The sequence below is a fragment of the Balaenoptera musculus genome, chromosome 3, assembly GCF_009873245.2.
Source record: "Balaenoptera musculus isolate JJ_BM4_2016_0621 chromosome 3, mBalMus1.pri.v3, whole genome shotgun sequence".
Classification (NCBI taxonomy): Eukaryota; Metazoa; Chordata; class Mammalia; order Artiodactyla; family Balaenopteridae; genus Balaenoptera; species Balaenoptera musculus.
Window position 1 is genome coordinate 111322928 of NC_045787.1, and position 285016 is coordinate 111607943.

The following is a 285016-nucleotide window of genomic DNA, read 5'->3' on the forward strand; positions in this document are numbered from 1 at the left end:
AATGTAGTGATCAAGAATGTGGGCTCTTCCACCCATGTTGTCCACTGTGTCAGATCCTCCTGGGACCACTAGAAAATTTACTATAGCAAAACTACCGCAGCCTAGCCTCGGTCGGTCTCTTATAGTAAAAATTATTCGTTGTTTATGTGAAATTCAAATTTAACTGGGCATCCTGTGTTTTATCTGGCAACCTGGTAAGGATAATATGGGTGAGGAAAGGGATCTGACCCTGGATGGGGCACTCCAGGAGGACGCTTCCAGGCCTTTCTGGCCCGGGAACGAAGCGCTGGGCGGGCGCAGGGTGTGCTGCCGGCCGCCCGGCCCCGATTGCAGGGTGAAGAAAGACAGCAACGGGCCTCTGCCGGAACCCCGCCCAGGACCTGAGGGTCAGGAAACTTCGAAAAGACCTGAGATGGCGGGCGCTTGGCTCCCAAACAGCCCCGAGCCCCACGGCACAGGCCACAGACCAGAGGCGGCCGCCCGGCACCAAGATGGCGCCCGCGGCAGCTGCCAGCTGCTAAGATGGCGGCGCGGGGCCGCGCCCGCGCTCCCGGGCTCTCCTCCCCAAGCCTTCCGCCGGCAAGGAGCGCGACTCGCGTCGCTGTGCGCCGGTTGCCCTTCGGCCTGGGTGGTGGAGCCGCTGCCTGCCGTGCACCATGCGGCTCCTTGGCTGGTGGCAGGTACTGCTGTGGGTGCTGGGGCCTCCCGCCCGCGGCCAGGAGGGTGAGTGCGGGCTGGGGCCGTGGGCGGCGGCGCGGGCGGCTGTGCGTGAAATGACCGGCGAGGTGGCTGTCTCCCCGGGCGACGCTCTTCTACCTGCGCGAAGGCCCGCGTTGCGCGCCTCGCCTCTTCCTGGCGCCCCCTAGAGCGCCTCTCCCCGGGTTATCCCGACCTCCTTCCCCCAGTGGTCCCCGCTCGCGGTCCGGGGTAGGGGACGGCGGGGCGGGATGCCCGGGCCATGTTCAGGCCCCTGAGCAGGTGACTCAGTCGGGAGGAACCGTGTATTAGCGCTTACTGAGGCGTACCCCCATGTGCTGAGCACTTTATTATTAATGATAATCATCATAATCAATAGCCGACCTCTATGGTGCCCTTATTAGGAGCCAGGAACTGTGTATAGTGCTTTCTATCATTATCTTATTTAGCTCTCCCACCGATCCTATGAGATAGATTCCATGAGTATCCGTGTTTTACAGATGAAGATGCTGAGCTCAGAGAGACTGAGTAATCTGCCTACGTTTGCGATTCTGGTAATTGGCAGAGCCTGTATCTCTGACTGCAAAGCCCATGCTTTACTTTGCAGCCTGCTGGACCACTTTCTTAAGAAGGTCACTCTTGCTCAGGTGCCTGTGAAGGACAGATGAGAAAAACACAGCAGACTCCCAGGGTAACTTGCTGCTTGCCAGAGCATGCTCTCAGGGTCCCTCCGTGGGGAAGGCAGCCACCTGGAGGCATGGCTGGGCCCAGGAGTGGAGGCCTTACTCCCATTGCTTCTTTGCGCCACTCTGCAGAGCCCTATTAAAGTCCAGACCCTTTGGCCTTTCTTGTCATTCAAAACTTAACAGGAATACACAGATCTTTCCTTTCCCTGCCGTGTCCTGGAAAGAGGCAGGGGAGCCGGCTTGCTGAGTAATGAAAAGTAATGAAAACACTCATTATGTGCCAGGCAGTGTGCTTAGTGCTTTTTGAGCATCATCTTATTTAGTCTTTAAATGCTTATGAAATGTATGTTGTTATTGTCCCCATTTGATGGATGAGTAAACTGAGACTCAGCATCCCCTAAGTCTTTTACCAAGGTCCAACAGCAGAAGTTGAGAAGCTACAATTCAAGCCTCTGTCTGCCTGACCTCACAGTCAAACCTCTGTACTACATTTCTCTGTCGCTACACTTAACCACCAGCCTCAGAGAGGGGACAGCATGTGCTGGATATCTTCTGTTTGTCTCTCAGATCATTCTTCAGCCTTCTCCACCCTGCTCTGTGCCCTGAGTAGCTGTCCGGTGTGGAATAAACAACTGGCTCTTCTGTCTTCTGGCTTCTGTTGTGTTGGCATGAAGGGAGAGTGAGGTCAGGGTATTGATTCTCTCAGCTCCCTCCCTTGGGGATATCACAGGTTGGCTGTGTCCCTCCACTGAAAGTTAGGGCTTCTAGAAGGCTGTCCTCTCTGTTTCAAGGCTTCTGCCTCTGGACTCTTAAGGTCTATGAGTGGTAACTGGCTCCCCCTCTGCTGTTAATGACCTTGGGATTCCTTACCATTGCTTTTGGTTTCTCTACACCCAGCTCACATGTTGGAGGTACCTTTATTAAGTTCTCCTCCAATTGTCCAAGTTGCGTGTGTTGTTTCCTGGCAGAACCCTGGCTGATTCGGCAGTCAGTGAGCCTACCTGGCAGGGAGGGTCACGTCATACAGACCTGAGGATAACACCAGCCATGGGGTGGGTCACTGGTCATCATGGCCAGGCCATGAATGGAGTGAGGACTGAGAAAGCTTCACCAGCTGGTTCCTTTTGGGGGTGGCTGAAAATCCAAGGCTTTTTTTCTGCAGAGGATACCACTGGCAAATTAGCAACTGGAGGTGGCAGTGCTGTCCAGGTGTCAAGGAACGGGTGCCAACCCCGGACTTCAACACCCCACACCTATCTTCACTAGACAGTCAACTAGCAGATTCTGACTGAGCACCCGTCATATGCCATATGCTCTGTTAGGCACTCTGGGTGCAGTGGAGAGCAAGCAGAGAAATACGTCCACCCTCCTGTCTGATGGGGAAGGCAGGCATTAAATGACCACAAATAATTAAGTAAATTTTCCACAAGAGTGGAAAATGCTTCAAGGAGAGCCCCAGGGCATTATGGAATGCTGTAATGGGAGACCCTTCTGGTATGAGGGTCTAGGAGGGTGAAGTTCACAGAAGTGAAGTTTAGGGTGAGATCTGAAGGATGTGTCAGATTAGCCAGAAGAAGAGAGGGAGTGGAGGGAGGGCTCCTGGGAGAGAAACAGCCCTCAGGACAGTTCTGAGGTATGGGGAGGAGGGTGTGAGTGATCAGGGACCAGAAATGTCTAGTGGCACCTGTTGGGAGTATGGACAGAGGCTTTATCACCTGGGGCCTGGTAGTCATGCTACAGAGCATGGATTCATTCACAGCGTAGGGGGAAGCCACTGAAAGTGTTTTAGCAGGGGAGTGACATGATCACATTTGCCTTTAACTTTCAGTTTCACTTGGATGCTGTGAGGAGAAGGGTTTGGAGAGGGGGTAGAGGGCCAACCAGGAAGACCATTTTGGGGGTTGCAGCAGTTGTCCAAGTGAGAGATGACTGTGGCCTAGGCTGAGGGATGTGAATGGGCTGGGAGAAGTGGATGGATCCAGAGTGTATTTAGCAGAGGAATTAATAGGACCTGGTTGTGGTTCCCGTCCATCTCTTTGAATTGTAAACATCAGTCATAACCATTATCATCATCATCATCATCACCATCACTGTAGCCATTTATGGAGTGCTTACCATGTGCCAGGGACCATATACGTCTTTTCTCATTTAATTTGCATGGTAGCCCTATGAATGTCTGCCTTTCAGTGGTAGTTTCTCCATTTGTTAGATGCACACACTGAAAATTTCCTATGGAAAGTACGGGTTGCTGCCCCTCTAACCCCCAGCTGATTTTGGTCCTCCCCAGTCGGCTCCCCTGCCGCAGAAGCCATTCTGGAAAAAAACCTGTGGCTGGTAGAGAGTCTTTTGAGAACAACTGGAAGGGTACGAAGGAGCTGACCCAGGCTAGGGCTCCTTGGCAGAGTTGGGGTGGTGCCCTCGCCCCTGTTCTCCAAACATATTCCTTGCTGCCAGGAGTGCAATAATTTCCACTTTATGCATGGCTCAAACTATAATCAGATTATTGACATTGCGAAGCAATCTCTTTTAAAAGGTGCATTACCATGGGAGGGTTCAATGGCTCTCACACGGTAGGTCATTTCTTAGAGTGGAATAATTCAATGTTTCCTTTCTTCCCAATGCTTAAATGAAAAAAATGGTACCTGAGGGTGTGAGAATTTTTTTTTTGTTCCTAATTTGTCCTCTCTACTTAAATATCTTCACAGGAGGGAAAAACCAACACTCCTGACTCAAAATTCTAGCTCTCTGCATCACTCAGACTTCCTTTTGATTTTCTGTAAGGGACATCTATCCAGTTTTACATGAAGGGGATCAGAAGGACCAGATTCTATTTTGTGCCCTCATTTTTTTCTCTTGAGATTCTTTTAGGATATTGGCATTCTCCATTTACTTTAGAGGACCTAGAATGTTGATTAGGTTCAGAGAGAGAAGATCTCTGCAGAGCTGGTGCATTTGGGAGTAGAGTTGGTTCCCAAATCTGGCACCCTTTGTTCTTCTCCAGACTTTTAGCCTCTCTGGCTTCATTTCCTGCTCTGACTTAAGGACGATCTAGTAAACATGTTTGTTTGTTTTTACTTATGATTATACAAGCAGTACATGTTTATCAACCAAAGGCTACAGAAAGACTGCCATCCGCACCCCATTGACAGAGCTCCTTGCCCAGGCACCCAGCCCCTTCTCTAGGTCATAGGCAAAGAAGTGCTTGACCCTCTTCTGTCAAGGACCTACCTTGCTTCTCAAGCCCTGTACTCTGCCCTCTCTAACCTGTATTGTCACCTCTCCCTGCTTACTCACTTTCCCATGAGCTTTATATATCCTTAAATTTCTCCTGTGTCCTAAAAACCAAAACGAAAATTTCCCTTAGTCCCCTGCCTGCCCATAACAACTACTGGATCTTTCTTTTCCCCTTCAGAGCTAGACTTTCAGAAAGAATTGTGTATATTTATTTATGTAGTTACCATTTCTGATGCTATTCATTCTTTTGTGTGGATCCACATTTCCATCTGGTATCATTTTTCTATTGCCTGAATAAGTTCATTTCAGATTCTTGTCATGTAGGTCTGCTGGTTATGAATTGTTTCAGCTTTTGTATGTCTGAAAACGTATTTATTTTGCCTTTGTTTTTGAAAGATATTTTTGCTGGGTATAGAATTCTAGGTTTATAGTTTTTTTCCTTTCAGTACTTTAAAGATGCTGCTCTTCTTGCTTGCAGTTTCCAATGAGAAATCTGCTGTCATCCTTGTCTTTGTTCCTCTATACATAGCATGTCTTTTTTCTCTGGCTGCTTTTAAGATTTTTTCTTTGTCACTGGTTTTGATCAGTTTGATTATGATGTATCTTGGTGTAGTTTGTTGAGTTTCTTGGATCTATGGATTTATAGTTTTCATCAGGTTTGTAAAGGTTTTGGTTATTGTTTCTTCAATTACTTTTTCTGTTTTCCCCCATTTACTTCTCTCTTTTGGGTACTCCAATTATCTGTACATGAGACCACTTGAAATTGTCCCACAGCTCACTGTCACTCTTAATTTGGGGGGAGATTCTTTTTTTCATTGTGTGTTTCATTTTGTATTGGTTCTATTGCTATGCCTTAAGTTAACTACTCTTTTCTTCTGTAATGTCTAATCTGCTATGAATCCCATCCAGTGCAGTTTTCATCTCAGACCTTGTAATTTTCATTGCTAGAAGTATAATTTGGGTCTTTTAAAAAATTATTATTGAGATATAGTTGATATATAACATTATAGTAGTTTCAGTTGTACAACATAATCATTCGATATATATATATATTGTAAAATGATCACCACAATAAGTCTGGTTAAAATCCACCATCACACACAGTTATACAATTTTTTTCTTTGGATGAGACCTTTTAAGGTTTACTACTCTCTTAGCAACTTTCAAATATACAGTATAGTATAATTAACTATAGTTACCATGCTGTGCATTCTATCCCCATGACTTACTTATTTTATAACTGGAAGTTTGTACTTTTTGACCATCTTCACCCATTTTGCCTACCCCCTACCCACCACCTCTGTCAATCAACCACCAAACTGTTTTCTGTATGAGCTTGTGGGTTTTTTGTTGTTGTTTGTTTGTTTTTAGATTCTACATTTAAGTGAGATAATACAGTATTTGTCTTTCTCTGATTTATTTCACTTAGCATAATGCCCTCAAGGTCTGTACATCTTGTCGCAAATGGCAAGATTTCTTGTTTTTTTTTTTTTTTTTTTTTTTTTTAAGGAGAAGTTAATCAGAGAGGAGGGAGGAAACAGGTGGAGAGTCTGGTGAAGATTTTGAAGATTCCTAGGTTCTTTCTGGTTTTATTTCCCTCTCTGTGGAATGGCACTGGCTTTTTCTTTTTTTTTTTTAAATGATTTTTTTGTTTTGTTTTGTTTTGTTTTTAATTTTTATTTATTTATGGCTGTGTTGGGTCTTCGTTTCTGTGTGAGGGCTTTCTCTAGTTGTGGCAAGTGGGGGCCACTCTTCATCGCGGTGCGCAGGCCTCTCACTATCGCGGCCTCTCTTGTTGCGGAGCACAGGCTCCAGACGCGCAGGCTCAGTAATTGTGGCTCACGGGCCCAGTTGCTCCGCGGCACGTGGGATCCTCCCAGACCAGGGCCCGAACCCGTGTCCCCTGCATCGGCAGGCAGATTCTCAACCACTGCGCCACCAGGGAAGCCCAGATTTCTTGTTTTTAAATGGCTGAATAATATTCTTTTTATATATACATATACATATATATACACATAATACATATACATATATATATACACACACATATACATATACAAATATATGTATATATATCTCACATTTTCTTTATCTATGCATCTATCAATTGCTTCCATGTCTTGGGTTTTGTAAATAATGCTGCAGTGAACATGGGGGTGCATGTACCTTTTCAGGTGAGTGTTTTCATTTTCTTTGGATAAATGCCCAGAAGTGGAATTGCTGGATCATATGGTAGTTCTGTTTTTTATTTTTTTGAGGAACTTCCATACTGTTTTCCTTAGTGGCTGCACCAATTTACGTTCTCACTGATAGTGCACAAGGGTTCCCCTTTGTCCGCATGCATACCAACATTTGTCATTTCTTGTCTTTTTGATAATAGCCATTCTAACATGTGTGAGGTGATATCTCATTGTGGTTTTGATTTGCATTTTGATTTGGGTCTTTTTTTATATGTTATGTTCTCTATATCTACTTAACTTTTTAAACATATGTAATGCAGTTATTGCTGTTTTGATAGCCTCATCTAATAATTCTGACATCTGTACAAGTTCTGGGTCAGGTTTGGTTGATTATTCTCATTATGGATAATGAGAATTTCCCTGCTTCTTTGCATGCCTGGTAATCTTTGATTGGATGCCAGAAGTAAATTTTACCTGGTTGAGTGCTAGATATTTTAGTATTCCTATAAATATTCTTGAGCTTTGTTCTGGGATACAGTTAAGTTACTTGAACACAGTTTGATTCTCACTTTTAAGGTTTGCTAGATGGAAGCAGAGCTGTATTTACTTTAGGGTTAATTGGGCCCCACTGCTGAGGCAAGTCCCTTTCGTGTACTCTCCCCAGTGCCCTGTGACTTAGGAGGTTTCCCAGGCTAGTGGGTGGGGACAGGTACTATTCCCAGCTTTCTGTGGCTGTTGGGTACTGTTACCTCTAATCCCTTTGAGTGGTTCTTTCCCTGGCTTGGGGTAGTTCACTTACAGGCATGTGTGGACCAGTATACTCAAGGCGGGGCCCCCTCCACGGATCTCCAGAGTCCTCTTTCTGCAGCTCTCCCATCTCCAGTATTCTGTCCTGCAAACTCTAGCTTCTTGGTCTTTCTGGACCCTCAGTTCCATCTCAACTCGAGAAGTCAGCTGGGCCCTCCCTGAGACAGGGCAGGAACTCTCAGGCAGTAAGCTAGAGCATTTGTAGGGCTCTTCTCATTTGCTTCCTGTTCACTGTCCTTCCTTGTCTCATTGCTAGTCTCCTGAAACTGTTGTTTCACATATTTGGCTGTTTTTTGGGTCGTTTCAGGAGGGAGAGTAAATCTGGTTCCTGTTATTCCACTTAGCCTGAAGCAAATTCCCAGAGAATGTTTTTGAATTGCTGAATGAACCTGCAAACATCTATGGAGATATTCTTTGAGATGTTATACAAATGTGCATACCTTAGGAAGTTCCCAGATCCCTCCCCAGCTTTGAAGCCAGTTGGTCATTCACACTCTGCTAGACATGCTGTTTGCAGGCAGAGCTCATTATACAGCTGGTGGCTCCCCAGCCATATGGTGGGCTTGTCTGAGTGCAGCTGGGCTCATTCGTTTCCCCTGGTCAGTGCCTGGTTTGGAGTCTGGCGGCTGTCATTGAGATCATGAGAGGTGGAGGGCAGGAGTCATTGTACAGAGGTGAGTGGAGCTTGCTGGATGGATGTATGAGACTGCCCAGGACTCTCCCCTTACCTGAACCTTTGGCCCAAGCCGCATCTAGTGGCTCCAAAGTGAGAGGAAAATCCTCCTCCTCTTCTCCCTGCTGCTGCCCCTGCTCTGCTTGGTGCACCTTTAGCACTCCTGAGGGCAGTAGCCCAAGGGCAGCAGGCAGGAGAGCAGAGGTCAGCTGTAGAGGCCACCTCGGGAAGGAGCTGGCTCTAGTAGCATTCTTTGGGCAGTGTGGCCCAGCAGCCCTCCGAGGTATCATGTGGGGAGGGTAAGGCCCGCTCTGGAGTAGCAGTCAGAAAACTTCGCTCTTAGACCTGGCTCTGCTGCTTACTGGCTGTGTGCCGTTGGGCATTACACTGAACCTCTCTGTACCTCATCTGTTAAGTCGGGATGATAACCCTTGTGCTGCCCATCTCACAGAGCTGTTATAATGGGTGCAAAGATGCTTTACCATGGTAGAGTCTTCCATAAAGCCATCATTATTTTCTTGGATAGTCTCATCAAAGAAACTAAATTGTTAAAGTGTTTGTATTATATTTTCCTAATTGGATGTCTGCAGTGGAATGTTTTTGCTTGTAATCCGCATGGCAAGCAGCAGGTTTTGCATGAAGCTATGTGTTTGTCCACTTCTTTGCATTCATTAATCTAGTATCTCCTTGTGATCTTCTTCATGACCTGGAGAATGATGGGTGGCTCTGTGATAGTTTAATGGGAAGGTAACTTTTTACTCTGGAGGGGAAAATTTCATATTTGAGAACTGTAATTCTTTGGGATTCATTTACTTTGAAGTTAGATGTGACTGTGAACATAGTGGCATGTTTTAGTTGCAGAGAAAAGAGGTCACTTATGGTCAGAGGAGCAGCCTGCTTACCCATTCCAGGTGGGGGCTGGGTACACGAGTGAGGAGGTGCCTTCCCGTGACCCAGTGGGCCAGGACCTGTCTGCAGAAGAGGCCGAGGCAGTGCTGGGGCTGGACGCTGATGGTGAACACATGGTAATGTTGTCTGTGATTCCTGGGGAAGCCGAGGACAAACTGAGCCCAGAGCCCGGCGGCGGCACCTGCAGGGCTGGAGGGGAGGAGGACTCGAGGTGCAACCCCCGGGAGAGCCTCTTCTCTCTGGACAGCGCTGGAGCCAGCTTCCCGGAGAGAGAAGAGGAGTACTACGCAGAGCCCGAAGTGGTGGAATCTGACCCGCCCCCGACAGAGGACGCCAACACCACCGAAAGTCTGAAATCCCCGAAGGTGAACTGCGAGGAGAGGAATGTGACGGGATTAGAAAATTTCACTCTGAAAATTTTAAATATGTCACAGGTAAGACAAAAGTATTTAGTGCTTTCCTCCTTCTCTGCACATTGATTTTACGATTTAATACTCTATCAGCTTTCAAATGGGGAGTCAGAATCTTTATCACATTGTAAGTGGGATAGCATTTAATGGCTGCATCAGTGAAAATTCACCTGGCTTTCTGTGACGTTTGTAGGAAAAGGAGGAGATATAACTAGTGTCGAATATGCTTTTCAGGCGGCCTAAACCTAGTCAGCCTTGGGTTAATCTCACCACCAAGTCTCATGATAAAAATCCCAGTGGACAGATAGGTGCTTGGTATCAGAATCATAACATTCTTCTTCTTCTAAATGAGGTATTTGTTATGGAGGCGTAAAAATAAAATATCTGAATTACTAAAATTGTAATTTAGTATTGTTTAGACTAGTCATCTCCCTGAGAAGTATGTTTTATACATATATATATATATATATATATATATATATATATTTTTTAACATCTTTACTGGAGTATAATTGCTTTACAATGTTGTATTAGTTTCTGCTGTATAACAAAGTGAATCAGCTATACATATACATATATCCCCATGTCCCCTCCCTCTTGTGTCTCCCTCCCTCCCTCTTTCCCTATCCCACCCCTCTAGGTGGTCACAAAGCACCGAGCTGATCTCCCTGTGCTATGCGGCTGCTTCCCACTAGCTATCTGTTATACATTTGGTAGTGTATATATGTCAGTGTTACTCTCTCACTTCGTCCCAGCTTACCCTTCCCCCTCCCGTGTCCTCAAGTCCATTCTCTATGTCTGCATCTTTATTCCTGTCCTGCCCCTAGATTCTTCAGAACCATTTTTTTTTTTTTAGATTCCATATATATGAGTTAGCATATGGTATTTGTTTTTCTCTTTCTGACTTACTTCACTCTGTATGACAGACTCTAGGTCCATCCACCTCACTACAAATAACTCACTTTCATTTCTTTTTATGGCTGAGTAATATTCCATTGTATATATGTGCCACATCTTCTTTATACATTCATCTGTCGATGGACACTTAGGTTGCGAAGTATGGTTTTTTTTTGTTTTATTTTTTTAATTTTTTTTTATACAGCAGGTTCTTATTAGTCATCAGTTTTATACACATCAGTGTATACATGTCAATCCCAATCGCCCAATTCATCACACCACCACCACCACCCCCGGCCCCCGCCACTTCCCCCCTTGGTGTCCATGCGTTTGTTCTCTACATCTGTGTCTCAATTTCTGCCCTGCAAACTGGTTCATCTGTACCATTTTTCTAGGTTCCACATATATGTGTTAATATACAATATTTGTTTTTCTCTTTGTGACTCACTTCACTCTGTATGACAGTCTCTAGAGCCATCCTCGTCGCAACAAATGACCCAATTTCATTCCTTTTTATGGCTGAGTAATATTCCATTGTATATATGTACCACATCTTCTTTATCCATTCATCTGTCGATGGGCATTTAGGTTGCTTCCATGACCTGGCTATTGTAAATAGTGCTGCAGTGAACATTGGGGTGCATGTGCCTTTTTGAATTATGGTTTTCTCTGGGTATATGCCCAGTAGTGGGATTGCTGGATCATATGGTAATTCTATCTTTAGTTTTTTAAGGAACCTCCATACTGTTCTCCATAGTGGCTGTATCAATTTACATTCCCACCAATAGTGCAAGAGGGTTTCCTTTTCTCCACACCCTCTCCAGCATTTGTTGTTTGTAGATTTTTCTGATGGTGCCCATTCTAACTGGTGTGAAGTGATACTTCACTGTAGTTTTGATTTGCATTTCTCTAATAATTAGTGATGTTGAGCAGCTTTTCATGTGCTTGTTGGCCAGCTGTCTCTCTTCTTTGGAGAAATGTCTATTTAGGTCTTCTGCCCATTTTTGGATTCGGTTGTTTGTTTTTTTAATATTGAGCTGCATGAGCTGTTTATATATTTTGGAGATTAATCCTTTGTCCGTTGATTCGTTTGCAAATATTTTCCCCCATTCTGAGGGTTGTCTTTTCATCTTGTTTATGGTTTCCTTTGCTGTGCAAAAGCTTTGAAGTTTCATTAGGTCCCATTTGTTTATTTTTGTTTTTATTTCCATTACTCTAGGAGGTGGATCAAAACAGATCTTGCTGTGATTTATGTCAAAGAGTGTTCTTCCTATGTTTTCCTCTAAGAGTTTTATAGTGTCCGGTCTTACATTTAGGGCTCGAATCCATTTTGAGTTTATTTTTGTGTATGGTGTTAGGGAGTGTTCTAATTTCATTCTTTTACATGTAACTGTCCAGTTTTCCCAGCACCACTTATTGAAGAGACCGTCTTTTCTCCATTGTATATCCTTGCCTCCTTTGTCATAGATTAGTTGCCCATAGGTGTGTGGGTTTATCTCTGTGCTTTCTATCTTGTTCCATTGATCTATGTTTCTGTTTTTGTGCCAGTACCATATTGTCTTGATTACCGTAGCTTTGTAGTATAGTCTGAAGTCAGGGAGTCTGATTCCTCCAGCTTGGTTTTTTTCCCTCAAGACTGCTTTGGCTATTCGGGGTCTTTTGTGTCTCCATACAAATTTTAAGATTTTTTGTTCTAGCTCCATAAAAAATGCCATTGGTAATTTGATAGGGATTGCATTGAATCTGTAGATTGCTTTGGGTAGTAGAGTCATTTTCACAATATTGATTCTTCCAATCCAAGAACATGGTATATCTCTCCATCTGTAGGTATCATTAATTTCTTTCATTAGTGTCTTGTAGTTTTCTGCATACAGGTCTTTTGTCTCCCTAGGTAGGTTTATTCCTAGGTATTTTATTCTCTTTGTTGCAGTGGTAAATGGGAGTGTTTCCTTAATTTCTCTTTCAGATTTTTCATCATTAGTGTATAGGAATGCAAGAGATTTCTGTGCATTAATTTTGTATCCTGCAACTTTACCAAATTCACTGATTAGCCCTAGTAGTTTTCTGGTGGCATCTTTAGGATTCCCTATGTATAGTATCATGTCATCTGCAAACAGTGACAGTTTTACTTCTTCTTTTCCAATTTGTATTCCTTTTACTTCTTTTTCTTCTCTGATTGCCGTGGCTAGGACTTCCAAAACTATGTTGAATAATAGTGGCGAGAGTGGACATCCTTGTCTTGTTCCTGATCTTAGAGGAAATGCTTTCAGTTTTTCACCACTGAGAATGATGTTTGCTGTGGGTTTGTCATATATGGCCTTTATTATGTTGAGGTAGGTTCCCTCTGTGCCCACTTTCTGGAGAGTTTTTATCATAAATGGGTGTTGAATTTTGTCAAAAGCTTTTTCTGCATCTATTGAGATGATCATATGGTTTTTCTTCAATTTGTTAAGATGGTGTATCACATTGATTGATTTGTGTATATTGAAGAATCCTTGCATCCCTGGGATAAATCCCACTTGATCATGGTGTATGATCCTTTTAATGTGTTGTTGGATTCTGTTTGCTAGTATCTTGTTGAGGATTTTTGCATCTATATTCATCAGTGATATTGGTCTGTAATTTTCTTTTTTTGTAGTATCTTTGTCTGGTTTTGGTGTCAGGGTGATGGTGGCCTCATAGAATGAGTTTGGGAGTGTTCCTTCCTCTGCAATTTTTTGGAAGAGTTTGAGAAGGATAGGTGTTAGCTTTTCTCTAAATGTTTGATAGAATTCACCTGTGAAGTCCTGGACTTTTGTTTGTTGGAAGATTTTTAATCAGTTTCAATTTCATTACTTGTGATTGGTCTCTTCATATTTTCTATTTCTTCCTAGTTCAGTCTTGGAAGGTTATACCTTTCTAAGAATTTGTCCATTTCTTCCAGGTTGTCCATTTTATTGGCATAGAGTTGCTTGTAGTAATCTCTTAGGATGCTTTGTATTTCTGCGGTGTCTGTTGTAACGTCTCCTTTTTCATTTCTAATTTTATTGATTTGACTTCTCTCCCTCTTTTTCTTGATGAGTCTGGCTAATGGTTTATCAATTTTGTTTATCTTCTCAAAGAACCAGCTTTTAGTTTTATTGATCTTTGCTATTGTTTTCTTTGTTTCTATTTCATTTATTTTTGCTCTGATCTTTATGATTTCTTTCCTTTTGCTAACTTTGGGTTTTGTTTGTTCTTCTGTCTCTAGTTCCTTTAGGTGTAAGGTTAGATTGTTTATTTGAGATTTTTCTTGTTTCTTGTGGTAGGCTTGTATAGCTATAAACTTCACTCTTAGAACTGCTTTTGCTGCATCCCATAGGTTTTGGATCGTCATGTTTTCATTGTCATTTGTCGCTAGGTATTTTTTGATTTCCTCTTTGATTTCTTCAGTGATCTCTTGGTTATTTAGTAATGTATTGTTTAGCCTCCATGTGTTTGTGTTTTTTACTTTTTTTTCCATGTAATTCATTTCTAATCTCATAGCATTGTGGTCAGAAAAGATGCTTGATATGATTTCAATTTTCTTAAATTTACTGAGGCTTGATTTGTGACCCAAGATGTGATCTATCCTGGAGAATGTTCCATGCGCACTTGAGAAGAAAGTGTAATCTGCTGTTTTTGGATGGAATGTCCTATAAATATCAATTAAATCTATCTGGTCTATTGTGTCATTTAAAGCTTCTGTTTCCTTATTTATTTTCATTTTGTATGATTTGTCCATTGGTGTAAGTGAGGTGTTAATGTCCCCCACTATTATTGTGTTACTGTCGATTTTCTCTTTTATAGCTGTTAGCAGTTGCCTTATGTATTGAGGTGCTCCTATGTTGGGTGCATATATATTTATAATTGTTATATCTTCTTCTTGGATTGATCCCTTGAACATTATGTAGTGTCCCTCCTTGTCTCTTGTAGCATTCTTTAAAGTCTATTTTATCTGATATGCGTATTGCTGCTCCAGCTTTCTTTTGATTTACATTTGCATGGAAGTATCTTTTTCCATCCCCTCACTTTCGGTCTGTATGTGTCCCTAGGTCTGAAGTGGGTCTCTTGTAGACAGCATATATATGGGTCTTGTTTTTGTATCCATTCAGCAAGCCTTTGTCTTTTGGTTGGAGCATTTAATCCATTCACGTTTAAGGTAATTATCGATATGTATGTTCCTATGACCATTTTCTTAATTGTTTTGGGTTTGTTTTTGTAGGTCCTTTTCTTCTCTTGTGTTTCCCACTTAGAGAAGTTCCTTTAGCATTTGTTGTAGAGCTGGTTTGGTGGTGCTGAATTCTCTTAGCTTTTGCTTGTCTGTAAAGCTTTTGATTTCTCCATTGAATCTGAATGAGATCCTTGCTGGGTAGAGTAATCTTGGTTGTAGTTTCTTCCCTTTCATCACTTTGAGTATATCAGGCCACTCCCTTCTGGCTTGTAGAGTTTCTGCTGAGAAATCAGCTGTTAACCTTATGGGAGTTCCCTTGTATGTTATTTGTCATTTTTCCCTTGCTGCTTTCAGTAATTTTTCTTTGTCTTTAATTTTTGCCAATTTGATTACTATGTGTCTCGGCATGTTTCTCCTTGGGTTTATCCTGTATGGGAGTCTCTGCGCTTCCTGGACTTGGGTGGCTATTTCCTTTCCCATGTTAGGGAAGTTTTCAACTATAATCTCTTCAAATATTTTCTCGGGTCCTTTCTCTCTCTCTTCTCCTTCTAGGACCCATGTAATGCGAATGTTGTTGCATTTAATGTTGTCCCAGAGGTCTCTTAGGCTGTCTTCATTTCTTTTCATTCTTTTTTCTTTATTCTGTTCCACAGCAGTGAATTCCACCATTCTGTCTTCCAGGTCACTTATCCGTTCTTCTGTCTCAGTTATTCTGCTATTGATTCCTTCTAGTGTAGTTTTCATTTCAGTTATTGTATTGTTCATCTCTGTTTGTTTGTTCTTTAATTCTTCTAGGTCTTTGCTAAACATTTCTTGCATCTTCTCGATCTTTGCTTCCATTCATTTTCCGAGGTCCTGGATCACCTTCACTATCATTATTCTGAATTCTTTTTCTGAAAGGTTGCCTATCTCCACTTCATTTAGTTGTTTTTCTGGGGTTTTATCTTGTTCGTTCATCTGGTACATAGCCCTCTGCCTTTTCATCTTGTCTGTCTTTCTGTGAATGTGGTTTTTGTTCCACAAGGTGCAGGATTGTAGTTCTTCTTGCTTCTGCTGTCTGCCCTCTGGTGGATGAGGCTGAGAGGCTTGAGCAAGTTTCCTGATGGGAGGGACTGGTGGTGGGTAGAGCTGGGTGTTGCTCTGGTGGGCACAGCTCAGTAAAACTTTAATCTGCTTGTCTGCTTATGTGTGGGGCTGGGTTCCCTTCCTGTTGGTTGTTTGGCCTGAGGCAACCCAACACTGGAGCCTACCCTGCTCTTTGGTGGGGCTAATGGCAGATTCTGGGAAGGCTCACGCCAAGAAGTACTTCCCAGAACTTCTGCTGCCAGTGTCCTTGTCCCCACGGTGAGCCACAGCCACCCCCCGCCTCTGCCTGAGACCCTCCAACACTAGCAGGTAGGTCTGGTTCACTGGGTCACTGCTCCTTCCCCTGGGTCCCGATGTGCACACTACTTTGTGTGTGCCCTCCAAGAGTGGAGTTTCTGTTTCCCCCAGTCCTGTCAGAGTCCTGTAGTCAAATCCCGCTAGGCTTCAAAGCCTGATTCTCTAGGAATTCCTCCTCCCACTGCTGGACCCCCAGGTTGGGAAGCCTGACGTGGGGCTCAGAGCCTTCACTCCAGGGGGTGGACTTCTGTGGTATAAGTGTTCTCCAGTTTGTGAGTCACCCACCCAGCAGTTATGGGATTTGATTTTACTGTGATTGCACCCCTCCTACCGTCTCATTGTGGTTTCTCCTTTGTCTTTGGATGTGGGGTATCTTTTTTGGTGAGTTCCAGTGTCTTCCTGTCGATGATTGTTCAGCAGTTAGTTGTGATTCTGGTGTTCTCACAAGAAGGAGTGAGATCACGTCCTTGTACTCCACCATCTTGGTTCTATACCTCCGTGAAGTATGTTATATTGGTGAAAAGTTTTTTTTCCTCCAGAGAGTGTGACTCTAGTGTTTACTCTGGACTGAGAGCTGACCAATTTGTCCAGCCCAGCCATGCTTTTCCAGCTAGTTGGCTAAATGGTGAGTCTAAAGAGAATACTGGGATACTGACTGACATTTTCTGTAAGATTGTTAAAGCCAGAGAGCAGAATGAATTCAGGCTGCTTATGTAAGAGAAGAATCCTAGCTCTGAGAGGTGTGATTCTTTATTTTAAATGAGGGTACATATGGTATGTTGAGTGCCCCTCCGAGGCAGGTGTCAGCACTGGCCTTGCACCCTCCCCTCAGTGCCTGGTGAATGCTGTGCCTCAGCTCTGTGGCCTTTTAATGGGTGTCACACACATGACCAGGAGAAAGCAGTTTGAGCAGTCTGAGTTTTGGTGGTGGCATGGATGGTGCACCCTCAAACTGAACTAACCTTTGCTCAAATACATGGATCTGACTGCTTAGTACAGACTTGGAGCTGCTGAGATGATAGTTTGGGCCTGAGACCACAGTGCTTTAATAATGTTGTTAGATTGTATGAGATGCAGAATTCCAAAGTTGGGACCGTGGCCTGTACCCTGTGAGTACTTAGTATATGAGTTGATGAATTATGAAAAATATTAAAATTGCTCTATAGTAATATTAAGAAAGCCTAGAGGAAGACCCCTCCTACACTCTTGGTGGGAATGTACATTGGTGCAGCCACTATGGAGACAGTATGGAGGTTCCTCAGAAAACTAAAAATAGAACTACCATATGATCCAGCAATCCCACTACTGGGCATATATCCAGACAAAACTATAATTCAAAAAAATACATGCTGGGACTTCCCTGGCAGTCCAGTGGTTAAGACTCTGTGCTTCCACTGCAGGGGGTGCAGGTTCAATTCATGGTCGGGGAACTAAGATCCTGCATGCCGCACAGTGCAGCCAAAAAAAAAAAAGAACATACATGCACCCCAATGTTCATAGCAGCACTATTCACAATAGCCAAGACATGCAAACAGCCTAAATGTCCACTGACAGAGGAATGGATAAAGAAGATGTGGTACATATATACAATGGAATATTACTCAGTCATAAAAAAGAATGAAATAATGCCATTTGCAGCAATATAGATGGACCTAGAGATTATTAGACTAAGTGAAGTAAGTCAGAAAGAGAAAGACAAATATCATATGCTATCACTTATATGTGGAATCTAAAATACAACATAAATGAACCTATCCACAAAACAGAAACAGACTCACAGACATAGAGGACAGACTTGTGGTTGCCAAGGAAGAAGGGGGTGGGGGAGGGATAGACTGGGAGTTTGTGATTAGTAGACGCAAACTATCACATAGAGAGTGGATAAACAACAACGTCCTGCTGTATAGCACAGAAAACTGTATTTAATATCCTCTGATAAACCATAATGGAAAAGAAATTAACACAACATTGTAAATCAACTATATACTTCAATAAAAAAAAAAAAGAAACCTTGGAGGAAAGTTTATAACATGTCATTTGATAGTACTTTTCTGCTGACCCATGGATCCCTATGGTTCCAATCCAGAAGGTTCTTCGAGGGCTGCACTACTGTCTCCCTCCCGTCCCTGCCCCTACCTCCTCTCCCTTGACGGCAGCAGTGGTTCCTGTTTCTTGCGTATCCTTCCAGAAAAAGTGCACATCCTGTACTGCTGACTTTAACACTTTGTTTCTTTTGCCACAGGACCTTATGGATTTTCTCAACCCAAACGGTAGTGACTGCACGCTAGTCCTGTTTTACACCCCTTGGTGCCGATTTTCTGCCAGTTTGGCTCCTCATTTTAACTCTCTGCCCCGGGCGTTTCCAGCTCTTCACTTTTTGGCACTGGATGCGTCTCAGCACAGCAGGTATCTTCTCTTAGTGGGGTTTCTGCCTCATCCTGTAGGATGATGGTTGCAGTTACTTGGAGGTCGTAATCAGTTAAGTTAGGAGCAGAGGAGGTAGGTTTGAGCTTGAGCTTTGAAATGGAACCGAGGGAGGGAGAAACAAGTGTGACTAGTGAGGATTGTCACATTCCCGAGGGAGACTTTCTGGAGACCCCTTGAGAAGAAAGACTGTTCTCTGCATGGTGGAATTCAGTGATGGCTCTGCCTGATGGCAGGGGTTGGGGCAGAGGACGTTTTAGGGTCTGGGCCAGACTGAATTAGCAAAAATAGCATCCTAAGTAGGGTCTTCCTTTGTGACTTTCATCTGCAGCTTAGGTTCCCACCCTGGCAGCCTAACTCTCGGCACCCGTTTTATGTCTACTAAGGATTTCTTTCTTTCCTTTTTATTTTTTTCTTTCCTTCTTTCCCTCCTTCCTTTTCTTTCTTCATGCTTACATTTATTCTTGCATGCGTGTTCTTAGTAGACATTCAATAAATTTGACGAATTATTTTAGGCCTTTGAAATACATTTACCCTTGCTTTATATTCTTTCATATTGTTCAGTGGGGTTTTGTCTTTTCTGAATGTTCAGTAAGGTAAGTTACAAAGAACTTTGTGCAGATGTTGTATATTTCCCTTGTGACTGTGCCTGGGGTTATAAACTGTGTACTCCCCTCCTCCTCTAAGTCAGATGCTGCTTATTAGCAGGTCACAAGGAGGTTGTGTGTGAATAAATTTGGAAAGTCTGGAAGATAGTCAAGTTGGTGGTGAAAATGAGGCACTGATTTTCAGGGTAGGTAATGGAACTGCCAGTGTTTACCTGAAATTGTTTATGAAGAAAGAAATTGCCCAACAAATTAGTAATTCCCACAAAGCCTTCAGGGAAAGATCTCAGTGGCCAGGCCGAAGGTTACAGACTGATTGGAAGGACATTCAAGGTCATTGTCCAGCTTTGACTGGGCTCTCCACTGCCCCCAAGCCAGCAGGGCTGGCTCCAAGCACCTGCTCAGTACTGTTTGGTTATGGGTCTGATACTAACCCCCATGTCCCCCAATCCCTGCAGGCTTTTATCATCTCCTCTGTTCCTTCTTCATCTCCATGCATCCTTCTCAGTGCCTGGTATGGTGCCTCAATTATGGAGAATAGAGGATACTCGCTCTTACTGTATGGCATGGGACATGTGTTTGCCTCATATGTTAATATTTATGTTACAGCATGTTTACAAAAGAAAAAATCCTGATCATACGATATTACCATTTTACTTCTGGGGGTAACTGAGGCTTAAAAAGGTTAAATAATCTGCCCAAAGGTCACACAGCTGGTTCAGTGGCAGAACTGAGGCTTGAACCCTGAGCGTTTTGACTCTGGAGCTTATACCACTACTCTGTATTCTGTAAAAGTGAAACAGTACTGCTCAGGTCCTATTACTTCTGAATTGTCCTGCCTTAATTGTGAACTTCCTGGTGTGTTTGTTAGGTTGTAGATTCCTTTGCACCAACTCACTAACCTAAATGCTTAAGTTGAATCTTTTATGAGGGTTGGAGATGGGCATTCTGCAGAGTCTGAAATTTCTTCTGTTAGGTAAATTGACATAGTGTGCTTTGTTCATAAATTAGAATTTTCTGGTCTGATCTATTTTGGCTGTTAAAAACAGAACTAGTGGAATAATTGTGTCATGGGCAGCTCCATGTTGTAATAGAAAGCAACTCAGAACAGAACACGAATGCCCCCAACCATGACCCACGAGGAAGGCTGTCAAGGAGAAACTACAAGCCTATTGTCTCATTATCAGAAGCCTCCATAGGCCACAGGAAACCGATCCTTTCTCATTTATTTCCATCCATTCTGATATGGTAATTGTGTGAGGAAGCCCACTGTCAATTCAGGTTTTCTGACTGACTTCTCTCTCTTGTAGCCTTTCTACGAGGTTTGGCACTGTAGCTGTTCCTAACATCTTGTTATTTCAAGGGGCTAAACCAATGGCTAGATTTAATCATACAGACCGAACACTGGAAACGCTGAAAATCTTCATTTTTAACCAGACAGGTATGTAGAACACTGTAGAAGAAGACATTTTATTGCTGGAGGAATGTGCCTTCTGTGGGTTCGGATCTGCTACAGTATTATCCTTAAGTGAAGGATTCAAGATTGGCTTTGGGATGTAAAACTTCTTTTCTAATGAAATGTTAAGATCCTGTTAAATGTCTCCCAGTCAGTGGCAAGCTTAACATGAATAGGTAATACTAATATGATTACAGATACCTTTAAAAAATATAACAGCTTTATTGAGATAAAATTCACATACTATATACCTCTAGATACTGTTTTACATACATTATTCATTTAAGTATAATATTTACACAAAAATATGCGTCAATCACTAGTGTACGTGGCATTGAATTTTCAGAGTGAACACCCTGAGTAACCAGTACTCAGAAAGAGAACATCACCAGTCCCCTTTCAGCACTGTCACTCCTGTCCTCCCCAAGGATAACGACCATCTTCACTCCTAACACCACAGTGTAGTGGTCCTTGTTTTTGACCTTTATATTAATGGAGACCTACAGTATGGATCCTTCCACGTCTGGCTGATTCCACTGACCATTATGTTTATGGGATTCATCTGCATTGTTGTGTATGGTTGTGTTTTATTCATGTTTATTGCTGTATAGAGTTCTATTTATTAATTCATTTGTAGATGCTGTTTTAATTCCTTAATATTTGCCAAAACATAGGGCCTTATCTTTATCCTGTAAAACTTTGAGCACTGTACATTGATGAAATTTCCTTTGTTGGAAAATTCATTCCTCAAAAGCTTTAATGCCTCAGTTATGAGCACCCCTCTACTTCCTGAAATATATTCACTGGAAGTAAATAAAAATTATAACATACCTTCCATATATTCTTAGCTGCATGTAATGACTTATATCTAACACAGAAGAACAAAGAACTGAGTTACCTCATAGGAATAAAAGGCTTCTTACCAGGTAGTTAGTTATTCCAAGTCTTGTCCTGGACCCCTGGTTGTCGTTTAGATTGATATGGACAGGGGGAGCCATTTTGCTCAGTGCTCTCAGAAAACTTAGAACCAAATGAAATCTAGGAGTCACAGCATCTTTGGTAATCACTGATCCCAGTGGTGGTTAGTTGTTCTAACAATTCTTCTTCTTTTTTTTTTTTTTTAAATGAGCTCAGCTTAACTCTTTTTTTTTTTTTTTTTTTTTTTGGCCGTGCCGCATGGCATGCGGGATCTTAGTTCCCCGACCAGGGAATGAACCCGCATCCTGCAGTGGAAGCGTGGTGTCTTAAGCACTGGACTGCCAGGGAAGTCCCCTAACAATTCTTTCAGTAAATTATTTAAAAGCATTTTGAATTTAGCATTACTTACCCTGTGAAAACATTCTGTAGACTCCTGAGAATAGCTTTACTAGTTGTTGAACATTGGTCTTGAAAGAGAACAAAAGACAACTCATACAGTGCACTAAGACCTTTCTGGTGAGTTCACTGAAATTCTAGTGTTTTAGCTTTGAACAGCTGAATGGATTCCTGCTTCTTTGATGTGGTGGGGTGAAGGGCACTGACAGGCAAGTGAAACCCATCCCAGATATACTAGCTGTGGTGTTTATTTTAAGACTGCATATCATTTTGCATACCATGCAGAATACTGAAGAAAATTCTGTAGCGGGTATGTTTTCTATCTCATTTGAAACAACTGATTTCTCTTCCAGGTATAGAAGCCAAGAAGAATGTGGTGGTAACTCAAGCGGACCAAATAGGTCCTCTTCCCAGCACTTTGATAAAAAATGTAGACTGGTTGCTTGTATTTTCCTTATTCTTTTTAATTAGTTTTATTATGTATGCTACCGTTCGAACTGAGAGTATCCGATGGCTAATTCCAGGACAAGAGCAGGAACATGCGGAGTAGCGATAGACTCAAAGGAGAGTTGGAAAGAAGAATTTCAATCCTTCATTTCAGAAATTAACGCTGCAATTTCAGACATTTTCTCCAGTGAAGCACTGACTTACAACTCCAGTCAGATTGAAAGAATCATGTGTTTGTTGAACTGTTGAATGTGTAAAAAAATTATAAACTGGTGTTTCTAACTAGTATTATAATAAGCAAATGCAAAAATATTCCATAACATTCAGTAAAAATTCTTGTTTTTACTACTTGAACTTTACCCAGTACTTAAGTGAGTAATCCAGTGTGACATGTGAAGATGTATTCTGGTGGAATAGTGAGTAGAATGACAGTATGCTTACTATATAGAGGCAGAAATAGGACTTTCAGATTATAGTTTTAGAAGACTTGATTTCTTGTATTATGTCTAAGAAAGTTGGTTTTCTGTTCGTTTGCCATTTCTCTCCCAGAGTCAGTAAGCAGGAAAGTGTTCTTTTATGGGAAGAATAATTAGGATCGGTAAGTGTGCCCTTACAAGTAGCAACCAATGGGAAAATAAAGAGTCAAATACCTTGGTGTTCATGATCTCTGATTTCACTGAAAGCATTTGAAGTGGTTTAAGAAGTTGTTTCTGGGTAAGGCAGATATTAATCAGCATGCACTAATTAAACCTAAAAATGTTCTTGGAATCGTGCTAGGTTTAGTGAGAGTCAAAAGAAATATAAAGTACTGTTGTTGCCCACAAGTTGATTCTAGTCTAGTTTAGGATACATGTAGAAAAGAGATAACATGTAATTTACATAAACTTTTTGAAAAGCTGTTTCTAAAAGATCCCTTAAATTCAGATATGACAGCTGACTACATAATGGTAAACTACTTTTATACTGATCATTTCCAGAGCTTTAGATAGAATAGTTCATAAGGCGTCCTAAATTCTATAAAAACAGAACCTTAAATGAGTCTCCTTCTCAGAGTGTAACATTGGTTGAGAGTTTACAATGTTATGTGTCATGCTGTCGACAGCTCTGGCTGGGGTAGTCACTGGCAGGAGGGGACCATAGCTCAGAACAGTACCATTATTACTGCCATTTTACAAATGAGCAAACAGGCATATTGAGGTTAAATAACTTATCTAGGTTACATACACAGTACATTGATGAAGCTGGGATTTGAACCTTCACGTGTATGTTTATCTGTACGTATAAGAAAAGAAACCTCTAGTTATTCCATCTCTTATAATAATAACCAACATTTGAATATTACTGTGTGTGCCAGCTACTGTTTGAGGTGCTTGACATACACCGTTTCATTTATCTGTACAATAGCCCTCTGAGATTGACACCACTCTAAAATGAGTAAATGAGGCCCTAAATAACTTGCTCTTGGTTATACAGCTTCCAGTGGTGGAACCCAGCTTCAAACCTAAGCTTTCTGACTCCAGAGCCTCTATGTGGGTTGGTACCCAGTCCTGCCTCTCTGCCATGGCTCAGGCAACCATCGTATGCCTATCACTCCAGTCTTTCTCTTATGTGTGTTTCCCATACTTGTAGTCATGATATAGCATCTGTTTTTTTCTTCTTTTGCTTAACAGATGATAAATATTTCACTGTTGGTAATAGTTTTCCTAACCGTGGCTACATAATAGGCCTTTGAATAGATTCAGCATTACTTATCTAACCTGTCCTCTTTTGCTGGATTTATGGTTGTGTATATAGTCTTATTTCCTCGGGGGCAAATTCCAAGAGTGGGAGTTATCCTATCAAGGATACAGGAATTTCCATATTGTTTGATATGTAATGGGGCCCTGTTCCAGTCTGGAGGGTGAGGAAAGGCTCCCAGGATGACCAGCAGATCCATGGCTTTGCTTCTGACACTTAGCTCAGACAAGCTACAGAGTTTCCCCTGGAGGGAAATGTGGAGCAGGGCTGCTCCCTGGAGGGGGGGGGTTCAAGTGTAGAGGGTCAGCCGGGAAGCACTGGTGTTGAGGGAAAGGGAAGTAGACGGGGGAAGGAAGTGGTCCAAGACCAGCTAAACCACCCCAAGCCAAACATGTCTGTCGAGAACACCGTGTCCCAGGAACCAATGCCAGGAGGGGACTGCAACTACGTGGAGGGCAGCAAGGATCACCACAATGCCAGCCACCAGGGATATAAGTCCAAACACTTCTGTCCATGACTTCTTGGTATCAGAGTTGCCAAGGAAAACCACATGGTCAAGCACTGGGTGGAAGTGTTTTTATTCACTTAGAGACAGCAAGATCAGTCACAGTAGTGTGCAGAGTGGCTCATGGGTGTCCCTCACCCCCAGCCTATGTCTAAAGAGCACCCCTCTAGTGCCATAGCATTGTGTGCCCCAAGGTCATTGACATCCATGCTTAAGCAGAACAAAGGAGCACACATTCAGTCTGAAACAGGGAAGGATACCTTCACAGGCTGATAAGCCTGGCACAGTCTGTGTGGGCTCTTTTTTGGTGAGGAAGTGTTCCAGGTCCAAGGCCTATTCTTACGTGAAAGACTGTGGGCAGGAGACTGCTTTTCTCAACAGTGTCCATTACAGAGGATGTGGCCAGTAAATCTTTGCTAAGGGACTTAAATCCTGCTGAGAGACCTACATGTGAGGGCAGGGCATTCACAGCCCCTACTGGTGGGCATCACTTCCCCTGGGCCCTAACTAGCATCCTGCTGCTGCTTTCATGACGAGCTGACATGCCACAGTCTCGTACAGTGGTGTTAGGGAAGGAGAATGATGAAAGCAAACTACTGAAAATGATGAGGGGTCTCCAACTTGTTACCTCACAACTACCAGTTCGTTTCTCAGTTCTCACTTTAATGAGCAAGTTTCTATAGCATTTTTCATGATCCTAAAAACCCAAAGTAAATATTGGAAGTACAATTTCTAATTCCAACCCTTGTCTCTGTCCACCTAAGGCATCAGGCAAAGGAAACTAGAATGTCTTAGATAAATGCCTTGAGACCAGTGACATCTGATGAAGGTCTACAGCAAGATTGCTCTGCTGAGTTTTCATCAAGTGGGCAAAAGCGAAGAAGATGGGTTGGGCCGTAAGTCTGAATTTTAGACTATTTTGGGTAAAAAGGCTTTATTTTTTCCAAGTCCACATGAGAAATAAAACCAAATGCTAGCAACTGCTAAGTTGAACTTAAATGGACTCGTTTTAAAAAAATATTCTTGAGTGTATTGCTATGTCCTCTGCAAAACTGCTTGTATTATTAATTTGCTTAAACTATTTAGTAAAAAAAGATACAAGTGAATATACTAAAAAGCACTGAATTGTACACTTTAAAGGGTGAATTTTATGGTATGTGAATTACACCTCAAAAAGAAAAAAAGGCAAAAAAAGGAATGATGATAAGAGAATGAAATACTAATACAAATATAAAAAAGAAAGAATACTACTTTTGCCGAAAAATAAATATATAAAAAAAATTTATCTAAATCTGTCCACATGTATCTCCGAGGTGCCTGTGTACCGTGCGTGTGCTACCTTTTAGAGAGCACTATGAGCTAGGTTTTCCAAATTATTTTATCTAGGCAAAGACAGATGAGCCAGTTTGCCCAGGGCAAATAACAGAGCAGAGCTCACTTTCCAACCGGCGGCTCCCTGCCTTATAAGGCCCTTATGTGGATCACTATGGTTCACTCAACCGCGAGCAGAGGGGAGTGGTCCCCAATCACCCCCCGCCCCTCTGCAGCTCATCTGTTCCTGCCCCTGCCTGCGCAGACTGTTCGCCCCACCGCCCAGAAGGGAGCCCAGCGCGGTCAGACGGTCGGCGACAACCCGAGGCCCGGACACTGGAGAGCGAAGCGGAGGTCCATCCTCATCGCCTCGCCAGGCCGCCTACCGCTCTCGCACAGGCGGGATAGCCGGCACCGGGCGGGGATGACGGGGATGGGCCGCAGAGCCGGGGCTGACAGCATCTGGGCCTGCGGAGGCCTGCCGGGGGCCTGCCGCGCGTCCGCCTAGATGCCAGCAGCGTCGCCGGCCATTGAAGCACCTGGGGGCCTTCCGGGGCAGGTCCGCGTCTGGGCCTGCGCGGCGCGGGGCCGGGTTGTGCGGGAAGTCCTGGGCCGTGGCTGGGAGCTGCCCGCTCGGCCCCTGACTCCGGGCAGGGGCGGGCAGGCAGCGCGCCGGGCAGCCCTCGGCCAGAGATTATGGCTGCGGCGCTGGGGGCGCGAGGGGCGACGCGGCGTTGGTTCGCGGCGGTGCGGGGCAGGAGCCAGAGCCTCGCGGCCATGGTGAGTGCCGAGGGCTCGCGGTGCGGGAGGAGGGCGAGGCCCCGGCGTGCCGGCCGAGGGGCGGAGGGACCGGGGCAGGCCCCGAAGTGGGCCGGGCCTTCGGGCTCGGACTTTGGGTAGCCACGTTTGGGCACCTGGCACCTGCCCGACGCGCTGGTCTGAGACAAGGGTAGCCGCAGCATCTGACAGTTTTCCCTTGGCCTAGAATTTCGTCGTAGCCTACGAAATTGCCAACCGGAAAACAAACCAGGACGACTTTCGTTAAAAAAAAAAAGTGAATACGAAAAGTAGTTGTGAAAATATTTCACGGTTAGGGACTCTTTATGTGATTAAGGTGGCGTTGGGTCCTCTAGATTGTGCGCTCGGTGAGAGCAGGCACCGTCTCCGTCTCGGCTCGCTTGCTGTGAACGGGGCACTGAATGTTGAATTGACTCATTTGCCTTGGTGTTAATTTTTTTGAGGAATTACCAATAAATTATTTTTTTGGTTTCACATTGATTCTTTCCTCTTCCGAGGGGCGTCCTGTCCGTTTCCCCGCTTTAGAAGTTAACATATTGGGGGGTAAGTTAACTTGAGGGAAAGTTTTAACTTGCAGCACCACCTAGTGGGAAAATACTGCATTAAACTCACCATTTAATTTTTTAGATTGCTTGCCAGAGCCCATTTGGCAGTTTACGGTGAGAACGCAAGATGAGTGCTTACTGTCACCTAGGCGTGTCCCAAGACATACCTGTGTCTAGGGAGCTGGTGATCAAGTAAAATTATGGGGTTTGGGTAGGGATGAATGAGCAGCCGCGATTGGAGTGGCTGCCACGTGCCAGGCTCCCTGCTGGGTGCCTTCACACTTAAGATCTCTTTAAGCCTTTAAAAAATCTGGGCAGGTGGATATTGTAACATCCCCACTATAGAACGCTGCTACTCAGTGAGAGGCTAAGTGATTAATTCAGCACCCACAGCTGAAAGTAACAAAGCTAGGCTTCGAATCAAGGTTGCTCTCCAAATCCTATGCTTTCCCCTGTCTCTCCCCACACCTCCCACAGGAAAAAAAAAAAGTCCACCACAAAGGGTTCTGCAGAGGGTATGTCCCCAAGGGGACCATTTGTGTTATGTAGGTGAAGTGCCTCCATTTCACAGTCCTGAACACGGTCCCTGTTCCTAGGCAGACATCTGTGGTGAGCACACATTGACCTCACTGGGGATGTGGATGGTGGAGAGGGCGGAGGAAAACAGCTCAGCGTGTGCTCCACAGACTCCGGGTGACTGCGGCATTGCCCACAACATGGTTCATAGTTTTCTTTGCAGCTACTCAGTGATTCCAAAATAGTTTGAGTTGAGTTAAAATATTTACTTGATAAAAATGTTAGCTTATTTCCTGTAGCAGGTCTTTATGTGAAATTTTTCAGAGCTGTCATTGTAAAGCTAATCGATACATTGGTTCTTAATAGTAAATGGTTTTTGATAACAAGCCTTTAAATGTTTTTCTTTAATTAAGAGGTATTCTCACTTTCTCTTTTGTTAGTTGTAGGGAAGGGTAGCTGGCCTAGCAAGGAAGAGAAACTAGAAAATTGGCTCATTAGCATCCTTTCGTCCTCCTTGTAGAATAAGTTGTCTTTAAGGTTACTTACTTTGCCTTCTTAATTGCATTGATGTCCGTGATAAAGGGTTGTAGGATTTCTGAAGTGGGAATGAGTTGAAGTTTCATGGCAGAGGATACAGCTCAGCCCCCGGTTGCCCTTTGATAAGGAGCCCTCACATTAGTTCAGTCTTTCTGGGTGCCAGTCCCTCCCTCATCTGAGATGATAGTAACCCTGCATATAGGGAAGGCAGGAGGTACTGGTGGGCACTTAATGCCAGGGCGAGAGCATAGCTCTTCTGACTTCTCCTGGAATGTCCTTATCTTCTGTCTGACATGCTGCTTAGAGTTCTTTCAGTTAAAAAACAAATAGCATGGAAAGTGTGGGCCTGTTAACCAATAGAATTCCGGATTTGGGAATATCATCACCAGGATGAGTAGGAACAAGGTGGACAGTTGCGCACAAGTGCTTCCGACTGGGCAGTGCTCTGGCCAGACAGTTGAGGGAGTTTGTCTTACCGGTGTTTCTGAGAAAACTCACTCCACTAAAGCAGGGGCTTTTTACCTGTAGTCCGGAGGGTCTGTGGACACCCAGAAGTTATTATACAAAATCCCCTGTAAATGTGCATTTGTTTTTTCCTCTTTGAGGGTTGGTTTTCATTACAATTGAAAGGGGATGGTGAACCCAGATAGTTGAGACTCATGTGAGTAAGGACTGAAGGCTACTAAGGTGCTGTGGGACCATCCAAAGAGCAGCAGACCAGGAGTTTAGAGCCCTGGGTTCCAATCCTGGTTCTGCCGATGGACTTGCAGGGTTTCCTCGGGTGGGTGTGTTGGCCGCAGTTTCCCAAGTCCTGGAGTGCTGGCCATTGGTGATGATCTTTGGTAAGATGGACAAATGGTTGATCTCAGCTGTGTCTGTAATAAACCAGAGAAGCTGAATTGTACAGTTTGAGGCATATGTAAGGGGTGATAAACCCACATACAATGGAGACAGCTAATTCTGTACAGCGCTAGCCTTGTTTTTGTCTGTTTTTTGAGAATTTTGTATTTTGAGAACAAAGGAATCAAAGATGGTTAGAAGTTGTTGCCCTTAAGACTTTTTTCCACATCTCTACATAAGGTAAAGAGCAGTAAATTTATTTGAATTTAACCAAACCTCTACATTTCAGGTATTAAATGTGTTCTTTTCATAGTCAGCAGATGCTCACTGGTTGACAGCAGAGGAGAGGAACCGAGTTATACTTGACCTTAAAGCAGCAGGATGGTCGGAATTAAGTGAGAGAGATGCCATCTACAAAGAGTTCTCTTTCAAAAATTTTAATCAGGTAATTATTACATATTCCTGCTTGTGCCATGGTCTATTTTTGTCACCTTAGACTGTAACTCTTTCTAATACTACTGGTTGTCTGGTGCCCTGTGGATCCAAGATCCAAATCCTTTCTTCCTTAAGAATTCAGTGATAGTTACTCCTTCCTTGTTGACAGTTGCTACCACCCAACTGGGTGATTCTCAGCTCTAGGGGAAGAGGGTGATTTGTGTGATTTGGAAAATCATATTCTGAAACCACTATTGCTCTGATTTGGTGTTGGTTAGGATATTTAATTTCCTTTCAAATTTTGAATAACATTAACAGAGAGTGTGAGCTTTTTATACTGATCAGAAGGGGACATGAGTAGAAACGGTTGAGAAACATACACCTGCTTGACTGATTTCCCCTACTTTTCTTGGATGGTTGTCAAGTTTTCTTTCTCCTTATAGTTGCATTTCTGTCTCTAAATCATCTCCCAAGCTGCACCCTCTTCTCAGATTGGCTCATTTTCTCCAAGCCCAATAGCCAGCCCTTGAAGCTTTTCTTTCTTTCTTTTTTCTTTTTAATAAATTTATTTATTTATTTATTTATTTATTTGTGGCTGCGTTGGGTCTTCGTTGCTGCGCGTGGGCTTTCTCTAGTTGTGGTGAGCGGGGGCTACTCTTCGTTGCGGTGTGCGGGCTGCTCATTGCAGTGGCTTCTCTTGTTGCAGAGCATGGGCTCTAGGCACGTGGGCTTAAGTAGTTGTGGCTCGCAGGCTCTAGAGCGCAGGCTCAGTAGCTGTGGCGCACGGGCTTAGTTACTCCGCGGCCTATGGGATCTTTCCGGACCAGGGCTCGAACCCGTGTCCCCTGCATTGGCAGGCGGATTCTTAACCACTGCGCCACCAGGGAAGTCCTGAAGCTTTTCTTAAAAGCTGGTCCCTGCCTTGGATATTCAGCCTTAACAGGGGAACTGTTCCATTAGGGCCCCACCCTGTTTAGAGAGTCATCTCCCATCAGTTCTTACTCCATTGCATTTATATAAGGTCAGTGCTTTAGACTATTCCATGATTGTTCAGTTAGTTTGATAATCCTCTGGACAGATTTATTGTTTTTATTTATATTAGGTGTCAGCATCTAGAAGGCAGAGATCCTGTTGGCTTAAATAACTGTCTGTTGTACATAACACAGTTCTGGGTACAAACAAGCATTTGATAAATGCAGACATTGATTACAGTGTTTGCTCGTTTCTGGAAGGGTGTGTGAGGACCAGATTTCCACCAAAGAAACCTTGACATGTTTTCCTAGTAAATGCCGTTGGCTCCACTGTGCTGCATGCCCTATTCTGGTCTCCATCCATCTGGCTACCAGCCTTCTGCTGTGTCTCCAGCTCCTGAGGAAACCTGGACCAAGCCGACTCCTTGTCCCTGCTGCCCCACATGCTCAATGGCTCTTGTCAGGGGCTTAGCACTCTGTGGCTGGTGGCAGGGAATCCCATTGGTACAGTAAGCTTGTGCATAAGCTCTAGGTAGCATTTTCCAAGCTTATTAAAATTCTTTAAGCCTGGGCTAATTTATTGGGCTTGAACATGTGGCTTAAAGTACTTGAGTAGTGTTGCCTTAGACTCTGCCCATGAGTCAGTCATCCAGCCCCACTCTAACCTTGTGTTCAGGGTACTTTCGGAAATGGTGGGGGGAAGGGAAGCTGTGCAGGGTATCCTTGATTAATTGTAACGTTATTCACCAGGACATTTAATTTTCTTGGCTTCCCCCCCCCCCCACCCAACTCACCTTTTAGGAGAAAGAGGCAGACAACAAGAAAATCAGCTGATGTCAGGGAATGTATTCAGAGAACCAGCACTGATATTATATCCTGGGGTTGGTTTTCTAGCCAGGCTCCTATGACTTCTGCATGTAATGGCCTGTAGTGGCAACTGATGTCATGACAAGTGTCAGTGCCCACCAGCCAAAGACCACCAGGAACATACCAATAGTTGAACAAGTTAGGCTTATTGCTTGTTGTGGTGAGGAAGGGTGCACACCATAGGGAACTGTGGGGCATCTCAGGAAGACGGTGTTGGAAAGACTTACTACCGGGTTTGGGCTGGTGTTGGTGATTTTGGAGTCTTTAAGGATCAGAGCTTTGCTCTGGGTTGGGTGCTGTCTGCACATGGGCTCTTCTATGATTCACTATTTTAATAAATCTTACCTAGAGGGAGAATGGACTAAAGTGGGGCCAAAGCTGAAACTGGTAAAGAAGCAACAGTCACTTATTAGCCAGGAGAGGCGGGTGTTTGGTATTTTGTGATTTGGACAATGTTCGTGTTTTGTTTGTGTTGAGATATCATTGCAGAGTGATATCTGTGATACTCCGCATTACATTATTGTCATGATTACAATAATCATTACAAGAGTGGTTTTATTTTTGTCCTAATCCTTCATGGTCACAGAGTGGCCTTGTCTGATGTTGCTGTTGCTGTTCAGCACCGAGGCCTAGGTTTGAGTACCCGGCTGGCTCCTAGCAACTTGGAGGCCTAGGTGGTAGTCCAGGCCAGCGCCTAGGTGGTAGTCCAGGCCAGCTCCCAGGTGTCAGGGCTGCTTTTCCCTTTTGCGCAACTAATGTTTAGAGTGATGACCCTCTGGCACTGATGGATCCTCACTTATCTTTCATTTATTTTTCAATACAGAAAAGGTATTTTTTAAAATTATAAAGCAATGATATAAAACATTAAAATAGGATGGTGTAAATAAAAATTTTCCCATTGCAACTACTTCCATCTTTTTACCTATTCTCTTCTAGTCTTTCTCCATATGTATAGTTTATTCACAATGTGGCAATTGTACAAGCAGTTAAATTTTTTTAAAGTAGTTTAATTTTTATTGTAAAAGTAATATTCATTAACAGATATTTATTAAGCACCTTCTCTGTGCCAGGCACTATTCTAAGCTCATGTAGCTCCCTTTCTATCAGAGAAGATAGACAATAAACAAATGAACAAATAATATAACTTCACATAGTGATTAAGTCATGAGGGAGAATAAAGTAGAATATTGGGATGGAGAGTGACAGAGGGGTGAGCACACTATTTAAGATGGGGGGGGGCTGGAAAGGCCTCTCTGGGGAGGGAACATCTGAGACCTGTGTAATGTGAGGGAGCTGAGCATGTGAAGACCGAAGGAAGAGCATTTCTGGTGGAGAGACAGCAAGTACCAAATTCCTGGAGCAGGAGTGATCTTGGTGTGATTGAGGAAGAGCCAGGGGGCCAGTTTCTGGAGCGGACAGAAAGGAGAAGAGGCCGAAGAGAGGGAGGGGCCAGAGCACTGGAGCCTTGTGCAAGGAGTTGGATTTTATTCTGTGAAGGAAAGCTCTTGGAGGATTTCAGGCAGGGAAGTGCCATTATTCAGTTTTTGTTCTAAAAAGATCACCCTGGCTGTTCTGCTGTGAACAGATGGTAGAAGGGCACGAGTGGCAGCAGGCAGAATGTATAGGTTGCCATGTGATAGGCTAGGCAAGAGATGGTGAGAGACTATGGGGGAAGCAGTGAAATGTGGAGAGAAACGCAGGATTTCTCATTTATTTTAAAGATAGAACAGTCCAGACTTGCTGTTAGATTGGATGTGGGGGAAGGAGAGGGTCAAGAATGATCCCAAGGTTTTGGTTCAAGCTGTAGGGTAAAGGGTGGTGCCACTGGTACCATTTACTTGGCTGGGGAAAGTGGAGTGGAGAGCAGGGTAGGGAATTAAGAATTCCGTTTTGGACATGTCAGGTTTGAGATACTTACCAGTCACCCAAGTGGCAATATTGGATCGGCAGTTGGTGATATGAGGTCAGAGTTCAGGCTGGGGATAACAGTTTGAGAGCCGTCAGAGGGGATAATTGTCCTGGATCGGCAAAAGAGGGCAGGTGGAGGTGCAGGCACGGTACATCCGTTGTGATAGGAAAGAGGCTGAGTGTATGTGTACAGATGCAGGTAGGTTGCCACGTTTGTCTTGGGAAGAAGAGGTAGTTTTCTCTTCTGATTGCTTCTATTTTTTTTAGTGAAGTCATCAGTTGAGAATGAGTCGGGGTGGGAGGGAGGAGTGTTGGAGATCTGGGAAAATAGGAAAAGGCATGAAATAGTCCTCTTAGAGACTAAGACAGTGAAGGAACTGTGAAATGTGGTCGGTTGCTGGGCAGTTCTCAGTGTCACTGGAGATTTATGGGCAAACATTTAAGGTGAAGATCTTGTGTGTTTTGTCCAGCCATGTTCAGCTGCTTGGGCACAGGCTTGGAGTAGGTGCAGGGTTGGGCTTAACAAGGGCTGAACTTTTTTTTTTTTTTTAATTTATTTTATTGAGGTATAGTTGATTTACAATGTTGTGTTAATTTCTGCTGTATGGTGATTCAGCTGTATACACGCGTGCACGCGCACACACACACATACATATTCTTTTTCAAATTCTTTTCTATTATGGTTTATCACAGGATATCCCTGTGCTGTACAGTAGGACCTTGTTGTTTATCCACTCTCTATGTAATAGTTTGCGTCTATTAAACACAAACTCCCAGTCTATCCCTCCCCCACCCCCTTCTTCCTTGGCAACCACAAGTCTGTCCTCTATGTCTCTGAGTCTTTCTGTTTCGTGGATAGGTTCATTTATGTTGTATTTTAGATTCCACATATAAGTGATAGCATATGATATTTGTCTTTCTCTTTCTGACTTACTTCACTTAGTATAATAATCTCTAGGTCCATCCACGTTGTTGCAAATGGCATTATTTCATTCTTTTTTATGGCTGAGTAATATTCCATTGTAGATATGTACCACATCTTCTTTATCCATTCATCTGTCAGGGGACATTTACGTTGTTTCCATGTCTTGACTGTTGTAAATAGTGCTGCAATGAACATCGGGGGATGCATGTATCCTTCTGAATTATAGTTTTGTCCTGATATATGCTCAGGAGTGGGATTGCTGGATCATATGGCAACTCTATTTTTAGTTTTTTTGAGCAACCTCCAAACTGTTTTCCATAGTGGCTGCACCAATTTACATTCCCACTAACAGTGTAGGAAGGTTTCGTTTTCTCCACACCCTCTCCAGCATTTGTTATTTGTAGACTTTTTCATGGTGGCCATTCTTACTGGTGTGAGGTGGTACCTCATTGTAGTTTTGATTTGCATTTCTCTAATAAGTAATGATGTTGAGCATCTTTTCATGTGCCTGTTGGCCATCTGTATGTCTTCTTTGGAGAAACGTCTATTTAGGTCTTCAGCCCATTTTTCGAATGGGTTGTTTGTTTTCTTTGTTATTGAGTTGTATGAGCTGTTAACAAGGGCTGAACTTTGCCAGATGAGTACAGTGGAGGAACGGGGGCAAGGAAACTAAGGATGTGTGCAAGGGAGGGTCAAAACATTGGACTTTGGAGTCTAAGCTGGTGAGGAGGGAAGTGCAGTCGTGATGTGGGAGATGGAGAGTGAAGAGGTCAGAGTGTCAAGTAATATAACCTTTTTGGAGAGCAATTGGGTGATGTCTATCAACTTTTAAAATACCCATTGTCGGGGCTTCCCTGGTGACGCAGTGGTTGAGAATCTGCCTGCCAATGCAGGGGTCACGGGTTCGAGCCCTGGTCTGGGAAGATCCCACATGCCGTGGAGAAACTGGGCCCGTGAGCTACAATTACTGAGCCTGCGCGTCTGGAGCCTGTGCTCCGCAACAAGAGAGGCCGCGATAATGAGAGGCCCGCGCACCGCGATGAAGAGTGGCCCCCACTTACCACGGCTAGAGAAAGCCCTCGCACAGAAACGAAGACCCAGCACAGCCATAAGTAAATAAATAAATAAATAAAAGAGTAACTGTAGTGCCATGTACACACACACAAAAAAAGTTTATTAAAAAAAAAAAATACCCATTGTCCAACAATACCCATTGTACGAATCTAGAAATTTATCTTCTAGGTACCGTCCCCTGTGTATGCCAGATGGGTGTGAGAAGATGTCCACTGTAGCCTGTGAACCTGTAACTTTTTATTGTGAGCAGGCATTTCCACATGCGTGTGTATGCCTTGCTAAGACCATGTCTCCCTCACTGCAGCCCTGCCCTTAGCAGGAGTTAGGGGAGGCCCACTGTGCTGCATGTGACAGCACCTCTCCTGGCCTCAGCTTTACACGCTGGAGGGAGCTGTGGTCAGAGCTGATGACCTCCATCTCCCCTATGAGACTTCACACTGGGTATTAGCATGTATTTTTTTTAGTCTTTGCTGAATATATAGGTAAAAAATGTTCTGTTTTGTTTGCTCAATAGGGTAAGAACATTTTCCAGTTCTTTACATAGTCTTGTCTTTTTACTTACAGTAAATCTTCAGGAGTAAGATTACACTTGTTGGGTGTTACTGTTTTTTTTTTTTTGGCCGTGCCTCGCAGCGTGTGGGATGTTAGTTCCCCGACCAGGGATGGAACCCGCGCCCCCTGCAGTGGAAGCGCGGAATCTCAACCATTGGACCACCTGGGAAGTCCGGGGTGTTACAGTTTTTAAGTGGTTTGCTTATGTAGCGTGTGTGAAATAGTATTATAAGTTTGCTTTAGAATCCATTTCTTTTATTACTATAGAAATTGAACCATACATTTTAGAAACCTTTTCATTGACCCTGGATGGAAAAGCTACTTCTCAAAGCTTTGGGTTATTCTAGGTTTTACCATAAGAAGTAGCTAGTAAAATATATTTGGACTTTTTTCCTCTTAGAGGTTTTATTCCAAGATATGGTTAGTTCCAAAGAGTCCACATGCATTTGATAGCTCAGATCGGCGCAAATACTTAGCGAATATAAATGTGAAAATTCCCGAGGGATCCTAATGGCGTAGGTGGATGAAGTGGCCGTGGGTTTTGGTTGCTGTTAGCCCACTGTCTTTCCTCAGTGGCGGTGCAAAGGTAATGGTGAGACTCCGTGAGTATTCCGAGCATGGCAGTGCCAGGGCCGAGGCAGGAAGTTGCGACACTCGGAGTACTTGGACTTAGGGTGGGGTTGGCATTTGTAAAGGAGTTTTGCTTTTCTTCTGTTCATGTAGACATAAGGAGGGAGAGGTCTCTGAGTGACATGTAAACGTATTCTTAGGTGTTTGGCAACTGCAGGGTGATAGTGTTGAAAGAACAAAATGTCAGTTAGAAATGTGGGTGTGAGCCTTTCATAAAGATACATTTTGTTAGGCATTGTCATGTGGGGACAAGTGGGAAGCTTACAAAATCAGAGGAAATGGGTTTCCCTGGTGACGCAGTGGTTAAGAATCCGCCTGCCAATGCAGGGGACACGGGTTCGAGCCCTGGTCTGGGAAGATCCCACATGCCGTGGAGCAACTAAGCCCTTGTGCCACGACTGCTGAGCCTGCACTCTAGAGCCCGCGAGCCACAACTACTGAGCCTGCAAGCCACAACTACTGAAGCCCACGTGCCTAGAGCCCGTGATCTGCAACAAGAGAAGCCACTGCAGTGAGAAGCCCGCGCACCGCAACAAAGAGTAGCCCCCACTCGCCGCAACTAGAGAAAGCCTGTGGGCAGCAACGAAGACCCAAAGCAGCCAAAAATTAAAAAAAAAAAAAAAAAAATCAGAGGAAATTTTATGCTTTGGAAGCAGGTTTAGAAGATGAGGGTTTGAACCCAGGCAACAGCTACTCCAGATGCCAGCAGGTGGAGCCCTCCAGGGCAGGAGCCCAGGTGGGCCAGGCGGCATCACAGCCCCCTGGGAAGGCTGTCCCCAGTCTCTCATTCTTGGATACTGGACCACCCCTGTTCAGCGCAGAAACAAACTTAGTATCAGGAATAGGTAAGAGTGGGGGTGGGGCAGCTGACCTAGTTTGGTACCTTCTGGGTGAATGAAGAGTTCTGGGTGGAGGAGATAAGGAGTTTCCACTTGGTAATGGAGAGCAGGTTTGATTCATGAGAGAGGGACTGAGCTTTGTGAGAAAGAACTGTAATTCTCTGCATTCCAGGAGGAGCTCCTGTACCTTGTCTGTGCTTTATTAGGGGGGCCTGCCTGCAGGGTATTCGATTTTGTTAGATGGAATCTTATGAACTGGCTGATATTCAGCCAGATTTGACCTACAAAAATGGCTCTTTTACATGGTTCAGTCTAATAGCTTGTCCAAGTTGAGTATCTCTCACAGGGCAGGGTCCAAGCTCTATTTGTGCTATGTCTTGTTCAGCACATTTTGGTTAATGTAACTGCTGCTGTTAAAAGATTTCTGGCGCTGGAGTAGGGAGAGGGCTTCTGAATGGCCTCGGCGGTGGTGACGACGGTGGAGGAGTGGGGTTCTGTGTGTCTAGCAGCAGTAACACCCACCATATGTGAGTTTGGGGTTTGTAAAATGGTTTCTATTCCTGTGCCTGGAGCTCCTGCTGTAGAGCAGTTGAAAGTTACTGTTGCTGACTTACTTTGTAAAGATGTTTTATTGAGGAATTTGATAATAGGCTTATGGTTAACATTCTGAAACACTTCGTGAAGTCAAAGGCTTGTTGATACCAGAAGACAGACAACTGTTAATGAAAATCTTAACGATCCTTGCAGGACATGGGTGGAGGTCTCAGGTACTCTCCTTGTGAACGAATTAGTTCAGTTTTTATTGTTCATTAAGTTATGAGTCAGTAATTCAGTAATATAAATGTCACATCTGAGCGCTCTTGAAAGTGGATATTCACTGCCTGGTGAGGGTAAAGAAACACTCTCAGTGAGGGTGTTCCTAAGGCTTTGGCATCATATAGGTTAGAAAGTGTCATTTTGCTTTTAAAGTTTAGGCTATTATCTGTGTGTCTGGGAGCCAGGGAAAGTGAAAACTTGTCTGATTATCACACCAGTTGCTTGCTCTTAACATGTGCCCACTGATGGGCTTTTTTAGCCAACTAGAAACCTGAGAAAGTGTTCACAGTTGTCATTGGTGTAGAGAGTAGAGACGCTACCTTTTAGTAAACTTTACCTGAAATTTGGGAAGCTAGTAAGAATATCTGCGTGGTGTATTCATGTTGGTTTTCACTCTGAAGTTATTCCTGGAGTACCGGGGAGCCCCGGGCAGGACATGCTGATGTTGTCAGGTGGTGGCTGGGACGTTGGTTTGGTATCCACCAGGGTAGGGAAATTAGAGCCTAAAATGTTATCATTTGGAGTCTTGCTTCTGCTGTTTATGTCATAGAAGAGGTTTAGAGCTGATGTGTATTTGTAAAAACACATGTGATAGATAGATGAGGGGAAATGTAAAACAGGTGTAAAAAATGCAAATATGACACCACACTGCAATGTGAAAATGCTGTGGTCATTACACCATCCTTTAATAAAAATGGACTTTTAACTGCATCGTTTTTTCTTAGTAGTATAGTAAACCTTCTGTTTACACAACTTCGCCTGAGTATTTTGTAAAAGTCAAACAGCCAAGAAATATAATTTCCTCAAAAGTCTTTGTCTTGCCCTTTTACAGATGGCGTAAAATCAGGTGTGTAAAAAATAAAAAGCAGTTTGAGCTGACGTGAAAGGTATTTCAGATTTATGCTTTGCAGATGATATTGGTATGATTAATGCATTCATTACTTTTTTTTATTGCTTTTCACAGATAATGTACATGATGCATGGAAAATGTTGTGGATTTAAATCTTTGCCAGGTTTAGACTGTGACTATCAACAGATGTTATCATATAAGTACTATAATTATTATAAAATAAAAAATTTGTCATGAAATGCATTGACATAAATTTCATTTATGTAAATTGCTTTCATTAGTATAAAACCTTAGTGTAGCTGTTAGGGTTTGTGAAGCACTTTAGATGAGATTAACTTGGTATAATGTGGTCACAAATGGGCTGCTTTAAATTTAACTGACAAGAAAATAACACTCAAAAGTTAGGAAATTACTGAGGCATTTGTTTTCAGCCTGCGTTGCTGGTACCGCTTAAATAGGCTGAATATGAATTAATAACAATGGACTGCTGGCTCGATAATTACGGAAAATAATTTAAGGAGACCTTAAGTAATCACTTAAAAGTATTTTGGTCTTGTTTTCTGTTCTGTTTCTGTTTTTCTTTGGTATGCCACTCCATTGTTTCAGTACAGCCATTATCAATAGTGTTTAGGTTTGCACAGCAAGAGTTTTGTCAATAGAGTTTTGGTGCATTAGGGCCATGACATAGAAACTTGCATTCAGCTGTTTTGAAATACGGACCTTGGTTGCCTGATGAAGAGGCTTTATCAACTCTTTATCAGCTCTTCCGAGCAGCAGCTACAACGCTGCACTCACGTTTCTGTGGCCAGGTGGTGACCAGTGGCTTTCTCACCTCAGGAGGCACGTGGCCTACCAGAGTTCACCCTGGCTCTGAGCTCTCTGTGTGTTGCTCTTTTCTCTACATCCTTTTAAACAAAACGAAGCAATGCATCCTCTTCCCTGTTTTGCAGATAATTTACCATCATATTGCCCTTCTGATCCAGGCTGGAATGGGCCATTCTAACTAATTCACTAAAATTAGTCCTCTGAATTTTACAGAAGGACACTGAACCAGACTGTGATCATGGACTTGCTGTGGTCACACGGGGTCATGTCACAGTTAGTAGGCGCCAGACTCATCTCTGATTCCCACAGCAACATTTTTAGATCCTACTGTGATATAGAAAGGTGTTTTTGTTTATTTTTTGATTTCTTCTGGGAGATATCTTGTTTTCCAAGGACTGCTTGTTGGATTTCTTTTCTGCCTTAGATGGGTTTGACAATACTTCCCTGAGAAAGGGGCTGTTCACCAGCTAGGACAAACAAAGCTGTGCTTGTGCGGGAGCAACCTGGGTATCACTGTTGATCAGATGTCATTTAATTGTATCGTTAAAATCAGTCTTATCAAAACAGCAAATGCCACTAATGAATCAGTTTGCTCCTGTGCTCTCAGCCAGTAAGGCAGGATTGTGGCCTTCTACCATATCATTCATCAAACTGACTTCAAATGCCCTGTCCTCGCCACTGCAGCACTGGCCATGGACATGCACCAGGTGCCTGGAGCAGACCCAGTAGGGGCTGGGCTGGGAGCCACGTGGTCTCCCCACTGAGAGCCAGAGGGCCTGGCTCTGTCAGGATCAGAGAGCGTAGTGAGGTTCTTGAGCCAGCAACCACTGAGGGGCTGGCACTGCTCTGGGCCCAAGGCGTGGAAGGAGGAAGACGCAAAAGAAGCAACTGATTCCGTTCCCGCCCAGAAGAATTCCCAGTTTTGTTGGGGAGGTGGAGCATCTGCCTTGTATAAGATATTGATAGTTGATTTTTAAAAATATTTATCTATTTATTTATTTATTTCGGTTGTGCTGGGTCTTAGTTGCGGCATGCGGGATCTTTACTTGTGGCATGCGGACTTCTTAGTTGTGGCATGCATGCGGGATCTAGTTCCCTGACCAGGGATCAAACCCGGGCCCCCTGAATTGAGAGCACAGAGTCTTACCCGCTGGACCACCAGGGAAGTCCTGATAGTTGATTTTTAAAATTGTCATGCTAACTGGGCACTAAAATCTGAGATACTAAGAAGCTGAAAGGTGCAATCCAGGAAGTCTGCCTGGAGAGGGGGAGTTTTGATAGGTCTGATAGGTTTTTTTGAAGGAAGGAGCTACAGGGGAGGGGTCAGCAGGTGGTCAGGGACAGGGAGAAAGAGGGCACATCTTATTTGTAATGTGTGGGGGAAGTGAGGGCCCTAAGATTGGTTCAGTGAGCTGGGCTAAAGATTGTCATGGAGGGTCCTTGTGGTGCTCTCTCCCTCGTTCAGCATTGCCTCAGCTTTAAGGTATCTGAAAGCAAACTCTTGTCTTTCTGTCTTTCCTACAAGAAAGTTTCCTAAAAGAAACTTGTTTGTTTGTCTCAGCAGGACCACCATTCTCTCAAGCACCCAGACGTGAAACTGAAGAATTATCTTGGTGATCAGTCACCAGGAACTGGTCAGGGACTGTGCTTGGTCTGGGTGCACCGCTCCTCCCCCTAGCGCTCCGGCAGGAGCTTCCTCATGGCTTTTTACTTCTAGGCCCTCTCTGCCTTCGTTGGCCTGCATGCTGTTTTATTGTGACCAAGTTGGTCTCTGCTCAGAAAATCCCAGTTCCTTTCTATTATGTCTTACAAGACATCATCTTCTCAGAGGTTTTCAAAGCTGCCCACAGTCTCTAACCTTACCTCTCATTACTTCTCTGTAAGAGGCCTCTTTAGTCTGTTAGAGATTAGAACTGTAAGGTACCTGAGAGGTCAGCTAGTCGTCCCTTTCACTGAAGAAGTGGGGAAGCCAAGGACAGGGGGGCAAAAACATTAGTGGCCATACTGGAACTGGAGCCAACACTTATAGTATAGTAGGGGAGGGAGAGCGTAAGCAAAGAAAATAATGCATATATAATTGCCAGTTACGGTAAGTGCCATGAAGAAACATCCTAATAGCTAATGCTTAATGAACACTCCAACTTTGAGCCAGGCACTATGTTGTAAGGACTTTACATGTATTTATTCATTTAATCCTCACAAAACCGTGTCTTGAAGAGGATATTTACCTCATTTTACAGATAAGGGTACCGAAGTTTAGATTAAGTGACTTGCCCAGGGCCCCACAGTGGAGCTGGGATTTGATCCAGGCAACCCCTTCCACTTGCCAGTGTGGATACTGCCTCTGCAGCAGAAGAGACAGCTGAGAGAGAGAACGTGGGAAAACCGAGTGCAGCTGGAGGAGAGCTGTCAGGGAAGGCCTCTCTAAGGAACTGATCAGCTGATGCATTTTCTTTTTCTTTTATTTCCTTTGTCCATTGAGGCATTTCATTTGCACGTGTGTACTACATCCCTAGGAAAAGAATCCTGGGATTTTCTTTCCTGTGTTTTGTTTTGCTGCTTCTCTGTCCATGATGCCAGCTGAGGTTGTCAGTATAATGAAACCAAATGGGCAATCTGCCATTTTTTTAGATCTTTGAGTTGCCCATCAAATCTGGGACTGATCACTCCACACTTGTTTAACCTGCCCATGAGGTTCACAACAGTTTTCCCAGCTCTGTGGTCATCAGTGATTTCAAATTCGCCAGTGTAACCATTCTTCGTTATTACTGTTAGAAACTGGACGATGACTTTGGAGCACAGTCTAGTAAGAAGCTGGTGTTTGCATCTCTTTGGCCTCATTGATGTTCTTGAGAGCATCAGCCAGGACATTCACATGCACCAATATGGCGGCCCAGAAAGGTGACAGGAAGAGGACAGGAGGGGTGAGGCCATGGTGTTATGGGAAGTGGGCAGGCTGTTTGAGGACTTAGAGGATGAAGTGGAGGTGGGAGGGGGCAAAAAATCACATGAGGAGAATAGTAAGGAGGCTGTTGCATTCATCCAGGTGAGACATCATCACTAGGTGGACACAGCAGGAGATTCTGGACTGGATAGTGACAGAGGGGAAGCAGAGAGGTATAGAGGTTGGAGCTGCTTTTAGTAGTTTATATGAGCAGGAACCAATGATGCCACACATAACACTTACAGGGAATAAAAATATCAAGAGAAAACCCAAGTTTCTCTACAAGGGAGGAGTGGTGATGGGTGGTGAGGAAGAAGAGCAGGGAGTGTTAAGTATGACTTCCAGGTTTAGGACCTGAGGAACTGGGTGGTTGGAAGGGACATTTACTGAGCTGGGGAGGTGTGGGAAAGGAACAGGATTGGTGTGCAGGGATCAAGGTTTCTGGTATGGATATTGTTACGTGTGCGTTGCTATGAGACATCCCAGTGTCAACCCTAAGAAGGTAGTTTTGTGTCTGGGTTGTAGATAATTGGGGAGACATAGGTGTGTATGGAACCAAGCCAATGTAATAGATGAGGTTACCCAGGCAGAAATTATAGTGTGAGAAGAGAAGAGGGCTCAGAACTCAGTCCATTTAGGGGTTGGATAGACGAGGAAGTGTTGGCAGAAGACTGAGAAAGACTTTATAGTGAAATAGGAAGAAAATCAGGCCAGTGTTGTACACAGAATCCAGAAGAAGATGATGTTTTAAAAGGGAGAGAGGGGGCTTCCCTGGTGGCGCGGTGGTTAAGAATCTGCCTCCCAATGCAGGGGACACGGGTTCGAGCCCTGGTCTGGGAAGATCCCACATGCCACGGAACAACTAAGCCCATGCGCCACAACTACTTAGCCTGTGCTCTAGAGCCCATGAGCCACAACTACTGAGCCCGCGTGCCACAACTACTGAAGCCTGCGAGCCTAGAGCCTGTGCTCTGCAACAAGAGAAGCCACTGCAATGAGAAGCCTGCACTCTGCAACGAAAGGGTAGCCCCCGCTCGCTGCAACTAGAGAAAGCCCGTGCACAGCAATGAAAATCCAGTGCAGCCAAAAATAAACAAATTAAATAAATAAATTTTTTCAAAAAAGGGAGAGAGGAATCAGTTCTGCTGACACTCCAAGTAAGATGAGTACCAAAAGGTGATCACGCATTAAGCAACATGGAGGTCATCAGTGGCCATAGGAAGGATGGTTTGTGTGGGATGGGGGTGCAGGGCGGACTGGAGAGGAAGTGGAGCTCATGTGCCTTACATAGATCTTTGTAGCCACAGACATTAGTCTCTTGTCTGTTCTTTCTGTTTGTAATTCAGCCCTTGCATTATCCTATTTGTTTGTGGTTTTCTTTCAGCCTTGTTTTGATATTAAACCTGTGAACATTAGCGCTAGGACGGATGAGGCTATTGAGGCCCAGTGGTGAAGTTGACAGTGAACCAGTGGCGGAATTAGGATGTAAGTGCAGCTTAAATCATGCAACAGAGGAATGTGACTACTTACTTTTGTCTCTCTGCATCTAACATATAAGTGCCTTGAGGGCGAAGACTTGGGTTGTGCTTGTGTACCTCTCCTACAGTGCCCTCCCAGTGTTACCTAGGTAATTTGAATACACGAAGCCCCTTGATTGGGCTCACATAGGTGATCCTAGTCAGCGCCCTTAGCCCCAGGGGAGCATAGCGCTTTTGTCTCCTACAGGTCACTACCTAAAACCCTTTCTCACCAGGGACTTCTCCTCTCTCTTGTTTCCTTACTCCTTAAACACAGATGTTTCCTAACAGTGACCAACTTACTTGGCTGCTAAGTTGTTATGTATGATGGGATGATCTTTAGGGCCGTGGCACCCTTCCCAGAAGAACAGCATTGATTGTGCCTCTGTTCTGCAGGCAGTTTTGAAGTGTCGGAGAAAGAAATGGGCCACTTGTGGCATCGCTAGTAAATCACCTCCAACAAGGAGAGGCTGAGGTTGGCACTTACTCGGTATTGTGGCTCCACAGCTTCGACCACCCACACCCAGTCTTTTGTAAATCTCGGTGTCCTGAGGGACCGCGGCGGGTTCTGCCAGGACTCCACAGAGCATCACGCTGCTGCAGGCCTTCTACCTGTTACCCATTAGGCACTCATTTTGTTTCACGACAGTTCTTTTAATGTCAGATTCCTTTCCTTTTCTGGGACCACTGGTCCAGCCCTCTTGGCTGATTTTCTTTTCTTTTTCTTTTCTTTTCTTTCTTTTTTTTTAAATGATAACTTGGTGGCGTTCCAGATAGAAAAGTTTTAAAAGTTTATTTGATACATTTTTTAAGGAATTATTTAAAAAGTTTTTGATGTAAAAATGTTGCCTTAAGGTCACTCTGTAATACAGGTTTTTAAGGTCATACCTGTAATACAGGTAACTCTTTAATGTTGCATTATTTACCAGAAATGCAGCCAAGTCAGTTTTCTTTCTGACAGTTTGGAGAGTCACAAAGTATTTTATGAACTAATGAGTGTTTTCCAGGCGTTAGTAGCTCATTGTTGGGTGACCTGGGAAATAATGTAGGTGGTTTCATTGAAGCTTTCCAGCAGCCTTGCAGGGTTGGGTATTAGGAAGCCCAGGTTACTAATGGTAAGAAGGAACCTGCTCAAACGTACAGATGAAGCAGTGAGGCGCCGTCCTTCCAAGGCCAGGCTTCCCACTTACTCTAAGGCCACAGCCCTTCTCTAACCCAAGTCTCTATTTTGAAGGGTTGTGGGGTAATTCAGGATATGGATTGCTGTTCTATTTAGGAATGTCCTAGACCTTTGAATGAACAACTCTGCTGTTCAAAATTGAGTCTGTTTCTTTGTTCTATTTAGGAAACAGTGTTTATTTTGGAGGGCTTAAAAGAGGCAATGTGTTCTTTGCATATTTTGAAGAAAAGGATAGCCAGCTACTGATAGGAACTTGACCTGTAAATTGCTACATGGTTCCCATGCCCTGCCCTGAAAGCATTAGTTTATAATACTTGATTGATCAGTTATTTGTCCTAAGTCAGTTACAGATTGGAGGTCAACTTCTACCTGGAGGGGGAAGTCTCTTCCAGATAAAAGGTCTGCAAAGAGCAGCTAAAAACTTAACTTGGCAAATTAGAACTCGGTGTAGAGAAGATGAACTTCTGCACTGAGAGACCCCAGCTTTCTGAGCCACTGACCATACAGTTGTGGATACAGGTGTGTAGAAGAGAGGGCCATTGTAATTCTAAATGTCTTAAACTGTGATTCTGTTGTGTAAGCTTGAGAATGAGTCTCTTCCATCTTCCTATTTGTTTAAAACTGCAAGCTTTAAATAGAAGGGTTTAACGTTTATGGATTACTCATACCCCACAGAGATCAGCCAGGCCTCTCTCTCTTACGGGAATGATAGCACCCTGTTTCGTTTGTGTGGTCTGTTTAGCTTGTTAATAAATACATTTTTTTTTTCTGACTGCATAGTATGTTTTATAATTAGGAAGACACAGAAAAGTACAAAGAAGAAAAATATACCTTCTGCCCACTTAAAAAGCAGTATGTGTGAATGTGTATTTTGTGAGTATGTATGTATGTACATATGTTTGTATATATATTTGGAGTCATATTGTAGATGCTTTTTTGCTCAGTTGCTTTTTCTCACTTTATGTATGGTGACCATTTTTCCCTGTCAGTAAAGTATTTTACTTCATGATTTTTAATGGTGGGATGTATAGAGTATTCCACTGAAAGGAAAGGCCATATTTAATTTAACCAGTGCCTTTCTATCATAACTAACCACAGATGAGACTCTGTGAGCCTACCTTTTCTAAATGCTCCATATAAATGCCGTCCATTGATCACAAAAGTATCAGGGAATCATACCAGGTTCTTCTTGCTAAAGACACTCAGGATCTTGATGCCCATTGAGATCAGGCATAGATCCAATTACTTGTTAAAGTAAATAGAAATCATCATCTAGATTGAATTGATCTGTTGAAGCTAAAAAATCAAGCCCTTCAAGTTACTTGAGAAGGTCAGAAGGAAAATGTTATGTTATAGGGCTTTGTAGCTACCATTCTCACAGCTTAGGGCAATGGTGTAGGGAATATTTTCATAGAAATATTTCTCTTTTAGAGATTTTTTTCAGATAATGAAGGCTTGTTTAATTTGGGAAGAGTTATTTCATAGGAAATTCAATCTTTGTAAATCCTCTATCACATTTCCACACTTGCCAGTTCTCTAGCAAATGATGGGTTTTGAGTGGTTCAGAAAGGGTTTCTTAAAAGGAAACAATCGTATATTTTATACATATTCTTCTTTTTATTTTTGAATTGGGTAGGTAAGAGAAACTTGTGTTTTTCTCTTTGTATTTGTCTGTGGTGATATTGCTGGTTCTCAGACTTAGAATGGTGACTACTTGTAATGACTTTTTAAAAATTTCACCTCATGAGAATGTTTTCTTGGGCGTGATGAATGGCTCCAAAGAACTTTAAAAACCCAACCAGTGATGTTGGCCAGGCGCTGGAGAGTTGCTGCTTAGAGATCAGTAATTGTTACATCTTGGTTTGGTATGCTTGGTGGTATCTAATCATGTTTTGTGCTTGGGAACCATGAAAGAATTTTCTTTTCAAGTCTTAGTGCATCATTTTTCCCGACATTGATCAAAGGATGGAAAACTAGTATTATATACGTAGCCAGGGTATTCATAACTGACTTACATTCTTAATCTTTTGGCTGTTTGGTTGAAGTATATCTACGCCTCTTAAATATTGAAAGCATAATATCTTTTAACCTACAACTGCAGAGTTAAAATGAATTTTATGTGAAATATTTAGTTGTGGACCACATCTTCAGCTTTTTATATGCCACAGTGGTCTTGATTTTTCCCTTCCATTGTCTGATAGTGAGGTCATTTTCAGTCCTCTGAGAAATTCTATTCCCAGCCAGATGCGGCTCATATATTAAAAGTAGCACCTGTGGCTAATATCACAGCAGCTTACCATAAATTTACATGGTAACTAGGATTATATCTGTCAAGACTGTTAAAAAAATCTAGATTTAATTTGATTTCCAGTATTGTAGAAGCTATCCAACATTTTGCTTCATAACTATATTTTAAAAGTTAAAAATCACTCCATTGTTAAGTTTTATAGCACTCCTAGTGCCCATTAAGTTGATTTGTTCAATAGAGGTCAGAGTAAAGCAACTTGGCTACATTAAGATCGGAAACCAACCCATTTGTGACAAATTTAGTCCTTTCGTGTGAATCTTCTCAACGTCTCTGCACTGATTGGATTCAGGTGTAGCTTATGTCAGTAGCATTTAACCTCAAAAGAATGAGCAGTGTGATTGGGTTGTTGTAAATTATGGAGCATTTTGCCTTTGCTTGTTTAAACGTAACTGTTGACTCTGCTGCCCATGCCTGACTGCTCCACTGCCTCTGCCTCTAAACGAGTAGTTTGGTTTTAAAGACATCTTGGAAAGTTGCGGTACGTGCCCTCGCTCCTTTCCCTTCTTTATGTGACCCTTCCTAAACTGTTTTATTCCCCATTATCCTTTGAGTCATCTCCCACATGTTATGATTTGCACACCTGCAGTTATAAAATTATTTTGGGGTGTCATTATATCATGTTGTTCACCAGCTCTTCAGCATTTATGAATACAATAAGGATTCACCGTAAATCAAAATAATTTACAGGTTACAGAGAATCTGCTCCTACAAATAAGAATTCAATGATGAATTTCTTCAGTGTCCTCCCATTAGAACATGGGTCCTTAAAAAGAAACCGGTAACAACATATTTCTTTGTATTTGTGAAAACTTAGCTCACAGTCCAGAACTGAATTAAAGTATAAGTTTAACCTTCTGGACATCTGTTTTTAAGACATGTAAACAAATATAAACCAATTAAGAAATAGCAGCATCTCTTTCGTGATCAGTAGTTGTAATTGCCTTAGCAATAATCTTGCTCCTGAGTGAGAGAATCCTAAGTGTTGGCACTGAGGGTGGGGCACATGCACCTCAGCACAGGGTCCCTAACCCTGAGTGGGCATGCCCATTTTAAGTTGGAGCTCAGTGTGGGGCACTTCCCACTCTGTCGGTAATCTTTCTGGAGGGAAGTTCGTAAGCTTCTTTGAGCCTGAGCCTCACGAAGGAAGTGGAATGGTGGCCAAGAATTATTATGCTGAAAAGGTTGTGGTGATGGAAAAAGCGATTAGGAGTGAAGCTAAAATTATATACACTTAGTGTTACCAGGTGTAATCAGTCACTTAACAGTATAAGAAAATACCTTACTGACCAATTTGGAACCTTCTAAAATATGTTTTTGGTGAATTACACATCTCTTCTTTATTCGTGTACCTAGGATAAATTTAGCTCCTGTGGGAAATTAGGTGCTCTACTGGTGAATCTGGCTTGCTATTGCATCTGTGGAAAAGAGGGGTGAAAATAGAAGATGGATATGCCCAGCACCACTTGCTCACACAGCCTCTCTTGCTTGTTTCCTCTCTACCTCCTTTACTTCTTGCCAGGTCTTCATGGCTGATTATCTGCCCTCTCCTACCGCGCTGTAAGCTCCTTAAAGGTCAGGGGGTGTGTCCCAGGGCTTAGAGACCAGGAAGGTGGTTGGTAAATGTGTACATTCCATACTTTCAGAAGCAGACTGTTAGGGAGATTCTGAGTCTTCCAAATATGCTGAAGGTTTTGTTTTCAGATCCTGTATGGAAAGCAGAAACATAAGAAATTGGTAACTTGTTTTGCCGACCTTGATTCTTTTTTCTCCTCAGCCTTCCATTGCAGTCAGTAGCACATGTGATTTTGTTTCTAAAGGTGTCAGTGGACATTCTGAAGGGGATAGGAATCATGAGATTGCTGGCAATGAGGCTACCCTTGCCATGTAGCCACCTTCAAGATTTCTGTATTTAGTCTGCAAAGGGCCCAGGAGCTGCATCTGTCCAGTGGCCAGAGACACAACCTTAGAAGGCTGATATTGAGAATAGAAGTAAAACTTATTGTAGAAGATCTGCTTATTTTCAGAGAGAAGTATTATTTCCCCTCAACTCAGAAATGAGTTAAATCCTGAAATAATAATGGAAGTGCACAGTGCCAGCTTTTATCACTCGTTAATGCCATATTACCTCAAGTGGTTTAGATATGGGAGAAATGACTTATTTAAAGCCAAATGAACCAATTTTATAGCACTAAATTTGTATAAAGCACTTTTGCATGCATTGGCTTATAAGGCAGTATTTAGCTTGGTTCTTTCATAAGTTTCATTGAAAAATGAAAGCTGTATTAACTGCATTTTTATTTAGAATTTTGTTTTAAGCCATGCAAAATAGTATTGTGTAATTAGTTTTTCATATTATAATATGTGAGTAAATTATACATTTCTTGTAAGGAAATTCTCATTTGGCAAATTTTGGCTTTTATAATACAGTTGCTATTGGTGAACAAATGTATTCATTTTACATGAAAAATTTTTTCATTCATTATATCAACAAACGTTTTAAAAATACATGTAACTTTTCCTTCACTAAATTATTAAAAATAAGTTTTATTTCAAAAACAAGGACTTTCTTATAATGAGGCCGTGTTATAAGCCTAACATTGTAATATTCTGGAACTCTAATTAAGAATGGGTTCTGCTGGTAAATGTTGGGAAGAGGCAAGGAAGAAAGTTACAATACATTGCCTATTTACAAATTAACCATTACCTGCCAAAAGCACATCAGACCCACACAGCGGACATCCGCTAATCCAGTGGTTAGCCGTTCCGGGCTCTAATGCACACTGTTTTACACGTTAACGGTTTTGAAGTTCCAGGCCAAAGCTGACCTTTCACATGTGCTCCGTTCACAGTAGGAATCTCCACTCACTGCTTCCTGTCAAAATGGATTATGGTGACACAACCCAGGGCTCACTTTGGCTGCAATTAAGTTTTTGATCAGAATTATTTCGTTCACAAACAATCACATTTGTTAAAATGTTACATCTGCCCTGAAAACCACTGGCAGCCTCTCAGTTTATCAGTGTGATGTGAGTGTAATTCTTCATTTGTTTTTCATAAAATGGCAAGCCATCTTATATATGTTATTTAATTTTTTTTTTTTTTTCGTTTGCTGGTTTCTGCCTTTCATTTCATTGGGTTTGGAAGGAAACTATGTCTTGAAATTAGTACGAATCTGCTCATAGACTTTGGGAATTTGAATGGAATTGGTTTTGGTGCAGAACAAAATTATCCAGTTGAGCCAAGATTCAAATATTATTTCCAAAAATTGTTAGTGGTAGTTCTCTTCCTCACATGAGGAAACGTTTTAGCTCTGTGAGTGTGGGGTTCGAGGTTTTCATTCTGGTCTGCAGTTCCTGGAGTCTTCATGCCTACGATGTTGCTACCTTTCAGCGTTGATCGTCACGCATGTTTCGGGATCCATCACTGCTGCCATAGACTCTGGGTGCCAGAAGTGAAACCAGCAGTGGCTCTGTTAGCCTTACCTCTCATGGTTCTTTGACTAGCTTTTAAAAGTCATTTCCTCACAAAGAAATGGCAGTAGAGATATACTGAAGTAGTTTTTTCGCTGACTAACCATTTTATGTCTATAGTATGGTGTGGGTATCTGTGGAATTTTTGAGTTTTATAGCTGATTTTCACTATTTGTCGAGTGTTGTCACCCTTTTACGAACTTCCCACTTTGGAGAAGACTGCATGATAGTTTTGTGTATTGGGTGGGGTACTTTGGGAGCACAGGATTAGAGTTTGGATTAGAGTTTGACTTAGAATGGAAATTAACCTTTGACTTGCTTCTGTGTGAGAGTGGAGGCTGGGAAGTGGTGCTGAGCTGAGGTAGTGTGGGGCGGAGAGGGGGAAGGAATAGAGTTAGGAGGCTGTCAAGTTAGGAATACTTGAATTCTGTCTGAAATTCAAACATTATGTTTGGAAATTTTAATTACTTTAAAAAATATATATTTAGAGTGCTGTAAAGGAACTTATTACGAGCTTTTAAAAAATTGCATCAAAACCCAAACCATTTCCCATTTGTTTTGATGTAACCAAAGTCATTTATTACTAACTCATAAAATTATAAGTGGCAAAAGAAAGGTGTTGCACCAAAAAGAAAAAAAACCTCTTTATTTAGCGTTAATTTTTGAAATTTTTAAAATAAAATAGAGCCTACCTCTACTTCTAAAATCAAAAAACTTTATTTAAATGGAATGATATAAATGCTGGCTATAATAATTTAACCTTCATTTTCTCTATTGTCGGATTTGTGAGCAGATTTTTCTTAAATCCATTATTATAAGTATCCTTTTAGTCTTTAAAAAAAAATCTTATTTGGAATATACCTGACCATATTTGATGTTTAAAGGAAATATATTGGAAGAAAATACTGAATAGTATTGAATTTTGAGAGAAAACACCAACCTTGAACCTTCTAAAAAAGGCATATGTGTGTCTTTTAGTTGTCATTATTCAGTATGGCCCTGCCTTCTTAGAAAGTGGTACACAATAAGAAGGTGGCCAGATAGAATTTCTAACTTTATTACATGCTTATATTAATGTAGTCATGATTTTCTTATATTCAGGTTTTGGATTTTGTTTCTGTTTGTTTTTTGAGATTCTGGAATTTTTAGAACCTTGTATCCATAACCTGTTAAGGCCTGTGTAATATGTAAGGGGCATCTTCTGGGTCGTAGGAACCTTCATCATTTTTGACGGGGGTTTTACCAAAATCTGAGGCAGTCAGGAGAAAGGGTGATGCAGAGCGCCCCAGTCTGTGCCAAAACGCAGAGACCACTTAAATCCTGTGCAGCATCTATCATGTGAAGACACGATCTCTAGGCCTAAAACCTCTGATGCATCTAAAGAAGGAAACAAACACATAAGAAAAACACATAAGGTGGTTCAAAAGTGCTCTCTGTGAAAGGCTGAGACAGACATTTGTGACTTGGGGTCTGCTCTCACAATATATGAAACTGAAAGATAAATTGGACACTTAACTACCTTAAAGTTCTACTGGAGCTTGTAAAAACACTTCTGAGGTCCCAAATAGTCATTTATGCCAGACAGAGAACTCTAGGTTCTTTCCTAACTACCATGAAGAAACAAACTCTCACTTCCTAAACAATATGGTTGCTGGCTTAGGAAAACCCCAGTCCGTGCAATGAGAAGAATCCTTTTTGTTTTTTTTTAATCACCAGGGAACACAGCACTTATCTCCTTATGCTGGTCGTCGTCACACAGTGGGAGGAGCCCTGCCATCACTGGTCTACCCCCTTCCTCCCACGTGAGGAGGCCAGGGCTGAGAGGGAGGAGTAACTATCCAAGGTGGGAGTTCTCACTTTCCCTTCTGGGTCTTTCTGTATCACAGGACTTTTCGGGCACTTTTCCATATCATACTGCATGAGTCCAGAGAGATTTAAAGTTAAAGCAGCACACCTTTTTCTGTAAAGAAAACAAATTCAAACTAAAAATTGTAAGGCATGTTTTTCTGAGCCTTGGGGATTTGGGCTACAGTCCCTGCCAGTTCCGACCCTGTTGGTCTCGTGAAACATGGCTCTCTGGATTGTGCCTTTCTTTCAGAACCACCCCCTGTTTACTTCTGACCTCATGCCCACTCCCCATATTTACAGATCAGCATATTTTTTGTTTTATTATAACCCGGGATTTGCAACTGGCCATAACTCTCAAGGTTTCCATGAAGAATACATCTCAGAAACCAGAGTAGGCATGGCCCCAAGTTTTCACTGGGTGCTTGAGGGAGATTAGGCAAACCAAGAGGGTAATGGAGACTTTGACTTCATTATGAAACTCTACCAATATCATAATTTTGAAAACTTAAGATGCAGGTCATTTCAGAGCAGTACTCTGTTCTCTAGGCACTAAAGACGAAAACAGAGCTCTTTTGTATCCTGACTCCTGGGCCTTCTCTCTGCCCCTCAGTGAGTAGTCTTCTCCTGGGCAAATTGGGGAGCTCAGTGTGAAAGTTGGGTGGTGGGAATTTCCCACCAGCAGGTAGTGCTCCGTGCTCTCACTGCCGGGGGCCCGGGTTCGATCCCTGGTTGGGAAACTAAGATCTCATAAGCTGCGTTGCGCGGCCAAAAAAAAAAAAAAAAGGGAAAAGAAGAAAGTTGGGTGGTGTGCCCACAGTCACATGTGGCTGGGAGAAATATTTGAGGATAAGAACTCGGGTCCCAGAGAAGGCTACTCTGGGGATCTTTCCACAGGGCACACTGCCTGCACACTGGAGGATTTGATGACCCTGCCGTTTCCAGTTTGGTGGGTGGAGTATTTGTTCTAACAGTTTCAGTTGTCATGGTTTTGGCACAGCAGACAGTTAATACCTGAACTAATCGGTTGCCTTAATAAGCGCTCAGTTAAAGAAGACTTTATTATGCAGTCTACTGTTCTCACTGGACTTTGAAAAAAAGGATTTAAAAAAAGGCTTCTCATTTGTTCCATAAACCCCCAGTTATACAGTTGTTCCTCAGTTTTACCTCTGAAATTCCACAATGTGCATTGTTAGAGAATTCAAAGAATCTTTTCAATATCTTGTAATAACCTATAATGGAAAAGAATCTGAAAAAGAATATATATATATACACACAACTGAATCACTTTGCTGTACACGTGAAACATAAATAAACTGTACTTCAGTTAAAAAAAAGAATCTATGTTCAGAAGGCTTGGCTTAAAAAGACGTATTTGTATACGTGTCTCTCTTCTACATGATTGAACTATTTACGTGAAATAGTTTCTATAAGAGAAAGTTATCCATTCTATGCAGCTTCTAAAAATAAGTAAAGAAGACCATGGAGCCACATGGAAAATGGGTAGGATGTTTTAATGTAATAAGATGGTTCAGGATCCACAGTATAAAAGAATATTATCATGACAGTTGTGGGGAAAAGGGCACAGGGAAAAAATAAAAACAAAATATATAATAGTTTTTTACTTCTTTCTCTAAACCTTCTATAATGCTTTATTTTTCTCTTGTAATTAAGTTTTTAGAATAAAAATTACAGGAAACTTAGTTTTGCTATAATTAGCTTTTAGGTAAAAGGAAGAAATGGAAAAAGTATAATCTGACATGAGAGATTTGTCCTGAACCCACACGGAGGCTTTGGAGTTGGGCATGCTTGAATTCGAATCCCAGCCTCACTTTTTGTTAGGTGGTTGACTCATCTTGGAGCCTCAGTTCTCTCCTCTGCAAAACAGGAAGGGTCAGCCTGTTTGCGGGGTTGTGTGAATGCCTGGCCTGGAGTGGTTGTTTTTTTAAATGCCCTTTGGGTTTTCCCCTTTCCTTCTTTATCCAGAATGGAACAGTGAGAATCAGTGGTATTTCAGCCCCTGCGATAGACTATGATCCATACATAGTCAGCAAGAATTAATTATGTTCAGAGGGTGCTACTTAATCAGAAAGGAGTCTACTCAGGTGTATCCAAGTAAATGATAAAACAATTTATGGTTAATGCTGAAATAATCAGGAAGTAATCAGAGGTAAATTGTTCCTTGTGGCTATTAGGTGGTGCTATTATTATTATTATTGTTATCATTTAAAAATTTATTGAAGTATAGTTGTTTACATTGTTGTGTTAATTTTGGCTATACAGCAAAGTGATTCAGTTATACATATATGTGTACTCTTTTTCATATTCTTTTCCATTATGGTTTATCACAGGATATTGAATATGGTTCCCTGTGCTATACAGTAGGACCTTGTCGTGTATCCATCCTCTATATAATAGTTTGCATCTGCTCACCCCAAACTCCCATTCCATCCTTCCCCCACCCCCCTTCCTCCTTGGTGAGCACAAGTCTGTTCTTTATGTCTGTGACTCCGTTTCTGTTTCGTAGATAAGTTCCTTTGTGACATATTTTATTTTATTATTATTTGTGTCATATTTTAGATTCCACATATAAGTGATAGCATACGGTATTTGTTTTTCTCTTTCTGACTTACTTCACTTAGTATGATAATCTCTAGGTCCATCCATGTTGTTGCTGCACATGGCATTATTTCATTATTTTTTATGGCTGTGTAGTTATTCCATTGTATGCTGCTGCTATTCTTATTAGCTGATATTCTTTTTCATTGAACTTGACTGTGTGTGTGAGGGCACTGTGCTATGCAGTTGGTACACATCATCTCCCTATGTCCAGATGGGAATCTCAACCTAGCCAAGACATGTAGCTTGCTCAAGGTCTGGGTCTAGAACCCAGGTTTTGGATTCTTGGACTGATAGTCTTTACATCTCATTGTACGCTTCTGTTACAGTAGATGTGTTTTGTTTTTTTTAGTTTTTTAAATTTTTTAAATTTTTTTTAAGTGTGTTTTTAAAATGTTCTTTTCCTCTGCAAATCAATTTAAAAATTAAATAAGTTACCCACAGTTGATCTATTTCCCTATTGATGGGTATTTGTTCTTTCTGATGTTCATTACTACAGTAAGTTTTGTAACATGCATCCTTATATTTCCTTGTGGACAGGTGTGAGAGTGTCCTTAAGGTATAGATCTAAAAATGGAATTGCTGGGATAACCTTCTGGTATACAGATTAATAAAAAATTAAGGTTCAGGATTGTGCAGAGGTCAGGGCTTGGGGACAGTCACATAGTAGCCCAGTGACAAGGCTCTTTGTCCTTAGAGAACCCCCGTCCATGCATGAAGCCAGTGACATGGTGACCTAAGCCCTTGTGACTTCAGAGCAGCATGAGCTGATTTTGAAGTGGTTCTGGAAATCTGCGAGGGTGTACATAAGGTGCAAAGATGGAGTGCAAGTGGGGCCTCAGTCCAGGTAGTGAGTACTTTAGGGCAGAAAAGATCTACTTTTTACCACAATTCACTGTTGATAGCACTTACTTGGAATGTCACCCATGATACTGCAGATTTGTAATTTATTACCTTAAATTTTTATAAATGTTCAATAGTGTTCAAACCTAAGTTATTTTATGTCTATTGCCTGAAAAAGGATATTCCAAAATGGTATTTTCCCTTTAATTTCGCAAATCAAAAAAGCTCCAGATTGTGATGGAAATGTAACTACTTGCTGTCTCCTTTCCTCTGCAGATACGGGTGAGACTGAAAAATGGTGCTAGTCAAGTTGGCTTAGCTTCTGCGCATTCAGGGACTGGTGGACTTGAGTTAGGATGTTGTAGTGTGGACTTCAGTGGAGCTGGGGTTGGGATGCAGTTGCCTAGTATCTGCTAGTTCTGTCTCATCCACTTGTGTTTAAGTAATCTCATTGCTTTCAGTGGAGGAATCCTATTTTACACTGGTCTTCATGGGCAAAGATAATTAAATATATTTGCCTGGGTAAGCAAATCGATAAACTTATAATAAAGTGTATCAGACGATTTCTTTGGCTGGATCAACCAGAACAGCTTGTGAAGCAGAGCTGTTTCCAATGGAGCATGTAAAGCTTTGAAAATTCTCAGTAATAGCAGAAAGCAATATTTGAAACCACCCTTATACAATTGTTTGTTTTCCTCTTCCCCAACCAAGTTTATAAAAATTTGGTCAGACAGGCGTTTTGTTTTGATTTAAAATATTTTCAGTGAATTGTTATCTGCTGAATGCACATGTGTTCCTGCACTTTTTCTTTCACGATTGAAACTTTAAACCTTCCCTTAAGTCCCCCTGAAAACCTCCCTCTGCCCAGTAAGGTTTGCATATGGGAGGAGGGTGAAGGGATTTGGACCCTGGAGAAACCTCACAATTTGAAATCTGCCTGTGCAGTTGTGTACCAGAAATGGCCATGGTTAGTGCCATATATGGGTTCTTTGTCTTTCTCTTCTATCAAGATTCCTCCTCCCCAAAATATGTTGGTTAATTTGGGCATTTCAGTTTGGTTAATCAGATCATGAGTGCCTGTGAGCATGGCAAGAGGCATGATTGAAGCATTTATAAAAATTTGGCTCATAGTAAGCCCCATAATTTGTTTTAAAAAATTACCTCTTCAGTGACATTATAAAAAAAAAAAAGCCCAAAGATTGTGGTTTATAACACCACACCTGGTCCAGATTGTACTGGATGAATCCATATTTGCTTCACTGTAAATGATTTTGAGGGTGGAATTCTTGGATTGTTTTCTGTCTTGTAAGCCCTTGACATTGTACTGGTACCTGTGTGCGCACAAACCTCCTGACATGGGAAAGGCCAGCTCAGCCTCCCACTGAAATGCAGGTTGGCTGCATTTATTCTGCATGTTCCTAGAATGAGGAAATGATATGACAATAAACAGAAATGCCCTTGCTGAAGAGAGAAGGGAAGCTGGTGTTTATCTGGTCAGGTGGTTTAGATTAGCCATGATGCGGCTCTGTATTATGTTACTTTAAATCATTGTGTCCCAACAGGACATAAATTATGAAGATTGTTACAGTATGTTTCATCCTATGTAAGATCAACAAATTGGAATAATTTTTTTATAGGAAAATCACAGTGCTTTTGGCAAGGCTATTGAAGCCTTTAATTTGACTTGAGTATTTCTCAAATATTATTGCCTAATATATAAAGTATGATTTGCATAGGTATGAAATAATAAACTTATAAAAGCAAAAGGGAAGAATTTCTCTTTCGCAGTTGCATCAAATGGCAAAGCACTCTCACTCCATCAGGATCTGTATGCTTTCTTTGTCCTAGTGTTTTAGAGCTAGTTGTGTTCTTTTCCTCTGATGGGATTGTAAGTGAGCTGTGCAGGTCTTGGTGCGGAGATGGAGCTTTGCTGTGTGCTGCCTGCCCGTCAACCCTCACCTGCACAGAGAAGGCAACTGCTCTGTGGTGGAACCGTATGGGAGCCTGCTCTAAGGAGGAGAAAAACTTTCCCATTTACATACGCCAAGGAAAACAAACCGTTTTTTTTTCTTTCAGGATTTTGTGAGTTATTTTAAAAAAAGCAAAAAAACAACCCAAACCCCAAAACCCTACTTGATCAACAGCTGAAGTTAAGGTAATTTATGTAAGAATATTACAAAAAGAATTGATTTAAGTAACCATTTATTCTTTTAAATGTTTCCTCTATTCATTACTGTCTTCTCAGTTATTAGAGTTATTTGTGAATTTTAAACACAGAGAGTTTTTCATTTGTATTCAGGATGCATCTAAATTTATTTGGCTACACAGAGCAAATTTTCTAGATTAAAAAAATGGAGTAAAATTACTTTGTGTAGGATTCAAGCAAATTGGAACCTTTTCAGTGTTCCACAGTAGCACATTTTTTGTGCAAAGCACTCTGCGTGTTCTTATGAGACCTCCGTACACTTACAGTGAACTTAAGAAGTAGTAGAGCCTCCGATTTACAAAGGCTGGGAGAAGTGAGACAGATTTAGGATTTGCTTAAGGCCATAGAATGAGGCAGAGCTGGGATTAGAACTTTTCGGGATACGATGACACCCCCCAGCAGACCTTGTGATCTTTTGGTACCAAAAATAGGGTAAGTGCTAAGCTTTTTTTACTCTCTTTGTGCCTCAAGCCCTGATATTTTCCTTTTAATTCTTTAGTAATACTGTTTAGAACACAAAACCAAAAAAGTACCTAGTTTCAATCAGTAAGGGTAGGAAGAGAGCTCTCCTTAAGCCTCATCATAACAGATTGAGGATAAATTCGGAATATATTTGTGGTTTGCTTCAGCTCAGTGTCTGAAGACTGACAGGTTCAGGGACCTTTCCAAGTTCATAGCCTGTGTGTGCACTTTGAAACAAATAAATACAGACGACTTATGGGATGGTGTGTTTCCACAGCGGGCTTCTTCTGCATTGGCATCGTTTTCCGAGAAGCGGGTCTGGCAGGCTGTTTTCTTCCAGTGATGCATTGCAGCCGTCTATCACTGGATGTCCTCTGTGGAATGATCAGGATGTCTGATGGGGCTTGAATATTTGGGTGATGTATTTTTCCTACAGAAAATATTGGCAAATGTTGCTAAAACTGTACCTAAAAACTCTTACAAGGAGACTTGATTCTTGTTTAAAAATAAGTAAAAGAAAGGATAAGTATGAATTCACCAATGTGCAGACCTTTTTATACCATCGGATATTTTGTGACGTGGAATGAGACTGTTCTACAAAATGTGTACCGCTTGTAGAAAATGTATTTACTGTACCATTAAGCCAGATCAGATACTGCTTTGTTTCTTTAAAATGCTTTTTGAGTGTCCCCACGCCCAGATGGTAAGGGAGTGGGTGTTCTTTTTGCCCTGAGCCCTTGTTTTCTTCCTCCACCCTTTTGGTTATTGTTACCGGATCTTGACTTTCAGTTTAATATAACACATCCCAGTTTGGGCAGAAAGAAACCATTTTGTCTTTTCTCTCTTTCTCTTTTTAAAATTAGGTGCATATACAACCTTATATATATAATAAGGCAAGGCAGTTTCCCGTCAGATATAAACTGGAATTATATAGTGTAAGTACTAGTTGCATCTCTTAAAAGGAACCAGTTGATTATAAAGAAGAAAAGATAGGGAGTAGACTGCCATTTTGCATATTATTCCATTTTTTTATTCCATTAAAAAAATGTATTTGGCCAGATACTCCATATATCGTAGTGGTTTGGATGCATGAAGTTGAAGCCTAGGGATATTTTTCTATATAAATTTGAATTTTTATAAATTTTATAATGATCACAATATGAAGGAGTGTAAATTGTAATTCTTACAGGGTTGCTAAAACAAAACAAACAAAAAACCTTGGTAGTCTTTGCCATACCTCTCCCCCGTAAGACTCCTGAAAGCTAATAAATATGGATTATCAGCAGATTAGGAAAGAAAACCTCCAACAGGACTTTTCTGAGGCAACTGATTGGCAATAATGAATAGCAGCAGTGAACAGTGAGGCATCAGAAGTTATTTTGACATTAGGGAAATCAGTGTTAATGGCTTCTCTGGTGGATTCCTCTCGGGTGATTTTGAAACCATTGTTTTGGTCTGCTTTAGGGGGAAAGGATGGATAGAAAGCTGGTGAAATGTGCTGATTCCAAGAGAGCAAAACTAAAGGATTGTGAGAAATTCTAGAAAGAGCTAATCAGATTTAGCTGTTGGTCTGCCCAGTAGTAGCTGATGATGATATGGGGAAATGTAATTTAAATATATGCGCAGAGGAATTCGGAAATGAGTGGTGTCTTTTCAGGGAAGAGGTATTCTCAGCTTGTGGTCATCTTGGTCAGAACGTCTTTTTGGCACAGAAAGCTGTGTGAAACTTATCTAGTTAGAGAAGTTTCACTGAAAATGGAACAAAAACGAAGGACTCTTAGGTAAAATTGTGTGTACAGGTGTTTATGTTGCTTAACTCTGCTGCCTTGAGAAGAGTGGATTCATAGTAGTAGACCTTTATCAAACAGTAGTCTCCCTAGGAATTCAGGAGGAGTTTACTAATGTAATTATAAATCCTGATTCTGCAAAGAAAACTGTTTTGCACCTTGCTTTTTCATTTAACAGTATACATTGAGGGTAGTACCATGTAATTAGCTAAAAGAGCTGCCTTATTTTTCAAAGTGGCCTAATTAGGATATTATGATTATTGCAAAAAAAAAAATGGTGACTTAGGAACTTATTTTAACGGCTCTAAAATATTATGGTTCTGTGAGTACAGCTTTTGAAAGTAATGTTTAGAAGTGAGTGTGCTATCTCACAGGTGGTGTACTTATTGCCACAACTGAGGGGGCACTAATTCAGCCTAAGGCACAGAAGAGCGGGCTGCTCTTTCAGTAGCTTGTGGACATTGTCTCAAGTGCCTGGGGAAGCCAGTTTTAGCTTCAGAGTTGGGTATTCTTGGCCTGAGTTGTTGGAAATGTTGGGCTCTGCAGTAGAGCGCGTAGAAGGCAGGTAGCCTAGGGGCCCTGGACCGGCGGGGGTTGTCTGCCCAGACACACACACACACCGGATTGCCTAGGGGATGGTCTGCAGGCAAGGCCTTTAGTTTGGCTTCTCAAGGAGATGTGAGTCACCTGTTTGGCTAAGAAGCTCACTGACAGATTGCCAGTTCCACTGGAAATCTTCTGAGGATACATCGAGAAACCGTTCTAAATATGTTTCTGGTTTTCTCAGCCTTGCAAAGGTGGATTTCTTTGGCCTTCCTATTGTTCTTGTACTGGGTTTGGAAAGGAATTCTTCCTTTCCAGGCCATAGACACTATAATGTTAAAGTGTTGTTGATGATAATAAACACTAGCATTAACTGAGTGCCTAATAGAATGCCTGTCATACTGTAAAGTTTGTTACATGAATTATCCCCTTTAAACATATGAGGAAACTGAGACTCATTTCAAATGTTAAGCAATGTCTCTGAGGTCACATAGCTAGTGAATAGCAGAGCCAGGACTTGAACCTAGGTCTCTGACCCTAAAGCCTCTGCAATTGACCACTGTGTCAAAATACCAGTGACAGTTTGGAGAAAAAAAGCATGATCAAACACATCTTTGGTTGGATCTGCTCCTCACATTTCTCGTGTTGCAAGTTGAGAATATTCGTCTGTTGCCTGCAGATTAAGATCTGATGTTCCCTTTGCAGTGGCTAGAACAGTTGAGTGTTTTTCAGAGAAAGTCATCGTGAGACATGTAATCATATTCTGGGGGCAAAGAATGCCTTTCCTTGGTGCACCAAGCAGTGTTTATGTGATTGATCAGTCACCAACACCAAGGGAAGGTCCTGTCCTGTGACATGTGCGTGCTTGGCAATGATCTTGCTGTGCATTTTGCTTAATAATTTTCATTATTTTTAATTAAAGTTGAAGAAGTGCAGACTCTAGCTGAAATTAAGGTAGGTTGTGTTGCCGGAATTTGGTAATTACTTTAATTGATCACAAGATAGTTTCCTTGATCACCAATTAGACTAAATTGCCGATCATGTTTCAAGACGTGAAGAAATGCCCAAACTGATTTATGTAATAGTGTTTTCATTTCTAATCAGACATAAATATCGTTTCCTTCCATAGCAATTGTATTTTATAAAAGAAGGGTTATAGGCCTACAAACATAAAGGTGATTCATAAACAATAGAGTTCTAATTCATTGAATTAGTAAAGGAAGTATTTAGAGGCTTAATGGAGATTGTACTGGGGAAATTACTTTGGACTTGCTGGTGCTCATTTTCTTAGTGGGAGATATGTTCTTTTTTAGTGCATAATTAAAATAGTCTATAATCAAAATATAAAAGGCAGCTGATTTAAAGAACATATCAAAGAGAATTGCTCTGAGTAATGACAGATACATATTGTAAATATGTGCTAGAAGTTAAGTCTTAGAACTTTAATAAATCATGTTATTTGGACTGAAGCTGCGTTTTAAATTCAGGGTGCTGTTAAACATTTCACAGATCAATACAGGATTTTTGTTTCGGTTTTGTGCATCTGATAGTCTTTCATATTTTCATGGAATAAACTGAAACAAAAGGAACTTTAAGAAAAATTAAACTTCCCAAAGAATACTTGATTTGGGGTTCATGGAAAAATCTTTTAATTGCTGATGGTTTGGAGATTTCCAAATGACAAACTTCATTGGCCCAATTTACTGTGATTGTAATGCTTACATTCCATAAAATGGCAGAGTGACTTAAAAAGTCATACTTCATCATGCATTCATGGACTTGTTCATAAAACGTTTGTAATTTGCAATAGAGGAAAGACTGAAACCATTATCAGCCATTATATGCTATTTGTTGGACATATGTTTGTTTGAAATGGCCGTGGCTCAACAGAACATGGCTCATAGACAAACTATGCTATAAATTGGCACTAAAAACCCACCTAAACAGGTAGGCATATGTTAAGAAGTTAATGTGAGCCAAAATATTTTAATATGAACCAGGTTACCTACATACATCGCAGGATCCCAGCTCCCTTTACAGTGAGACCTTCATTTGCATGGCTTCTTCATTTTTTCCCAAGCTGACTAACTTTTAAAGTAGATCATATATATATTGGTTCAAAAGTCAAAAGGTACCAAGGAGTATAGTAAGCCTCTTCCTGTTCCTGATTCTCAACCACCCAGTTCTCCCTCTCCACCCCCCATCATTCACTATTCCCAGATCCTTATATATCATTCCAGAGATATTAATGCAGATACTTTCTTTTCTTTTTTTATACAATTTATAGACTATTGTTATGCATTTTTTCCCATTTAGTAATATATCTCGGAGGTATTTCTAGTCAGAGGATAAAGAGTTTTCTCTTTCTTCTTAATGGCTACATAGTATTCCAGTGAATAAATGTACCATAATACATTTTAATCAGCTCTCTATTGATGGACATTTGGCTCTTTCGAGACTGTTGCTGTACAGGCTGTGCTGCAGTGACCATTCTTGTAATTTATGTGTGAGTATGTCTGCAGGACAAATTCCTAGAAGTGGAATTGCTTGGCCGAAAGACGTAATCATATTTATTCCTAAGGGCATAGGCATTTTTAATTTTGATAAATGTTGTTGTATTCTATTCCATAGTGATTATTATATCAATTTATTTTCACCAAAAATATGAGAGTGCCTTTTCTCCTGTATCTTCACTAACAGAATATTATCAAACTTTTTGATCTTTGCCAAACTGATAGGTTTAACTTAGTTCCCTCCACCCCGATTTATTGAGATAAAATTGACATATAACTTATTTTAATTTGTACTCCTCTTACGTATGAGATGGAGCAGTTTTTATGTTTAAGAACCATTTGATTTCTTTTCTCTGTTATCTATTATGTCCTTTGCCCACTTAGAAAAAATTGGGTGTTTGGTCTTTTTCTTATTAATTTGTATAAGATCTCTTGATATGCTAAGGAAATGTATACTGCAAATACAGTTTGTTGTCTTTTAATTTGTTGACTTTTATTGTCACACGAAAAAAATTTAGTGTAGTAAGATTTATCTATTTTTAAAAAATTTATTTATTTATTTTTATTTATTTTTGGCTGCGTTAGGTCTTCGTTGCTGCGCACGGGCTTTCTCTAGTTGTGGTGAGCGGGGGCTACCCTTCGTTGCGGTGCGCGGGCTTCTCATTGTGGTGGCTTCTTTTGTTGTGGAGCACGGGCTCCAGGCGCACGGGCTTCAGTAGTTGTGGCACGTGGGCTCAGTAGTTGTGGCTCACGGGCTCTAGAGCGCAGGCTCTAGTTGTGGCGCGCAGGCTCTATTTGTGGCGCACAGGCTCAGTTGCTCCGTGGCATGTGGGATCTTCCCAGACCAGGGCTCAAACCCGTGTCCCCCGCAATGGCAGGCGGATTCTTAACCACCGCGCCACCGCCTATTTTTTAGTAGTGGTTTAAAGTTTTTTGCATGTAGAATTTATGCATTTCTTATTAAGGTTACTCCTAGATAATTTTTGGTGCCATTTTAGATGGGAACTTTTCTTCCAGTGTATTTTCTAATTCATTGTGTTTATAAGAAGGCTATTGACATTTTTTTGGCTTCTTTTATTCTTGACTTCAATGGGAATTCTTCCAGTGTTTCCCCATTAAGAAAGATGTTGCCTTTTGAACTGTCATTTAAGGAGGGGCCCATATATTCTTATTTCATTAAGAACTTTAATACATAATAAATACTGAATTTATCAAATATCTTCTCAGAATTTATGGAAGTCATATATGATTTTTCGCTTTTGATTTATTAATATGGTAAATTATATTAATAATTCCCTAATACTGAACCATCCTTGCATTCTTAAAATATATCCTATTTGGTCATTGTGTTTGTTCTTTCAGTGTACTGCAAAGTTCTGTTTATTAGGATTTCAATTAATATGGGATCAATCTGTAGTTTCATTACTATATGCCATCTCTGTGAGAATTTGGAGACAATGTTATGATAGTTTATAAAAATAATTTGGAAATATCCTTCATTTTCTTTGCTCTGGAACAGTTTAATCAGTATTAGAGTTAACTGTTCCATATAGGTTTGGTAGAATTCCTCTGTGAAATGATTGGGAACTGTTACTTTTTGGTGTCACTCTTAGACACATTTCTCTTTTACAGTTATTTAATTATTTAGATTTATTTCTCTTCTAGGGTCAGTTTTGATAATTTTTATTTCTCAGAGAACTATCTTACCTATGTTTTAAAATTTATTTGTATACACTTTGTATTTGTTCAAAATTCATTATTGTATGTTTTAAAATTTCTCTTGTAACTGTAGTTTCTTCCCCATTCTCATTTCCTGTTTTGTTTATCTGTACTTTCTCTCCCTATCTTTCTGTTTGTTTGTTTTTATAGGAAGCAACCAATTTTCTATTATATAATTCTTCCAGATACAGCTTCTGGATTCAGTAGTTATACCATTTTTTTCTCTTTCCTAATTAATTTACATTTGCTTTTCCCTTTATTTATATTCATTCCTGCTCTCCTCCCTAAATTTATTTTCTTGTTATTTATCTACTTTCTTGATTGGATATTTAATTAATTTATTTTAATTCTTTAAAGTTCATTAATTTAAGATAATTTAAGTATTTAAAGAAGTTTACTCTGATTATTGCTTTAGATGTATCCATATGTAATGCTTATGTTACTAATTTCTATTAAATAATAGAAATAATAATTAATAATAATTATTTTCTATTTAGTATTGATTTCTTTTTTGACCCGAGTTTTTCTTTTTTTTGTTTTGTTTTGTTTTGTTTTTCTGATTTTTTTCAGCTACTTTAATTAAAAAAAATTTTTTTTTAATAGATCTTTATTGGAGTATCATTGCTTCACAATACTGTGTTAGTTTCTGTAGCACAACAAAGCGAATCAGCCATATGCATACACATGCCCCATATCCCCTCCCTCTTGAGCCTCCCTCCCATCCTCCCTATCCCACCCCTCTAGGTGGTCACAAAGCACGGAGCCGATCTCCCTGTGCTATGCGGCTGCTTCCCATCAGCCAACTATTTCACATTCGGTAGTGTATATACATCGACGCTACTCTCACTTCGCCCCAGCTTCGCCCTCCCACCCCATGTCTTCAAGTCCATTCTCTATGTCTGCCTCTTTATTCCTGCCCTGCAACTAGGTTCATCAGTACCATTTTTTTTTTTTTTAAGATTCCATATGTATACATTAGCATACGGTATATGTTTTTCTCTTTCTGACTTACTTCACTTTGTATGACAGACTCTAGGTCCATCCACCTCACTACAAATAAGTCAGTTTTGCTTCTTTTTATGGCTGAGTAATATTCCATTGTATATGTATGTCACATCTTCTTTATCCATTCACCTGTCGATGGATGTTTAGGTTGGTTCCATGTCCTGGCTATTGTAAATAGTGCTGCAATGAACATTGACCCAAGAGTTTTAAAAGAAGGATTTAAAATTTCTTCAGGTAGTACTTTTTGCTACATCAGTGTCCTAGTTTTGTTTTTAATTTTATTGGAGAATGTTATCAGTACTATTTCTACTTTTTGATTATTAAGATTTTCTCTGTGGGTAACATATATTCGGTTTCTGTGCATGTTCGAAATATATTTTAAAAGCTATAGTCTCAAGTTTTAGAGTTTAAAATACATCAATTACATCTACCTTTTAAATTATGTTTTTAAGTAGTCCGTATCCTTACTTTTATTCACTTAATCTGCCGTGGCTTAAGAGATGTGAATTAAAGTCTCCATCTACAAATATTTCTCTTTGGCCCATGAGCCCTGTCATTTATGTCTCATTGATTCTGATGCTATGTTATTGCAATATAGATATTCACAGTTATTCAGTCTTCATCCTCATTGTGGATATACTTTATAATTTAAATTACCCTTATGATTTCTTAAAAGAAATTACATTTGCCTATGTCCTTTTATTTCTAGTGGTTGAGTTTTGCTTTGTGATCCATTGTAACGTTCTCTCTTCTTTTAACTGGTTGGATTTAGGCTCTTTACATTTATTGATTGGAAAGATGTTTGGTCTTATAAAACATGACAGAACCAATATACTCTTTTCTCCCTTATCTTAAATCATTATATGGATTGTGGGGGTTTTTTTTGTTGCATTTTAATTGTGTTTTCCTTTACTTAATTGTGAATTAAGTTGTTTTGTGCTTGTTTTCTTCTAAATTTTGTTCTTCTTGTGGATACTATTAAACGTGTAGTTTTACCTAGCAAATGTAATCGTCCATTTCTTTTTTTTCTTTAAATGTTATTTTATTTATTTATTTATTCATTTGGCCTTACTGCACAGCATGTGGGATCTTAGTTCCCTGACCAGGGATCAAACCTACGCCCCTTGCATTGCAAGTGCGGAGCCTTAACCACTGGACCACCAGGGAAGGCCCCCTCCATTTCTTTAGATAGCATTTAGCTAGCATTTCTTTAGATAGTGGTCTCCCCGCTAAGCAATATCAAAATTACACTTCTACTTTTTCCTACTTTCCGTTTAGGAACTAAAATTTTAGTTCGTATTGTTTTTTAGTTCTAGTGCTTATGTTTTATACTTTTAAATATAAGTATATCTTTAACACTTGATCTTTCAGCTTTTAAAGATTTTTTTTTAACTTTCATCTACCTTCCCTATTTCTATTATCTTTAACCCTTTTAATAGTTTATAACATTTACATTTTATTCTGTAACTATAATCCCCACAGTTGTTTAAAATGCATTTCTAGAGCTGAGTGAATTTATTACTCACTGTCAATACCTTTGGTATAGTTTCCGCATTCATCTCAGTTACTTATATTTCATCCTTTAATAAAAATTTCCTCAAGAAGGGTGAATGGAAATTATTCCCTGAGTTACTGCATTTAAAAAACATATGTCTCTTGCATTAATTTTGAACAACAGTTTAGCTGGGTGTAAAATTCTTTTTAAAAAAAATTATTTATTTATTTATTTTTGGCTGCATTGGGTCTTCATTGCTATGCGTGGGCTTTCTCTAGTTGCGGCAAGCGGGGGCTACTCTTTGTTGCGGTGCGCAGGCTTCTCACTGCAGTGGCTTCTCTTGTTGCAGAGCATTGGCTCTAGGCATGCGGGCTTCAGTAGTTGTGGCACGCAGGCTCAGTAGTTGTGGCTCGTGGGCTCTAGAGCGCAGGCTCAGTAGTTGTGGTGCACGGGCTTAGTTGCTCCGCTGCATGTGGGATCTTCCCGGACCAGGGCTCGAACCTGTGTCCCCTGCATTGGCAGGCGGATTCTTAACCACTGAACCACCAGGGAAGTCTATGGGTATAAAATTCTTCACACTTTCATTTTCTAAAGTCTTTATAGGCATTGCTCCTCTAACTTGTATGTTGAATGTTGATATGTGGAAGTTTGAAGTCAGCCAGATTCTTTTCAACATTATAGGTGAGTTGATTTTATTTGACTAGATGCCAAAAGAATTTTTTTATCTTCATAGTTCACTGACTTCACTAGAATGTGTAGACATGGCTGAATTCTTACAATCTATAGACTTAAATCTTTTGTTTCTGGAAATTTTTCTTGAGTTACATGTCCAGTTTTTTTCTTTCTTCTTCTGTTTTTTTTTTTTTTAAAGTTGTTCTCTTATTGACAACAATTATCTGTATGTTAGATGTATTTCGTTTTCTGTATTTATTATTTTCTAATTATTTTAAACTCGTGTTGATTTCTACTTCATTTGTCCATTTTCTCAGTCCTGTTCTCTAAGCTTCTTACTGGGTTGCTGGTATCTATTTTGCCTTGGGCTGTTAGCAGATTTCTTTGATGGAATGGTTTAGAAAGCCTGTACTTTTAGCTAGCTCAAGGCTTTTAGATTCCAACTGGCATCCTGGTAACAAGTAGCTAGGGCTATAAAAATAAATCTTTGAAAGAAGGGACAGATGCTTTTCACTGTCTGCCAAGTTTGCTGTTTAGTCATATTCCTTCTTTATTGTAGTCCATATAATCAAAATTCCCCTTTGAGGTTTTGCTTTTTTCCTCTCCTACCTACTCATCTAACTGCCTTGCAGAAATTCTTTTACTTTAATTTGAATGTGTACTGTTATGGATGTTGTTAATTTGTGGATTTAGAAATAAATGTTTGGGGCTTCCCTGGTGGTGCAGTGGTTAAGAATTCGCCTGCCAATGCAGGGGACACAGGTTCGAGCCCTGGTCCGGGAAGATCCCACATGCTGCGGAGCAACTAAGCCCGTGCGCCACAACTACTGAACCTGTGCTCTAGAGCATGCGAGACACAATTCCCGAGCCTGTGTGCCACAACTACTGAAGCCTGCGCACCTAGCCAACTACTGAGCGCGCATGCCATAACTACTGAAGCCTGCGCACCTAGAGCCTGTGCTCTGCAACAAGAGAGCCACCTCAATGAGAAGCCCGCGCACAACAACAAAAGGTAGCCCCCGCTCGCCACAACTAGGGAAAGCCTGCGTGCAGCAACGAAGACACAACACAGCCAAAAAATAATAATAATAAAATAAATTAAATAAATAAATTTATTTAAAAAATTAAATGTTTGGAGGATTAATTTGTTCTGTTATATGGAAGAAGGATTTGGAATTATCTTTTTGCTCCCATAACAGATAGAGTATTCTTTCCCTAAGGAAGAATTAGGATCCTGTGTAAATGGTTTATCAGGCTTTTTGATATTTTATTAAATGTAAATATTAGGTGACAGTTGAAGGGAAATATGCAAAACTGAGGAAAATACAAACTTGGAGGGTGTTTGGATGTACTTTTTATGTTTTAACATTGTATGTAGATAGGGTAGATGCTTTTTCTTTGATCAATGTACCTCTTAGGATATGGATGTTCTCTTTTAAGTCATATTTGTGATGGAATAGATTTTACTACTACACTGATAGCATGCTGGTGGTCAGAGATTTGAGGAGCACTTCTGATCATGTTCAGATCATCCACTCAGTAGATCCATTTGGCTCTTGGGCAATGTTAAAGGATTCTAAGCATCACTTTGGACCTTTTAGGATAGCTTGGTTCAAAGAAATTGTGGCTACAGGGCTTAAGAACTTAGACAGTGCACCTGATTTCTTGTTATTCAGCTGTTTTCCCCAATCAGTCTGCATCAAGGTGTTATTCCACAGTATATTATCTCTTTGTCTAGTATATGTGTGTCAGTCTCTGTTTATGGCACATGGGAAAAGGAGAGAGCCATTCTTCTGAGAGAAAGCAACTGGAATCTTAGATTCTCAAGTCTGTGGGAGGGCTTTTCATTTACCATTGTTTTATGAGGTTTACGGTATGTAGTTTGGCCAGAAGCAGTAGTGGTAGCAGTATGTGCATTCTGTGCCAGGTGCTGTGCTAAGTGTTCTTATATCCCCATCTCTCTCTTTTTTTTTAATAAAAATAATTACATGACCTTTTTATTATTATCACCATTTTATTGATAAGAAAATTGAGGCTCAGAGTTAAATCACATGACAGTTGAGTAGTAGAATTGGGATTTGAATCCCTGGCTCAGAAATCCATGTCCTTGGGACTTCCCTGGTGGTCCAGTGGTTAAAACTCCGCATTCCCAATGCAGGGAGCCTGGGTTCAATCTGTGGTCAGGGAACTAGATCCTGCATGCTGCAACTAAGAGCCCGCATGCCGCAACTAAAGATTCCACATGCTGCAACTAAAAGATCCCGCGTGCTGCAACTAAAGATACTGCATGCCACAACTAAAAGATCCTGTGTGCCGCAACTAAAGATCCCGCATGCCACAACTAAAAGATCCCACGTGCCACAGCTAAAGACCCTGTGCAGCCAAATAAATAAATATTTTTTTAAAAAAAGAAAGAAATCCATGTCTTTAATGTCTCTCAGTGTGGTGATGAAATTGTAAATCTTCTAAAACTAAACGAGAATAAGGCATTATAGGCAAACAGGGTAAAAATTCTCAAATAATTTAATACAGGTTAACTCTGTGTTTGAATAATTAAAACAAACTTTCTCATTTGACTTGTTCCTTCCCCTCACATAGAGAATCAAATTATGAAATGAGAAGGGGTGGGAGAGTGAATATTGTTTTCCTACTGATAATTCCATACATAGTTAAATGGATTTTTCTTGAACTTCCTTCCTTTTCCTAATAGGGAAGACCTTCAGGCATTAAGTGTCAAAATGGAAATCTTTATCCTGAATAAAATCGATTCTGAGATAGGAACCATTATGAATGACAGAATTGTTTGAAAATGGCATCTTCCATATTTCTGTTAACTTGGAAATGCACTCTTATGTCATTTGGTGATCCAAAAAACATAGCCCAACTAACATCAGATTGGTTTTTCTGGATAGGGGTAAAGAAGTTAAATATTTATTTATGTGGCTGTAATGGGTAATGCCTGTGAATTCCACTGTAACTTTGTAATTAATGTACCACTTCCTTAGAGTCTTACCAAGTATTTCTGCCTTCTGGACACGAAAGAGACAAACTCTCCTACTGTTTGCAATTACCCTCATAAAAATTTGAAAGCAAGCAAAAAAAATGTTTTTTTTCCTCTCAGGACAAGTTTGCCTTCTGCTTAACAAAATTAGGTTTGCACTTTCCCTGTGGTATGAAGACAGTGCCCTACAGGCCCCCACTTATGCCTGTGGCTGGCTCTGCAGCCCTCTGCCCCGAGGCGGAGTGCTTTCTCCTCGAAATGGCAGTGCTGGGCAGTAGCAAGAAGACCCTGAGTGGGCAAGCCCATCTTTTCTGTTACACTCTGGATGTCAATGAAAACAGTCTCTCGTCCCCTTCTGTCCTGCCTGGGGGATGGGATGGTTGTTCATTTCTACCGGAGCTTTGACTTAAGACACACTCACAAGACATTTTCCCATAGTCTTTGTGGTCGATGCCTTAGTTAGCAACCCAGTCACTAAAAACAAAAGGAGCAGTGCTGCAAGAAAAGTGACTTCTAAGATTTGGGGCCAGGTAGTGAGATCCAGGACACTGAATTAAAGGGAAATTATTCCTTCTTTTGGAGAGTCTCGTCCTGAGGAAAATTAAACAGCCCAGACAGGTCACTGGGTGAGACCAATTTCCCGGTTTGTTTATTTGAGCCTGATTGTTTTTCACCATCCAGCAGCAGGTCACAGTCTTGCTACACTGCTTCCCCAGCTCTGTGGAGAGCATTCGCTTTCATATTTGATTCTCCAGGCTTCCCTAAGGATTCTAGCCATGTCTTTTCTGGTCGGGTTGCTCTGGTATCTCTCTCAGGTCCAGGGCAGGGGGCACTGTCAGTCATCACTTTCGACTTCGTCTTATGCAGGCTTTTGGCTTTATGTCCCGAGTTGCCCTACAAGCAGAGAAGATGAATCATCACCCGGAGTGGTTCAATGTGTACAACAAGGTAACTGAATTGCCTGATTTTGGGATCACCATAATTCTGGAGTTTAAGAAACTTCTTTCTTCCTTTCTTGCTTGTCATCCTGTGCAGCTAAGTGTCATTGTGCTTAGGAAAATATTCTCTTATTCTTTCTCTCAGAATCCCTGTGTATTACTGCAAATTAGTAAAAAAATGTTCAGATCTACTCAAGACAACAGTGACTAAGTTCTTTATTTTCATGCTTACCTTCTACAGACACTAGTATGGAAAAGTTGGGTCAAATTAGACTCTTGAATTAAACTTGAATATCTGTCATGTAGATAAATTTTTAAACCCTCTTAAGGTAAATTATTGAAAGAGATGGTAGCAAATAAGAAAGATATGGCCTTATTTAATAAATTTGCTCAAGAACTATTTATTAAATTCTCTATTCTCAGTGGGAACTGACCTTCTTAAGAGAAAGAGCAGACTGAAAAGACTTCATCAAGTAGTTTTAAGGGGGCACAGTGAGAAGAATCACATTTGCCCAAAAAGTGTCCTTGTCTTGGTGATCATGCCATGTGGAATTTCTTATCATCTAGATTTCTGTGAGGTTTCTATTATCTCTTTGAAAGTCCTCTTTGAAAAAAGAAAATTTCACATTTTTGTGATTTAATTGGAATAATTCAGAGCATACAGGTACCAGCATAAACTTTTATTTCCTAGTTGCCTCTCTTTGCCCATAATTTTGTTTTTGCTTTTTAATTGATTTGTCAAGAGGCAAGTCTGTTCCTCCACCCCACCCCCCTTCCCTAATTTGGAAATGGGCTTTTTTTTAACATGGTTGCTAAGATATTACATTTGATAGCTTAGTTTTTCTCAGTGGCCTGAAAATAGCTGGTGTAATTAAAGTAATGGGAGTTAAAGTGGTACCTCAGTATCTCTCTCTCTCTCTTTTTTTTTTTTCCCCAAGAGTCAAGATTTGAGATTCTGATAGCTCATTTGCCCTTCTTGTGAGAGAAGCTTTTTATCCCTAGGAGGCTGCTGGAGTTCACTGGGTTTTGGAAATGCATTGCTTATTCATAATGTAGTATTTTCTAAATCATTTAATCTCCTCAATTCTCAAAGATAAATATTGAGTAATAGATTGATTTCTGAACTACCAAAGGAGAGCATCATGAATTGCAACTCAGGATTTTTCAAAGCTGCTTCTCTCTTTCTTAGGTTCAGATAACTCTCACATCGCATGACTGCGGAGGACTGACCAAAAGAGATGTGAAACTGGCGAAGTTTATTGAAAAAGCAGCTGCTTCTGTGTGATTTCTTCCAAAACGCATGTAAAATCTTATATACACATCTAGCTCCAGTGTATTTTGAAGGCAATTTATCAACTCATGAACAAATTAAGCTGTAAATTTAGTTCACCTTTTGAACGATCACATTTTGTAAAATCAGTGCTTAAATAAAAATGATTTAAACTTGAGCCTGAGGTACTTTTCATTATATCTAATCACATATATAAGGTAAATCAACCCGGGTAATTCTATTAATAATATTAAAAAAGAGAAATAACATTTTTAAAGACCAGAAATGGGTATGGGGGAGCATTCACACATTTTTATAACCCAGAAATTCAAGTGATTATGGTGACTTTAGAAATGCATTGTGTTGGAGAGCAGTTGTAAGGTAGAAAAAGAATGATGAACTCTATAGGTGAAGGGTTTAACTGTATGTAACGATTCTTATGATGCTAAAGTTGATTTGGATTTTAGCTGTTGTTACTACTTAAGTAGTTACTTAATTTACAGAGATCTCAAAAATTGGGTGAGCTGTCTAGTGTTTTATCCTTCCTTTTCAGACAGGGAGAAAGAAGAAGACAAGTGTCTTGTCCAAGGCTTCCAGTAAGGTGAGACAATAAAAGGATTCACTGTCACAGTGACCAACTTGCCAGGTCATTATTTGACATACTGAGGGAAGGAGGAACCAAGGGTCATTTTTTCCCATCATTTGCATGTTGTGACCCCTGAACTGAGGGTATGTAGCCACTGAGCTAGAAGCTACTTGGGTATTATCCAGTAATGAGCTCTGTTTACTCCATGTGTCACTGACATGAGTAAAATAGAATATAAAGTAAGATATTATTTAAAAATTGCAGTAACTGTTCTTTGAAGGAACTCAGGAAGGTAGTTATTAATGAGATTAAAATGTAGATTAAAAGAATGTGTATGTATCTATCCAAGGAACATGCCTTATAGTAGTAGGATTTAACAAGGATCATCTTTATACCCTGCCTTACATCAGAGGCCAGAAAAATCACTCTGTGTTACAACAAGCAAAGCTTCTCATCCTCCCCACTCCCCACCAACCCTGACCCCTAGTCTGAGAAGCCATATGGGAATATGATAAGGAGGCTGAGCTCTCTGAAGCCAGTTTTTGGCTGGTTCTGTTGGCCTGGCAGGTATAGTCATTTTGCCCTGCGGGTGTGGAGTGTACACGGGGGGTGGGGGAAAGAGAGAGAAGAGTCACCCCAGACTCTGTGGCTGCTGGGAGATCCAGAGCCTGGACACTAGAACTTGTACTTCTTTGAAATTTTTAAGAGGAAAAGGCAGGGACTTTCCCTGGTGGCGCAGTGGTTAAGAATCTACCTGCCAATGCAGGGGACACGGGTTCGATCCCTGGTCCTGGAAGATCCCACATGCCACGGAGCAACTAAGCCCGTGCACCACAACTACTGAGCCTGTGCTCTAGAGCCCGCGTGCTGCAACTACTGAGCCCACACACTGCAACTACTGAAGCCCATGCGACTAGAGCCTGTGCTCTGCAACGGGAAGGCCACCGCAATGAGAAGCCCTTGCATTGCAACGAAGAGTCGCCCCCGCTCACTACAACTAGAGAAAGCCCGCACACAGCAATGAAGACCCGATGCAGCCAAAAGTAAATAAGTAAGTAAGTAAATAAATAAATAAATTAAATAACATTTTTTAAAAAAAGAGGAAAAAGCAAAGCCATGTGTTTTTATAAACTTCTTCCCATATTATAGATTAGGGAGCTTTTATACATTTTATTACCAAAGATTTCTAGCTCAGTGCTTCAAATTTTTCTACATGAATTTTTAAACATGAAAAAAATGTAGACATATTTTAAAATAGAGTAAATAGGGCATTCAACCCTTATGTACTGATCACCCAGATTTAACAGTTACCAAGATCTTGCCAGTTACATCATATAATCTCCCATTTCCTTTTTCTTTTTTTTTTTTTTTAACAGCTAACATTATTTATTTATTTATTTATTTATGGCTGTCTTGGGTCTTCGTTTCTGTGCGAGGGCTTTCTCTAGTTGTGGCAAGCGGGGGCCACTCTTCATCGCGGTGCGCAGGCCTCTCTTGCTGCAGAGCACAGGCTCCAGACGCGCAAGCTCAGCAATTGTGGCTCACGGGCCCAGCCGCTCTGCGGCATGTGGGATCTTCCCAGACCAGGGCTCGAACCCGTGTGCCCTGCATTGGCAGGCAGATTCTCAACCACTGCGCCACCAGGGAAGCCCCCATTTCCTTTTTCTTTGCTAAAGTATTTAAAAGCAAATCCCAGATAGCATGTCATTTTACCCCTACATCCTCCAGTAAACATCTCTAGAAAATATGGTCATTTTCTTATAGAAACCAGAATGCCATTATCACACCAAACAAAATAAACTATGATTTCTTGGTATCACCTAATACCAAATCAAATTGTTCTGAAGGTCAAGAATGTCTTTGGACAGTAATTTTGTTCTAATCAGTGATCCACATGAAGTCCACCCATCACATCTGGTTGTTGTGTCTCTTTAAGCTTTCAATCTAGAGCGAGCAAGCCTCCTGCCCTCAATTCCCTCTTTCTCTCCATATCATTGACTTACTGTAAAAACCGAGTCCTGTAGAATATTCCACCTTCTGGATTTGTTTGTTTGCTCCCTTGTGGTGTCACTTAAATTGTTTCACTGTACCTTGAATGGAAACCTTTCCCCCTATTTTGAATGTAAGTCTGAGAGGCTTAGAAACTATTAACCTGTACTGTGTATGGCACAGTGGAGAGAGCAGGGTACAGCTAATAATTGCAGTTGTCAGGACCTGAGAATGTAGCTACTAATTAGCATCTATGTGAGGATTTGACATAAGGTCCATGTTAAGGGGTGTTGCATCTGCTGGAACTCATGAACTTTAGAGAATCAAAGATCCCATATCAGAAGTCTGTGGTAATACTCCTTGTGGTAAATTCCAACAGGATAAATCCCCAGACTTGCTCTGAGTACCTGACATTTCAACTTAAAAGAGACATTGCCAAAGTTGGAGGCCCCAACTTTTCTTCTGTTCCAAATCTTTGTGATGACAGTGGTTTCTCTGATGTGGCAAGCTTTGGGTTCCCTCCATTTTCCTTTTAAATGATCACTGGAGTAGAGGAGGTTTAAATAGATATGACCTATGACCCTTTGCATGACCTCCATAGATAATAAATCAGGGCAGCACATTTGACAGTGTCCTTTTCTAAAATGAAGTTAGTGAAAGTTCTGAAAATTGTGGTTACTCTCTGACGTTGATAGAATTTAGGAAATCTTCAGATAAATAGAATAAGCATGATTCTTTATGTTTTTGCTTGAGACAAAAAGCAGCAACATGTATGTTGCATATGGACACACACCTGACCTTTGGTAGTGTGCTGAGGTATTGGACTACTAGTGTTAATGTGGAGCAGTCTGTGTACGTTCTAATCCAGAGTTTAAAAATATACTAGTTGAACTCTATAACTTTCAGTTTTGTAAAATTTCTGCAAAACAGCAAGAGCTGTAATAGGGTTTGGATATAATATGTGAGCTTTGTGTTTCAATTCTAGTTACATGTAACTAGGAATGACTCTTGGTCAGAAGACTTGAGTCACCAAGCTGCCGTGCCTACTGACTGTGTGCGGCTGAGGTGGTGCTGCCCAAGTCAGGGAGAGTGTGAGTTGCTGCTAAAAGGGCAGAGGTGGCCCTTTAGCTTCTCATCCAGGGTGCCTGTCCCGCCCACCTATCCACGAGAAGATACGGGTGATTTCAGTAGGCCTGGATAAGCTGGTTACCTCTGAGTCCACTCATCAGCTGAAGTTCCAGTCTCAGACTAGATTTCTTCATCAGTGACTTCAGAAAACACATTCAGAGGCTCCCCTGGTGGCGCAGTGGTTAAGAATCTCCCTGCCAATGCAGGGGACACGGGTTCGAGCCCTGGTCTGGGAAGATCCCACATGCCACAGAGCAGCTAAGCCCGTGCACCACAACTACTGAGCCTGTGCTCTAGAGCCTGCGAGCCACAACTACTGAGCCCATGAGCTACAACTACTGAGCCCACGTGCCACAACTACTGAACACCTAGAGCCCGTGCTCCGCAACAAGAGAAGCCACCGCAATGAGAAGCCTGCGCATTGCAACGAAGAGTAGCCCCCGCTCACCACAACTAGAGAAAGCCCGCATGCACCAATGAAGACCCAACACAGCCAAAAATAAATACATAAATTAATTAATTAAAAAAAAAAGAAAACATTCAGCTGTGGTTGGCTGTGCTGATACTGTACACCAAGAACAACTGGTCTCTTCTTGACTGCTTCCAGCTAGCCATCTTTCCTCACCCCTCCAAGCATCGTGAAATAATTTTTTACATTCTTAATCTCTTCTTCATTTCTCCCCAGAAGTGTGCTTTGGAGCTTAAGGAGCAGAAGCATAGTAGTGTATCCTTGGGATTCCTGGAAATAGAATCCCACTAGGCTCAGCTACTTGAGTGAGCATAAGGATCCCTGAGGTATATTCACACAGCACACATTTACCGAGGGCCTCCTATATGGCCCGGCGGGATTAGGCACACTGATGAATTGGGGCGGGTGGAAACAGAGATGGAGAACTGATTCAGGCTCTCTCTGAGCAGCTGCTCCAGGAGGCCACTGTCAGGGTGTGGGCAGGAGCCCAGAAGGCATCAGGGGGCATATGACCAAAGGAGGCAGTAGGAGGAGCTTGATCCCTGAGGGAGAGAATATAGAATAAGACGGTGAGGCCAAGGTTTGAAGCCTGGGGACATTAATCAAAGTGTTTCTTAAAGCTTTGCTGTTGATGATTTTAAGTGGAGAGGTTGATAAGATGTTATTTCCCAGTTCAGTATACCGCTTGCCTACAAGAGTATTTTTCTGTGTGAGATGGTCATATACACTTGTTTCAGAACACCTTGGGGCAGTGGAGGTGGTGAGGTGGTTACCTCCTTTTATTATGGCCCAAGGGATTAAGTTTCCAGGAATTTGACCAATTTGGCCAACTAAACATTTAATTCAACACAGGGCTACCCAGAAGCCTCTGTCTTGATTTGCCTTGGAAGTCAAAGGGGCTAGGAGAAGGAGAACGAGAGAATATATTAATCCCAAGAATTGAGCAGAGCAAAAATCCCTATTGCTCTTGTACCTAAAACATCTCTACCCCAAGGCTCGTCCCTTACACTCTCTTTAGGTGGTTCATATGTGCACATTCTGTGTCCCCAATTAGCCAGTGCTGGGCATGGATAACCTCTGCTCCTCCTGTTTCTTGTGTTCTAGCCCCAAAACCATCAAAATCTTTCCTCGTCCTTCCAGGTGTCTCCAGTGCTGTGCCCTGGCTGTGTGCTCTTGCTCTTAGAAGCCCAGAGAATTTTGCTTTCCCCTCTTCCATGACCCTTAACCTGTTCTAACACATTATTAATGGCCTCTGTCTGTCAGTTGGGAGCACTTCCTGAAGGAGGGGCTTTTGTCTGGCCTGTCTCTCAGCTTTAGCCCGGAGCGTCACAGTTGCAGGGTGCTCGTGACTCTTTTGCTGAACAGAGGTGCTCGGTCTCCTTGGCAAGAGAAGATCTGTGGGATCCTCCAATGGGGAGCTCTCCCCTCCAGGGGCCTGCTGGCTAGTAACATACCAGAATGTCCAAGAGTGACTTCATAAAGCAACGATGCCCTCTGTGGACCCTTCTCTGAGGCCTCTTGGAATCTAGATGCTGAGGAGATTCCTAAGCAGAGATTTTCTGTTGGATGGTAAAAGCAAGGAATAAAAATTGAAAATTTGGAAAATGTCTCAACACTTTTATCACCAGAACCACACAAGAGTCATTTCTAGCTCACTGTTAGAGAACGTGTTGCTGCTGTTCTATGAGACGTTATGGAAATTTCAGTAAATACTCTTTATTTCTCTTGCTTGTTAAGTGTGCAAATGGCAGTGTTGGGTCTCGTAGCCTCTTCCCACAGGCACTCATCCACTTGCCAGACTGAGGGGCTCGTCCTGGATAATCTGATTTCTCCAACTGCTGAGGCTGGTGAAGTCTCAGCCAAACAGTTGTTTCCTCGGCTTTCATATCACAATTGGCTGGTTAATCAAACATTCAGTCACACTCTTATTTGACCTGTAGACTGAATGACTAGTTTGACTCCATTTTGTCCTTTTTTATTCGCTACTATGTTAGATAATTTGAAGCCTTATTTTGGGGTAATAGACCTGATTTCAAATCAGATAATGAAAATTATATATCTTGTTTTTAATAGGTTATAAAAGTATATAAATCTGTATTTTTTTTACTGCGTGAGACTGGGTTCATTTGTTACATATAATGGGGAAAAAGTAATACATACTCTCTGAGAAAAATTGGAAAGCACAGATAAATATAAATAAACAGGAAAAAGAATTACCTATATAACCTCACTATCCGTAGGCAGACACTATCAACATTTTGGCATACTTCATGCTGAATTTTTTTCTACCTATTTTGCACAGTTGAGATAATTTTGAGTAGAGAATTTTTATCTTGCTTTGTTTCTGTTTTGCTATCCAGTGGATCATAAACATTTTTCTAAATCATGAAAAATGCATAGACATGTTGTAGTGTCTGTATAATATTCCATGAAATGGATATGCCATGATGTACTTAACCTGTCTTTTTTTGGTTAGACTTTTAAATTGTTTCCAAATTCTCACAGCAAATATTGCTGGGATAAACATGTTTGGCTAAAGTCACTGTTTGCATTTCAGATTGTATTCTCTTGGGGTAGATTCCTTGGGTGTGAGGGTACAAACAGAACTAAGGCTTTTCAGAAAAATTGGTCAATTTACATTCCCCTGGCAGTTTATGAGACTGCTCCGTCGCACTACACTCTTGCCAGCACTAAATGTTATCACATTTAAGCCTTTGCTAATTTTATAAGCAAAATTACTGGTTTTACTTAATTTGTACCTCCCCGATTAGTAGTGCTACTGAACATTTTGGAGGGAACTTCATGCCATTATATTTCTTTAATGAGTTGACTGTGTGTTTGCCCATTTTTTCTTAGGGTGGTCAGTTTTTTATAATTGATTTGTAAGCACTTGTATGGCTGATTATTTGATTAGCAGCTTTCCCTACTAGACTGACAATATTTAATTTTGCTTACCTGTATCCCAAGTGCCTACTGTATTGCCTGGCATGTATTAGTCATTCAATAAAAACCTGTTGAATGAATAAATGAGTGAGTTGAACAGTAGTCACTTAATAAAAATTTGTTGAATGAGTAAATGAAGATGGTGCTTTGTTTTGCTTGAGATGGAGTGGTAACCATTCTTTTTCACAGGTCTAGAGAGGAGGAACTGAGTAACTGAGTGGGGACAGACCCACCCAGTAATCGTCATACATATTTCAGTGGTTATTTAGTCAGCATTGCATTGCAATTTTAAAGTATATGTAGACTTATATTCACAGAAGGGGGAAAGCAGACCCTAGTCCCTAAAAAAAGTGTGCATTGTGCATTACCTTACAACAGAGCTATAAGATAATCATACCTCTTATTCAAATTTTTGACAGGAGGAAAGATACTCAGTGTCAGGCATTTGTGAAGAGAGTTATAATGAGTCGTCTCTTTAAGATAATTATGATTAGCACCGTCTCAACGAATGCCTTTTTTATGGTCTTGTGGACTGATTATAAAACAAGATACAACTTGTTCAGACTTTTTGAGGTAAGCAGACAAAATGGGTCCATTTTCTTCTGTTTTACCTGTTTTATTTCTGAAAATGTTATAAGATTTTTAAGGTATTTTGTTCAAAAGCTTTTTCTTTAGAAAGATCCTAAGGACTATTAAAATATACTCTAATATCTGGGAAGATGGTGGCAGCAGTAGTAGCAGTGACATGGTTTTTTAATCTCCCTGAATCCCCTCTTAAAAAAACAGAGCAACTAGATAGCAAAACTAAAAACCCATGGACAGGATTTATGTCAAAACTAGTTAACAAGAGATCCTTACCAAGAGCCACACTGCATAGTATTAGCATCTGTAGGAGAGGAAGCAGAGGGAAGTCAGTAAGTATTCATTGGAAAGTATGATGGGCTGATGTGAGAACAGCAGTTGATGTTAGGAAGGGTGTTGCCTAATCAAATGCTGGAATAGCACAAGAGGTTCCTGAAATTTATGAAGTGGCTAGAACAGTCCAGACCCTATAAACTTTTAAAACTGACTCTCCACAGCTCTTTTCAAGGACAGTGCTCCACACTTAGGAGAAGTATTGGGAGTGGAATGAAAATTGAACAGGTTAGAGACCCAAAGATGGAGGAAGAGAGGTTCAGATAAAATTGGAAGAGGGGAACAGCACCAGGAAACCTTAAAAATCAAGCTACCACATTTTAAATCAAGGGGGAATATTTGAAGTTAGAATCACATTTTCTCCTAAAAGTCCAAGAAAATTAATTTAACATAAAAAAGTGCAATAGGAAAAGATTGAGGTAAAATCCCATACAAAATTATTATAAGGAAAAAGAGAGTAAAGTGGAAAATAATATCATTGTAGATAATGAAAACCCACCACAAAGACATGTTCACAAAACAGATAAAAACTGTACCGTATTATTTCAGAACAAGGTAAATGTTTAAGAAAATGATGTTAGATAGGAAAGAAAAGAGTGAGGTGACAAATCTCAGGAAAGAATTAGAAATAAAAGAAACTCATTTCAAAAATGAAGACTGAATTAGACTAAGAACAATTAGATACAGCAGATAATAGCTTAAGAGAAATATAAGATTAAGTGGGGGAAATTCTTAAAAATCAGTAAGAAATGAAGAGATAAAAAGGATTCAAGAGAAAATGATGAAAATTGAAGATTGGGGAAAAGTGATCCAACTTAAGGATAATAGGAGTCCCTGAATTTGAAACAGAAACAGAAACAAAGTAAAGGAACAGAATAAACACTAAAATCTAGGGACTTCCCTGGTGGTCCAGTGGTAAAGAATCCACCTTCCAATGCAGTGGACGTGGGTTTTATCCCTGGTCAGGGAACTAAGATCCCACATGCCACAGCGCAACTAAGCCTGTGCACCACAACTACTGAGCTCGTGCACCTCAACGAGAGAGCCTGTATGCTGCAAACTACAGAACCTGTGTGCCCTGGAGCCCGCATGCCACAACTAGAGAGAAGCCCGCATGCCGCAACTAAGACCAACATAGCCAAAAAAAAAAAATCTAAAATCTAAGAAAAGTTACCTGAAATGAAAGAATTGAAACTATATTTTGAAAGTTGCATATTGAGAATATGGACTTATACAACAAACACCAGAACATATTCTAATAAAATTATTGGACTTCAAAGGAAAGAGGTGTGGAGGAAATTGTAAGCATCTAGTCAAAGTGGCTTATAAGGAAAAGAAAATTAATTATTATCACACTTTGCTATAGTAATGCTTTATGCTAAAAGAAAATGGAGTAAAACATTTAAGATACTTCAGGAAACAAAATGTGAACCAAGAATTCTAGATCCAGCAAAACTGACTTTCAAGTATAAAGGGCATAGACAACCTATCATCAATGTTAAAAAGCTTGGCTAATATTGTTCCCATGAGCCCTTCCTTAGGAATCTAGTAGAGAATAATTTCAGCCAACCAAAATGACTAAAGAAGTATCAACATTAGGACTGGCAATGGACATTAAAAAATATGATTATTTATAGAACTAATCATAATTATGGGTGAACAAGGAGATAATGTAGCACCTAATGAATATATCCTCTGACAATGAAGATATAGTATTGATTAAAAATGGGTAAGAATGGGGAGAGTCAATGCCAAAAAAATTTTTAACCATTTTCGGAAATCAGCTTTGTGGTGATGCTATTAGTAGTATTATTCTGAGACTGTTGTGTGTGTAACACAAGGATAAAGCAGATGGGTAATTATGGGACAGTTTAATTCTGTTATCCTCTGTGTTATTGAGAACCAGGTTACTCATGGAAAAAAGGAGATATGGATGTAATATAGACAAAGTTAAGTGAAAGCACTGTAGTTCTGCATTTAAATTGGAAGTATCAATATAAACTACTAAAGTATTTTACCTTTATCCATTGAAAAACCTAGAACAATGACCAACTTAACAATTGTGCATCCTTAGTGCCCATAATGTGATTGTTTTTAAAATTAATTAATTAATTAATTTTTGGCTGCTTTGGGTCTTCGTTGCTGCTTGCGGGCTTTCTGTAGTTGTGTCGAGTGGGGGCTACACTTCTTTGAGGTACGCGGGCTTCTCATTGCAGTGGCTTCTCTTACTGCAGAGCATGGGCTCTAGGCGCGTGGGCTTCAGTAGTTGCAGAGCATGGGCTCAGTAGTGGCACACGGGCTTAGTTGCTCCGTGGCATGTGGGATCTTTCCGGACCAGGGATCGAACCCGTGTCCCCTGCATTGGCAGACGGATTCTTAACCACTGCACCACCAGGGAAGTCCCATAATGTGATGTTGAAATACCATTTCTCACTAAAAGAAACTAGGGATTCTTAGAGAAATGGCTGATTGCAGGTCTAGGGCAGAAAATATACCAGATGAGCTAGGAATATCTTGTCGTACACATAGCAAGGAAGCTATCAAAGATTACTGGGGTCATGTCAAAAGGGCTCAGGGGACAACTTGAAGAGGCTCCTACTGGCCAAAGATGGGACACTTTGAGCTCAATAAGGATAATAATTACATTGGATTTTGAAATTCATCAAATAATCCTTAAGTTTATAATTATACTAAAAAAGCTAACAGGTCACTTTTGGATGGTGACAAGGACCTAATACTTTATCTCAAAAACTGTTAAATTAAGGGAAAAAAATCAAGTATTACTGACCTTTCTTATATGAACTGTATTACTGAGTAACCACATAGTAGGTAAGGGGAAACATGTCTTTATAGAAATATCCCAGTTAGTAAATGAAAAAGAAATGATAGAATATCACAATTTTTCAAGCCCCAGTGAATTATAGGACTTAGGCATTTTGACCATTAGTGACTGCTTCCCTCATAAAAAGAGACAACCAGACATTATATGCCTCCTATGAAAGAACAGAACCTATAATCTTTTTTCTTTTAATTTATTTTATTTTTGGCTGCGTTGGGTCTTCATTGGTGCACATGGGCTTTCTCTAGTTGCGGCGAGCAGGGGCTACTCTTCGTTGCGGTGCATGGGCTTCTCATTGTGGTGGCTTCTCTTGTTGCGGAGCACAGGCTCTAGGCATGCAGGCTTCAATTGTTGCAGCACGTGGGCTCAGTAGTTGTGGCCTGCGGGCTCTAGAGCGCAGGCTCAGTAGTTGGCGCATGGGCTTAGTTACTCTGCGGCATGTGGGATCTTCCCAGACCAGGGCTCAAACCCATGTCCCCTGCATTGGCAGGCGGATTCTTAACCACTGTGCCACCAGGGAAGTCCCAGAACCTATAATCTTGCCAAAAAGATCAAACCTGAATCTGATCAAGGCTTTTCATCCAGCTGCCTATTTTCAGGAAATAGAGGACAGAAGAACATGAGTGTGCAGTCAGCACGATCCAGACTGGGAAATTCTGCAAGTCAAGAGAAGTTTCTATTGATAGCTTCTTTTCTTGTGTAAAGACCATACATTCTTGTTTCTCTGCATGTCTCATGATTTCTTTTTTTGGGGGTTGAAAATTGGACACTTTAAATCATATAAGACTGGAAACTCTGGAAACCAGATACTCCCCCCTCCCTAGGGTTTTATCGTTGTTGCCATTCCATTTTTTTAAAAAAATTAATTTATTTATTTTTGGTTGTGTTGGGTCTTCGTTTCTGTGCGAGGGCTTTCTCTAGTTGTGGCAAGCGGGGGCCACTCTTCATCGCGGTGCGCGGGCCTCTCACTATTGCAGCCTCTCTTGTTGTGGAGCACAGGCTTCAGACGTGCAGGCTAAGTAGTTGTGGCTCACGGGCTCAGTTGCTCCACGGCACGTGGGATCTTCCCAGACCAGGGCTTGAACCTGTGTCCCCTGCATTAGCAGGCAGATTCTCAACCACTGCGCCACCAGGGAAGCCCCTTTTTTTTCTTTTTTAAAGTGACTTTCCTGAACTAATTTGATAAAGTGTATATTCTTTGTCATGTGTGGCCACCAAAGTCTCTGCTCAGTTAGCTTGATGGTCTGCTAATGATTGAACAGAGTATTCCTTAAATGCCTGGAATGAATAAGTCTCCCAGCCTTTGCCAAGGCATGTATTTAATGCCTCAGCAGTTTACAAGTCTGCCTTAGCCTTCATTTGCTGCTTGCAAAGAATCTTAAGATTAGTTAGAGGTGACAGATCAGGGCCTTCTCAGTACTTTCCTGGTACCTTCATTGGGATCCCTAAGAGTCTTAATAACTTCTCAGTTTTATAGTTAGCCAGGGGCTTTCATACATGTTATTTTCAATGATCTCAACAGCCACCCTGGAAGGTGTGTATTAATAACACTATTTTACAAATGTTGTAAGGAAGCCCATCTGTTGGACTTAGGATTTTTCAAACCAGCTGTTATAAATATGTTCAAAGAACTGAAAAAAAAACCCCAAATCTAAAGAACTAAAGGAAAGTATGAGAGCAGTGTCTACCAAATAGAGAATATGAGTAAAGAGAAATTACTAAAAAGAGCCAAACAAAAATCCTGTAGTTGAAAAGTACAATAATTGAAATGAAGAATTCACGAGAGGACTTCAACAGCAGATTTGAGCTAGTGGTAGAAAGAATTAAAGAACAGAAAGATAGGTCAATTGAGATTTCCAGTGTGAGGAACAGAAAGTAAAATGAATAAATAAAAATGAGCAGAGAACCATGAAACACCATCAAGCATACAAACATGCATGCAATAGGTGTCACAGAAGGAGAGGAGAGAAAGGGTAGAAAGAATATGTGAAGAAATAATGGCCAAAAACTCCCCAGGTTTTATGAAAAATATTAATCTGCACATGCAAGAAGATCAACAAACTCCTAGTAGGATAAACTCAGAGATCCACCTAGACACACTATAAACAATTTGTTGAAAGACAAAGACAAAGGGAGAATTTGAGACCATCAATAGAGAAGTGATTCATTACATAAAAGGGATCCTCAATAAAAGGAATAGCTGATTTCTCATCCGAAACCACAGGGGCCAGAAGGCAAGGGATGTCATATTCAAAGTGCTGAAAGAAAGACTGTCAAACAAGAATTCAATACCTAGAAAAAACTGTCCTTCAAAAATGGAGTGGAAAAAAAGAAAAACTGGAGAGGAGTGATGTCAGTGAAAATGCACAGTAGGTAGCTCCAAGAGGCCATCTGTCCACAGAAACACCTAAAAAGGGGGCAAAACTGTCAGAACTCTGGAAAATAGCCAAAGGTTTATAGTAACTGAGTGAACACTGAATCAAGAAAGGTGCAACTTAAAAAAGGTAGGAAAACTTTGTAGCATTTTTACTTGTCTTTGGCCCACACCCCTCCTCAGCATGGTGATGGTACTGAAGATGGCAGCCTGTGTTCCCCATGTGGGACCAGAAACAACAGAGCAGATATTGTTCTTAAACAATTGTTTGTCTGTTTTGACCTATCTGAGGGCTGACTGAAGGACTGATCCAAAGCTTTTGTTTTGTCTTTGTTTTGGATAATCTGGAACTTTCTCAGGACAGAAAGGTGGCTATGCAGAGGGTATTTCTCAAAACCACTGAAAGACAAATGAATGACCCACTGCCACCTGGAGCAAAAAAATAACACTCGAGGCAAAAAATAGATATGCTGAAAGCCTGAGAGGAAAATCCAGGGAGAGAGATTCTTTGGAAAAAGAGGACATTGAAAAACTCCCATGTATGCCATACATTCACAGGACAAGACACATGCTTAGGAAATAACTGAGAACATCCCAAGCTTTCACCGTGACTGATCTTTAGGCTCAGCACAAGGCCAAAGTGAATGCTAATGTACAGTTGTAAGTGGCCTGGCTTAGCACTAAAGGAATTCCTCAACACAGAGCCCATCTGCAAAGACCAGGAGACTTTTTCTTCTCCCTCCCTTCCTCTCTCCTTTTCTCTTCCTTCCTTCTTTCCTTCCTTACTTTCTTTCTCTCTTTCTTCTTTCTCCTTCCCTCCCTTCCCTCTTTTTGCCTGAGGCATTTAAGAAAATCTCTGTTTACTAGCTGACCAGAAACTACAGAAGAAGAGACTTCAGAGACCATGCATTACAAAGAATACAGTCTTTACAAAAATTGTTTAGACAAGTCACTAAACAAACAGCTACTATCCACAAAAAGCAACAAAAACAAACCCTGAGGAGAGGGAAGAATTTGATTTCCAGAGTTACCACATTGTACAATTTAAAATGTACAGTTTTCAAAAAAATATTATGAAGCATGCAAAGAAACAAGAAAGGATGGCTTTTACACAGGAGAAATGAACAGAAACTGTCCTTGAGGAACCACAGACATTGGAATTACTAGACAGAGACTTAAAGTCAACTATGTAAAATATGCTCAGAGACCTAAAGGAAACCACAGGCAAAGAGCAAAAGGTAACCAGGAGAACAGTGTTTCAGGAAATAGAGTATGTCAGTAAATAGAAATTATAAAAAGGAATGAAACAAATTCTGGAGCTGAAAATATAATAATTAAAAAATTCACTAGAGGGTTCAAGAGCAGATTTGAGCAGCCAGAAGAAATAATCAGTGAAATAATCAGGGAACTTGAAGACAAATCAATTGGACTTACTCAGCCTGAGAAGCAGAAAGAAAAAAGAATGATGAAAAACGAACAGAGTCTAAGAAACTTGAGGGACGCCATCAAGCATATCAACATACACACGCATTCCAGAAGGAGAGGAGAGAGAGAAAGAGGAAGAACGAATATTTGATGAAATAATGGCCCAAAACCTTGCAAATTTGATAAAGAATATATACATCCAAGAATCTCAGTGAATTCCAAGAAGGAGAAACAAAGAGATCCACACTGAGACACATTATAATCAAGCTGTCAAAAGTCAAAGACAGGGCTTCGCTGGTGGCGCAGTGGTTGAGAGTCTGCCTGCCAATGCAGGGGACACGGGTTCGAGCCCTGGTCTGGGAAGATCCCACATGCCACGGAGCGACTGGGTCCGTGAGCCACAATTACTGAGCCTGCGCGTCTGGAGTCTGTGCTCCGCAACAAGAGAGGCCGTGATAGTGAGGGGCCCGCGCACCGCGATGAAGAGTGGCCCCCGCTTGCCGCAACTAGAGAAAGCCCTCGCACAGAAACGAAGATCCAACACAGCCATAAATAAATAAATTAAAAAAAAAAAAAAAGTCAAAGACAAAGACAGAATCCTGAAAGCAGCAAGAGAGAAGCAACTTGTTACATACAAGGAATCCTCCATAAGATTAACAGCTGATTTCTCCTCAGAAACTGTGAGGACAGTGGCAGTGAAATGACATATTTAAAGTACTGAAAGAAAAATATTGTCAACCAAGAATTCTATATCCAGCAAAACTATCCTTCAAAAAATGATGAAGAAATTAAGATATTTCCAGATAAACAAAAGCTGAGGGAGTTTGCTTCTGGTAGACCTGTGCTACAAGAAATGCTAAAGATAGTCCTTTAGGTGGAAATGAAACTAGATAGTAACTTAAGCCCTATGACAAAATAAAGAACACTGATAAATGTAACTACATAGGTGAATATAAAAGCCAGTATTGTATTTTGGGTTCGTAACTCCTTTCTTTGTATGGTTTAAAATATGAATGCATAAAACAATAATTATAGATAGTTAATGGGCACTCAGTGTATTCAGATGTATTTTGTGACAACAGAAACATGAAGAGGGGGATGGAGCTGTGTAGGAACAGAATTGTTAGTATACTATTGAAGCTAAGGTTGTATTAGTTAAAAATGGATTATTGTACATTTAGGAGATTGAATGTAATCTCAAAGATAACCACCAAGAAAATCACTTAAAAATGCAGAAATAGAAATGAGAAAAGAATCAAAGTGGTACACTACAAAAAAAAAAAAACAACCCCAAAACACCAAAGAAAGCAGTAATGGAGGAGCTGAGGAACAAAAAAGATGTGACATATATTAAATAAATAGCAAAATGGCAGAAGTAGTTTCTTCCTTATCAGTAATTACTTTAAATGTAAATGAATTAAACTGTCCAATTAAGACAGAATTGATTCTTAAAAAAATCCAAATATATTCTGTCTACAAGAGATTCACTTGAGATCCAGATACAAATAGGTTGAAAGTGAAAACTATAAGAAGGTATTCCATGCAAATAGAAACCAAAAGAGAGCTGGGTTGGGTATACTCATATCAGACAAAATAGACATTAAAGTAAAATGTTACAAGAGACAAAGAAGGACATTATGTATTGACAATAGGGTCAGTTCATCAATAAGATATAATAGTTTTTCTCAAGTACCTATGGAGCATTCTACAGGATAGACCATATGTTAGGCAACAAAACAAGTCTCAGTAAATTAAAAAATATTGAAATCATACAGAGTATTTTTTCTGACAACTATGGAGTAAAACTAAAAATCAGCAACAGCAGGAAAACTGGAAAATTTCCAAATATATGGAATTTAAACAACACATTCTTAAATAACCAATAGGTCAAAGAAGAAATCACAAAGGAATTTAGAAAATACTTTAAGACAAATGAACATGAAAATACAACATAATGAAACTTACAGGTTGCAACAGAAGCAGTGCTCAGAGTGATATTTATACCTGTAAATGCCTGCATTAGAAAAGAAGAAAGATCTCAAATTAATAACCTAATTTTACACCTTAAGGAACTAGAAAAAGAGGAGCAAACTATACCCAAAACTAGCAGAAGAAAGGAAACGAAAAAGATTAGAGTGAGAAACAAAATAGAGAAATAATAGAGGAAAGTCAATAAAATAAAAATTCAGTTCTTTGAAAAGATCAACAAAATTCATAAGCCTTTAGCTAGATTGACTAAGAAAAAGAAGACTTAAATTACTAATAACAGAAATGAAAGTTGGGACATTACAAATGACCTTATAGAAAAGAAAAGTTTTATAGCAGAATACTATGAACACTTTGTACACCAACAAATTAGATAACCTAGATGAAATGGACAAAATCCTGGAAACATACCAACTACCAAACTGACTCAAGAAGAAACAGAAAACAGACATACTGAAACAGACCTATAAATAAAGAGATAGAATCACTAATCAAAAAAACCTCCCAACAAAGCAATGCACAGGACCAGACGTCTTCACTAGTTAATTTTACTCTGCATTTAAAAAAGAATGAACGCCAATCCTTCTCAAACTCTTCCAAAAATAGAAAAGGAGGGAATATTTCTGAATTCATTCCGTGAGGCCAACATTACCCTGAGACCAAAGCCAAAGACATCACAAGAAAACTAGAGACCAACATCCCTTATGAATATAGGTGCAATAATACTTGAGATACTTACATCTGAACCCAGCAGCATGCTTAAAAAGATTATACACCATGACCAAGTGGGATTTATCCCAGGAATGCAAGGGTGGTTCAACATAGAAAAAGTCAATGAATGTAATACATCAATAGGATGAAGGAAACAATTGATATAATTATCTCAGTAGATGCTGAAAAAGCATTTGGCAAAATCCAACACCCTTTCATGATTAAAAAACCAACCAAACAATTTGAACTAGAAATAGAAGGAAAATTTCTTGACTTGATAATGGGTAATTATGAAGAAATCCATAACTAATATCATACTCAATGGTGGAAGACTGAAAATCTTTCCCCTAAGATCAGGAACAAGACAGATGCCTGCTTTCATCATTATTCAACATTGTACTGGAAGTTCTAGCCAGAGCATTTAGGCAAGAAAAAGAGCTAAAAGTTATCCAAATTGGAAAAGAAGAACTGAAATTATCTTTATTTGTAGATGACTTGATCTTATATATAGAAAATCCTAAAGAATGCACACATATACAAACTCAACTATTAGAGCTATTAAATGAATTCAGCACAGTTGCAGGATACAAGATTAACAACAAAAATTAGTTGTATTTCTATACACTAATATGAACAATCTGAAAAGGAAATTAAGAAAATTCCATTTATAATAGCATTCAAAATAATAAAATACCTAGGAATAAATTTAGCCAAGGAGATGAGAGATGTATATACTGAAAATTATACAACTTTGCTGAAAGAAATTAAATAAGACCTAAATAAATGGAAAGACATCCTATATTCATGGATTACAAAACTTGTTAAGAGGACTATCCAAAGTGATCTACAAATTCAATTCAATCCCTATCAAAATTTCAACAGCCTTTACAAAAAGAAATTGAAAAGCATATCCTTAAATTCATATGAATGTGAATAGCCAAGACAACATTGAAAATGAAGAACAAAATTGGAGGACTTGCACTTTCTGACTTCAAAACTTACTACAAAGATACAATAATGAAAAGAGTGTGGTACTCACATAAGGACAGACATAGACCTATGGAATAGAATTGAGATTCTAGAAATAAATCCAAATATCTATGGCCAATTGACTTTTGACAAGGGTGCCAAGACTTTTCAGGGGGAGAAAAATAATCTTTTCATCAAATGGTGGTAGGACAGGGGGCTTCCCTGGTGGCGCAGTGGTTGAGAATCTGCCTGCTAATGCAGGGGACATGGGTTTGAGCCCTGGTCTGGGAAGATCCCACATGCCATGGAGTAGCTGGGCCCGTGAGCCACAACTACTGAGCCTGCGCGTCTGGAGCCTGTGCCCCGCAACAGGAGGGGCCGCGATAGTGAAAGGCCCGCGCACCGCGATGAAGAGCGGTCCCCGCACCGCGATGAAGAGTGGCCCCCGCTTGCCGCAACTGGAGAAAGCCCTCGCACGAACCGAAGACCCAACACAGCCAAAAATAAATAAATAAATAAAGTAGCTATAAAAAAAAAAAAAAAAGGGTTTGGAGATTTCTAAAAAAAAAAAAAAAAAAAAAAAATGGTGGTAGGACAACTTGATATCCACATGCAAAAGAGTAAAGTTAGACCCCTGCCTCACACCATATATAAAAATTAACTTGGGGCTTCCCTGGTGGTGCAGTGGTTAAGAATCTGCCTGCCAATGCAGGGGACACAGGTTTGATCCCTGGTCCAGGAAGATCCCACATGTTGTGGAGCAAGTAAGCCCTTGCACCACAACTACAGAGCCTGCTCTCTAGAGCCTGCAAGCCACAACTACTGAGCCCACATGCCACATCTACTGAAGCCTGCATGCCTGGAGCCCGTGCTCCACAACAAGAGAAGCCACTGCAATGAGAAGCCCTCACACTGCAACAAAGAGTAGCCCCCACTTGCTGCAACTAGAGAAAGCCCACGTGCAGCAACGAAGACCCAATGCAGCCACACACACAAAAAAATTAACTGAAAATGGATCAAAATCCAAAATATATAAGCTAGAAGAAACTCTTAGAAGAAAACATAGGGGTAAATCTTTATGACCTTGGATTTGGCAATGGATTCTTAGATATGACATTAAAAGCACAGGAAACAAAAGAAAAAATAGATAAATTGGACTTCATCAAAATTAAAAACATTTGTGAATCTAAGGATACAATCAAGAGAGTAAACATATGACCCACAGAATAGGAGAAAATATTTGCAAATTATATATCTGGTAAGGGATTAATATCTAGAATATATAAAGAATTTCCACAACTCAACAACAACAACAACAAAAACCCAATTCAAAAACAGGCAAAGGACTTGAATAGGCATTTCTCCAAAGCAGATATACAAATGACCAGTAAGCGCATGAAAAGACGTTCAACATCACTAGTCATTAGAATTGGAAATGCAAATCAAAACCACAATGAGATACAACTTCACACCCATTAGGACAGCTAGTATAAAAACAAACAAAACCCCTCCCCCCATAAAATGGAAAATAACAGGTGTTGATGAGGATGTGGAGAAATTAGAACCCTTGTGCATTGCTGATTGGAATGTGATATCATGCAGCCACTATAGAAACTAGTTTGGTATTTCCTCAAAAAGTTAATCATAGAATTACCATATGATCCAGCAATTCCACTTCCAGGTGTATACCCCCAAAAATTGAAAACAGGGACTCATACAGATAGTTGCACACCAATGTTCATAGCAGCGTTATTCTCAATAGCCAAAAGGTGGGAGCAACCCACGTATCCATCAACCAGTGAATGGATAAAGAAGATGTGGTATATTCATAAAATGGAATATTATTCAGCCCTAAAAAGGAATGCAATTGTGATACATGCTACAATGTGGGTGAACCTTGAAAGCATCATGCTGAGTGATATATAAACTGGACACACAAAGGGCAAAAATTATATGGTTGCACTTATATGAAGTACCTAGAATAGGCAAATTCATACAGAAAGAATAGAGTTTACTATGAGAATAGAGTTTACTATGAAAGTAGAGTAGAGTTTACTATGAGAATAGGCTAGAGAGGAGAATGGGAATTATTGTTTATTAGATACAGAGTTTTTGTTTAGGATGGTGAAATAGTTCTTGGAGTGGATAGTGGGGATAATTGCATAATAATGTGAATGTACTTAATACCACTGAATTAGTTGTATACCTAAAAATGCTTTAAAATTATCAATTTCATGGTATGTATATTTTACCACAATCAAAACCTAAAGATAATAAATACTCAAAATGAACCCCCTCCCCACTGAATTCTACACTTTAAAATGATGAATTTTATGGTACATGAATTATATCTCAATTTTAAAAATTATTGAGCTGACCTGTTGGAAAAGAGCAACAGAATAAAATCCAAAGGGAGAAAAAGGAAGGAAAAGTATTGGAAAAAAAAAGGAAAGTAGAAAAAAGGAAATAGGTAAGAGCAAAAATTAATGAAATGGAAAACAAAGATTCAACACAAACAGATCAACGAAGCCAAAAGTTAGATCATAGAAAATAATTATAAAATAACTTTATTGATGAGACAATCATGATAAGTTGTCAGTCAAGCCCTGAATCATGTTAGGGATTAAAAAGAGAAATTGCATTTACCACTATTTACAATAGGTGTCAGAAATCTAATAATTTTATGGCAATAAATTTGAAAACCTAGCTGAAATAAGATAATTTTATAGAAAAAAATGACAAAACTCTCAATAAAAAAGGAAATACTTGAAAAAATATGTGTTCATATATGTCCTTTAGTGTTTATAAAGCATTGGATTAGTAGTGAAAATTTTCCATCTCCTAAAACAAAAATAAACTAACTTGAACCAGATGGTTTTACGTTCATGGAAGATATAATTCCAAACATATAAAATGCTTTTAGTGATTAGATAAATGAGCATATCTGCCCCGCCCACAGACAGTTCATTTCGTTAAGCCAGTACTGTTGGCCCTATGTATCGTGGTTTCCAAATCCGTGGATTCAACCAACCAGGGATCAAAAGTATTCTAAGAAAAAAAGTTACAGAAAATTTCAAAAAGCAAAATTTGAATTTGCCGCTTGCCTGGCAACTATTTACATAGAATTTACATTGTATTTACCACTATTTAGATAGCATTTATGTTGTATTAGTATTAGATTACTATATGTAATCTAGATCGCTTCTCGGCCTTTTGGCTAAGGTCAAGTATAGTACTATAAGTAATCTAGAGATGTTTTAAAGTACGTGGGGAGGATGTGCATAGGTTATATACAAATACTGTGCCTTTTTCTTTTTTTTTTTAGAGCTTTCTCTCTTTTTATTTTTTTAATTTTATTTATTTATTTTTTTATTTTAATTGATTAATCTATTTATTCACGGCTGTGTTGGGTCCTCGCCTCCCCGCGAGGGCCCTCTCCAGCCGCGGCAAGCGGGGGCCACTCCCCATCGCGGCCCGCGGGCCCCTCACCACCGCGGCCCCTCCTGCCGCGGAGCACAGGCTCCAGACGCGCAGGCTCAGCAGCCGTGGTCCACGGGCCCAGCCGCTCCGCGGCACGCGGGATCCTCCCGGACCAGGGCCCGAACCCGCGCCCCCCACACCGGCAGGCAGACCCCCAACCACTGCGCCACCAGGGAAGCCCTACTGTGCCTTTTTATATAAGGGACTTGAGCATCCTTGGATTTTGGTATCCATGGGAGGGGGGGTCCTGGAACCAATCCTCTGGGAATACCAAGGGACAACTGTATATCCATCATGCCAAAACAAAACTAGACAATGACCATATGAAAAAGGAAAATTACACCAAGTGTCAGGGGCTTGGGCATAAAAATCCCAAACAGAATATTAGGAAACTGAATTTAAAAAAATATATGAGGAAAGTAATATAGCATTGCCAAGTTGGGGTTTTCCAGGAATGTGAATATTAGAAAAATCTAGAAATTTTATTAACCAGCTTAAAATATTAAAGGAGTAAAAACCCCAATAAAATCACTTTAAGAGATGTAGAAAAAAGTTTATCATGAATATCTTTCATGATAAAAATTTAGCAAACTAGGAGTAGAAAGGATTTGTTTTAAGTGATTAAGAGTACCTATGAAAAACCTACATCAAAATTCACACTCAGTGGTGAAAATGTAACAGTATTCCCTTTAAAGGTGTAGTCCAGTTATTACTGACAAGATTTGTATTAGCGTCTTAGCCAATGTGTAATACAAGGAAAAGGAATAAAAAACATTAAGGATTAGAAACAAAGTTTTAAAAGACTGTCATTATTCACAGGTGTTATGATTTCTGTATAGAAATCCCAAAAGAATCTGGAAGAATTATTAATAAAGTTAATACAATTAATAAAGTTAATAAATAATTAATAAAGTCCAGCAAACTTGGTGGATATGTGATTAATAAATAAAATATATTTAATATGTCAGCAACAAAAATGATAGCACTTCTAATAAAATACAGAAAGTAGGGCTTCCCTGGTGGCGCAGTGGTTGAGAATCTGCCTGCCAATGCAGGGGACACAGGTTCGAGCCCTGGTCTGGGAAGATCCCACATGCCGTGGAGCAACTAAGCCTGTGAGCCACAACTACTGAGCCTGCACGTCTGGAGCCTGTGCTCCGCAACAAGAGAGGCCGTGACAGTGAGAGACCCGCGCACTGCGATGAAGAGTGGCCCCCGCTCACCGCAACTGGAGAAAGCCCTTGCACAGAAACGAAGACCCAACACAGCCAAAAATAAATAAATAAATAAATAAATTTATAAAAAAAAAAATACAGAAAGGACTTAGAGGCAAAGCTAATTAAAGTTTTGTGTGATTTTTAAGGAGGAAAAAAATCTATAAAGGTCATTAAAGAAGACAAAGAAATGGAAGGGTATATCAGATCATGCATAGAAAGGCTTAGTTTCTTCAAGATGCAATCTTCCCTAATTAAGCTATTATATCAATAAAATTCCAATAAGAAGTCTGGCAGGATTTTTTTATGGGTCGCCAAAAGCTGATGCTAAAATTTAGATAAAAGAATGAAATATAAAAAACCAAGATGGTTTTGAAAGTGAAAAGGGGAGAAGTCTTGAGTTACCAGGTAATAAGACTTCCTATAATGCTGCAGTAATTAAAGCAGGGTGATGATGCGTGGATAGACAAATAGACCAATGGAACAGGATAGAGTGCTCAGAAACAGACCTGGCTTGTATGAAAACCTGACCCCTGTCAGATGGCACTGAAAATGAGTGGTGGAAGATAAATTCTTCATTAAACAGTACATGTGGAGAGAAAAAACACAATTGGATATTTACCTTCCAGCATACACAGCTAAAAGACCTAACTTGAAAAGTGAAACTTTAAAATTTTTAGAAGAAAATATAGATTTATATGATCTCAGGAGGGAAAGGTATCTTAAGGTACGAAATACATAAGCCATGGAGAAAAAGTTTGGTTAATTTGATTCCATTAAAACTTTGAATTTCTATTCATCAAAAGATCATTAAAGAGGTGAAAAGATAAGTCAGTGTAGGAGATGCTATTTGAAACACATATAACAGGTAAAGGATTAGGATTCAAAGTATGTGATATATTGTCTTCCAAATCAATAAGAAAAAAACAAAACAATCTAGCAGAAAATTTGGCAACAGATTAGGAACAGGCAATTTACAATTTAAACATATAAAAAGATGCCCAACTTCATTAATAATTAGAGAAATGACAAAATGAAAAATAAGATACCATTTCATATTCATCAGATTGACAAAAATTAAGAAGTCCAACTGTAGGAAGTATTGGTAAGGATGTTAAAAAAAAATAAAGCATTGTTCAGAAGTAAGTCAGAAAGAGAAAAACAAATATCGTATAATATCGCTTACATGTGGAATCTAGAAAAATGGTACAGATGAACTTATTTGCAAAGCAGAAATAGAGACACAGATGTAGAGAACAAACTTATGGATACCAAGGCGGGGAGGGGTGGGGGTGGGATGAATTGGGAGATTGGGATAGACATATATATATATACTACTATGTATAAAATAGATAACTAAGGAGAACCTAATGTATAGCACAGGGAACTCTACTCAGTGCTCTGTGGTGACCTAAATGGGAAGGAAATCTAAAAAAGAGGGGATATACGTATACGTATAACTGATTCACTTTGCTGTACAGCAGAAACTAACATAACACTGGGAAACAACTATACTCCAATAGAAATAAAAAAAAAAAAAGGAGGGGCTTCCCTGGTGGCGCAGCGGTTGAGAATCTGCCTGCCAATGCAGGGGACACGGGTTTGAGCCATGGCCTGGGAAGATCCCACATGCCACAGAGCAACTAAGCTCGTGAGCCACAACTACTGAGCCTGTGCATCTGGAGCTTGTGCTCCGCAACAAGAGAGGCCGAGATAGTGAGAGGCCCGTGCACCGCGATGAAGAGTGGCCCCCGCTTGCCGCAACTAGAGAAAACCCTCACACAGAAACGAAGACCCAACACAGCCAAAAATAAAATAAATATTTTTTAAAAAATGCTAAAAAAAAAAAAAGGAGCATTGTTGATATTAAAGTAAGTTAGTACAACAGCTTCAGAAAACAATTTGGCAATATCCAGTGAAGGTGAAGATGCTCATATTCTACAATCAGATAATTCCACTCCTAGGTATGTAACAGAGAAAAACTACACATGTGTACAGTAAAACATGGGGCTGCGAGTTGGTTGGGAGTGTTGTAAGGGCAGGGGGTTATTTCGATGGAGGTGTTATTTGCAGGTTTCAGAGAGAAATGAAGGGAGTTCAACTACAGCTGGCAATCTGCAGGGTTAGTGGGGCAGCTGTGTCTGCTGCCTCAAGGGGAAGGTAACGTGGGCATCATGGCCACGTAGGCACCCAGCGATTAGACGCAGTACTCCTGTGATGATTTTGGAGTGGTTTCTTCTCTCAACAAGGACAACGATTGAGGTGATCAGGTAGAGGATGACCACTATGTGGGTTTGGAAGAAATCACTCCAAGGCCAGCTGATAGCCTATGTCTCGGTGTGCAGGTAACACACATAGATGATAAAGAATATAGCAGCAAAGATCATCTCAATCAGCAATCGAGGCAGATCAGAATCACCAGGCACAATAGAATCTTAGCAAACAGGAGAATTCCATTTTGGGTGCTCCAGAAGTTGGCGCTGGCGGCCCAGCACCTGGGAGCCCAAGGGGCGCTCAGAATCTGCTGTGGCAGGGGCTGGAGTCCCTAGGGGCACAGAAGATCTGCTCATGGGTTCGAGGATGCTGCACACCCAGCCATCTTGCCCACGATCTGGCTGGGAAGAGGGCCCAGGGGCAAAGGACCTTAAGTCCGCTTTTCAAATGGCCCTGCAGCCTGACTCAAACTTTGTGTGCAGTACTCTTTGCAGTAGTAAAAAATTACAAAGAAGCGAAATATCACTCAGTGGGTAACTGGATAAAGAAATTATAGTATTTTCATAAGTGGAATTGCTAAATAGTGGTGAAACACTAAACTAGGTTTACATATATCAACATGGATGAATCTTATAATTTTAAATGAAAAAAAATCGCCCAAAGAAAACTGTAATGTATATGCAATTTATGTAGTGTATAAAAAATGCAAAACCATACTGTGTACTTTTAGGGATACGTATGTGGTAAAAGTATAAAATACACTAGCAAGACATACTGAAGATTTAAAATAGGATTACTTTTGTGGGAAGGGAAGGGGATCTGATCAATGCGAGGCTCTGCCTGTAATGGTAATATTTTATTTCTTAAGCTGGGTGGTAGTCTATGGTTGTTCATTATATTATTCTTTATACCTTTTTGTGTATATTAAATGTTTCATTGTAGTTAACAAACATAAAAGTGTATGTAAATGGTTGCCATGTGGAGACCACAAATATAAGTATACAGGACAAATAACACCACCAGCTGCCCTAATGTTTTCCAAATGGACAGTTGTGGCTTTGAGTTACAATTTCCAGTGACAGCATCTGACATATTTAAAAGGTGGTATATCTCAAAAACTTTTCTATTTCCCTCTAGAAATGGAAATAGAAACTCTCTCTAGCCCCCCTTCACCCCACCCCAAACTCATCTCAGTTAAAGGTATCGGCGTTTACCCAGTTGCTCTGTGTGAAGCACTAGAGTCTTCCTTGCCTTCTCTCTACCCTGTGCATCCCTGAGTCCATCAGCAAGTCCTGTCATTACTGCCCACAGAATACTTCCGGAATCTGTCCTCTTCTCTTCAGCTCCACACTGTCCCCCACTCCAATACAATCTAACCTCGTCTCTTGCCTGGATGATGATTCTTCTACTATCTATCACCTCCTCCCTAACTTGCCTCCCAGTTGCTATTCCTGCCAGTTCCCCCACGGTCTCTTTTCCACGGAGATCTCTTAAAAATGTAAATCAGTTCACATCACTCCCTTGCTCAAACTCCTCCAAGGCTGAGGTTAAAGTTCACAGCCCTCACCAGGCCTACAAGGCCCTCCCTACATGGCCCGCCCCTCCAACTGCATCTCCTGCTCTGCTCACCCCTTTCTGTTCTGCCACGCTGGCTTTGCTGTTCCTTTCTCCCCTTAGGGTCCTTGTACTCGCCATTGAGGAGTAGTCTCCCAGTTTTTATTATGGCTCCATCCCTGGCTTTAGCAAGGCCTCCACTCAGCACCTTTTCTAAAGTAGCTGCCATGCCTGCCCCTCCGCACCCTGGCCAGCCCCTCTCTCCCCTTTGGCTGTTTCACTTTCCTTCCTGTCTGATGTTATGTATGTATTTGTCTAAACATTCATTTCCGTCTCCCCTACTAGACTGTCAGCTTCCTGGGCGTGCTGTGGTGATCTATCCTGCAGACCCTCATTCTCATAGCCATTGGCGTCGGGCAGATGCGACACCCCAAGAGCTTCTTGGAAGCCAGGAAGCTGGTGTGGCCGTCCCAGGCTTCCCAGGCCATCCTTCCTCCCTGGCTGGGGAAGCAAGGGCCTCCTGGACTCATTTCTCTCTGGCAGGACGCCTGGTCCCCAGCCGTGGGTGTCTGCAGGGGAGAGGGGCCACAGCACAAGCTGAGGGCAGCAGCTTGGCTGGCTAACACTGAACAGGTGGCAGGGTAAATGCCTGCCCCCTCCCCTGGGCCCTTTGCAGTAATCTGGTGAAGCCACTGGGAGCCCTACTGACACCTCAGAGTCGCAGTGTTACCAGTCAGGGATGTGACCCTGTTGTCTGGGGGCACTGGGGGGAGGGAGTGGGTGGGCAAGCCAGTCTTCCTTCTGTCTTCCTTTCCTAACTTGGGGTTTTGAGCAGGTTGGGGCGTGATTCCCTGCCACCCAGAAAACCTCACTATTCCCTCCTTGGGCCTAGACCCAGCCTGCTGATCCGGGGTGTGTGTGTCAGTTGAGGGTCGGGTAGAGGGAGTTGCAGTGTGTGCCCTGAGGTTGACCCCGGGTTCTTCACATGGTTGTTCTTTTGGGGACTAGAGAAACTGGGGTTAGGCCAAATAGATGCCTTGGTGCTGGTTGGGGATGGGGCCTGCAGAGTCTTAGTTACTGATTTCATTTTCAATAAGTTTAGGTTTGTTACATTGGTTTCCCAATAAAAAAAAAGTAACTTCTAAAAAAAAAAAAATGAGACTGTCTCATTGACTGTCTCATTTCCCTGTGCCTGAAACAGTGCTTGCTTGGCATGTGGTAGATGCTTAATCAAAGCTTCCTCACTGAATGAATTCACTGGTGATAAGGAAAAACTTAGATGACTCAAAAAGTACCTTTTGGTAAAATCGAAGCCACTGGAGTTGTGGATGCATGAGAAGAATTTGAATAAGATTGTTTCATAAAGTATAAAAGTGGAAAAAAAAAGCAGAATGTTCTTCAGAAGCAGATTAATTAACTGATTTTAAGTATGTGTGATAATAGAGTAAATAAAGTAGATGTGTGAGTAGTTCATCTCCTTTCCCAAAAGTCTGGGTATTCAGGTTGGCCAGAAGGCTCTTGGGACCTTCTCTTTGGAAATCCAGGTTGCCTGACATGCACCTCCCACTGGGCCTCAATAGTCATTCTGTCCATCTGTCAGTCAGTCATTCCCAAGCTATCTGAGTCAAACCCAGCCCTAAGCTCAGGACCACAGGATAGGCAAGACACAGAAAGAGAAGGGAATCAGGCACATTGTGTCCACTGTGTGCCAGGGACTCTGCCTGGGTTTCTCTGTCTTGTGGCTGACTTAGGAGCACCCGCTCCCACCCTCGCCCCGCCAACACACACACCTGATTGGGTGGCCCAGGTAGGGGGAAGGTCTACAGCTTGGTCTGACCCTCTCACCCTTACCACCCCTATAGGTCTCAGAGCTCATCTTTGTGTCCATCTATAGCTCCGAGTTCTGCATGAAGCTCTACGTGGACCCCATCAACTACTGGAAGGATGGCTACAACCTGCTAGATGTGATCATTATCATCATCATCTTCATCCCCTACAGTCTCCGCAAGATCAAGGGCAAGCACTACCCCTACCTCAACATTGCCGATGGCGTACAGTCCCTGCGCATTCTCAAGCTTGTCACCTATAGCCGCGGCATCCGGGTGAGTGACATGGGATGCAGTGGTTCTGGGAGTGCAGGTGAGAGGGCCCGTCTGCCCATCAGCCCCTGATGGAATGATAATTCTGCTACTCTCATGCAGTGACTGAGTCCTCTTGTGTGTCAGGTTGATGTTTACCTGTGTTATCTCATTTAATCTTAAAACGATTCTAGGAAAGGTACTAGCTCCATTTTACAGATGAAGAAATTGAGACCCAAGGTCACTCAGCAGTTAGATGCTGGAGCTGAGCTTCGAAAGGTGTGTCTGACTCAAGACCATCTGATCTTTTCCTCTCTCCCATGTTGCAAAGTGACTGATTTTCTTATGGTCCAGACCCTTTGGACTACATGCCCAGGAGTCTCCAGCTTTTTGGTGGCTTCGGCCACTCACTGCTTTCCCCGAACGATTGAAAAATCTGCTGCTTCTCTTGATGGGAATGGTCTCATGACTTGTTCAGGCAGCTCTGGAAGTGCTGCTCCTGCTGAGAGGGCAGAGGGTGGCCAGTCTTTACTTGGCTCAGAGGTTTCAGAACAAACCTCAGAGGTGCCCCAAACATGCCCTCAGGTATTCATCCTGGACATGGTATGTTTGCCCTGGCTCTGGTCAGTACCCGTGCTTCTCCAGGAAGGGGCTGGTTTGGACCTATTCAACAAGTTAGGGTGTGTCAGCCTGTTCTGCTGAGAGGTTGCCCCTAGCCCAGCCTGGTGTCTGTCTGTCTAGGGCTTAGGTCCGACACTCAGGGAGCCCATGGGAGCCCAAGGGAGCACCAGGCCTGAGTGGAGAATAGGCGCATGTTAAAGAGCTCCCCCTCCTGCAGACCCCGTCCATTCAGGTCTTGCTCTCACGTGGTCACGTACCTGTGTGTGTCCCCTCCCAAGCAGCATGGTCCCATCCTCCTGCTCCTCTTCACGGCAAGGCTCCTGGAAGGGGTGTCTGTTCTCCCAGTCCCTCTTCCTTACCTGTCATTTGTGTCCGGGCTTCCTCCCTCCTCTCCCCAGTAACTAGCCCCTCTGAGGTTGCCAGCAACCTCCTGTCACCGCTTTCTCTTGGTTTCCCTCCAGCCTCTTAGGCATAACTTCTCAGGTGCGTGTTTTCTTTGCCTTGCCCATGAGTGTGGTTTTCTCAGGACTGTGTCCTGAGTTCTCTTCTCTTCTCACTCTATATTCTCTTTGGGTGACCGTTTGCACTTTTCAGGGGTCTTCACCTGCCCACGCCTCTTTCTTTGAACTTCAGACCTAACTGCTTCTTGGATAGCTCACATACTCCTCAGACTCAACGTGTCTAAGCCGGAAGTCTTCACTCTCCTCCCACCCCCACCCTCAAATCCCAAGACCTGGCTCCTCCTCCTGTATTTTGTCTGTTGGTGATGGGTGCCTCCTGTCAAGTCAACTGCCAAGTCATAAATTTGAGTGTCGGCTTTGAGCTCTCTCTCTCTCAAAGTCCTATAGCTTGGCCTCCTAGATAGTTCTTGGCTTGTTCACATCTTTTCACTCCAACAGCCATCATTGTTTCTCCATCACCATTCACCTTTCCATGGGTTCCTGCTATGGCTTCCCACACGGCTGAGAGCCCTGGAGCAGAAATGCCTCAGCAGCTGGAGGAATCTCTAAAGTGCACCTGGAATCGTGGCACCACTCCTTTTACACTTGAGAGTGACTCCCCTTGTTCGTGGGCTAGAGGCAGACCCTATAATGTGTCCTAGAAGTGGGGAAGGGAGTGTTTGAGGTGCTGGGCTATGGAGTCTATGTCAGGGAGGGATGAGAGTAAAGCAGGTGGACAGGAAAGAAGACTGGAGCTCTCTGGGAGGTGAATGCCAGGTGGCGGACACCGCGGAGTGAGGGAGTAATCAGACAGTGGGGGCTGTAGCCATTTTTTCGGGTATGGGGCACCAAGGGAGCAGGGGCCTAAAGTGATTCAAGGGTTGCTGGAGATGAGGAAGTCAAGGGACCAAGAGGCCTGGGGGTTGGTGGGTGTCCACAGAGATGCTGAAGGCCCCCAGGATGACAGCAGGGTAGGGTGGAGCCATTCCGAGATGCAACAGGGCGTGGGAAGGTGGAAGGTTGGCCCTGCCCAGAGGCAGGGCCTTTGCCCATGGAGGCTGGGGCTCCGAGGATAAAGTAGGGGATGACCTCCTGATTCAGGTGAGTGGGGGATGGGCAGCCTCCCTCTAGAGGGCTGCTGCGGAGCAATGTCCTCAGGCAAGAGACGCTTTACGGGAAGGCCAGGAGAGAGATCACTGTGGAATGAAGGTGCCGGAGACCTGCGGGAGTCATGAGAGGAAGGTGGTGATGGTGGTGGGCTGAGGGAAAGGAAGTCCAGGGCTATACAGGGAGGAGGAAGCAGAAAGGACTGGTGGCAGGAGGGGCTTCCATCTTGGGGAGTGGGGGGAGGGGCAGTGACCCAGATTGTCCCTTGTGAGGCTGAGGGCACGAGCCGCCTGCTGAGTGCATTGTGTGGTGGCAGCCTGGTCAGAGGGGAAGGCCTGGAGGTGCCTGGGTCTTGGCGCCCGGCAGGGACAGCCCAGGGATCCAGTGAAGGGCACACAGCCCTCCCCACTGGCCAAGGCCTATCCCAGAGCTCAGCCTGGCTTGCTTGGTGACCGAAGGCCTCTGCTTGGCCTTTGGCCCATGTGGTCATGCAGACACCCATGGGCACGCAGACACAGCATGTTCATACACATACAGTCCATGTTTGACCTCAAGGTCTTTCTGTCATTAAGCAGAGCCTTGTATCCAAAAGTTGTTCCCTGGGGAACCATCAGACCCACGGGTTGTAGCTCTTCTATGGGTTTTGGGATGTCACTGGACCCCAAAAGTGACTCTGGATTACATGCCCTCTGTACACCAGCCTGGCCAGCTGGCCAGGGGAGCTGGAGGTGCCAACGGTGGGGCCTTGCACCTCTGTGCTGATTTATATTCATTGAGGTCTAGATGAGGCTCTAACAGAGCTGCAGCTCAGTGCCCAGAGCTGGCACTCTGGCACATTCTTTTTTTTTTTTTTAAACACCTTTATTGGAGTATAATTGCTTTACAATGGTGTGTTAGTTTCTGCTTTATAACAAAGTGAATCAGTTATACGTATACATATGTTCCCATATCTCTTCCCTCTTGCGTCTCCCTCCCTCCCACCCTCCCTATCCCACCCCTCTAGGTGGTCACAAAGCACCGAGCTGATCTCCCTGTCTGGCACATTCTTGACTCCTGTTCCCTGATGAATTAAAATGACATTCTGCCTTCCACCTCATGGCAATAAACCTGCACCATGAGGAAATAGTTCTTTGCTGTTTTGCACACAGAGAAGCTCTGTTAGCTGGGCAACCAAGGGCCACACTGTCCTTGTTCATCTGCATTTCAGCCTGAAGAACCACCTTCAGACACTGGGCTGCAGTGAGAACATCAGCCTCGCCTCCCTCCCTGCCTGCTGCTCTTTGGGGTGCATCACTTGCCACCCATCAGAGCGGCAGGGCCCAAGTACCTGCCCTGACAAGAGGTCCTCTCCATGCCCAGAATGCCCCAAGGCCAGGAGGGCAGCTCTAGCTTGATTCAGAGCCCAGGACAGCTGAACTGGGGGCTAGGAGTTGCTTCCCCAAAGAATTTGGGAATTCAGAATCAGGCACCTATAGGGGGCCAGGCTGTAGGCCTAGAAAGTGCAGAACTTGCTCAGGGAAGGAGCTACCAGCCTATGGGGATCTGGGTAAACATCCATGGGACTAGATTTCTTTTTTTTTTAATACATCTTTATTAGAGTATAACTGCTTTACAATATTGTGTTAGTTTCTGCTGTACAACAAAGCGAATCAGCTATATGAATAAATATATCCCCATATCCCCTCCCTCCTGAGCCTCCCTCCCACCCTCCCTATCCCACCCCTCTAGGTGGTCACAAAGCACTGAGCTGATCTCCCTATGCTATGCAGCTGCTTCCCACTAGCTATCTATTATACATTTGGTAGTGTATATATGTCCATGCTACTCTCTCACTACATCCCAGCCTCCCTTTCCCCCACTGTGTCCTCAAGTCCATTCTCTACATCTCCGTCTTTATTCCTGCCCTGCCACTAGGTTCATCAGTACCATTTTTCTAGATTCCAAATATATGCTTTAGCATACAGTATTTGTTCTACTCTTTCTGAGTTACTTCACTCTGTATGACAGTCTCTAAGTCCATCCACCTCACTACAAATAACTCAATTTCATTCCTTTTTATGGCTGAGTAATATTCCATTGTATATATGTGCCACATCTTCTTTATCCATTCATCTGTTGATGGACATTTAGGTTGGTTCCATGTCCTGGCTATTGTAAATAGTGCTGCAATGAACATTGGGGTGCATGTGTCTTTTTGAATTATGGTTTTCTTAGGGTATATGCCCAGTAGTGGGATTGCTGGGTCATATGGTAATTCTATTTTTAGTTTTTAAAGGAACATCCATACTGTTCTCCATAGTGGCTGTATCAATTTACATTCCCACCAACAGTGCAGGAGGGTTCCCTTTTCTCCACACCCTCTCCAGCATTTATTGTTCCTAGATTTTTTGATGATGGCCATTCTGACTGGTGTGAGGTGATACCTCATTGTAGTTTTGATTTGCATTTCTCTAATGATTAATGATGTTGAGCATCTTTTCATGTGTTTGTTGGCCACCTGTATGTCTTCTTTGGAGAAATGTCTATTTAGGTCTTCTGCCCATTTTTGCATTGGGTTGTTTGTTTTTTTGATATTGAGCTGCATGAACTGCTTGTATATTTTGGAGATTAATCCTTTGTCAGTTGCTTCGTTTCCAAATATTTTCTCCCATTCTGAGGGTTGTCTTTTTGTCTTATTTATGGTTTCCTTTGATGTGCAAAAACTTTTAAGTTTCATTAGGTCCCATTTGTTTATTTTTGTTTTTATTTCCATTACTCTAGGAGGTGGGTCACAAAGGATCTTGCTGTGATTTATGTAATAGAGTGTTCTGCCAATGTTTTCCCCTAAGAGTTTTATAGTGTCTGGCCTTACATTTAGGTCCTTAATTCATTTTGACTTTACTTTTGTGTATGGTGTTAGGAAGTGTTCTAATTTCATTCTTTTACATGTAGCTGTCCAGTTTTCCCGCACCACTTATTGAAGAGGCAGTCTTTTCTCCACTGTATATTCTTGCCTCCTTTGTCAAAGATAAGGTGACCATATGTGCGTGAGTTTATCTCTGGGCTTTCTTTTTTTTTAATAGTAACTTTATTTATTTATGTATTTTTATATCTTTAATGGAGTATAATTACTTTACACTGTTGTGTTAGTTTCTGCTGCACAACAAAGTGAATCACCTATATGTATACATATACCCCCATATCCCCTCCTTCTTGAGTCTCCCTCCCACCCTCCCTATCCCACCTCTCTAGGTGGTCACAAAGCACCGAGCTGATCTCCCTGTGCTATGCGGCTGCTTCCCACTAGCCATCCACTTTACATTTGGTAGTGTATATATGTCACTGCTACTCTCTCACTTCATCCCAGCTTCGCTTTCCCCCGCTGTGTCCTCAGGTCCATTCTCTACATCTGTGTCTTTATTCCTGCCCTGCCACTAGGTTCATCAATACCGTTTTTTAGTTCCATGTATGTGCGTTAGCATACGGTATTTGTTTTTCTCTTTCTGACTTACTTCACTCTGTATGACAGACTCTAGGCCCATCCACCTCACTACAAATAACTCAATTTCGTTTCTTTTTATGGCTGAGTAATATTCCATTGTATATATGTGCCACATCTTTTTTATCCATTCATCTGTCGATGGACACTTAGGTTGCTTCCATGTCCTGGTTATTGTAAATAGAGCTGCAATGAACATTGTGGTACATGACTCTGTTTGAAATATGGTTTTCTCAGGGTATATGCCCAGTAGTGGGATTGCTGGGTCATATGGTAGTTCTATTTTTAGTTTTTTAAAAAATTTTGCTTTATTTATTTTTTTTTATACAGCAGGTTCTTATTAGTTATGTTTTATATATATTAGTTTATATATGTCAATCTCAATCTCCCAATTCATCCCACCACCACCGCCCCCCCATTTTCCCCCCTTGGTGTCCATACATTTGTTCTCTACATCTGTGTCTCTATCTGCCTTGCAAACTGGTGCATCTATACCATTTTTCTAGATTCCACATATATGCATTAATATACAATATTTGTTTTTCTCTTTGTGACTTACTTCACTCTGTATGACAGTCTCTAGGTCCATCCACATCTCTACAAATGACCCAGTTTTGCTCCTTTCTATGACTGAGTAATATTCCATTGTATATACGTACCACATCTTCTTTATCCATTCGTCTGTCGATGGGCATTTAGGTGGCTTCCATGACCTGGCTATTGTAAATAGTGCTGCAATGAACATTGGGGTGCATGTGACTTTTTGAATTATGGTTTTCTTAGGGTATATGCCCAGTAGTGGGATTGCTGGGTCATATGGTAGTTCTATTTTTAGTTTTTAAAGGAACCTCCATACTATTCTCCATAGTGGCTGTACCAATTTACATTCCCACCAACAGTGCAAGAGGGTTCCCTTTTCTCCACACCCTCTCCAGCATTTGTTGTTTGTAGATTTTATGATGATGCCCATTCTGACTGGTGTGAGATGATACCTCATTGTAGTTTTGATTTGCATTTCTCTAATAAGTAGTGATGTTGAGCGGCTTTTCATGTGCCTCTTGGCCATCTGTATGTCTTCTTTGGAGAGATGTCTATTTAGGTCTTCTGCCCACTTTTTGATTGGGTTGGTTTTTTTTTTTAATATTGAGCTGCATGAGCTGTTTATATATTTTAGAGATTAATCTTTTGTCCGTTGATTCATTTGCAAATATTTTCTCCCATTCTGAGGGCTGTCTTTTCGTCTTGTTTATAGTTTCCTTTGCTGTGCAAAAGCTTTTAAGTTTCATTAGGTCCCATTTGTTTACTTTTGTTTTTATTTCCATTGCTCTAGAGGTGGGTCAAAAAAAGATCTTGCTGTGATTTATGTCAAAGAGTGTTCTTCCTATGTTTTCCTCTAAGAGTTTTATAATGCCCAGTCTTACATTTATGTCTTTAATCCATTTGAGTTTATTTTTGTGCATGGTGTTAGGGAGTGTTCTAATTTCACTCTTTTACATGTAGCTGTCCAGTTTTCCCAGCACCACTTATTGAAGAGAGTGTCTTTTCTCCATTGTATATCCTTTCCTCCTTGTCATAGATTAGTTGACCATAGGTATGTGGGTTTATCTCTGGGCTTTCTATCTTGTTCCATTGATCTATGTTTCTGTTTTTGTGCCAGTACCATATTGTCTTGATTACTGTAGCTTTGTAGTATAGTCTGAAATCAGGGAGTCTGATTCTTCCAGTTCCGTTTTTTTTTCCCCTCAAGATTGCTTTGGCTGTTCGGGATGTTTTGTGTCTCCATACAAATTTTAAGATTGTTTTTCTGGTTCTGTAAAAAATGCCATGGGTGATTTGATAGGGATTGCATTAAATCTGTAGATTGGGTATTATAGTCATTTGCACAATATTGATTCTTCCAGTCTAAGAACATGGTATATCTCTCCATCTGTTTGTGTCATTTTTGATTTCTTTCATCAGTGTCTTATAGGTTTCTGAGTACAGGTCTTTTACCTCCTTAGGTAGGTTTTTTCCTAGATATTTTATTCTTTTTGTTGCAATGGTGAATGGGTTGTTTCCTTAATTTCTCTTTCTGATCTTTCGTTGTCAGTGTATAGGAATGCAAGAGATTTCTGTGCATTAATTTTGTATCCTGCAACTTTACCAAATTCATTGATTAGCTCTAGTAGTTTTCTGGTGTCTTTGTTAGGATTCTCTATGTATAGTATCATGTCATGTGCAAACAGTGACAGTTTTACTTCTTCTTTTCCAATTTGTATTCCTTTTACTTCTTTTTCTTCTCTGATTGCCGTGGCTAGGACTTCCAAACTATGTTGAATAATAGTGGTGAGAGTGGACATCCTTCTCTTTTCCTGATCTTAGAGGAAATGCTTTCAGTTTTTCACCATTGAGAATGATATTTGCTGTGGGTTTGTCGTATATGGCCTTTCTTATGTTGAGATAGGTTCCCTCTATGCCCACTTTTTGGAGAGTTTTTATCATAAATGGGTGTTGAATTTTGTCAAAAGCTTTTTCTGCATCTATTGAGATGATCATATGATTTTTATTCTTCAATTTGTTAATATGGTGTATCACATTGATTGACTTGCATATATTGAAGAATCCTTGCATCTCTGGGATAAATCCCACTTGATCATGGTGTATGATCGTTTTAATGTATTGTTGGATTCTGTTTGCTAGTATTTTATTGAGGATTTTTGCATCTATATTCATCAGTGATATTGGTCTTTAATTTTCTTTTTTTGTAGTGTCTCTGTCTGGTTTTGGTATCAGGGTGATGGTGACCTCATAGAATGAGTTTGGGAGTGTTCCTCCCTCTGCTATGTTTTGGAAGAGTTTTAGAAGGATATGTGTTAGCTCGTCTCTAAATGCTTGATAGAATTCACCTGTGAAGCCATCTGGCCCTGGGCTTTTGTCTGTTGGAGGATTTTTAATCACAGTTTCAATTTCAGTGCTCATGATTGGTCTGTTCATATTTTCTATTTCTTCCTGATTCAGTCTTGGAAGGTTGTACTTTTCTAAGAATTTGTCCATTTCTTCCAGGTTGTCCATTTTACTGGCATATAGTTGCTTATAGTAGTCTCTCATGTTCCTTTGTTTTTCTGCAGTGTCAGTTGTTACTTCTTTTTCATTTCTAATTCTTTTGACTTGAGTCTTCTCTCTTTTTTTCCTGATGAGTCTGGCTAATGGTTTATCCATTTTGTTTATCTTCCAAAGAACCAGCTTTTAGTTTTATTAATCTTTACTATTGTTTCCTTCATTTCTTTTTCATTTATTTCTGATCTGATCTCTATGATTTCTTTCCTTCTGCTAGCTTTGGGTTTTTTTTTTTGTTCTTCTTTCTCTAATTGCTTTAGGTGTAAGGTTATGTTGTTTATTTGAGATTTTTCTTGTTTCTTTTTCTTTCCTTTTTTTTTTGGCTCCGTTGGGTCTTCGTTGCTGCATGTGGGCTTTCTCTAGTTGCGGTGAGCAGGGGCTACTCTTCATTGCCGTGCACGGGCTTCTCATGGCAGTGGCTTCTCTTGTTGTGGAGCATGGGCTGTATCTAGGTACACGGGCTTCAGTAGTTGTGGCACGAGGGCTTAGTAGTTGTGGCTTCCGTGGCACAGGGACTTAGTTACTCTGTGGCATGTGGGATCTTCCCGGACCAGGGATTGAACTCGTGTCCCCTGCATTGGCAGGCACATTCTTAACCACTGTGCCACCAGGGAAGTCCCTCTTGTTTCTTGAGGTAGGATTGTATTGCTGTCAGCTTCCCTCTTAGAACTGCTTTTGCTGCATCCCATAGGTTTTGCGTCATTGTGTTTTCATTGTCATTTGTTTCTAGGTAGTTTTTGATTTCCTGTTTGATTTCTTCAGTGATCTCTTGGTTATTTAGTAGCGTGCTGTTTAACCTCCATGTGTTTGTATTTTTTACAGTTTTTTTCCCTGTAATTGATATCTAGTCTCATAGAGTTGTGGTTGGAAAAGATGCTTGATACAATTTCAATTTTCTTAAATTTACTGAGGCTTGATTTGTGACCCAAGATGTGATCTATCCTGGAGAACGTTCCATGTGCACTTGAGAAGAAAGTGTATTCTATTGTTTCTGGATGGAATGTCCTATAAATATCAATTAAGTCCATCTGATCTAATGTGTCATTTAAAGCTTTTGTTTCCTTATTTATTTTCTGTTTGGATGATCTGTCTATTGGTGTAAGTGGGGTGTTGAAGTCCCCTGCTATTATTGTGTTACTGTTGATTTCCACTTTTATGGCTCTTAGCATTTGCCTTATGTATTGAGGTGCTCCTATGTTGGGTGCATAAAGATTTACAATTGTTATATCTTCTTCTTGGATTGATCCCTTGATCATTATGTAGTGTCCTTCCTTGTCTCTTGTAAGAGTGTTTTTTTTAAAGTCTATTTTGTCTGATATGAGTATTGCTACTCCAGCTTTCTTTTGATTTCCATTTGTATGGAATATCTTTTTCCATCCCCTCACTTTCAGCCTGTATGTGTCCCTTGGTCTGAAGTGGGTCTTTTGTAGACAGCATATAAACGGGTCTTGTTTTTGTATCCATTCAGCCAGTCTGTGTGTTTTGGTTGGAGCATTTAGTCCATTCACATTTAAGGTAATTATCGATATGTATGTTCCTATTACCATTTTCTTAACTGTTTCAAGTTTGTTTTTGTAGGTCCTTTTCTTCTCTTGTGTTTCCTGCTTAGAGAAGTTCCTTTAGCGTTTGCTGTAGAGCTGGTTTGGTGGTGCTGAATTCTCTTAGCTTTTGCTTGTCTGTAAAGGTTTTAATTTCTCCGTCGAATCTGAATGAGATCCTTGCTGGGTAGAGTAATTTTGGTTGTAGGTTTCTCCCCTTCATCATTTTAAATATATCCTGCCATTCCCTTCTGGCCTGCAGAGTTTCTGCTGAAAAATCATCTGATAACCTTATGGGGATTCCCTTGTATGTTATCTGCTGCTTTTCCCTTGCTGCTTTAATATTTTTTCTTTGTATTTAATTTTTGACAGTTTGATTAATATGTGTCTCAGCGTGTTTCTCCTTGGGTTTGTCCTGTAAGGGACTCTCTGCGCTTCCTGGATTTGATTGACTCTTTCCTTTCCCATGTTAGGGAAGTTTTCAACTATAATCACTTCAAATATTTTCTCAGACCCTTTCTTTTTCTCTCCTTCTTCTTGGACCCCTATACTTCGAATGTTGGTGCATTTAATGTTGTCCCAGAGGTCTCTGAGACTGTCCTCAATTCTTTTCATTCTTTTTTCTTTATTCTGCCCCATGGCAGTTATTTCCACCATTTTATCTTCCAGCTCACTTATCCGTTCTTCTGTCTCAGTTATTCTGCTATTGATTCCTTCTAGAGTATTTTAAATTTCTGTTATTGTGTTGTTCATCACTGTTTGTTTGCTCTTTAGTTCTTCTAGCTCCTTGTTAAACATTTATTGTATTTTCTCCATTCTATTTCCAAGACTTTGGATCATCTTTACTATCATTACTCTGAATTCTTTTTCAGATAGACTGCCTGTCTCCTCTTCATTTGTTTGGTCTTGTGGGTTTTTACCTTGCTCTTCATCTGCTGCATATTTCTCTGTCTTCTCATTTTGTTTAACTTACTGTGTTTGGAGTATCCTTTATGCAGGCTGCAGGATCATAGTTCCTCTTACTTCTGTTGTCTGCCCCCAGTGGGTGAGGTTGGTCCAGTGACTTGTGTAGGCTTCCTGGTGGGGGCGACTGGTGCCTGTGTTCTGGTGGGTGGGGCTGTATCTTGTCCCTCTGATGGGCAGTGCTGCACCTGGTGGTGTGTTTTGGGGTGTCTCTGAGCTTAGTATGACTTTAGGCTGCCTGACTGCTAATGGGTGGGGTTGTGTTCCTGTCTTGCCAGTTGTTTGGCATGAGGCATCCAGCACTGGAGCTTGCTGGCCCTTGGATGGAGTCGGGTCTTAGTGTTGGGGTGGAGACCTCTTGGAGAGTTCTCACCAATTAATATTCCACGGGGCTGGGAGTTCTCTGGTGGTCCAACATCCTGGACTCAGCTCTCCCACCTTGGAGGCTCATTCCTGGGACTAGATTTCTGAACCTTCTAGACTGCAGAATAATGGGGCCTGTCTGGATGTTGCTTGAAGAACGTGGCCAAGACCAACAGTCAGGAGTCAGTCCCACACAGGCTTCTGGAGAGCGTGACTTTTTCTGCACAGCTGTTTCCGAGGCTGCTTGGCTTTGACCTCAGGTGGCACTGGGCCTGTGCACTAGCCTGGAAGTGGGAGACCCAGCCGGGGCCTCTCCCTCATCCTTCCAAGGTACCTCAGGTTCTTCCACGTGGCCCTGCCCCTCCCCATCCTGAAGACCTCACCTGCAGACTGCGTCCCATTGCTGCATTTTTCATGAGTTCTTACCTCTTCAGTCTTAGCAGTCTTGGGAAAGAAGTTCTGTCTCTCTTGCAGGATTGGAGGCAATTTTTTACAGCTCAGTTCTTTTGGAATTAATCCCTAAACACTGATTTTTCTTCCCCCAAGGAGGGGAGGGGGGGCGTCGGGTGTGCATTCACCCCTGCAGGCAGCTGCCAAAGTGGTCCACATACAGGGCAGCCCCAGTGCTCCTGGGTTGTCTCTCTGTTTTGCACTTTACCCCAGACTGTCAAAACTTCACTGTCCTGTGTCCCAGCTCCACCAGTACCTCCTTTCCTACTGCTAAGTCAATAAATAGTATCTTGGCTTTGAAAGAGGGGCTTTTGTGGTTGACTGTGGTGGCACAAGGCAAGGGGCTAGAGAATGTGTTCCAGCTCTGTCGTTCTATCGGAGTGTGACTGTGACCAAGGCATTTTGCTTCTTTGAGCCTCTGATCCTGCATCTTGAAATGGGAACATCTTCCTACCTTGACATGGTATCTGTGACAGTATCAAGGTAGCTGAACATGTATATGCAAGACTCCAGGGCATGGAGAATGAACGATGAGGCATGGGAGATAAGGCAAACACCCATCTCATGGGGGAAGACTGAGGTCACAAGATGGAGACCTGCCTGTGAAATAGGGCCCAGAAAAATTGAGAAGTCCTATTTCTCTCAGCCTTCTTCATTCCCACTCCCAGGGTAGTTCCCGTACTCCTCCTCGGCCTGGAAGAGCATTCAGGGCTGGCCCTCAGCTGAGGAGCAGGACAGGACACCTTAGGATGACCACAAAGGCAGGCTGGGGTTCAAGTGGAGTGCTTAGTGGTGCTGATGGGGAGACTACACGAGACCTGGGGCACCATGGGCGCTCCACCCATGGGTAACTGAGCGTGGAGGCCAAGCATTGGTGAACCACTGTTAGGTTCGTCCAGCCCTCAGTCTGGGCACAGTACCCATTCATTCACTCATTGATTCATCCAACCATTTATGGAGCATCTGCCATGTGCCAGGCAAGGCACTGGATGCTGGGGCAGCTGGTGTTGGGACAGGCTGGACTTCTGTCCTCTGAGTCCAACCCAGCCTTGCAGCCTGGCCTAGCCCCAGTGCCTCTGCCTTGCAGACGCTCATCACCGCTGTGGGGCAGACAGCCTACACCGTGGCCTCTGTGCTCATCCTGCTCTTCGTCCTGATGTACATCTTCGCTGTCCTGGGCTTCTGCCTATTTGGAGTTCCAGAGAGGGCTGACCTGAATAACTGGGGGAACCTGGCTCTGGCCTTCTTTACCCTCTTCAGCTTGGCCACGGTACCGTGTTTGGGAACAGTGGTAGGGGCAGGGGACTTGAGAAGGGACTGGCAGCTGGTGTGAGCGTGTGGACATGCTGGGCCTCCCTTGGAGCCTTTCCCACGTTCAGACACTTAGCTGGGCTGAGGAAGCTGGGGGCTGGCCTCCTAGGACTAAGGATAGGCCAGTGCCCTGGCCAGGAGTTCATCACTTTCTCTAATCTTGTGACTCCCTAGAGCATTCTTATTTGTCCCACGGGGGTGTAAAACTTTCAAAAAGTTTTCAAAAGATAATTCATTCAGATTAAGTTTAATTTAGAAGGGAAACCCATGTCACATAGCCTTTTTGGGAACAGGCTGTCACAAATCCACCCAGAAGAAGCCTGCAAAGCCCAAGTCTCAAAGTCTAGATTCTGCTGGACTCTGGAAAGATTGGGGTCTTTCCAAAGGAGGGCCTGGCAGAGAAGCATTGTCTTTTGGGGAAGGATGGAAGGCCTTTTGGAGGAGAGCCCTTAGGGTACCTTGATCAGAAGTGCCCCCACCCAGTGGAGCCATGCAGCTCCAGGCCAGCATGTATGCCCTGCAGTCAGAGGATTAGGGGGTGTTGCAGGGCTGATGTGGAAGGAAGCCGGCCTGCTCCTCGGTGGGGCTGGGGCTCCCCACGGTAGGTGAGAGGAGGCCTGCCGCTCTGGGCCTAGGCGCTCAGCATACTCTGCCTTGCCTGAGCAGGTCGATGGCTGGACAGACCTGCAGCAGCAGCTGGATGCCCGGAATTTTATTCTGAGCCGTTCGTTCACCATCATCTTCATCTTGCTTGCCTCCTTCGTCTTCCTTAGCATGTTCGTGGGTGTGATGATCATTCACACTGAGGTGAGGTGGTGCTTGTCAGGATGGGGGAGTGGTAAGTGTGGCAGGTGGATGGGCCAAGTCTCAAGGGAGGACACTGAACTATCTCCCTCCCGAAGTGGAGGGGGGGTGACCAGGTGCGTGCCTCTCTACCCAACCCTGACTCTTTTCCCTGAGCCCTGCATTTTCCCTCGCTCATGATGGTGGCCTGCAGGATAGGTGCTTGGGAAGTCACTGCAGCTGCAGTTGGCAGCTTGAGCTGGGGGCTGGCCTGTGAGGGGATCCTCCTGCTGAGGGGCCTGAGCAGCAGCGGGAGACTGGGGAAGAAGGGAGTGGTGCGCACTGAGAGCCCACATCTTACCTCCATCCTCCCACCCTCTAGGACTCTGTCAAAAAGTTTGAGCGGGAGCTGATGCTAGAGAGACACATGACACTCATGGAAGAGAAGCATGTGATTTTGAAGCGGCAACAGGAGGAGGTCAGCAAGCTGATGCAGACACAGGTAGGTGGTCTCCACGGGCCGGCGGACAAGCAGAGGGACAGTCAGGGCTGAAGCAATGGTCAGGAAGATGGGCCTTGGGGCCTGCGTGGAGGGCGGGTGGCCTTAGGCATCTGTGGCATTTGGTAAGTCAGCTACTCACCCCCCCTGTACTTTTCAGAGTCAGATGTTATTCTCTGCATTTTTGTATTTCTCTGGACCTCTTCAAGTGTTGAGTGTTGTGATTATAATATTTCCCTCCTTCATGGGCAAAACTCTATTGTTGGGCCTTTTGCCTGGAGCTCTCTTGTTCCTGAGGACTCGCTGGGTGCCAGGCAGGCTTGGTCCCCGTCCGCTGAGTGGGCGAAGCCACGGAGGCCCTGACAGGTGTTACTAACCTCAGTTTTTCTAAACTGGAACAAGAATGAGCACGGTGGGCTGGAGATTTTCTGTCAAGCATGATGCAACTGTGAGGGGCTGCAGGAGAGTCCTCTCTTTTCAGCCGAAGTGCTCTGAGCTGCCGGGGTGCTCGGCCGGGTCCTGAACAGCATGCTGCCCCTTTCTCCCCCAAGTGGCCGGTGCCTCCCTCCTCAGCCTCCTCTCTGAGGTGGAGACGTCCGCCTGTCTTGGTGTGCCCCAGGTTTGTCCAGAACAGGGTGAAATGCTGAGCCACGCTCCGGCTCTCACCGATTCCGTCCCGTGTCACCTGTCCTCACGTCAGGGATGGTGGCTCACCAGGTGACCTCAGTCGGGGGGCCCAGGCCCAGAAGGGGTTGGGGTGAACTGTGATTGGACTCAGGCCTCTGCCTGGGCCCCACATGGAGGGTCCCCAGGTCCCTGTGCAGCCCGGTCACCACCTCCTCATCCTTGCTCTCTTTATGCTTCCCTCTCCAGAAGAACGTTGACCACAAAAGTTTCACTGAGCTGGTGGAGAAGTTCAAGAAGACCCTGCGGCACACTGACCCCATGGTCTTGGATGATTTTGGCACGAGCCTACCCTTCATTGATGTCTACTTGTCCACTCTGGACAACCAGGATGCTACCATCTACAAGTCAGTCCCAGCCCCGCTGACCCCGGCCCCAGGCCCAGGGGGGCAATGGCTGATGTGCAGGGTGGGTAGGGCAAGGCCCTTCCTGGCGGTGCGCAGGGGCTGGGCTGCTGTGCGGACGGGCCTGTGGCTGGGGGAGGCTCTGCCCACTGGCCCTCCCCAGCCCACCCTGACCTGTTTTTAAATAGTGGCTCCTCTGACTCTCCAAGACCCTCCTCACCAAGCACTTTTCGGAGGGCCGAGAGAACACCGCTGGCTGGCAAGTCAGAAGCTGCAGCTCCTGGCTTGGTGCTGTGTGACTCTGGCAAAATCTTTGTCCCTTTCCTACCTGGCACAGGAGGGGCTGACTCTATGGAAGCAATGTGTGTGAAGCTCTGAGCTTGGCCTGGCCCTGGGCTGTGCTCAGTGTGAGTTAGCTGGGGTCATTCTGGCCATTACTTGCAGGAAGGGGAGGAGCACGATTAGCCTGGTTTCTCAACAAAAGCTGCCTTGAGGGCTTCGTAGACAGGAGGAACTAAAAGGAGGGCATCTAGGAATGCCCAGTGTTGGCCCAAGCGTGGATCAGGCAGCGTCTGGGCACCTCCACGTGCTCACCTCACTCCGAGCCCAGGAGTCTGTTGCCTCCCACCTGACACATGTGGTGAAATGACTTTACTCCTGGGGCCACAGGTAGGGGGGCACAGCCGGGCTTCCAGCCCAGCCCTATGTGGCTCCGAAGTCCTTGCTCTTCCCTGACCCCACACCTACCAGGAGTGGTGAACGTGCAGGTGCGAGAGTGCCGTGGGCAGGGCCAGGGTGGCATGGACCCCCTTCGTGAGCTCAGGCCTCCTCTCCGCCTCCATTTCCAGGCTTCAGGAGCTGTACTACGAGATCGTGCACGTGCTGAGCCTGATGCTTGAAGACTTGCCCCAGAAGAAGCAGTCCCAGTCCTTGGAGAAGGTCGAGGAGAAGTAGCTGGATGTGGGCACCCAGGCACCGAGGGCCTCGCAGGCTGTGACACCCTGTCCCGCCAATTAAACACAGGTTTTCTGAGTTGGCCTCTTCACGGCTGCTGTGACCATGGCATTTCTCCACCTTTGGGAACTGGGCCTGAGTAGATGCCCATGAAGTCTGATTACCCCCTCACATGACACAGCCAGACCTTGGAAGTAGGGAGTGGGGAGAGGGAGGCTCAAGGCCCACCCTGACCAGAAGACACACCTAGGGTCCACACTGGCTCTCTCCTCCTTTGACCTCAGCATCAAGGACCCACCGGGTTCCTGGGAAGGCCACCTGAGGACCCCGGACCGAGAAGGGCTTCCAGCGGCCCCATAAGAGTGCATGGCTCCTTTGAGCTGGTGTGGCCCTGTGATCCTGGAAGCTCTGCTGCGCTCATCTTTGTGGGCGTGCCCACACCTGGCAGAGCTACAGCTCTCTCTGTGCACCCAGAGCCCTGGAGGCCCCTCTTTGGAGTTCTACTCTGCTTCTCCCAGGCTCGCAGTGATGGTGGTGCCCCAGGGGTGCAGCCGTGACTGGAAGGATACTATTGTGTGGCATGCAGCTCAGGGGGGCACCTCATGCAGGGGCCACAGGAGTGGCAGCATTGGGCGCTTTGGGCTGCTCCCTCCCCTTAAGTTAGTTAGAACTCTTTACTCGAAAGGTGCCATTTTCTGTGTCATCCCTGGCCAAATGACTGCCACAGTTGGCAAGGTCCTGGCACCACCCCAGTCCAGCCATCATGGAGCCATCTGAAGGCCCAGGTGGGGCAGGGTGGCTGGCACCCCTTGCTCCCGACTGGCCAGACCAGAGGCCCGGCAGTGCCCCCTCTGCTCCCATTTCTGGGGAGTGTTCTTGAGGCCTGTCACCTTGGTGGTGCCCTATTCTTAGAGGAGAAATGAGTTCTGGGGTGGGACTCCAGCTGGGGTGGGAAACCAGCATCTGTAGCTGGGTGCCCAGGCCCACCCTGGGGAGTCAGTTGAGTAGAAAACACGTAGAATTGAGAATGGCTGGTCAAGGGTCCCATGGGGGGCCCGTGGTCTCCAGGCCTGGATGATGGCACCCCTGAAGCCAGAGGACAAGGGCTGGTGGAAGCTGTTACTCATGGTTTCATTCACCCGACTACTATTTCCTGAGCTGTGCAGGGTGCTGGGGGTTCTGTGACGAGAAAGCCACAGTCTCGTCCTGGCCCTCTTGGTGCCCACGGTTATCTAGGGGAGACAGTCATCCGGCCAGAACAGAGGAGAGAAAATTTCCCTGAGGAAGTGACAATAATTGTTTGAATGCAGAGAGCATGTGTCTTGTAAGATACTCAGATCATTTCCATTTGCAGATGATCACACTCAGGACCAAACTGAGAACTGTGTGAAACGGTGCCCAGAAGGATTGCTCTGGAGCGTGAGACCCATCGCCATGCAGTGGGGGAGCCCTCTGAGGGCAGGGCGTCAGGCCTCGCTCCTTCCTCGGGTGGAGAGAACTTTGTGCCAGTGCCCTGGGAGATGGCCCTGAAGTAAGCGGGGTGTACACCCAGTACCTAACTGTGAAGGGGGTGACTCTTGGCTGGGGGCTTCCGGGGGGACTCTGATGGGTGCAGCCCAGTCAGCCCAGGATGCAGGCCTCAGGCAGTGGCTCCGATTCAGGGCTGGGATAAAGCAGACGTTGCCAACTGCCCACACTGGATGTGCCAGTGTTGCATGGGGGAATGCGGAAACACCTCCACCTCCGCCTGCTGTCACTAGGAATCGTGGTAATTGCCCTAGGCCTCTGGGAGTGAACAAAAGATTTAAAAATTTCTGCAGGGAGGCAAGTTAGTGAGTACCATGGTTTTAGAGTCAGGAGACTTGGATTCCTTAATCAGGTGACCTCGGGCAAGGTGTCTGGTCTTTTGAAACCTCAGCTATTTCGTCTGAGAAATGGGCTGATAAAACTGATAAAACTGTTCAGCTATAAAGATCAAATAAAATACATGTGACAGTGTAAAAAAAAGAAAGACATAGTCAACTATGGTTCGTGCTTTCTGGCTGTCAGCTCTGCCTCTGCTGTGAGGCCAGCTGCAGTGGGCTGTCCTGATCAGGGGCTGAGAGGGTCTAGGCCAGTGACAAGATGGCCGGGGCTGGGGGGCGGAGAGGTGCAAGCATGGAGCTGAGAGCAGGAAGCAGAGGTCAGGAACCTGGGGGTGGGGGGAATGCATGTCCAGGTGGAGCTGGTACGGGATGGCCGGTTGCACCTGCAGGGCCTGGTCCCAGCAGGGAAGCCCAGGCACGGGCTGTGGGGCTGTGGTGTGGGAGGGCAAGCTTCCTTTAAGGGCACAAGCAGAGGCTTTCACAGAGCAGGGAGCTGGGAGAGGGTGATGTGCAGAGGGCTGGCTCAGCGCTGCTGGCAGAACAAGCCACTGGATATTTGGTGTAAAGTCCCAGAGCAGCATTTCTGTTTGGCTCTCTTTGCCTGCAGAGCAAACACTGGCAGATTGGAATTCCCACTTGGGCTCTCACCAACTCAAACAGGCTTGGCCAAGGCTTTCAATTGATTTGCTTGGGGCAGAAGTGGCTCTGCTTGCCCAGGCCTGGCTGTGGAAAGCAGGACCCTCCTCCTCCTCCCCCCAGCGCCGGGATCCAGCAGAGCTGTCCCCAAGTGGCTCGCCCATCTCTGTCCTGCCAGCTGGGTGGTTTGGGGCGGCAGTGGGATACCCAGGACCTGGGTCTGAGTCTTCTGGTCACACCCAGCCTCTCCCCCAGCTCTTGTAAGAAGGATATGGAATCCAAGGCTAGGGGTGTTTGGAAGGTGGCTGGATTTTTTTTTTTTTTTTAAACTGCTTGTTGATTCCATCAGCAGGAAGCAGTCTCTATAATATGGAAATCCAGGCAGGACTGAGAATATAAGTGCTCCTCTTCAGTCCAACAGTCCCTAAAAATCCAATACTGAGACGCTGGAAACTGCACATCTTGATGTTTTCCCCAAATGTGGGTGAGACAGGACACCTTGTAAAACGAACCGCCCTTCACCAGGTCAGGAGAAGACGGGTCTGAATTCCTAACTAGGCTACTCAGAAAGGAGAGGGAATTGTTGCTGATTCTAGTCACAGGGGTTGGGAAATTAGGAGAAAGGAGCTCAGTGTGATGGGGTGAGAGTTACCAACACACGAGCACCCCACTCTTCCCCACGCTCTGCACCAAGAATTTCGTCTGTGCTTGGTCAGCCACATGCCTGCCGCACCTTCCCCGAGTTCTAGCTCTGATTTCACTTGAGGCTTGGTGTGATGCAGCCCTAGGGGGATGGGGGAGGCAGGGCTGGAGAGCTGGAAGGAAAGGGGAGCATCTGTGCTTTCTCGGTTGGCTCCTGGCTCCTCCTTCACTGTGGAGAAGCAGGGTAATGGGCAAGGCTCATTGGACCTACACGATAGGAGCCGGGACATGGAGGAGGAAGGAAGTAAAAGCCAAGGCTGGGAGTCAGAGACTTTGGACAGAGGCTCCGACCCAGCTGGAGGGTGAGAATGGAAAGGGGACAAATGGAGACAGCAAGTATCCTTGTAAGGTGACAACTGGATATTCCTTGAGAGAGGCAAATAATGATGGGAATTATTTAGGGATGATTTTTGGTTGCTGAACTGTGTCTTTTATTTATTTGTTTTTATTTTTAAAAATTAATTAATTTATTTATTTTTGGCTGTGTTGGGTCTTTGTTGCTGCGCAAGGGCTCTCTCTAGTTGCAGTGAGCGGGGGCTAATCTTCATTGCGGTGTGCGGGCTTCTCATTGCGGTGGCTTCTCTTGTTGCGGTGGCTTCTCTTGTTGCGAGGCACAGGCTCTAGGCACGCGGGCTTCAGTTGTTGTGGCACACGGGCTCAGTAGTTGTGGCACACGGGCTTAGTTGCTCCGCGGCATGTGGGATCTTCCCGGACCAGGTCTCGAACCCGTGTCCCCTGCATTGGCAGACGGATTCTTAACCACTGCGCCACCAGGGAAGGCCTGAACTGTGTCTTTTAAAAATGGAGCCCTATGAAGAGATTCAACCATGTGGGGTCTGCATCATGTTTGGGTGACGTAAAGATGGCTGTGTGTAATAAGGACCTCTTAGGCTAAAATTGGGATATGTTTAGAGGGCTTTACGAACCACTGACTGAGCCTCCAGCTGTGATCTGAGGCATCTAGGTGAAGTACCCCTGAGGGTGGTGGCACCAAATGTGACTGGCATTTTACAAAATGAAACTGAGGTCTCAAAAGGAAGTGTGGAAGAGGCCAGAAGGGGATGAAGAGTCTGCTCTAAAACTCTGAGGAAACTGGAGGTTGACCCCAACTTTTGTAAACTGGTGATGGGGCAATGACCTTTCACAGCAGAGGCACCCCACTGCCCAGAGCTCAGTGTCCTGAGAGCACAGCTGCCCCTTGACTCCCTCCTTACCCACTGGGGTCTTGATGCCTGGGATTGGGGCATGAGATGAAAAGACTCTTCAAAACATGCTGCTGGGCCAGCGAAGGAGGAGTCCAAGCAGAGGTCAGGCTGAGGCTCCAAAGGTATGGCCTGTTCTCTTTGGCTGTGGAAAATACCACCTTCTGTTTTATCAGTAGTTCTGTTTAAGACACTTTGACATATATGATTTGAATCTCATAACAACACTTAGGTACTTTCATTATCCCCATTAAACAGGTGGCAAAACTGAGGTTCGAAGAGGCAATGTAACCTACCCAAGGCTGTATAACTAAGGGGGAAGAACCAAGCGTGTCTGGCTCTAACTGCCCTGCTATAATACGGTGCAACGTCCTCTAGGGAATTGTTATCCTCATCTTATAGGTGGGCAAGTGGCGCTCAGAGAGATTGTTACTTGGCAAGATCATCACTGGAGGGCAGTTAGTATTTGAACGCAGACCACACGTGTCCCCCTCTGCTCTACTGTCTCACAGCAACCTTGTTCCTTCTTATCAAAGCTATTTTTTGAACCTTAAAAATCAAGCCCTAATTCCCTCCTGAGCAGGGCCTGCCTCTGGGAGGAGGGAAGGTGGTCCCTCAAACGGGTCTCATTTAGCCAGTTTCCTGGCACTTTCTTGCTACCTGGTGGAAGCTCTGAAGTCTGCTGGTCCAGCGGCTCCTGGCTCAGGAGCCCTGGGAGCCCCAGAGATGGAAAGGGCAGCAGGAAGCAATCAGTGTGTGGCACTTAATCAGGAAATTATAGCCTGGGCAGAAGAGGGGTTTGGCTTAGAAGTCACCCTTCCCTGGGTTTCAGTCAAGCAGGCCCACAGGGAGGCTTGGCCGGCCGATGGGATGTGCTGAGCAGGCGTGAGCTCAGCAGGCAGGATAAGCCAGCCTCGTCATTGCTGCCCAGGAGGCTGGCTTCCTAGGTGGGGATGCTGTATTCCATCCTTTCTGGCCCCCTGCCTGCTCCTGTACCCACTGATACCTCAGCAGCAAGAGGAGAAGCTGTGGGCATCAGAGGGGGTACTTTGGGAGGTTCTTGACCTGAGTCGGTGACTTTTTACCTGATTCTTGAATAAGCAAGTGGAAAAGGTGTGAAAGAAGTGTCAGGTGGAAAAAGCCAGGTGCAGAACTGTACATACGTGACACCATTTGTATTTTAAAAAAAAGAAAGTGAGAAATAAATAAAACCACACACACAGTGGCAGTGAGATATTCTCTTTCAGGTGGCAAGGACGATAGACGAAACCTAGTACTGGCCAGGGTAAGGAGATGGCACCACCGTTCACTTTGGCAGTGCAAATAGGTGTGGCTTTTTCAGAAAGCAATATGGATTAGATTTTATGCATGTGTTCCTATGGCCCAACAGTTCTGCTTATGAAATTATCCTGAAGAGCCAAATGACAAATGCACAGAGATGCAGGGATAAGGATGTTTACTGTGGCCTGTTGTGATAGAAACACAGCAAAAGAAATCAAGGAATTACCTAATGCCCACTGGTGAGGCGACTGGTTGAATTAGTATGAGTCCATACATGTGGCCCCTAAAATAGTGATTTGTTGATAAGAATAGATGTTCTTGATATTATATGATTGAAAAAGTGGCTTCTAAAGCAACATGTGATCTGACGTCCTTTATGTAACACTGAGTGAGTGTATGTAGCATATGTGTACATGCACGTGTGTGTGCTGAGCGATGTCTGGAAGGATAATCATATTAGTAGTGGTTTGGTGGTCTTGACTTTGTCCTCACACTTTTCTGAACTTTTTGAATTTTAAGAATCAATATGTATTTTATAATCAGGAGAAACAACACAATTTTCATCTTGAAAAAAATGCTGGGAATTCCCTGGCGGGTCAGTGGTTAGGACTCCGCACTTTCACTACCGGGGCCCGCATTCGATCCCTGGTCAGGAACTAAGATCCTGCATGCTGCACGGTGTGGCCAAAAAAAAAAAAAAAAAAAAGTTAAGCAGTGTGCGTGGGTGTGTGCACGTGTGCGTGCGTGTGCATGCATGTGCATGCACAGCTGTGCCAGTGGTAGGTGGAAGGGCATTCCAGGCAGAAGGAACCACAGGCACAAAAGAAAGAGGGTGGGAGCTGCGAAGCTGGTGTGGCCACAGCCTGCAGTATGGGCGAGGTGGGGGGGAGATTGGGGAAGTACATTGAGCATGATGCTGAGTACCGCAGCTTGGCAATTTTGAAGCAGGGCAGTGACCTGGCCAGATTTGATTCTTGCTTCCTCTCTGAGAATGGCCTGCTCCCCCTCACCTGGCATTTAAGGCTTCTCTATTCTGTCTCCCCCTCCCTCTCCCCATGTCTTCCAGGGCCCCCCTTTGCCCAGCTCATTCTCACCTCCACTCCTGCACACCCATTCCCATCTACCTGTCCTTCAAGACTCAGCATTAGGCTCCCTCTAACAGGAAGCCTTCCCAGATTGCTCTGGTTAGCCTTGATATCTCCTTTTTCATACTCTCACCCTTGAACTTTCATACCTGACCTTAAATCAGATCATAATTCCTCTAGAACCAGGAGGAGGGCCGTGGACTGAGAGGTTATGCTGTAACACCTGGATGCCAGTGATGGATGGGCTGACATCTGCCAGCATTAGAGTCCTGATGGGGGAGGAAGAAAGCAGGCAGCAGAGACCCAGGAGTTATTTTGAGCCTATCATGTCACAGGCACAGTGCCAAACATTGCACATAGCTTTTCACATTTATCCCCATTGTACAGATGAGGAAACTGAGGCTTAGAGAGGTTATGTGGCAGTAAGTGGTACGGCTCTGAGTAGAACCCAGGCTCTGTCTAACTCCAAAGCCCACACTCTTAACCTCTGTGACCTACTTGTCTCTGGTTCTCATCCCCCCAGAGGTTGGCAGGGCTGGGCCTGTCGTGGGGCCTTCTTGTGCCTTGCTGCCCCAGACCCAGTGGAAGTGGATTTCAGGGTGGGAGGGTGATGCCATCTCACTCAAGTGGTAGCTCCTGACCCAGTGGAGGATCTGGGGCAGTGCAGCATCCCTGCTGAGGCCTTGGGAGTGCCACTGTCCCCAGTGACATAAAGCGAGATATTTCCCTGTGGGCCAGCTGGCAGGGGCACTGTGGGGGAATCTGGAGGGGAGGAGGCTGGGCATGTTGACCAAGGAAGAGCTTTCCCACTCAGAGATTCTCTAGCAGCAGGAGGTCAGTGAGATGATAAAGGACAATTTTGTGCCTCTGAAGCAACAGCACACCTGAAAGCCTTACATACTGTTCGCGTCCATGGTCTCTTCAAAGCCTGACAGCAAACCCCAAGAGGCAAGCAGGCAGACCCAGTGCCCACTGACAGAAGAGGAAACTCGGGCTCCGGGAAGGGACAGCCAGACCCCAGGGAGGAGCCCAGCCCAGGGGCTAGAATCCAGAGGGGCCCTGGCCTCTCCCGGGCACCTCCCCCAGCCTAGGCTCAGTGGGTATCCTTGCCTTGATGGGCTGGGCCAGTCTCTGTGAGCCTGGGGGGCTGCCCGGGGGTGGCCTCAGCAGAGACTGAGGAGGAAGCAAGAAGCTTTAGAGGCGTGGGCACCAAGCTCAGGAGAAGCCATGAACTGTGTGTGCCTGTACTCAGGACCAGCTTCCGAGACTCAGCAGGAGTGCTAGTTTGGGAGATGGAGGGGGGGGTCCTTGGCCACACTGTCTTGTGTGTGTGTGTGTGTGTGTGTGTGTTTTGTCCAAATATAGCCTTTATTAGATCATGTCTACCCAGAGGAAGAGAGAGGTGTGTGCATGAAAAGGCTGCAGTAAGGGTGGGGATCAGCATCCATTCTAGTGTGTCCTGGAAAGTTCCCAGCGAGGCCACAGCGGGAACGGTTTGGGGAAACCCTTGCTGGCCCCGCCACCGCCTGGCAAGCGGCAAAGTGGCCGGCTGCTTTGTGGCTGCAGTGTCTTGGAGGGTTTTCCAAGCACTTTCCGTGAAGTCACTGGGGCGTTAAGCTCTTTGTTCAATTAAATGGGTTAATGTGCTTTGTCTGATTCTGACGAATACTAATAATATAATGTGATAATGGCGGTAATGGTGCTCTCAGCTCTGATTATCACATGTGCCGCACTGTCCCAGGCACAGAGGGAGGTGAAGCTCACATTCCCGCACACTCAGGCCTCATTTTCCACTCATAAAACCCCATTCTTCAAAGCTTTTCCAGCCCAACTCCCTATATCCATTTTCGGGACAAATTACCAACACTTAAAAAAATTGGTCCATTTTGCGTAAAAGCCAAGTCCAAATTACTGTTACTTTCCCCTCTATGTTTTGAAATTTCAAAAAGAGAAGGGTGGGGAGCTGAGGGGGACACAGGGGATGGAGAGAGGAGGCAGAAGGGGAAAGAGGGAGAAGAGTGTATGAACAGGGAAGGAAAAATCAAGCTTTCTTGTTTCAGTAAAAACGTATTTCTGGAATGATGTTTCAGTTTACTCAGGCAGAAAAATCAGAAATGGTGTGCTTATTAAACAGGCTAAGTAAGCATGACTATTTTTAGTAGTGCAGTAAAACCTTGGTAATTCGGACCTCTTTAATAAAGATTCCATGATCATGCTGGCTGGCAGGCACACACAGTGTGTGCGTGCATGCGTGTGGGTGCACGTGTGTGTGTGAAAGCAAGGTAAGAGTGTAAATAGGTTTGAGTTGGAGGATTAGGAGGGCGGGGCTGGGGGATGCAGCGAGGGGACAAATGGGACAGGGATGGGCACCCTTACGGCTTAGGAGAGCCGTTTTTAAACTGAGTTCTCTCTGCTTTGCAATATACAAGATCATTACAAATTCTTCTTCTCTCTGAACACTCCTCTTGGCACCTACTAATTTGGCATCTGTTTAAAGAAGAAAGTATTTGAAAACAAAAATTTCACTTCTATAAAAATCTGTAAAGGTTTACTTGACACCACCTGTCACACTGGCCTGCCCCCAGCGTGAGGCTGAATCCTGGGGGTTGACACATTATCCCAGGGAGGTGATGACTGACCCCTCTGGGGTGAGGACAGGGACCTGTAGGCAGAAGGCCACTCCCTGTCCTACAGATCACAGTTCTTTGCATTTTTAAAATAATATTTGATGTTTCATTCCATCATGACAAAAGTAATACATGCTTAGTGCAAAAAACATGGAAAGGAAAAATGAAAAAAAAAAAATCCCTTATTTCCCACCACCCAAAGGTAGCTGGTGTTAACACTTTGTTAACACATCCAGTAATTTCTCTGTACATGTGTAAAAATAAAAATGGTACCGTGCTTATATAATGTTCTGTAGCTTGCCTTGTTTAGTGTTTTGACAAAGAAGCTCAGTTTTTAAAAAAAGGCAATGGCAAACCTATTATTTAATTTTATGCTAAGCTTATAGAGAAGTCATCGGCCCCATTTACTTTCTCTTGGCCATATAGTAGACACTTAGTAGGGGACGTGTCCTTAATGGGGTCCCACTGCTATGCTGCACAGAGGGATGGAGGATGGGTGAGGGCCACAAGGGGGTTCAGCTGTAACTGGGGCCTCAAAGGGTACCAGTTGAAGAGGGCGGCAAGGAAAGGTTTTCCAGCAAGCACCACACCAGCTCTGGTAAGTGGGTTCAGCCCCCAGGAGTCCTGGGCACCAGTCTCTGAATGCCTCTCTGGATAAGGTAGAGGCATAGACACAGATATACTTTTTTTTTTTTTAAAGTGTGATAAAATGCACATAACATGAAATTTACCATTTTAACCTTTTTTAAAGTGCACAGTTCAGTGACATTAAGCACATTCATATTGTTGTGCAACCATCACCACCATCCATCTCCAGAACCTTTTCGTCATCCCAAAATGAAGCTCTATACCCATTAAACACTAACTCCCCATTCCCCTCTCCTCCCTGCCCCTGGCAACCACCATCCTACTTTCTGTCTGTATGAGTTTGCCTATTCCAGGTACCTCATATAAGTGCAATCATACAATGTTTGTCCTTTTGTGTCTGGCCTATTTCACTTAGCATAATGTCTTCAAGGTTCATCCATGTAGTAGGGTCTGTCAGAATTTCCTTCTGTTTCAAGGCTGAATAGTACTCCATTGTATGTACATGCCACATTTTGTTTATTCATCTGTTGATGAGCATGGGTTGCTCCTACCTTTAGGCTATTGTCAATAATTCTGCTATGAACATGGGTGTACAAATATGTGTTTGAGTCCCTGCTTTTGTTTCTTTTCGGTATGTACCCAGAAGTGGAATTTCTGGATCATATAGTAATTCTATGTTTATTTTTTTTAGGGAATCACCATACTGTTTTCCACAGTGGCACCATTTTGCATTCCTACCAGCAATGCACAAAGGTTCTAATTTCTCCACATCCTTACCAACACTTGTTATTTTCTGCTTTTTTGGTAAGAGCCGTCGTAATGGATGTGTAGTGGTATCTCATTGTGGTTTTGATTTGCATTTCCCTAACGACTAGTGATGTTGAGCATCTTTTCGTGTGTTTACTGGCCATTTGTCTTCTTTGGGGAAATGTCTGTTCAAAGTCCTTTGCCCATTTTTGAATTGTTGTTGTTGTTCAGATACACTTTTAAAAGCAGCGCCAGGAGCTGCCTGTGCTGAGAGGGGGGGAGGGAGGGAGTGAGAGGAGGAGGGAAAGAAGCAAGAGAAGAGAGAAAGGAGTGGGGAGAGGGAGGAAGGCCAGGATATGTCTTGTGGAGTGAGGTATCAGGGAAGGCAGCCCTTCACTTCTTTTATTCAGCAGATCGTTACTGAGCACCGACTATGTGCAGACACTCTCCACACATTGCTGTCCACACCTGTTTGCCGCTACATCCTGGCTCTCGGGGGCTGCAGCAACCCTGCCTGCGGGAGGCCGTGCCCACAGAAGTTAAGCCACAGGCTCTGCCTGCAGTCAGACAGGCTGAGATCCAAGGCTCTAAAGCTGCGTGCCTTTGGACAGGTCACATGACACCCCGAGCCTTAGCTTCCTCATCTAGAAAACGAGGCTCACAAGATAAATAAAACAGGTACAGCGCACAGCAGGGGACGGCGCATAGTGAGGTGTGCGACCACGTGACCGATCACCCAGAGAAGCTTTCATGTGCCACGAAGGCCATCCTGCCCTCTGCCTCCACCCTGCTCCAAATGCAGCTTCCTGCACCCTGACCTGCTCCTCGGCAGCGTCCTGATTCACGGGATCGCAGGCTCCCCAACCTGGCTGAGCGCTGGCACTGTGTCTCCTGGGTGCCCTGCAGCCTCTCGATCGGTGGGCACCGGCTCTGGGTTACACAGCCAGTTGGGAGGCAAGGCCCAGGGCCCTGCGAAGGCAACACAGGAGTGTGAAGACTGGGGTTCCTGTGGGGAGAGGGGCAAGGAGGCAGACCGTCAAGGGCTGAGAGGAAGCCTGGGAGGCAGACTGGAAGCGCCCATCTAGGAAACGAGAAGCTCGTAACACTGAACGAGACAGGAGTTTGGATTTCATGGTTGATATTCCAGGGCCCTGCCTTCACCAGGAAGCTTCTCTGTGTCCCCGCCTGCCCACCTCATTCTGCTGCCCACACCGAGGGCTTCCTCAGTCCCAGCTGTCACCTGTGTCCTCCGTTCCTCTCCCACCTAGCCGAATGAGCTTGGCAAAGGCAAATCCTGGGGCCTGGGGCCCTTTTTCTCTCTCCCAGAGCACAGCTGAGTCCAGCCTGGACACGAATTATAATTTTCTCCCTCGCCACCCCCACTCCCTAGCCCAACACCAATGTGATTCCCATCAGGAGAGTTACAGAGGGCCCAAGGCTGGGTTACTGGGGGCCCAAGTCTAGGATGGTTCCAGGGGTGGAATGAAGTGGGGAAAGTAAGGCAGGTGGGGAAATCAGCAGGACTGTCAATCATGACTCACATTCATGGCACCCAGCAAAGCTGGAGGGAAATCCAAGTTGGGCCCCAAATGACATTTTCAGAAATGACCTGTTGAGAATCTTAAGAGATGCCCTATTAATGTGGAAAGTGGGGGACAGGGCCCTCAGGAGGAGAGGCAAGACATATCACTTTAATAATAATAACATCAACAATAACAATTCCAACATCAATAACAATTTACTGAGCACTTACTATATGCCAGCACTTTATGTGCATTATCTCATTTAATCCTTTAGACAGCTGTGTGAAGTGATTGTCGTTATTCCCTTTTACTGAAGAGGAAACAGGCTCAGAGACCTTAATTAAGCCTCTTGTCCAGGGCAACTCAGAGGTAGCGCCAGAACTCAAACTCTCGCTCTCAAAGACCACAGCAAAAGTTCCTGTGGATGCCCGAGCCAAGTAACTGGCCCAGGAAATGGGGAGGTCCCTGGGCAGAAAACCACCCTCACTCTCATTTCCCAGACTGGCCCTCTTGGCGACTGAGGTCCCACTGCTATTTCATGGGGCAGCAGCAGGCTGAGGCATGTGGAGCTGAAGGGCCACCCAGAGCCACCTCTAGGGCTTGGACTCCCCAGGCAATGCCCCTCTGCAAGGCAGCTTTTCCAGCTGTGATTTCCCCCTCCCCCTCCAGGTGACTCTGGTGGCCCAGAGGGAGGGCCATAAAGCTAGGGGAGGTGACTCGGCTCCTCTCCCTCAATGACCAGGCACTACAGGGGTTGCACACAGTGGCTCACCCCATTCTCCTTTGGTGCCCACAGTGCCTTCAAACCCGTGCTGGGCACCAGCCTCTTGCCCTCTTGTCCCTAATTCATGGCCCCTCTAAATCTGCAGCAGCCCTTTAGGGGTCACTTTGTCAGTACCAAGTAAGAACAAATCTGCTTTTCTATTTCCTGCGGGCCAGTCCTGTGTGGCCAGCAGAAATTATGATCTCTTCAAGGTCAGACACCCTCCCCTGCCATGTTGCCCATGGTGCTTGGCATGGGGCAGCCCAGTGCGGAAGGTAGAGAGTGGGGAGTGACTGGGTTTGAATCCATTCCATCACTTCCTGCTGTGTGGCTTCTTTAAGCCTCAGGGGCCTCATCAGGGAAAGGGGATAATGAGGATCGTTCTCATGGGGCTGCGGTGCAGGTAAAAGGGGCTCATCTATGAGAAGCGTGCCCTTAGCAGAGGGCCCTGGACCCCGAATGGGCTCAGTATATGATACCGCTTGCCACTGAAGACGGAGATGGCGCCATCTCCTCCTGAACAGCCTTGCCTGACTATCCTGTTTGAAGCAGGACTTTCATTTTTTCTTACTCACAACACCATGTTCTTTTTCTTCAAAAGCACTCAGCCCAGTTTGTAATTATACGTGTTTGTTTACTTGTCCATGAGAGCAGGGACTGTGTCTGTTTCCCACTTCTCCATCCCCAGCACCAAGGGCAGGAGCACAGTATATGAAGCCTCCCCAGTCTTCTTTGGGCAGAGCAGGACTAGGACTTTCTGCCTTTTCTCAGAGGACGTGACTTTCAGAACCCCGTGTGTTCCTCATTCCCCCCTCCAGAGATGACCCTGCAGTTGGTGTAGCTAGGGAGGGCTGGGTACTATCTGCAGGCACAGAATAGATGGGGGGGCCCAAGGCTGGGTCCTACACTCACCTTGTTGGCCGTGGTCCTTGATGGATGATGGGGTCATTCTGCACTGCTTCTGCCTTTCCTCCTGGCTGCAGCTGTTTGGCCTGTGGCCCCACCTCCACACTAAGTCTCTACCAGAGCTCCTCTTCGGCCCTCCTCTCACCTGAGACCGGGCCTGACTTTCAGAGAGGCCTCTCTGCCTCCCACTTCTCTCCAGTCCCACCTCCTTCTAGGTCTCCCCTGCCTCCTGCTCTCAGCTGAGACCAGGGCCCCCTGGCCTTGGCAGATGTGTGAGGCTGGGGGAGGCACTCTGAGTCCAGATGTGATTGTGTTTATGTTTCCAGAGAGTGAGGGGTCGGAGCTCTGGACTGCAGCCGTTGGGGGAGGGGTGGTCTGGCTCCAGCCCCCTGCCCCAACCTTCCCTCCCCCCTCCTCCCTCCTCCAGCCTGTGTATCTGGCCCTGTCCTTCTCAGAACCCTTCACTCCAAGTCCTACAGCATCAGGCTGAGCCATCCTCCAGCAAGGACCCCTCACTCCTCATCTGAAGGTGAGAAGACCAGTGGAAAGATGCCTGGCTTTGGAATCCGTGTGACCTTGGCCCAGTGCATGGTGTGATGGAGCCTTGGTTCCATCATCTGTATAATAGGGACAACACTCCTGACCTCAGAGGCAGTGTTGACCCAGTTTAGGAATGTGTGCATAGGGTTCTCCAGCTATTAGCTCATGACTAAGCCCATGGCTGTGCCCCACTCCCATCTAGGGCTTGCCTGGGTCCAGCTCCGGGGCAGTGACAATCACAAGGTGATTCTAAAGCAGAATACCAACCCCTCCTTCCTCCCCCGCTACAGCTGCAGACATTTTGTTTTGCCATTAGAAGTGACTTACTTAAGAGAAGCAGAATTTACAGGCAGTTTACAGGCTGGTCTTGTTCAGTAGTTTCCAAAAGTCGGGGGAGGGTGGCGGCGGCGGCGGAAGCAACCGATAAGTTGGCATGGAAAGTAAGTGAGAAGTGAGTTCTGTGTGATGGACACTTCCACCGGAACAGTCATATGCCCCTGGGTGGGATTTCGATGTGGAGGCCCTGGCTCGACTCTGGCGGATCCAGCACCCTTAGTCCTCCTGGAACAGCCAGAGCAGGGCTCAAGGTGGGGGCACTGGGCCTATAGGAGAACAGGCAACCCCAGGTCTAAAGAGGCTCTCAGCGGCTCCCACCGCCAAGCTCCCAGCAGACAAAGGCCGCGAAGCACCCTAAAAGCCTGGAGGGTCACTGCAGACCCAGTCTGGGAAGAGCCTGCAGAATCCGGCGGTCGGGTAGGGCGGGTGGTCCAGGCTAGAGCGGCCCGCGCGCGGCGCCGGGGGGCTGAGCCGCACCGCCGATGCGTATCGGGCGCGCGCCTGCGCGCGCGCGCGCGCAAAGGGAGCTCGGAGCGCCGGGCTGCGCCCTCAAGGGAGCCGGGTTGAACTGGTCTGGAATGGTGGTGGGCAAGTGGGGGTAGGGTCCTCTGGCGGGGTCGGCCTCGGCTCTTCTCTCCTACTTGCAGGGCCCACGGGGGTGCAGTTCCCTTTCTACCCGCCTTCCCTCCAAGACCGAATGAAGCAGTCAGGGCTCGGCAGTGGTTAGCACGCTCGTACTATGGTTTTAATAGATGTACATGGACAAGTCGATATAGACAGATTTATAATTCTATACAGTCAGTCCGACATACACAAGGACGCTGTAAACAGGGGCGCGGGCCGGAGAGCGGGTGTGCAAAGTGGGCACAGCGTGGGGCCCTGGCCGCTCCCCGAGCTCTCCCGGCTCGACTCTTGCACGGCGGGCGGTGAGGAGGCGGCTCCTCGCCGGACAGGCGGGCCACCTTCTAGCCGGGAGCTGAGGAGAGGGCCTGGGCTTGCGGCGAAGCTTGGGGGCTGGGATGCTCCGAGACGAGCACTCCGCATGCTCCCGCCTCGTCTGCACCGCCAGCTGCGGCTCCTTGGCCTTAAAGTAAGCCTCCGGGGCGCGGGGCAGGCAAGGGCTCTTCGAGGCGCGCCGGGGCCATTAGTACGGCTCCACGGCGAGATCCCGACCCTGGACTGGGTACCGTCATCCCTGGCCCAACGCCCGCTCCAACTTGGATCCGAATCGAGCTAAGGTATGCTCGGCCGGGCCCAGCTCGGAGGGGGCGTCTTGGTTCGCACCTGGCCGGGGCCCAGGCTTGCCGGGGTTCCGCGCTCCAGTTCGCAGGCGGGAACGCGGGCTACGGGGCGTCTCCTCCGGGCCGCCGGCCTCGGCGCTCGCCTCCCGCGCCGCGTCCCCTCCGGAGAGTGGCCCACCGGGCCCCGAGCGAGCGGGCGAGCGAGCACGCACCACCCGCGCCATCCCGAGGAAAATTGCAACTCATCCGTTTTTTCGCGGCACTTTTCTCCGACGTCTTTTTGCTTTGTCTCGTTTTGGAGGGCAGAGTGGGGTCCAGGAAAGCAAACACAAAACCAAGCCGGAGGTGGGGAGGTGGGGAGCAGGGGGCCGCGCAGGCGCCAGGTCCTCCGCGCCCGCACCCGACCCGGTCCCGGCCCCGGCGCTGTGCCGGCCGCCGGCCCGCGTGGCCCGGCTGGGCGGTCAGCTGTTGTACTGGCACGCATTGAGGCCCGAGGCCGGGCCCTGCAGGCCGCCGTAGCCGAACGACGAGTGCTGCTTTGACTTGAGCCGCAGGCTGGCTAGGCTCGAGTTGCACGTGTCCCGGTAGACGCTGTAGGGCGAGGCGGGTGTGCCGTACGGGCAGGCGCCCGGTGACATGGCCGAGTTAAGCGAGGAGCCGGTGAGGTTGTTGATGTTGTTGAGGCCCGAGTTGGGCATGCCGGGCACAGCGCCCGGGCCCATGCTCGACGGCATGGTCATGGAGGAGATGGAGCTGGGGGCCGAGAACATGGACTGCGACGACAGCGGGCTCATGGAGTTGAAGAAGGTGAAGCTCTTGGTGGAGAGCGGCGCTGGTGCCAGGCTCTTAGCGGCCCAGTTGTTGTAGGAGTAGCCAGCGGCGTACACGTCCTCGTAGGGCTGCACCAAGCCGCTGAACTGCGGCACGTAGCCGCCCTTGCACAGGTCCAGCTGCTGGTTACGCTCGCGCTTCCGCCACTTGGCTCTCCGGTTCTTGAACCAGACCTAGGGGAGGGGGACAGGAGAAGGGTCAGGGCTGCCGAGGGCGGGAAGACGCCTCCACCTCCCCCGCCCCACCCCGAGGCCTCCGCCCGCTTCCTTCTCTTCGAATACCGTTTCTTTTCTTCGATATTTCCACCCCTGCCTTCTCTCCATAATGGTTCCGTTCCTGTCTCCAGAAAATATTAGTCCTTTCCTTTTTCTGATCTTTATCCTCTTCCCCCAATTAAATCCGGTTTCTTCTCCTAATACGGATCCTCTTTTTTATTTTTTTAACAAATATTTGTTTTCTTTCTTCCTCTCTCAACCAGTTCATCTTCTGCCTTCTCCCGCAAACGGTTCCCCATCTATCTCCTAAATACTCCATCCATTTTCTTCTTCCTCGAATACAAAAGGTAGTTTTCTTTCCTGAAAAATAGGACCTTGCGACTCCTCTCATTCTTCAGTCTATTTTTCATTCCTCAGATAGTCTGTTTCCATCTTTATTGGTAATATTTAATATTATCATTTCTGCCTCAAATGTTTATTTTCGTTCCGTCCACCCCACTATCTGAACCACTTTCTTCTCCCTCAAACAGTCCATTTTTCTTCATTATCCCCCCTTTTTGATCCTTTTGATTCTTCTGCAAATATTTAGTTTTTTTTCTTCTTTCCAGATATCTGACCTTCACTGTTTCTCTTAAATGGTTGATTCTTTAGTTTTCTCAAATACTTGATCCTTTTGCTTCTCCCTTAAATATTTAATTTCTTTCCTGCTACCTAAATATATGCCAAATATGTTTTTCTGCAAATATTTAATTTCCTTTCACTTCTTACTAGTCTCTCTCTACTCCCCTCCTTCACTTTTCCTCACAAAATTCAGTGAGAACCTCTTCTTTCCCAACTCCCAGTGCTCGCTGATCCTCATCTAGTCCCAGTCCTTTGCCCTCTGCAGCCCTCCACCAGCCCCGGGCTGTATCCCGACCTCTCTTGCTGGACCCCTGCATCTCAGCCTTCTCCATCCCCAGCACTAACATTGCCTGATTCCACCCCCACCCCACCCGTACCACCGTAAACCCCAGGCAGGATTAGTGAGTTCAGGATTACTGAGTGCTGTCTTCACTCTCTATCCCACTGGGCTGGCCAGCCTGACTGGGGAGGGGTGAGAGCTGGGGTTATAGCAGGGAGTCTGTGGCCCAGGTGGGACTTTGGTTTAGCTTGGAACGTGCTCCCAATATCTGATTAAATATTTGCAGTACCCAGAGAAGAAGTGATTCTCTTGCTGCTCTGGCAGGAAAGCCATATTTTCACTGGGAACCAAGGGGTGAGAAGAGGGAGGGTGCAGTCCTGTCTTGAGTTGGAGACCTTACATCTCCAAAGGGATTCGGCCTGAGGCTCACTCATCCACCAGAGCTGCCCCCCTCCTCACCTGAACCCAGCCCTACGGGAAAGGGCATTAGGGAAAGGGTTCAGCTACAGACCGGCCGAATGGCTGAGAAAGAGTCAGGTGGAGAATATCCTGAGATTTTGGAGAAGCAGCGTACGGATGGGACCACTGCCCTAGGAAGTTTTGAGACCCCCCCCCCAAGCCTACGCTCTTAAAAGGCCTCTCTCAGGCTGCCAGGCAGGATCTGCCTTTCCCTTTCGTTTTCGCGGGAAGGCGCCAGCCGCTCGGAGGTCCCCAGCGGCGGGGAATCCTCTGCTCAGTTTAGGGGGTAACAGCGGAGCGGGTTCTGGGCTCTGCAGGGCAGGGGAACGTCCCTTGGGGACACAGGTCTTTGGGCGGGGGCTGCGGTAGAGCCCGAGGGTCAGGTAGGATGCGGGTCAGAGGCATCCGAGGCGGCAGCAGCCGAGGGGTGCTAGCACCGAAAGGCTCTGCAGCAGCTGGGTAGACCGAGGCCTAAGGTGGAATCGCCTCCGGTGGAGGGAGGGAGCAGGTCTGAGTGTGGGAAAGAGTGATAGTCTGAGCGCAGGTCTAAGCTTTCAAGGGCTGCGCTGGGCCGGCTGGCAGCCTTCTGCGCGGGTCCCCTTAGGCGCGCACCCCGCGCTCACCCTCACGCGTGGCTCGGTGAGGTTGGTCCACACGGCGATCTCCTCCCGCATGCTCATGTCCGGGTAGCGGTTCCTCTGGAACGTGGCCTCCAGCTCTTGCAGTTGCTGGCTTGTGAAGTGCGTGCGTTGCCGCCGCTGCTTCTTCTTCTTGGCGGGGTCCTCAACACCGCCGCAGCCTGCGCCGCCCGCACTGCTGTCCTCGGGCCCCTTGGGTTCCCCGCTGCGCTCCTTCTCTGAAGCAGGCAGGACGGGGCGCCGGTCACCTCGGGCTTATGCCCTTTTGCACCCCATCCCGGCTCCACCGAAGCGCCCGTGGTCAGCCCTGGTGGGGCCCGTCCTCCCGCCAGGGGCCCTGGAATTGTACCCATTGGAAAAAGCCCGCCTGTGCCGGGTAGGGTAGGCAGTAGTCACCTCTGAACAGGCTCGTCTGGGAGAAGAGCCCAGGAGTCGGAGACGTGGGCCTAGGTTCCTAGCTGCACAGGGCCTGCTCTCACAGCTCGGCTCATGCTGGAGCTCTGCTGTTGATGTCACCCGAAAATGTACATTTTTTAGGGCTCTTGGGGTTCTAAATCAGAGGGGATCTCTGCTTTTCTGAACTAGGATCAAATCTTTCTACCCTGAAGCTGGGGGGTGGGTGGAGCAAGAGCCAGGCAGTGGCCTGCAGCCCCTCCAATTTCTTCTCCCCAGGGCCGTGTGGGAGCCCCACCGGGCAGGCATAACACAGCCGGGTTCTCGGCCTTAGCTCCAGGCCTCAAGTCCCAAGGCACAGAAAATCCCTCTGGCGGCAGCCAGGCAGCCCAGACCCACAGACTCTGTCTAGGTGACCTGGGGGCTCTAGCCTCTCTCTCTTTGAAGCTACACAAACAACATGCAGTTATAGAAACATTGAAACATAAAGAAAAAGAATTTAAAAACAAAACACAGAAGCCCAGAAAAGCTCACAGCTCTATGCCTAAAAACATAGAAAGGGTCACAAATTCTTAAAAATAGGCAGGTAGAAACACAGCAAATGCAAATTAAGAAGCCAGAAACCTCCGTGCAAACACACCCCTAACTAAATACAGTGCTGTTAAGTGTATAAACTCCAGGCAGACACAGGCATTTATTTATCTGGGATTTAAAAAAAATCAATATACTGTTGTAGATAGATTTTTTTTAACCCCTTCCCGATAATGCCCTTCTAGAGATAATTTTTAAATCCCAGGGAAATACAACACTATAGTTAGATAACTTAAATTCCCCAAATAACATCACTGTAAATGGATTTTGAGAAAATCCCGGAGAAAAGCGCCATTTTGGATTGACTTTTTAAAATCTCCCGAAGAATAATGTTGCATGTAGATATTTTAAATTAGAGAGAAATATATCTAGTATAGCAATTCTTTCTATAACGAAAAATACAGTTAATTTAAAAAATTTATTCTCATAGACTTGGGTTTTTAAAGCAATCTATGACTATGTATTTCTCTGGGTTTAAAAAATAAAAAACAACCAAAGGCCACGGTTAAAACTTTTGAAAACAGAAGTACCGTCCAGCGTTGATTGTTTTTTTTTAACCAAGCAAACAGAACCTCTCAGAGAAAGTCACTTAGGGATGCAAAACAGAAATAAATAGAGATTAAAAACTCGTAGAGAAACACTCAGCGGTGGATTAAGAAATGAACGCAGAAGAGGCGCCCACGGCCGTGGGAGTGGGGAGCTCGGCGGCGGCGCCTAACTAGGACCGCGAGCGCGGGAGCCGTTCGGAGACCCCGGACCCCGGGCAGGGCCGGGTACTGGCCTCATCACTGCCCGCGCCGCCCACCCGCCGGCCCAGTAGCTGGCGCAGGGAAAAAAGCTTGAGCTCGGGCAAAAAGGCAGCGCGGAAGGAGACTTGGCCGAGCAGAGTCGGAGCCCTGGACCCGCGGCCTGGCGGCTCCGGGCTCCGGCGGAGCACGTGGGGCAGGGATCCTTCTTTTAGGGGGTCCTAACCGGAGCCGGGTCGCCCCTCTTGGCCCACTCGCCCTCGCTGTCCTCTCTTTTCCCTTTACTTAAGGTTGTTTTTCTTCCCCCCCAGTTTGCTTTTCCGACTTTTCCCGCCACCTTCTCTTAGGTCTCTCCCTCTCAGTCAGTCGCCCACAGTCTGTCAGGGTGTCTGTACTCCCTCTCTCTGGGCACTTTCTCTCGCCCGCCGCCCATTCCTTTCTGATCTGCTCCTCTCCTTCGGTCCAAGCGGCCCTTCGACAACCATTTGCCCAAGCCTAACTTTTCTCCCCGTTCTATTTGCTCCCGATCAAGAGGGGCTGTCATTCCGACCCTCCGGTTGTAGGTTCGTGCATCTGCAGGTCACTTGGCGCGTGGGCACCGCGTGGAAGTGCCTTCGAAAAGCACTAAATTTCCGCTTCATAAAGCGCCTACTTGTCCACGTTCAACGTCAGGTGGAGAATGGGAAAAGGAAAGGTCCTGAGGCTTCCTGGGGCGTAGAGCGAGCGTGACTGTGCGGCGCGGGCGCCAGGCCCTGCTCCCGGCTCCCCGCGCCCTGCACCCGGGTAGGCTCCGTGCGCGCCTCGCGGGGAGCCGCGCTTACCTGGCAGCTCCGTGTCGGACGACTCGCTGGCGGAGTTCTCGAGCGGCTCGCGGGGGTCGGCGGCGCGGGCTAGGTGGAAGGCGGGCCCCATGTCGTGCGGCGGCGGCGGCGGCGGCCGGAGCCCCTCCGGCAGCCGCTCCAGGCTCATGCCCCCCTTGAAGGCGTCCATGGAGGCGGGGACCGCGGCGGGCGCTCCGGCGGCCGGAGCTGGGCGCGCCCGGCTGCCCTGGCTGCGACCTGCGAGGACAAGAGCGCAGCGCCTAAGCGGCCGCCCCCCAGGGCTGCCCGCGCCCGCAACGACGCCGCGCCCGCCCCATGGACCGCCCGGGGCTGCGGGGCCAGGCGGGCGGCAGCGGCAGCGGTTTCCCGCGACCGGGAGCCCGGCTTCGCGCTCCGCGCTGCCCTCCCGCCGCTCGGGCCTCAGCCGCCCGCCCGGCCCCGGTTCCGGCTCCCGATCCGGGGCCGGTTTCTAAGGCTCCGGACGGCGCCGGCAGAGTCTGTCTTAAAGCGACAGCGCGCACGCCAGGTTCCAGCAGTCCCTGCGCCAGGGGTGGTGGGTGGGGTGGGCCTGGGTGGGAGGGGGCTGGGAGGGAGGGAGGGGGCTGGGAGGGAAGGAGGGAGCGAACGAGCGAGCGAGGGAGCGCGGGCGGAATCCAGCCCCGAGCCGCCCGCGCCGCCGCGCCCTCTCTGCCGCCCTCCCTCCCTCCCTCCCTCACTGCCTCGCCCGCGCCCTCCCCCTCTGCAGCCACCTTCCCGCCGCCTCCCCCCTCCCGCGGCCTCGCCGCGCCTCACCCTCCTTCCCCGGTGACACACTGAGTTCTCCCGTGGCCGCACAAAAGAAACGCATCTGGCCTGCAAGTCCCGCGCGGCTCATGCCCACCTCAAGCCCCAAATGACTTGTTTCGCTCAGAATCAACTCCTGTCTGGGCCGCCTCGAAGTCCCGAGCCCCCGGCGAGAACAGCCCAGGATGAGTGAATGTTCACCAAGGAGGATCGCACCGACCGGGCGCCTGCGAGCCAGCGCCAGGGTGGGGGCAGAGCCCGGGGCTCGTTCTGGCAGCTCCCAGCAGCGTCCTCGTCGAGGGGCCGTGGCCCCTCCTTACCCGGCCTCTTCTCCCGGGACCTGAGCCAGGCTGAGTGACAGCAGCCTGCGCTCTAATGGGCCCCCGGATGCTGCCTCCTAATTAGCTTGGACCCTCTCCCCCAAGGCTGCTTCTCAGGCCTCCCCCTCTGCACCGCAGTCAATTTTCTGGGATTGGGATAGAACTGATGGCTTCTAATCAGATGAAGCGTTTCTGTTGGCTCCAGGCCGCTGGCGAGTGCAGCAGGAGACCCCAAGAGCCCTGCCAGGCCCCAGAGCCTCTTCAGTAGGGCTGTCTCCCCTTGTTTTGCACCTTCAATGGTCTGGCCAAATCCGCCAGGCCCGGCCTTGGCTGCCACAGGATGGGGCTCTGCCCCCTTCAGGACACGTTCGCAGGGCCTGGGGCCTCACTTTGGCTTCCCAGAGCTTCAGGCACAGGCCTGGCAGGCCAGGTGACTGCAGTTTTCAAGCCTAGGCCAGCAGCCCAGGAAGCCTAGGATGGTCTTTGAGCTTCTCTCCTACACAGTGGTAGCTAAGCTGCGGCACCAGTGGGCACTCTATGAGCACAGGCAAAGACATTCCCCTTCCCACCCGTAAGAATGAGTCCCTCGTTGAATCCTCCTACTTCAGTAAAGTTTGCTGAAGGATTTTGCTTAACAATTGTTAACTGGTCTTGAGACATCAGAGTCTTGAGCAAATAGGTGACAGCTCGGGTGGTAGGGTGCGACCCTGACCTGTTCCTCTAGCCACAGCTGGACCCCAGGCTGCCCTCTGCCCCTCATCTGTCTGCTCCACCAGACAGAAGCAACACTGGGCAGGACAGCGGCCTGGGGGTGAAGCACTGTAGTAATCTCCAGGCCCAGTACCTCACCCTAGGGCCTAGTGCATTCTCATGTCTTCCTGGGGTCTCTGTTTGGGACTGACTGTGCAGGCTGTCAGGGTCTGGGACCCTCTTCAGTCCCTGCCCTCACCTGGCTCCCTATCAGAGGAAGGCACCCCCGCCCCAGGCTGAGCTCCTTGGTAAGGATTATGAGGGCAGGGGCGTGGGCAGGGTGGAACCAGGCCTGCCTCTTGCTCCCTTGGCCTCAGCCCAAGGCCCCCAGCTCTGGACCCTGGGGAAAAAGCACAGTTCCTTAGGGTTGGCCCACTCTCACTGGGTGCCTGAGGCCACAGGGGCCAAGGTCTGAGGCTGGGGCCAGAGGGAGGATGCATCCCAGGAGTTTGGGTTGGGGGAGGGCCTCAGTAACTCCAGCCTTTTCCTCCGAAAGGGAAGTTTCTCCAAGTTGAGACCCCCAGGGTGAAAACAGACTTGGTGTGTAGGGGGATGGTGGGAGGGGTACATGGGGGGTATGGTTGCCTAGCATTTGCCCTCAGCCCCATCTTTTACCACATTTTTTAGCTGAATCTCCTGAAGCAGCAGATACCTCCTTTCAAGGAGGTATTCAGGTGCTGCAGCGTGCCAGGGAGTGCCCCTTCACACTCCGTCTTCCGTTTAGCCACCTTACCCCGACTGGACAGTGTGCCCCCCAGGCTGCCTGGATATAGACAGGTCACAAAAGCATGCATGTACTCATACGTACTGCATACCCATACAGGTGTGCTGTGCACACACAGACACACACATACTGCGCCCACACAGGGGACTGCCGAGCACAGTCACATATGTGTACACACAGCCAGGCCTCTGGGTCCCAGAACACTGATGCTATTTGGCGCAAAATCTGGCTGACAGGGGTGTGTTCTAAGCCCACCAAGTGTCGGGCCAAGGTGGGAAACACAGTGCCCCTCTGGAGGGGGACATGGAATGAATGGTCTGCCTACGGGCATCCAGAGGCTGAGGGTCACAGGCCCCCACTCCCCAAAGGGGCTAAAGAGGCCTTCCATGGATGGGGACTGTTTTGTGACTCTGCAGCTCTAGCTCTTCAGTCTGAGGGGCTTGTATCTCACTGTTAATGCATTTAATGCAGTGATTGAGCACCTGCTGTGTGCCCCTCTGGATCCAAGCCTCTGGCAGTGCTCCAGGCAGTCACAATAATCCCTATGTTTGGAAATCTTAATGCCTGCTGTGTGGATGGAAAGGTGCTCAGACTATTGCCGGTGAAGCTCAATATCCCAGGGGCCCTGAGCCCTAGAGAGGGGCTGAGACTAGTGGGGGCTGCCCAGGGGAGTCTTTTCTGCTAGACCTGGGCAGTGCTGAATGAGCAGGGGTGAGGAAGTGATTGATCTAGAGGAGGCCCTGGCCTGATTCTGGGTGTTGGCTGGAGAAGGGACCTGGGCTCTCTCTTTTCTTCCTCAGCCACTCGCTCCGCTGGCTGCTATCCCAGGCGGAGTAGGGGCTTCTTGCACACTCATATCACACGCCACACACACACACACACACACACACACACACACACACACACGAGACAGGAGGCAGCTGTCTTTCAGGAATAAGAGCAGGGGTTCAATGTTCCCCTGGCTTTGCTGTCTGACCTTCGACAAGGCTTGACCTGCACTGTGTGCCAGTTCCCATGTCTGACATGGGACACAGCGATCCCTGACTGCTGCTTCAGCCTCCACCTCACCTGATGATGTGACATGAGGAGAGAAGGGAAGGGGGCTTACTGGAGCTGGAGCCATGTGCCCCATCCCTCCAGGCCACACAGAGCTAGCAATGATTCTGTGACTTTCAGGAAATTTGGGGCTTAGAGTCCTGGCTGGGCTCAGCAGAGAAGCCTGGGCTGTTGTCGGGTTGAAATAATCACCATAGGGACTCTTCCTGAGACTGGGCTTACAGAAAACAGACTCTGTGCCCAAGAATGGCTTAGTAATTTTATTTGGGAAGGGTGGTTGGAGGGTCCTCATGGAGGGCATCCTTCCACCCACTCACAGGGGTACCTTGTCCTAATCTTTGCACCAGAGTCAAGGGATTTTAGAAGGAAAGGAATGTGCCATGGCTTGCCCCAGGGGCCATCCATGACTCTCTGGGACATTCCAGCCCTAAGCCTCTTAGGCTGTGGAGAAGTTCAAACTAGAAAACCCAGTTTTGGGAGTGCAGCCCGGACCACCTACCTCCTCTGCCAGATCTAACACCCCCTCCCCAATAAAAACTCTTGTTTCTTTGACTGCAAGCAATCTCTGAGTGATGGGAAAAGGGGTGCTCAGGTAGGGGCTGGGAATGATCTCACTGGATCCTTTAGGCTTTTAGGTCCCCAGCCTGTGACTTCCTTTCAGTCGGGGTTCCCCAGCCTGTCCTGGTGGGAAGAGCTGAGATGTATTCAGGCAGTATGGCTGAGTGGGGTGCTGATGGGAGCATGAAACTCAGAACTCTCCGTAAGCAGCTGGTAGGGCCCATCGCTCTCCAGGCTCATGGCTCACCGGAGCCCACTGGTCGCTGTATAGTTCCTGAGAATGGCTGAGCCAGGGGAAGAGAAGGCTAGGAAAGTGGCAATGGCTGGTCACACAACTGGGAAGCAGAGGGTCAGCTTCTGCTGTACACAGCCTCCTCTTTCCAGCAGCTGCTTTCCTGATAGAAGGGCACCCTGAACCTGGCCTGAAGGTCAACAAAAGCCACCTCTACATCCTAGCGTCCAGGCAGCCGGGTCTGTATGCCCCCGTCCACTTCTTTTCCTTTTCTGAGCAAAGGTGAGGAGTTCCAAAGCAGTCTGAGGAAAAGGCAGGAGGCCAGCAAGACCCCTCCTGTGCTGCCCCTGCTGCCTGTAGCTTTTGTCATTACCCTAGACCTGTAGCCTCTGCCGAGTGGACAGCAACCTGCGGTTGCCTCCCTCTGGCCCTGGTGGCTGTCAGAGGCCACTGGGCTGCCAAGAGAATGCCTGAGCCTTAGTTTCTCAGAAAAGTGGATTCAAATATTTTGATTAAGGGAATTCCTAAATCGGAAAACCTTGGAACCAGGATTCCGGCCTGGGGTTCCCATTTCTGCGATCCCGGCTACCAGGCCCTCGCTTAACCACGGTGGAATCGGCTGAGATTTAGGAGGCTGGTCAATTTCAGAATTCCGAGACCCGGTTCTAGAGAAGCGGCTGTGTGCTCCGGAACCCAGAGTCAACAACCAAACCCTGGAGAAGCTGCGGGAATGTCTTTATTGGATTTTGCAAAGAGCATTTGGGGTTTCTCTCAGGGTAAGGAAAAGCCTGACCGGTGACGGCTCCGGCAGGCCGCTTTGGGCTGGGGGCGCCTCCAAGCACTGCGGCGGGACGTCGGGGTGCGCGGCGAAGACAGCCGGGGCTCCGGCCGACGTCTGTTGCTTTGCTGCGGCACAGCTGCCCGAATGAACGAACGAACGAACGAATGAAGCGGTTTCGTTTAGGAAAAATACCCTCTTGACGCGAAGCTAAGGCCGAAGTCCCCGCGCGTGCAGAGGGGCCAGCGCTTCCGCTCGTTCTGGGGCCCCCATTCCTGGGTGCTGCGGGGAGCGGCGGGCGGCCCTCTCGCTTGCCCTTTCTCCCAGAGGTCCCCAGCGGTCCGCGCCACCACGAGGGGCTGCGAAGGGCGTCCAGGGCTGTGCCCTTCGCAGGGCTGGGGCCCGCACCCCCGAAACTCTTGCCCTCTTAGGGTGCCCAGGGCTAAAGCGTGGCGTGGGTCCACCGGTTAGGTGAGGTAGCGCCCGACGATGGCAGTTGTGATTGTGCGCTGGGCGCAGGAACGAACTCCTGGAGCTGCCTTGATGGCGCCTGGCCTTCGCGATGTGCTCAGTCCCGCGCCACCGGCTGGACCCCACCTACTCCCGGAGCAAGCAGCGCGCAACTCGACCACCACCTCCTTGCGCCCCAACACTGCGGGGACCCAGCGCCCCTAGCCCAAAGACTCTTACCTGACCCGGGCTGCGCGGCGCGTGCGGCTCCTCGGCTCCGGGCTCGCTCGCCACGGACTCTGGCTTAGGTTTCGACTCTGGCTAGGGCCCCGGATCCAGCTGCGTCTCCGGCTCTGCGCGCAGCTTCGGCCCCTTCTGGTTCGCTACATCCCAGCGTGCAAGGACGCGGCTGCCGCTGCTCGGCCCGCTCCTCCCGCTGCCCAGCCGCCGCCGCCCGTCGCCCGCGGGGAAGGCGGGGACACTAGCTGGGGAGGCGGGAAGGGGGGAGGGGAAGCGAGGCTCTCGCCGGGACCAGCGCGGAGGGGACGGCGAGCAGTCACGCCGGCTAGGGGTCCCGGCCTCCCTCGGGGCGCACGCAGGGGTCTGCGCGGCTCGTGGCCCGGGCCCTAGGCCGTTGAGCGCGCCCCGGGACTGCGCACGCCGAGGCGGGGCCTGGCCGCTTGCGGACGAAGTCTCTCCGAGTCCCGGCCTGGCCCCCGTAGGCTTTCTCTCCCCGGGCTCAGTTTCCCACCTGACACGTGAGGGGCTGAGCCCGATCTCGGTTTAGTCGGGGTCTGGTCGGAGTTTCCCCACGTCCCGCTAGGTGACGGTTGAGCCGGGGTTGTGAGAGTCGACCTTTCCTCCTTTCTGCTCAGCCTGCGGGAGGGAGCTGCTCTTGCATATTGACAGGGGGAGTCCGCTGCGCAGAGCTTGGCAGCCAAGGGAGGTTGAGGACAGACTCTAGAGTTTCTCTGTGTATGGGGGGGGGGGTTACTAGGGAGGGACAACCTCCCGATCTACTCTGCTTGGAGGATTCTCCCCCCACCCCTTCCTCCTCAGGGGTTGGGCTGTTGAGGAAAGGAGAGACCGACCCCACGAGGACAGACTTCTGAGGCCCCTTGTCCAGCCCCTTGCCTGCACACCCTCCAGCAGTCGTCCTGCTTGGCCTTTCCACAGGGGAGGACTCAACCTATGTGGCCTGGTTGGTGGCTATCCCTGGCTGGTGGCTACTGGGAGATGGGCCGGACTGAGGGGAGCTGGGTTCCATCCGCAGACGACTGGGTTCTTCACCCATGGCCAGATATCCCGCGTGAAGCCTTGTGCCGGAAACCAATTGGACAAACAGGCTCCTGCTTCCCCCAAGTGCCCAGTCTGAGCCTGCTGCTGCTGGGGCCATGGGATGGGACACAGGGTCTGGCGGGCAGTCAGTCTGGGACTACCCCCGGGGACAGGAGCACCTGAGCCTGCCCCCGACGGCCAAGGGACTCAGGGCTGCCGCTTTGGCTCAAGGTGCCGGGAGATGGCAGTGCAGCGGCCGGGCATCGATGTTTCATGAGGTGCCGTCACCGGCGGTGCCTCCCTGCCTGGTTCTCTCCGACAGCTGCTGCGGGAGAGGCCACGGCCCCCTGCGCCCGCCCTGGCACCCTCTGGTCCTCGCTTCCAAGGCTACCCGGCCGGCAACGCGGAGACCCCGGACGCCCTCCTAACACCCAAAGCTGGAAGCCTGCCGGACCAAGGCTCGCAGAGGCCGCGGCACTCGGGCCCTCAAGGCGGCCCCTGCACCCTGTCCTGCTGTTGCGGGAATCCACAGCCTCCCCTCAACCCTCAACAGCGGGAACACCTCTTTGGTGGGTGTGTGGGGCTTGGTGCACACAGGATCGTAAGGGTGAAGAGCTGAGTTCCTGACACCCCCGATTTCAGACTTGGAACGCAATCTCGCGGCTTGGACCCTGCCCTTCAGGAATTCTAACCTCTGCTTCTCCCGCTGCCACGAGTTTGGCTGTTTTATGTGTGAAACTGGTTTGTTGGCCAGTCTGGGCCCGTGGGGTGCTAACCTGAGATGCTACCAACCTTGTCTCAGGCAGCCTCCTCCCACACCCTGGGCGCCTGGGCATCTTTGGGCATAAATGTAACCGCTGGGCCCTTACTACGTATGGAGGGCCAGACGTTTGTCTAGCTGCGGTGGCATTCACTCTGGTGCTTGCGCTGGGAAATCAAACCTTTCTCCTCCTGCACAACAGCGATTTTCTGCGTTTTGTTCTCAGTGGTGATTGGGCCCATGAATGTGATTCTCTGTAAGTCCTTGTTCCCAGGCGGAGCCTGTGGTGTCAAAAAGCTGCCTCTGAGACCCGATGGTCAGAGTTGGAGTCTTGTCTGTCTTTTACTAACTGTGTGGCCTTGGGCAAATCACGTAACATCTCCCAGCTTCAGCTTCCCTACCTGTGAAATGGGAGAATAATAAGAGTTTTCACTTCATTGATAAATCTAGGAGATGGTGGAGGTGAGGGGTGTGGCCTGGTGTAGGGGTGGGCAGCAGGCTCAAAGTGGTGATACCTGCCGGGTAGCTTTGCTCTTTAAAAGAGTTTGCTCTCATTTTTGTTTCCTTCTTTCCCCAGGGTGGTCACGTTGGTTGAATCAGGCAAGAGGAGGCTCATTCTCTGATTTAGTAGACCTGCTACTCATCCCCTGCTTAGCTGCTTGGAAGTTTTGGATCAGGGAAGCTGAGCAGGCAGGTCGGGTGGGGTGGTGTGGGATCAGGGCCTGAAAGCCTAGAAGTTCTTGGTGAACTGGAGTAGGTCAAAAATGCTTTTTATGATCATATTTTCACTTCTTCCAAAAAGAATTTTTCACATTTTCCCTTTAGATTTTGACATCTTGGGGGCATACACATTTCTACTTTAAAGGCAGAGGAATCAGGCATCAGAGAGAGGAAGGTTAGAGTTGGATCTACCAGGAACAGAAGTGACACAGTCCTTGTACCTTAGTATCAGTTTAGCTTTGAGCTTCCGGGCACCTGACCAAAAAAGGTCAGCAGAATTGTCTGATGCATTTGCTTTGTCTTTCCTTCCAAACTGACATGCTTCTTCTAGTCCGGAGTTTTTCTCCGTAGTACAAAACTCTGAGCTGAATTTGTCACATGAATTCATACTAAACATAATGGGCAAATGTCTTCTGCCACAGTTATGCAGAAAGGCATATCGATTCTTCAAGTGGTATTTCTTATTTCAATATCTAGTAAAAGCAGGGAGCATGTCCTTTCCCTTCATAGCTCTTATTTCAATAGTATTGAAATCAGTATTTATGTAATGATTGATTAAAACCTATTGCCCCTACCACCTGTAAGCTCCTTGAGAGCAGGGCTGAGCCTCTCTTGCCAACCACAGGACCCTCCCTGGGTGGGGGGGCAAAGGAATTTGGCTATGCTGATTGGCTGGGTGCAGCTTGCATGCTCACTGCTGAACCAATCAATTTGTGGGGAAGAGTGGCTCAGGGCTGTGGCGGCCAGGCTAGGGTCACAGGCTCCACCCCAGAAGGATGGGACAGGGAGCACCACCATGTTAGGGACTCCTCATCGTACTCCCTCCAAAATACTGGCTGCTGTCCTGCAACAAGTCCTCTGAGGTGCAAGTGGAGGGGAATGGGTTAGTTCCCAAAGAAGTCCCTGCCCTGTGAAGGTTCTCAGAGGGCTGCTGATGGTGTTGGTAAGAAGTTCACTCCAATGTAGTGGGGAGGCACTGGCTTTGTTGAGAGTCTGAAGTCCATCAGGATTGTTCCTGCATTCATCTATGGGGAGAGGTAGAGGACTACCAGAAAGTCTGAGGGCAGGCTCAGAGTCTACTGACTCACATATAGGGATGGATCATTAGATCAAGGAAGGGCATCTATTTGTACTCCCTTTTTCATCTGTGAGGAGGGAATTAGAGGCTCTAAAGGTAGAGAGGAACTCCTAGGATCAGGTAAGATATTAATTACTTTGAGCATTATTATATTGCACTTTGAGCTTCCTGGCAGCCAGAGCAAAAATAGAAACCATTTGGGCATCTCAAGTATTTTTTTCATTGCAGACCTATCAGCATTTATATGGAATAATGGAAAGAGCCCTGGTCTGGAAACTTCCTGGACAGGCCTCTGTCAAGTCAGCAGAAGTTTAGAGATCACATATTCTGTACCTGTGATTGCAGACACACAAAGGCTGATATCTCCTGCTCATTTGGGTTGAGCCAAGGAGGCAGATACAGCCACCCATAACCATATTTGGAGCACAGTGCTGGAGAGGAAATTTGCCTGGTGTTGAAGGGCCCTGGATGACATACAGGCTTTGAGTTTGCCTGGAACAGTTCTCCCCCTCTCCCCTCCCACTGTGGAATAGCACTGGAACAGGTGGTAAGGCATAGAATGGGGGAAGAGGAAGTTGGAGAATTAAGTGGGAAGCAGATACCACAGGGCTTCACAGTCCTTGTTAGGAGGATGGGATGTTCTCCTGAAGGCAAACAGGAGCAGGTGAAGGGTTTAAACAGTGAGAGATCTGGTCAGATTTATATTAGAAAGATCACTCCCTCTGGGTAGTGGAGGATGGATCTGAGGAGGTGATATAGGAGCAGAATACTGCAATAGCATTCACTCGGCCACTTCATCCGTCTCTTTCTTGGTCCATCAGTCTATCCATCTGCCTGGAGCACAGGAGGCTACAGCTTGGCTTGGGAAATATGAAGGTGAGAAGTTGAGGCCCCTGCTTTCTGGAGCTGCCCTTTAGAGGGCCTCCGTTTACCCTTCTGTAGGCCTGGTCTGTGTCTCTCATCCTCACAGGCTCTGTGGCTTGTGCTTCAGGAGCCTTCCAGGTGTCTGCTGCTGCTGGGGAGACAGGGCATTCAGGGCCCGAAGGGGCACAGCCACTGCCGCAAACAGACAATCTGGGGAACCAGCGCAGTGAGCAGCCCTGTTGGAAGCTTTTAAAATAATTACCCCTGCCTCCTCTGGCTGACTGGCTGAGGGCAACCTATTAGCCCTGAGTTGGAAATTCTGAATTGTTTCATGACAATTGAAAACACGATTGGAGGCCAGGAGGGAGCTGCCCATGAAATATTGATGCTTCCTCAGTGTTGCGGGGCTGCCCCCCTCAGATGGGAACCTTGGATGCATAGAGCTGGTGGCTGCAAAGTGACTGCCGTTTCCCCCGGGCTCCTCAGGCTGACTGCCCTGCGGGGAGATGGGAGTGTGTTTTGGTGCAGAGTTGTGATGGTTGTTTGGGGACCTGCACCTCTAATTCTTCTCTCTAAGCTATGCCCCCCAGCACTCCAGCCCCACTTCCAGGGCTGAGTGGGTTAGAACCTGGGGACTTGAGATATTCTGTGTGCTCACTTTTGGCCCAGGTCCTCCTCGGCACTCAAGGCTCATCTGGAGGCAGAGTGGGTGGGAATCGCAGTTCTGGCCCCTTATCATTGTGAGCCTCACTTTCTCAGCCGTTCAATGGGAGATGCCATGAGTTACTGCCTAGCAGGGCTGGGATGCGTAGGGATGGCCACATGTGCAGGGCCTGGCCTCAGCCACAGGCTCATGAGCTCATCAGGAGCAGCCCTTGGTAGGTCCTGGAGTCAGCTCAGGGCTGGCTACAGGGACCCCTGCTGGATCCCCAGGGCTTTGTGGTCCCTTCTCCCCTGTGGAGTGCTTTGAAGCATTTTGTGTTTCCCCCCTCTGCAAATCCTATGTAAATATTAGTGCTGAGAAGGTGCGTGCTGGCCTGGCAGGCACCTCTGATGGGTGAGGTGCCCTGAGGTCTTGGTAAGGGACCCAGCATGGCCAGCCCAGGCCTCTGCTCATTGAGATGAACCTCTGCCATGGCAGAGGAACCTGGTGATAATGCCTGGCTGCCTGCCCTCAGAACCGCCCAGGGCAGCAGGAGAAAGACTTCTGCTGTTTGAGACCTTGACTTGCCGGTCATTATTCTCATTGTGGGAGGTGGTATTCACCCATTTTACAGATTAGGACAGTGGAGGTTGTACACCATTCCGTTTGTGAACAGGCAATTCATCAGGCAATTTCAATAGCACCCACTCCATGTGCTGGCACTGTTTGGGGTGCTGGGGACTCAGGGGTCACAGACATAGACAATCTTGGTGCAATCCTTCATGAGGGATTCGATCTAAAGATGAATGCATCTTTAGAAGTGGGGCAGGTTAGGGGCTGTGGGAGATAGAACAGGGGCAGCAAACCTAACCTAGGGGTCAGGGCAGGCTTCCTGGAGAAAGTGAACTTCCCACTGAGGTGTGGGTGTAGCAGGAGTTTGCCCTGGAGCTGGGGTAGGGGCAGGGCCATGACAAAGCTAGCGAAGGGCAGGCTCAGCCTGGATGTTCTTATCCACCTGAGGAAGGGGCACAGCCCCCTATATCCCTCTTGCCCCATCTGCCACGAGGAGCAGCATAAAGAGCTACCAAAAAGGGCCTCCACAGCTGCAGGGTGCTGGGTTCCTGGCCCCTTGGGACTCTCTGGGCTTTATTTTCTTCATGTGAAAAACAAGAAGTTGAATTACTTCTAGCAGAAGGGTACATTTTTCAGATGAAACTTTACCAGGACTCCTAAATAGATGAATGCAGTGCTGCTCTGATTGAGGGTAGGTGTAGAAGTGGGCTCATCTGCCCTCCCCCCACATTCCTTTCTGGCCCTACAGGCACCCCGAGGAGCCCCAGGGCTCCCTGGGCCACAGTTTGCAAGCTGCAGAGTAAGGAGCCTCTCCACGAGGCTGTCCAGCCCGTCTCCAAGGGTCCTGGACCCTGGGGGTGCCGAGGTGTGGCCTTCCATCCTGATGGAAGAACCTCCATGGGTCAGCTGTTCCTCGCTCCTTTAAAATTTCCTGTTCGCTGTTTGTGATTCAAGTCAGCAAGCACCAATTAAATACCTACTGGATTCGCGTAGAGGGCCTGCTGCTTTTTTAACACCAGCTGGATGCTAGGCCTGTGTGTGGCTCTTTGTATCAGGGCGTTTCCTCATCACAACCAGCTGTCAGCCCGCTTTATAGATGAGGGAGAGGAGAACTTGGAAGAGGCTCAGCGACTTGCCCAAGATGGCGAGTGATAGTAACAATAACACCAGCTCCTGTGGATTAAGGCCCAGGTGTGTGCCGGGCCTTTGCCAACATCTTTCTGTGCATGAGCTCCTTTTGTTCTCAGAGCAAATCTGTAAAGCAGGCACTGTTTCCATCCCCAGGAATCAAACAAGTGCAGGCCTAGAGAGGTGAAGGATGTGGGCCTGGGCCCTGGACTCTCTGTCCCCCGGGCCTCCCCCCTCTGTCCTGCCCTGCGCTGTGGGGTCTGAGGCAGCTTCCTGTGTGGCTCCAGGCTGATGAACTCTCTCCCTCGGGGTTCGCACTGTGCGTATAGGGAAACTGAGGCCTAGAGACTCAGTCCGCTCAGAACATCTCTGCCCTCTGGGCCCTCCATCCGGCACAGGCCTCCATCTGTCTGCTCCCTGGCATTGACTATGAAATCTGAGGCTGGCATCTCTGCAGAGTACCTGCCTTTTTGGAGGCTGCCTGCCCAGCTGGCGGCTTTGATCAGGGCACACTGACCTCGGCTGGCTGGGTGGCACCATCCTGAGTTCAGGACACGTGGAGGTGGTAAGCCAGTGGCAGCAGCTGCTGCCTCTCCTTCCCTCTCCTTGTGTTGGGTTCTGGCTCACACTCAGCCCCCTCAACACAAACCTTGAGTCCGCACAGGCTCCCCCTCCTCCCCTCTCCCAGACACCTCAAACTCACTGCCACTAGGTGTGACTGTCTGACTGACAGGGCCCGCATGGGGTTCGTGCCCTGGGGGGCACGCATGAGACTGAGGATGGGGTGACATTTCAGGCAGGGTGGCACGAGGCTGGACTTCCGGTGGATGGAGAGACTCCATCCCGCTATGCCTGCGGCTGGGGCCTCGGGGCTGCAGAACGTGGGGACCCCCGCCGAGCCCCAGGGGTGACGCTTGTCTGCGCACAGAGCCCAGATCCCTGCCGCGGAGACAAACACAAAGTGAGGGACGAGTCTTGACAAATGTTTGCCAAGTCCCTGGCTGACTTGGAAGTCAGGAGTGAGCTTGTTTGGCAGAACAAAGGGGAAAGCAGCCTCCAGGGGGCCATAAATAGTGAGGAAGGAGGAGCAGGCCAGCCTGGAGGCTCCACGGGACCTTGTCCCGGCTGTGCTCTCTGCCGAAGGAGACCTCCATTCTCTCACGCTTTGGACCGGTTGGCCAGGGCCTGGACCATGCTGGTGGCAGCCTTCTTGCCCCATGAGCTGCATCTCCCTGGGAACCCCTAGGTGCTGGGTCATCTGAGAGGGCCTGGGTAGGCTGGGAGGTCAGTGTGACTGGCACATCTCAAGGTCCCTCTTCCTCTAGGAACCAGGAAGTTTGGCTGTAGTCAACAGTGGTAGGGCTTCCAAGGAGGCAGAGCTGGTCTGGCACTAGACTCTGGGAGCTTGTGATACTTGGATATACCCAGGCTGGAGGGGGTCCAGCCCCCTCCCCCCTTCCAGGAGCGTGCAAGGTGACCTCCCTCTCTCTGCTCACAGTCTTCAAAGGAGGAGGGCAGAAGCAAAGAGGTACAGGGCGGCCAGGCAAGACACTTCCCCTACTTGGGCCTCAGCTTCCTCACCTCACTATGGGATCTTTATACTTGGCCAGCCCCGCACCCCTGGGTCACTGTGGCCGACAGGTGAAGTAGAGCGGGCCTGCAGATCGGAGAAGGCTCTCTAGAGGAGCTAATTTTTGTACTGGCTCTTGAGACATGGGCAAGATTTCCTCCAGAGCAGATGGGGAAGCTGTATGGGCAAGTGGACAGGATAGGTGAACACACGCAGGCAGGGGATGTGGGGAGTATTTGGGAAGCTGTTAAGTTCAGTTTAGTTGAGGGTGGCCGAGCCTGAGTGCTTACGGGGCTGTGATGGGAACTGGGCTGCAGAGGCCAGCTGGGCTCTGAATGTCAGCACAGGGGATCCCCCAGGGGAAGGGGGAGCCCCTGAGGGTGACTGAGCTGGGAAGAGGCCAGAGCAGGGCTCTGCTCTAGGATGGTGGGCAGGGGGCAAGAGACAGTTGAGGCAGGTCTGGGTGAGGGGTGGGAGGTGGACTACAGAGGGCCCTGGCTTTCTCCTCTGGGCTGGGGAAGGAGGTGCTGGAATTGTGGTGGGGGGAGGCCAAATCCCTGCCTTCATTCCAGTGATCTGGCTGACTTCGCAGGGCTGAGCTCCTTTCTGAGTGGATGCAGCTCTGGATCCCTGGGCTCTGGATCCCTGGGCTCTGGATCCCCAGGCCCTTGATCCCCAGGCCTTGGATCCCTGGGCTCTGGATCCCCGGGCCCTGGATCCCTGGACCCTGGATCCCTGGGCCCTCGATCCCTGCACCCTGTATCCCTGGGATCTGGATCCCTGGGCCCTGGATCCCTGGGATCTGGATCCCTGGGCCCCGGATCCCTGGGCCCCACACCAGAGGGCTGGCCTGAGCTCCCAGTGCCTCCCTCTGTCTCTCCACGCCCATTGAGTCTGTAGCCCCTGTACCCAACATTCTCCAAGGAGCCCGCTCCAGGGGCCCTCAGGAAGGGGGGAGGTGGCCGGGAGGCCTGGTGGATGAAATTTAGACGCTGACCCCCTTCCTGGGTCCTTTCACAGGCCCACCCAGAGTTATCATCCAAACTTCCCTGGCTGTGCTTCTACCTTACTTTGGGGTTGGGGCCGGGGACCTCAGGGCCTAAGAGGGGAAGGGACTCACCAGGGTCATATATGCTCCTTCATTCAGCAACCTGTGGGGCCCCCACCTGGCCAGGGGTCCCTCTGTGGCAATGGTGAGGCAATGGAGAAGCCCCTTTCAGCCTTCAAGGAGGGGAAGAAGGGACTTGGGTGGTAGCTGGGCTGCAGGTGGTAGGGGAGCTGCCTTGGTTCACTGAAGGCTGGTGGCTCACCCTGTTGGGGGCATGGAGAAATGCAGGGCCCTGGCCTTTCTGGAGCGGGGTTCTGGGTCCATGTGTCTGGGTTCCTCACTGCCCTTTCACGCTTCTGTTTCTCCCTCCACTCTCTGGCGACCCTGGGTGTGGCAGGAAAGTGGGAAGAGGGAAACAAGGTTCGTTTTACCCCACCTGCCTCTTTGCTCCAGTGTGGACTGTTTGACTAGTGCGTCTGATGCTAAATCTCTTGACTTCAGTCTCCATTCCCCACCCTGATTTGGTTTTTTAAAAAAGTTTTATCGTATGTACTTTAAATTAAAAAAAAAAGCCGTCTCAAAGATTGGGCTGATGGAACTGTTCAGTATCTTGATTTGGTGGTGATTTCATGAATCTACACATGTGAGAAAATGAGAACTACACATGCTTTATAGCAGTGTTAGTTTCCTAGTGTTGGTGTTGTACTATAGTAATGTAAGATGCAACCATGGGGGAAACGGGGAGGGGCTCACAGGCCTGTCTGTATTATCTGGGCAACTTCCTGTGAATCTGTTTTATTCCAAAATATAATGTTTTAAAAACAGAAGCCAGGTTGGGGTTCTGCTTGGGGGTGGATGGAGGGTATGTCCCCGCAGAGCACATAGCTGTTGGGGGACCCTTGGAAAGGATGGAGGGCGAGGGTCCAGGGCGTTGGACGGGGAGATGAGTTGCTGGGCCAGGGAACTAGGAGTGCGCTCTGAACCATGCTGGAGCCCAGCCAGGGCTGTGGCTGATGGACCCACAGGCCTCCGGTAGCTGCATGCACAGTCTTAGGGGAGCCTGGTGCGGCTGGGCTGAGCTGGGAGCAGGGAGGAAAAAGCATGTAGTTTTGCCTCCAAAGTACCTCGGAAGCGAGGGCCTGGGTGTCATCTGAGAAGAGGAGAGGCACATGTGGGGTGTCTGTGCCGTGAGGTGCCTGGGTTGCCCAGCAGCGGGTGACTGCCTCCAGGCCTGGGGTGGCTGTGGCACCAGCGGGGCTCTGGAGATGCCAGGGCTGCATTCGGGCACCTGGCTCTGATCTCTTGGACGCCTTTGAGAAGCCGGTCTGCGGTGGGCGCAATGGTCAGGCCACGTGGCTCTACAGGAGGGCAGGCTCTCTGGTTCCACGGGGGCAGCTCTGAGTGAGCCAGATTCCTGGGCATTCCCCCTGCTGTGCCCTCATCACCTGCTTTCTTGTTCATTCTCCGCCAAGACCCTATTCTCCCTGTCGTCCTCGGCTGTGGCCCAAGAGTGGTTCCCCCAAAGCAGTCTAAACTGATGTTGTTACCTGGCCCACACCCTTTACCTGCCCTGGGCCGCAGCTTTGGCACCTTTAGCACTAGGCTGGGGCTGCCCAGCCGCCATTCAAGGCTCTTCTAAGTGGAGGCTGGTCCACTGTTTCCTCTTACCCTCTGCTGCCTGGGCCTGTTGCCTCCCCTCCATGGGGCTCACCTGCTACGAATTACCAGCCATTAATTGACTAGGGAATGGTTTCCTTCTCCTTTTCTTTCTCTTGGCAAACTCCTACTCACTCCTTCAGGCCCAGCCCAGAGACCCATCTTCTGAGTAGCTCCTCCAGGCCCCCTCCCCGACCATGCTTGTTATCTACTGTCCTGCTCCCTTGGCACCATCTCCGAGTTTTGCACTTCGCATATCCTGAATCTGTAGGCTTATTTTTGGCCACAGACTGTGGACTCCCTGGGCGTCAGGACTATATCTTTCTCCATTTCTGTAACACTGTCCCCTACCCCCAAGCACAGTGGCTCATGTTAGGAGCCCAGTAAGGTTTGCCATATGTGTGGGGCCGGGGCTTGGGCCACCATCATTCAGGTGAGGCTGACAGGAAGGTTTCAGGCTTCCAGAGCATGGCCAGTCTAGGAAGATGAGCCGTGAACACTGGCATCTTGACTACTTTTGCTGCTGGGACGTCCAGGCACCCAATTTGAAGACTGTTCCTATCTGCTGAGCCCCTTCTGTGTGTCCCGTTCTGCAAGGTTAGGGACTGATTGCACCGACCATTTAACAGATGAGAAAACCAAGGCCCAGAGGGAGTTACCGCCCCAGGTAGCAAGGGGAGGAGCTGGGATTCAGAACTGGTTGCTTGACGGAAGAGTCCTTCTCTACCCCATATTGTTAACCATTACATAATGCTGGAAAGTTCAGGGGGGGTGAGAATGGTAGATCCCCAGCCTCAACCTGGGTGTGAGTCTGGGAAGCTGTCCTAGCCCCAGGCCCAGCAGGAAGCACCAGGTTATGCTGGGGGAGGAACCCCAAGACACCCCTCCTGATGTCAGTGGGTTTTGGGATAAGGGATCCAGAGCGTCCTGATGGGGCTACCGAGTGGTCTCAGGAGGACCCCAGTCCCAGCACTGTTGTCGTGTGGCTGCAGCACAGTCGGGGCTGCCCAAGGGCCTGGCTCTGCAAATGTACTGCCGTGCTCAGGAATTCCTTGTCCACCCCAGATCTGGGTGCCTGGACTGGGAGGCACACTGGGGTTATCTTGATCTCCAGAGGAGGTGGGATCTGCTCGTGGAGTTGCCAGGGAAGGCTTTTTGTCTTGGATCTTGCTCGCTCTCTCCTTCCGGCCCCTGATAAAGGGTCCCAAACACAGGGCCGTAAAGGTAGCCATAAAAGCAGAAGAAACGCTGGCGCAGCTGGCTTATCAAAGCTCATCTCAGACACCAACCAGGTTTCCCTACTTCAAGTTTATTTCTCCTCCTCTGCTTTCTCTCAGAAGGTGTCTCGTAAACATCTAAGAGGGTCATTTATAAATGTCTCCTGCCTTGCCCGCTCCGCACAGACGCTGCCGCTTTGCTCTTTCTATTCCTCCAGGTGGTAAAGGGATGGTCCCGGCACTCCCTTCTCCCAGGGGCCGGCAGAGATGAGACGTGGAAGCCCGAGGGGTCCCCGCATCCCCGGATAGGGGTGAGGCTCCCAAAGGTGAGTGACGGTGACGTCTTTGACCCTGGTTCTGCCAACACCTCCTCTGTGACTCCCATCAAATTGATGGGGGAGGGGTCGAGCTGACCTCTGGGAAGGGGCACCTTGCCTTGGGCTGGCCTCGGTAGTCGACCCCCATCACAGAATCCGTCCTATGGCATCAGAGCTGAAGGGACTTTAGAGACTGCCTTGTATAAGTCCCTCCCGATTCCAGTGAGGCCCAGGGAGGGGTGGCACTTCCCTGGGGTCTCAGAGCAGTTGGAGGTGGAGCCAGGAGCGGGATGTGGGTCTCTGCCTCCTCGTCGATGTAGGGGAAGCACAGCCTTCTAACCACAGCAGCCGTCATCCCTTCTGCTTATGGACGTGTTTCAAGACGCGGAAGGCTTCGATGGCCCCCACTTTGTCTGATCTTGGCAGTGACTCTTTGGGCAGAGAGCATAATTCCCATTTTACAGATCGGTGCTGGGTGACTGGCTTGCCTGGAGCTCTGTTAACCACAACACAGCTGTGTTCTCTCTTTGCCCCTTCCATTTCGCACAGGGGTTTCCTTGTTGAGTTTCTTCTCATTCATTTTCCAGAGAGGTTCATGGTCATTAAAACAGAGCCCTTAACACTCCAGTCCTCCCGTCCTAACCTCCTGTCAAGCCCCCAGCTTCATAGCCCTGAGACGAAGCAGAGGTAGTCTCCTAAGCCTTTTCCCCTTCCTCACTGGGGGTGTTTGGGTTCCTGCCGCTGGGGGGCTTGCGAGTGGGCTTGGGTGAAGCCCCCCAGATGGTGAAAGGCAGTGAAGACCCTGGGTCATGGCTGAGAGGCCCCCAGCTGTTGAAGGTAGGTAGGTGGGTGGGTGGGTAGGTAGGTGGGGGTGGTCCGAGGGGGTGTGAGGAGAGCCTTGGCGGTGGGAGCACGAATCTCGTCTGAGTTCCTGTCTCCCTGGCGGCAGCCCAGGGCTTGGCATGCAGCAGGCTAATTGCACAAATTAGCCCAGCCTCAGGTGGCCAGGGTAACTGCCCCCGCCTTGGCCAGAGCTGGGCTGTCTCTGTGCTGTATCCCTTTTTGTGAAAAGGTAGCTGTGTATTATGTCATATCTGTTTGGAACCCACGCCCGCCCCAGTCAGGTCAGGGTGTCTCCACGTTGTTGCTCCTCAACACAGCAGCACTTGGAGGGTTTTGCTCTCTGCTCGTCCATCTCTTGTACGGCACTGGGAGCTGAGTCTGCATCTCTGCTCTTCCTGGGTTATCACTGTCCAGAGCTGATTCCCTCATGTGGCCTGATTTGATACATGAGCAGTCCTCTGAAAATAGGGACTCCATGTTTCAGGAGACTAGGTACTCCCCTCGTTCAGGAGAAAACAGAGGCTTCCCGTGCTTGGGTCACTTTGCTGGGGTGGCACAGAGGGCTGGCGGCAGTGCCAGGGTTCTAATCCTGGCCTCAGTGTCTCTTCTTTCCCCTTGTTTCTTGTTCTTTCCTGGTAAGACTTGCTGAGTGTTTAGGGGAATGGGCAGCATGTAGGCTGCCGCGGTGGAGACCCTTGTGAGGCCTGGGGGAGGTCCGGGAGCAGGGGTAGGGGCCCTTGTGTCTGCCTGGTGCCTGTAATATATTTGAATTACCTCCACAGATGAGCCTGATTTAGCAAACAGTCTAGAGTAAACCTCAGCTGGAAGACAAATACAATTGACACTGGGCTTGAGTGGTTCAAAGGTTATTGACACAAAACTGTCGGCTTTGTTTAACCAAGGGACTGTATTTATGACGGGTGATACGGCAGTGCCATCCATAACTTGCCAGCAGTGAGGCTGACGTCGGACCAGAGACAGCCTATTTACACTGAGCCTGGAGTTTAGTTTCTCTGCTGGGAAATGCAAAGGCAATTTGATTCTTGGCCAAGTTGCTTTATGGGTTGCTGTCTTAGGTCTGGTGTCATAATTTGGGTCATCAGTTAAACTTGTTGGGGATGGACAGCATCACTGAAGAGAATTGTTTCCTGGGTGTGTGCAGCGGGGTGAGCTGGGGTAGGAGAGGTCGCTGGGGCTGTTTGGAAGGACCAGATCAACGGGTTTCACTTTGACCCCTAATTTAAGGCCCACATACACAGGAGTAGCTACTCTGAGTCCCTGGGTCCTTGATTACTTCCTGTGTCTCCTGGATGCTGTGGTTAGTTTAGGAAAAAGGAACTGCCGCTAAGTGTTGCACTGAACAGACGCTTTTGTCTGCAGTGTTAGACAAGCAAGCGTTACAGACACAAACTTCCTTGGAGAGGAATGATCCCAGGAATGAGCAAACTGTGGATGGAAGGAGCTGTGGCCAGAGCTGGCAGAGGAATGTGTGGGGAGGCGTTTTGGAAAGGAGCAGGCAGTCTGTATCAAGAGCCTGAACATATGCTTCTCTTGTGACCCATTCATTCCACTGCTGGCAATCCACCCTGAGGAGATCAACATAGATGTGGACAAAGATTCATGTGCCTAGGTGTTTACTGCAGTGTTTTTTTTATAATAGCGCAAAAGGGGAAATAACTTCAACGATAGGGGATTTCTTTGGCATATTAATAAAATGGAATACTGTACATTGATTCAAATTGATGCATGTGAAGAATTTTTAATGATTTGTCAGAATGATTCTAGGTAGAGGAAGGGAACATTTTATAAGCTGTAAAGTGTGTTTTCTGTTGTGTAAAACAGTCTGCAAAGAAGGAGGGAGATATATTAGAATAAGTGGAAGTTAGCTCAGGTGATGGGATTGTGGTTTTCAAATTCTCATCTCTTCATGGAATATATTTTAAATTTCTACTAGGGGTATGTATTACTTTTCATCCTCAAGGACAATTCCTAAAGGAATAAACAAAAATCCAAGTTCTCACCCCTTCAGTGATTCCTGCTCTTCTCCAGGCCTCAGTTTCTCTGGGTGTAAAAGGACACTGGGCTGCCCTTGTTCTGCCCTGCCTCGGGTCCTGGGCTGGGAGGAGTGACCCTCTGGGCAGCTTTGGCAGCCTGCCCGTGATCACCATGTCCTGGGTCTGATGGGTCACCTAATTTTAGTGCCTGCTGGGGCAGCTGCCTAAGTGTGGCCCAGCCTCCGGGCAGATGGTCAGGATGGTGTTGGCAGTGCTGGCAGCACCTCTGCCAGGCTGGTGAGGTAGGAGCACAGCTTGATCCGTGGAGGGTTCTCAAGTGTCCGTGACGCAGAACATCACAACCTGCATTTAGGAAGAAATGTACTAGCCAGGATAAGCTGGGCTGAGTGGAAAGGAAGGGGGCACCTAGGAGGGGGGAGGGAGAAGTAAGAGCCACAGGCCCTAAGTGCTGAAAAGTCAGTTCTCTGGAATTCCAGAAGCCAGCCTGCCATAGGTTTTTCCAATGTATGGCTAAAACTCGTCTCTCAGCCAGTTCCATCTGTCAGCTGGGGACTTGCATGGAGACGTGAACATTTCCCCAAAAGGTCTTGGCTGAGGGCCCCTTCTGATATCAGGCAGCTGTGGGCGCAGTGTCCTTAACCAGAATAGCTGGGAGTGTGGGGTCTCTGGGGGTGTGAACTTGAGAACATCTCTACCAGGAAGAAAGTTCAAGGGCAAATGGAGAGCAGGGCTCAGTTGATGAGTGAAGACAGGGCTTCCATGACCTCCTCCCTGGTCTGCTGTCTTCAGTCTTGTGTCACCTGCTTTGCAAATCAAGCCATTTTTCTAAACCCAGCTCTGATTTGTCACTTCTCCTCTGACATGGCCCTGTAGAGCCTGGAATAAAGCCAAGACCCCTGAGTATGGCATTCAAGACCTTTCCCCAACTTAGCCTCAACTTATTTTTCTGCTTGTAAACTTCCTGCTCTGGCTAAACTATGTCCTGTCACTTCTCTATCCTTGAACACACTGTAAATCCTCAGTTCCCTTGGGCTGGAATGCCCAATGCCTACTCTGCCTCATTTAAGCACTAGCTATTTATGGAACACCTGCTTCGGACAGGGTAAGATTCAACTGATAAACTCCTATTCAACCCTCAAAGCCCAAACGTCTTATCGTCTGATATACCTGTACCAGCATGATTTCCCAGGTCACTCTTTCTCCACTGATGATGATGTCTTGTGTTTCATTTTCTTAGAGTGTTGTATCTGCTTTTCCCACTGGGCCTTGGTAACTTTCCTTTGTATTCCTGGCACAAGGCTTAATTCTCTGTAAATAGCTGTTGAGTATTGTCATACAGAGAAAAGCCATTAGTGAATGCCAACAAAGCAAGTGGGAGGATCTATTCCCTGGAGTTGTAAGGATATGGAATAATGAAAGCAAATAGTGTCAGCTTATACTTACCAAGCATGTACCATGTACCAGGCACTGTACTGAGTGCTTACCATGTATTAGCCCATTGAATCCTCCCACAGTCTAAGAGATAGGTGTGGTTACCCCTTCATCTTACAGATGAGGAAACTGAGGCATGGGAAAGGTAAATCACTCGTTCAGGGTCATACAGCCGGTAAGCAGCCAAGCTAGGATTTGAACCTATGCAGACAGGCTCTCAAGCTCTACATGCTTGCTTCCTGCGTGGCCTCACAACCCTGAGAAGGCCTTGGGAGAGGCAATATGATCAAAGATGACTGAGGGGGTGGGAAGCTTTTCCTCTTAGAATTGTAAATGGCATCTGTGGAGGAATCCTTTTAAGGGATGAAAGCAGTTTTTAAAAAGACATTAATCTCCTCACTCACTTCCTTCTGATGGCTGGAGATGAGTGACAAGCCTCGTAATTGAAGATGGTGGTGCTGATAATTCAGCGGTAGCCTGGGGAGGGATGTCTCCGGCTGTGAATCACTGCACACTACACAGATCCGAGTGTCTCTCTGATGGTATCTCCCAGGACCTTGGAGCCTCTTGCTGCCGCATAAAGACACACATGCATGTGAAGGCTTGAGTTGAGCTGGTTGTCAGGATGCCCAGATGCAGCTTCCTGGCCCAGGGAAGTTTTCTTGGGAGCAACTGCTGCAGCAGGCAGTAGAATTGAGTGCCTACTGTGCATGGGCACTGTGCCAGGGGCTGGACAGAGAATGCCTGGTGCATAGTAGGTGTTTGATAGATGTCTGTTGAATGGGAGCGTGGAAAGATGAGGGTAGGAGCCTCGGACACTTAGACCAAACCCACATGAGCCCCCCACCTCTGCCCAGTGCTTTCCTCAGTGCCCCTCACAGTGGCTTAGAGGGTGCAAGCAGCTCTGAGCTCATGGGGGATCCTTTGCCCAGGATGGTGCTGGGTGGGTGTGGGGACCTAGGGGAGACCTTTCTGTTGTAAATGCCTGTGGCCCCATGCTTGTGCTACTGTATTTGGATCCCTTACCCTGAGCTGAACCTGTGGGCTGAAAGAGAATGCTTTGACAGCAGTCAGATAGGCAGGCAGCAGAGAACAGAGAGGAAGCTGAGGAAGGGCTTACAGACACACAGACACTGGGGAGCCCCTGACCTGCACGCCACCCCATTCATTGGCTTTGGTGGCCGATGGCTGGTAGGTGTTGCTAGCACCTCGGACAGGTCCAGCCCTGAGCTGGGCAGGATCTGAGGAGAGGAGATGAGTGAGAGCCTCTTCACTCCACTCCTGCCCCCAAACACTTCCAGTGTGGGTGTCGAGGGGCCCTAGAAAGTGTGGATCTCAGAGGTGTGCTATGGGCAGTGTGCTGAGAGGCTAATGAGGTGATCTGGGGCTACTGTGTGTGTGTGTGTGTTCGTGTGTGTGTGTGTGTGTGTGTGTGTGTGTGTAGGTAGGTAGGAAGTATTCAGTCATTCAATTATCCATTCAAAAGTGCCGGTCACCATGTTTGATTCTGGGGTTCTGAGGTGGGAACAAAACTGACCTGGTCCCCGCTGTCATGGAGCTCACAGTCTATAGAGGGGGACAGATGTGATTCCCACAATCACACCTATAGATGCAAAAGTACTGATGCTGCTGGGGGAGGTGAGGTGTGAGGGGAGGGGACTCTGTGCTGAGTTTTGTCACTGGTTTGTGACTTTCTCCTGCATGCCACCATATTTACACTTCTTCTCTATATGAAGACCCCTTTGTTAAAGTGAACTCTTGCTTGTACGCGACTGTAGAACAGCTGGGGGCATTTCTGATCCCCATTCACCTGCCCTTCAGGCCGTCCCCATCCCCCTTCCCAGGGACCTCAGGGTTCTGGGAAACACAGTTTGTATGTCACTGCTCTAGGCCTCGGGGAGGTAGGGAAAGTCTTGCAGCAGGGCAGTGAGGTGTTGAAATTGCTGTTTCAGGAAGATGCACGTGGCAGGCTGATGTGAGATTAACTGTGCCCACGATGAGAGGCTGGGTGGTCCAGACCCCTGTGGAAGGATGACTGGGCCCGGGCCCATGCCAGATACGAGGAGACTGAGCTGGCTGATGGGAGAAGGTTCTGCTGTGGAGCACGGGCCTGTCGGGGCCCCTGGGGAAGGGGTGGGAGGCCGGGGCTACCTGTGGGCTTGGACTGCTCTAAGCGTAGACTTAGGTGCTTACTCAGAGAGCAGAGGCTGCAGCAGCCACAGAGCTGAGCTCTTTCAGCAGCTTCCCATGGGGAGGCCCTTCTGTCGAGAAGCATGAGGAGGCGGAAGGGCAGGGCGGCCGAGGGCTCTGGGGCAGTATTAGTTTTCTATTGTTGCTGTAATACATTACAAGAGATTCAGGGGCTTAAAGCAACACAAATATATCATCTTACAGTTCTGTAAGTCAGAGGCTGACAGGGTCTCACTGTGTTAAGATCAAGGTGCTGGCAGGGCTGTGCTCCATCTGGAGGCTCTAGGGGACAGTCTGTTTTCCCGCCTTTTCCAGCTTCCAGAGGCTGCTTGCATTTCTTGGCTCATGGCCCCTTCCTCCACCTTCAAAGCCAGCAACATTGCATTTCTCTGACAGTCCTTTCATCATCACTCTTCTCTCTCACCACAGCAGGGAGATGCTCCCCACTTTTAAGGACTGGTGTCATTAGATTGGGTCCCACCAGGCAATCCAGGCTAATTTCCCCATTTCAAGACTGTTGAACTTAATCACATTTGCAGAAACCCCCCTTTGCCATGTAACTTACATAATGGAAAGTTCTGGGGATTAGGATATGGGCACCTTTGGGGCAGGTGGCGGGGTGGGAGGGGTTCATCACTGTGCCCATCACAGAGTCCCAGGGATTTCCATAGCCAGAAACAAAGGAGCGTGGGTTTCTCTTTGGCTTCCAAGGTGGAGGTCCCCACAAGACTTGCAACCATGGAAACTCTGCTAACCAGAAACGGGTGTGGAGAAGCCTCTTCTCAGGTGGCCACCTTACTATGCCTCACCTGCCTCCCCCATGCCTGGACCCTGGTACCTGCAGTTCCCTAAACGTGCCAGGCTCCCTCTTGCTTCTGGAACCCCCTCTCCCTTCCATCCTACCCTCACCCCAAACTGGTGAAAACCTGCTTGTCCCCGGTTAGCCTCCTGGAGGGCCTCCCTGCCCCCTTGCCTGCCCTCCGCTGCTTCTGGCTGGGTTAGGTGGCTCCCATGCCCCCCTCGCTGTGGCCTCAAGGCCTGAGCTTGTCTTCCCCTCCTGCATCTGACTGTGAGCTTCTGAAGGTGGAGCAGGACTGCTTCATCTCTGAGGCCAGCCTGGGGTCTGGCCCTGAGACCGTGAACATGACCCTTGTGAAAGAAATGAGTAAAAGAATGATTCAGCTGAGGGGAAAGAAAGGCCTGGAATGAGGCCAGGGTGTCCGGAATAACGATGGGGGAATGTGGGTGGGTCCCCCCAGCCGCCCAGGGCAGGGCCAATGGCTGGTTCACGCATGGTCCTTCCAGATGCATGAGGCTGGGCACCCATATCTGAGTGGGAGAGAAGCATAGGTGCTCCAAGGTACATCTTCTCCTTATCCCACCTCTAGATACCGATAGGCTGCATTGACCTCTGAGTACTTCTTTCTCCAGGAAGGCCCTCAGGGATGGACGATGACCTTCTCTGTGAGTCCTCACTCGGGGAGACATTGCTAAGGGGTGACGGAGATTCCTCCAGTGCAGAGGATGGGCTGGGGGAGCCACCTCCCACCCCCCCGACAACCCCAGTCCAAGTGGCCTTCTTAGCAATGCCATGTTGAGCCATATTGGAACCTAAGGCAAAGGAAAAATCAGCAGTACTGATCTTGTATTTACTTAGAATATTGGTATTCTATTCATCATGGATTTTGGCCTTAATTATTTTTTTCTTGACCTTAATTTTGATTTTTAAAAACATTGCATGGAGGAGATTGGTTCAAGATGGTGGAGTAGAAGGACGTGTGCTCACTCCCTCTTGTGAGAGCACCGGAATCACAACTAACTGAACAATCATTGACAGGAAGACACTGGAACTCACCAAAAAAGATACCCCACATCCAAAGACAAAGGAGAAGCCACAGTGAGACGGTAGGATGGGCGCAATCACAATGAAATCAAATCCCATAACTGCTGGGTGGGTGACTCACAAACTGGAGAACACTTACACCACAGAATTCCATCCACTGGAGTGAAGGTTCTGAGCCCCACGTCAGGCTTCCCAACCTGGGGGTCCAGCAATGAAAGGAGGAATTCCCAGAGAATCAGACTTTGAAGACTAGCAGGATTTGATTGCAGGACTTTGACAAGACTGGGGGAAACAGAGACTCCACTCTTGGAGGGCACACACAAAGTAGTGTACACATCAGGACCCAGGGGGAAGGAGCAGTGACTCTATAGGAGACTGAACCAGACCTTCCTGCTAGTGTTGGCAGGTCTCCTGCAGAGGCAGGGGGGCAGCTGTGGCTCACCGGGAGGACAAGGACACTGGCAGCAGAAGTTCTGGGGAGTACTCCTTGGTGTGAGCCCTCCCGGAATCCGCCATTAGCCCCACCAAAGACCCAGGTAGGCTCCAGTGCTGGGTCGCCTCAGGCCAAACAACCAACAGGGAGGGAACCCAGCCCCACCCATTATCAGACAAGTGGTTTAAAGTGTTACCGAGCTCTGCCCACCAGCAACACCCAGCTCTACCCACCACCAGTCCCTCCCATCAGGAAGCTTGCACAAGCCTCTTAGATAGCCTCATCCACCAGAGGGCAGACAGCAGAAGCAAGAACTACAGTTCTGCAGCCTGTGGAACGAAGACCACGTTCACAGAAAGATAGACAAAATGAAAAGGCAGAGGACTATGTACCAGATGAAGGAACAAGATAAAAACCCCAGAAAAACAACTAAATGAAAAATATTGCATGGAAACATTGTTAATCTTGATTGCTGAGTTTTTTGGGACCCGCTTACATTTTGTGCCCCTAAAAGTTTGGGCCTCACTCACCTCCTCCTAGTCCTGGCCCTGCTTCTAGGACAGGACCCTGGGGTTCTCCCTGTCCCCGGGAGCTCACTCTGGCCTCTAGTCCTCTCTTCTGAGGAAGAAGGTGAGAGTGAGCTGGGCGCTCAGGAGAGAAGGGGCTGGTGCCATGGCCATCTTGCGTTTTTAGAATCTGCCGCAGCTACCAGCAGGCGTGAGTACGGGCTGAGCCCAGGAGGCCCTGCCGGCAGGGCTTTCTCCTGGGTCTGCCCCAGCCCAGCCCTGAGCAAATCCTCCCCCAACCTCGTGGGGTTGGAGGCCCAGCCCCTGGAATGTCTGGCTGCCCAGACTAAAGATGTCGTCCTCCTGGGATGTGTGAGAGGCCCAGGGGCATGGGCTGCTGCGGCTGAGGACAGGAGAGGAGGGTCTCGGAGGCTGGGTCCCCAGCAGCCAGCCCCGGCAGCTGGGTGTGTATCTTGGTGGCCGAGGAACCGTGTCATGCAGGCTGTCTGACTGTAAGCCGTGTTGGCAGGGCCTGGGCTCCCGGGCCTGATGCTCAGCACGCTGTCAGCACTCAGCAAATAATAAATAATAATAATATCTCCAGCATGTGGGGAGAGCCCAAGGAGAGAAGGAACACAGGAAACATGTGTTCTCTCTCATGGCGGGGCTGGGAAGCCAAAGTGTGTTCAGTGCCTCTCTTTGAGCGGGATGTGGGGGGAGCCATCCTCACGCCCCCCACGGCTTAGCACGGGAGGAGGGTGAGCAAGCAGCTGGGGCCTGCACTGGGACCTGGGAGCTCAGGGAGACTTCTCCGGGGGGTCTCCCTGAATTGCCCTTTGTAAAGAGCCCAGACTGCCTTCAGATGTCCTCTGGGATTTAGAGATGATCAGACTTGGGTTTAAATCCTGGATCTACCACTTCAGACAAGTCACTTAACCTCTCAGGGCCTCCTTGGTTTTCTCACTTGTAAAATGGGACGGTTACAGCAACTGTTAGGTGGGGATCACGAGAGCGAGAGTGGCTACAAAGTGCTTACATGGGGACGGCAACGGATCAGTGGGGAGCGTTGTCGGTGTTCTAGCTCAGTCGGCCGTGTCTCTGGTCCTCAGTGTGAGGCCTGAGTTTGGTCCCATGGGGGGAGACCTGGGGACCATGGGAATTGCGGGGCTGAGTGGCTGGTGGGGAGAACGCTGCAGACCCTGTGTCTGTGGCAGGGTGCTCCAGTGCGCGAGCGCAACAAATTACTGTTTGTTGGCAGATTGTGAGCTTTCGCGGGGCAGGGGCTGGAGGTCGAGTGCTTGGTGTTGAAGCCTGCTGGGGACTGGGCGGCAGGGATGAAGTCCCCGCGGCAGTCCCTGCACGTGGGGCTCAATGCCGACGTCTTGAGTTGCAGCTCCCCGGGGTCTGGGAAAGCTGAGTTGGGCTGAGACGGTGGGGCTGGAGAAGGCCCTGGGCACAGACCCCCACGACCCCCATTGTCTCCGTGGCCTGCTGCCTCAGGAGGGGGGGAGGCGCTGGAGGCTCACCGTAGGAGCGGGGGGAAGCGGGTTGCTGCGTTTCTCCACCTGCTCAGGCCTCTCCCAGAGGGTGCCTCGCTGCGCCCTGCATCTGCCGTCCGGCTGCTGCACCGGATGAGGGAGTCTCAGGGAGCAGACATCCAATGGCCTGCCCAGCCTCCCCCCGTCCAGGGCCCTTGTGGGACCTCTTCTCGCAAACAGGTCGTTGTCCTCCTTACCGCAGACTCCTGCCTCCTGCCCTGAGTGAAGGCTCCTTCCAGGTGGCCCCGCGAGGCCCAGCCACGTCCCCCTTGGCCTGGCTCAGTGTGGTGCCGCAGGGGACGGGCCACTCGTCAAATGCTCTTGTTTAATTTTTCTCGCTCAGAGTCTGCTTGTTCCAACACCCTGCAATGACACGGGTGTTAACCGAACACCAGGGACTATAATTATAGGGGTTGAGAGACAAGAATCTCCTGTTGGTATAGCCGCTGCAGACGGGAGCACCGCCTGACCTGTCCCCGGGGAGGAGCCGCTGCAACCTGACTTGTGTCTGAGGAGCTACTGGGTGTGTGCCCTTCGCCCTCCAGCTTGTCTGTCGGTGGCCCCGCGGGGATTCCTCCCCCGTAGGTCCCCACGGCCTCGCGGTGGGGCCGACGCGTGGATGTTATTGGGTCGAGTGTGGCTGGGAGTGTCTGAGCGGGGCCGGGCAGCTTGTGTGGCCTTGTTGATGGGCCGGTGAGGCTGCCGGGCTGGGAAGGGGCAGCGCTCGACCACATGGGTGCTGAGGAGGCCGGGTGGGCACCCTGGGGCCACAGCTAGCGAGCAGGACTTTACCTGGGAGAAGTGTGAAGTGCTGTGTTTAGGTTCAGGAGATCAGTTTTTGAATTCTGTCCACCGTGGGACAGAGTAGACTCAGCAGCAGAGATTCTGGCTACAAAGCTGGTGTCAACTTGTGTCACATTTTATGGTTGCTTAATCAACATCTCTGAAGGCCACCTCTAAACGCATGGATAGACGTTCAGTGTCCTGATTGGTTGAGGGGACGGCGGGTCCTCCTGGGGGTGGTGCCTCATTGTAAGAGGCCTGGGCAGCCTGGTGCCGTGAGGAGATGGGCACCTCGCCATATGGGAATGCTCTGGGATCTGGGGAAAGGATGCTTACCTGTGTTCAGGTGTGTGAAGGGCACACGTGAGGAGGAAGCAGCAGGTCGCGGGGCTTGGTTCTGGAGAGGAAGGTTTGGGCTCAGCATTCATTGTGGTGACCCAGGATGGAGAGGGTTGGGTTGTCAGGGCTGGAGTCCCCATTCATCGGGGTCCCTGGTAGGCAGAGGTAGGGTGGCTGCTGTTGACGTGTGGAGAGAACAGCTCCTGCCTGGGGAGGGCAGAGCCTCAGGCTGAGTCTCATTCCCTGACCATGGGGTCTCTAGCCCCGAGGCTAAGCTTGGCTCTGCCACTAACTGGTAGCCACTCTCTGGGTTTGTTTCTTCCCTTCTCTGTGCCTCTGTGCTCCTGCCTGGGACAGAAGTAAGGTCCTGCTTCCCCTTGGCTTTGTCCTGTGCATGGTGTCAGGGGGATGTGGGCAGTGGGGTGCTGACAGGGGCACTGGGAGCTTTCGTGGGCACACTGGGCCAGGGTGCCGCAGAGCCATGGGGGTCAGGGTTTGTGGATGGAACACTTTCTCCTAAGACTTGTGGCTCCCCAGTGAGACCTCGGGATGCTGTGGCCTTGGGAACACGATGGTCCATCATGAGTCTGTACCGTCGGGGCTGGCGTCGGGACCCAGGACTGGGAGCGCTGTCAGAGGCCGCGGGGTGGGGGAGGGGGAGCCCTCATCAAGTCTTCTCTTGGCCGAGATCCCGTGAGCGCTGGCGTTGGCCGAGTGCATAGTAGGCCCTTTCTCGCTTAGCATGTTCAGTGGGTTCTACCAGTGGCATAGCCCTCCCCGCTGACAGGTGAGCCTAACTTCTGGGAGCCAAAGATGGGCTTGCGGAGCGTCCCCGGGCTTCTGGGCTTGCTCCGGAGCCAGAGGATGGGGTCTGGGGAGGAAGGAGAAACTGGAGCTCCCAGGGAGCATCAAAGGGCTGTTGCGAGGTTTATTGGGACCTTTACTGTCCTAGTTTTCATTATTTACACCCCGTTGATTCTAGGAGTTCCCATTAAACATGTAATAAATATAAAAATATTTTACAGGCCAGTGAAAATTCCACAGCAAAAATAACTCTATAAAGGGGGATTTTGCCCTGCTCTGCCCACTGCCGAATTCTGTGTGGCATTCCTCTGAGCCTGTTGGCTGGCAGCAGGGCGATGAGGTGGCTGGGTTTCCTGGTCCTGGGGGCTGGGGGCGTGGGCCGGGTGTTTAATTACCCCCTTTACCAGCCTGTGAATGAAGTCGCTCCTCCCTGGGCTAAGCCTGCCAACTCTCCCAGGTGGTGGTGGGTGAGAGTGGGCTGGAGTGGAGCCTGGGTCCTAGGTTGGGCTGTGGCAGTCTGGGCAGCTGAGAGGAGGAAGAAGGGAGCCAGTTAAAGCTGTTCTCCTGGCACCTCCCTGCCCTCCTGGACAGTTTGAGATGTAGCCAAAGGGATAGGTGGAAAGGGTGGGGCTGAGAAGGCAGTGTAGAGCAGCGATTAGGAGCAAGGGCTCTGGGTTCAGACTGCCTGGGTTCCAATCCCATTTCTACCACCTAGTAGCTGTGTGAGCTTGGGCAGATGACTTGCCCTCTCTGTGCCTCAGTTTTCTCCTTTGTAAAATCCTATCTCACATGATTATTGTGAGGCATTTGCCTGGTCATAGGAAGGACCCAATAAAAGACCATAATTAGTATCCTTATGCTCGATAATTATAATTATTTTTAATAGAGAGCAAGGCATTCACAGTTTTAAACTTGGAAAATTAGGTGTAAGGAGGAGGATGCCTGCTGCTTCTGTCAGGCCAGCACTATCCAGTTCAGTAGCCACTAGCCACATGATGGCCACTGAGCACTTGAGATGTAGCTGGTCCAGGTTGAGATGTACAGTGAGACATACCCAGACTTCCAAATACTTGGTGTGAAAAAAATGCTCTAAAATATCTCATTAATAATTTAAAAATATTGATTATATGTTGACTTGGTATGCTCTGTATCTTGGGTTAAATGAGATATATTATTAAATTTAATTTCACATGTTTCTTTTTACTTTTTTTTTAAAACGTGGCTAGTAGGAAATGTAAAATTACATATGTGGCTTGTACTGGTGGCCTGTGTTGTATTTCAGTTGGACAGCTCTGCCTTTCTCTGCGCTGGACAGGCCTGAAGCCCTTGGACTCTCATGTCCTATCCCAGCCCAGCCACCGTTGTTCTAGAAAGGGAGCCACAAGCTACAGAGGGCAGTGACGTCCCTGAAGTCACCACTGTTTGGGGTCAAAGCTGCTCCACAACTCAAGACGCTTTGGAAGGCAGCTATGCTCGGAGCTATGCTCGCCGCTGTGCTACCAACGCGCACAAGTCAAGACACCTTGGATCTCGGAGAGATGGTGATTGTTTGCCTTGCTCCTTCCCTCTTCTGGTTATTGGGAAAATTAGATCCAGGGAGTTCTGACAAATGTGTGTTTGCAGCTTTGTTAAATGACGTCTGTGGTGTTTGGTGAATTCCGGGCATGTTTAGGGGCACACAGCTGCACGATGGGGACTGAGAGAAAGACAGGTGGCTCATTGGCCTGATGGAGCACAGATGGACTGGTGCTGCCTCTCGGAGGTGCCCCGCCTCCCTGAGAGCCCACTGCTGCTTGGGTACGAGGCAGGGTAGTCGGAGAGAGGTTTCTGAGTAGTGGTGAGACCCCGCATTTACTGCACACTGACACATGCTAGGCCTGTAAGCTGTTCTAAACCTCACAACAGCCCCACAAGAGCTTGGGACGAGAGCATCTCCACTTTAGAGAGGAGGAAATGGAGAGCTAGTAGGTGGCGGACTTAAAATATAGATCTCAATCTGTTTCGTTTTAAGGCTTGTGCTTGGATCTCAGCTCATGCTAACCTACCGTCTGTCTCGCCCACTCACCTGCTGAGGGCCCCTTGCCCTTCTGGTCCTCATGGCTACAGTGAGGGAAGGGCTGGCCTAGGTGGTCCAGGTGGCCTTGGTGGCCTTGGTACAGACTCTGGAGTCAGGGCGTTGCCACTTCTTGGCTGTGTGACTCAGGGTAATTCACTTCACCTCTCTGAGCCTTGTCTTCTTTCTTTGTAAAATGAGGGTAATACTAATACCTGCCTTCTAGTGCTAGCTAAATGAAATGATGTGCTCCTGGCACATAGCGAGCACTCAATAAATAGTTGTGGCACAGTGAAGATGCTCATGTCAGCAATTTGGTGAGGACCATATAGCATGGACGTCCTCTTAAAAAATGGTCTTCAGAGTGGAAACAGATTAGAATTTTCTTTGAATTCACTTTAGAAGTGTGTCTCATGTTTGCTCTTGTCCCATCAGGTGGAGGGACCACGTGGTCCAGGGTCATCCTCAAGAGGCTGGCCAGTGGGGCCTGAGGGTTGTTTCTGAGCACGGCTGTGGCCTCACCATCACTCCCAGTGCCTGCTGAGCCTTGGCTCTGAATGCTCTGGGTGGCTGGTCACTCTCCTTCTCTCCCCAGTTTCTCTGCTGGGCTCCTGCGTCCATTCTGCGCTACTTGAAGAGCTGGGGCAGGACTGGAGCCTTCACTCCTGCAGCTCTGCTCAGGGGCCCTGGCCTCAGTTGGTGCCCAGGCCACCAGTGGCTGCAGAGAAATGGCCCTGTAGTCGGGATGCTGACTGGGTGGGTCTCAAGGTCTTTGCTACTTGTCACCCCCTTTGATGTGATCTACTGCCCTGGGGGAGGGGATAAAGAGTGGCTGTTGCCCCATTTTGTAGATGAGGAAACTGAGGCCTGGGGTATGACTGTTTCTGGGGTCTGTTTAGGGTAGAGTCTTCTGCTGGGAAACTGAGGACCTTTCCTTTAGGACAGCTGCTTCCTGGCTGGGCAGAGGGACTCAGGGACGTGCTTGGATGCTGCTCTAACTCAGAACAACCCCACCTTGGGACTGTGGATTCTTTTCCCACCGGCCTTGGCCCCTTCTGTTGAGGTCCCCCAGAACCCTGGACCTGCTACCATTTGGACAGGGACAATTCTAGGACTCTCACTTGTGACTGGGTTTCGTCCCTGTTTTCCCTGACTTCCCTGTCTCTGCCTGTCCTAACCCTCAAAAGAGCCCTGTGCGGGGATTGGTTAGGATTGGGAGTGGGGTAGTGAAGAGTGGAGACAGCACCTTCAACCCCACCTGACAGTGGGGCTACGCCCCTAGGCCCAGGGGTGGGGTGGAAAGAGGACTGCAGAGCGCCAGCCTCCCTGTGGCCGCCCCGTGAAGGCTGGCTGTCCCAGCACAGGCCCTTCTGTGGGTAGATTGGCGATGGTGGGATGGGGAGGCTTTGTGACAGCCAGCATGCACTGGGCTGGGCATGAGCCAGGCTCTATGCCACAGCCTTTACACACTCTCCCTTTACACACATGCAACTCGGAGAGGCAGGTGCTGTTGTGATTCCCATTTTAGAGATGTGAACACTGAGGCAGGGAGGTTTGGTAACTTGTAGCAGGGAAGGCCGTGGGACTGAAATTTGAAGCCAGGTGCTCTGAGCCTAGACCAGACTCCTTATCACAGGGCTGCTTGCCTGTTTGCCGGTGAGGTGGAGGCTGCCCCACTCCAGGAAGTGCAGCTTCAGGGCTATTTTCCCCGGTGCTCCGCCCTTCCCAGGCGTGGCCAAGCCTCCCACCATCCCTACTCCTTTGATGCTCTACCTTTTCCTTGCCACCCAGGAAAGCAAATTGGAAAGCCAGTGATGAAAGGGATGTTATAGGAACTTCCTTAACTCTGCTCTAAATCTACAGAAACAGTAAGTTGTTCCCAAATTTGGGTACTTAATCTTAGCCACAGGCTGGACACACATCCATGAGAATCAGAGCCTACTAATAAGAAGGAGCCCCAGAGGGAGAGCCGCACGTGTATTCTGAGCGGTGTGCTGTCACTCCCCCGCACTGTCTCTTCCTTTACCTTTGAGGTGGGGCTTACAGCTGTGACCATTTCACAGGTGAGGAAACTGAGGCCCTGAGGACGTTATTTTATTGCTGTTGTTACAACAGGTGGAATGATGCTTTGCCATGCTCTCCAACGGATGGAGCTAGTTTGGTGTTTCCGGTGTTTCCTTGGCTCTCAGCGTGGCCTGGACCCCAGGCAACAGGTTGCCAGCCCAGAGCTCCCCTCCCTGCTGTGGTGTCCACCAGCAGGGCTAGCTGTGTAGACACTGGGGCAGTGAGAAGTGCTGGCTGTGTAGTCCTGGCGAGTCTCTGCCCCTTGGGCTTGGTGTGCCCATCACAGCCTGAGGGGGTCTGGCTGGGGGCACCCACCAGGCACTGACCACCGGGACAGATGGTACAGGTGCAGTGCTGGGACCTCAGCAGGGCCAGGAATGCAGAGGGTCTCAGGGCTGCTGGGTTGGCGGGCACATCAAAGGCGGCATGGCGAGGGCCTTGAGTAGGGCTGAGGGGCTGAGGGGTCTGGGTCTCCTCCACATGGGGGTGCTCCCCTGCCACTGGTCCAGAGGCCCCTTGCTCAGGTCTGCAGTCCAGGTTGTGCTGCTGTCCATCCTTGAGGCCGGTGGGTGTGCAGGCCCCCAGGTTTGTAGGGGCTGCAGGACAGGGTGGATGGGACGTGTGTCAGACCCTGCATCTTCCCGGCCTAATCTGCTTCTTCATGGCAGGGCAGGGGCAAAGCTGGGAGACCCTTCCCCTTGGCAGACCCTTCCTTGACTCGTCTGTCCTGTTTTGCTCCCTCCCCTCTGCTAGCCCACGCCTTTGGAACCACCCATTTCAGTCGGAGAAATTGTGCTTCTAGTACTGTGAGTCTTGGCCATGAATCTTAACTCCCAAACTAGGCCAGATCCTGGGAAGCTGGGATCCCTGTCTTTCCCTCTACGCACGTGGGATGGGATTGGGGGGCATTCTAGAGCATTGGGGTGAAATTGCCCAAACAGAATACCTGGTCCATAGTAACAATAGCCTTTGCCAGCTGCCCTTCCCCGGGGCCGGCGCACACCTTAGCAGAAGCAGTGCTGGGGCTTGCCCTGGGATTCTCTGAGGCTCGCTGCCCGGTATCTTTAGGAGGTGATCATGGGTTTTTCCAGTTGTGGTTTGGGAGGGCCATGACAGGGGCGGGGGTGGGGATGATTGGCTTTAGGGTGAGAGGCACCCCCATCAGGTTGTGGTCTCAGGCAGAGGCCCAGATGAGACCCCTTTGGTTCACCACGCCTGGCTCTGCCTCCGCCATCTCAGCCAGGTGGCTCACTCTGCCCAGGTGAGCGGGCCTTTGCTGCAGAGAAGGTGGTAACGTGAGGTGTGTGACTGCCTTCTGGGACGGTGGCCACCGTGTAAGAAGGCTTGAGTAGGCAAGAGGATGGCAGGTGCTGGGACCGTCTGGAGGCCCGGCTTCTTCTTGGTACTAGACGGCCTTCCTCGTTGCGAGGCGTTGTGCAGTAGACTCAGACTTTCTCGCAGGTCCTGGCTGCCGCGTGCCTGGCCACCTCTTCTCGTGGGGGCCTCTGGAGGGGCGCTCCTCCCGGCCCTGGGTGTGGCTTGTGGCGGCCTCCACTTTCAGGACGCAGACTTGGCCTCGCTGACCTGTGTCAGGCAGTCTTTAATCCTTCTTTTGTGTCGTCACAGGCTGACATGAGCGTTCACAGGAGAAGAGAGTACCTGGGCTATGTAATTAAGTCGCACACTTGGCACGGAGAGCCAGTTTTAGCGCACGTATCCCATTTGCTGGCTTTGCCAGTCCTTTGTCCCCGGCCCAGGCCCACGGACTAATTACAAGGTGTGGGCTCTGGGGCGGTTCAGTGGCCTGGCCGGCCGCGCTGAGTCGTGCCTGCTCCCGGGGGCTGCGCTGGCTGTGCTGGGAGGGGCCGTGGCCCACCTGCTGGGGGCGACCTCCGTGATGGACGTGTGGATCTGCCCTGGGGAGGGGGGTGTGGGAGCCCAGGTTGGGGGGTCATCGCTGGGGGAGATGTATGAATTCTCCCATGCACGAGCAGGTTGGGCTGGCCTGTGGGGTGGGCTGCAGCGGTCCAAGGGGAAGAAGGAAGGCAGAGCAGGGGCAGAACAGGGGCAGAGCTCCTGCCAGGGCACTGGGGATGTGAGGAAGTGCATCTTCACTGGATGCTCCCGCCTGGGGAGGCGGGCTCTCTGGTGACCATGGGGTGGTTCCCAGAAGTGACCCTGCCCTGGCTGAGCCTCTCTGTTTGGGGCTTTGTGGAGGGGACTCCTTTCTTCCCAGAGGCAGGCGCAGAGGGAGTAGAGCATTGGACTCACGATCACAGCATATCACGGGGGAAGAGCCCATCAAGCCCCTGTCATGGTGAATCCCAGGGGTCGATCGTACACAGGGAGCCTGGGTACTGTGCGTGTGCACGGGGCACCAAGAACAGCTCCCCCGGCTCCTGGACTTGGTTCTGGATGAATATCAGTTGTCACGTGCATTACACTCCACATTCCCTACTGTCTTACTTGCCTTAGATTTTAGAATAGACTTGAGGGATGGTCTGCCTGGCTCAAGTCTCTTAAATAAAGTGTCCATAAAATTTGAATGAAATGTTTTCCTCCCGGAGCTATCCCACCAATAAGCGAGACACGTTCATGGTTGTTTCTATTGGTTCCTGAGTGTGCCTGGAGTGGGGGCAGATAAGCAGTGCTGCTTGGGGGGCCCATGACATTCTCCACTGGCATTTCACCCCCTGAGGAGTACTGGAGTAGTAACAGCTAACATTACTGAGAGCCAGACTGTGCCAGGACCTCCTGGGCTCTCGATGTTCCTTATTTTAATCCTCAGACAACATCTTGAGGTAGGGGCTATCAGGCGAGGCGGCTGAGGCACAGAGAGGGGAAGTGACATGCCTCAGATCACATAGTAAGGAAACAGTGGTCCAGGATTGGGAGGTGGGCTGTCAGTTGCCAGATGGTCTCCACAAGGCAGGGCTGAGCAACATCCTTACCTGGCTTATCCTGGTTCCCCGAGCCCCGTGGAGCCGAGCTCCAGGATGGCTGTCGGCGGCCCCACTGACAAAGGCCCAAGCAGAGACCCTTGCACGGTCTCTACACCTCTGTGCCCTGAGATCCTCGAGTAACCAGGCCCAGCTCTCCTGTCCTGTCCCCTGGCTGCCTGCCTCTTACAAAACCAGGTGCAGGAGGACAGTTCACCTATTCTGAGAAAGGCTTTAGACTAGAAACTAACTGTGCTTTAAAAGTATGAACGCGAACCTCAGTCCCACAGAGAGCAGCTGGACCCTTACAGGTGCAGCTGGTGCTCCTTCTTATGGCGCAGCCGGCCCCTGTGCCAGGCGACACAGCCACAGTGGGCAGCTGTGTGTGTGGCAGGGAAGAGCTGTCCAGGCAGAGGGCCGGCCTCGCCAGGGAGCCCCCTGAGCTCTGGGCCCGCAGCCGTGACCACCTTGGCTGAAGCAGGCAGGCTCTGCCCGAGTCCCATGGTCTGGGCGGGGACTCTGGGATTCCTGAGCCAGGCGGAGGGTCTAATTCAGTTTGTGTGCCCCACGGGACCCAGCCCAGAGCTGCCTTGGGCCTCAGTAAGCACTTGTTTCTAGATGTTTATTTTGGGGTTTAATGAAAAGCAAACGAGATAATCCCTGCACTTGTATAGGGGCCAAGTTCTCAGTGTCCTTTGGTGGGCAGATTGTCCTCATCCTCACAGGGGTCCGGCGAGAGTGCCTCAACTTACATGCCCCTCACCAGCTCCTCAGACCTCTGCACCTTTGCACACGCCATTCCCTCTGCCTGGACTGCCTTCCCATCTCCGGTCCTTGACCTGGGCTGGTTATCACCTACCTGGCCTTCAGGTCTCAACTGGGGTGTCTCTTCCTCCCAGGGCTTTCTCTGATCCCCAGTAAGTCTGGATCGGGCCCCTCCCCTGGGCTCTCAAGGACCCAGTGCAAAGCCTAAGTGGGCGGTTCCCCCCTCTAGGTGACAAGGACTGTCTCGTCTTCACTGTTGGATCCCGAGTTTGTCGTGTGATTGTAAGAACAAGTGACAGTTGCAACAATAACGATCATAAGCACTCCATAAACGTCAGCTCTGTGCCAGGCACTGTTCTCAGCGTTTGACAGATGTTTACTTCTCACATCACCCCCGGGAGGCAGGTACTCTTCTTATCTCCATTTGGCACATAAGGAAACAGGCGTGAGGTCTCTAACTTGCCCACAGTGGTACAGCTAGTAAGGACTGGAGCTGGGATCCAAACCCATGACTACTGTCCTCTTAACCACATGCCAGGCTGCCTCCCATGGGTGGCATCTGGAGACATTTGATCAATATCTCATCATTCAACAGAATAGTTCTGTCCACCTCTCCAGATAAGGGCTGAGGCTCAGGGTGAAGAGGCTTGGCTAAGATCATGTTACTGGCAGTGAGTAGCAGGGTAACTCCAGCCCACCCTGGACCACAAGCTCCTGAGGGCAGGAACTCAGACCACTTTCTCCTTCTATGTGTCACCAGCTTCTGGCTTGGAGTCTGGGGCATAGAAGGGGCTCATCTCTAGGGATGACAACCTGTCAGTTACATCTGTACTCCCAGCGCTGGGAAGTGGGCCTCCTGATTGGGAGCCTCTGCAAAGAGGTGTTTTGGGTCGAAGGCTGTCGGATGAATGGCCTTGGACTTGGCAGGCAGGCAGGGGCCATGGTGCAGGGGTCTGAGGTGGAGGGAAGACCCACGCTTCTGCTTCCGGCCTTGTGCGGGGCTTTCCTTCTGGCGGGACCTGAGTTCACCTTTGTCTGAGAGCATTGCTATCTGGGAATGCCCGCAGGGATCTGGGGCTGGAGACTTTCTCAGCAGCCCCCAGCAGGAAAGGAGGTGCCTGTCTCAGAAGGTAAGGTTTTGTTTTCTGGGTAGCCTGGAGTGAAGAGACATTTGTGAACTCCCCATAGGCCTGGAGGCCCCTCCCCCTGGCGGTGAGCAAACACGGGCGCCGCAGGTAGATGCGCGGTGGTGTGGTCTTTTGTTGGGCACACCTGGCTCAAACATCTCACAGGATGGGAGTGACTCTGTCAGTTCCTCTGCCCTGCATAGCAGCACGGAGTCATTTCAGACATTCTCGTCTGGGCTCTGACAGCTGTGTCAGCTTCTGGCCTCACTCAGAGGTGAAAGGCACGTTGAAAACGAGGTTTCAACCTGCAGCCTGCAGCCTTCCTGCCTGTCCGAGTCCTGCTGCCCCGGCCCCTGCCGCATGTCTGTCCTCTCTGCTTGCCTTAGCACCAGTGTCCAAGGCCCAGCCCATCACACGTTCCTTGATAGGCCCCAGACAAAGAATAACCTCGTGTGCCATGTACTCTTTTCTCCATAGAAGTCCAGAGCCCTCTTTAAACAGGAACTGAAAAGTTAGTGTCACCAGGTTAAATCATTATGCCAAATGCCCTGCAAGGGACACTGACCACAGTCAGGGTGGATTTCCTCATCATGCACGCCGAGGTCAGCAGCAAGCCAGAAAAAGGGCAGATCAAATGTTGTTCTCGCCGGCCCTTGAGCCGAGAATTGAGAAATCTGTAATTAAGCTGTTCAATAAAATCATTTTTGATAATTCTCTTTTGTACTAATAAGTCACGTCACCTGCTGAAAACTCAAGCTTTGCTCACCTTAGGCTTATTATTATAATAATAACTGGAGGGATCACCTCCTCTTTGTAAACTAGCAGCACAATGGCTGTTAAATCAAAAAGAGAGCTGTAATTTACTTTAAGATTCAGGGATTTTGTATGTGCAAGTAGGCTGCAATTATGAAACAAATACTATAATTATAACCGCTCTAGAAAAGTGAATGAGGCAGTAACTAGCTGAGATGTGTTTTTTGGTTAGAAAATACATTATCTCAGTTCTGAGCAAACTCTGCTGGGCCTCCTGTCCCTGGGTTCTTGGGAGCTGAACCCAAGAACGATTAAAAGTCTGAAAAGCTCCATCTCCACCTGGTTTTCTGAGCGAGCAAGAGGCTGACACTTTCATAGATGAGCAGGGATGTCCCCCGGAAGTCAGGCAGGTGAGGGGCTGAAGGACTGGGAGCCAAAGCCAGCAGGGAGGCAGTTACCTGCTCTGCCCTCCAATTGCCTCTCCTCCACCTGCGCCCCACAGGAGGGCCAGGTGTGTAGCCTGCCCCCATCCCTGCTGAACTGGTTGAGTTTTGTCCTTGAGTGTCAGAGCTGCCCTGCATTTGGAACCTCCACTGGGCTCTGCCAGATCAGATCTCCTGCTGGTGACACATGCCCAGGAGAGCATGGCACTCCTTTCTTGTTTCCCCTTTTGGAATATACTCTAGAACCCACAATTAGAGCCCACAAAATGAGTTCTCTTTATCCAGGGATGTGTTTTTCTAAGAGACAGTTTTAACTCCTGGTACAATGTTTTTGAGGGCATCACCGAAACATCTCAGGACTTGCTAGATGTCTTGAGACCTCTCTGGATTCTTGGTGGGTGGTCTGACACTCCAAGTTTTCCCACGGCTGCATGGTAGGAATTCAGAAATGTTGAACATAGACTGACATCTGACCTGTCTGGGGTAACACAGAGACAGAAGATAGGACCCAGTGTTAGAATTCATGGGTCACTTTTCTCATTATAGAACCAAATTCAGGGTCATGTGGCTTTTTTAATAGGTACATTGATTGGAACCAAGATTTAAGTATTTGAGAAAAATCAGACTCTTGACAAAAGTGTGAAGCTAAAAGGACTTTGCCACCTTGATTAAGAAACACATCAGCAAAAGCAAAATTCCTTATTAGAATGTGAGCTCTGTGAGGTTAAGCACCTGCCTGTTCTGTCTGTTCACTGCTGCTTCTCCAGCCCTTGGAACAGTATTTAGATCGTATAAATGCTTAATAAATAAGAACGAACATCCTTAAGAATAATTGGGCTTACTTTAAGTCTTCCCTGTCAGAATGAGACGTGCCGCATGGATACGCATTTGTGGTTAGGGTCCAAGGTCCCGTGGAAAATACTTCCTTTGGAGGGAAAGAGAAAGGACCGAAGTGCCTGTGTTCACCAAGTGGACCTTCCAGGTCTTGTTGCCCAGGAATTGCAGAAGCAACAGCTGTTGATTTTTAAGGGTGCTGCTTTAGTGAGAACCACGCTGCAGATTTTTGTTTAACACTTCCCAGCCTCTTTGGGTAGTGTTAGTATCAGTTGTCTAATGTAAACCTCAGCCAGAGTTTGCACCGTAGTCATGTATGTCTAAATATGTCTGTATTTATTTATGTACATAGATAGCAAAGATCAATATAGGCTGAGAATTTAAAGCATTAATTTTATAAGTATCATAGTAGATTGTGTTGTACTGTCTGCTCATCTGAGCTCATGTCAGATATGTAACTGAGTAAATATAACTCATTTTCAGGGATGCAAATGGGGCTTGCCTGTTGTTTGTTGCTCTGTAGGTCCAAGGCATCAGATCACACAGCTGTAAATCATACCCTTGAATCCTGGCTACGGTGTGCGTGTGCAGTTGCACCCTTCTTGCCCCATGGGACTTGTGCTCTGAGGCTGCAAATGAATATGTGTGTATTTTTCTTTTTTAAATGGACTTCTAGAGAAGAATTTCTGTTTGAGGGTTCAGTAAATGACTTGGCATTGATCGGGACAGACTAGGTCTTCTGTGGGTGTGGTTGACCCTAGGTGTGGACATGGGAGTCTCTGAGAGGTTTTGAGCCAGCCTCCCTGAGCCTCACATTCACCAGGGGGGCAGCTTGAAGCTAGCTGGGAGCTGCTGACCCTGGGTTCTTAGGGTCTCACTACCCCATGTACCCACGGAGCAGAGTTAAGGCCCCCAGCCTTCTCCCACTTTGAGGTTCTTGCTCTGGACTGGCATGGGTGCTTCCTGCAAGGGTATCTCAAGACCCTTGGCTCTCTTCTCTCCAGGGCAGACATGCTGGCGGAGGATTGGTTTCTGAACCACCAGGCTTTGGTTGGGCCGATTGATCAGAATAAACACCCAACACATCCTATCAGTCATTGGGGCCCTTTTCCTCTCCCTCTGAATGCTAAGGGTTTCGTCTGCATTAATACAGCTATTGTGGGCCTGATAAATGGGAAAGAGGCACCAGCAGTCTGAAAGGTCTCGTGGTGACAGAAGCTGCCTGCAGGATGCACAGCTCGGGTGGAGTGTACACAGTGAGGGTTCGGGCCCAGGTGAATCAGCGCCAGCCCGGGAAATGCAGCGGCGTTGATGGATGGCCAGGGTTCTCGGATGCACCCCTGACACTATTTGCGCAAACAGGGAACTCAAATGAATGGGGTTTTCACGAGCTTATATAAGTCAGTTGGCAACGCACAGTGCCCCAGCTGTGTGGCGTGACAGGACAGGGCCTTGCGTTCCTGTTTAGAGACAGGTGACTTTAAGAACCAGTTTGCCTGTGTCAGGACTTGAAATGGTTTGCTCTGCCCTTCTGTTGTCATAACCCCCCTTTTCTCTTTGCCTTTCTCTTTGTCAAAACTTTCTTTGCAAAGGGATTCTTATAACTGGGACAGTAAGGCTACTGTTGCTTCCAGCAGCTACCCAAGAGGTTTGCTTTTCTCTGGGACACTGACTTCCTTGAAAGACGTGTCAGGGAGGGGACAGCAGGTGTGTGTGGCTGCGTGCTCTGAGAGGTGGTGGTGGGGGGATGGGTGCAGGGTGGGGCTGGGCTGGAAACCCACCTCGGTGCATTCCTGGGATCATCTCCAGCTGTCTGTCTTGGCTCCGTGAGTCGGGCGTGGAATCCACAGGGAATAAACTCACGCTCACACAACACTCCCCCAGTGCCTGGCACGTAGTAGGCCTCACATATGCTCCTTCCATCCGCCTATTGTAAGGTAGGCAGGGCAGGAGTTATTGTCACGTGTAAAGGTAACAGAGTTGGAGAGGGGATGTGACCCTTGCAAGTTCCCCCGGCCTGCCAGAGCAGGACTGGCCTGGAATCCTGGTCCAGGGCATTTCAGGGCCATGCCCCTGCTGCCACCTTCCTGGCCTGGCACGTGGCCCTCTGCCCTACTGGCCTCCTGGAGACCCAGGGGCAGAGAGAGAGGGACTCCTGAGATGCGGAACCTGTTATTTTGAGAACACGTCCATGTGTGGGCAAGCCCTTTTGTCAAAGCTAGGGCATCATCCCGTCCCTTGGTGCTTTGGAACATGCTTATAGTAATTCAAATCTGACTGCATTCCACAACTGAGTCTTTTTTTTTTTAATAAATCCATGATATATTATTGCTTTATTTTACCTTGTTCAGGAAATTCCTTAAGCTGTCTTAGTTCAGAAGCAGACTGAGTGATTTATACAGCCTCAGGTTTTTGTTAGATAACAATAAGCATCTTACAGACAGGCAAATTCAGTATTATTTATTTATTTTTATTTTTTTATTTTTGGCTGTGTCGGGTCTTAGTTGCGGCACGTGGGATCTTTCATTGCAGTGCGTGGGCTTCTCTCTAGTTGTGGCGTGCGGGTTTTCTCTTCTCTAGTTGTGGCGCGGGCTCCAGAGCGCGTGGGCTCTGTAGTTTGCGGCACGTGGGCTCTAGTTGAGGCGCGAGCTCAGTAGTTGTGGCGCACAGGCTTAGTTGCCCCGCAGCATGTGGGATCTTAGTTCCCTGACCAGGGATCGAACCCACATCCCCTGCATTGGAAGGCTGATTCTTAACCACTGGACCACCAGGGAAGTCCCATGACTGAGTCTTTTTATCACTACTGAGATTATGGAAACCATTAGTTTTATACGGAGGCAAGCATCTCATCCAAGCCTTTGTACTAAATTTATCATTTATGTGTAAGAAAAAACTGATTTTTTCCTTATTAAAAAGCAGTATATGATTATTGTGGAAAGTTAGAAAATTCAGAGAGAGAAAAATTTTTAGTGATCGCACCACCTTGGTATATAAGATGAGATCGTGCTAACTACATGACATTTTGTAACCTGGATTTTCCTCTTATTTAATTGTGAATGTTTGTGACTGCCATTGGATATTCCTGAACATCTTCTCTAGGGCTGCAGACCATCCTCTCGTTGGTTGGAACCGTATTTTGTGGATGAATATGTATAGGCTGCTTTTACGTTTGTGTTCTCAACATGAGTGAACATCCTTATGGCTAAGGATGGTTAAGACTCTGCTTACATTTATTATTCAACAAATATTTGTTGAGCGCAAGACACATTTTTTTTTGTTGTTGAGATAAATTCTTAGAAGTGGGTTTTCTGGGTTAAATCATATGAGTGCTTTTATTTATTTTTATTTATTTATTTATTTATTTTATTTTTTTTATGAGTGAAAAGTTTAAAGAGTGCAAGAAGGAATAGAGTGAAAACTTGAAGACCCTCAACCTCTGCTCTCTAAAAATAACCACTGTTAACAGTTTCTAGGTATCCTTGTGTGTGTATGTGGTATCCTTTTTAATATAAATTGATTAATTACTTTTATAACAGCATGAACAGTGATTGTTCTACTTAATAATGTGTCCTGGGCAAATTCACAGCATGACATCAGCACGGCAGCTTCATGGCATAGCTGTATCAGTCTCTTATCAATGGACTTTTTTTTTTTTTATTACAGAGCATGCCTCAGTGAACATCCTTATGTCTTGGTTTAGTTGTGCAAGTATAACTGTAGGAGAAATGCTAGAAGTAGAATTGCTGCTTTGGAGAGCTATGCCCATTTATAATTTTTACAGCTGTTGCTAAATCAATGCACATGTTTGAAATTGTCACATGTATTGCTAATCATTTTCCAGAAAGGCTCTATCTGTTTACACTCTTATCAGCAGAGTCTAAGAATGTCTGTTTCCCAACATCTTTCACTAACTGTGGATTATCAATTTAAAAAATGTCTATTTATTAGGTAAAAAAGAAGGCATTTAATATTAGTACATTGATTTGTATTCCTCCGTTATTAGCATGACGTCCTCCTTATAGCTGAGATAGTGCTTCAGAGCAAACTTTTTTTTTTTTTTTTAAAGGCTAAATTCATTTGCTAACTGGGTAGCTTGGGGCAAATTACATTGAACGTCAGTTTCCTTATCTGCAAAATGGGGATAATGATATCTACCTCTCAGGGTTGCGGAGCAAACATCTTGTGAATGCTTCGTCCTGCCTTCCTGACAGGAAGGGTCACCTTGTGCAGTCCAAGGAATGGTCCCCACTTCTACATGTAAGCCTGTGGTTTGCCTCTGCCTTTGGAAGGTCATCCTGGTAAGAGCCCTGTGCCTTTCTGGTGAGGTGCCTTCTGGTGTTGTGTTTTTACCCAGCGTTGTCATTCTTTCAAGTTGTCAGCTCCTCCAATCACCTCCCCGGCCTCCCCCCTCCCCTGGTGCCTGAGGCCCCAGGATCACTTTAGCTTTGGCTCTTTTTGAAGGGAGATGGGGACATGAGCTACCTTGTGGTGGGCAAGTCTTAGGACCCCTTTCTGAAAACAGGATAGGGCTTTGCTGAGCGCCTACCAGGCACAGGGCACTGTGCTGGCTACTTAACATGGCTTATTCCAATGACTCCTTCTGGAAGGCCTGCCATGAGGACGTTATTATCTTCGTTCACAGAGGTTTAGAGTGGTCACGGACTTTCCCAGAGTCACACAGCTAGTTGGCAGCGGAGCCCAGAGCCTGTGCTCCTTCGGTCACTGCACGCTGCTGAGGACCGGTGGGTCCCCAGCTTATGCCTATTAGGAGTCTGGAACCCCACCACCAGGGGAGCTCTGTTAGGCAAGACCGGAAGGATGCTTGGGCCTCATGCAGGCTGCAAAGGACAGGTCCCAGGCAAGGGACAGAACTCCCCCACTTAACTGCAATGGTGACCATCACCCCAGCCTCACTAGGTCCAGGCCAGCTAGGTCCCTCTCCAGGTCCCAGCCAAGTGTTCCAAAGTGGGCCTCTGGGGTGCAGTCACGTGGTGCCAGGGAGATAGAGTCCTGCTCCCAACGGGACAGACACTTCAGGGCCAGCACAGCCTGCCAGCGACTGTGGCCGAGGTTCCCAGCTCAGGAAGCAGGGAGAGGGATCCACTCACAGGCTCCCAGCTTTCTGGAGTGGTCCCTCCCTAGCCCGTGTTGACTGGGCCACACACTCTCCTATATTCTCTGGATGATATTTTATTTCTAAAAATGAAAACAAGTTTGAATTATTTTAGTATTTATTTTTTCTTATTTCTAAATCTTTGTTTTTTTTCTGCTGATACTCAGTATAAAAAGTCCAAACCATAGAGTACATAACATATTTAGGTGTTCAATAAATACTTGAAGAACAAATGAATGTAATATAGAAAGTGTAAGTTGCCTTGGTCTCTCTCCCAGAAACAACCATTGTCAGTAGCTGGCTGAATAAAGTTCAACATTTTTTCTAGGATATATTATATATACTTGTTATTTACACGAATGGACTCATATGACACATATTGTTCCGCATTCATTTGGTGACACCTTGGGCATCTTTCTACCTCATCTGCACACAAGGCTCCACCTCCTTGCACATACCTGTTTTGTGTTTCGCTGTATGGATGGCTTACAATTTATTTAAGTCCTTTATTGATGAACACTGGGATGTTTCCAACTTTTCATTTTTTCAAACAATGTTGCAAATGGTGTAATATTTTGAATGGTCTCCGAAATGAATAGAAAAATTCTGGAGCATGTTGACTCTCTACTAGAAATGATTGATCACCTGCTTTTCAGAAGCCTTTGCTGATCCAGCCACTCGGAATTCAGTCCCTGTCTCCTGGGTCCTACTGCCCATGACTTGCTTCTTTACCCTCTACTTGTTCCACAGCCTGGCATGGCTAGGCGTCTGAGCTGTCAACAGTGGCAAGCTCGCTGCTTTCTCTATCCTTCTTTTCCTTTTTTGGTGGTGGTGGTGGAATTTGTTTTTGCTTTTTAAATTTAGTTTTCATTTGTTACTGAAGTTCAACATGAATTAAATACTTACACAACACTTGTTATGAAAAAGAAGCTCCCCTTACCCTACATACTCATCTATCCTCATTTCCACTTCCTAGGGACGGCCAATTTCAACCTTTTATCTGATTTTTTTGGGTATTGACTTCTGTAACTCTACCAAACATGTTTGTATTGCTACTTTAACTTTTTTCAGTTTTAAGCTTTGTCTATTGACTTCTCACCGTGGAAGGCGAGCATTTATACTTCTTGTTCACGTGTTACACACGTGTCCTCTTATAGTGCCCCACATGCTCCCAGGAGAGTTACATTGTATGTTTGATAGATCAGCATTCAGTGTTTACACTATTTGGCCTATGTCATATGAAACTATGAGTATTTTCCTTTGGCTACACAATGTTTTGTGTTTCACCACAATTAATAATTGTTGTTTTTATTTGTGTAATTTTCTATGCATTCATCACTATTTTGTCTGTACACTATACCCTAGTTATGTAAATCTCCTTAGTATATTCAGACACATGAGTATTTTACGAGGTTCATCTCCCTGAGAAAGTCTCCCCTGGAGCCTTCTGACTTGCCGTGGTCTGGACTGGCTCTCCTCTGTGTTTGGTATACATCCTGAGCTTTTCCTTCACCATCACCATGGGAATTGGTTGCACTTCTCTTCTAAGTAGGATTTCCTGTCTCTCGTATCCCATGCCTTTGGCAGAGCACAGTCTCTGTGGCTTCCTGATAAAGTGTGTGGTGGAGGTAAGGTTTTTTAAACCTTGTACATGTTACAAACTCTTTATTTTCCCTTCACACTTAGCTTGATAGTTTGGCTGGGTATAGAACTCTAATTTGGAAATAATTTTCCTTAAGAATTCTGAAGGCTTTGCCCATTGCCTTTTAGCTTCTGAAGTTGCTGTTGAAAATTCTGATGCCATTTTGGTGCTCCACATCTTTCGTGTGAAACCTGTTGCTATTTCCTCTCTAGAAGCTTCTAGGAACTTTTTTTATTAAAATAAATAAATTTATTTATTTATTTATTTATGGCTGCATTGGGTCTTTGTTGCTGTGCACGGGCTTTCTCTAGTTGCAGCGAGTGGGGGCTACTCTTCGTTGCAGTGCACGGGCTTCTCATTGTGGTGGCTTCTCTTGTTGCAGAGCACGGGCTCTAGGCGCATGGGCTTCAGTAGTTGTGGCATGTGGGCTCAGTAGTTGTGGCTCGCGGACTCTAGAGTGCAGGCTCAGTAGTTGTGGCTCACGGGCTTAGTTGCTCTGCGGCATATGGGATCTTCCTGGACCAGGGCTCGAAACGGTGTCCCCTGCATTGGCAGGCGGATTCTTAACCACTGCACTACCAGGGAAGTCCCGGAACTTCTTTTTTTTTTAAAAAAGTTATTTATTTATTTATTTGGTGTTGGGTCTTTGTTGCGGCACGTGGGATCTTCGTTGCTGTGTGCGGGATCTGCATTGCGGCATGTGGGATCTTTAGTTGCGGCATGTGGGATCTTTCTTTTTAGTTGTGGCATGCAGGATCTTTAGTTGAGACATGCAGGGTCTTTAGTTGCGGCATGTGGGATCTAGTTCCCTGACCAGGGATTGAACCCGGGCCCCCTGCATTGGGAGTGTGGAGTCTTAGCCATTGGACCACCAGGGGAGTCCCTAGGAACTTTTGGTTCCCAGTGATTTGGAATTGATATTTGTTGTGATTTTTGGTATGCTTCTATTTCCTTTCATCTGCTGGATGCTTAGTGGGCTATTCAATCTAGAAACTTTTGTCCTTTACTTTTAGGAAATCTATGAGAATTATTTATTTTATGATATCTTCCTATCCTTTCTGATTCTTTTTTTTTTTTTTTTATCTCTTATGCGGTCAGTTGCAGAAATAGCTTCTTCCTTGTATCCATGTTCCTTGCCATGTAACTTTGTGGTTCTTCCTTCTCTGATTCTGGGCTGAGACATATGGCTCACTTTGGGCCAGTGGGATGATGGTAATCATGATACAGGCAAAGGACTGAAAGCCATTTGTGGGATTGAGATTGCTTGCTTTTGCTTGCTGCCATCACATTGAGAAGAACACACCCAGGTTAGCCACTGGTTCCAGGAGGAGGATGAGAGACATGTGGAGCAGAGCCAACCCTCAGCCAACATCAGCAACCATCCCAGGTGCATGAGCAATAAATGCTTATTCTTGTGTGCTACTGAGGTATCAGTTGTTTATTATTGAGCGTTGTTGTGGTAATAACTGACACATCTGATTATTTAGATGCTGAACCTCTTAGCGTAGCCCTTTACTTTTCTTTTTACTGTTCTTTCTGGGAGATTCTCTCAACAATATCTCTCATCCCTTCTACTGAGTTTTTCATTTCTGCTGTCATATTTTTAATTTCCAAGAACTCTTTGGTTCTCTGCATGCTGTTGCTTTGTTGCATCCTATTCTGGTTTCATGGAAGCATCATTTCTTATTGCATTAACTATTATTCTTTAAAGTTTTACTCTCCTTGCATTGTGTCTTTCCTCCAAGTTGCCTTTTTATTCTGTTTATTTTGTCCTCTATCTTTTCTTTTAAAATAAATCTATTTATTTATGTATTTATTTTTGGCTGCATTGGGTCTTCGTTACTGTGCGTGGGCTTTCTCTAGTTGCGGCGAGCGGGAGCTACTCTTCGTTGTGGTGCACGGGCTTCTCATTGCAGTGGCTTTTCTTGTTGTGGAGCACAGGCTCTAGGTGCGTGGGCTTCAGTAGTTGTGGTGTGTGGGCTCAATAGTTGTGGCTCGTGGGCTCTAGAGCACAGGCTCAGTAGTTGTGGTGCACGGGCTTAGTTGCTCCGTGGCGTGTGGGATCTTCCCGGACCAGGGCTCGAACCCATGTCCCCTGCATTGGCAGGCGGATTCTTAACCACTGCACCACCAGGGAAGTCCCTGTCCTCTATCTTTGATAGCAGAGAATTTCCTCTCATGTCTCATAATCCTTGCCTGTCCACTCATACTCACTAAAAAGTGAGTTGGAAGCTGTGTACATGTGTTGTTCACAGAACAGCAGTCCTTTTGTAGGACTTCTGACTCTTTTCTCTAGAGCTAGAGGGATGACCCAGGGAAGCCACCTCCATTCTGCAGCTTTGAGGATGTCTGCCAGGCTCCCAGCATTCTGGGAATCTGATGGGGGAAGAAGGGAAGGGGTCTCAGCATTCAGAGTTTAAACTGTCACTTAATTCCTCGGTTTTTGGTATGGTATTCCTGCTCTCACCCGTGCTTGGTGTCCCTAAGCCAGAGTCCCTGTGCTAAACCCTTCACAGAAAAGAATCCCCCCATCTTCTGCCAGCAAGGAGAGTGCAGTAACCTGGCTGCAGGGAGTTGGAGAGGGGATCTGTACACCCAAAAGCGGGTTATAAGGGCTTTCAGCCAGCCGTCCTGCTCTCAGCCTTACCTTTCACAGGCCCCTGGTGCCTCTAATTCCTAAGGCTTTGTATAATTCTAGAGTGAACATCAGTTAGCTTTTTGGCTTTCTTCACTGCTGACGTAGGATTTAGTTTACTTAGGTCTGTGAAGTCAGTTCCTCTCATCCATCTGCTTTCTAGTTTCCAGAATTTTGTTGCTGTCGTTTCTTCTCTTGTTCTTCCTGTCCACGGGGGTGTAGGCCTGTTTTTTTCTTACGTAGTTCTTTATTGGAATGGGATATCGTTATTACCTCTTTGATAATGCATAATTGTTATAAAAATTTAAAGCAATCCAAAGTCACCGAAACTCCCTCATAGTCTGCCTTCTCCATCCATAGCTGCTCAAGTATTTATCCTTCCAATAGTTTTGCCTTTGTGAATTATGCGCGTGTGTATGCCAAAATACTCACATGTATAAACACACACACACACACTTCACATATACGTGAAACCATGCTATACTGTACTATTCTGTAACCCGTCCTTCCCCACCCCCCCCTTACTAGATCTTGGACATCTTTCACTCATAAATTAGGAGCTACTGCTTTCTCTTTACCAAGCTGCATCGTGTTCTGTTATACTATAACTTATAAATCCAGGCCGTTATTAATGGACAGTTAGAATGTTTCCAATTTTTTGTTACTGTAAAGAGAGCTGCTCTGATTATCAGTGTACCCAAATCTTTGCATGCCTGTGTTTTTGTCTCCTTAGGTATTTCCTTGAAATGAATTGCCAAATGGACATGCACTGATAAGATACTGGCAGATAGTGCCAGATTGCCCTCCAGAGGCATGTGCAATTTATACTCTGCTCCTAGGTAAGTGAGGGACTTTTTTCCTTGCCTCTTTACCTGCTCCTGTCTTATCACCCTTTAACTGTTGCCAGTAGGTTGGGTGAAAAGGGTATCTTATTGCTGCTTTGATTTGCATTTCTTTGAAGAGTGAGGCTGAGCCTTTCTGTGTGTCGTGGCCATTGTGTGAACTGCTTGCTTTCTGTGTGGTGTTTTATTTTCTCTTCTGAAGGAAGTCCTCAGATCCCGGTTCATCCCCAGTTTTGCTACCTGGACGTCGTGGGTTCCCGGGGTCCAGAGACCGGCAGGCTGTGTGGCGGTGGGAAGAGGCACAGTGCTGGTGGGTGGGGGGGGGGTGGTGGTCCAGAGAGCAGTGTGCCCTCCCCAGGTTCTCCCCTCTCCCCCACACAAAAGCACTTAATTGGAGATGGGCACAGCCTTGTCCCCCATCAGCACAGGCCTGCCGCTGACAGGTCCCAGGGGCGGCGTGACCCTCTGGGCTGCTTGACTCATGGGGCTGCTCTGCACAGGGCCCGGTGAGCAGCCAAGTCCTGGGTGGTGATTCTGGCACCGGTCTGAGGTTTGGCATTTGCCAGGGTTTACATTCCACAAAGACGGTTACCTTTTCTTTTCTTTTTTTAACCTTTAAGAAATTGTGAAATGCAACACATATAGAAAATGTTCAGTTTAACAAATTATTATAAAGCAAACAGCCGTGTAACCACCTCCCTGGGAGACAGTTGACTTTTAACGACACTGTGGTAACTGGAGCTGGCACCTTGCCCCTCGACTGTTGGGCTGTCCGTGCCCCTCCGGCCCACCCCAGGTCTCGGGGCCAGGGCGGGGCTGCCCCTGGTCGTTGGAGGACCCCTCAGGTGTGGCAGCTCTGGAGTAGGGCGCTGGAGTCTGGCTGGTGGGGGGAGGATGGGTCTGTGACTTGTGTTTCCTCTCTCAGCTCCCCATCACTGACCTGTGTCCTGACAGACTCAGGGAACATTCAGACCTCAGGAATTTGGGTGGAACCCAGGGAGCAAGGGGAGTCCAGAGATCCGGAGTGTGAAGCCCTGGGCAGGCCTGAAGGCCAGGTCTGGCTGGCTTGGGGTTGGGGGTCTAGCCACGAAGCATTGACCCTCCGCGGCAGAGCCTGGCCCTCCTGCCTAGCCTGACAGGGAGAAAGGCCGGGTAGGGTGGGTGCAGCCTCCCTCTCACTGGGAGGGTTTGGAGGGGATTGCCCTCCATGTGAGAGATTGCCCCCCTGGATTGGACTGGGAGGGAAGACGGGCACTGTGTGCTTGGTACTCTGGGGTGGGCCAGCTGAAGAGAATTCCTGTCCCTTGTGGCTGCCTTCCCTTTGCTGTACCAGCCCTGTGGTTCTTCTCTAGACGGGATGTCTTCCCCCGATGGGCAGCCCCCAAGTGGAAGGCCCTCGTCCATTAAAGCGCAGCCCTTACACACGGGAGATGGGCCTCGGCCCACTTGCCTGCCTCTGCTTCTTTCCCTCTCGGCCGCCCCCTCACGTGTTCAGACCACATGGAGCTTCCCACTGTCTTCCAGGCACTGGGTGGCAGTGAGGGGCAGGACAGACTCCGTCCCTGCCCTTGTGGGGCTAATGGTCCAGGGCAGCGCTGTCCAGTAGACTTGTCTGTGATGGAGTGTTCCCTCTGGCGCTGGGTGGTGCAGGGAGGAGATGGAGAGAAGGAAGTGGGACCCTCAGGGCTGTTGGGGGCACAGGGCTTGGCATGGAGCAGTGCTGGCCGGGGAAGGCTTCCTGCACAAGCTAGTCCTCATGGCAAGCCCAGCAGAGGGGCCAGGGAGTGAGATCAAGGTGGGGGGAACGGCATGTGCAAATGTGTGGTGAGCAGGGGCGGTCCGCACTGCTGAATGGATGGAAGGGCAGCACCGCCGGGGGGGGGGGGGGTGCGAGGGAGGGCCCAGGAGAGGGGTGGCGGTGGGCGCTGGGAGAGGTGGGCAGGGGGAGAACCGGTGAGTCACACAGAGGGCTTTACCTGCACGGGCATTTGGTTACGGACCTGACAGGGGAAGATCTGCACTTTAAGAAGAGCACCCTGGCCGCTGTGGGGAAGGAGAAGGGTCTGGAGGGAGGGACCAGGTAGGAAGCTGCTGTGGTCATCCTGGCGGTAGGCAGTGGCAGCAGGTGGGAGGGACAGAACTGGAGGCGGAATCGGCACGACTTGCTGATGGAGTGGATGCTGAGGGGGAGGGAAAAGGAGGGGACGTGAGCTTGACTCCCTCAAGCTTCTTGCTTGACAACACGGGTGAGGAGGAGCCACCCCTGGAGATGGGCAGTCCTGCTGGAGGAGCAGGTGTGCAGGGGAAAATGTTGAGTTCCATTTGGGTGAGCTGGGCTTGAGGTTCCTGAGGGCCACCCAGTAGGCCTTTGGATGGAGGAGTCTGGGGCTAGTGGAGACTTCTGGGCTGGGGAAAGAACTGAGAGCGTCACCGGCCTGGGGTCCACCATCATGGGTCTGCTCACCTCTGGTTCTGCCCCCTAAGCTGTCGCTCTCAAGGTGCCCTGGACCAGCCCAGCCTGGGGAAAGTGTGGTCCTGACCAGGGTGTGGACATAGCTCACTGATGTCTACTTGGGATGCGTCTGTGTGGGCGCCTGTGTGTACCTGTGTGTAGTGGGGGCTTTTGCATGCAAATTAGGGTGAAGGGGGCTGGGGGCAGAGGAGGGAGGAGCAAGAAGGTGCAAAGTGCAGCTTGTCCCGGAAAGATGAATTTTGCTGTGCGGGGTTGGGCTCTCCTCATGGATGCCCGCTGATCCTGGAGGCTCTGGGCATTGGCTGATGGGAGAAGAGTTGTGTCAGCCCCTACACTCTGTCTCCTGACCGGATTGTGTGACAGACTCATTTTCTTGGGGATTATGCTCTGACCACCAGCCCGTGGGTTGCCTAATTATACCAGTGTCCCTGGGGGACCAGAACCTTGGCATACAAACTGAAATTCAGTACATGCCAAACCCAATTTGAGCTATTTAGGTATGGATGGTGTTCTTGGGCCCTACAGGGTATGTTCCAACTTAGCTATCCCCCACTGCCAGCCCCTCGTCCTTGCCAATCTGTGGGCAGTCTGGACTTGGCTCCTGCTTTTGGTAGGGAATGCATGCATTTGGTATTCAGAGGTACAGAAACTGGCCATGTGATACCAGGCTAGCATGTTCTATTGAGTCTCTTGGATGGGACTCTGGGCTCAGATTTTAGACTCATTTTGTCCTGATCTTCAGCAGTGACAGCTGGAGAGTCCACATTGATGGTGAGGACCCAGCCCACAGGGGGAGCTGTAGGGGGATCAATAATCTTGGTCTGTGGCCTTATCCTGGGCAACCAGCCAGGGCCCCTGACTTGGCCATGTACATAGTGGAGTCAGATGCATGAGCACAGCTGTCTCAGGAAATCTAGCCCCAGGGTCAGGTTTGCTTAGGATGCTTGTAGTTTCCTCTCTCTGCATCCATTACCCAGGTCTATAGACTCTGCCTCTATACTTTCTCCCAAATGTGTCTACTTCTCTCCCCCTGAGCCACTGCCACTGCTCTAGTTCAAGCCTTCATCATCTCTCACAAATCTCCACTTTCTCTGATCCGGCTGAACCTCCTTGGCAGCTGGACCTGATCCTGTGACTCTTATCTTTCACCTCTTTGGAGATTCTGTTTCTTTTACCTAGAATGTTCCCATCCCTCTACCTCACTCCTCTCTGCATGGCCAATTTCTGGGCATTTAATACCTGGCATGTATTGGTTATTCGTATGTTTCTCAAATGAATAAATAAAATTAATGTGAATTGAATCCTTTTGCCCTTGACTGTCATTTCATAAGGCAGTCTTCTCTTACTCCCCTTCTTATTTTATGGTGCACCCACACTCTGTGTTAGTAAGTGTAAATATGTGTTCATTTGGCCAGACTCTGTATCCCGGGGTTGTGGGGAACAGCGTCTGTCACATGCTGCATGTCGGCAAATATTGTTGAATTAAGTTGAGTAATGTTATCTTTCCATACTGAGAAAAACCAGTGAACCTCTATTAGAGCCTTCTTATCGGACACTTTTCCTGATATTTGGATTCTTCTGAGGGTGAGATTTTGTGTTTTGATTTTCAGTCTCTGGTCTCATGGAGAAGGTGGCTTGTGAACCTAGAGGATGGGAAGGTTTGATCCTGAGAAGATAAAGTAGAGAAGGTCATTTCAGGCAGAGAGAAAGTCTTGAGCTAATGTGAGAAGGTGAGATGTATTCTTTTCCAACTCAACCCATAAGTCATCACCCCAGTATCCAATTTGATGGCTCTAAACTGTCAGTAGTCTGACTTCAAACTTCTTTCTTGAGCTTAGTTCCCTCTGAATGTGACCTGGCTCCCCACCTTCATTTTCTGCTACTTCTTGCCTCCGACTTTGCTCGGATTGCTGCCCTTGCCCAGGATGCTGTTTCTCAGGGCACATGTCTTGAAAGCCTGAACCTTTCCACCTTCCGTTGGAATCGTGATTTTTAGCACCTGCACATTTTGCATCTTTCGTACTGTTCCTCAGCTGCATGTATCTTGCAATTCAAGTGACTTCATGCTCCATCCGTCCACACAATGTCCTTTCGTTCTTTGTTTATTTGTGAGTCTAACAGACAACTAAAGTCCTTGTTGCTGCCATGGTCTATGGAGGAGTCAAGGGCATAAGATCTGGTCTCTGACCCCGTGAGGTTCATGGTCTACCTGAGGAGTGGAGACATGGGAGGAATGGCTCCTCATGGTATTATACAGGTCAGAAAGGGAGCAATTGACCATGGATTCTAGCTGGGAGCATCGGGCAGGGCTTCATGGAGGAAGGAGCCTATGGGTTGAGTCATGGCATATGAGGAAGGGGTTTGGTCCCATGAAGTTGGGGTAGAGAAGACTTCCAGGTGGGACAGCCTTGAGCAAATTTAAGAAGACAGGAGAGTAGGGGCATGTAGAGGGTGTGTGGGTGTTCAGCTGATGCATGGAAGTGAGATACGAGACTATGTCTGGAAAAGTAGTCAGGGTCTGGATCTTGAGGTAATGGAAGAACTCCCTCTGGGGATGGAGAACACTTGCTGGTATTGAGCAGTGAGGTGTGTTGCTAATTTTGATAAGTCAACATAAAAAAGTTAAAGAAAGGTGATCAGGCACCATAAGGAAGATAGTTTGGAGTGGAGAGAAGTGACAGTGGGGGGCCAGGCAGAGATGTTTTGGTGTTGAGGAGAGTGAGGGCCCCCAGCACCTGGTGACCCCTGCCTGGGTCTCAGGAATCACAGATGGAATGAAATTGTGGGAGCTGTACCCAGTGACTTCAAAGGAGCCAGCAGAGTGTTGCAGACTATGGGGTCTCCCGAGAAGAGGAGAGGGTGTCACCCCATCTACCCAGGCTGGGATCAGGCTTCCCTGTTTTACTTTAGACACTTTTGTATCATTTGAAATTTTTACAAAAAATACATACCTACCAATTAAAATGATGAACACTTTGTTCTAACTCAAAACAAGAAAGGACAGGATGCCTGAAGTAATCTGAGTGGTGATGGGATCCAGGGAGCTGACCTCTATGAAATAGTTTTGAACTGTAGTGGGTCAAGGGTATCTGGTTGCAGGGTGAGATGAGGTGTCTTTAGAAAGCCACTGCACCCGGTCAGTGCCTGGTTGGAAAAAGGATGTCAGGTTATGATACAAGACAAACTGTCGTCATGGATTAAAACACTTCTGCAAGGGGCTTCCCTGGTGGCGCAGTGGTTGAGAGTCTGCCTGCCAATGCAGGGGACACGGGTTCGAGCCCTGGTCTGGAAAGATCCCACATGCCGCGGAGCAGCTAGGCCCGTGAGCCACAATTACTGAGCCTGCGCATCTGGAGCCTGTGCTCCGCAACAAGAGAGGCCGTGATAGTGAGAGGCCCGCGCACTGCGATGAAGAGTGGCCCCCACTTGCCACAACTAGAGAAAGCCCTAGCACAGAAACGAAGACCCAACATAGCAATCACTCACTCAATCAATCAATCAATAAATCTTTAAAACAAAACAAAACAAAACACTTCTGCAATCCAAGAGTAACAGTCATTTCTTAGAACATTTGCTAATCTTTAAAAAATTTTACCAATGTGAAACAGATCAACTGCTTGAGACTGGCTTCTTAAAGGTTAGGTATTCATTCGTGTATTCACTTAACTGATATTTAATTGATTCATTGAACTGATCCACTGATAGTAACCCCTGCAGAACCAGAAGGCAAGGTAAAGAAGGTGGGTCCCCAAGAAAGTGGGAGCTAAAAAGTTTCACTTTTTAACCCATGTGGATTAAGATGCTGTAGTTCCTGGGAGTTTGAAAAGCATCTTGAAGTGCAGGTTTATTCTTATGTTTATTATTGTCAGATTAATGTGAAAAACACTAAAAAAATGCCACTTATAAAGGAAAAGTCACAGTTGTGTGGCGTTTTATGGGGACCCCCACATTTTACGGGGGCTGCATGTCTTGGGCTCACGTATACAGGGGAGGAAGAGGCGGGAGGTGGGACCAAAGACGTGAGGTAGGAGGGGCAGGGGAGAAACCAGCAGGCATTGTCCTCCGACAGTGATGCCATCGTAAAATCCGGGGTGCTGGTGAAGCATGCAGGTTGGATGCCCACCCCCAGAGATTCACATCTGGAAACCTGGTCTGGAGCCCCGCAGCCCACAGGTTTAACCAGTTGTCCACCCAGGAGGTTCTGAGGAGGAGCCATGACCCAGAGAAGGCAGCCCCAATCTTGCACTTTCCAAAGCTGCCTAGTGGGGCATGAGTCCCTTCTGTTTCAGGGCCACACTGGATTCGTCCACTTGGGAGGATGGAGCTTTCAGACCCCACCATCCAATCCCACAGTCATTCCTTCAGCTTTGTATGTTCTAGGTGTCCAATTCCAGAGGCCTGGGAGTCAAAGGCAGGCTTGTGAGGGCCAGACAGCAGGCCGTGGACATGCTGTGGGCTCTGCAGGGCAGAATGGCTCCTGGAGGGGGAGGCCTTGAAGGGCTGGGAAAATCCTGGGAACCAAGAGGCACTGAGCAGGGAGGAGTGAGACTGTCCTCAGTTCCAGATGGGCGGCGGAGGTCCCATGCTGCTCTACACTGCTGCCTCAGGACTCTGCAGGGGGCTGTGGCTCCACACACCCGTTACTCTTCGTCTATTCCGGACCCTGACCAGAGGGTACGTTGGAAGGCTCTGATACCCTGTAACAGAACAAGTGCTGATGTGAGAGTTGGAGGGGGTTAAGAAATCATTTTATCAGCCATCTCAGGTACAGAGAGGTAAACCAAAGCCTAGAGAGGAGAGATGACCCATGGGGAACTGAAAGGAAAATGGGCTATGAAATCAGACAGAAATGGGTCCTTCTCCACCTCTGCCATCCCAGCTGGATGACCTTGAACAGATCATGTGGCCTCTCTATGCCTCACTTCGCTCCTCTGTATGATGGAATAATAATACTCACACCTTAGGCTTTGTTATCAGGATTCAGCATCACTTTTTTCAGAGCTTGGCACCCAGTAGGCATTACTGCTGTTGATACCCAGAGCCTGGGTCAGTGGTGGCTAGACTGGGACCGGCTCCCCGACCCCCAGCCCAGTGTTCTGGTCTGTGGCCTGCTGCTGCTGGGGCCCCCTGATGCTCTCAGCCTGGTCAGGCCCTTGCTCCAGTGATGACAGTTGGGATTGGGATGTGGGGCAGTGAGCGGGCTCTGTTTGCTAACTTTGTATATTGCTTAATAAGGAAAACATGGCTTGTCCTGGCAATCAGTGGATCTGGCCATATATGGGGAAAAGGAGTAACTTGGATGTGGTCAAGGACGCATTTCTGAGTTCTTATTTAAAACAAAATCAAAGACAATATGGAATTGCCACTCTTCTTTGTCCAGTTCGGTTATGGAGTGATTTCTGGTTATAAATAGGCAACATTTTTCAGGGTGAGCTTTAGAAATAGCTACGAACTGTTTGGGGAGCAAATCCTTTCCATACTTGAAAGAACTTGGCATAGAGCAAGAGTCCCCATGCATGGAGAGAAAGCACTGTTTTTCAGGCATGCAGAGCAGATTGAGGCCTTCTGTGGCCCAGCCATCCCCAGACTGAACACCAAGCCCTGTGGGCTGGGACAGGCTGTGGTGACAGCTTCTCATCAATTTTAAATCTGGGGCCCTTCTGGCCTCTCTGCAGCGGGGCACCCACTCTCTTTCCTGCAACTGTCTGCTTCTTGGTGTCTGCATCACCTCCATTCCTTAGCCATCACTTACTCATTCGTTCATTGACTCACTCGAGCACCTACTGAGCGCTCACCCTGCCAGGCAGTGCTCCTGACTTCCTCCTGCTCCTTTTTCCTCCTCGCTGGTGGCTTTGCTCTTCTGGCTGCTCCTGGTTCATGGCTATTGCCCTGGGCTCTGTCCTTGGTCCTTTTCTTTTCTCCCTCTGTGCACTCTCCTGTCTCCTCTTGGCCTATTTTCACAGCATTGTGGTTAAGAGGGACCAGTCTGCCTGGGGCCAGTCCTGGCTCTAAAATTTCCAAGCTGTGTGACCTTTAACAAGTCACTCAACTTCTCTGAGACATAGTTTCCTCACCTGTAAACTGGGGATGATAATGGTGCTTTCTTCTAGGGTGGTTATGAGGACCGACTGAGCTAATCTCTATAAAGCTCCTTGAACACTGCCCAACAGCAGGTCAGTGCTCAGAAAGCTTAGGCACTGCCGTTGTTTGCTGATGACACCCAGTTCTCTCACTAGATGCCATCTTTGCCCTGACCACCACTCCTGACAGGAACGAGTCAGGCTGAGCTCCTACCATGTGCCATCACGTGCTTGGCACTCAGCAGGGGATGTGGCATTGAGGAAGACGTAGTCCAGGACATGACCAGCCACTGCAGTGTGTGTCCTGCCAGGTAGCTGGTGCCCCCCAACCCCACACTCAGGCTGACGGTCTTTGTCCACACCCTCTTTCCAGCTCTGCTGCCTCTTCCACGGACAGTACCCTCATGGGGGTTAATTAGGCCAAGGGCATGAGAAAGAGACAAGAAACGTCCAGGTTTCCAGCCTGGGTGGAGGTTGCTGCCACCCATTCTGCTTCTGAAGTATTTCTTGATTCTTTATCTCCTCTCCATGGCCACGGCCCCCGCCTGGGTCTGGCCTCACCACGGCTCCTCTACCCCTGTGATCTCTCTGTAAAGCCTCTTCCACTTCCTCTAACTCATCCTCTGGCCTCACCTGGTCAGCGTCAGGCCAGGCCTGGGTAAAGCTCTTCAGAGGTTTCCCATCATCTGCGGCCAGGTCTTACGGTGCTCCTGCAGCCTCAGCCTCCTCTGCCTGGGGACGGCCCCAAGCGCGAGCCCTGTGACTGTTGACCTCCTTTCCTCCTGTTTGCCGAGAGCCCAGCCCCACAGGATCCTACCTGGTGCTGCCTCCTGGGGAGGGAAGGCTGGAGGGTGCAGAGGCTGCCACGGGAGCGTGGGCTGAGTGACCCACCGTGTTCCAGCCCTGGCTTTCACCAGGCAGAGCAAAATGACTAAATGATTATCTCCTTGAGTTCTTGGCGGCTCCCCAGTTCTGTCCCTGCTCCCTTTCACACACTCTCTCCCATCACCGCTCATGTTCTGGCCAGAACAGACTCACACACCTCTTGGCAGGGACCTCTTTTTGGGCTTGTCCTGTGGGTGTTTCTTCCCTGGATTCCAAGGTTGACTTTACCTGTTTCCCAGATTGGACCTTCAGACCTTCCTGAACTCTCTGCAGCCCCTGTCCCAGGCGCCACTCTGACCTTCAGCTGGCCGATGTGAGTGCTTGCCCCTCTGACCTGCCTCTGTGGAGTCCCTTCTCCCCACCTGGCCGTGTGCTTCTGGAGGGCAGGACTCTCTCCTCCTCATCTCCTCTCAGAGAGGAGCAAGCACAGAGCTGGCACACAGCCCTCGGCCCCTGAGCCTTCCTGCCCATGCAGCTGCCTCCTTGGGGGTGGGCATGGGTCTCTTCTACCTGGGGTTCCATTTCAACCTTTGTTTGAGCAGAGATTTCTATGCTAAGACCTTCTTCAGGGAAGACCTGAGAACCTCTGGGCTAGTTGATCTGATCTCTCAAATTGCCTTATCAGATTCTCCTATGCTCTGGGTACTTCTTGCCTGCCTTCTTGCCTGCCTTCTCCCTGACCTGCATGGGGCGCTTAGTTTTGATGCCTCGTGACCCATGTCCATGTGCACGTAGGGGGTGGATTCTGAACCGAAGCCTGGACCGAGGAGGCTTCTAGATCTCAGGCATGGCCAATCTAGCAGGTGGACCCTGCATGTGTTGGGACCAGGCTGTGGGTCCTGGATGGAAAACTCTGCCCAGGGGTTGGCCTGGCTCCTGAGCTATCATATCTCCACCCAGATGCTGGGGCCTCCGTGCCCACCTGTTAACATGGGGGGCCTTCCTGCCCGAGATGTTGGAGGAAATCACAGTATAGCCACCCTCTCCCCTCCCCACCCTGGGGAGGGGAGGTGGCCAGGGTGTGAGTCACAAGCCCCCTGCCCTCCATCCCAGAGCATGAAGGTCATCTCCTCTGGGTGTGTGCAGCCTCTTCTCTGGATTGGTCCTCAGGACCCCAGCCATATCACCCCGTCCCTCACACAGTGGGCAAGGTGGAGCCATTCCATTGTTTTCCAAGGGCCGTGCTCAACCGCATCCGCACCTCCCAGATGGCATCTTGCTGCCACTCTTGTGACATTTGCTGACGGAGCCTTGAGCTTTCCAGCTCTCTGGCTGGTTTACATAGTTACAGAGTGTTCTGTGACTATCACAACTTAACGTGGCTAGTCTTCCCTTCATGTATATTTAGGTTGCTGTTTCCAATTTTTCTTTATTATAAACAAACTTCAAGGAACATCTTTGTAGGTCTATGTCTTTGTAGGGCCAAAGGGTATGTACATTTATTATGTTGTTACATGATGCCAAATTGTCCCTCTCAAAGGACACTCATACTGCATGAGAAGGTGTTTCCCGACACCCCAGACAACCTCAGTTTTGTTCGTGTTTTCATTTTTTGCCTATATGGAAGTAGAAAAATTATACATTGTGCCTATTTGCATTTATTTGATTCTTAGTGGCTGTTTTGAATTTCTTTTTTTTTTAAATTTAGCTATAGTTGATTTACAATATTGTGTTAGTTCACGTGTACAGCTTCAGATTCTTTTCCATTATAGGTTATTACAAGATATTGAATATAGTTCCCTGTGCTATATAGTAAATCCTTACTGGTTATCTATTTTATAGAATGAGCTCGTGGATTACTACATACGCATATGGGAGTCCATGGATTTTTTTTTTTTAAATTTTATTTATTTATTTATGGCTGTGTTGGGTCTCCGTTTCTGTGCAAGGGCTTTCTCTAGTTGCGGCAAGTGGGGGCCACTCTTCATCGCGGTGTGCGGGCCTCTCACTATCGCGGCCTCTCTTGTAGTGGAGGACAGGCTCCAGATGCGCAGGCTCAGTAATTGTGGCTCATGGGCCCAGTCGCTCCGTGGCATGTGGGATCCTCCCAGACCAGGGCTCGAACCCGTGTGCCCTGCATTGGCAGGCAGACTCTCAACCACTGCGCCACCAGGGAAGCCCCAATTTTATATATAGTAGTGTGTATCTGCGAATCTCATACTCTTAATTTATCCCTCCCCCTCCTCTTTCCCCTTTGGTAACCATAAGTTTGTTTTCTCTGTCTGTGAGTCTGTTTCTGTTTTGTAAATAAGTTGGTTTGTATTATATTTTTAGATTCCACACATAAGTGACATCATATACTATTTGTCTGACTTACTTCACTTAGTATGATAATCTCTAGGTCCATCCATGTTGCTGCAGATGGCAATATTTCATTCTCTTTTATGGCTTCTTTTACAAATTGCTTATTCATGTCCTTTGCTCATATTTCTACTGGAGGCTCATTTTAAAGAACTGAATGGTGAGAGCTCTTTGAATGTTAGAAATGCAGCAACTGGTACTCGGTAGACCAGTTCATAAAAGTTTGTTGACAAGTAACTCTTTGTTGTATATCTTGAAAACATCTTATTTAACCATACATTTTTTTTAAATTAGAAGTTTTAGGTTTTTATGTGGTTGAACTTTTCTCCTTTATGACTTTTAATTTTTCACATAACATGCTTAGAAGGCATCCCTCCCCCTTGTAAGATTTAAAAACTATTCACCCATGTTTTCTTCTAGAACTTATAAGATTTTATTATTTACATCTGAATCTCTGTTTCATCTAGAATTTGTTATAGTTCAGGGAGAAAGGTATGGATTTGACTATGCCTTCCCTTGCCACCAACAAAAATTAGCAATCAGTTGTCCTGACACCATTTACTAAATAATCCATTTCAACTCCACTAAGTGGAAATACTACCTGTATCATATACTAAATTTCCATATGTGCTTGTGTCTGTTTATGGAGTTTTCTCCTGTTCCATTGGTCTGCTTGTATTCCTGGTTTTAAAAGTGCTTTTGATAATAACTACCAATCATTGAGTTCCTGCTATGTTTCAGGTACTTGACATACTTAATCTCCAAGCTTTCCCAACACCCTGCAGGGTGTATGTACGATGTTCCTAGTGTAGCCAAGGCTTGCAGGATAAATGAGCCACACAAGGTCAAAAAGGTAGTAAGTGGATCAGCTAGGAATCAGACTGAGGAATGCTTGCCTCTAAGCCTGGCCCTTCCCACCACTCTGTCCTGCCCCGGGTGACCCTACTCCCCACCCTTAGGGGCATGTGGGAGAGGCAGCTTAGAGAATAGCAGCTGGAAGGTCACTGCCCTCACTTCATATCACTGAAAATGGAGGCCATGGGGAGTGGAGGCTTGTCCCAAACCCAGGCCTGGTTAGAGGGAGCCGGGTCTGGGACTCTCAGCTCACTGACCTTGTATCCCCAAACCAGTGTCATAACAGAGCTGACCTGCTGGCATGGTCATGGGATTCTCTGTGCCCGTGCCCCACGCCCCTGCAAGCTGTTAAACACAAGATTCCACTGCAGACACAGCTGGCGGGCGGTCTTCCTTGTAGAAGTAAGTGGGTCAAGTGGTGCCCACGGGAACTCCGGCACAATGCTGAACAGAGGGGAATTACATGATTCCTTTGCATCTTAGAGTTGTAGACTAGAGGGGTCCTAAGAAGTCACACAGTCCACCCCTGCCATGTTTAGATCAAGAAGATGCCCGGAGAACGGACAGAACTTGCCCAAAGTCCCCCTGCATGGGCATCTTGGGCACATTCCGAAATCCACACCCTGTGATGAGGCCTGGTGAGTAAGAACTGCAGCTGGAACAGCTCTTGGCTCTCAGGTACAGTGGTAGGAAGCTGTCAAGTCAAACCCCAGCCTCATCTCCTGGAACCCTGGGATGGCCCTGAAGATAGGCCTCAGTAAACCCTGTAGAAGTGCTGTAGGGTGGTGTGCGGGGGCCCCAGTCAGGCCTTCCCTGATCCTATGGTCTTCATGGCTGACGCCAGGGGAGTTGTACAAGAGCCTGGTAAGCATCGCTGTTGAGATTGGCACCTCCTGGTAGTGCTTTCCATGCCCTAAGTATTGCCTGCTGGCTGCTTCCCATGGGAGAAGTGGCTCAGCTTCAGATCTGCATAATCACCTTGGCCAGAGATGCAGTGTGTGCATGGGCGCACACACACACACACACATATACAAACATGTACACAGAGATGTTAGTCTTTGGAATGATTGTGTCCCCACAGTGCTGTCTGGGCCAAATCACAGTGTCCCTTGTCCAGGGTCTGTGGGTGCAATTTTCCATCAGAGTCCTGGGCAGTCCTCTCTTTAGTGCTTTTGCCTTCGCCCCTCTGCCCAGCTGTACTGATGTCTCCTTTTCATCCACGTATCAAAACTCTGGTTGGGCTTTAAGGCTCAGCTCAAATCTTTCTCTGGGTCTTCTGTGAAATCTTCCTTCCCCAGCCTCATCCAGAGTTCTGGCACTCTCCCTCTTCTGAATGCTGATAGCGTTCTTCTGTGTCACTCACATGGTACTGGAGCACTAATTGCCCTGGGACACCGTTTCTCTAGAACTTTTCCTTACAGCTTGTGTTGTTATAAGTTTTCATGAGATGAAATCTTGTTGATCCAATGAGGCAGTAATCTTGTATTTCACACCATTTTGTATTCTCATCAGTGTCTGGCACATAGTAGGCCCTCAGGAAATGTTGGTTGCCTGGTGGATTGGGAATGAGCCAATATGTAAACACAAACGGAGATGCTTTCAGGCCTCGGTGGGTGTTAGGTACTTACCCGCACTTGCTGACTGCCAGTCGAAGGCGTGAAACGGGCTTGTTCAGTCCTGCGGGAGGTTGTAATTCAACAGAGAGCTGTGGTGACGATGGACCAAGGAGACGTGCTGAGATCTACTGGTTAGGGTGATAATACAGATCTGGTGTTAAAAGTCTGGCAGTGCTTTAGTCTCCTGTGAAGTGGGAAAAGGGCATTTGGGCAGCAGGTGAGAGGGAAGGGTGTGGGAGTGCACCTCAAACGAAGCATAGTCAGGAGAGCCTAACTGCTCTCTACCTGGTAGCTTCCTAGCGCAGGGGGGTGAGGAGCTTGGAATGCGGTGGTGGGATGTAGTTCATTCTCACACACTCTCTCTGGACCCAAATCTTCCTCCTAGCCAGTCCTGGGGGCTCTCAGAAGACTGTCCTGAGCGCAGGAGAAAATTTCCCCTCAGATCCTAAAGGGAAACTAACTGCTAACTGAGAGCACGTTTCTTGAGAGAGAAGTATAATGTATTTGCCATTCATTCATTCATTCATTCATTCATTCATGTATTATTGAATGAATGTATTATTCATTCAATAATACATTCATTAGTGTATTGTAACAAAAACGGTAATGTATTTGTTTATTCATTTTGTGCTGGGCCTGATGATGTGATGCTGATCTGATAAAAGGTCTGAATGGGGCTCCCCTGCTTACAACGCTGAATCAGCTGGTGACTGTCTCCTGCGTGGGGGAGAAGTTCAGGTCATGCTCTCTGTCATCCAGGATAACACCCAGGCTCCTCAGGCTGGCATGTCGTGGCCTCCTTACCCAGCTCTGCAGACTGCTCTGGCTCTTGGTTCTATGCTCTCTAGAACTTCCTTCAGCCCTGCTGCCCTCTCCCAATTCCCAGACACACTGGCTGCCTCACGCCACCGTGCCTCTGCTCATGCTGATTCCTCTGCTTGGACCCTTCAGGCCTCCTCCACCGTCAGTATGAATGAGCCCCGGGCACCCTAAACAGAGCCCTGAGTAGAAGCCTGTAGGGGAAAGAGCATGGGCTGTGGAGTCAGCTAGAGGTGGATTCAAATCCTGCCTTCACCTTCCTGGCTCTGCATGTTACTTCCCTGGGCCTGTTTACTATGCGCTTAATAGCACTGACCTCACAGCATTGCTGGGAGGGCTAAATCAAGGGAGCATGTGCCTGCCCTTTCTTCTCTCCCTGCTTCTCCCACCATTCTCAGTGCTAGGCCTGTAGATGCCTCGTCCCCCTGCTTGTTGGTCTCAGTAAAGTCCTTTTATTCAACAAATAGCTACTGAACACCACTGTGGGCCAAGTGCGGGGCACTGGGAGTAATTTTTGTTTGGTCATCTGCTACCAAGGAGTTGTGAGAGCCCATACTGAGTTCCTGGGGGAAACGACACTTGATCTGAATGCTGGAGGCTAAGGGAGAGGTAACTTGGAGGGGACAGGAGGGAAGAGAGTTCTAGGCAGAGGGAGGCAAAAGGGTGAGTGGGACCCAATTAGTCATGAGCTGTGTGAGGTATTTATCCTAAGAGTAGTAGGAAGGATTCTATGCCAAACTGGGACTTGGTCACTTTTGCATCCCCCAAAGCAAAAAATGGACAGAGAAGGACCAGAGAGGAAGCTGGGAGACCAGTGAGGATGGGCAAGGGAGAGACGTGGCTGGTGGGGTGGAGGCTGTGGCCATGGAGATATTCTGGAGGTCAGGTTAGCAGGTGTGGCATTGGGTAGGACATGGGCAGCGAGGGAGGGGAGGAAACAGTGACTCCCACGTTTCTGGCTCTTCTGGCCGGATGTGTGTATGTATGGAGAGTAGGTTGGTGGCCAAGGGAAGATCAACCCTCAGCTTGTTTCCCCCCAGATGTGTAAGCTCCCTGCAGCAGGGATGGGCCCTCGGACTCTAGGTCTCTCCCATGGCCCCTTAGTGCCCCAGAAGATTTCAGAAGACTTGTTCCTGGTTGGGGTTAGAAAATTAGCCCCTAACCACCATCGGTCAGCAGACTTGACCATGGACACATCCCCTTGGACTCCAAGGCTCTCTATGTTGGGGAGTCGACCCTGGCCTCATCTTCTGGAGGAGGCCCAGATCCTCCTGGGGGCTCCATGCTGGGGCTGGTGTGCCTGGCCTCCTTGCTCTCAGCAGGGCCAGCTGGGGTGGGTCTCCCATCGCCTCACTGAGTCAGGCCTGGGTTTGGCCGCCCTCCTGGTTGTGTTGTATCCAGTGGGAAACATTTAGAATATGTGAATGTAAGTGGCTGCTGGAGAGAAATCTACAATTTCTCCTATTATTGGGAAAGAGCTAGGCTACCAGAGGCTACCAGATGTTCTGTGTCATATAATGTATGTCTTATGGCCAATGAAGATATATATAAAATCTGTACCCAGAGAGTTCCCTACTTGCCGAAAGGGGGCTGGATCCTTCTTTTTACTCTTACCCTTTTCAAATTTTAGGCAAGAATTCCCTTCCGGGCAATGAACTTATCTGCCAAGTTGGGGCCCAGAGGGAACCCTTATGGGGGACTCGTAAACCCCGTCTTTTGAGGAAATCTTAGGGCTGAGGCCACATTCAGCCCCACGTGTTTACACAATAGTCTCAGCTCTGAGGGGCCATTAGAGTTAATTGGGTGAATAACCTGTGTTTAAAAAGTCCCCTAATACGTATTTACATAATCCACTTTTTGCCCAAGCCTGATCAAGCCTATTTGTGGGATCTGGAGTGAATCTGGGCTGAGGATCTTCCTCCTGTGCTTCTAGAGCAGCTTCTCCTGTTGGTGACCATCCTTTAGTGAGGACGGGGACAGGCAGGCTTCCCTTCTGCCTGATGTCATGGCGGGGCCTGTTAGCATGGGGTCTTCCTGAGCCTTTGCCGAACACGTGTTGCGGATTGCTGGTCCTGAGAGGTACTATATGGGGAAGAGTTTCCAGGGTCTAATAACTTTGGGAAGCACTGCCTCTTTTCTCTTGGAGATGCCCTATGCTCATTAGTCCACCGAGACTCCAAGAAGTCCTACAGTAAAGAGACAGATTTAGCTTTGTCTAATCCAGCTCCCTTCAGATGTATCTGATCTAAGCATCTCCGTCCCTAATCCTGATGGATAGCCCAAAGAACTAGCATTCTGTAGAAGCACGTTGGGAAACAGCAATTCCACTCCCTTTTTTTTTTTTCAGGGGGCAGTTCGGGTTTTGGCCACCCACCTAGACATTGTGTGTGCTGCTTTTGGTCAAGGCCCCTGTGTACAGTCATGTTGGCTGTGCACACACAACCCCCAAGAATGCTTTTCACATGACCACAGCCTTGCTGGTTCTTGGAGCAGGAAAGAGTCCAGGCATTAGAGGCAGGCACGGGGGGACTGCATGGAGACACGGCATTCCGGGTCAGGGAGCCCTTACAGCCTGCCCAGTCCTGTGCCCCATTTGTTGCTGGAATCCCTTCTGTAACATGGTCTCTGTGGGTCACTCCAGCCACAGGAATTCTCTGGGCCGGGAACTTCCGGCATCAGGAAGGATGCATTCAAATGTGCTCTGAGGCCAAGCCTGCTTGGAACAAAAGCTGAGCACTCACACTTGGTGCTCAGCTGCTACTTTGAGTAGCCCTGCTTATCAGTCTTCACGTGGTTCTCAGTCTTGCCTGCACACGAGAATCACCTGGAGAGATTTAAAAAAATTCTGATGCTGAGTCAGCGCCCTGAATTTGTTAAATCAGAATCTTGGGTGGATAAGAGACCTGGCTTCAATAGGTGGTCGAGCTCCGCAGGTGATGCCAATGTGCCGCCACCACGGAGGTGGAGGGCAGCCACTCTCGAGCCTCGTCAGGAGAGCTGGTGGGGTAGGAAGAGAGGTAGGAGTTCACGGCGCTACTCTGGGCTCAACCATGACTGCACCGAGAACCCGACGACCGCCCAGTCCTGCGCAGGCAGCCCTGAGCAGCGTGGCCAGTCCCTGGGTGAGGAAGAGGAAGCATCCCGTTGTGTTTACATCAGAGACGCCTTTGTCTGGTGGGCGATGGGGAGGAGGATCGCCAGCATTACGGAGCCTCTGCCGTGGGCCAGGTACTGTACCGCGCGTTGCCTCAGTTAACCGTCACGTTCCCCGTGAGCTACAATTCCTATTTATAGATGTGGAAACGAAGGCACAGAGTGGTTATGAAAGGCGCCCACAGTCACACAGGTGTTCTGAAGCGATGGAGCAGTGATTTGAATCATCTGAGGTGAAGAGTCCTTGGTGCGGCGCTGGTGAAAAGCCTTCTTGTAGTTCGCTCAGGCAGGAGCAGTGAGAGGGGTGGCATGACTGGAGCTGGGGGAAGAGGCTGTGTGTGTGTGTGTGTGTGCGTGCGTGTTCACCGAATTCAGGGTTGCAAGTGTTTCCCTTGGGCTGAGCCTGTGGGGGAGCCGCGTCAGCGGGGTGCTGGAGCCAGCTTGCACAAGCCTCACAGCCGGCTGGGCCTGTTTCTGCCCAACTGAGTTCAGTGACATCCCGCTGGAAGCTTAACATCAGCCAGTGTGAGTATTTACACCATAGAAATTGACAGACACTACAAATCAGGTTTTTATTTACTTATTTTCTGGGAGAGCTGGCTGTTATACATTGGCCAGCTCCTCACTGGATAGAACCCAACTTCTTAAACCCAGCGCCATTGGATTAAGGCTAGGGGGAGAAGCTAGGGGCTTGGATTAAGGCTGGGGGAGAAGCTAGAGGCCAGGGAGGGAGAAGTGGAGGCGAAGCTGTTTGTGCAATGGAGTAAGTAGTTCCATCAAGGGAAATGAAACGAAAGAGGCAAACGTGCTTCCCTGACTTAGGGCAATACGGTGGAGAAACATGGTGAGTGCTGAGTAAATGTTAATTTCTCTTTAAATTGGGATTCTTATTTTTCTTTTTGGCTGAGCCACGAGGCATGCGGGATCTTAGTTCCCCGACCAGGGACTGAACCCACGCTCCCTGCAGTGGAAGTGCGGAGTCTTAACCACTAAACCACCAGGGAAGTCCCCTAAAATTGGGATTATTGAAAAAAAAAAATAGCACAGACTGGGATGGAGATGAGGGAAGGGCAGGGACCATTCTTGAAAGATCTGCAGACTGATTGGGAAGTTTTGACCCACGATGCTGGTGACGAGCTCAGAGAACCAAGCTGCAGCTTGCAGTCCTGGGCCAGACCGTGTAGTTTCCTGAGTCTCCCTTTGGGAGGGGTCAGACAGGGGCTCCAGCAGTGAGACGGTTAAATCAGAATAACAAGGGGTGATTTCTCTCACAGCCCCAACATTCCCTTGCTCACTGCTCCTGCTGGCCCTGCTAATGCTCCTGAGTTGCAAATCTACCTATTTGTCAAGTCCCTCTCCACAGCCTGGCTCTCTTTGGCCGCTTGCGTGCTTTATTAAAGAGGCGTTTGCTACCTGTCATCTCAAACGGCCTCCTTTATCCAAAACAGAATAATAGAGATATCTCCCTCCAGGGACGCGGGATGCAAATGCCTGAGGACAGGTTGCCAATTTGCTGCGTGTATTAGGGGAAGGAAGCTGTCAAGGGAAACGGCCGGGATCCAGGCTCTTCTAACAAGCTCATTTCTGGGTTGAGGGGAGACCTGGGCCGCTCGAGTTTAGATTACTTGGGCACGTGCCTCCGCTTTCCTATGGACAGCTGTCAGCAGCGATCGGTTCTCCCCGGGAAACAAAATTGGCTTTTCTTCCTGCTTCCCCTCCCCCAGCTCGTCCTCCGGTAGCGGGGGCCCTGCCATTAACTGTCAAGAAGCCGTCCAGCTGCGGAGCTGTGCCCACACGAGTGGAGCTGCGGGCAGCGCGCCTGCTCTGTGGCAGGTCGGCCCCGCTTTGCAGGCTGGGGAAGTCGGTCCCGGCTGGTGCAGCTGTGTTTGCTGTGACCCAGGGGCGAGGGGTCATTGCCTCCCCAAAGGGAATTTAGTCAAAGTGGGAACCTGTCTTGGGGGCACAGGGTAGAGATGCTTCCCCACCCCACCCCAGCCCTCATCCTAGAGGGAGCCATGGGTCTCCTTCCTGCCCAGGAATCTCACCGCACTTGGCTCCCACCGTTAGGGATCCCATAAGGGTCTTTGGTTTGACTCTTGTTTACCCTACAAAGGGGAACTGCCCTCGCTCTGGGACCATTCGGTGTGACCCTCGGTGTCCCGGGGATTTCTGCCCCCAGGAAGTCTCTAGGCGGTAAGAGGACTCGAGTGCAGAAGGGACCCCACCAGAAGCTCCCTTCAGCTCCTCACTCCCCTGAGCACCCCTCCCTCCAATTTCACAGGTGAGGAAGCTGTGGCCCAGGGCTTCCCCGACAGCTGGCAAGTGCCAGACTTTGAACTTGAACCTGGGACAGGACTGTGGCATTTCCTGCATGGCTCAGCTCGGGACCATGCCGGGTAGAGGATTCACAGGCAGGGAGAAGTAGCTTTCATCTCCTCTGGGTTGTTCCCCAGTGTCACACCCCTGTGGACCCAGGCTGTCGAGCCACCTCGAGGGGCCTGCCCTGACTCCTGACCGGGGTGTGGGAGTCTTACTTGGGTGTGTATGTTGAGGATCCCAGGTCCCCAAGAGTTCTCGTGATCAGCGGGATCCCTGTTCCCCACCGTGTCCTCACCTCCACTCCACCCCCCACGCTGCCTCAAGGCTGTGGGACCCCAGAGCAGGGCCTGGAGTGCACAGAAGTGTCCCACGTGGGTGGCGGCAGGAGTTTGTCCTTGAGCTGGGCAGAGGTGACTCCGGTACATGGAGACACCTGCTGGACCTGTGCTATGGCCTGGAGGCCAGAACTGGCCAAGGAGGGCAGAGGTCAAGGGCCTTCCTTGACTGGGAGCCAGATCATGCCTTGGGGATTTGGAAATAAACCTCAGGGTAGGAGTCAAGGCCCTGAGGGGACAGGTTGGGCAACTGTCTGCGGCAGGGAGGCCCCACTGAGCTGGGGGTGCCACAGGGCTGGACGTTGCTCTTTGCATGTTTGGTGGCTCCCCTGTCCTCTCACATGTTTTGGGTGGGTGCTCAATTCAAGCTTGCTGGTAGCCTGCCCCATACCTTTCTGTTCCCTGGCGTCATCCTCACCCCTTTGGGACCTCTCTTAGACACCTACCAATGCTGATGGGGCACCGAGTGTGTGCCAATACCATGCCTCGTTGGCAGGTCCAACCCTCCACGTGCTTAGCCCCTATTTCCTTCCTCGCCTGTTGCAGTCAGCTCCTCTCTGAGTCTGTTTGGCTGACTCAGCCCTACCTGCCCCATTAGTATCCTCATTTTACAAGTGAGGAAACTGACTCTCAGAGAGGTTAAGGTCAGAGCAGGATTTGCACCCGGGCGTTCTGACTCCAAAGTCAGCGTTTTTACTCTTGGAAGGGCTGCGTGTTGGTGGTGGCAGAAGTTTGGGCTTAGAGGTCTTGCCAAACTTGGGAGTCCACATCACTCGGCTGTTCTGGGTGTTGACTCTTCTGTGAAGAGGGTCTAAGATGCCTCATCTGGCCACGACTCAGAGCTGCCTGGGGATAGGGTGAGAGGATAGACAGGAGGAGGAGGAGGAGGGCCTTCAGAGCAGGGGGTGTGGAGGCTCCCATTTTTGAGGGGACGGGGCTTGCTGCTCTTGCCTCAGCCTGTAGGGATGCTGGGCTGGGGCTGGGTTTGCCCGCTGACAGGGCCCCAGGCTGTGGCTATGAGCCGGCCTATGGAGCCGCCAGTGCCTAATATGCAATGCCCTGCAGGGGCTGTGCCACCATTTCTGGCCCAGCTGCACATCAGGGAGACCTGCTGTGGATCCCTCCGCGCTGCGTGGCAGGATAGCATCCCCACTGCTGGCCCAGACGCAGCTGGCCGTGGAGGCCAGCTGAGGCCAGACAGCTGGATTTCCTTGTACGTAATCCGTGCTTCCTAGAATACGCCATCAAAAAGGCAGCCTCTGCGGTGAGGCATGCCAAGGCCAGAAAGAAAAAGTGGAATATTTGTGGGGTTCTTCCCACAAATGCCATTGGTATGTGAGGTTGTTCTCCATCTTGAAGCGGGACCTTGGGCACCTCACCGATTCTCTCTGAGCCCCAGCTGTCTCATCCAGTGCCTGACACATGGTGAGCAATCATAGTTGTCAAATGATTCTGTCAAATGGGAATGATAATAGTTCCTATCTCAGAGGCTCGTAGGGGGTGGAATGAGATGAGGCATGGAAAGCACGTGGTATGCAGTAGGCACTAACTAAGTGCTCGAAGCTCTTCTTTTTGTAGGTGGGGTTGGGGGAGCTTGGCAGCTGGCCGCTCTCATGGTGCCTCTTGTTTGTTCTAGCTTCCTCTCTCTCTCATCTGCTTTTCCTCTGCTCCGGAACTCTGAGGCCTTGCTCTAGAACACAAGACATTGTAATCTCTCTAGGGGAGATGCCTCAGGAGCAAACATCACGGGAGTCTTTGAGTAGCTGTCTGAATGCCAGAGCTGGATAGGTCCCTAGAGGCATCATGGAACCGCAGGATGGCACAGATGGAGAGCTCTACTGCCTACCAGCTGTGTGGCCTGCGGCAGCTCACCTCCTCCTCTCTCCGGCTTCCACAACAACTCCTGTCTTTGGGGGCTCTTGCAAGGCCAGAATGAAGGGTCTTTGCAGAGAAGCTGTATGTGTATTTATTATTAACGTGGGAATGGTGTTAGGAAAAGCTGTGTCACTCATGATCTTGTCCAGTCTTCTTATTCTGCTGAGGGGGCACCTGGGGCTCAGAAAGGGACGGGGCTCACGTGTTGTCCCACAGCGAGGGGGAGGGAGCTGGGCCTTGGGCTGAGAGGCAGGCCCCGGGTGCCCTCTTGCCTCCATGCTCGGGAAGCACCACGTGGTAGAAGGCAAAGGTGTGGCCACAGCTGTTGGTCAGCATCCTTGGCTTCCGACATCCTGTCCCTGCCAGTGGTGAATAGGTCCTCTTGGTCTGCGGGAGCTGGTCTGCCAGAGCCGGGGCCTACATGGAGGTCCTCTCTGGAGCAGACACCCCAGAGGGGAATGAACCCTCCCTGCCAGGCTGCTGCCTTCCTCAGGGCCTGGAAAGCCCAGGCCGGCTGACGTCCTCTGTCAGGGCCTAGGGAGCCAGGCCTGGCTTAGGGAGAAGGCATTGTGGCAGGGTTTGTGCATTAGGGGAAAATCAGCCCAAATAACTCCCAGATTCAGGCCCGAGCTGCACAGGTGAAGAAGGCAGGTAGGAAATTACAGCCACTTGAGGCTTTCTCTCCCAGGGACTTGATTAAAGCTGAGGAGTGTTGGAGCCAAAATAGCTGGGAAAAGTGCCCTTTGATATGTTCATTTGGTTTTAATTTGGGGGGACACAGGGCAGCCCCAGCTTGTTTTATTTCTGCTTCCTTTTAGCGGCTTTCACTTGGCTCCTCTCCCCACTGCCACCCCCTCCCCTGCTGGAGTTTGTGCATTTCAAGGTCAGCTGAAAGTCAAGCTTTACCATGTTGGTGATGAAATGCAAGCAGATGTGGCCGGTTTGGCTGATGGCGGCCACACCCTGAGAGCCGTGCTCAGTCCCGTGGGTGATGCCTGGCAAAATTAACAAAGTCTGATCGCTTGCAACCCTGGGTTTCCATCTCAGAGATTCAGATTTCAAAGTGAGGGCCAATCAGGCGTGTGTTTACCTGGGGGAGTTGAGAGAAGTGATGCCGGCTGAGGAGGGTGCGGCTGCCTCATCCCCTATGCCAGTGACTGAGAGCCGGTGGATGGGTGCCCGGTGTGCGGTTGGCCTTTGTCACATGGTGCTGGCTTTGCTGGGGACCTTGTCCGCTGGCCCTCCTTGCTGGAGGAAGGGATTGGTGGATTTTCCAATGCTGGTCACATCACGTGCCCATCCGGTTGCCCTTGCCCCCTTTGAAGTGGGTTAAGCCACTGGCAAATCCTTGCCATGTGACCATCACTGTGTAGGCAGTGACCTCAGGGAGAAGGTCAGTTTTCGGCTTGGCTTCCTGGCATCACCCACACCCCTGTGACTCAGAAAGCGGCCCAGCCGGCTGCCTCCTGCTCCAGATCGGATGGTACAGAGAGGGGCGAGTTTCTGATGTCCCAGCTGCTTCCCAGACACTGCCCCTCAGGCTCCACGGGAGGTCTTGCGTTGCTCCCCGACATGGGCTCTGTTGACAGACTGTGGCAGCTTTGTCCCTGGCACACTTGGGAATCCACCCTCCCAGGAACATGCCGGGACCGGCTTACCAGGAAAGTGGGGAGACCCAGCAGACTTGGGTTTCTTTCTCTGTGCTCACCAGTTCTTCCCAGCCCTGCTCCCTGCACTACTGCCTCCCAAAGCCCAGGCATGGGACAGATGGAAGTACAGCCTGTGAGGCAGGAGGGCAGAAGGATAGGCGTTTGGGAGCCAGCACTGTGTTGGAAACCTGGCTCTATCAGGGGTCAGCCGTGACACCTCGACGCACTTTCTAGTCCTTCAAGTCTTCGTTTCTTTGTCTGTAAGAGGGGATAAAGGTGCCCTCCTCAGAGTTGCTGTGAGAATGAAATGGTGCATGTAAAGTGCCTGGCACAGTGCCTGGTGCTCAGTAATGTTTGCTATTATAGCTATTGTCCAAATCCGGCGAGAGCCATTGGAGAAAGCATCGTAGGGAGGAACCTGCCTGTCCTGAGGGCTGCTGTGGGCTCTCCCCTGTGGGCTGCTGGCTTTTCGTAGCTGCAGAGCCCAATTACCCAGCCTTCCCCTCAGCCGAGGACACAGCCTCTTCCCCAGGGTCCTCACCCCAGCTCAGCGAGGAGCAGAGGCAGATGTGGATGGGGAGTTAGCCTGAAATCACCCTCTCCGCCCTGCCTCTTTGAGTGGCAGCACACTGCAGAGAAGTGACGCGTAAAGAAATGTCCCTTCGATTCAGGAGTTGTCCAAAATGGGGTTGGTTTTCACGGCACAGTCATTTTTGGATAAGAAAGCCTGGAATAAGAGAATTCTGAATGCAGAACGAAGCAGAAGAGACTGACACAACAGCCCGTGTGAGTCAACCCACAGCGCCTCGCAAACAGCCTGCCTTGTTAAAATCAGTCCCTTGGTGCGGGGCGGATTAGCGCTCTGCAAACTTCCCATCCCAGGCCTGTCTGCATCTTTACTTTCCTTGCTGCACATCTCTTGCTGATCTTCCTCCCTTTGTTCTCCGGGGGGATTTCCCACACATAATGGAGGCCACTTCCATTGCTACAGTGATGGAGACGTTTTTCTTTGCTTTGTGCAGAAAAATAGTTACTTGGAACTATTAAAAAATAGGAACACAGAGAGGCAGAGACACTCTCTGGAACAACTCCCCCTGCCTGGTGCCCTGCCCTGCGTGGCGTGGGAAGGTGCCCTGGCGAAGGACCCTCTCGAGATAACTGTGTGGGAGTCCCATGGGGAATTCCTTTCCCCCTCCTCCTCCAGGAAGTCCTGCCTGGTTTACTTACTCTGCAGGGTTGGGGCCTCCACTCTGGGGCTCCCAGTAACAGACACAACTATTCACACATGGCACCCCAGGGGTTGTGTCACGTGCGGACCTACTGACTGCCCACCGTCCAGGTCACTACCTGCCAGTGTGGCTTGTGGTCTATGAGAAGCTTGTCCAGGATGGAGCAGCGAGGCCACACCCAGGAGAAGGTTCCGTTCATCCCTGCCCCATGGCTTCCTGCCACTGTGGCTTAGCTGGAGCAAGACTGGCCGGCTGGCCTGGCTTCCGGAGCAAAGCCCTTTCCCTCACCCTGTTTGCTGAGCCTCCCCGTGCTTTGGCTGCTCATTATCTCTCCACTGGCGGGCAAGTGGGAGAGGTCGCACCAAGGGGAGGGCCAATTACCGTGGCCTCACCGCCATGCACCGCCTTGGATGTGTTTTCTCAAGTGGTGAAGCCCTCTTCGGGGAGAGGCAATTTGTGGGGAGCTCAGGGCAGCATAATTCATGGGCCCCCTCTAGCCCGGGTAAGAGTGAGGTGGCTGTGGCTTAATTTAATTAGCTGGGTGTAAGCCGAGCACATCCCCAGAATGGACCCGGAATCCTGGTCACCGAGGCTCATTTCTCTTCTGCGTGAAGCACCGCCAAAGAGGAAGAGGTCTAAAGTTACTTCATTCATTGGATCCCTTGGTTAGAGATGTCTTCCAGTTTGAAATATAAACCCACTTTCTTTTCTTACCAAGAATCCAGCCCACCAGCTACAGTGTTCTGCTCATGCATTTAATAGAAATAATTGAATGGAGTTCAAATTATCATAACCTAATGCTCTCTGAGGCAGATCCACCCGCGTCATATTTTTCCTACCAGGAAGCAAGTATGTGAGGCAGGGCTGGGGGGAGGCTGCCAGCCTCAAGGGCTGCACGTTCGCAGCTCTGCTCTGCAGTGCCTCGTTGGTTGAGTTTCTGGGGGTGACGGTTACTGAGCTGGGACCTTGAGGAGCTTTGAGGGGAAGGGCACCGGGGTAGTAGGTGCTCCCTAGGTGATGCGCAGCTCTCAGCTGGGCATGGCTCTCTGAATAATTTTAAAGGATGATCAGGGTAAGAAAGCTAGAGCTGGAAGAGCCCATGGAGTGCTAATACTTTTGGTGGTAACAGCAATCCTAATGATGATTGTGGACATAATTAAACATAATGATGATTATGGATAGATAAGTGTGCCCCCTTATTGTACGGTTGAGGGAACTGAGGTCCTGAGGTTATAAGGACCTGATGCTGATGACAGACCCTCGAACCAGTTTTTCAGAGCTCCTAGAGCACAGAGGAAAGTTCCAGTGATGCGATTCATAGACACAGATCCCTTGAACAGATACGATGCACAGACTCTGGAGGGTGCATGAGGAGCTATCCCTTACCAGCTACCTGATCTTGGGTAAGCCTCTCTCAGCCTCAGTTTCCACATCTGTAAAATGGGACTCTTACCACCTGCCATGATTCCCTCATAGCATTGGTGTATGACACCTGTGAGAAATAGTCCAGGGGAGGGGGCTCAGCAAAGTGCTGCCAGATTCTTTGAATTGTCACCCCCAGAGTGCCCTCACCTGCAGAGGGAGAAGCTTCCTGACCCAGCCCAGGCATCATTTTGAGCTTGAAATGACCGGAATGACTGGAATTGCCAGAACCAGGGGTGGGCTGCTGACTGTGGGTGGCCTGGATTTGAGCCCTGTGGCTTTCCCCAGATATGGCCCTTGTGAAGATCGTGTGTGGCAGAGAGGAGTGCACTGCATTTCTGAGCTGCCCCCTTGCTTTCGTCAACCTACAGAGGCAGGCCTTTCAGGTGAGCCACCTGTGGAGGAGCAGGGGTGCGTGAACAGAGGGCCAGTGCTTTTCCAGCCAACGTGGCCCCCTTAGGAATCGGAGAGGGGTCTGATTCCCAGGGTCGTGTGTGAGCCCTCCCTTGCCTCCCTCCCTTTCCTCCGTTCTCTTTCTTGCTTTTTCTTTCTAGGGCTCCATGTAAGGTCATCAGGAAACCTGGGCTGGGTGTGGCGATGGTGCTGGGGCTTCACCTGTACCTCGGTGCTAGTAGTGGCAGGTGCCGGGCACACCACGAACACAATCATCCTCCCAGGGCCAGGTTCAGAGGCTCAGGGGATTTGCCCAGTGCCAACAGAGAAGCTGTGCCAGTCTATTGTCAGCAGATAAAAGAGTCACAAAGGCAGTGAGAAGGTTCTAGGAGGCCATTGTGATCCCTTTCCCTCCAAGAGCCTTGCTTGTTAGCCTTTTGTTACTTAACAAAGCAAACGGTGCCTTCGCTCTTCAATCATGAATTGTGATGTTGACTACTTCAAAAAAGCAGAGCGAATATGATTCCAATATTTATCTTAGCACAAAACTAACATTTCAGGGCCTGTGCCCATAATTCAAATGTTGATGGGGAACACATTGTGTGAATGTGGTGCAAATATATACAAGGGGGAAATTGCTTATATTTAATAGGGAAACATGAAGTAAACATTTTTGAATAAAATGGCAAAGACTTGGGTTCTAGTTGCAGTTTCTCAGTTGAACATATTTAACTGGCACGTCTGAGGGCTCAGCAGGGTTAAGGTCAAGTTCTTGTTACCAGGAATGCCTCTCAGAACCCTAGCCCACGAGTCCATGTTTCTGGCATTGCTGGGCGCTCCCTGATCTAGATGCTGGTCTGTGGCTCTGGGAAGTTCAGTGCAGCTCCTTTTTCTCTCTCTCCATCTTTGCTTCTACTCCAATGCTCATTAGCGGCAGGAGCCGTTATAAAGGCACGTGGGAAGGGGAGCGCGGCTCCTTGTTAAGGGCAGTTGCCTTCTGGCTGCTTTACAAGAGTCTCACTCAGTCTAAAGGCTCACCCTCCCCGTAGCATCCCCTGTGTGGAAAAGAGAGGCACAGGCCCTGTGTTTTCACTCTAGGAATTCTTAGGCAATGGAAACCCCGGGTGCTGCTGGCATCTGACATCAAGCAAGAAGGGCTTGCAGGCCTTATGTAAACACCCAGGTGCCTGTCTGTGCAAATGTGGGGCCTTGACACGGGCAGGCTCCATTTCTGTTACCACTGCAGGGTGTGGACATGTGGGCACTCGCCGTTCCTTCTGGAATTCTCCAGCCTGTGTGTCTGGTTGGGGAAGCAGTTCTGGGGGTGACGCCTGCACAGTCCCAGCCCTAGCCCCATGCCCCTGGGATGACTCGTCAGGTCTGTAGAGGTGGAGGGGCTTTGTGATGCTGTATATGCTGCTTCCTGGGGCTTTAGTTTCCCTTCTGTATATGTCTTTCCTGTCATCTATATAGGAGACAGCCATGGGACTTCTACAGGTGAAGAAAGGACACTTTGGACTTGTCCCCCTGGCTCTGTTCATGGTCACCATCCCGTTTCCCAAAGTTTCATTTTCTTACTGGCTGCGCTTTGTATTTGTATGGGCCTCCTGAAAAGGCAGGACCATGTAAGCCTTTGTGCTCCACTTTCCAGGGGACAGAGATTAGTGACACCCAGAAGAAGTTCATGGGGAGGGGGCTTAGGGGGAGACCTGGAATCTCATTGGTTCAATTCAGCAGACGCTGACCAGGCACCGGCTGTGTGCCCGGAGCTGTGTTATGTGCTGGGCGGGGGTAGCAGGGCAGAGAGGGAGGCAAAGCTAGGTCATCTGTGATTCCTAAGGTGCCACATGAGTAGGACAGAAGTTGGGACTTTACTTCGGAAATTCGGAGGCCATTTGTTTCAGGGGCTCTGCGAGCTACTTGTAGTGATAATTAAATTGAAAATTAAAAATGATAGTGCTGATAAAAGTGCTTATACGTATGCCAAAAACTGTTTTAGGTGCCTTATGGATGTTAATTCATTTAACCCTCACGACCAGTCTCTGAGATGGATATTATTAACCACGTTTTACAACTGTGGGTAATAACACCTTGTCCAGGGTTAAACAGCCAGAGTGGCAGTGCTGGGTTCTGGCCCCAGGCCATCCAGCTCCGGGGCGTGTGCCTTTAGCCATGTGCAAGTGGAAAGAAGCAGGCACTGGTGCTGAGCGTATTTCTGCTGCAGCCTTTTCCCTGGGGACTTGGTGTTTGGCTGACGACCCTGACCCGGACGTTTTCTCTCTGTGCCCAGGGATGGGCAGGATGCGGCCTGGTGCTGAGAGGAGCGAGCGGGTCAGCACGTGGCTGCCCACTGTCCAAACCCAGGGCTTCACAGCCTTCTCTCTCTCGTGGAGTCTGGGACTCCGAGCTTTGCTGCTGTTCAGTTCCGCTTGCCAGCTGAGGAGAGGGTGGCGCCGACTCTGCCCTCCGAAGCTGAGAGCCTCATCCCAAGGTGACTGAGCTGAGGCCGCGCCGGGCCTCCCCTCCTGGCTGTTTCCAGGGGCTACTTCCCAGGAAGGAAACACCATAGGACATTCCTCCCCAGCCTGCTGACTCCGCTGTCAAACACGGCAAGGTTCTCACGTGTCAGGCTCTTACCTGGCACCCCTGCCACTACCATTATTATCTGCTCCCGCCTTGAAAGCAGACAACAATATTGCTGATTTGGGTCTGAGAAGCAATGGGTTGAAAACCCTTTGCACACACTGGCTGCATGTGTGGTGTGAGATCCCAGTGAGCAAGACACAGAATGGATCCCCAGGCCCGACCGGGGTAGGGGAGGGGGACGGATGTCTGCAGAGGTGTGTGATGGAGGAAGAAGTGGTGGTGGTGCTGTTCAGGCGAGACACCTGTTTGGAGCATCTTCTACTTTAAGGCATCGCCCAGGAAACTTGTAGGTCTTTAGAAGGTGTGTGGTTTGGGAACCATTTGGCCAAAGTGGACTGATTGATTCCTCCATAGTCTGGGAACATTCGGCCTGGGGGGCCGGGGCTGCAGGAAGAGATGTTGGGGAAACCGAGTCCTTGTGAGAACTGGTGCGTGGAGGGCTTCGGGAACAAGGCTTTCCCTGGGCATGTTGAGTGAGAACAGTGGTCGAAGCTGAAGACTACAGCATCACACAAGGCCCTTGGAGTGTCCAGGGATGATGAAAACGGTAGAGCTTTATGCAAAATGTTATCCACCTCTGGTACATTCTCCTACTTCTTGATGGGGTTTTGGTCTCTAGGAGCAGCCCAATATGTGTCATGTGTCTGGTAGCTCTCTGCCACCTAAGGAATGACTGGAGGGACCACCCAGTGCCGTTTCTGAGCTGGGAAACAGTGGGGGAGGAAGAAAAAGCAGGCGCATTGGCTGAAGTGTCTCGTATCTTGTTTCCCTGAAATGGACCCATTGGTGTTGCCATGTTGGAGCTGGGGAAGGACATAGGCGGTGTCTTTCGTGGTGTGAAGTGACACCATGTCTCAGCTATGGGGGTGGAGAGGTCTGCTTGGTTGATGTGGTCACTGGCCTTCAAGGCTTGAACAATACCTGGATAAACGACAGGCAGGGAGTGTCCTATTGTAGGTGACATTTGAGAGAAAGAAAAGTAGTTTTTTGTTTACCAAGAGAATCATCTTCTGTTGCTATGGAAAGAGCTAGAAGGAAGGGGTGAGTTGGCTGGAGAGGAGGGTGTGTGGAGGGTGTGTGGTGACGGGACTTCCTCTGGGGGAGGTGCCAAGGGAGGAGCTGAAGGGTGGCCCTGTCATCTCTGATCCCTCTGTACTCTTTCCGGGACTTGACCTCTGCAGGGCCAGTCCCCCTCGGGCCCCCATGGGGCAGAACACACCGGGCGTGGAGTGTGAGTGCTTTGATGACCTGCTTTCCTTCTGAGCTATTGGTCCGAGCTCCATCATCTCTGCCTCCTCTGGGTGGCCCTGGATCCCCAAGCCTCAGGCCATTGTCCACCCAGAGTCAGAGTGATGGGGGAGCTGGGACAGCTGCGGACCTTTCAGGTCCTTGTTCTCTTACCTGGGCCCTCTCCTCCCCAAGACAAGGTTTCCTGGAGTGTGGTCTGTACACAACCAGTGGTACTCACAATGACTCTAGAAGGCCCCTTGGGGTACTTTTTTTTGAAGTTGATAGTTATGGTTGTGTTTGATGTCTATTAGAAAATGTTCACCAACATATGTGATTTCAGATACCGGATTTCTCAGGTATTAGAACCAAGGATGAGACCAGAAGTCTGTGGGTGGCAGCAGAGTACACTGGTAAGAGCGGGGCTTTGGGGCCAGACTGCCTGGTTCAAATCCTGGCTCTGCCGCATACGGACTGTGAGACCTTGGACTTTTGCTCAGTCTTCCTGTCTAATTGGGGTATCATAATAGACCCTCCCTCTAGGGTTGTTATGAGAATTAAGTGAGTTAATGCATGTGAAGCATTTAGAAAGTGCTCAACAGATAATACATACGCTGTTGGTGTTAATATTATTTAAAGAAATAATATTGAACAAATAATAGTGAAGGTGGTACGCAAATAGCCAACCCCAAAGTCAACGTTCTTTCTGTGTAGACAATCCTGGATTCCTATTTCAGCTCTGCACTTGCTCTCTATGTGTCCTGGGGAAGATACTGTAACTCTCCAACTCCTCAGTTGATTCATCAGTACAATGGGGAATGAAATGCTTACCTTGCAGAGTTGTGAGGTTAAAAATAGGAGACCTCTCTGGCATAGTGACTGGCACACAGGGGCAGCTATTGTGATGCCATTGGCATTGTTTGTGCTGCTACAACTACCCCATGAGCCCCTGAGGGAAGGGACCGTACTTGGTCATCGTGGGTGCTAGATGTGCCCAGCATGGGGAAGATGCTAAACAGACTCAACAGGGATCTGTTCTGAGCTGAGGAACAGGCACCTAATGGTGAGTGCAAGGCAGCGGGGAGCTGCCGCCTGAGGAGCTCAGGTTGCTTCAGGGAGAGACACCCAAGGGTGGACCAGGAGAAGGATGACGTTGGGATTTCAGGCTGCATGGAGCCTGAGGCTGCCTGTTCGGGGGAAAGCGAGGAAAGAGACAAGGCAAGGAGGGTGTTTAACGTGACTGAGGCCCCTCCTTACCCCTACTGGGCCACGAAGTTTGCGGCCTGCCCTCCCGGGGCCTGGTGACATGTGATCTGTGAATCTCCGCAGGGCCTGCCCGCCCACCCTGCCCAGGGCCTCACAGCTGAGTTCTTTGTTCCCAGTGGGACCAGGGTGGCTTTGGTCTGTCCTACTCCAGCCGCTGGAGTCACCTGGGCTGTGACGGCCCTCAGTAGGAGTCTCCAGGAGGCTGGCACCATGGCCAGCCGGCATGAGTTCTAGAAGGCTGACAGGAGAAAGAGGAGGCTCCTGAAGGCCTGACGGGGAAAAAACTACCAGGTCTCCTGACCCTTGGCCTGAGGGAATGTGGGCTGTAGGGTTGGGGGCAACTGAGGGGACAGTTACACTCTGGCGTCCTAGAGCTGGTGGCCTTGGGACTCTAGTGACCTGAGCATGTTGAGAGGCTGCTTTTGAGTGGTCCAGAGTGCCCCCTCACAGGCAGAGAAAGTGAGGGTTCTGACCCCTGGCCTTGAGACTGCTGATGGCAGAGGTCCCCATACGGCTGTGCAGGAAAACTCAAGAAGGGGCCAGGCCACACTGTTGTAGCCATCGCTCTGGGGCTCTGTGGGGTCCATGGGCTGTGCTTGTGAAATTATACTTTTTGCCCTCACAGTGTGCTTTGTGGGAGGGGATTATTCTAGACCCTGATACTTTCTTGTTTCCATTTAGTGTGTCCCCAGTTTTATCCCAGTATATTCTCTCAAGTGGATGGAGAGTGGCCATCTCTATGTGGGAATAGTAATAATAATCAAAGGATGGTGTTGCTAGTTGTATTACTACTACTACTGTTAATTCAGCATTTACTAAACTCCCCTCTGTGCTTCACCTGTGCTACCTGTGAGCCATGGCCGGTAGGTACCAGCTCCATTTTACAGATGAGGAGACTGAGTTGCAGAAGCCCTAACTGACTTTTTTATTAGTTGTTAATATTATTTAAAGGAACCATAATATACAGCTTAGTAAATGGACTCAAACTCAGGACTTTCTGATTCCAAAGTCCATCTCTTAATCTCTTTTAATAGCTTTTCTTTTGGTCTTCATCATATCGTGGTGAAACAAAGGCAGGGAGGATTAAATTTCATTTTCATTCTGGACCTGATTGTCCTCAGTGCGAGGACTGTGTGTTGGGATGATTCTGGCACTTACCCCTTCCCCTCGGGTCAGTGGCCACAAACCCGTTGCCATCCTCGTAGGCCAGGTCAAATGCAGCGGCTGATCAGGGCTCTGCTGAAGCTTTTCCTCTGCCGACGGGACCCCCGTGATGATAAAGCCCTGCCCGGAACCTGGCCAGGGTCTGTGATGAGGTGTCTAGAAAGGCTGCTGTCGTGGCAGCGGGCATGCAGGGCTGTCTCCCTGGCCAGCAGCGTGGCCTAATGTGATTCCCTGTGGCACCTTCCTGAGAGAACACAGACAACCTCTGGGGGCATATGGCTGGTCTTTGTCCCTTTGATACCAACTCTGGAGTCCTGTACAGTCATCAAGTCAGAGAGGATGTTGTGACGTATGTGATAGAGTGAGGTTTGGTTCTCCTCTCTGATGAGCCCCCAACTTCCTGTGTGAGGCTGAACCGGTCATTCCTACCCCCTCATTTCTTGGGTGTCTGCCTCTTTCTCTGTAAAGTGGGGATGGAGATCCCTGTCCAGCCATGGACACAGGGTCACTTTGAGGACTGCTGAGGTTAGTTAGTGAAGGGTTTGTCTGCTCTAAATCTAAGAGGGTATGTGGTTGCCTTTAGATACCTCCTGGGAAGCCTTCCTTGACCCACCCATTGGGTTAGAGGCTGTGTGTCCCCAGCCCCCATATGTCCTCTGTTAGAATTGTCACCACACTGCAGCAAAACTGCCAATCTGTGGGGTTGTGTCCCCCCAGTCTGAGAGTTCTTGAGGGAAGGGACTGTGCCTTGATCACCATTGATGGCACAGAGCTGGCACTCAGTAAATATTTGTAGAATCAATAGATGATTGAATGAATCCATTTCCAACTGGGGGAATTGGCTGGATATGCTTGTGAGTCCGTTCTGTTCTCTCAGTTGGCAAAGAACTTCTTCAAAGAAAGATTAGGAAAGTGAGGAATCAATCAGATGTGATGTTTCCTTAATATTCTCCGAGTAGTCTATGGGTAGATCATGTGTGCCTTGATCCAGCACCCAGACTGTCTCCATGACAGGGGTTCTTCCTCCCCATTCCTTGGTTCCTTTCAGTGAAGCTAGTCCTATTCTCAGGCCCCACATGGTGAAAAGATGACTGCAGCAGCTCTTTCCTCACATCCTCTCTTACTTGGTCCAGCGGGAGAGATGGGGAATCTTTGTCCCAGCATTCCTAGGAGGTCCTGGGGCTCAGAACTCTGATCGGACTGGCTTCGGTCGCGTGCCCTCTCCTGAACCAGTTACTGGCCAGGGGAAGGCCATGCGCTGATTAGCTTAGATGGGACTTTTGCTCCACCCTAGGTGGAATGAGAGTGTGGGAAGTATGGATCCTCCAATAAAATTAAGGCTGTTGCTGGCAGAAGGGGAAATGGATATGGGAGAAATAGAAGGTATTTTCATCATAGGTAGCATCTTATGTTTAAAAAAAAGATCTGTGCATTAGTGCACCAATTTTGGGCCCCTTCAAGCTGAAAAGATGTTTTCCTCTTCAGTTATCTGCATCAGCCCCTGCAGTCCTGTGTGTACATATTTAGCAAGGGCCCAGTTGCCCCATAGACGCCGGCCCCCCGGCTTAGCTGGGGACTGGCTGTCGGCACTGGGCTCTTGTGTGCTTTCTGACTTAAGTGTCTCTCAATCTGCATGTCTCGCTCATGGGATGTCGACTGGGTGGGACCCTAGACGTCTTTGTTCCAAACTGCCAGATGAGAAGACCAAAGCCCAGAGAGGTGAAGGCATAGCTTAGCCAGTGTCAAAGCCAGGATCAGAACCAGCTGTCTTGGCCCCATCTGAGCTTTCTTCCTTACACTCTCCTTCCATTCCCCCAGATACCGTTTCTACTTTGAGATGAGATTTTAGAGCCATAGATGCAGGAGAGACTCAGGCAGGAGTCTAGATGACTCATTATAGGAGGTTGAGTGCCAGAACAATGCCTTGTAGAACAACCCTGTCTCCAGATGCAGCCCTGAGCCTGCCTGCCCTCGGGTCCCTAACCCCGGGTCTGCAGCTGGCCTCCAGTCTCCAGAAAGTCAGCAGTTATGTTGGCAGCCTTTGCGCTTGTCATCTCTGAGCTGAGTGATTAGGGTCTCTAAGAGTAACCATTATCTGTGTGCCTTGGGAATGCATGTTTTTCACACATGCAGCCCTTCCAGAAAGCTTTAGCCTGGGGAAGAAGCAGACAGGCTCTACACTGAGGGCAGATACCAGTCATTTTTACAATTGTTTGCAACAGGAGAGGAAACATGAGCTTAACAGTTCTGTTGTGGATGGATTTGGGGGAGAAAGACGAATGAATTGTCAACAGGATGGCTTCTGCTTTTATCCTGGGATTTGCTGCCGTTCCCTGTGCTCCGGCTGCCCTGTGCAGAGCCCCAGGATTTACAGACATTCCTCTCAGGTGTGGGCCTCATTGTGCGGTGAGGTCCCAGGGGCTGGGCCGGCATCTGTGGAAGAGAATCTGTCAGGTGTGTCAGGGAGGGAGCACAGTCCTCAGAGGGGAATTTGGAGCAGCTCCCACACTTCCTCATTTGGGGGAGGATCCCCAGCCAGGGGCTCAGACCTGAGCGAGCATCCACCAACCTTCTGAGTTGTTTTGAGTCCCTGTAATGTTTTCAAAAGTCCTAGATAGCAGCAACCAAGAGGAACAGCCTTTTCAGCCTCCCGCCAGGAAAAAAAAAAAAAAAAAAGATCCTGCTCAGAAATGCATTTGTGGGAAGTTTGAAGTTTGAAGCCCTCCAGCTGCAGCCTGGCGGCCTGGGTGGTCGAGCGGGTGGGACGGGTGTCCTCGAGTGGAAGGAGAGTGGAGCATGGCCAGGAAGGTAGCAGTTGCATTTAACAGCAGTGGTGGATTTGCCATCTGGCAGACCTGGGTTCAAGTCTTGCCTCTCGTTCTGAGCCAGCTGCAAGAACTTGGGCAAGTTACTAAGCCTCTCTAAACCTCGGTTTACTTATCTGTAAAATGGACATAATACCTAATTGGATATTAAGAGAATTAAGTGAGAAGTCGTATGTAAAGCTCTTGGCACAGTGCTTTGCTAGCATCAACGGAAGTGTTTTTTGTTGTTACTATTAACAACAGTGCTGGTGTCAAGGGTGCCCTGCCCCCCGCCTCCATCAGCACCTCCCCAAAGACCCCAAATAAACACAAAATCTATGTAAAATTACTGTGTTTCTAGACAAGTTCCTAGCCCCCCTCCCCCTTCTAAGCAGATGACCCCCTTTAAGCTCCTGTTTGGTAGAAATTCTGACTAATATTGATACAGGTAATAGTTTAAAAAGATTCGCCACTTTCCAAATATTAGGCAGCTCTGGGTGTGAAAGGACCCCGGACCCAGGTGCATGATTCCTGGTTCAGAGAGGAGGCATGCACACCTGGGATGGTAAAATGTGGGACAGGTGGAAAGACGGGTAGAGAGAAGCAGAAATTGGGCCCCAGGCTGGTTTCCCATACCATACCCCAATAATGATCAGAAAAGGAAGACAGGGTGCTGGAAGTCACCACTGGTCAGCCTCAGGGGTCTGTGTGCCTGTCTTTTCGTCTGTGTGACGTGGTGGCAGGGCCTCTGCTGACAGTTTGACTCCATCTTACAGAAAATGTAGCTTGGTCATTCATCCCGCATCTCACAGCCAGGAGAAGCAGAGCTGAGACTCAAATGCAGGCCTGTGCCCCACCCTCCCCAAATATGCTCTTTTAGAAGCATGCCCTTGTCAGTTTCCAGGAGCACAAGGTAAATGGGGAGGAGGATGCTACACCTTGACATTCAGGCCCTGAGAATGGTGGTCTGGGTCTTCTGCGAATGTCACCATGACCTGTCTCTGAAGCAAAGTGCCTGGGGAATTGGGGGTCCCACATGGTCTCAGGGTCCCGTGTGTCTGTTCATGCTTGTTACCGCCACTGCAGCAGGCAGTGCCCTGGAGGCACAATTTCTCCAGGAAATCCTCCCAGCCAACACCCTACCCCACCTGCTGGCTGGTGAGACCACTGAGTGGGTGGTCTTCTGTGGTGGAAGGGTGGTGCCAGTGCCCATGCTGGGGAAGCTCAGGGAGAGTGGGGCTGGGAGAAGTCACCCCAGACCCCTCCTCACTCTAGTGTCTGGGTCCCTGACCTCCCAGCTGGGGACACGTTCCACTATTATCTTTCCCTTGCCTCTGCGGGCCTCTTCATGGCACTTACTGTGATTGCAGTATTGCTTCTAATTGTTTATTTGGTTGACAGCGATCCTGGCACCAGAACCTGCGTTTGTTCAGTACTGTATCCTAAGAACCTAGCACCATACTTAGTATTCAGTATTTCATTTCGTTCTTGTTTTATGCCAGGCACTGTGCTAGGACTGGGGTGCATCAGGGAGTACTACAGATGAGTCTCCAACCCCCCGAAGCCTACAGTCCAGTAATGAATACTGGGAGCTCAACACATGCTGGCTGGACAAGTGATTGAGTGAATGGTCCAGGAGGCCTCCTGGCCAGGACAAGGTCATGGGCTCTGTTGGCTTCTCTGGACACTGGGTGGCAGGACTCCAGGGCTCCCCATCCCGAAGGTGGTCAGGACCAGAGCTCTGATCTCTTTTGATGAAAGGGGCTGGCGGGGAGCCCAGGACTCGCTTGCCCAACCTGTTGGGGTTTCAGATTTGTTCCATCTGAGCAGTCAATTAATTAGTAATTGGAGCTACCCATCACCCCGGGCTCTTGCGAGAGTTGCTGGGTGCCCCTCCTTCCCCCTTTCCATTCGCTCAAATTGAGCAGCCCAGTCCTGTGATATCATTTGAAACCCTGCCAAGAAGCAATTATCATGCTGTTTGCTGACAAGGATTTGCTGCTGCTCCAGGAGCAGGGGCTGGAGATGGGAAGGCCAGCGCAGGGGAGCCGAGACGTGAGAGCAAACAAAGGTACGGATGGAGGTGCTGCTACTGGTCTTTGCGAAGCACCAAGGCCAGGCGGGAGTGGCCTTCCTCTCCTTAGACCTCCTCTTGCCCCTCCCTGCCCAGACCTACATGCTGCAGGGAAGGCCCTGGGAGGTAGAACAGAATGGATTTCCTGGGAATTCTGATGGCAGTGACCAGTTACTGAGCTCTTACCATGTGCTAAGTACACTGGGCTTAAGAGCCCATTCAGTCCTCATAACAACCCTGAGAGGGGGGTGTCAGGAGCCCATTTGACAGGCAAGGAAACTGAGGCACCAGAAACAAAAGGGCTGGCCCCAGATGACCCAGGCAGTAAGCGGTGTGGTAGAATCTGAGTGTCTGGAAAAGCCTGCCTGTTGAGGCGGGTACCCAGTGGGGTAAGGAGGGTCAGCCCCTCGGCCCACTGCCAGGTCACGGTGACTTGCTGCAGGACACGGGCTCGATAAATGGTGGTGTTGCATAACCAGTGGCTGCCTCCGCAGGGTGGTCAGGTGGACTCTGGTGGAGTGGGCTGGCCCAGCCCAGCCGATGGACCAGAGGCCCACTGCACTGAGGGGCCTGTCTGGGTGCTGCTGAGGGGCAGGGCCCCTTCCCCGTCCTGGGCAGTCGACCCTGTGGCAGGGCCTGGGGGACCCTCACGGAAGCAAGGTCCGTACCTGCAGGTGGAGGTATCCTGATCTGAGGGGACTGGGGGGGCCTCTCTCAGTGTCTGGACTCCCCATGCTCTGCCTTCCCACCTTCTCAACAGGTTTGGGGCCGGCCTGTGGGGACTCCTGTCTGCCCTGTTGTTGACTCATCCTGGGTGGAATTATGTACAGAAATTAGTCAACAGAGGCCATTCCCCGGACCACAGGCAGCTCGCTGTGGGCGCTCTGCTGGCGCCTTGCCTGCCTCAAGGGTCCTTCCAGGATACGGAGCACTGGCTTCATGGATGTGTTTTTGGGGGAGCAATACAGTTGGAGGCTGATTGGCCCGGTCCACTGCCCAACGGCCTCCCCCCATCCTCCTGACGGAGGAGAGCAAGCTCTGGCCTCTGCTGGCTTCCAAGAAGAGATGGAGACCCTGGAACTGGAGGGGCTGGTGCTCAACCCCTTTGCTGAGCTCAACCCCGTGTGCTGGGCATAGTGTCAGGCACTGAGGATTTGGTGAAAACAGCACATGGGTACAGTTGTGTGAGATCTCCTGGGGTAGGGGCGGGAAATCTAACATAGATGGGTGCAGGCATGAGAAATGCTATCCCATAAGAGAGTTCCTTGTTGATTTCCTTAAGGTAATATGGACACTGGGTGATACTCGTGTAGGGTATATGGTGCAAAAGGGTAGACAGTGATATCTGCATCCCTCTGCCTGTTTCCAGCCATCAGTTCCCTTCCCCAGAGGCAACCAGTGTTTCCAGGGCATCCTTTATGCCCTCCCAGAGGTGTGCTCAGTCAAGCATACAGGGGTCAGTGCTTGTGCATGTATCTGATACCTCCAAACTTTTTCATTTTGTGAATAGCAGTGTACTCCATACGCCAAGCTGCCTGATTGTTTTTTTTCCTTTTAATACTCGGCATATCTCAACACTCATCCTGTATCAGCTCACACAGAGCTGCCTCATTCTTTTTACTGGCTGCATATTATTCCGTTATGTAGCCAGACCATACGTTCTTGGACCAGTGCCCCATGGATGGGCTTTGTGGCTGCTTCCTGTCTTTGCTATAATAAGAGATGCTGCTACAGCCAATGTCTTAGTTAACATGTGCACCTGCAGGAGAAATCCCTACAGGGGATGTGCTGATCGAAGCAGATATGCATTTTTAAGCTTGCTTGATTCTGCCATGTTGCCCCGTTCCACTTTCCTGTCTTGCCAACGAGGTGTGAGTGGCTTGCTTCCCCACATCTCCACCTACGTGGAGCAGTATCAGTTGTGCTGATCTTTGCCAATCCGATTGATGAAAAGTGGTATCTCATTGCAGTTTTGATCTGTGTTGATATGGTTGTGGATGACTGAGCTCTTTTACATGTGTTGAAAGCCACGCGTAGCTCCCGGGCAGGTTTAAGCAGAGGGCCATGTGAGTGGTGGCATGTCTGTCCCTTCACTGGCAGGTCGGCTCTCTCCAGAGCCCATTAACCAATGCTCGCTCAGTGACACACGCCGGTCGGGAAGGGGCAAAGGGGACCTGGGACGGGGTTGGCAGGGCCACTCTGCCAAGGGTCGGGTGAGGAGGGGGCTGCCTGTCTGGAGTACTGGGGGGACAGGGCATTGATTTCATTTCTCTCTGGCGATGGAGAAGAGAACTTGAACTCTTTAGGCCAAGGGAAGAGTCGGGGGCAGCCCTCTCCCTATCTGGCCTGGTGGCCAGTGCCATCCATCAGGAGGCAGGGAGGCAGATGCTATGTTGTGTTGAGAGCTTTCCCACCCTTGGGATTTAGAGCCAGGGCAGCTGCTGTGGGACACCCTGCTCCTCGCCGAGCTGTCAGGCTCCAGGCCAGGGCATCCTCGCTGCCCGGAGCTTTCTGTACTGCAGGGCCTACATGGTGGGTGAGCCCCGCACGTGTCTGTCTAGTGTGTGGACCTGCTCCCGCCCCCTGCCCTTGTGAGCTCTCGGTTTTTAAGGCCTGCTCTCCACGCTCTGCCTTCTCCCCTCCGTGCCTCGGGCCCCAGCGCAAGGGTGGCCCCTCCGTACTTCTCGCCTGGTTCCCGCCTGACTCCGGTCTCTCCCCCGCTCTCTGTCTTGACCACTGTGGCTCCTTAGCAAACTTTCTCCCTTTCATGGCAGTTCTGGGTGTGGCACTGCTCGCCTAGAAGCCTCCATGGATAAGAACAAAGTCCCCCTCTGACCGGCCCTGGCCTCCAGCTCTCCTCTCCAAACTCCATCTCCATCCAGATCTGCCAACCCACCCTCCCCAGACACACGCTGTGCCTTTTGGCCTCTGTCAGATCTACTCCTCGGGCCTGGGATCGTCTTGTTTCTTTACTCCACACTCACATCCCCTGAGACCGAGGTCAAAGGCGTCACCCAGGAGTCATTCTCCGGCCACGGCGACCGGCTGTCTCTGCCCAGGGGCCACTTCAGGGTCAGTCTCCAGGGTCCAAGGGACTAGAGTGGCAGTGGTAGTTGTGGTAATAATCACAGCCCACATGCACAGTGGGTAGCAGGTGTGAGACTTGAGGTTGTGGGTCTGAGCACAGAGCTCGTGCCCTTGGACGCTGGAGGTCTAGCCTTGCCCTGGAGAGCACGAGCTGCCCCCTCAGCTAGGACACAAGCATTGTCGTCTTGCCTGTCGCTGCAGCCCCGGCTCCCGGCACAGTGCCCAGCAGGTGGTGGGCGCTCCGTACCTGGTGCGTGAGTGGGTAAGGGGATGAGAGCCGCTGAAGGTTCTCAGCAGGAGAGTGACAGTCAGAGCCACCTGGTCACGTGTCAATGGACTGAAAAGAGGAGACGATTCCAAAGGCCGTTCAGGAGTCTGAGGTGATGAGAGCCTGGGTCAGGGAGGACAGGGGGTGGGAAGGGGCCCCCCACTCTGTCGGAAGCCTTCTGGTGCTCTCTCTGGGAGCCGGGCACAGGTCTGCCCACCAGGCTGGGCCCTCTGGAGAGCAGGGACGGCTGCTTCCTCCTTGCACGTCTCTGGCAGGGCCCTCGCACGTGGCTAGCACGCAGTAGGTGCCCACTGGGGAGGCGCTGGCTGAGGTTGGACCTGGGCCCCTGAATCCTGGTGGAATCTAGGTGGAGAGGCATTCTCAGTGGGCTCTCTGTCACCCTTTCTTCTTTACAACCAGGGATGAGGGCCAGACAGAGCAAGACGTAGATGATGGCTTCGGCTTCTGCGGCTTCTTGCATGGTGACCAAGGCAAGCTGTTTAACTGTTCTAATGTGATGAGGAGGAGGGTTGCCACGAGGCTCACTGTCTGGAAAGAGCCTAGCGCAGGGTCCGGGTACGGCAGGTGCTTAGCCAGGGGAGCCATTGTGATGGTGGTGACGGTGGTGATAGAAGCCAGGCTGAGAGAGGGCTTGGGTCTCGGAACCCTGCGGGAGGCAGATCAGAATGAGGGCGACACGCTGGGTCAGCCCCCCTGGGGACTGCTGTGTGGCCTGCAACACCCAGCTGTGGTAGCAGAAGGCTGGCCCTGCCACCATTGTCTGCGGGCTCTCAGGTGACGGGCTCGGCAGGACTCGGTAAGGATGATTATTCCTGTGCCCTCCTGGCCTGTCCAAATAGATGACTGTGTGGTCCTGCCCTCAAGACTGTCCTGATCCCTTGCGGCCCTGGCTCTTGGTGGACGGGTTGGCTCAAGGCTGGCATGGGGAGTGGAGAGAAAACACTGACACTCCGGGGACCTGGTGCTTGGCCAGGACCTGCACTCAGCCCTGTGCAAGGCTGACGTCACCGAGTGTGAGTCCCGTCACCAGGCACAGGGCTGATGAGGGGGAAGGAAGGTCTTGGGAGTCCAGGCAGCCGTTCTTGGCTGGCTTACCTGGATTAGGCTTTTCATGTGAAGGGAAGAAAGGAATCTGCTTTGTCGCAACTGGGGCATCAGGCTGGAAACACAGTTGGTGTTCCTGGCAATCCCTGGCACTCTCCAAAGCTTATCTGTTGCTTTTCCAAGACACTTCCAGGTGCTCTCTGTTATGATAACAAGTGATGACACAGAGTTAGCTTGAAATGAGATAAACAAACAGACTAAAAATAAATGGATTTGGGGCGGCTTGGCACGGAATCCAGTGTGCAGGCTGTCACTGCTCAGCCGAGGGGTGAAGGTAGGCACCGTCAAGGGCACCCCGACCCCCGGAGCCATGGGGGAGCTGGGGTTGGGTGTGGCCGAGTCTGTCTCCCATCCCCACTTCCGCCACCATGGAGCTGCGAGCTGCCGGAGGGTGGAGGTGCCAGATGGTGCCTGAGGCCCAGAGGAGGGGCGTGGTGGGCCCGGATGTGAGCGAGGCGGTTTATGCCTGTTTGGAGGAAGCTGGGCCAATGTTTGGACATCTTTATGGTTTTGGGAGTTTCTTGGCCTCACCCAGAGGAGGCATGGCTGCATCAGAGCCGGAGGTCCTCTGCTCGGTGGCCCATGCAGTGGGAGAGAAGAGCAAAGGGAGCGAATCTGGAGTCTGAGGAAGGATGGGGGAAATAAGACCCCTTTCTAATTCCAGGCTGCTGCTTCAGACCACCTTCTGCCCCATGAAGGGATTTACATGATGTGTCTGGGCGCTGCTCTGGGCGAGGAGGAGGAGGGGCAGGAGGACGTGAGGCTCACCTGTGCGGGGCTGCGTAGGTGGGTACTCATGATGGGTGTACACCTAGCAGGAGACCTGGTCAGAGGAAAGGCCCACTGCAGGGCACAGAGAGAAGAGATGCCTGGTGTAGGACCCACTTCCTCTGCCGTTGCCAAAATGAGTCTCTGCTTTCAGGAGCGACGTTGCCACCTGTCCGTCAGTGATGGTGCTGTTGGAGATCACAGGCCTGTTTCAGCGCTGACCCCAGGATTCCAACCAGTGAACAAGCATTTGCCCTGGTAGTCCTAGGTCCTGCCTCCCACGTTTCTGTTTCTCCTCCTGGCCACGGGGTACGACTGGCCTTCCCTGTCCCCTAATGTTCAGGGTGACCATGTAAAAACCTGGCATGTGATTAGTCTTACTTTCTCCTTCCCTCTGGCACAGAATTCCAGAGAGTAGCTGGTCTGTCTGCTCAGGCCCCAGAGTGAAGACAAGGCAGGGCAGAAACCCCAGCTGACCAGCAGTGGGTGTGTGGTGTAAAGGAAGAAGTTACTGCAGCACAACCTAGCCCATCCCGATGGTACTAAAGGGGGAAAGTGAAGGGAAAAACCCCGGGCCTAACCTAGAATCAAAACCTAAGAGCTTATAAAGGTAGTAAATGGCTTTTCAGAGCTCCTCTTTGCTGACTAAGCACCAACAGTGCTGGCCTTTCTGTTGCTGGAACAGTAACCTCAGGGCCTTTGCACTTCCTGTTTCCTCTGATGGAAGCACTCTTTCCCCGGATTTTTTGCTTGGAAAAGCTCCTCGTCATTCAGCTCTCAGCTCAGACATCACCTCTCAGAGAGATTTTGCCTGACGTCCAATCTAAAGCACTCCCCACCCCCACTCTCACTTTATTACATCACCGTATTTATCTTCATAACAGTTATCCTGTCTGTTTGCTTGTTCATTATCTGTCTCCCCTCTAGGGAGTCAGCTTGGTGAAGGCCAGGACCCCAACCCTCAGGTTTATGTCTGTGTAGCCAGTGTGTACAGTGGTGCTGGTCCAGGATGGCAGGCCCACACGTATTCGATGAGTCCATGGATTGGGAGGTCTGAGGGGTGCCGGGATTCATGGTGGTGACCTAATGGTGGAAACTTTTAAATATACTTGTTCCGTGTTGACAGAGGAATAGGAGCTTGATGAACATTTGCTGAGTGAATGAGCTCTGGTAGGGAAGGGGTGGGGGGTTGCCGTTTCAGAATCTGGGAGAAGACTCTGAGCTCTCCGCCTTGGGTCACCCCCTGCCACCCATCTCAGTTCACTTGGTACCAGTCCAGTGAGCTGAGGGAGGAGTGTGAGTGGCTGGACAAGCCTCCCAGGCTGCAAAGCTGAGCCTAGTGACGGTTCTAGCAGGTGAGAGAGATTGAGTGTGTACGTGTGTGGGAGAGAGAATATGAATGAGTGAATGAATGAATGCCAGGCATCACCAGGGCCACCTTTGCAAACTCTCTACCCTAGAGGATCCTCTGCTGCCCAGGAGGCTGGGAGAAGCCAGGAGCCCTGGAGAAAGGGCCAGGAACTTGGAGCAGGTGACTTGGTGGGGGTGACAGTAGGGGAGCGGCTCCCAGGCCTGTCCTAGTCTGGCCTCTGGCCTTTGTGTTTCTCAGAACCCACCAGTCCTGGGCCTTGCTGGGTACCTGCTCTTCTCTGTACCTGGGAAGTTCTTTCCCACGTGGTGACCGGAGGTCCACTCAGAGCATGGCCTCCTCTGTGAAGCCTTCTTTGACTGCTGAGAGGTGGCGGCACCCCATGTGCTTGCACAGTTCTTGGCTCACCTCTGTGAGAGCTTCCTCCCCCACCAGATGGCAGGGCAGGGCTCTTATCTTACTTCTCTGTCTCCTCGCTTGCCGCCTGGCACGTGGCCACCACCCTGTCAGTGATTATTAATGATGAGGGACGTGGCATCTTTAGGTAGCTGACGGGCTGTCTGATGGCATGCCCTCGGTGGGCAGGTCTGAGGCTGGGCCGCAGAAGTAACAGACAGGTGTCAGCTCACTAGGAGGAGGAACTTCCTATCAGAGTGGTCATTTAGGGGCCCAGCCACCTTGAGGCCACGTCCCATCTCTGGAGGTGTGTGAGCAGAGGTAGCATGACCCTCACCCCTTTCCATTCCAGAAAAGAAGTGGAAACGTTAGATTTTCCAGCTCCCTGTCAGAGATCTTACTGGCCCTGCAGTTTGGGGTCTGGAGCAGATGTGTCATCAGGCAGCTGCCAAGAGGCTGAGTTGAAGTGTTTTGGCCCCAGGTGTTTCCCAGGTGACAAGGGTGTGGTCTAAGGGTCCCAGCCCTGCTGGATGCTCATTCCCTGACCTCACTGAAAGGTGGGGCTGAGCAGCTTTGTCAAACTGCCCGGAGCACTGGAGAGGGAAGAGGAAGGGTGCCCGGCTCACGCTATGTGTGACAACCCTTGTTCCATGGCCTCTGCAGCAGGTCGGGTAACCTGGGTGGGGCTGTGCCATCCCTGACCCCACGCCCTTTGGAGACTTCACTCTCCTGTGTCCTGGTGGGGTTTCCTGAGGGAAGCACCACCCTGTTCTCCTCGAAGAGCTCAGGGTCCCCCCTGGCAGAAAGATGACCCCTTGGCAGTTGGATGATCTTACACCTGGCCCTGGGCTTCCGAGTGGTCCCTAGGGCAGGAGGAGGAAGAGGCATCTGCAGATGGCAGGTTTCTGGTATATAATGGGGAGCCTTTGGCTAAGTGTCTCCATGAGCCACATGCCTCCAGCTTTATGGGAAGGCTGCTCTTCTTGGTCCCGGGGGCTCTCCTGACTATGGCTTCAGGAAAGGGCGCTCCCCTCTCACTGTGTTGTCCCTGACTGTTCGCTCTGGCTACTGCTGGATGCAGGTGTCCTGACCCACCAGGCCCAGCTCAGCCCTCGTCAGTATCATTAAGCCTCGGCCCCAGGACCTCCGTCTCCTGCCTCAACCCTTCCTGGCTTCTGTTCCTCCTCCCCCGCAGCCTGGCCGCCTCAGCCCCCTAACGATGGCCCTCTTTTCGCCCGTGAGATTTTGCTCAGTCAGGGTGCTTGCAACAGACCCTTGCTGCGCACGACTGCTCCTCGCAGAGGGGACCCTGTGATAGCGACCTAGGGCGTGTGCGGCGGATGTTTGCAGAAGGCACGTGTCGCCCTCGCCCCTATGATGACAGGGCCAGTGCTGCTCTGACCCCATGCCAGCTGGTCGGCTCAGCCTCAGGCCAAGCACGCAGTACAAGGCCTGTCACACACCCTGGGCTTGACAGACCTGTCTGGCCCTGCAGGAGGTGAGCCATGGATGGGTCATGGTGTCTCCCTTGGGACAGGATGTACACCAGTGCGACCTCTGGGTGACCTCACTGCCCCTCTGTGGGTTTGGCTGCTGGATGGGGTCAGTGGGTCTGGCCCGGCACCCCGGTTGCTGAGGCGTGGTGAGCTGAAGGGCTCTCTGGACCGGTTATTGAGGTGAGCACAAGTCCCAGCAGAGCAGGAAATGGAGAGGCGCTGGAGGAGTCCCTTGCCCTATCTGAGCGTTACAGTCAATCTGGGCAAATGGGGCTCCTTCCCTCTGGCTCTGGGGCTGGGGGCGTGGGGAGGTGGGTCTGTTCTGGGGGCTGGGCAGCACTTGCAGCATCTCCTGAGTCCTGCTTAGTTCCTTCGGCCTTTCAGAGCACCTGCTGGGTGCTGGTCCCTGTGCAGGACAGATGAGGTCCCGGGCCTCTTGGGGGGTCGTGCAGACTCGGTCTGAGGAGGGGCAGGGGGACTTGGGTGGCAGGGGTAGGGACGGGAGAGGTATAATTATCTGTGGGGTGAGCCTAGAAGTCATCCCTGATAGTGAAGCGGCAGCAGCAAAGCCCCGGAGATCCTGGCCACTCCCGTGAGGCTGCCTAGGCTTTTGGCTTTGGCAGGTACCTCACAGTTCAGGGAGCCCAGCTGCGCTGTGCTGCAGGGTAATACTGCATCATACATATAATTATACATTATAGTGTGTAATTCTTAATGTGTTAATATGGTATACTATTACAGTAGACACATTTTCTAGCTATGTGGTGCTCCTGTGTGCGTGAGCTGGTCTCTCCCTAACCCTCAGTCTGGACTAGCCGCCCCCCAGCACTCCTAGAGCGCCCTGTCTCCTTGCGCTCATGGCACTCTGCATTATCTGAAATTTAAGTTAATTCATTACTTGCTGCTAGAATGGAACCACCATGAGTGTGTGGATGATTCTGGTCAGTGTTGTGTCTCCTGTGCTCAGGGCAGGCCCGGCACAGGGTAGGGGACTTGCTATTTGATCAGTGATTGAATGAATGAATAAACTGCAAATTGGATTTCACACAAGTCAGGTGAATTAGGCGCTCTTGCTCTCCCATGTTCCAGAGGAAGGAGATAAGCCACGATGAGATGAAGTGATGGGCCCATATTACTCAGCTGGTGGGTGCCAGGGGTGGGATTTGGACCCCCATGCCTTCCCAGGTCAGGTGGGTGTGGGCGTGCCCTGGTTGCAGCGTGTGTGGGTAGACCCTGACACGCACAAGGGCTGTGTGTGAGCAGCAGTCATTTTATAGCATGTGGCATGTCGAGGTGGAAAGGCTTTGCAGGAATTTTGCTTTATGGGTAATAAAGGCCTTTATGTGCCTATGATGTGGACGTGGGTCCAAAGAAGATTCTACTTTGCTTTCTGCCAAGGGGTTTGGTGGAGACCCCTGTGGAGGCTGGAGCTGCTGGCCGTGCTTTGAGCAGGCTGGACCCCAGGGAGGAGGAGATGCTGGCTCTGGGCGCAGCCTGGGGCTCGCCTGGCGCAGGCTGGTGTCCATGGGGCAGGATGGAGTGGCAGCACCCCTGGGGTGAAATGCAGGTTTAAGCTGCCTGAGTGGGAAATGTGATGTTGGGTAGCTCATTAAATCCTACAGGAGCACCGAGGAGAGCTGCTTCCAATTCTCAGGATGAAAATTAATGGAATAAAACCTCTAGCCAGGCTGCCCAATGGTGGACCAGGGAAAGCTTTTGCTGCATGGCCAGGATTGGCCAGGAAGTGTTGGGGCAGTCACACGGCAAGCCAAGGGGGGAAGCACGGGCTGTCTGCAAATGATTGGGTTGGGAGTGGGGGTCCTTGCTAATGCTCACAGCTTGGTCCCCTTAGCCCGGACCAGGAAGGGAAATGGGGCTGAGCAGGAAGCTGGACAAGGCTGGGTTTGCAGAGCCCTGATACAGGAGGAGGCCCCTTGGTGCCCTGGTCAGCCTCCAGGGCTGAAGGGGATGTTGGATTTGGAGAGGTGCAGAGGTGACGTGGAGCTGTGCGCTGCCCCTGAGCTTCAGACCTGGGGCAAAGCTGGGATGGAACTTGGGCTCACTTCTGAGCATTTCCCTGAAAACCTTGTCCTCGGGTGACTTGGCAAAGCTCAGGCACTGTGACTGCGAAGGGGGGCCCCGCATGGACTTGACTCCTTTCTCCCGTGGGTCTTGAGGATAGGTGCAGGCCCTAGTGATGATTACACCAACCATCCCTGCTGCTCCGAGGGGGTGGTGTTGGCTCGAGCTGAGAGCCATGGATGAGTCTGGCCCTTCGGGTGGGTCAGAGCCCATTTGTGCCAGGGAGCAGGTCTGGCTCGTGGCAGCGTTCCACCCAGCCATTCTATGCAGGTCTCTCCTGTTGGGACTCATTTTCACAAATGCTGCCTGAGTACCGTCTGCCATCATCCAGCCAGTGTGCACTCAAGGGAGTGACCCATTCAGCCAGGTCCACAATCCACTCTCAGGTGATCTCACCTGGCTGCCCTTTGGCTTAGGCTAGTAAATACTCAATCCGTGTTAATGATCAGTAACAGCCTAGGAGATTGATACTATATCATCTCCATCTTACTGGAAAAGAAGCTGAGGCTCAGAGAGGTGAAGTGACTTCCCCAAGGACACACAGCCAGGAGCTGGTGGACTGAAACTGGACAGTGTGACTCACGTCAGAGCCAGTGCTCTGAGGTGCAGCATTATGCTGCCTTCTTGGATAGGTGAAGCAGCCTTCCTTCGAGGACTCTCAAGCCTTCTCCTGCAGCATTTCAGGACTTCTCACATCAGTCTTTGCAGGTGGGGAGGGTCAGACATTCTCAGCTTCACTCTGCCAGTGAGGAAACTGCTGGTGGCTGGTAGGGCTAACACTTACTTGATGCCCTTTTATGGAACGCGCCAGGATGACGGGTGTGTTTGGTTGAACTCGTGAAAGTCCTTGGATGCCAGTAGTGTATCATGGGGCCTCTTGCCTGGAGTTCCCTTGGTCTTGGGGAGCTGGTGGTTCTGTGTCTACAACCCAAAGAGACATTAGTGGTTCCCTAGGCTCATGGCTTTCTTTATGGGGCTTCTCTTTGCTGGGGACTGCCCTTGCTGATGGACCACCCAGAGTTTTGGCTGGCAGGGTCTCATGGGTTAGTGCATGCAGCCCTGGACAGAGTGGGCAGTGGGCTGCTTGGGGCTCGGTCGGCCAAACTGGACCGTTTCCTTGGATTGTTGTGTTATATTTATTCCCACTAATCTACTTCTCTTGCCTGTTTATACAATGAAAAGATGTAATAAAATGTATCTGAGGCTACAGCAAACGAAGAACATTTTGGAAAGAAGTATAAAAGGAACACTGTCTTGGAATACCTAGCTAATCTGAGTTGCTCTCTCGGCTCTGAGGTCCTGCCTTTGAAAACTCCGTTTCTCCTCCCATTCCCTGTAAAAGCGAGAGTGAGACTTCTCAACACTAAGCAAACGCTGGTGTACTGCCTCTGGCGTGGGGTTTGCACACGTGCGGATTGAGAGCAGGAAGCTCTTCCCAGTTGGAGGATGCTGGCATTGTAGCTCTTCCATCTAAGGATCCCTGTGGAAAAGCGGGCTGATTTCACCACTTACGTGCCAGGACCCCGGATGCCGAGGCAGGGGAATGCTGCAATCTAAACATTTACATTCTGAAAAATGGGAAATCATCCACTTAGATATAAATTAGCCAGGGCTTGACGGGTTTATTACATCCTGGAATGCTTTCATGAGGCTTTCAGAGGGGTCCATGTTGCAGGCCCGGGTCTCCAGCTGGGCTTGCCTGTGGCATGCTCCTAGGGGGACCCCGCTGGAATACACAGGCTGGGCTGACTTGTCCTTAAATTCCCATGGGCCCTGATTCATATGTGACGTGGGAACAGGGAAACACAGTGCTGCACCCTGGACAGTGAGCCGCCCTGAGCCGCAGCCTCTCCAAAAGGTGACGGGGCGAGGTTAGTCAGGGAAAAGGAGAGGGAGGAGCCAGATGTGGAGGCCCAATTAGCGGCGCTGGATGATAGGGAGGCAGGAGAAATGTGCTGAAATGTGTACATTTCATAACGTATGTGATAGGACTCTCGAGCAGGAAGAGGGCAAGGAAGGAAGCAAGAAATGTGCAGGAAGGAAGGACTGCGTGTCCTTAGGAGCTTTCAGACAAGTCTTGGACCGTAAGTCCCGGAGGCTGGGCTGGGTGTGAACTCTCAGCCGATGGTGGCTGGCTTAGCTCCCGGCTCACCGAGAGGGGTCTGAACAACCCTGAGGGCAAAATCCAGGGAAAGCTGAGTCCCATGCTCAGCAAGTTGGAGGATCTTAGGGAGAAGGTGGGAAAAACACATAAACATAAGCACACACACACATAATTGTAATAAGTTATATGAGATATATTTCCCCCTTTTCTTCTATAATTATATACACTTACATATCTGTGAAGGTATCTTAGATATATGTAGAACAGATGCTGAATAAATGATTTTGGAGGAGTTGGATGTTAATCGTGAGTGATCGATGACATCAGCTATCTTTTTCTCATTCAGGGGAAGAAGCCTGCTTTGTATAGGGATTTTAATTGGGGGGATTTTATCCCAAGCAGTGGTTCTCAAACTAGCTTGTGTCAGAATCAACTGCATAGCTTGATACAAGAGATTTCTGGGTCCCACCGACCTTTAGAGTTTGATTCATTAGGTCTGGGGTGGGTCCTAGAAATTGGCATTTTTAACAAGTGCCCCTGTGCTGCTGCTGCTGTTAACTGGGGGACCACACTTTGAGGAGCACTGGTCTAGAGAGAGAAGGGTATGGGCTTTGGTGGGAGATGATGGATTCTTTATAGGACTTCCTCGGGTCTGAGAACTTAACATGTATGCCTTTTGATGGAATGAAAGAAGACTCGTGGGTATCCATGGAACTATTTCCTTGTTTTTAGAAAGAGGCCAGAACCTCCTATATTGTGGGTGGTGCCAGCTTGCTGCCACACAGAGCAGCGACTGGCTTTGTGGGTTTACAGATTCTTTCAGCAGGGATTCACCAGTGTCCACTCTACGCCCAGCCCTGTGTGTGACCTGTCATCAGTATCAGGAAAGACTCGGGCAGGATGTTGCCAGCACAGTTCACTCTAACAAAGGCCGGGGGTAGAACACTTCCTTGTGCCCAGCTGGGCTGCCCTGTTGGGAGCTGGAGGAGAGATGATGTAGTAATTGCCGTGGGGACGCTGATCATCCTCTATGCCCTCCCCATGCCCTTGGCTCCATTTTGGTCCCCAGTAACAGCTCTGGACACCTCTGGGAAGCCAAGTGTTTTCCTTAAAGGCTGTGGGTCACTTTGACATCCAGGTGTGTCTCTATCCTCTTGGGCTTCCCAGCAGACACCCAGACCTGAATGTCTTGGCACCTGGACCTCAGCCCTGTCACCCCCACCCCTCCAGCCAAGCCCCACTGTGTTCTGACCTCTTCTCTTGAGAACACACCAGGTGTCATTGTGTCTGTTTTGCATCCACTTGCGACCATTTTCACTGAAGAGTAAACCCAAAGCTGGACTGAGGAAACCCATGAATAGTTCTTCCTCCTTACAAATAGGCCAACTCCAAAGCTTGAATGAGGACAAGGAAGGGGCCTACTGGCAGTATAGCTGAAGGGGTACCAGAAGGTGAGTCAGGCCACCTGGGCTCCCATCGTGACTTCGGGACGGCCCCTTCTTCTCCCTGGTCTCAGTTTCCTCCTCTATCAGATGAGGTGTGATAATGCCTGTCCTGCCACCTCTCCTCTCATAGTGATATCGCCACTTTCTCCAAACATGTGCAAATTATTGAGCGTATCAGGGGTGATAGGCCGACCTGTCCTGAGGGGAGCAGGTGACCCTCTTGAGGTTTGGGGGGGGCGGTGCGGAAGCCTCACCGGCGAGGGGCGAAGGTTAGCTTGGAAGTACAGCATGGGTTTGAGAGACAAACTGAGCACCTAGATTCACATCCCCCTCGGCAATTTACTAACCCTAGGGAGTAGGCCCTGCCTCTTAGGCTGTTTGAGCTTCAGTCTCACCTGGAAAAAAGGAGATAAATAAGAGTGTGTAGCTTCCTGGGTGATGTTATGCTCTGTACCAAGGTCCAGTGAATGGTGATGACCATGACAGGGCTTACTGGGGTGGCTTCAGTGTCAGCCACAGGAGTGAGGGAACATCTTTGGATTTCCTGTACCCCCAAATCATGCCATGCTTGCTACTCACAACTGGCTGGACTGTGGTTATGGGGTAAAGGCAAGTAAAAGTTCAAGGAATGTTTATGAATGAGACTATGGAGAGGGGAGTTTGGCTCTTCTGGTGCCTGGGTAATTTTTTAATTTGACTTTTATTTTTATCAAAGGAATACATATTCATAGCCAAGCAGTAATAAGCTTATAAAGAAAAGCAGCCCACTGCCCCCTACCTCTGGTTTCTGCTTTCTAGAAGTAACTGTTTTTAATTCTTTTGGTTGTTTCTTTTGGTAGTTACCATATTTCTAGATAATGCGCTTATGTTACCTTTTTCTTGATTTTTTTTTTTTAGTTATTATTTTTGATTTTCAATTATGGAAGATGGGGGTTAAGATTTCCTTTATCAGTTCTCCTCTGATCAAATAGATGCACATTAACTTCCCTTTCCCCAGTCTTTATGAAACATGGCAGCACCCAGGTTATGATGGTGTTAATACCCACCGTGGTGTAAACATCCATGTAATGTACTGTGATCACTTTTCTCCTGATAGACTTTCTGTTTTCCTTGAAATTAGGTACATAGTAACCAACATGCTTTTTCATTTGCTTGGTTTTCTATTACCATTTATCCTCCAATTCTCTGATTAAACTCTAAGTATTTTCTGAATATGTTCAAATGCATCAGTTAATCTGTGTTTTGTTTTTTTCCTTCAGTCTGGATAGTGGCTCTGTAGGCACCACTGCTAATCTGAGTTCACCCTTTACCCTCATGCAGGGCCTCCTGCTGGATCGCTTGTCTCCTGAGTTCCATGCCTTTCTCTTTCTCCATTTACTCTCTCACTTTCAAGGAGCATACCTTCCAGTATCTTCCTGAGAAAGGGCACATGGGAGGCAAAAACTTGGAGGCTTTGCATGTCTGAAAGTATCTTTGTTTGACTTTTATAGTTGATGAGTAGTTTGGCTGAATATAAAATTCTAGGTTGAAATTGCTTTTCCTTAGAGACTTGGAGGTAGTGTTGCATTGTCTTCTAGCTTCCCATTTCTCCTGAGAAGTCACGTGCTATTCTGTGTCCCCATCCTTAGAAGGTGACCGTTTCTCACCACTCCTTCCTTCTCCTCCCCTTCCCTACACCCAGAAGCTTTGAGACTCATCCCTTTATCACCAGGGTCCAGAAATGTCGCATTTCCATCACTTCATATGAATTTTTAAAAATACATTGTTTTGGGCGCTTGCTGGATACTTTTAAATCTAGAAACTTTAGCTGTAGGGATTTGCCTTATATGATTTATTTGATAAAAATTTCCACCCTCCATTCATTTTCTCCTTTCTGGAATTTTTTTTTTTTTAAATGTTGAATCTCCTGAACTGATCCACTGATTAACCATTTCTCCTAATTTCCATTTTTTAATTGTTTTACATTCTAGAGCAGTAGTTCTCAAATCTTTTGGCCTCAGATTCCTTTTTTAGTCTCAGGATCTATTTACAGTTGTAAAGATCATTGAGAATCACAAAGACCTTTTATTTATGTAGATTATACCTATTGATATTCACCATATTAGAACTTAAAACAGAAATTAAAAAAATATTAATTCATATAAATAAACCATTTACATGTTAACATAAATAGCATAATTTATGAAAATATAAATACATTTTTCAAAGCAAAAAATTTAGTGAAAACAGTGACATTGTATCATATTTTTGCTATTCTTTCAACTATATGGCTTAATAGCAATAGCTATATTCTCACCTGTTTCTTCATTGGATCTGTTGTGATATGTTTTTTGATTGAAGTATATGAAGAAAGTATATGAGGAAAGTCTGGTTTCATTCAGATGTGTACTGGAAAAGAGAAGAGTATTTCTAATTGCCCTTTCGGATAAATGCGGATATATTCTTTGATATTACAACAAAACTCTACCATGGTGAGTTCTCAAAGGTTAGTGTCAGTGTGGAATCTGAAACCTTATTAGTAAACTTCTTGTTCTCTGTTACATTAAAATCCATTGGTCTATCTCGTACGTGGAGTGGATTTTCCCTATGCCTGATTTTGTAACCTTATTCATTGATCATTTGGCAAATACTGGTGCACTGAATTATAGATTTTTGAAATGTTGACACATTGCTTTATACAATATCAAACATTTCGATTTGTAAATGTCACTGATCACAACAGAAAAGTATGCTCTCAAGCTTATGGTATTAGATGAGCTTCCTAAAATTCTAATTTTGCTTGAAAGCTCAAATTTTATTGTTAGTAACAAAGATTACCAGTTGTTTTCCTTGAATTGAAAGACTTACTTTGTTAATTTTTGAGAAAATATTTCTTGACATTAAGTTTTTACTTTGAGTGTGTGGCAGTGAAGAATAGTGACTACTAGTACAGTTTGCTGCCACCCCCTTGATTTCTGTTAAGGCCCCAGGAGTTTTACCCACAATTGCTCTTGTACCATCAAACGTCAACTCAGTGGAAAAGGTGACTAATGGCTGAGTATTATTATAAAAATAATTTTGGTTTCATGGGCCCCTTGAAAGGGCTGCAGGAACCCTTAGGTATCTGAGGACCACACTTTGAGAGCTGCTGCTCTAAACTGTATGTTTTCAACTTTATCTTACAAACATCTACTGGATTTTTTACTCTTGTTTTCCTTTTTTAAATTTCTTAGAGCTCTTGCTTTGTACGTCTTTACAGCTTTCAATTTTTACTTTATATGTGCTTTATGTTCTCTTCTTTCACTGAGGGTATTGTATTTTTCTCTGGAGTTTTCCTTTGCTGTTTATATTGTATTTTTTCTCTGGGTTACTTTTGTTTCCTTTTGGTTGTCCTGTCTTTTTGGTGGATGCTGGTGATTCTTGGCTCATATTTAAGATGAGGCACGAACATGCTGGTTGGAAGTCCTCTGGGCATGGAGACCCTCAAATAGTGGTATCTTTGGGAGTTTTTTTCATGGGCTGGTTAGTTTCAAGGGGGAATTTTCCAGCCTGATACATGTAACTCTTGGAGCCAAAAGGAGAAAGGGCACTGGGGGATTTTGCTATTTAGTACATTAATTTTCATAGAATCCCCATTTTCAGAATGGCACCTCACCACTTTCCTCAGTTTTGCTTTGTGTCCCTGGATTCAGAGGATAGACCTACTGTGTTCTGAAAGTTTGGAAGAGAAATGTTTACGCGGATGATGAGGATCGAGGAGGGCATATCTGTTTGCCGCTTTTAAAGACTTTAACCAGTCTGTTTGCTTTCAGAGGCACCTATCGCCTCTAAGTCGCTTGCATTTCTGAGGTTCTGTCCGCAGCAGCTTGCTTCTGAAGGCTGGCCCGGATTGCCTTAGCTTAGCAGACTGTGGAATGCTGCAGCCTTTGTCCGCATCACTCATCCATTTATTTGCTGGCTTCCAAAATAGCGTTGACATCGCTCTTCTGTTGTTTCCTTTTCTTTTCTCTTGGTCCTCTTGGACTGATGCAATAAAAAAATACTTTGCTTTGTGTTAGGCAGTGTGTGGGACACTATATGATGGTCCTATTTATCTCCTCCTCCTGGTACTCATGTCTTATTCCATCCCCCCAGCCTTGAGTGTGGTCGGGACCTGTGACTTCCTTCTAACTAACAGAATGCGGCAAAGGTGATGGGATGTCATGTCCGTATCTTACATAAGATTGTAACATCGGTCTTGCTCGAAGGCCCTCTCCCTAGCTGGCTTTGATGAAGCGATGTGGGAAGCCCACATGGCAGGGGGCTGAGGGCAGTCTCCAGCCAACAACCAGCTAGGAACTGAGGGTGGTCTCTGGCTGCAAGCCAGCAAGAGACCCCTAGTCCAGCAGGCTGCAAGGAACTGAATTATGCCAGCAACCGCGTAAGACTGAAGAGCTCAGTCCTTCCCCATTTGAGACTTGAGATGAAATTGCAGTCCCGGTGGACACCTTTTTTGTAGCTTTGTGATGTTGTTATGCCCACAGTAACTAATGCAGGCAGTCTTCGAGCTGCTATGTTGAACTGGAAGTTTAGCTCCTGTGCTTTGGCCTCATGGTCTGGTAGCCGTGAGGAGCTGAGTATTCAGCCTCTGGCGGCTGGAGCTCCAGGTCAGGATGCCGTTGCCTAAAGGCTCCATGTACATTTGCTACTAGTGGTTCCAGAAGACTGGACAAGAAGAGGGTCTCATAGATTCAGGGGGGTCTCCTTCCTCCTCATGTGGGCCCATTCTTCCTGCATTGTGGGGTTGCTGAGGCCTTTGCACCCAACTCATGGACTATGCCAAGCTTGGAAGGGGTCTGCAGCCCAGCTGTCTATGACCTTCTGGGTCCAAGGTTGTGGAATGCTTTGCAAAATTTAACTTGAAACACTGGAATTTAAATTCCACCGGTGGATAATAAGCCCTGTGAAATCCAGGATGGGCTATTTTTGTGAATGTTGTAGAGTGGGGCTGAGGACAGCAACATGAGCTGTGGCAGGAACTTAGCCAGGAGCCTGAGCCTGGCTGCTCATCTTTGCTTGGTCCTCGCCAGCTGGGTCACCTTGTACAGGTGACTTAACCTTTCGGCCCTCGGCTTCTTCACCATTAAGTCACTGACTCCTTCACCCAGCATTTAATGAGCGCTGATTGTGTGCCAGCCTCTGTGCTGGCTGCTGGGTCTCCAGAGAACGTGATGTGGTTCTTGTTCTCAAGGAGCTTCATTTGAGGTGGGATAGAGGGGCCCCCGAACAGACAAATCCAGGACAGCAGAGCTTGCAAACGGACGCATTTGCTTGGTTCAACCAGTGTTTTAAATTGTTGGCATTCGTTGCTGATATTTGAAAATTGAGGGCTTTTACCTAAAAATTTGGATTTCAGACTTCTCTAGAGAAACAGGAATATGTGGCAGTAGTTACCAGGAGCGTCGCTTTTTGAATGAGCAAGGACCCCTGTCTCTGTTTAGAGAGAAAGAGAGAGGGCTGGGAGGACTGTCTTTTCAGAAAAATAAGAGAGAGCGCAGGTAGGACCTGTCTTCTCCTGTTGAGGTACAGCCTGGGGGCTCCTGAGTTTGTGACCCCTGCCGCTCAGGATGCAAATGCTGAATGGGGCCATGGGATCCAGAGGATGAAGGGCATGCTGTATATATCCAGGGTCCTAGGAGCCCCCTCTACTTCTTAGGGTTGTTATAAAGAGCGGAGGGGCTGGCCGACACCTGCGGAAGCCTCTTAGTCCTTTGTAGCAGACAGGTCATTCATGCATCAGTGTTGAGGGCAAGCCATTCTATTGGTGAGTTGCTTTGTACCACAATCTCCATGCTGTGCATGGCTCCTGGAGTGCAGGAATTATGTCTGAACATGACCAGAATATGGTTATGGAAATGGCTGTGGGGTCCATGTGGCATGAATCTCCTCGCTCAAACCTCCTGGCCAAACACCAGGTCCCTCCAGGACCTGGAATCCTCCTCCTCCTCCTCCACTGCCACGCTGCCGCCATCTTGTAGCCCCAGGGACCTCATCGTCCTGGGGGGGCCTTGGGGACTACCTCTTCGTGGAGGGTCCTGTCAAAGGAGACTCTTAGGAATGGCATCCTGGTGGGCTTGAGCTGACTGAGTGCCCGCACTCTAGACCCGCCTGAGGCAGCTCTGGGGAGGGCCGGGGAGTCTGGCCACTTATCTCACACCATTAGGCTTACGGCAGTGCCGCTCGAAGACAAAGGCTCAAAGGGGATTAGGGGTAATTACCTGGCCAGCTCTTTATTCCCAAGGTTTAATGGACCCAGCCACTGTAATTGTACCTGCTGGTGTCAGGCTGCTCCCTCCCATCCAAAGGCCAGGCCTTGGGCTGGGGTGTGGATACCAGAGGGCAGGCCCTGTTGCTTGCCCACCTGCCCACCTAGTGCTGGGTGGTAATTGGAGTGTCCAGTGGCTATAGGTAAACTCAGTGCGGTGTGGCAGCCTGGCAGCTCATCATGGAGAAAGCGGGGAGCCCGTTGTGTGCTAGGACCTTCTGATGGGGGCCGTGAGGGCCTCCCTACCTTATCAGGACCTGAGCAGCCCCAGAAATGTCTATCCTTCTTGTGGAGGTTCTCTGTGGCCTGTGGGTGCTGCGAGCGTCTCCAGAAAGTCTGGACATTACGGAAGACAGGGCAGTTGAGGATCTTAGTCTTGTAAGGTAGGACCTGCCTTAGGGATGAGGGAGGGATGGGGCTTTGGCTCTGGGTGGCTTTTTATGAATGGGGGAGCACAAGCCTTTGCACCCTGGGTGCTCTAGGGGATGTGGGCGCTCAGAGAGTCCTGGCTGTGGCTGAGGGCACAGGGAGGAGGGCCCTCGGATTCTAGCTGATAGAGCTCCCACCAAAGCCACAGGGGAACCACTCTCCTGTCCAGGGAATCCCTGCACGGTCCCTCTCCCCCTAGGGAGCCTTTGCAAGGAGAGTTCAGCAGAGGGCATTTGAAAATTCAAACTATGCATCCTTTTAATCCTTTCAGGGAGCCAGTAAGGTGATATTGATGGCAATGTTTTTATTTCTTAGAATTATTTTTCCAGTCATTCACGTGAACTCAGAGCGTCATATCGGTTTTCCACCTTAAGTAAGAGGATTAAAAGCATTGCATAACGCAGGACCCGAGTTAAGTGCTAAGATCCCAGTGCCTTGTCACATCGTGTAATTGGGAGTAATTGCCAGTGTGGGGTTGGAGAAAGGTACTCATTTGGGCAGTGGTGGGGGTGGGGCTGGGGGCCTGGTTTGAACCGTTGTTACTAGGAGGCAGAGCAGGCTGAGCCGGGGGGCTCCTTCACGCGGACAGGAGGGGTGTGTCCTGAGCATCTTTACCTGGGCATCATGTGAGGGGGAACGTGGGCTTGCTTTGAGGGTGCTGCAGGTGTTGAGGGAGATGGGGGCAAAGCTGACTCTCTGGGGACAGCAAGGCTCGGCGTCACAGACCTCTTGGCCCCTTCTACTCCCTGGCTGTTGCTGCTTCACTTTCGGGGCGGGGGGTCCGACCACGCCCCTCAGTCCCCCTGAGCTGCCTGCTGCGACAGCTTTGGTCAGGTGAGACTGAAGTTCTCTGCTGGGCAGGCTGGAGAGTAGTTGGTGTAGGAGGGCTCACCTTCCATGGGGTGTAGCTCTTCCAACCAGCACTCCTTGATTTCAAACCAAACCACGCTCCGGATCTTGTACGTTCCAGCTGCCACTGCACAAACACCCTTCAGACCACACTCGCACTCATCAGTGGGGACCCGGGGTACAGGGAGGGAGACCCTCAGCCCCGCAGGAGGTGAAGGGTCACGTGGCACTGGAGGCATCTTGGGAACACTGTGTTGTGGCCACTGGGCAAGCTGCTCCCGCGTCTTCTTCCTGCTCAATCACTGGCCACAGACGTTGCCTGCTTTCCTGGGTTTGGATGCCTCCTTCCTGGGGTGGGTGGTTTGAGGTGGGAAAGCAAGAAGGAACTTGGCTCTTCTTCGAGAGGTCGTGGCTGAGTGGTTTGTGGAGGCTCCCTGGGGGAATAGGAAGAGCAGGAGAGAGAAGGGGGATGGGGCCCAGTTGGGAACAGTGGAAAGTCTCCCAGGATTTTGTTCTCAGTGCTCCCGGATTCTCTGTGCTCCCAGCAGTGGGCTGAGAAGGGAGAGGCGGTCTGGACTCCCTCTCCCTAGACCCCTCTCAGCCCTTCCTTGTCTTCATGGTCATCCCTATCCCCAGGAAGGGAGAAGAGATCCGGCCCCATCACAGCCATGGTGCTGTGTCTACCCAGGCTCATTGTCAGTTGAGGGTCCTGTAGGGAGGCAGAAACAGCTGTCCAGGCGGATGGCCAGAAAGCAGAGACTGAGGACGTTGTCCACCTGCTACGCTTCACTGCCCCAGCTCACCTGGTGCTAAGCCCCGTGTGGCCCCCTGCTCCCAGATCAGCTGCTGCGGGAGGCTGTCTGTAGCCCCGCCGCACACATTGGCCCAGTGGATGTTGCACTCGAGGCCGCATGCTCCTCCCCAGGGCGTCAGAGAGTGGCCCCTGCTCCTCAGGAGCTTGCTGGTCAGTGGGGAGAGGGCACACATACCTGAGCCCCTTCCTGAGGCGGAGCGGGCTGGGGCCTGCAGGACAGCTCCAGCCCACTGCAAACACTTCCTTTACAGATGGGCCCCCTGCAGCACAGAGGACAGGTGGAGAGCCACAGGCCACACAGTCACTGAGTCAGAGCCTGGCTCACGGCTCCCAGGTGGAGGCCCCAGGATGGACGCTGTGAGGGTGTGGCTGACCAGACACCAAAGACCTCTCAGGGATCATGCATCTGGCTCCATTGCTGAGGACAGGCTAAAATGGAGTGTGTGGGGGAGGGAGAGGGGGAGGGAGAAGGGGCAGGGGAGAGAGAGAGTCCGGGGGAGGGGCGGAGAGAGAGGGAGAGAGAGAGATAGACAGACAGAATGTGTGTGAATGTGTGTGGTTGTGTACCCTGACCCATTTGCTGGTACCATTTACATTTCTGGACCTGTGATCATGTGTTTTCTGGGCCCAAGATGGTTAGGGAGGAAGAAGGGACCCTTGGTTTCTAAGACTCCAAGTTAGATGGTTCTCAGCCGGATTCTGAAGTTTCCAAGTTCTTCTTGACCTCTTCCCTTGTATCTCCTCCCCTAGATCAGAGGGCCCCATGGGAATGAAGCTCCCTAAAGTATAACCTGGGAATTCCCTAAAGAAGAAAATTTTAGAACTGTTTTTGGTGGTGTGATCCGTTTTACAAGTGAAATTAGACTGTCTCTTTAAAATTGAGATTTCTGCTTAAGGAAGCTGCATTGATTAAAATGGGGGAGGGGACAAGCACCTTATCCTTCTACTTGCTTTGGTGGCTCCCCAGGTAACACCGTGCAACTCTAGGGCTCTTTGAAAAATGCTTTATAAGCCACTTTCCCAAGCAAGGTCCCCTCTAGGTGGTGTGAAGATGAATGTAATGGGCTCTAAAATCAGGCTGCCTGGGTTCATTCTCGCATCTGCCACTTGCTAGCTATTGTGACCTTGGGCATGTTTCTTAATCTCTCTAAGTGTCCTTTCCTCATCCGTAAAATGGTCATACTAACTCACAGGTTTGTAATACGGATTAAATTAGTTAATCCATGTAGAGTGTTTAAAACAATGACCAGCACATGTACTAGTTATTAAATGGGACTTCTTGAGCTCCAGCATCCAAAAAAATTCACTCTAATGGTGAGAACTGGAGCTATGAAAAATGTTGGGAGAGAGATTTTTCAGGTGGAGAGAGGGCCTGCCTTCAAACCCTCAGGGTCACCTCCAGGTCAGACCAGCCCTGGTCTTGCAGATAGTGACCTTGTTTGCAGGTGAGTCACAGCAGAGACCTGCCTCTTTGCCCCAACTCTGCTAGCATAGAAATTGAGCAGGACTAATCAGGGTGTTGAGTTGTGTCATTCTCCTGCCTCCTGCTGGGGTGGGAGGGGTGACTTGCTCTCAGCTCGGGCTGTGGCACAGCTCTGGTGAGAGGAGGCGGTGGTGGCCCAGCTGGGAAACCTCCGTAGAGCAGCTTTGGATTGACGTGAGGACAGATTTGAGAAGCCTTCCTAAGGAAGGGACCTTTGCCCCTTGCTCCCCCTCCTTCCTTTGTAGGAGGAACTGAACAATCGTAATAAGGGGATCGCTTTTAGGTCCTCCTCTTACTTGCTCTTGGAAATATCCAGGGCAGCTCCTTGTATCCCCATCCTACACATGGGATGCCTGAAGCCTAGAGAGGTGAAGCTGCTTGCATGGCTGACTCAGGGTCAGAGCCCATGGTCTCCTGACTGTGCTGAGGTCTCACAGATCTTCCTCAGGTTGGCCTGAGTGGGGGTCATGGCCATGATGGGGAGCAGCGCCAGAGGGCTGGAGGCGGCACAGCCTGAGAGTGTCCCATTTTCCAGCGGAAAGGCCTCTGCCTGCCCCCACTGGGCTGGGAGCTCCTCTGGTTCCATGCTCAGCGAGCACTCAGGAGAAGTTCACTGAACAAAGGGACAGTGCTGGGAGGTATTTCTCAAACGTGATGGAACTGCTCAATGGACATGGAACTTGGGTCATGACTGAGCTGCACAACCGGTAGAGCCGTGTGTTCTGCCATAGTGTGAAAATGGTTAAATGTCCATCCGGTTAGAAAATAAAGATGACTACTGTCAACTGAGGCATCTTACGATGGGACCTACCGCGGCTACCCCCAAGTAATCTACGCCAACCCTGGAGGATCTCACCCTACCTTGCCTCTGTAGATCGTTATCTTTGAATTTCTTGTCTCTCTGTCCCGGGGAAGAAATCCTGACTTAGAAAATATCTGGCCTTCCAGAATGTTCTTCACTGCAACTGCAGAGCAGACTACTACCGCTGTCCTCCTCTGGGCACTGTTCTTGGTGTCAGCCAGGTATTCAGAGTACCATGGGCTGGGGGGATGTGCCCTCTGAAGGACCTCCTGGATCAAAGGGTCAGTGGCCACAGTTCTGTAGCTTTCCGCATGCTCTTCCACAATTTGCTGTGGGAGCTGCCGGAGCACCTGCTCCTTGCAGTGAAAAAGAAAGCTGCTTAAGTTTCTCTGGGCCTGTGCCTCTCATAGACTTGTTTTATATGTGTAGACCTGGTCATGGGTCAAAGCTGTGTAGTCTGTGGAGCTCAGAGGTCTTCCTTAGCAATACTTTCGTTCAACTGGTAAAGCTTCTCAAAGGGAGGAAACCATGGGCTGACTTCACTTGAGAGGTAAACTGAGGCACTAGGCACCTGAAGGGCTTTTAGAATTACAGTGTCAGGATGGCAAGAGCATCACATATTCATTCTTTGGATACCGCCAAGTGCCAGACACCGTGCCAGACACAGGACTCTGGGACATGAGCAGCCTTGTCTGCTACCCAGTGTGAGCTGCCTTCTGCCAGCAGAGTTCTCCCTGGGCAGAGCCCCACACTGTGCCAGCCTGTTTTTCTGACAGGCCATACGGTAGGGCCCGTGGAGCCAGCCCCCAGGGTCACGAGAACAGGGGAGACTGGTTGGCACATCCTGTGCCCGTGTTCAAGGTGTCAACTCATCCGAATCAGATTTGGTTTTATCTTGAGGAAATTTCAAAATTGAATGAGATTTCAAAATACTTCTTTCACTGATGTTTCAAAATTAGAAGACCCAAAACCTGTACTGTCAACCTCTCCTGGCTTGGGCTAGGCCAGGACACCGCTCGGCTCTTCCCTCCTGCCCCTCTCCCCAGCCTCTTGCTACAGCTCTGTGGGATTGGGCTCCAGGGATGAAATCTTGCCTGATCTTGGGAAGGCATCACTGGCTGCACAGAATAGTGTGTCGTGAGAGAGAGCCCAGGGTGTATTGGTGCAGTGTCCTTTGGTGGTGGCAGGGACACGCCTTGGAGCCAACCGAGCCTTGGACACTGGTTCCCACTTGGCTGACTGCTCTTGGAGAAGTGCCTTTCCCCACAGGCCTCGGTCTCTGAGCAGTAGTGGTGGCTGGTGGCTTATGCCAGGAGGTCTCCACTGGTCTGTGGGTCCAGGCTGAATGTCCTCACACGGCACTGTGCTCCTCCCATCCAGTTTATTAAGGCGTTATTCTTCCTGGATGGCACCTGGCTAAATTGGAACAAACCTAGCTTCCCTGGTGAGCCTGCCTGCCTTGTCCACTTCAGCACACTGGGCTCTCCCTTCCCCAGGGCCCCCGCTGACCCATTCACTGGGGACATACCTTACCTGTGCTACAATCTGTGTGTGTGTGTGTGTGCCCATCTAGACTAGGAGCTCACTAGGAATGGACCTCAACTCTTTCCCTTCTTGTATCTTTCCCATGGCCTTGGCCATGGTTTGTGGATTTTTTTTGAGACCACAAACAAGACAAATAACTCAGCAGAATCACTGTGACCTATGGAGTGAAATTTCCCATGGATCATATATTTTCTAACAGCTTTCCTTGGGACCCAGCATTAAGTGAGTTTCAGGAATCTTTGTCATGTTCTGGCAATTGTATGGTCTTGTCCATCCATGGATTGTCATGGGGTAGCTGTCCTCTATCCTGAGGTCCACTGGGACTAGTGAAGGGCAGGAATGGGGATGGAGGCCAGTGGGGGCTCACTGCATAGTTTCCCATGGTGCCCATTGTTTCTCAGTCTTTCCCAGAAACAGGTTTGGGGTGAGTCTGAAGGGGATGGGGGCAGCTCAGCCAGTGCTATGGTTCCAGGCTGCTGGCTGGGCCCACGGATGCACAGATTATGGAGACGTGGCCCTTTTCTTCCCATGCTGGAAATGGGCTCCAGAAAGCTACCACTGGCCTCTTCTGTTGGGAGGGCAGGAGGAAGCATGCACCGCAGATACTGTGAAGTCTGCAGGTTTCACTCAGTTGGGATTTGTCATCTGGCAAACAGTCAAGTATCTGCCATACCTGTCCGTGTCAGCTGCAGCCTCCACGGCCCATCCGCATGATGAAGTATCCAGTCAAGTTTTGGCAATTTTGAAGGTGTGGCAATCTTGGTTCTTGCAAGGGGCCAGTGGGGAGCATTGCGACAGAGGCCCTTGTGCCGGGCCTGCAGGATGCCGCAGGAGGGAGGCGGAGGGCACCCTTGACAGTTGACATCTGTGTCAACAGTGCCCGGTGACACAGCAGGGGGAGGACGAGCCTGCACTTGGCAGGCCAACAATGGCTGATTGATGAAATTAACTTTTCCCTCAAAGGCCCCACCACTACCAGGGCTGCCCGGGCTGACAGTGGTCTGCCTGCTGCACTTTGGGGGCTCCCCTGGCAGGCTCAGAGCAGGGGACAGGAGTGCGTATTGGTCCCTGATGAGGTCACGACTTGTCCCTGAGCCTCTGGGGGCCTGCTGTGGGGGGGAGGGGCAGGCTGGTGGCTCCTTGGCACGCAGGAACAAAGGCCTGGTGGCCTGGGGGTGATGAATGCTGTATGGGGGGAGCGGCTGGGCTCTGGGTGTGTGATGTATCCACCGTGCCTCCCACCTGGCGTGAGGAGGGAGGAGCTTCATGAGCTGCTGGGGAGATTTGTTTGTCCTCCCAGAAAATGTGGCTCACCTTGTGGGAGTTGCAAATGCTCCCCTGAAACCTCAGCCACACTGCACTTCTGTGCTCAGTTCAGCATGGAGGGTGAAAATCTTGGCCCTTCTTCTTCCTCTTGCCCCATCCCTTTCTCCTACACACACACACACACACACACACACACTGCCTTGCCTGCTGACGCTGCATGACTCATGTCAGCTGGGAGCTCAGACGGCCCAAGGCCATGGTGCTGGGAGACTCTTCCTACAGATGTGGACGTTGAGGCCTAGGTGATGAGACCCCAGTTGACTTTGCCAACAGGGACTACCCCACCTACTTTGTGTGTGTGTTGTATCCTCAGATGAAATGAACCCAAACAGACTGAGGTGACTCAATAGGCCCCTCAAGACAGGCCATTGCCCCGCAAAGGGCCTCAGTGTTACCATGTTCTCACGAGGGCGGTAGTGCTGGCTCAGTGTGGATCTCAGGATTGTGGTGTGCTCTCAGACAGCAAAGGGAGAAAGGATCCTTTCGGAGCTGAGCAGGAAAACAGAAAGATCTTCCAAATCCCAAGTTTGTCCATTTCACTTTCTATTTGAAACATCTCAAGGCTCCTTCAATGGTAAATTTCAGTTGTTGTGCTCAGGATAGAGACCACAATGCTTATCAGAATCCAGCCTCCACCCATCTTGGTTCTTCAGCATCATACTCTGCCCTTACTGCTCATTTTCTTCCTCTTCCCACAGTATCTAATATACAGAGGCCTTATGGTTGGATAAAGCATGGAGCCACTGGCCCTTTTGCTGGGAATGCCTTTCCGCTCATATCCCCTCTCTCTTGCCCTTTCCACCTAGTTAATTCCTACCAGTCCTTCAGTTCTTTGAACATTTGTCCTTGTAGATATTTTCCATCCTTTTTTAAATTTCTTTACTGTTTACCTTGTGACCATAATTGTTATAGATATAGATTGTGAGAGGATTCTACTATCTGAAGTGTTTTTGTGAATCTGTTTCAGTTGTCTGGTTCATGGTGTCTTATGTCCTTATGTGCCTGATTATTTTTGACTGTGTGCTGATCGTTAATTTTGAAAATATATTTTAGGGACAGTTCTTTCAGGATTTTCATTTGCTTCTGCTGGGCTTTGAGGGTACTACCAGTTAATTCAAACTTGAGATTCCTTGAACTCTCAGGTTATTTGAAACATAAGCTGCAGAGCCACAAGAGGGCTAGTTTATTTCTGTTTTATCCTCTGAGTGAAGCTCTTTAGAGACTCAGCTTACTGTAAGTGGGGAATTAAATAACCCACCATGGGTGGGAACTAGGCTTTGACTTTTGTCCCTCTCACCCTAGGAGGTCACCACAGCTATAGTTCAACTTTGCATCTGTTTCTTCTAGATCAGAAATTGACTTCAGGGCAAAAGTAGCTTTGAATGTTTGCCTTGTCTTTCTATGTCCTTTCCTTTTTGTAGATTTTGGCCTGGTGGTTCTTCACTATTTTTTTGAGAAGATTAAAAAATATTTTATTCAGGGTTTTTATTTTGTTTTATTAATTTTTAATGAGGTATAGTTGACATACAACATTATGTTAGTTTCAGGTGTACAACATATGATTTGATATTTGTATATATTGTGAAATGAGCACCGTAATAAGTCCACTTAACATGCATCACCATGCATAATTACAAAAGCTCTTTTCTTGTGATGAGAACTTTTAAGATCTACTCTCTTAGCAACTTTCAAATATGCGATATAGTATTGGGTTGGCCAAAATTTCGTTTGGTTTTTTCCATAAGGTGGCTCCAGTAGTACTTAGTTGTCTTTAACTTCATTAAAAATAATTTTATTAGATTGTATTGTGACAGCTGTCATATCAGTGTGCATTTTACAAGAAAAACTTAGCAAAATTGGTAAATTTTTGCGTAGCCATTTTAATACTGAAGGAAGAAAAAAAGCAACATTTTCCGCATATTATGCTTTATTATTTCAAGAAAGGTAAAAACGCAACTGAAGCACAAAAAAAGATTTGTGCAGTATATGGAGAAGGTGCTGTGACTGATCGAATGTGTCAAAAGTGGTTTGTGAAGTTTCGTGCTGGAAGTTTCTTGCTGGATAACACTCCAGGGTCAGGTAGACCAGTTGAAGTTGACAGAGATCAAATCGAGACGTTAATTGAGAGTAATCAACGTTATACCACACAGGAGATAGCCAACATACTCAAAATACCCAAATCAAACGTTGAAAATCATTTGCACTGGCTTGGTTATGTTCTTCGCTCTGGTGTTCAGGTTCCTCATAGGTTAAGTGAAAAAAACCTTGACCATATTTCCACATGTGATTCTCTACTTAAACTAAGGAAAACGTTCTATTTTTAAAACAAATTGTGATGGGCAATGAAAAGCGGATACTGTACAATAATGTGGAACAGAAGAGATCGTGGGGCAAGCTAAATGAACCACCACCAACCACACCAAAGGCCGGTCTTCATCCAAAGAAGGTGATGTTGTGTATTTGGTGGGATTGGAAGGGAGTCCTATATTATAAGCTTTTTCCGGAAAACCAAATGATTAATTCCAACAAGTACTGCTCCCATTTAGACCAACTGAAAGCAACACTGAAAGAAAATCGTCTGGAATTAATCAACAGAAAACGCATAATCTTCCATTCGGGTAATTCAAGACTGCATGTTTCTTTGATGACCAGGCAAAAACTGTTACAGCTTGGCTTGGGAGTTCCGATTCATCCGCCATATTCACCAGACACTGCACCTTAGGATTTCCATTTATTTCGGTCTTTACCAAATTCTCTTAATGGAAAAAATTTCAATTCCCTGGAAGACTGTAAAAGGCACCTGGAAGAGTTCTTTGCTCAAAAAAGGTAAAAAGTTTTGGGAAGATGGAATTATGAAGCTGCCTGAAAAATGACAGAAGGTGGGGAACAAAACGATGGATATGTTGTTCAATAAATTTCTTGGTGAAAATGAAAAATGTGTCTTTTATTTTTACTTTAAAAACCAAAGGAAACTTTTGGCCAATCCAATATTATTATAGTCACCACACAGTACATTACATCCCCATGACTTATCATTAGGGTTTTTAAGGTATCCTCTGTGAGAAGTCAGTTAAAATTCAGTAGCTCTGCTTATGAGGACAGAAGTGTCCTGGTATAATTGTCATTTCTCCAAGGCAGCCTTCTCTGACTTTCAGCATGGGCCTGGGTCCCCCATATTCTACCCTCTACTAGTACAATGAGCCTCTCTCCTCCCTAGTTCTCAAAATGGTTGTACATAGGAGTTCATTGTGTGGTTATTTGACTAACACCTCTCTCACCTCCAGACTGTAAATCTATTCAGTCAGGAGCAGGAGACATGTCTGTTTTGGTTACCACTGTATCCCCACTACCTAGAACAGTGCCTGATATGTCGCATGTTCTTAAGGACTATTTATGTTTGTAATGACTTATGACTTCTACTTCCTTCACTTGGTCCATCATGTTTGTTTTTGTGCAACTTTTTGCTGTTACTTTGAATATGCAACTCCATTATGTCCTACCTTACATTTTGGATCCTTCAAAGACCAGGTTGACCCTGACATGCATGTGATGATTAAGAACATAAACTTTAAATTCAGAGAATCCTGGGTTTTATCCATGTTCCTTCCTAGCTGTATGGTCTTATGTGAGTCTGTTAACTTCTCTGAGCTTCAATTTCTTCATTTGTAAATTGAGAATAACATTTGTGTCTATTTTGTTGGGTTGCCTTAATGATTAAATGAAACGATATTTAGCATAATGGTTGACTTTGGTGGGTGAAGTAGATTGGCACTAGGCATCCATCCAACTTCCTTCTAGTGTACCTTCCTATATACAAATGTTGATAAAGCAAAAACTGTATGTCTCAGATTCTCTTACAGCTAAAGTCTGGAAGCAAGTAGGTACATTTGTACAAGATTTGGAAGGCAGAGATGAAGTGGAGGTTATCTTCTTGCTGCCTTGGCAGCAAGCCTGGCAACAGCAAACATGGCCATGTTGCTGTTGATTCTTCCATGTCAGAATTCCAGTGTCTGTTCACCAGTTTTTTGGGGTGCTAAGAGGCACTTGTGGCAGTGACAGCACTTTTACATCCCTGGATTGCAGCTATGGAAGTGTGTTCTTGAAGTCACTAGTTCCAGTGGCAGTTTCCTGATACCCTACTAAATCAAATATGAGTGAGGCTCTGGCCATAATCCATCCTGAGGCACAGTTCCATTTCACCTATGAACCTGTGAAATTCAATTAACAAGTTTTCTGCTGCAAACACAGTGGTGGTACAGGCATATGATAACAGTCATAGAAATTTCTGTTAAGCAAGGGAGAAAATTTAAAGAAAAAGAAAAGGTCACTGGTCCCAAGCAATTTTGAAATTGAGCTGGGCAAACTCCCTTTGGTTTCAAAGCCTCTTCTGTGATTTTTGGCTCCAACCTCTTGGCTCAAGCCTCTACCCTCTGAGTCATCCTTTCTTTTTCATTAAAGGTAGCATCTGAGGAACATTTGCCTCTGAGGAGTTTGATCAGCCTGTTTCTTGTGTGGAGAGTTTTGGAGTTCATACAGCCTTCTTTCATTTTGTCTGCTCTCTTTCCCCTTCATTGCAAACTGGCAGTGTTTCTGCTGGTATAATATTCTCAAGAACTTTGTAGGTCTCCTCCTCCACAGGTCTTTGCTAGACAATCTCATCTCTATTTTGGCTTCTGCTGAGACAGCTGAGGGGATCTATGAGTCACACACTTAATCTTTTCAAAGAGCCTTTTGTGTGACTGAATACTCTGACCTTTTGACCTTTCTGAGGTACTAGCAAAAGATTGTCCAGCCACACCCTCAGTTTTTACCCTAGAACCTGCTTTCCTGACATTGAATCTCTTAATTTTAGTGTCTTGGAATCTAGATAGGCCGAGAATTTCTCAAATCATCAAGTCCTGGTTCCTTCTCGTTTACCAGTTCTTCCTTCAGTTTACCTCTTTCCTTTTGCATTTTACCACAAGCAGCAAAAATAAACCTGGTCACACCTTAGACATTTTTCTTGGAATTCTCCTCAGCCAAATATCCAAGTTCGTCACTTGCAAGTTCTGCTTTCCACATAACTGCAGGGCATAATTCCACTAAGTTTCCTGCCACTCTATAACAAAGGACCCTCTTTCTTCCAGTTCCCACTAACATTTCCTCAATTTCCTTCTGAGCCCTCACTTGCAGCACTTTTAACATCCATATTTCTACTAACAGTCTGTTCACAACAATTTAAGTATTCTCTAAGGTGATTTAGGTTTTCCTACCATGTTTCTCATCCCTTGTGAGTCCTTTCTAGTAGAGCTGTTAATGTCCATATTTCTTTTTTTTTTTTTTTTTTTTTTTTTTTTTTTTTTTTTTGTCTTTCCCCGTTTTGGGGGCATTGTATATTTTGTATCTGTACATAATGCACACATTTAGAGTGTGAATGCACTCATTATTGATCAGCCGTGTTGAATAGGACATGCTGCTTTCCCTGAATATTCAAGATTAGAATCCTGCGGCCTAGCTCCCACTCCTTCTTTTTTTTTTTTTTTTTTATTCACACACACACACACTGTATTTTATTTTTACAAGACATAAATAGACTGACACCAAGCATTGTACATGGATGACCACAACAAAAGCAACAATGATTGCAATTACCAAACATGAAACACACTCATACTATGTCATAATATTGACATTCAGTCCAGTAATCCTCCACTGTAACAGCTCCTTTACTTTGCAGTGAAAATTGATTTGTATATTCTTTGCCTCTGAGTCCTTGTGGGATTTTTTTTTTTTTTAAATTCAGACAGAAAGTCACAAAAATTATACTCATCCTCATCAGTTCACTCAGTCCCATGTAATTAAATGTCCATATTTCTACGAATAGTCTAGTAAAGTCAAGGCAAGCTAGGCTTTCTGTCATACTCCTCAAAATTATTCCAGTCTCTGCAACTGCCCAATTCCAAAGCCACTTCCACTTTTTTAAGTATTTGTTAGAGACACCCCCCCTCCCCACTTTTGGTACCAAAATATGTATTAGTTTCCCATGGCTGCTGTAACAAATTATCACACCACCGATTTATTATTTTATAGTTCTGGAGGTCAGCAATCTGAAGTGTCCCACTGGGCTAAAATCAAGGTTGTCATCAGGGCTTCATTCCTTTCTGGAGGCTCTAGGTGAGAATCCATTTTCTTGCCTTTTCCAGCTTCTGGAGGCTGACCCCATGCCTCGGCTCACGGACCCTTCCATCTTCAAAGCCAGCAATATCTGGTCATGACTTTCTCATACTGCATCGTTCTGACACTGGCTATTCTGCCTCCATCTACCACATTTAAGGGCCCTTGTGATCACATTGGGCCCATCCAGATAATCCAGGATACTCTCCCTATCTTAAAGTCAGCCAATTTGCAACCATAATTTCATCTACTACCTTAATTCCCCTTTGCCATGGAATGTAAAACATTCACAGGTTCTCAGGGTTTAAGACATGGATATACTTGGGAGGCCATTACTCTGACAGCCACACCTCCCTTCAGATTGGCAGATAGGCTCAATGGGGTTGGGAAGTCTTCCTGGAGGCCCATCTACAGCTAATTTTTCTAGCCCTTTCAATGAGTTTGTTAGCATCCAATTTCCTAACTATAAGTAAATTCCTTACCCTCTGAGGGCTTCCATTTAGGGTGACAGCATCACAGCTGCTAAGTGGCAGTGCAGAGCAAAGAGGATGGTGATCCATCTCTCAGTCCTGAGGAAGGCATGCTGTGAGGACTGGGCAGCTGCTACCCAAGAGGGCTTCAAGGAGGCAGCATGAGCAGTGATGGGTCGCAGGAGTGACTGGAGTTTATGGGAAGGGTGAAGGGTATTAAACATCTACTATCTGCTAGGCACTGCACTGGGCTTTTTTCCACAGCAATTACATTATTTAAGTTCATCTGCGATGAAGGAAGTACTCTATTCTGGGCTGTCCAATATGGTAGCCACTAGCCACATGTGACTACTAAGCATTTGAAATGCGGTTAGTATGACTGAAGAACTAAACTTTGATTTTATTTAATTTTAATTAACGTTCATTTACACAGCTACATGTGACTAGCAGCTACCATATCAGACCGCACAGCTCTGATAGGTTAAGTTTTCTGAGGTCTTACTGTGGCAGAATTAGGACAGTAATGAGAGAGGGGTTTGGAGTTGGGCAGTCCTGTCTCATCACACTTCCTGTGACTTGCCTTTGTGTGACTGCTTCTCCCTGACCCTAGCCCCAGCCTTGAACAATTCAGCTCCCTCTGCTGTCTGGCCATTGACTGACACCAACCCTCTAAGCCTTGTCTATAACTCCTCCACGGTTGTCCCCCTGGAGTTGGGAACTTCTATAGTCAGTTCATGGTTTTAAGGGAGCCAGTAAGAGAGGGGGGTATGTCTGGGGTAGCAGAAGCCAGAGTCACCCAGGCTGGTACCCTGTCGGACAGAGCCTCTGGATGGTGGCACCTGAGATGTCATCGCAGCACCATCACCCCACATGGGCTTGGCACGGTCCTGGAGCCTGCTTCCCCAGGTGCTGCCGTATGTCACTTGTCAGTTGCGAGCGACTGGTGTTTGCCTTCTTGGGGTCTCCTTTTCTGCTGTGCCCGCATAACAGCCTTTCTTGGCACAAGTAAGAGCAGGTGGTGTCACAGGGGTGGAGGTTGGCAGGGCTGTGCAGTGGGGGCTCGTGGCTCTGGGGACACCAGGGCCTCCTGGAGGCTGCTCCTTTCTGAGCCCCTGCCTGTGGCCCCGTGGCTGGCTTGGCAGAGCTACAGAGCCGTGGATGATGGGACCGGCCTGTGGTTGGTGAAGGTGGGATCCGGGCAGAGGCCGGCTATAAACGTTTGCCCAGGCAGAGGTTTCAAGTATATGGTTTAGGGGATGTGCCTGAACTAAACATGTTATTAGCCGGATTATCTCTTCCAACTGAGAACCAGCTTCTGTGGGTCCCCTGTGAAATGCTCAGTCAGGAGTCAGGGTGACTGGCCCCACCCGGGGTGTGTGCCTGGCGTCAGTGAGCCTGCTGCCTGCATGGCACCAAGGCGGCTTCTGCTCCTGGTTCATCCACTAGTTTATTCACTCGTTCATGCATCCATCACTCAGTCCCTGGGCACTAGCTGGGCACCAGGCCCAGAGCTGGATGCTGGGGACCCGAAGGGGAACCGAACCAGATGGGGTCTCACAAAGACAGAGACTAATGGAAGACTGCAAAATGGTAAAACAAAGGTAGGTACGGAGAGCTGGGGTGTTCAGGATAAAAGGCTGAGATGAGGCTGGAGAGGTGGGCAGGGACCAACACGTGTGGAGGGCCTGGGGAGTTTTGGTAGGAAGTCAGCCTCTGTTCCAGCTGTGACGGAGGCTCCTGACGAGTCTTAGGAGAGGAGTGATGGGATCAGATGTGAGAGGGATGGATTAGAGGATACTGGCTAGTGCAGAGTGAGACCACTGAGGAGGCCGTTCGTTCATTCATTCATTCATTCATTCATATTTTATCCAGCACATATTTGGGTTCCTATTATCTGCCAGGCCCTATTCTAGGAACTAGGCGTGAATCACCAAACAAAATAGACAAAAACCTCTATCTTCAAGGAGCTTACATTTCTAGGAGAGAGAAGAGAGAGGTGGAGAGGGAAGGGGGAGGAAGAGAGAAGGAGAGGAGGGAATAGGATACATAACAGCTATAATAAATGAGTGAACAATGTAGCATGTTAGAAGGTAAAAAATGCTACAGAAAACAGAAAAAACAGAGCAGGACTCAAGGTTTGGGAAATGTTGAGGGCGGAGAGAGTACCTCTCATGAGAGGGTAAGATTTGAGCAGTGCCTTGGAGACCAAGAAGTTATCAGAAGTTATCCCTGTATTGATAGATAAGGGCAACCCTAAGGCAAGAATGTATCTGATGTGTTTAAGGAACAGCTGGAGGACAGGGTGCCTGGAGTGGAATGGCCACAGCGGAGAGGAGCCCCGGGGTAGAGAGAAGGTGAGGTGGTGCAGATCATGTGGAGAGAGGTTTTATCCTAGTATGCTTGGACCCCGGAAGAGCTCATGGATAGAGTTCATGGGGTCTTTGAGCTTAAATGGCAAAAAAATTGGACACCTTTGTTTTCCTTAACCTTTAACTAAAATTTAGCATACCTTTCGATTATGATTGCAGGCAAAAAACCCACCTGTGACTTTCTCAACAACGCAAAATACAGATATTTTTATTCTACATGAAAACTGTTTCAGATACCTTGAAACATTTCTTCTCACCCCTAGTTCAAACTTACAGTAGCCACAGATCCTATGATTTAATGCATACATATCACAGTATCACACATTTTAGAAATGAACTATTTCAATGGAATTGGTTTCATTTGTAATGCTCTGTACTTTTTTTTTTTTTTAAAGGAATTCCTTTATTTTTATTTTTTATTTATTTATTTTTGGCTGTGTTGGGTCTTCGTTTCTGTGCGAGGGCTTTCTCTAGTTGCGGCAAGCGGGGGCCACTCTTCATCGCGGTGCGCCGGCCTCTCCTGTTGCGGAGCACAGGCTCCAGACGCGCAGGCTCAGTAGTTGTGGCTCAGGGGCCCAGTTGCTCCGCGGCATGTGGGATCTTCCCAGACCAGGTCTCGAACCCGTGTCCCCTGCATTGGCAGGCAGATTCTCAACCACTGCGCCACCAGGGAAGCCCAATGCTCTGTACTTTTTATGCATGCAAAACCTTTCCCAAAGATGAGTCCTCTGGCATCACCGGCCTGCTAGGGGTCATGGCACAGAGACCGCAAAGAAGCTCTGGTGCGGAGTCTGAACGCACCTTAAGAACTTCGAGTGGAATGAGAAGCCATTGCAGGTTGTTGAACACAGAATCATCCTTTTAAAATGTAAACCGAGATTCTGGCTGCTCTGTTGCACCAAGACTGGCGGGATCAGGGCGAAGTGGCTACAGTGATCCTGGCTGGAGACGGTGAAGGCTCAGGCCAGCGGGGAGGCAGTGGAGGTCATGAAAAGGGGGTAAACCTGGATGCACTGTGAAGGGAAGGCCGAGAGGAACTGCAGCTGGATAGGATGTGGGGAGCGTGAGAGAGGCATCAGGGATGCCTGGCTGCAGTGGTCTAGCTGCTCAGGACGGTTTCAGAGGAGGTGACATTTGAGCTGGGTTAGAAGGTGGTGTTGGCTGTGTTGTTGTGAGTCCTGCAGGGCCTGTGTACTGTTGTCTCCCACCCTGGCAGCCCTGGCAGCTTGCCTAGGACCCATTGTAGGTCCTCACGATGTATCAGTCCAAAGGTGGGGTGCAGGTGGAAGGAAGATCCATGGGCGTGCTCAGGCCTCTGGCTGTGGTGCTAGGAGGGATGACTTCGGCGCGACAGAGGTCCTGCCACCCCCAGGAGAAAAATGGGCGGAAGGCATTTGGTGATATTTAAACTCCCAGGCCAGGGAGGCATTAGCCTGTGCTGAGAGGGGGAAGGAAGCTCGCTGTAGCTCCCTCAGTTCTCTGTTTAGCGGGGGTGACTGATTGATGGCCACGGATTTAATAACTCGGTCAACCAGGGCTACTCCATGCAGGATGAATTTGGTTGAGATGTAAATATTTTATATCAGAGTATTAACTGCTTATTAAGTGTATTGAGATTTACATGTTATGTGGCTATAATTATAGACATCACAGAGAGGTCATTTGCTTGCTGGAAACATCTCTAACAGAGCTGTTAATCCGGAAATGTGTGTCCTGCAGTCAGTGGGCTTTTCGGTAGGGCATTTTGCTTGTCTTATTAAGCAGAAATTAAACACAGGTATAAATGCTGCTGCACACGCGGCTCCATTTTCTGGACCCACCACATGCAGGTCACGTGGCATCGCCAAGCCCTGACTCCACTCCTCTGACATAAAAGAGGGAGTGTTCTGTGCTGCTGGGCCTTCTTGGCTTGTGACAGGGGGCACCCAGGGGAGAGCTGAGGCTGCTTCTCTCTTACACCCATGTCCGGAGTCTGCTGGACTGCCCAGGTCTGGGGGACAAAGGGGACCTGCTGCAGACAGGCACACACCTCTGCTCATGGCTGGTGCATGCTTGCTGTGTTGACTCCTTCTTCTTGTGGCCTGGAGAGGGACGTACCACACTCTCTGGAGATAGATTGGAGCCTGTGGTGGGTAAGTGATTATAGGTTTTTTTGAACTGAACATCTAGAACTTTCTCTGTATGAAAAAAATGTGATCAGTGCAAAACTTGGGGCAGGTGACCCTTGGGAAAAGAAATATTTCTTGAATGACCAAAGGATGTTGAGTTTAGGGGGCAGCTTGGAGTCTGTCCTTCCATCCATCCATCCATCCATCCATCCATCCATCCATCCATCCATCCAGTGTACTGAGTGCCAGGTGCTGGGAATACTACAGCGAGCAAAATAGAAACTCTTGCCTGCATGGAGCTTATATTTCCCTGGAAGTCAAGTATCAGACAAATAAACATATAATGGATCCAAATGGATAAACAACAAGGTCCTACCGTATAGCACAGAGAACTATATTCAGTATCCTATGATAAACCATAATGGAAAGGAACATAAAAAAAGAATATCATACGTATAACTGAATCACTTTGCTGTACAGCAGAAATTAACACAACATCGTAAATCAACTGTATACCTTTTTTTTTTTTTCTTTTTTTTAACTTTTGGCTGTGTTGGGTCTTTATTGCTGTGCGCGGGCTTTCTCTAGTTGTGGCGAGCAGGGGCTACTCTTCGTTGCAGTGCGCAGGCTTCTCATTGTGGTGGCTTCTCTTGTTGTGGAGCACGGGCTCTAGGCGTGCGGGCTTCAGCAGTTGTGGCATGTGGGTTCAGTACTTGTGGCTCGCGGGCTCTAGAGCACAGGCTCAGTAGTTGTGGAGCTCAGGCTTAGTTGCTCCACGGCATGTGGGATCTTCCCGGACCAGGGCTTGAACCTGTTTCTCCTGCATTGACAGGCGGATTCTTAACCACTGCGCCACCAGGGAAGCCCGTAAATCAACTATATGCCTTAATTTAAAAACTTGATTTAAAAAAAGATTTTGTAAATGAGATTAAGAAAAAACATATAATGGATCCAGAGATCAGGCTGCACATAAGGGTAGTTTTATTAACTAAATTTAAATGATTTCTGTAACCTTTTTTTCTGTGGTTTTGTTTTTATTTTTATTTCTTTTTAAAAAAAATTTGTTTATTTACTTATGCATTTTTGGCTGCATTGGGTCTTCTTTGCTGCATGTGGGCTTTCTCCAGTTGCGGCGAGCGTGGGCTACTCTTTGCTGAAGTGCCTGGGCTTCTCATTGCAGTGGCTTCTTTTGTTGCAGAGCACAGGCTCTAGGCGTGTGGGCTTCAGTAGTTGTGGCACGTGGGCTCAGTAGTTGTGGCTCGCAGGCTCTAGAGTGCAGGCTCAGTAGTTGTGGCGCATGGGCTTAGTTGCTCCGCGGCATGTGGGATCTTCCCGGACCAGGGCTTGAACCCGTGTCCCCTGCACTGGCAGACAGATTCTTAACCACTGCACCACCAGGGAAGTCCCTTTATTTCTTTTAAAAATTGCTACACTTGTAGACACACAACTCAGTGTGTCCAAAACAGTCATATCTTGGCTTTCTGGGAAATGGGCAACTCCTGGCTATCTGGGTTTCTCACAGCTTCCTTTTACTATTCTTCATGGAAGTCCTTCCATAACGTTTTCTTGTGTTCCCTATTCCCTGACTCAGAAGGCAAGAGTGTATGAGATACACTGTCGTGGTAACTCCAGGCTGTTGCCATGCCTGTTCTGGGCTGTGATCCGGGGATGCCCTCTGAGGGTGGGGCACACTGTTTGCCCTGCACTTAGTGGTTCCAGGGCTCTACTTTTTGAGTCTTGGGGTCTTCTTTTTTGTAGTTCCCCTCTCCTCCCTGCTGGCAGGCTGCTCCTCCTCTTTCTGTGCTCTATCCATCTCTCTCCATCTCCAGAGCCTCCTGGCATGCACACAGACACAATACAAAATTGGCTTATGTCTTCCAAGAGGTGGCTCGTTAGCAAATTGGTAAGCACGTTCATCATTTTTGCCTTGAGGTTCCAAGAATTATTTGTGAGCAAAGTCTTAGGCTGTGAAGAGAGGCACATCCATGGGAAGAGTTGAGGGGCCTCTCCTGACCAGAGCAGCTGTGAAATGGGCACATTTTCTGAAAGGGAGCTGAGGGAAGGAGGTTCAGTGGGAGTAGAGGGTCTTCACAGAGCCCTCAGGGCATTACCTGCCTCAGGTGGTATTATAGTCCCAGCCCTGTAGAAGGGGCCCATTTCTCCTGTGATGGGGCCCCTGAGTGAATGGTCCTCCCAATTAGGGGTCTCATTTTCCTGGAGCACCTAAACCTGCACTGTCCAAAGCAGTAGCCATTAGCCATGTGAGGCTTTAGAACACTTCACATGTGACTAGTGGGGCTGAAGAGCTGAATTTTCAATATTTAAACATTTTAATTAATTTAAATTTAAAAACAAGTACAGCCTGCCAGCAGGGAGGAGAGAGAAGACTATAAAAAGCAGACCCAAGGACGCAAAAAGTTATTAGAAAACTTTTAAGTATGTTTGGAATAATTTGGGTATGTGAATTTACATTTATAACTGTAAATTTTATGAGACCTAAGTACTGATTAAGAATTTCTGAGGAAAATCAAGCATCTGAATTAACACCTGCTGTACGTGTAAAATACACACTGGAGTTCAAAGACATAGGATAAAAAAAAGTTAAATATCCCATTAGTAATTTTTTATATTCAATTGCACATTGAAATGATAATATTTGGGGTATATTGGGTTTAAGAAAATACATTATTAAAATTAATTTCACCTGCTTCTGTTTACTTTAAAAGTGGCTTCTCTAAAACTAAAAATTGTATTTGTGACTGGCATTATATTTCTGTTGGACAGCGCTGCTCTAGACCCTTCTCTGTGCTTGCTCAGATCTGAGGCTATTACATAATTTGATGGGGTTCAGCCTACCATTTATTGGACACTTACATGTGCTAGACTCTGTGCTAAGAACTTAACACGTTTTCAGTCCTCCCAAGAGTCCTATGAGGTAGATACTATGATCCCTATTTAAAATGTAAGGACACTGAATCTCAGAGTGGTGAAGGAACTTGCTTAAGGTCACACAGCTAATATGGAGCAGAGCTGGGTTCCTAGAATCAGACAGGCCTGGGTTAAAGGCACCCTCATGACCACTACACCACATTGCCCTACAACCACTCCATGAGTTCAATGCCCATCTTGGGGCCGTATATCCCGGAGCAGGGTCAGCGAATGACCACAAGGATTATAAGAATCCATGAGGGGTCATGCCCTTGGGGGGGCTCTCACTGGAGAGGAGGTGAGCCCTGTGTGTACCTGGGGAGTACCACCACCCTGCTTTGAGGGGTGAGAGGTATCTGAAGGCACAGTCTGCAATTCCAGCAGCTTAACTGAAGCCCACATCCCAGCCACAGCCTTGTCCCATTTTGTGGCAGAGTGTTTTCACCAACATCATGAGCTGGCGGGGCCAACAGAATCATCATCTCCATTTTGCAGGTGAGCAAATTGAGCTTCACTTGGGCGAAATGACTTCCCCGAGATCACCATCAGAGCTGGGCCTAGAACCAAGGGTTCTGGTTCCAAATTTAGAGGTTTTTCCACTAAGAAAGTAGGTGAGACAGGGCTACTTAGGGTGGGAGAGGTTGTAGGAGGTGAGTGGGCCACCTGCAGACCCAGGTTTGGCTTTCATTGTGCCATCCCTGAGGCTAGAGACCTCTTTCCTGGAGGTCCCTGATTTTCTCTGGATGCCTGAGAACAGATGTCCATTGGGTAGGACTTCCTGCGAGAAAGCAAGTCCTAGCCTGGATTTTGTCTCTAGGCTCACTTAGCTTTTGGAGCCCTGGGCTGTGTCCTCATATTCCTATTTACTACCTATGTGATTCGGGGCACATTGCTTCATCCCGCTGAACTTCTGTTTCCTTATCTGTAAACTGGGACTTTACCTTGCAGGGGAACGATTAGCACAGAGCATGGGAACGATTAGCACAGAGCATGGGAAATGCCCGGCACCTGGTGGTGCAGAAAGTAGTGGGGCTCAGTCACTTGTTGTTCTCTGGGACCCTCCCCGTCTCTCCATGGCAAGGTAGAAAACAGGACTGTGTAATTCTCTCCGGCTACAAATTGCATGTCTGGTCTAAGTGCTTTAGTTTTCTCACCATAAAATCTGTAGCACTGCCAGTAAGCTTTGAAGGGATTGGCAGAACTCAAAAATCCAGCGGATTCAGAGATTGCTGCTGATGAGTTGGAGGGAAGAGGACCCCCAAGGGAAAAAATATGTGTGGTGTCGTCTTCACACAAAATTAGTTTCTCAAGGACCTGGCTTGCTGTACCAGACAATTTTCTTGAAAGTATTGGTCAGGCAGGGGCCATAGTGGGATTGCTTTTTTTTTTTTTTTCCCCTTAAGGCAACCTAGTTTCCCAGAAGAGATTACAAATTCTGGATTGTATAACACTCTTTGCCCCGGAGGCATCTATGCAGAGCTTCATTACTACAGCCAACCTGCCTTCAAGGTAGAGAAGCTGGACAGCCCTGCCAGAGAAGGGCCAAGCCTGCCTTCTTGAACTCACAGCCAGCCTGCGGGGAGAGGCAGGGATGCCGAGCCTTGCCCGTGCCCGGCTGGCGCGGAGCATAGCTTTGTAGAGCCCAGGCCTCCCTCCTCCCCCCTTTCTCCATGGTCAGTGGGTGTCTGAAGGCCCTTCCTGGCAGAAACCAGCAGTCTGCTTAGGCAGAAGGTGTATCTGGACCCATTTGTGTTCTCCCTTCCCCCACCCCAGACTATTGCTGCTGCAGTGTCAAGTTAAGACCCATCTTGAGAGGGAAGCTGCACCCGGCAACCAAGCAGAAAGTTAAGACCCATCTTGAGAGGGAAGCTGCCCCTTCTCCTCCTGTCCCAGGGCCCAGTTAAGGAGGAGGGGGGTGCAGACTGAGAGCTGATGGTGCTGGGACCCTGGGCCCTTTAAGAAGCTGGCCTCCCTGGCTGGCCAGGAGCTGGGGTAAGCCGGGGTAGCTCCTCGACTCTGCTGATGGTCACTGGGTGATAAGTGGCAAAGACTGGCTCGTTTCGACTTTGAGCTGAGCGCTCAGTCTTTCTCCCTCCTGGGAGCCGTTTTGAACTGCCAGTTCCTGGGGATTAGATGCATGTTTAGGCTGGATGAACTCATGAATGAAAATATTTTGCTTCGTGGTTTCGGCAACAGAGAAGTGCATGGTGAGCCCCCCTTTTCTCTCTCCCTTGCCTAGCACCACCCACCCAGGCCTACCCTAATAGCCGGGGCCAAGGCTCTTCCAGCAGCATCCGAGCTGCCCCGTGATCGTTTGGACAGGGCCTCTGTGCTGTGTGATGCGACCAGGCGACAGGCAGCCTCTGGGTGAGGTGAGCGCTTTCTTGATAATTTTTTGCATATCCATGATATCAGGATGGCGGAGAGGCAGCCCCAGGCTCTTCCACTTGTGAGCAAGGGCAGGGCTAGGAGAGAGGAACTGGCCCCTGGGTTTGTGTGCTTCACCTAGCTCTCTCTGATTCCAGTGCCATGGGCTCCTTGAGCTTTGTGGGGTGTGGGTCATGTGGTTGGGGATCTGAGTCCTGTCGTCTTGGAAGTGTTAGTGTCATGGAAGAAGCAGGAGGATCAGAGCTCAAATCTCTGCTCAGGCTCTTCTTAGTTGTGTGACCCTGAGAAAGTCGTGCAATTGCCTCACGTCCCCAGTTTATGGATGAAGATAATGGGGTTCCCACGTCTCCTTGCCGATCTGCTCTGAGGATTGTTAGCGTGTGAGATGACAACCACTGTGCCGGGCATGGGCTCAGAATTGCATCACTGTCCATTTCCTGCCTGACGTTGGGCTCGGCTGGGCCGGCTGCCTGGGCCGACACCCACACCATGTCTTCTGTGCCCTACTTTCAGAGAATGAGGAAGACCCAAGGGAGGTGCTTACAGGGCCTCAGTGTGATGGATGAAGTCATCAGCTCCTAAGTGAATTAATGCCGCAATTAATATGATTGATGCTGTTGCTGGCTGGATTACACGCATGGCTGGTGCCACTATATGTAGCATCTTTATTGTCACATAGCTCTAGGGGGAGCCTGAGGTCAGCAGCCACTGTCCAGAGGGCAGCTGCAAGGGGTTGCTGGGCACTTCCTGTAAGGGGCATTAGGCATCTGTACTGGCGTGTAATGCTTTCTATTACTTAGTGAGTAGATTCAGTTGAAGATCAAAAGAAGCCTTGGGCTGGTGACCAGGCTTATCTGGGTTGGGGGGTGTGAGTGCACGCATAGACCTCGTTATAGGCCTGGTGCCATCTCGTGTGTGCGTGTATTGTGGGGCAGGGGTAGGCAGGGAATATTATTGGGCTTTTCCCATCTTAACTCCTGATCAGTGGTCTATCAATGAACAATTGATAGTGTCATATGCAAGTACTATATGCTACATTTTAGAAAAATTGGAACAAATAGAATAGAGTTAACCACTGTTAACATTTTGGAGTCTTCTAGTCTTTTTTTTTTTTCCTCTATATACTTTTTCTTATAAAACAGTATGATCCATTGTTGTAACTTGTTCTCACTTAACCAATATATCATGGTATGTATTGCTGCATATACTTCAATATATCATTATAGCCTTTTACGTTCTACACCATCGTTTGTGAGGGCTCCATGGTGGCCCATGGTATGAATGTGCTCTAGTATTCAAAACCACTCTCTCATATGTGTTTATATAGGTTATTTCTGAGTGTCAGTCATCACCAACCACACTGTGGTGAAGATCCTTGTATAAGCATCCCTCAGACAACTGTTTCCCTATGATGAATGCTTAGAAGTTAAATTTCTGAAAAAGGTATCTGTGTTTTTTAGGCTTTTGATAGCTTTTGCTAAGTTGCCTTCCAAAAAGTTTGTACTAATTTACTTTCTTACCAGTAGTGTTTGAGAGTGTTTCCCTTTATTCTTTCCAACACCAAATATCAAATGTCTAAAGTTTAAATCTCTCCTCTGCTCTACTAGAGAAAAAATGAATATCTTATTGTTGTTCTAATTTGCATTTTTTGATTACCTGGGAGGCTAAATACATTTTTGTATCATTACTGGGCACTTATATTGACTATTGTCTGAATTTGCTGTCTACATAATTTTCTCATTTTTCATTAAGTGTTTTTTCCTATTAGTGATTTGTAAGAGCTCTTTATGTATTAAGGATGTTTCATATGTTTTTACCCAGTTTGTGATTTGAAGGTTTAAACATTTACCAAACACTTGTGCATTCACTCATTCATCTATTCAGTCATTTAGAACTGCTTAAAAAATTCTGGACTCTACTGGGAGGAGTGGGTACTGGAGAATTAGGTCTGTGTGTGTCCCCTATCTCAGAGGAGATCAGAGGAACTTGTGGGATAATCAAGTTTGGTCCTAACCAGGTGGGCTAGGACGGTAGTCCTTAGTACTGTGATTGGATGTTGGAGAAGGAAAGGTTGGTGTGGGCAGGCAGAGCATAAGGGCATCCTGGAGGTGGCACTGGGAATTGGGTTGGAAAGAGGTGTAGGTTCAGATGTGGGGTGAGGAGGACATTCTAGGTAAGAGAGCACAACTGAAACATGAGGTGGTGCTGAGCATAACCTATTTAATAGGACTAGGATTTTAAATGACACAAACACAGATTGATTCAGGGCTGGCTGTAGAGGGAACTAGCACCCCTGGTGAGGGGGCGTGGTGATGAGGTGGGGACGGGACTCTCCCCTTTCCCTCTGGGTCCTTGTAGGACTAAGCCGAGTAGAGGGAGAAAACAGTCCTTTCCTCCTTTGGCATACATTCCTTGGTCCTGGCTAGAAGATTCTAGAAGAACTTTCCTGCAGTGGAGGGGACCAGTGTGAGGGGTGTTGTCCTGTGTCAAAAGCCGGTTCAGGTCCTCGTGGGCTGTGAGGGTGCTGAACCCATTTCACAGATGAGGAATTGGGGTTTGAGAAGGCAAAGGGACCGAATGTGTCAGCCTGAGGAGGGCCTTAGAACCGAGGCCTGGGCGAGCCAGAGGCGTCTCGGGTGAGAGGCATCTCGGGTGAGAGGCGTCTCGGGTGAGAGGCATCTCGGGTGAGAGGCAGCGGCTGCCTGCCTGCGGGGTTGGGGTGGGAGTGACCTAGGAGGCAAGGGTGAGCCTCTGGGCCGGCTGCGAGAGGAGCTGGGTGACACCTCGCCACACAACCAGCGGCTGGCTCTGCGAAGGCAGGACAGGAGCAGCCCTGGAACTTCAGCCCTGCATCTTCAGTGCTGGGGTCCCCTCCCAGGGAGACCGGTCAGATGCAAGTGAGCAGGGGCTGTCCGGGCTGGGGTGCACATGCAGTGGGGGAGGCCCGTGCTGAGTCTTTAGTGAGCAGCTGCCGTGTGCAGTACTGTGCGCGGCCCAGGCAGGCGCTGGAGAAGCAGGGGATGGAGGGCCCTGTGCTCCGGGGGCTGACGGTCACATCCAGTGGTGAGGAAATGGTGTCTGGGGAAGTAGTGCTGTGGGATTGTTCCTTCAGCTGGTGTTTATCAAGCGCAGACTGTGGGCAGAAGCACTGAGAGCTGTGGGAACACGGAGGAGGAAGGTTGCATTAGAGAAGGTTGCATTCAGGTTGAGGCCTGAAGGACTCTGCAGGGGAGGAAGGGGGAGAGGGTGTAAGCACCTGGAATGCGGAGGGGGGGGTGCGGATGTCAGTCGGGGTCACTGATGGGTGACCTCCAAGCAGTGCTGGTAGCCTCCCGGACCTTTGGAAGACGCGCGGGGGTGGGGTGGATCTGCATTAAGGAAGGGAGGTGTTGCGCCACCTGTGCTGCTGGTGTCCTAGAGCTACCCTGCACAGGCGGTGTGGCATGTTGGGGCGAGGGGCACCTCATGGCCTCCTCTCCCTACTCTGAAATATCCCATCTGATCAGCTCTGGGATGAGTCTATCGAAAGGCTGAAAAGACCATTTCTCTGGGTTCAGAAGCTGTGCTCTGCACCGTCCCCTCCAGGAGGGCCCGAGAGCTCCGGGTGAGAGGGAGTCAAGAGGGGCCCTTGATACACAGACTTCAGCTCAGCGAGGGGCAGGCCTCTGCCCTGCTCTGCTCCCCTCACTCCCACCGGCCTGCTTCCTGAAGGCCAGCTCCCACCATGCCCCTCCCGGCTGCCTCTGGAAGGACGGCCTGACTTCTCACCAGGGCACTCGGGCGCACGCTGCATCTCAGCCTGCGTGTGCTCTACACGTACGGGTCCAGTGTCCTGCCTCCTCTCCAGGGGAAACCTGTGCTTTCTCACTTCACACCTTTGCCTGTCTTGCTTCCTCTACCAGATCCCCATCTTAAGTCCTACTCATCCTTCCAGGTGGACAAAGATCGCCTCCCCCAAGAAGCCCACCTAGCTCTCCTAGCCCTCTTGGGCAGAGCACAGCTCTCCTTGCTCAGGACACCACCCTTGGTCTTGGTGGCTGTCGCCACTCTGTCGTCACCTTTGTGTTTGAGCTGGTTCTGCCAGGGCAGGACTCCTGGGCAAGGGGCTCCTCTAGCCAGCCTATCCCTCCTCCACATGTCCCCAGAGGGCCTAGCCTCCTTGCACTCTGGCGGGGGCGGTGGGTGGTGGTGTCAGAGGGGATGGGTTTGTAAGGCAGCATTTCCTTAAGAACCCACAGAAGTTGCTCAGTACGCATCTCCCTACCCCCACTGTCTTAGAGTACAGTGACAATGCAGTAGCAGTGTGACATGGATTGGAGGTCAGGCTCAGAAAACAGCAGATCTTGCGGGAAGACCTGACTTGGCCTCTTAGTTGCTGTGTAACCTCAGGCAAGTTATTTAACCTTTATGAACCTTGGTTTCCTCATCTGTTTAATGGGGAATATGCCTCAGGGATGTTGTAAGCATTAAAGAGATAATGGGTGTGTAACCCTCGTAGCCCCAGAGCCCCATGTGGCCAGGTCTCTGCACAATCCAGCACCCAGAGTAATTAGAAAGCTGTCTCTTTATTGTCCTTTGAATGAAAGCTGAACATTGGGAGTCCTTCTCCTGTGTCCCAGTGGCACACTTGAGCCCATGTGCCCAGCTGCAGTTTCCTCCGTCATCAGTTTTCCTTTCCTCTGTGCTCCCCACACTCCAACTCTTTGTGATATAGATGGGCCCACTCTCCAACTAAGCCTTTCTCCAGTTTCGTCCCTCCTCTGTCCTGCCTACCATCTCCTGATTCTGCATCACAGAAGAGGCAGGAACAGCTGGCAGACATAGAAGTCTCTTAGACTGGGTACGGGGAGGAAGGGATACTTACATGTGGATGGATGAAATGTCTTAGATGCACAAGCCCCTGGCCCATTGTTAATGCTCGGTAGGTGTAAGGCTCACAATTCAATTCAGTAAATGTTCATGGGGGACCTCTTGTATGCCTGGTACCAAGTTAGATTTCAATCTCCAAAAAGCTCTGTGAAGTAGGTGGTGTTCGCGCCACGTGACAGATGAGAAAACTGAAGCTCAGAGCACCCGTGTTACCGTGAGTTGTACAATTTGTCACCTCCACAGATGGTTAAGTGTTAGCTGGGTGCCAGGCTGTGTGGGGAACTCTGCAGGGTGGGAGAGCCCTTCAGAGTCCTACCCTTACTCCTGGGTCTGGCAGGGAGACCATTTGGATGAGGAGAGAACAGGCTAGAGGCAGGTGATGGGCAGATCCTAAATGTACAGGATTAAATATTTACATTAGGCAAAGATGAGGGTTAAGTGCCTCAGCAGCAGGCAAGGGAGAATGGAGGGAATTGCTGCCGGGGCAGCCCCAAATTGCTGCTAGAGAGGGGACCATCTTTGGGGGCTCGGCAAAACCACGAGGGGCTAGGGCCAGAACAGGAGTCAGGGGCTGCATCTCCTGCGAGATGTGTGAGACTGTGTGGTGGCCCAGGAATGTGGGAGCTACATACTTTTGTGTAATTAGGTCGGCTCCTCTGCAGCAGCTGCAATTAGCTGCAGGCAGGAGACAGGACTTCCTGCAGCCAAGGTCACTTCTGCACCTGGGGCGGCTTACCTGGGCTCCTGCTGTCTGGGCCCTGTGGAGTTTCCGGCAGGGGCAGCCGAGAGGCAGGTGGGGCTGTTGGGACTCCAGGGTCACAGCTCCTACCTCACAGCAGGAGGACAGAATTGTCCTGGCCCTCCTCCTGCCACTCAACCCTATTTATATCTTCTCTAAGGCTCATTTGAAGAGGGGCCTGTTGCTCCCTCTCTTCACCTTTTAGGGGGCTGTTTCTGAGCTTTTCTCACTGCTGTTGCCTGTGAGTAGCACTGTCAGTATCTGGAGGTAATCAGCACCCATGACTGGTCAGCGAATGCCTTGTATGCCTCCTTCCACAGGGAGCTCAGTGGCAGGAATATTCTGAGACTTTGGCTTTTCCTTTTGAGGGGCCCAATCTATCCTGCTTTAGTGAAAAATGTAAAAACTGAGATGATTAATGCTGTCACTTTGTTTCTTTTTGGAATCCAGGGAGTATTACTTTATTCATCTAGTTTTATCTGCAGCAGTAACAGTCACTGTCTTTGTGCTCTTTACCAGCCATGCCTGTGTGTCTCCTAGAACTGTGAGACAGTAGATATGAAAACTTGGAAGCAGGAGAGTAATTATTCCCTTTTCTTTACAGATGGGAAAAACCAGAGGTTGGAGAAGTGAGTTGTTTCCTCAGGGTCACATGGGGAGGCTGACAGTGGCCCAGGGCCACCTGGGTGCCAAGTGGCACCATCCTCAGGCTTTCGCATCTCAGCTGGGGTGGTGCTGTGGCCGAGATCGGGCACTCGGGTTGGCATCTGGGCTCTTCCACCACACCAGGCTGAGCTGGGGAGGCTGAGCTGCCTGGTCTATCACACAAGGTTGTGGACGTCAGTATGGCGGCCAGTGCATGTGAGCAGAGAGGAAGTGTTGCCCTGCAGTGGCCCAGGGCTGGGTGGTGGCAGGCTTGGGGCACGGCTTGGGGACAGGCTGGCTGCCCTCTCAGGCCACTCTCTCAAGGCTGGGCTGAGTCCCTGCTTCCTCCGTTCACCATTGTGTACCCCAGAGCTGGAAAATGGTCTCAAAATCCTTGGAGCATGGCTTTTCCAGCTGTCCCCTTGAGGAGTCCAGGACACCGGCTGCACTGACCACTTGCTACATAGCACAGGTTCCCTCGGGCAGGGGCCCTGAAGCCACCTACGTTCACAGGGCACAAGAGGGTGAGATGAGGTATTGTGTGACAAATGTGAAGTTGTTAGTATGTGCCTGCCTCCCAGTTCAGTTGGTGTTAGTGGCCATTATTACAATTTTAAACACTATTATTAAAGGCAAAGACAAGATTCTATGAGATAACGGGCCTGCCCTGGTCTGGGAAGGCGGTGCTGCGTGAATAGTAGCTGACATCAGCTGTTGGCCCTGTATCTCCTTACATATCACCCCCCCCATAGGCCCAGACACCTTCAGTGGGAAGGAAACTCCAGTTGTTCTCATTATTTCTTGGTGGTTGTGTTCTAGAAAGTCACTACAACACTGAAATAACAAACACTGAACTGCTGTTTCTAAGGGAAATACAGGGTTTGGTTCCTGCGAACCTCGGTCCCAACATATTCATCAACTGATCAATACCTAACCTTGTCTTACGTGGGTTTCTGTTTAAAGACACCTTCTGTAATATATGCATATTTAATTAATTAACACTAAACTCACGGTCAGTAGCACACTCATGCCTGAACAAAGCTTATCTAGCACAGGGATGGTCTCTGTAAGGTGCACCATGGTATTCTTGCACTTAGGAATACTGGGTGGCACTTCCGCACTATACTTGGGGGCCATTTTCAACAGCAAAATCACCAAGAAAAAGCTCAGAAATGTGGCAGACATGGCACTGTGCTGACCATGGAAAGGGCGCTTGTTTGCAGTGTAAGAGCTGAAACAAGGCAGGGCGTCACCACATTCCACCTGGGACCGTGCACATCAGGGAATGCAGAAATTTCACTGTTCTCCGCGTGTCTACGTCTGCCATGCCAGTCCTGCAGGTATTGATTTTGGGGGGTTACTAATCAGTTTTAGCAAGTAGGTGAATGGCATATGTGGAGTCTGCAAATAGTGAGTATCAGCTGTGTATGGTACAGAACCCAAACTTCTGGCCCAGCCCAGCTGACGGGGATTGCTCAAGGTTGGGATGTGACAGCAGAGCCCTGGAGCCACAGGCGACTCGGAGAGGGGGAGATCCTCAGATGACCCCAGGGCCAGCTGCCCGCCTGGCCCTGAGCATAGGGAGGCTGCAGGGCTCTGAGGCCCGGGCTGGGCTGTGGCTGAGCTGGAGGGCTTCATCCGAGGGGCCCTGATGGGTTCTCCATGCACAGCACTTCAGCTGTTTACGGCAGTGGATGGGAGGGACGTGTCTATCTGTACTCTGTCCATATTTTGAACATATAATTGAGGAGAAACTAATCTTTGCAGGATTTTCACTTTGTACCCGCTTCTGCCTCCTGCAGAGAACTGGCAGAGATGAAAACATCATTGGAGGTGTTTGTATGTTAGGAACCCAAGCATCTGTGCAGATAGGAGGGAGGAACGGATGATTATGGATTCCCCAGTAGAGATTCCCCCCAGGCTTGGCTCCAGGTGGGGTGGGGAGAGGAGGACTGGGAAGAAGCAGGGCAGTGCCCCCTCCCCAACTCCCTGGTCTCCTAGACTTACCTGTACCCTGTTAGTCCTCTAGAGGCTGAGATTGAGACCATGGAGGGCCCCTGGGCTCCAGTCACCTTAAGTTCCAGGTGGTAAGTGAGACCTAAGAGGGGCGGTGCTTCACCAATCACCACAAAGCAGAGATGGGGCTGGAGCCCAGGCCTCTAGTCTCTCAGACTAGCGCTCTCTGCACGTCAGCACAATGCCTGCTGTTCCTTCTCACCGAGGCACTTTGCTTATGGCAGAAGGGCATGTTTTCTTCTTTTGTTAAGGACTGCCTTCAGTTCTTTGGAAAGGTTAGGAAGTTGGGCTTTAGAATCTTGGCTTAGTCACTTATTGGCTGTGTGACCTGGGGCAAGTAACTTAACTTCTCTGTGCCTCAGTTCTTTTTAAAATGGGGATGACA

At 47.8% G+C, this 285016-nt stretch overlaps 4 protein-coding genes and 1 pseudogene across 9 annotated transcripts; 3 read left to right on the top strand and 2 right to left on the bottom strand.

The window, feature by feature from the left end:
- Window positions 1-527: 527 nt before the first annotated feature.
- TXNDC15 (thioredoxin domain containing 15) lies at window positions 528-22943 on the top strand. Of its 4 annotated transcripts, XM_036848421.1 has the most exons (7): window positions 528-723; window positions 1197-1250; window positions 8208-8277; window positions 9132-9619; window positions 18289-18452; window positions 20386-20516; window positions 22199-22943. In XM_036848421.1, exons 2-7 carry the CDS (start codon window positions 1197-1199, stop codon window positions 22393-22395), a joined length of 1104 nt encoding a protein of 367 aa, XP_036704316.1. In that variant the 5' UTR covers window positions 528-723; the 3' UTR covers window positions 22396-22943. The 4 variants fall into 4 exon arrangements, with proteins under 4 accessions (XP_036704316.1, XP_036704313.1, XP_036704315.1 ...); XM_036848420.1 differs by lacking the exon at window positions 8208-8277 and having other exon boundaries at window positions 594-723; window positions 9188-9619; XM_036848419.1 differs by lacking the exon at window positions 1197-1250 and having other exon boundaries at window positions 645-723.
- Window positions 22944-26106: 3163 nt separating this feature from the next.
- On the top strand, window positions 26107-74288 carry PCBD2 (pterin-4 alpha-carbinolamine dehydratase 2). Of its 3 annotated transcripts, none has more exons than XM_036849369.1 (4): window positions 26107-26625; window positions 29395-29526; window positions 72770-72850; window positions 74030-74288. In XM_036849369.1, the coding sequence occupies exons 1-4, from the start codon at window positions 26542-26544 to the stop codon at window positions 74123-74125; spliced, it is 393 nt and encodes a 130-aa protein (XP_036705264.1). In that variant the 5' UTR covers window positions 26107-26541; the 3' UTR covers window positions 74126-74288. The 3 variants fall into 3 exon arrangements, with proteins under 3 accessions (XP_036705264.1, XP_036705265.1, XP_036705266.1); XM_036849370.1 differs by lacking the exon at window positions 26107-26625 and adding an exon at window positions 38931-38985 and having other exon boundaries at window positions 29457-29526; XM_036849371.1 differs by lacking the exons at window positions 26107-26625; window positions 29395-29526 and adding an exon at window positions 44102-44202.
- LOC118891941 lies at window positions 42286-42708 on the bottom strand (annotated as a pseudogene).
- Window positions 74289-79208: 4920 nt separating the features above from the next.
- CATSPER3 (cation channel sperm associated 3) lies at window positions 79209-119704 on the top strand. The gene is made up of 8 exons (XM_036847664.1): window positions 79209-79987; window positions 81645-81798; window positions 102769-103008; window positions 116128-116310; window positions 117018-117158; window positions 117517-117636; window positions 118507-118664; window positions 119510-119704. Exons 1-8 carry the CDS (start codon window positions 79887-79889, stop codon window positions 119613-119615), a joined length of 1203 nt encoding a protein of 400 aa, XP_036703559.1. The 5' UTR covers window positions 79209-79886; the 3' UTR covers window positions 119616-119704.
- A 16246-nt stretch (window positions 119705-135950) lies between these two features.
- Window positions 135951-141937, bottom strand: PITX1 (paired like homeodomain 1). The gene is made up of 3 exons (XM_036849378.1): window positions 141253-141937; window positions 138687-138919; window positions 135951-136661 (listed from the first exon to the last, which is right to left on the bottom strand). Exons 1-3 carry the CDS (start codon window positions 141419-141421, stop codon window positions 136119-136121), a joined length of 945 nt encoding a protein of 314 aa, XP_036705273.1. The 5' UTR covers window positions 141422-141937; the 3' UTR covers window positions 135951-136118.
- Between the last annotated feature and the right edge of the window lie 143079 nt (window positions 141938-285016).

Bases quoted from the DNA above. Each gene is read 5' to 3' on its own strand.
- TXNDC15 (XM_036848421.1), top strand. From the start codon at position 1,197: ATGAAGATGCTGAGCTCAGAGAGACTGAGTAATCTGCCTACGTTTGCG. The intron at 1,251-8,207 runs GTAATTGGCAGA...TCCCCTGGTCAG, and splicing joins TGCCTACGTTTGCGATTCTG to TGCCTGGTTTGGAGTCTGGC. The intron at 18,453-20,385 runs GTATCTTCTCTT...TCTCTCTTGTAG, and splicing joins GATGCGTCTCAGCACAGCAG to CCTTTCTACGAGGTTTGGCA.
- PCBD2 (XM_036849369.1), top strand. From the start codon at position 26,542: ATGGCTGCGGCGCTGGGGGCGCGAGGGGCGACGCGGCGTTGGTTCGCG. The intron at 26,626-29,394 runs GTGAGTGCCGAG...TTCTTTTCATAG, and splicing joins GCCAGAGCCTCGCGGCCATG to TCAGCAGATGCTCACTGGTT. The intron at 72,851-74,029 runs GTAACTGAATTG...TCTCTTTCTTAG, and splicing joins GGTTCAATGTGTACAACAAG to GTTCAGATAACTCTCACATC.
- CATSPER3 (XM_036847664.1), top strand. From the start codon at position 79,887: ATGTCTCAACACTTTTATCACCAGAACCACACAAGAGTCATTTCTAGC. The intron at 116,311-117,017 runs GTACCGTGTTTG...TTGCCTGAGCAG, and splicing joins CCCTCTTCAGCTTGGCCACG to GTCGATGGCTGGACAGACCT. The intron at 118,665-119,509 runs GTCAGTCCCAGC...CTCCATTTCCAG, and splicing joins CAGGATGCTACCATCTACAA to GCTTCAGGAGCTGTACTACG.
- PITX1 (XM_036849378.1), bottom strand. From the start codon at position 141,421: ATGGACGCCTTCAAGGGGGGCATGAGCCTGGAGCGGCTGCCGGAGGGG. The intron at 138,920-141,252 runs GTAAGCGCGGCT...TGCCTGCTTCAG, and splicing joins GTCCGACACGGAGCTGCCAG to AGAAGGAGCGCAGCGGGGAA. The intron at 136,662-138,686 runs GTGAGCGCGGGG...CCCCTCCCCTAG, and splicing joins TCACCGAGCCACGCGTGAGG to GTCTGGTTCAAGAACCGGAG.